Source organism: Anomaloglossus baeobatrachus, chromosome 11, assembly GCF_048569485.1.
Source record: "Anomaloglossus baeobatrachus isolate aAnoBae1 chromosome 11, aAnoBae1.hap1, whole genome shotgun sequence".
Taxonomy (NCBI): Eukaryota; Metazoa; Chordata; class Amphibia; order Anura; family Aromobatidae; genus Anomaloglossus; species Anomaloglossus baeobatrachus.
Window position 1 is genome coordinate 144741615 of NC_134363.1, and position 288358 is coordinate 145029972.

At 50.5% G+C, this 288358-nt stretch overlaps 3 protein-coding genes across 10 annotated transcripts in view; 1 reads left to right on the forward strand and 2 right to left on the reverse strand.

Moving 5' to 3' along the window:
* The window catches only part of ZMYND12 (zinc finger MYND-type containing 12), a 21719-nt gene extending 13869 nt beyond the window's left edge, over positions 1 to 7850 (reverse strand). Inside the window, exons 1-3 of the mRNA XM_075327800.1 lie at positions 7687 to 7850; positions 4246 to 4387; positions 893 to 1064 (exon numbers count right to left, since the gene is read on the reverse strand). Of these exons, the coding sequence (XP_075183915.1) occupies positions 893 to 1064; positions 4246 to 4387; positions 7687 to 7796 (424 nt within the window). The 5' untranslated portion in view covers positions 7797 to 7850. The remainder of the gene's footprint in view (positions 1 to 892; positions 1065 to 4245; positions 4388 to 7686) is intronic.
* Positions 7851 to 10046: 2196 nt separating this feature from the next.
* Positions 10047 to 167453, forward strand: LOC142256258 (cyclin-dependent kinase 11B-like). 3 transcript variants are annotated; one of them, XM_075327837.1, is made up of 21 exons: positions 10047 to 10148; positions 33605 to 33728; positions 39412 to 39527; positions 63636 to 63760; positions 64197 to 64335; positions 71785 to 71912; positions 82506 to 82616; positions 96241 to 96363; positions 110204 to 110299; positions 124262 to 124396; positions 124634 to 124699; positions 126112 to 126302; positions 126384 to 126474; positions 126806 to 126927; positions 140833 to 140938; positions 158535 to 158656; positions 165322 to 165429; positions 165760 to 165876; positions 166296 to 166444; positions 166541 to 166730; positions 167121 to 167453. In XM_075327837.1, the coding sequence occupies exons 2-21, from the start codon at positions 33618 to 33620 to the stop codon at positions 167211 to 167213; spliced, it is 2439 nt and encodes an 812-aa protein (XP_075183952.1). In that variant the 5' UTR covers positions 10047 to 10148; positions 33605 to 33617; the 3' UTR covers positions 167214 to 167453. The 3 variants fall into 3 exon arrangements, with proteins under 3 accessions (XP_075183952.1, XP_075183953.1, XP_075183954.1); XM_075327838.1 differs by lacking the exon at positions 110204 to 110299; XM_075327839.1 differs by lacking the exon at positions 82506 to 82616.
* Positions 167454 to 204324: 36871 nt separating this feature from the next.
* The window catches only part of LOC142256862 (uncharacterized), a 130637-nt gene continuing 46603 nt past the window's right edge, over positions 204325 to 288358 (reverse strand). For all 6 annotated transcript variants that reach the window (XM_075328804.1, XM_075328802.1, XM_075328803.1 and 3 more), the window contains 11 exons: positions 285690 to 285833; positions 257019 to 257160; positions 255396 to 255589; positions 239988 to 240098; positions 235176 to 235319; positions 234948 to 235007; positions 234691 to 234853; positions 221123 to 221307; positions 219829 to 219936; positions 204898 to 205041; positions 204325 to 204739 (listed from right to left, as the gene is read on the reverse strand). In XM_075328804.1, the coding sequence (XP_075184919.1) occupies positions 204479 to 204739; positions 204898 to 205041; positions 219829 to 219936; positions 221123 to 221307; positions 234691 to 234853; positions 234948 to 235007; positions 235176 to 235319; positions 239988 to 240098; positions 255396 to 255589; positions 257019 to 257160; positions 285690 to 285833 (1656 nt within the window). In that variant the 3' untranslated portion in view covers positions 204325 to 204478. The remainder of the gene's footprint in view (positions 204740 to 204897; positions 205042 to 219828; positions 219937 to 221122; positions 221308 to 234690; positions 234854 to 234947; positions 235008 to 235175; positions 235320 to 239987; positions 240099 to 255395; positions 255590 to 257018; positions 257161 to 285689; positions 285834 to 288358) is intronic.

The window sequence follows — 288358 nt, forward strand, 5'->3', positions numbered from 1 at the left end:
CCCTAACCATGACCTACAAAGCCATCCACAACCTGTCTCCTCCATACATCTGTGATCTAGTCTCCCGGTACCTACCTGCATGTAACCTCAGTTCCTCACAAGATCTCCTTCTCTACTCCTATCTTATCTCCTCTCCCACAATTGCATACAAGACTTCTCTCGTGCCTCCCCCATACTCTGGAACGCTCTTCCCAAGCATATCAGACCCTCACCTATGTTGGAAAGCTTCAAAAGGAACCTGAAGACCCACCTCTTCCGACAAGCCTACAACCTGCAGTAACCATCAGACCAGTACACCACTGCGCAACCAGCTCTGTCCTCACCTACTATCCCTTCACCTATCCCCAGTAGACTGTGAGCCCTCGCGGGCAGGGTCTTCTCTCCTTCTTTAGCAGTCTGTTTTTATATTGTTTATGATTATTGTACTTGTTTTGTATGTATACCCTCTTCACATGTAAAGTGCCATGGGATAAATGGCACTATAATAATGAATAATAATAATCTTCTTCCAGGCCCAGGCTGGCCACCAGTATTGCAGTGAATGTCCAATACCACAATGCTCACCACCATGGCCAAATGGGCAGCTAGCACCTAAATGCCCCTCACTCAAGTGCAATGTATAAAATGAGATGTTCATTGGAAAATAGTAATATGGCAAAGGGCAATTTGCAACCAAAGGCTAGCATCAGGCTTCTGGGCCGTGATGCAAAATATCCACATCAAAACCCATTTAGTGTACTGCTTCTCTATTGTGGATATGGGGCCATTGCATGCCCTAAAGCACCAGAACCAAAATATCTGCATAGTGCAATATGCGCTATGGCTATGTCACCATTTACAATAATAGCATAGGTTACACCACATACAGATATTCATAAGTTGCCCTACTTACCAATGTTAGCTTCAGCAAGGATGAGGTAGACTGGTACTAACTCCACGGACGCCAGTCCATACACATCAACACTGAAAGACAGGGAATGGGAGGCTGTAGGAATCGCATCCACGTGGCGTCCTTCATACAGGAGTCTCTGAGCTTCCTTAGTGGTCAGTTCTATTAAATGTTTCTATAGGAGGGACACACATTCGTTTACTGTCACAGTTATAGAGGACCTGGAGTAACTAAAAAATAAAAATATTGCGTTGGATTTAACTCTAAAGGCCCTATTACATGCTACGATTTATCTGACGATATGTCGTCGGGGTCACGGTCGTCGTTAGTGATGTTGTTGCGTGTGACACCTACGAGTGACTCCGAACGATCTTAAAAAGTGCGAAAATCGTTGATCGTTGACACGTCATTCATTTTCAAAATACTGTTCGTCGTTTGGAACACAGCAGACATATTGCTACGTTTGACACCTCACCAATGACGAACAACATCGTTAGTGCATCCGTCATCAGCGACGCGGGCGCGTCGTTACAAGCAATGCTCCACGCCTCCTCCGCTCTGATTGGTGGTACCAACTGCGTTCTGAATTGGCATGCATGGTTGATAAGGCGGACACAATTATACGTCTCTGTTGTTGCTGGAATCATTGGGAGGATTGCTGTGTGACGGTGTCCACACGACCGCCTTGGTCAAACAATATATCGCTGAACGATGTAGCGTCGTTTGTGAGATGGGTACGTGTGACAGCTACAAAACGACCTATGAGCGATCTCGGCAAATCGTATCAACGATCTGGGCGTGTCACATTGCTAACGAGATCGCTAGCGATATCGTTGTGTGTAAAGCGGCCTTAAGTGTGAACAGGCTACAGATATATCATTGGATACCAATAGTATCTTCAACCAGACTGGCTTTCCAATTCACCACTATTTATTGATCATGTGTGATTGTATAGCACCAACATATACTTCAGCGCTTAACACTGGGGCATGCAACCTAAGGTCACTATCATGCCTTTATGAAGTGTGGAAGGAAACCCATGAAAATGCATGACAAATATGTTGTCAGATGAAACCCAGGACCCCAGAGCTGTAAGGATCTAGCATGCAGCTAAACAGGGACAAAATACTGAAAAAGGAATTATTATTATTAATATTAAAGGGAATATATTTTTACTAACTAAAAATATATTTTATGTGCCAATCAGTTTGTTTTTTTTCTTATTCTGGTTGCAAATTTTTTATTTTTATTTCCAGGCATAATGATGAGGGTTGTCACCTTGCCCGGACTGCTGTTAACAGAATCTAGAGACCAAGGGGGCTACTAGGGCACCGCTCCTCTACAACGTTTATATAGTGACGAGCTTAGATACAGAAGCTCAATACATTTTTCAGATGCCAATTCAAATTAGTGGAAAGTGAATTCAATTCAGGTATATTCGGTGATGTTGTGACCACCATGATGACTGCACACGAAGCAAACTCTTACCTTGCCACTAAGGCACCTTGCACACTGCATTATGACCTACGTTCAGTGGTCTCATCAGGGTTTCCGTCTGAACCAAACCCCCCCCCCCATGAAAAAAAGGGATTCAGACGGAGGTGTCGATGGGACCACTGACTATAATGGTGCAGACAAAGTCACCGTCTACTATGTCTGGGTGTTCGCCTGCAGAAAGTGTATACACTCAAAAATGGTACAAGACAAAGCACATGGTGACTAGATCTGCACCATTCTAGTCAATGGCCCCGTCGGTGCATGCGTCCGAAACCTGTTTTGTGGGGGGGTGTGGATGGAAGTCCCGATGGGGCCACTGACTATAATGGTGCAGATGGAGTCACTGTCTACTTTGTCTTGGTGTCTGCCTGCAGAAAGCATATATGCCCTAAAATGGTGCAAGACAGAGCACACTGTGACTCTGTCTGCACCATTACAGTCAATGGCCCCGTCAGCGCATGTGACCGAAACCTGTTTTGCGGGAGGTTCGGATGGAAGCCCCGGCGGGACCAGTGAACTTAGGTCATAATGCAGTGTGAAAGCGACCTTACTCCAATGGCCTCTGCATTTTGCAGTGCAATACTTTCCCCTTTGTGTCTATCACAGTAATAGTGCCCTTGCTTTGTGCTCCCACAGAGTAAAAATTTAACCCCCCATAAAATATTGCCCTATTTGTTCCCAACAGAAAAAGTTTTCTGCTCCGTGCCCCCGCATTGTACTCCTACCGCCTTTATTCCCCAGGTAGAAATGTTGCTTACTGTGTGCCCCCTAAAGTAATAATTCACTGTTGTACAAAAGCTGTTATGCTTATAAGTATTCATACCCCCACTGTTATTGCTCCCCTAGTAATTTCCCTTTATGCTCCCCAAGTCCTCTATAGAATAATAAAGACTACATTTGTGCCCCCAAAGTAACATATTAGGCCCGATTCATTCGCATTTTTTTTCACTATTCCTTTTAGGCTTGTAAATTGAAATGAACTGTAGGACAGAGGAGTGCGAGGGCTCACCTTGTTGGGTTGTGAGAGTAAAAACTACCTGTAACCGTTTCAAAGACCTGGCTGCTGCAGCCTCACCTGGATGTAAACTGGAAAGCGGTGGTGGAAGGGGTTAACGATATGTTGCCTTGAAGGAAAAGACAGTCCAAAAGTACTTTGATGGTGATTTTATTGTACAACGCGTTTCAGAAATTCCATCTCCTTCATCAGGACACAGGTTATGTGATTTTGTCCTGATGAAGGAGATGGAATCTCCGAAACGCATTCTACAAATAAATCACCATCAAAGTACTTTTGGACTGTCTTTCCTTCATGGCAGTGTGGCGTTAACCCCTTTCACCACCGCTTTATACTTTTTAGGCTTGTTGTATCTGTTTTTTTACTCAAATTCTTCAAAATGATGCACACGGTTCATTGATATTGCACAACATAAAAAATGCTTTCATTTTGTCTTTGACCTGTTTTGCAACTTTTTTAAGACACATGGATCGTAAAATGGCGCAAAAATAGTGTTCATATAAAATCACTTCTGGGGGGAGGGAATTGGAGCATATTTGTGCTAAATTTTTGCAGCAATTTAATAAGTCTTATTTAATGAATCAGCTGAAAACTTCTGGATATCCTAAACCGTGTACACAATGGCAAACATGTAAGAAAAAAAAAAAGACAAACACATAAATTAGGCTTTAAAAAGACGTAAATTAAAAGTTGAATTAGGTATAAATCAAAAACAGGTGATAAAACACCAAAAACTATACTAAAAACAGGCACTAATGAAATAATAAATCTGCACCATTGTGCTTTAATACTATGACATTTGCAACAATGTGTGGATATACAGTGACATCAGAAGATTCTGTACCTTTCGCTGCAATAATTGCTGCATAGAATGAGATCTTTCTGCTGCAGAATTCAAAAAAGGGACTGGAGTGCGGACCGGGATCAGCAGCTGGCATATCTTCTCGTGAATACTCGTCCAGTCTGCCCGCTGGTGCTCCACGCCACTTGTGAAAAGAGTAATATTACATATATTATATATCAGGTTACAAAGTCCGGACTATTGTACATGAAAGTAAAGGTTGCAAAATCTCAGGCAGTGTGAATAAATGTCAAGGGGGTTCCATACTGCTATACATTTCTCAATGGGAAATGTTAGGCTAGGTTCACACTTGCGTTGTTTTGCATCAGTCACAATCCGTCGCCTTGAGTAATTACGGTATCCTGCAAAATATTTTGCAGGAATCCAGTTTTTCCCCATAGACTTCTATTAGTGACGGATTGCGACTGATGATGCTGCGTTGCATCCGCTGCATCGCAGTCAGTCGTTTTTTAACTGACCGCCGGGCGGGAGCAACGCAGCCTGTAACGTTTTTTGAGCAGCGCAATCCGTAGGATTTTGCTGCGCATACTCTCTCTGGCACCCTGCACCCGTAACCAGGATACACATCGGGTAACCAAGCAATGCGCTTTGGTTAGTTACCCGATATTTACACTGGTTACGTGTGCAGGGAGCCAGCGCTAAGCGGTGTACGCTGGTATCCAAGATAAATATCGGGTAACCAAGCAAAAAGTGGTTTGCTTTTAGTTACCCGATATTTACCCTGGATACGTGTGCAGGGATCCCGACACTTCCCCACTCGGCTCCGCCCCCTCCCGCACTCCGCATGTACACACACACACGCGCTCACTCACTCACTTGTCCCCAGCCCTGCAGTCCCCGCGGCACTGACGTCCTCAGCGCCACAGCCCCGCTCGGCTCCACCCCCCTCGCGCTCCGCCCCCCCCGCACACAACGGAGTCCGACAATGATTTCTGTTCTTTGTCATCCGTTGTACAACGCATCAGTCACATGCGTCAAGCAACGCATGTGACTGATGCAAAACAACGGAAATGTGAACCTAGCCTTACCAAACATTAGTTAGACAACTGGGTAACCAAAAACTTGGCAATAATGTAACAAAACCACAAAAAAAAAAAGAGTAGAGTTAACATTTTTAAAAAATTAAAAGATAAATAAGGTGCATGTAAAAAAAAAAGTAATTGTTAGAAACATCTGTACTCAAGAAAAAAGGTGCAAAAACAATGAGGATTCATCCCCTATGCATGGAAAGTTAATGCAGTTGTGCACAGTTTCACAGTCGTGCAGCTCCACCAGTCTTTCTAGGTGTCCAGCATCTTTAAAGGGAACCTGTCACCAGATTTGGTGACTATAAGCTGTGGCCACCACCACTGGGCTCTTATATACAGTATTCTAACATGCTGTATATAAGAGCCCAGGCCGCTGTGTAGAACGTAAAAATCACTTTATAATACTCACCTAAACGGTCGGTGCAGTGCAGACTGGTCGGATGGGTGTCTCCATTCTCTGATACCAGCGTCTCCTCTTTCGGCCATCTTTGCCCTCCTTCTTCTGAAGCCTGGGTGCATGACGCGTCCTACGTCATCCACACTATCTGGCATTGAGGTCCTGCGCAGGTGCACTACAATACTTTGATCTGTCCTGCTCAGAGCAGATCAAAGTGCACCTGCGCAGGACCTCAATGCCAGATAGTGTGGATGACGTAGGACGCGTCATGCACCCAGGCTTCAGAAGAAGGAGGACAAAGATGGACGAAAGAGGAGGCACCGATACTGGAGTACAGAGACACCCATTCGACCAGTCTGCACTGCACCGCCCCTTAGGTGAGTATTACAAAGTCATTTTTACGCTCTACACAGTGGCCTGGGCTCTTATATACAACATGTTAAAATGATGTATATATGTATATAAGAGCTCAGTGGTGGTGGCTGCAGCTTATAGTCACCAAATCTGGTGACAGGTTCCCTTTAATTATAAAATAATGAACCTTGCGGAGCTATTTTGTCCATTATTTACAATAGATCCTCAGGTGTAAATATAAATAAAGCATACGCTTCCTATTTTTGCAGTCAAAACTAAGTTAAAATCAATGGAACACTGATGTATTATACAGAGATTTAGGATATGGGGCCACATGGCTTTTTTTTTGCGTTTTTCCTTGCTTAATTTAATCAATAAAAGCAAGGAAAAAGCATCCCAGCAAAGTGTGTGAGAATCCTGACTTGCTGTGCACACGTTGCTTCTTTTTTCCTTGCAGATTTTGTTGCTGAAAAAAAGAAGCAGCATGTCAATTCTTTCTGCATTTTTTTTCTGCGTTTCTATAATTCCCTGCAAGTGTTTTATCACTACAGTGGATTATATTGCAGCACTTTGCCTCATGGTGTGTGAGGCTCTCCATAGCTTAGTAACCAAGGGTCGTCATGGTGACAACCCAGGGTTACCATGGCAGCGATCGTGATCGCATTACAGGGACCCGATCACCAGGGAGAAATAAGTGATCCCTCTCCCTGCCACCTGAATACTGCAATTGCACTGATCGCAGCATTCAGGGGTTTAACTGCCGGGAGGGGCGCAGGCACTGCTCAAGGCAGTGAGAGCTGGGTCTCCGGCTGTAGCATCAGCTGGAGACCGGGTGGTGATTGCGGGGGTACAGCTCCTGAACCCCTGCGATTGCTATAGCTAAAAAAAAGCACAAAAAAGCAGAAAAAAATTGTGCAAACACAATAAAAAATGTGCGTTTTTTTCTGCTGTGCTTTTCCTGCCAAAACATGCTTTTTTACGCGCAGAAAAGCACATAATAAAAAAAAAAAAAAAAAATCAACATGGGCACATAGCCTAAAACCTTTTGGACAAATTTTAAAGAGTAGTTTAGTATAATATATAATAATAATTAATTAATAATAAGTGAATGACTGCATGTAAAAGCCTATAGTAATGATCACATCTGTAAAGTGCTGTGGAATTAATTGAGCTATATAAGTGAGTAAATTACATAAATAAATAGTAAATACTAATCCATAACCTGCACTCTGTATGTTCTCCCCGTGTTTGCGTGGGTTTCCTCAAGGGTCTCTGGTTTCCTCCCACACTCGAAAGACAGACAGATAGGGACTCTAGATTGTGAGCCCCAATGGGGACAGTATTACCAATGTATTTAAAGCGCTGTGGAATTAATAGCGCTATATAAATGAATAAAATTATTATTATTATTTATTTTGCATCTGTTGGCGCCATCTAGTGGTCACCAGCAGTAATGCAAGTGAGAATCTGTGTGCTTGCGCCCCCTGGTGGCTATACATATATATGTGCCAAATCACTCGATTACATAGTACTGTAATTTGGGAGGGGAAAAAAAGGTCGATTTGCACCAGATCTGATCGTCATCGTATATCCCCGTGTTAGTAATAACATTGCACAACACTTCTGCCAGCACATCCTACTCACCAGTAATACGTCACTTTGCAGTCCCTGCACTGTATATAAGCCGGGTTGTGGCACAGCTCGCACTGCAGCTTCACCCCTTTGGGGTTAGCCAGGGGGTTCACGATCGCCATCTGACGGCTCAAATCACTGCAATGTGCTAAATCCAGCAGCCAAGAAGTCGGTTGCTAGGGACGCTGAGATTGGTTGCCATGTGACGTCATCTCGGCCGTGATTGTGAGGCTGCTGTCAGCAGGGCATGATGGGACTTGTAGTATCTGGTGTATGGGAAATAAATATTCCCCAGGATGTGCAGGGAGTAGCGCAGACCTATCAGGGCTCATAAGAGATGACATTCAGTCATAGAGACCCCTCATGGACTCAGTTTAGTAGAATCAGAGGAATCTGTGGCTACAATCCAGCTGTGCCCCTGTAATACTGGCCACAAAATCCCAATCAGTGGGGTAGGGTTGATAGGAAAATGGGCCCTGATTAATAAAAGGCACACAATTCCGCCTCCACCTAATTATATTCTCAAGATAATGGTACAAAAAAATAGCTCTTTTTTATTATTTTTATTTTTTAGGAAGAGAAATATATTTTTTAATGGCACCATATTAAAAAATAAAAAAAATAAACAGTGACAAAAAAGGGCCATTTTTTATATATGTTTTTATTACATGTTAACTTTATTCTGACAGTCTGTTGATTGGGGGGATACCACATTTTTAAAGTTTAAAAAATTAAATAAATTTAAAAAAATAAATAAATTGAAACCAGCTTGAGGTCAAGTGATTAAAAACTGCAATTCTGGACACACACACACACACACATATATATATATATATATATATATATATATATATTTTATTTATTTTTTTCAGATGGCACTAATATTTATTTATTTTTCATTTATTTTATTTTAATGTTTTTTACATTTTTTTTTAATGGAAAAACAGAGGGAATAGGGGGTGCCCACTAACAAGAACCACGTTCATATTATACTAGCTGTAGCACCCGGCGTTTCCCGGGTTAGTAACTGTGTCTCTGTCTCTCTCCCAGTCTCTGTCTGTGTGTCTCTATCTGTGTCCGTCTCTCTGTCTGTCTATGTCTCTGTCTGTCTCTCTGTGTCTGTATCTCTGTGTCTGCCTTTCTCTATCTCTGCCTGTCTCTTCCCATCTGTCTCTTTCCCCGTCTGTCTCTATCCCCGTCCGTCTGTCTCTTTCCCTGTCTGTCTGTGTCTGTCTCTTTGACTGTTTGTCTCTCTCTGTCTCTTTAACCTGTCTGTCTCTTTCCCTGTCTGTCTCTCTCTCTGTCTTTTTCCCTGTCTGTCTGTCCCTTTCCATGTCTGCCTCTGTCTCTTTGACTGTTTGTCTCTCTCTCTCTCTGTCTCTTTCCCTGTCTGTCTGTCTCTTTCCTGTCTGCCTCTTACTCTGTCTCTCTCTTTCTGTCTCTCTCTATCCGTCTCCCCACCGACATCTTATTACCTCACACATAAGCTTCTTATACTATCAAATTATATTGTTCCTATTGCAACCAATCACAGCTGCTATTAATAACCTATAGCTCGCAGCTCCATTGACTTTAATGGAGGCAGGTTTTTTGGAGAGTAACTGTAAAGCGTGGGGTTAAATTTTCCCATCAAAACATAGTCAATGACGTTCCGTGAGTCACATGGGGTGTCTGTGCAAAATTTCGTGATTGTAAATGCGACGGTGCGGATTCCTTTAGCGGACATACACACATACACACATACATACACTCAGCTTTATATATTAGATTACACAATTCAGCCGTACATTCAGCTTGTAGGTCCCAATTGTGCGGTATAGAACACATGCATGGTGCCGTATTGTACATGCAGTAGTTATGGGGTCAAAAGGAAGCAAACAAAACTCAAAATGGTGGGTTTTGCACAACACGTTTTTCATGAGAAGACAGCATTGATGAATTGCATTTACACACTGCAAAAATCAGTTGGGGGAAAAAAGGTGCCGCAACAAGCCCTCCCTGTGAAAGCTTTAATGGCGGCCATATTGGTAGTCAGTCACACAGCTTTCATCTTCTACACTCGTGAAAAGCTGAATAGACATTTTAATGTTTTAACAGACGAGGATTTTATTATTTGAAGACATGTTTCAGCCCTATCAATAAGATATTTATCTTTTCTTTTTAGTTACAGTACAATTTATCACTAATTTACTTCATGGGTTTCTGACAAAAAACAAAACCCAAAAGAGCGGGAAACGTTTCCATAGATGCTACTGCGCAGGCGCGCCACTAAGCGGCGCGATGCGGAGAGACAAGCACGTAGCTGCTACTGCGCACGCGCGGAGGGGGACCAGGAAGTAAGTTCCTTTAGCTGTTCACGCGCGGCCCCTAGCGGAGACGTCTGGAAAGACCGTTGGTTCCGTTACGCTGCGTTCCAGACGTCAGACACCAGGAAGTGACCTCGGTGCTCACGCTGTGCGGCGCAGAACTTTGGGGTAAATTGTTTCCTTCACGTCCTCTTTGTTTATATAGTCCTTATACGTCACCTATCGGTGTAGGCCGGTAACCGGGGAGTCCCGTGGTTGCCATAGAGGTGGCCGGCAGTTTGGTTGTGTCATCATTGTGCCTGGGATATATCATTGGGGCCGGTCCGGTCTCCGTATACATGGAGGCAAAGGGAGGACGGGGCACAACTTCCCCCACATCACCTCTTTGGGAGCTCGGCTGTGCTAGGAAGTTGGTGAAACCGCCCCCATCCATAACCCTTAACCCTTTCTGCTGTGGCCAAGATCCATATTTTGCTCGTTACCTCACCTTCCAGCAGCTGCAACGTCTTTATTGTTCTCTATACCTGCCCATAAGGCTGTGTTCACATGTTGCGGTTTTTGCTGCTTTTGTGGTGAATGAAAGTAACTATATTTAAAGGGAACCCGTCACCAGATTTGGTGACTATAAGCTGCGGCCACCACCACCAGGCTCTTATATACAGCATTCTAATACGCTGTATATAAGAGCCCAGGCCGCTGTGTAGAACATAAAAATCACTTTATAATACTCACCTAAGGTGCGGTGTGGTGCAGACTGGTCGGACGGGTGTCTCAGTTCTCTGGTATCGGCGCCTCCTCTTTCAGCCATCTTGGTCTTCCTCCTTCTGAAGCCGGGGTGCATGACGCGTCCTACGTCATCCACACTCGCTGGTATTGCAGTCCTGCGCAGGCACACTTTGATCTTCCCTGAGCAGGGCAGATCAAAGTATTGTAGTGCAATTGCTCGGGACCTTAATGCCAGCCTGTGTGTGTCGCGGGTGGAGGGGACGCGCTCGCCACGCTCTGGTCCGGGGCTTCGCTGCTGCTCGGTGGCTTGAGGGGTGGACCGGACCCGGGGACTCGAGCAGCGTTCCTCGTCCACGAGTGAAAAGGGGGTGGTTTGTTTAGGGAGATAGTTCGTGACGCCAGCCACGGGTCGTGGTGACAAAGGGCACCACCGCTGCTGGTGACGGGGATCCCGGGAGCGATGGTAGGGAGCAGTGAGGATGTTGTCCCCTCCGTGGGTAGGGGTTGGTGATCCCGGGGCCCGGTGGTGTAACGGGGAGGCTGGATGGCTGGGTTGCAGGGGCAGCGCGGCGCGGTGCGGTGCCGGATGGCACTGGTGTACTCACTCAGGCAGTCAATGACAGAGTCTCTGGTAAACCAAACGGCCGGATGGACGGGTCCCGTAGCCGGCTGCAGTGTTTTTGTGCTCTCCCTGGACGGCTGATGGTGGCTGTCTTTCCCTGCACCTGTTAGATTGTTCTGACTCCTGTGGTTGCCCACCGGTAGTCTGCTCCCCGGTTTATAGGTACCGAAGGAGCCCGTTTTGCCCGCAGGCGCTGGCCCTTGGATCTCTAGCCTATGGCGGTGGCTGTATATCCTCACGGTGTGGACTGTTGCCTTCTGTCGGGTCTTGGTTGTTGGGAAACCCTTGGGGTTCCAGTCACACTCGGATTTCCCCGTTGTCGGCGGCTCCAAGCCTAGTCAGGGTCCGATGGCCCTGCCTGTGTGCTTAGCTCCACTCCCCGGTTCGGTACCGGCGGTCCTACGGTTTTGCAGAGATCCACTAACTCCTGCAGACGGCCACCACCGTCTGCCAACCTTGCTGGCAGTGCCTGGGCTCCGACCCAGACACTTGCAGTTTCTACTCCTCACACTTTCGCCTCCAAACTCTAACTCGACTGAACTGCTTTTTCCCGCCTCCAGGCCTGTGAACTCCTCGGTGGGTGGGGCCAACCGCCTGGCTCCGCCCCACTTGGTGTGGACATCAGACCCTGGAGGGAGGCAACAAGGGTTTTTGTTTGACTGGTGTGACAGTCTAGGGAAGCGGGTGAGTGTGGTGTAATGTCTGTGACTACCTGGCTCGTCCAGGGCGCCACATTTGCATGACGTCATGCACCCTGGCTTCAGATGGAGGACAAAGATGGCTGAAAGAGGAGGTGCCGGCACCAGAGACCGGAGACACCCATCCGACCCATCTGCACCGAACCGACCGTTTAGGTGAGTATTATAAAGTGATTTTTACGTTCTACACAGCAGCCTGGGCTCTTATATACAGTATTCTAACATGTTGTATATAAGAGCCCACTGGTGGTGGACGCAGCTTTTAGGCCCCGAATCTGGTGACAGGTTCCCTTTAAACATTTATGTGGACAAATGACACACCAACAACACAGCTTTTTTTTGTTTTTTTTTTTTGTTTTGTTTTTTTTCTGCGAAGAGATCAGGTTTTGCTTCTGGGGAAAAATGCAATGTGTGAACATAGCCTAAGAGGTTTTTTTTGTTTTATAAGACTGGTTATAGTTTTGATCACTACCATTTATTTTACCATACACAGTGGCCTGATAATCTGATTTTCCCGCTTGGTACAATTATGCCGATAACAAACCTGTAAAGTATTTTCTCTGACGCCTCATTGGGGACACAGAACCATGGGTGTTATGCTGCCTATCCATAGGAGGACACTAAGTAGATGCAAAAGCATAGCGCCTCCTCTGCAGTATACACCCCATGGCCGGGCCAGGCAACCTCAGTTTTAGCTTAGTGCCTGTAGGAGGCACTTCCTTTCAAGGTTTGTTATTTTTTGAGGGCGACGGTTTCCTTTTGGGACCGATCTCCCACTACCATCAACGGGTGGGAACGTGAAGCGTTGCCTACACGTACCCCCTCCTGCGACGCTGGATCCTGGGCTGGACGACGGGTTCCACAGACACCGATTTTCCAAAGCCCAGGGTAGAGGCCTGTGCCCCTATAGCCCAATTCCTCAGCCCCTCTTTGCAGGCTCTGAGTTGAATATGGCACCAATTCCTCAGTCCCTCTTTGCAGGCTCTGAGTTGAATATGGCACCGGTGTGACCGGACACAGCAAGCTGACTCTGCTACTTTCACTGCCTGGACTGAAGCACTGTTTAAGGTGAGATCCCCCCCTGACTGGTTTCCCAGACAAAGGGAGAAAAGACGCTGCAGGGAAGGCTCCCAGGACATTTACAGTATTTATTATGAGAAAGTCCCTTGCTGAGTGCAAGGAAGAGAGAAGGATCCTGCACACACAGTGTTAACTTTTCTCTAGCTTGCTGGCTGGAGGAGGGGGGAAGTCACTCCTGTTTGCAGAAAGTCCTGTAGATAATTTCCCTGTGGCAGGGGGAGGGCCCAGGGCTCAGGGACTCATTTATTTATTTGCTCTGTTTATTTGCTCTAGCAGAAAAGCCGGCTGATAACCACCAGTGACAAGCTGTGTGCTGACTGGAGGGAGAGGGAGGAAAACTATCAGAAGCTCCCTTCCCGCCGTTTTTTACTACCCACAGCAGGGGGGGCACACTGACTTCATCTTCGCGCTCTTTTAGCGCTAAGCCCCGCCCCCTGCAGCCGCGATAAGCCACGCCCACCCCAGGAAAGCGTGCGAAGATCTTCATTGAGCTTAATACTTCCTGAGGACAGGGCCATCGGCTGATTCTGGTGAGGTGCTTGCTTCAATTGTAGCTCTGCTAAGCATTGCTCCCCCTCCTGGCATACTCCTATTAGGAACATGCAGAAATCTAAGGGCACTAAGAGTACTAAGGCCCACATAGTCTATTATTCAGCCTGCACTGCCTGCCACGCTGAGCTACCACGTAAACACACCTCTTCTCTCTGAGAGTCTTGTGCCCCTATAGCCCCCCAAGACCCACCCTGCCACCACCGCCGCAACCGTCAGCTCAGAGCCTAGGGCTCCCAGCCCACCGAAATAGGCACAGTTTCTGTCCCAATCCATGGAAAAACTGTCACAGAACCTGGTTCTGGCTATGCAATGTCGTCCTCCACACCCTTCTGGGTCCCTGGACGGAACGCAGCCTGAGGATACCCCTATGGAGGATCCTTCTGAGGTAATCCGGGCACATGCTTCACCGGTTGCAGGGATCAGGAAAAGAGCACACGGCCGGGTGCCTCCAGTGGGCTCTCCCTCGGGAGCACACAGGGCAGGCTCTCCCACACGCTCCACGGCTTCTGAAGAGCTGGAGGAGGGAGAATGCTGTTTATACCAAGAGGATTCCTTGGTTTCAGCCTCCCCAGATGATCAAACTGCAATAGACTCCCTTATAGCAGCAATCAACCAAACTCTGCATGTGGAGGATCCCCCATCCACCACCACTGACCATGCGGTCTCCTTTAAGAGGGCAAGGAAACCCCAAAAGGTTTTCGCTGATCACCCAGAGTTTCAGGATATCCTCACAAAGCAAAGGGAGAAGCCTGACAGGCGCTTCGGTAACCGAAAACTCATGGAGTCCCGGTATCCTTTTGCCTCACCTGCCCCTAAGGGCTGGGCCGATCCGCCCTCAGTCGACCCCCCCGGTCTCCCGCCTTACCACAAAGACGTTCCTGTCTTTACCCAATGGTTCCTCCATCAAGGACCCGACAGTCAGGTGGAGCACCTCGTCCGCTCTGCTTTTGAGACTGCGGGTTCCTCCCTCCCGCCCTCCTTTCCTCCTTTGCCACTGTGTGGGTCGCAAAGGCGATCTCGGTCTGGGCAAAATCCCTTAACACTTCGCTTGAGGAATCCCAGTTCACTCATACCTTTACAGAGGTAACAGCTCAAATTGCCGCTACGGCGGAGTACCTCATGCAGGCCTCCATGGACGCTGCTACCTGCGCAGCATTTGCCGCCTCAAATACCATAGCCATCCGTAGAGCTCTCTGGCTCCGACAATGGCGAGCGGACTCTGCCTCCAAGAAGTCTCTCACGGGCCTTCCCTTTTTCCAGACCGATTGTTTGGCGAACGTCTGGACAAGTTCATTTCTGACGCCACGGGAGGAAAGAGTACCTCCCTCCCCCAGCTGAAGTCCAGGACGTCCTTCACCAGACGTCCACAGTCCTCGTTCCGCTCCTTTCGGAACTCATTTGGTTGGTCGACATCCCGTCCTGTCCCCGCCACCAGCCGCGGACTACGCAGGGACCGACCTCCGCTCTCCCCGAAACCCACTTCGTCATGGCAGCCTGGACCGAAACAGTCCAGGACTAGGGAGACTCGGCCACGACGTTTTCCCCCCTCATGACTCCTTCGGCGCCCCGGAAGAGACACTCATTGTAGGAGGTCGACTGCGGCTCTTTCATCACATCTGGGCTGCCGCCTCAGACGACAAATGGGTGCGAGACCTTGCGTCTTCCGGTTACCACATAGAATTTCGGACCCGACCCCCGAGTCGGTTCTTTCTCTCAAATCCCCAAAGACTCGAAAACGACGCAAAGCTTTTTTTCTTTGTCGCTCCATTGGGAGACCCAGACAATTGGGTCTATAGCTTCTGCCTCCGGAGGCCACACAAAGTATTACACTTTAAAAAGTGTAACCCCTCCCCTCTGCCTATACACCCCCCCGTGCATCACGGGCTCCTCAGTTTTATGCTTTGTGTTGAAGGAGGCACACATGCACTCATGCTCCCATTTTTAGTCAGCAGCAGCTGCTGATTATATCGGATGGAAGAAAAGAGGGCCCTAACAGGGCTCCCGGCATGCTCCCTTCTCACCCCACTAAGTCGGCGGTGTTGTTAAGGTTGAGGTACCCATTGCGGGTACACAGGCCGGATCCACATGCCGTTTTCCTTCCCCATCCCTTAGGGGCTCTGGGAGAAGTGTTATCCTATCCGGTCATCCAGGCACTGGGACCGGGCTCCCTCCGCAGCCCCTGTGGGATTCTGTCGGACAGGAGACTGAGTATCATCAGGGACAGGGCCCTGCATCTACAGGTACTCTGTGTCCCCTTGGGGACGGTGCATGGAACACCTTGACCTCAGACGCTGCAGCGACTGCGCTGTTGGTATGAGACCGGGACTACCGCGCCTGCTTGCCGGCCGCGGTTTTTAACTTTAGTCCCCGGCTTTTGCGGCCTAGTGCCTTAAACTCCCGCCCCCGGGCCTGCCAGTCAGGGGGAAGGGCGGGACGGTCGGTCTGACGCCGACAGTGAGGGCTGGAGCACACTTGGCTGTCCTCCGCCCCCCTCACTATTCACTCTGGGGCACCAGATTCCCGCACTTTTGTGGTTACGCCCACGGCTCCCTCCTCCCCTGTGAACGCCGACGACCATGTTTTAAGCACATTCTGCCGGTGGAGGACTTCTGGCAGCACCTCTGGGAGACCCGAGGCAGGGAATCTGGTGGCCACACACTGCTTGAGCGGTCGGTAAGCCAGGTGGCTTCTTCCCACCGGTGCTGGGCCCCCTAGAGTGCTGAACTGTGTATATATATATATATATATATATATATATATATATATATATTATATATATATATATATATATATATATATATATATATATATATATATATATATATATATATATAATATTATATTGTATACATTTTCTCGGTTCGGCTGTACTGTTAGCTTGTGGCTATATATCCCTCAGTGATCACTCTCCTGGGAGACTACAGCATGTCGTTCACAAGGAGCAAGGGTGCCAAGACACAGGGTTATTTTGCAACCTGTACCTCTTGTGCGGCTATGCTACCTGCAGGTTCCACCTACCCTCACTGTGAGCAATGCTTGGGCCATGTGGCACTCGCTCAGCCGGAGCCTGGGGCACTGGTGGGACCCTCGGCCCAGGTAGAACCGCCGGCTTCCCCTGTCCAGGCGGCAGGGACAGAGTTTGCAGCTTTTGCTGAGAAACTCTGAGTCACTTTCACAATCCATGGCTCAGTCTATGGACAAATGGTCTGCTAAGATACTAGAAGCTTTGCAGCCCAGACCGGCCCTTACACAGGCCCCGGGCACTGCGGGATCGCCCCCAGGCCCCTCTCGGTCTGCGACGAAGCGTGCTCCTGGGGTGGCCTCTAGTTATTACGTGGAGGACTCCGGCACGGACCGCAGTCCCAGACCGGCTAAGCGGGCTCGCTTAGAATCTTCCCCGACTTCATCACGCTGTTCGGGGTCTCAGCTTGAGGACTCTCTAGAGGATGAGGCGGAGGTCGCAGCCCAGGACTCTGACCCTGACGTTGCTCTCAATCTTGATACACCTGAAGGGGACGCCATAGTAAATGACCTTTATAGAGTCCATCAACCAGGTGCTAGATCTTTCTCCCCCAGCTCTACCTATAGAGGAGTCGGCAGCACAGCAGGAGTTCCATCGGTGGCTGGAGGGCAGGCAGATCCGCATACAGTCGGACAACGCCACGGCGGTCGCGTACATCAACCACCAGGGCGGCACTCGCAGTCGTCAAGCCTTCCAAGAAGTTCAGCGGATTCTGCTGTGGGCGGAGGCCACAGCCTCCACCATCTCCGCGGTTCACATCCCAGGCGTAGAAAACTGGGAAGCAGACTTTCTCAGTCGCCAGGGCATGGACGCAGGGGAATGGTCTCTTCACCCGGACGTGTTTCAAGAGATCTGTTGCCGCTGGGGAACGCCGGACGTCGATCTAATGGCGTCTCGGCACAACAACAAAGTCCCGGCATTCATGGCACGGTCTCAGGATCACAGAGCTCTGGCGGCGGACGCCTTAGTTCAGGATTGGTCGCAGTTTCGACTGCCTTATGTATTCCCTCCTCTGGCAATGCTGCCCAGAGTGTTGCGCAAGATCAGGTCCGACTGCCGCCGCGCCATCCTCGTCGCTCCAGACTGGCCGAGGAGGTCGTGGTACCCGGACTTGTGGCACCTCACGGTGGGTCAACCGTGGGCGCTCCCAGACCGACCAGACTTGCTGTCTCAAGGGCCATTTTTCCATCTGAATTCTGCGGCCCTCAACCTGACTGTGTGGCCATTGAGTCCTGGCTCCTAGCGTCCTCAGGGTTATCTCAAGAGGTCATTGCCACTATGAGACAGGCCAGGAAACCAACGTCAGCCAAGATCTATCACAGGGCTTGGAGGATCTTCTTAGCTTGCAGCGCTGTCATGCAAAGCCCCCTTCCTGGTATTTCACCAGGATAAGGTGGTTCTGCGTCCGGTCCCGGACTTTCTTCCCAAAGTGGTGTCCCCTTTTCATCTCAATCAGGATATTTCCTTACCTTCATTTTGCCCTCATCCAATTCACCAATGTGAAAAGGATTTGCATTTGTTAGATCTAGTGAGAGCACTCCGGATCTACGTGTCTCGCACGACGCCACTGCGCCGTTCTGATGCGCTCTTTGTCCTTGTCGCTGGCCAGCGTAAGGGGTCGCAGGCTTCCAAGTCAACCTTGGCTCGGTGGATCAAGGAACCGATTTTTGAAGCCTACCGTTCTTCTGGGCTTCCGATTCCTTCAGGGCTGAAAGCCCATTCTACCAGAGCCGTGGGTGCGTCCTGGGCATTGCGGCACCGGGCGACGGCTCAGCAGGTGTGTCAGGCAGCTACCTGGTCTAGTCTGCACACTTTCACGAAACACTATCAGGTGCATACCTATGCTTCGGCGGATGCCAGTCTAGGTAGGCTAGTCCTTCAGGCGGCGGTTGCCCACCTGTAAGAGGAGGGCCGTTGTTGGCTCTTTTTCTCAGGGTATTCTTTTACCCACCCAGGGACTGCTTTTGGACGTCCCAATTGTCTGGGTCTCCCAATGGAGCGACAAAGAAGAAGGGAATTTTGTTTACTTACCGTAAATTCCTTTTCTTCTAGCTCCTATTGGGAGACCCAGCACCCGCCCCTGTTCCCTTCGGGCTGTTGTTCTTTTGTGTACACATGTTGTTCATGTTGAATTGTTCTTTTGGTTCATGGTTTTCAGTTCTCCGAACATCCTTCGGATTGAATTTACCTTAGACCAATTTATAAGTATCCTCCTTCCTGCTTTTGCACCAAAACTGAGGAGCCCGTGATGCACGGGGGGGTGTATAGGCAGAGGGGAGGGGTTACACTTTTTAAAGTGTAATACTTTGTGTGGCCTCCGGAGGCAGAAGCTATACACCCAATTGTCTGGGTCTCCCAATAGGAGCTAGAAGAAAAGGAATTTACGGTAAGTAAACAAAATTCCCTTCTTCTCAGCAATCCACTCGCTCCAAACAGCAGGAGTGATAATACCTGTCCCAGACGACGAGAAGTTCGGGGGTTTTTATTCCAACCTCTTTGTGGTCCCCTGGACCTCAAACACCTAAACAAACATGTGCACGTACGGAGATTCAGAATGGAGTCCCTAAGGTCCATTATTGCATCCATGGTCGAAGGGGAATTCCTCGCCTCCATAGACATCAAGGACACGTACCTACACATACCCATCGCCCCAGATCACCAAAAGTTCCTCCGCTTCGCAATTTAGGACTCCCACTTTCAATTCGTAGCTCTACCCTTCGGCCTTGCCACCGCACCAAGGGTCTTCACCAAAGTCATGGCGGCCGCCATGAGCGTCCTTCACGCCAGGGGAGTAGTCGTTCTCCCTTACTTGGACGACCTCCTCATCAAGGCCCCCTCCTTCCGCGACTGCTCAACCAGCGTACAGATCACTTTGGACACCCTATCCTGCTTAGGGTAGCTAGTGAATCTGGACAAATCATCCCCGATCCCATCATGATCCATCACCTTCCTGGGCATGTCCCTGGACACCCGTCGGGGCTTGATCCTTCTCCCTCAGGACAAGGCGATCGCTCTTCAATGAGCGGTACGCTGCCTTCTACGTCCTCCATCTCGCTCCATTCGATTCAGCATGAAAGTGCTCGGCAGGATGGTGGCAGCTATGGAAGCAGTACCCTTTGCTCAACTGCATCTCCGCCCACTGCAGCTAGCCCTTCTAGCGGCCTGGGACAAGAGCCCCTTCTCCCTGGACAGACATCTTCACCTGACGCCTTCAGTCAGGTACGCACTACGCTGGTGGCTTCGGTCCTCATCCCTATCGAAGGGGAGATCCCTTCTCCCAGTGAACTGGCTGGTCCTGACCACGGACGCCAGCCTCCTAGGCTGGGGAGCAGTGTACCGGCACCACACTGCTCAAGGACGTTGGACGCCCCAGGAGTCTTCCCTACCCATAAACATCCTGGAACTCCGTGTGATCTTCCTCGCGCTCAGAGCGTTCTGCCCTCTGCTAGCGGGTTGTCCGATTCGAGTCCAATCGGACAATGCGACAGCTGTAGCCTATATCAATCGGCAGGGGGGCACCCGCAGCAAAGCGGCTTATCTCGAGGCCCACAAGATCCTCAGCTGGGCCGAATCGTCGGGATCAGTGATATCAGCGGTACACATACTGGGGGTAGAGAACTGGGCAGCAGACTTTCTAAGTCGCCAAGGCTTGGCCGCTGGAGAATGGTCTCTCCACCCAGATGTGTTTCTACACATCTGCACTCGCTGGGACACACCACACGTGGACCTAATGGCCTCAAGGTTGAATGCAAAGGTACCCGCGTTCATAGCCAGGTCACGTGATCTGCAGTCCATCGGCGCGGATGCTCTAGTCTGCTCCTGGCACCAATTCCGCCTGCCTTACATATTTCCACCTCTACCCCTGCTGCCGCGGGTAATCAGGAAGATCAAGGCAGAGGGAGTCCCGGTGATACTGATAGCACCGGACTGGCCCAGGCGCGCCTGGTACGCCGAATTAATACAAATGCTCACAGACGCACCGTGGCGCCTTCCAGACATCCCAGACTTGCTGATTCAAGGGCCCATTTCCCATCAGAACTCCAGAGCCCTGAAGCTGACGGCATGGCCATTGAGACCTGGGTATTAACAAGAGCGGGATTCTCCCCCGCGGTTATCTCCACCATGATCAGCGCCCGAAAGCCTGCTTCATCCCGCATTTACCACCGTACGTGGAAAATCTTCCTTTCATGGTGCAGGGATCCTAACGTCCAGCTTATGCCTCTGGCCATCCCCAGAATTCTCGACTTTCTACAGTCTGGCTTGCAAGCGGGGTTGGCTCTCAGTTCCCTTAAAGGGCAGGTCTCAGCGCTCTCAATCTTCTACCAATGCCACCTGGCTCAAAAACCGCAAGTCAAGACCTTCGTCCAGGGCGTTTCCCATCTAGTTCCCCCGTACAAACGGCCGCTGGACCCATGGGACCTCAACCTCGTTCTGGACGGTCTCCAGAGGTCTCCCTTTGAACTCCTCAAGGATCCTCCCTTGCTCTTCTGTCCTGGAAGGTAACATTCCTGGTGGCAATTACGTCCATCAGACGGGTTTCGGAGCTAGCAGCACTCTCTTGCCGCGAGCCTTTTCTGATCTTTCACCAGGACAAGGATAAGGTGGTTCTGCGCCCCCTTCCGGATTTCCTTCCAAAGGTTCTTACCCCGTTTCATTTGAACGAGGACATTGTTCTGCCTTCCTTTTGTCCACACCCAGTTCATAGGGTGGAAAGGTCTCTGCATTCGTTAGACCTCGTCAGAGCTCTCAGATATTACATATCCAGGACAGCCCCCTTTAGGAAAACGGACTCTTTGTTCATTCATTCCTGAGGGGCCTAAGAAGGGACAGGCAGCTTCAAAGGCGACTCTGGCTCGCTGGATTCGCTCTGCGATCCAGGAAGTCTACCGCTTGCAACTCAAGCCCATTTCTAGTGGGCTGCGGGCTCATTCCACGCGAGCAGTTGGCGCTTCGTGGGCCATTCGGCATCAGGCTTCAGCGGAACAGGTGTGTAAGGCTGCGACCTAGTCTAGCCTACATACGTTTTCAAAGCATTACAGAGTCCATACCCAGGTTTCAACTGAGGCAAATCTGGGTAGGAAAATTCTGCAAACGGCAGTAGAGCACCTCTCTCAGTAGTCGCTCCAGGCTGTCTGGGACTGGTTCCTAGTCCTTGGGTTGTGTTGTCTTCTTTTATTTTTCCCACCCATGGACTGCTTTAGGACGTCCCTTGGACCTGTGTCCCCCAATGAGGCGTCAGAGAAAAACGGATTTTTGTGTACTCACCGTAAAATCGTTTTATCTTAGCCATCATTGGGGGACACAGCACCCACCCTGTTGCCCTGTTGGGCCTTGGTTCTCTCAGTACCTTATTTGGTTATGACTCTTCTTTTCTCATGTTCCTCTGTTGAGAAGTTTTTACTGTTTTTTTTCTTCTACTGCTTGTGTACTAAAATTGAGGTTGCCTGGCCCGGCCAGGGGGTGTATACTGCAGAGGAGGAGCTATGCTTTTGCATCTACTTAGTGTCCTCCTATGGATAGGCAGCATAACACCCATGGTCCTGTGTCCCCCAATGATGGCTAAGAGAAAACGATTTTACGGTGAGTACACAAAAATCCGTTTTTTTATTCCAGCGTTTTTTCTCTTATTTTCTATTTTGATCTTTATGGGGAAAAAAAAGTTGTGGATACAATTTTATCAAATTTAGGAATACCAAATCTTTTTATTCCATCTAATGTGTTACTTTACAGTGTGTGTATGTTTGCATGTGTGTATCTGTGTGTGTGTGTGTGTGTGTGTGTGTGTGTGTGTGTGTGTGTATGTATGTATGTATGTATGTATGTATATATATATATATATATATATATATATATATATGTATGTATATATGTTTTATTTTTTTTCTAAGTCCCTGGGCATTATAGGAGGACCATTATAGGGGGCCCACGAGCATTACTGCGACTGCATCTCATGACACTCAGCTTCCGTTCTGCTGTGAGTGTCATGCCACTGTGATGCGATTCTTTGATCGGATCACAACTGCGGAGTAGAAGATGGATTAATCTCCTCCCTATCTCCTCTATTATCAGCTGATGCGATTAGCGCACTGCACTTAGGTGTCATGTGAGTGTTGAGCAATGTTTCTCTCGCACCCATAGACTTGTATGGGTGCGAATGAAAATGAATCAGATTCCACCCGCAGCATGTTGTGATTGTTTTCTCTGTCCGATTAGAGCTGAGAAAAAAAATCGCACATGGCAGCGGCCCCATAGAGTAACATTGGTCTGAGTGGAATGCGATTTTTGTTTACATCACATTCCACAAAATCCGTTTTACTCGCCCCGTGTGCTTAGCCCTATTGTGTCAATGCAAGCCTTTAGCAGGCAGCATATGCAATCTGGACGCATTGACACTGCATGATTGTGTTTTGGTTGGGTGATGGGTGCTCTGACACCCCCTCAGAATCACACCATCTAAATACTGCTGTCAAAATTTTGACAGTAACATTCACTGTGATCGGAGCTTTCTGATGGAAGTAGGTGCTGGCTGTATAACAGCTGGAACTTGTACATTGTGGAGCAGATTCCGCTTCATAGTACTTCATGGAGTAGAAAGGGACTCTATGTATACATTTAAGATGTTATATTATTGTCCTTCCTAATATACTTTATAGTAAATACCTGCCCTCATATTTTAGTTTGTGTTTCTCTCCAACTCCACTTCTGTGTAGTGAAGAGGGTGCACTACCATGCTCGGGTGCTCGTAACTAGTGATGAGCGAGTACTACCATGCTCGGGTGCTCAGTACTCGTAACTAGTGATGAGCGAGCACTACCATGCTCGGGTGCTCAGTACTTGTAACTAGTGATGAGCGGGCACTACCATGCTCGGGTGCTCAGTACTTGTAACTAGTGATGAGCGGGCACTACCATGCTCGGGTGCTCAGTACTTGTAACTAGTGATGAGTGGGCACTACCATGCTCGGCTGATCTGTACTCGTAACTAGTGATGAGCGGGCACTACCATGCTCAGGTGCTCAGTACTCGTAACTAGTGAGGAGGAAGCACTACCATGCTCGGGTGCTCAGTACTCGTAACTAGTGAGGAGGAAGCACTACCATGCTCGGGTGCTCAGTACTCGTAACTAGTGAGGAGGAAGCACTACCATGCTCAGGTGCTCAGTACTCGTAACTAGTGATGAGCGGGCACTACCATGCTCGGGTGCTCAGTACTCGTAACTAGTGATGAGCGGGCACTACCATGCTCAGGTGCTCAGTACAAGTAACTAGTGATGAGCGGGCACTACCATGCTCGGGTGCTCAGTACTTGTAACTAGTGATGAGCGGGCACTACCATGCTCGGGTGCTCAGTACTCGTAACTAGTGATGAGCGAGCACTACCATGCTCGGGTGCTCAGTACTGGTAACTAGTGATGAGCGGGCACTACCATGCTCGGGTGCTCTGTACTCGTAACTAGTGATGAGCGAGCACTACCATGCTCGAGTGCTCAGTACTCGTAACTAGTGATGAGGAAACACTTCCATGCTCGGGTGCTCAGTACTCGTAACTAATGATGAGCAGGCACTACCATGCTCGGGTGCTCAGTACTCGTAACTAATGATGAGCAGGCACTACCATGCTCGGGTGCTCAGTACTCGTAACTAGTGATGAGCGGGCACTACCATGCTCGGGTGCGCGGTACTCGTAATAAGACGTTGGATGCTGGATTGGGTGCAACTCGAGTACCCAAGTATTACCCAAGTATAATGGAAGTCAATGGGGGTCTCAAGCATTTTTCTGGAAGATATCCTGGAAAATTGCTTGAGTGCCCTATTGGCTTCAGTTATACTCAGTCGCGCCCATCCGAGAACCAAATGCTTGTTAATAGTATTGAGCACCAGAGTATGGTAGTGCTCTTGCATCACTGCTTCTGTGTTTTTCACCTTCCTTGCATATCTGTACGTCATGGAGGCTGCCCTCTAGGTTCAGTCCATCAGCTAAGCCAGCCCCTTCTCAGTCCCTGTATCAGATTCATATCGAAGGGGGCTGGCTTAGCTATTGAACTGATTCAGATGGATAACCCCTTCTTCACATTATTGCTCATATGCAGAGACTGGGAAGGAAGCTAAAATGTTTCGACCAAGGTGGAAATAAAACAGCCAGGAGAGGGCCGCTGAAACAGACAGTGTATATTAGGAGGTGCATTTATATACTATTTTATATCCAATCTATATATATAATTGCCTTATTCTGTCTGTCTGTAACGAAAATGACGTCGCATTTGCCGCTGGCCTCGGCCTGGCCCCGCCCCACCACACGGATTGGCCGCTCGGCTCGGCCCCGCCCCCGCACGCATTGGCCGCTTGGCCGGGCCCCGCCCCCTCATGCATTGGACGCTCGGCCTGGCCCCGTCCCCCCGCACGCATTCCCCGAACCCACACGGAGCCCCGACTCCCAGGTGACTGCTGCACCCCCGGAAGCCCACACCGGCAAGACAAAGTGGAGAAAAGGCCGAATGTGTGAAACCACTAGCTTACCCCGACTCCCGGCACACGTGTGCCGGAGCCGGCGTAGGCTGGTAACCATGGTACACATCGTGTAACTATAGAAACCTCTTTCCTTAGTTACCCGATGTGTAACATGGTTACTAGCTTACCCCGGCACACGTCAGCACTGTCGCTTTGAATAGTTACTTACCTTTTCGCCACTTTCTCAGATCCGGCGCGCTCCCGTGCACTCTGTACAGTACAGTAGCCACACGACAAGCTCCGATCACGTGTTGTCATGTGATCGGAGCATGTGACCAGGAAGTTGCTGCGCGGCCACTGTACTGTACACAGTGTACGGGAGCGCACCGGATGTGTGAAACCACTAGCTTACCCCGGCTCCCGGCACACGTATGCCGGAGACGGCGTAGGCTGGTAACCATGGTACACATCGGGTAACTATAGAAACCGCTTTCCTTAGTTACCCGATGTGTAACATGGTTACTAGCTTACCCCAGCTCCCAGCACACGTGTGCCGGAGCCGGCGTACGCTGTTAACCAGTGTACTCGTCGGGTAACTATGGAAACCGCTTTGCATAGTTACCCGAGCCCCGCCCCCGCATGGATTAGCCGCTCGGCCAGGCCTCGCCACCCGCACGCATTAGACGCTCGGCCTGGCCTCGCCCCCTGCACGCATTCCCCGAACCCACACGGAGCCCCGACTCCCAGGTGACTGCTGCACCCCTGGAAGCCCACACTGGCAACCCAGCCGAAACATACCGTTGCGTTGCTGGGATGGTGTACGGCGTACGCTGGTAAACATGGTACACATCGGGTAACCATGGAAACCACTTTGCTTAGTTACCCAATTGTGTACCTTGGTTACCAGCGTATGCCGGCTCCCTGCCCATTATGATCGTTGCTCTCCCGCTGTCAAACACGCCGATGCGTGCTGCACAGCAGGAGACCAACAAACAAAAAATGAACCAGCACTGACGCTTTGAATAGTTACCCGATGTGTACCATGGTTACTAGCTTACCCCGGCACACGTGTGCCGGAGGTGGTGTACGCTGTTAACCAGTGTACACATCGGGTAATTATGGAAACCGCTTTGCATAATCACCCGATGTGTACCATGGTTACTAGCTTACCCCTGCTCCCTGTCCATTCAGATCGTTGGTCTCCCGCTGCCAAACACGCTGATGCGTGCTGCACAGCAGGAGACCAACAAGCACAAAATTAACCAGCACTGACGCTTTGCATAGTCACCCGATGTGTACCATAGTTTACCAGCTTACCGACGTACGCTGTTAGCCATGGTACACAATCCTGTAACTATGGAAAGCGCTTTGCTTACTTACCCGAATGTGTACCATGGTTACCAGCTTACCCCGGCTCCCGGCACACGTGTGCTGGAGCCGGCGTACGCTGGTAAGCATGGTACACAATCAGGTAACTATGGAAAGCTCTTTGCCTAGTTACCCGATTGTTTACCATGGTTACCAGCGTACGATGACTCCCTGCCCATTCAGATCGTTGGTCTCCTGCTGTCAAACACACCGATGCGTGCTGCACAGCAGGAAACCAACAAGTAAAAAATGAACCAGCACTGTCGCTTTGCATAGTTACCCAATGTGTACCATAGTTATCAGCTTACCGACGTACGCTGGTAACAATGGTACACAATCCTGTAACTATGGAAAGCGCTTTGGTTAGTTATCCAATGTGTACCATGGTTACCAGCTTACCCCGGCTTACGGCACATGTGTGCTGGAGCCGGCGTGCGCTGGTAACCATGGTACACATCGGGTAAATAAGCAAAGCGCTTTGCATAGTTACCCGATTGTGTACCATGGTTACCAGCGTACGCCGGCTCCCTGCCCATTCAGATCGATGGTCTCCCGCTGTCAAACATGCCGATGCGTGCTGCACGGCGGAAGACCAACGAGCAAAAAATGAACCATCATTATTCAAGACCTTACCTCCCACATACTGCTACATACCTCGGTCAAAAACCAAACAAAAAAAAAAAATTAATAACCGATCATAACAATATTTCTTTTTCGCTCCTAATTGGGAGACCCAGACAATTGGGTGTATAGCTATTGCCTCCGGAGGCCACACAAAGTATTACACTTAAAAGTGTAAGGCCCCTCCCCTTCTGGCTATACACCCCCAGTGGGATCACTGGCTCACCAGTTTTGTGCTTTGTGCGAAGGAGGCAACACATCCACGCATAGCTCCACTGTTTAGTCAGCAGCAGCTGCTGACTATGTCGGATGGAAGAAAAGAGGGCCCATACAGGGCTCCCAGCATGCTCCCTTCTCACCCCACTTCATGTCGGAGGTGTTTGTTAAGGTTGAGGTACCCATTGCGGGTACGGAGGCTGGAGCCCACATGCTGCTTCCTTCCCCATCCCTTTTTACAGGGCTCTGGGTGAAGTGGGATTCTATCGGTCTCCAGGCACTGAGACCGTGCTCCATCCACAGCCCCTGGTATCTGCTGGACATGGAGCGGAGTATCTTCAGGGACATGGCCCTGCTACATGGAGGTACTCTGTGTCCCTGTGGGGACCGCGCAGACACACGGCAGCACTGCTGGGTGTGTTAGTGCGCCAGGGACAGCGGCGCTGTCCGCACTAGTGCCATCGCACACCACAGCGTTGCTGGGTGTGTTAGTGTATTGGGTGACTACTGCGCTAACCGCCGCTGCCATTTTTATTTAAGGCGCCGCTGGGATTTGTGGTGCGCCGGGGACTTCCGCGCCGGCCAGCACTGATATGCCGGCCGCGCTTATTAACTCGAGTCCCCGGCTTCTGGGCCTAGTCTCCCTTCGTTACCGCCCACAGGCCTGACAGTCAGGGTAGGGGCGTGACGCTGCATAGCACAGCAGCGCTGAGAGCTGGAGTATGTTTTGCATACTCCACCCCTCTCACTGTGTGCACTGTGAAACCGGATTCCCGCACTTTCTCAGGCACGCCCACGGCTTCCTTCTCTACAAGGACGCCGGCAGCCATTAGTGTCAGTTTCTGTACGATACAGAGACAAGTGTGGAAGACCCTGGCATTCTGATAGTCACACAATCGCTGCAACAGGCGTTAAGCAGCACCTGTGGTGCTAACCCCACTAGTGCAGAAGTGCACTTATAGATATGCTTGTACTATATACATTGCACTGTTTGGTCGCACGTTGTATATACCCTCCTGGATTGTGCGGAGGAGTTATCAGCATATTCTCTGTGTAAAACAAAGGTGCAGAACCACATGTTTTTCTATGCAGCCGGTACAGCATGTACGGCTATACGGCCGGCAGGTTACATAGACCCCCATTATATCCAACTCAGCCGGAGTCTCTGCTAATGGCCAGAGGATGAGGACGGTGTCTGCAGTATTTACTGACAGATTTTCTGAGACTATGGCTATGATACTAGAAGCCTAGCAGTCCGGACATGTCTCTCACAACATGGGCACTGTTGAATCATTGATCCATGGCCCCCCTCAGTGTGAACAACTAACAGCTCCGGGAATGTCACACGCATCCCAGAGTCACGGCTCTGCACAGACGTCAGTCCCAGACAGCCTAAGCGGGCTCACTATGAGCGGCCCTCGGTTTCATCAGGGTCCTAGCAGAAGGACTCTCTGTGTAATGAGGCGGAAGTAGCGGCTCAGGATTCTGATCCTGAGACCGCTCTCAATCTGGATACACCTAATGGTGACGCCATAGTGAATAATCTTATAGCGTCCATCAATAGAATGTTGGTTATTTCTCACCCAGCTCCTCCAGTGGAGGAGTCAGCTTCACGTATTTTTCTGGACCACTCTGCCTTCAGAGAGGCAGTCCAGGAACACCACACTTATCCAGATATGCGCTTCTCCAAACGGCTTAGGATACACGTTATCCCTGCCCCCTGACGTGGTCAAGGACTGGACCCAGTGTCCCAAGCGGCATCCTCCAATCTCCAGGCTTGTAGCTAGATCCATAGTTGCAGTGGGAGATGGAGCTGCACTTAAAGATGCCACTGACAGACAGATGGATCTCTGGTCCAAATCCATCTATGAGACTGTCGGCGCACCGTTGGCTCCAGCATTCTCACCCTTGGGGCACTCCAAGCTATTTCAGCTTGTCTTACACAGATTGACACGGTTACACGTACATCTGTGCCGCAGGTGGCATCCTTAACCTCTCAAATGTCTGCATTTGTTTCTTACGCGATTCAGGTTGCCCTAGACTCTGCGAACCGTACGGCAGTAGCCTCCGCTGCTCCGTGTTTTTAAGCAGAGCCTGGTCTGCTCGTTAAGTGAATGGAAGGCAGATTCTGCTTCCAAAAAAGGTTGCTTAACCAGTTGCCTTTTTCTGCTGACCGACTGTTTGGTGAGCGTTTGGATGTAACCATTAAACAGTCCAGGGGTAAGGATTCATCCTTTCCTCAGCCCGGACACAACAAACCCCAACAGAGCAGGAGGCAGTCGTGGTTTCGGTCTTTTCGAGGCTCGGGCAGGTCCCATTTTTCCTCGTCCAATGTGGACTCAAAAGGATCAGAGGAGCTCAGATTCTTGGCGGGCTCAGTCACGCCCAAAAAAGAGACAGTCTGAAAACCCGCTTCCAAGGCGGCTTCCTCATGACTTGCGGCCTCCTCTCTCCGCATCCTCGGTCGGTAGCAGGCTCACCCGCCTTGGCGATATTTAGCTGCCATAGGTCAATGACCGTTGGGTGTGAGACATTCTGTCTCACGGGTACAGGATAGAGCTCACTTCTCGTCCTCCAACTCGATTCTTCAGAACTTCTCCACCTCCCGGCCGAGCCGCTGCTCTTCTGCAAACAGGGTGCACTCTATAGGCAGAAAGAGTGATGACCCCCGTTCCTCTTCAGGAACAAGGTAACGGTTTTTACCCCAAATTATTTGCGGTGCCTATAAGAACGGGCCGTTCCGTCCCGTTCTGGATCTAAAACTGCTCAGCAAGCTCGTGGACACCAGGCGGTTCCGGATGGAATCCCTCCGCCATGTCATCGCCTCAATGTCCCAAGGAGATTTCCTAGCATCATTAGGCATCAAGGATGCTTATCCACACGTGCCGATTGATCCAGAGCACTAGCGTTTCTACGCTTCGTTATAGGAGACGAACACCTTCTGTTCGTAGCTCTACCTTCCGGCTAGCGACAGTCCCACTGGTCTTCGCCAAGGTCAGGGCAGCAGTAGTCACAGTCCTGCACTCTCAGGGTCACTCTGTGATCCCATATTTAGACGATCTACTTGTCAAGGCACTCTCTTAGGAAACATGCCGACACTGCCCGAACGTTGCGCTGGAGACTCTCTAGAGTTTTGGGTGGATCATCAACTTTTTGAAGTCAGATCCGACCCCGACCCTATCGCTAACATATCTAGGCATGGAGTTTCATACTCTCTCAGCGATAGTGAAGCTTCCGCTAGACAAACAGCATTCACTACGGGCTGCAATCTCTTCTTTAAGAACCAGTCGCACACATTGAGACGCCTCATGCACTTCCTACGTAAGATGGTAGCAATGGAGGCAGTTCTTTTCGCGCAGTTTCATCTGCGTCCACTACAATGTGACATTCTCCGCCAATGGGACGGGGAGTCGACCTCCCTCAACAGAGTCGTCTTTCTTTCTCAGGCGGCCAAGGAATCTCTACGGTGGTGGCTTCTTCCCACCTCATGGTCAAAAAGAAGGTCCTTCCTATCCCCATCCTGGGCGATAGTTACGACAGACGCGAGTCTATCAGGGTGGGGAGCAGTTTTTCTCCACCACAGCGCTCAGGGTACGTGGACTCAGCAAGAGTCCACCCTTCAGATCAATGTTCTTGAACACAGAGCAGTGTATCTTGCCCTACAAACCTTCCAACAGCAGCTGGACAGCAAGCAAATCCGACTTCAGTCGGACAACTCCACAGCGGTGGCATACATCAACCACCAAGGAAGAACGCGCAACCGGCAAGCCTTCCAGGAAGTCCGGCAGGTTCTGATGTGGGTGGAAGACACGGCATCCACCATATCCACAGTTCACATCCCAGGCGTGGAAAACTAGGAAGCTGACTTCCTAAGTCGCCGGGGTGTGGCCGAAAGGGTATGGTCTCTTCACCCGGACGGGTTTCAGGAGATCTGGCGCCGCTGACAGAGGCCGGACGTCGATCTAATGGCGTCACGGCACAACAACAATGTGCCAGCTTCATGGCACGGTTTCACAATCATCGAGCTCTGGCGGCAGACGCCTTAGTTCAGCATTGGTCGCAGTTCCAGCTACCTTATGTGCCACCTCTGGCATTGTTGCCCAGAGTGCTGCGCTAGATCAGGACCGACTGCGGCCGCGCCATCCTCGTCGCTACAGATTGGCCGAGGATGTTGTGGTTCCCGGTTCTGTGGTGCCTCACGGTAGGCTAACCGGGGGCACTACCAGACCAATCAGACTGGCTGTCTCAAGGGCCATTCTTCCATTTGAATTCTACGGCCCTCAACCTGATGGTGTGGCATTGAGTCCTGGAACCTAGTGTCGTCAGGATTACCTCAGGACGTGGTTGCCATCATGAGACAGGCTAGCATACCAACGTCCGCCAAGATTGACCACAGGACGTGGAAGATATTCTTATCTCGGTGCTCGGCGCAGGGTGTTTCTCCCTGGCCGGTTGCATCGTCTATGTTTCCTTCCTTCCTGCAATCTAGGTTGGAAAAAGGGTTGTCGCTCAGTTCCCTTTAGGGACAAGTCTCAGCGCTATCTGTATTTTTTCAGAAACGACTTCCTCAGGTACGCACGTTCCTACGGGGAGTTTGTCGTCTCAGCACTCCGTACAAGCGGCCGTTAGAGCCCTGGGATCTGAACAAGGTTCTAATTGCTCTCCAGATGCCGCCTTTCGAGCCTTTGAAAGAGGTCTCCCTTCCCGCTTTTCTCGGGAAGTGGCCTTCTAGTAACGGTCTCGTCTCTTAGGAGAGTTTCCGAGCTAGCAACACTCTCATACAAATCTCCCTTCCTGGTCCTTCACCAGGACAGGGTAGTTCTGCGTCCGATTCCGGAATTTCTCCCTAAGGTGGTATCCCACTTTCATATCAATCAGGATATCACCTCACCTTCTTTGTGTCCTCGTCCAGTCCATCAATTTCAGAAGGATTTGCATCTGTTGGTTCTGGTGAGAGCACTCAGGTTCTACTTCCCGCATGGCGCTCCTGCGCCACCCGGATGCACTCTTTGTCCTTGTCGCTGGTCGGCGTAAACAGTCGCAAGCTTCTGAATCCACCCTGGCTCGGGGGATCGAGGAACCAATTCTTGAAACCTACAGTTCTACTGGGCTTCTGGTTCTCTCAAGGCTGAAGGCCCATTCTACCAGAGCCGTGGGTGCATCCTGGGCATTACGGCACCAGGCTACGGCTCAGCAGGTGTGTCAGGCACCTACCTGATTGAGTCTGCATACTTTTACCAAGCATTTTCAGGTGCATACCTACGCTTCGGCAGACGCCAGCCTAGGTAGATAAGTCCTTCAGGCGGCGATTGCCCACCTGTAGGAAAGGGCTGTTTGACGGCCCTATCACGAGGTATTCTTTTACCCACCCAGGGACTGCTTTTGGACGTCCCAATTGTCTGGGTCTCCCAATTAGGAGCGAAAAAGAAGAAGGGAATTTTGTTTACTTACCGTAAATTCCTTTTCTTCTAGCTCCAATTGGGAGACCCAGCACCCGCCCTGTTTTCTCGGGGTTTTTCTGTTTTTTCGGGTACACATGTTGTTCATGTGGTATGGTTCAGTTCTCCGATGTTTCCTCGGATTGAATTGGTCTTTAAACCAGTTATTGGCTTTCCTCCTTCTTGCTTTGGCACTAAAACTGGTGAGCCAGTGATCCCACTGGGGGTGTATAGCCAGAAGGGGAGGGGCCTTACACTTTTAAGTGTAATACTTTGTGTGGCCTCCGGAGGCAATAGCTATACACCCAATTGTCTGGGTCTCCCAATTGGAGCTAGAAGAAAAGGAATTTACGGTAAGTAAACAAAATTCCCTTCTTTACATGAACTAAATAAGCAGGAATTTTTCCCCAACCTCTTTCCGTATTACCCACCTACCTCATTCTTCCCCTGGTTTCTCCCCTAATAAAATATTCTTACCCCTCCCATCCTTTCCTTTTCCCCTCATATAAAATAAAATTGTAAGCATTTATAGCATATGAAATGTATGTATTGAAAGTTTGAAGCCAATTCATTATGTAATAAATTATTGAAAATAAAACTGTTCCTTCTATTTTGTCATTTTTAAACCAATAAACAATTATAAGAATAGTAAATTAAACCTAACCCATCCAGCCCATTCATTACCTTATTATTCAATCTGCTAACCTACATACACATTCTAGACTACCCGATACGTTACAATCAGGCCACCTTCTAGTATCATATATTTTTGGTTGTTCTTTTAAGTCTTTTGTTGTAAACTTATTAAACTATCGTTTCCTTGTGTTTTTGTTAGGTTGACCCACCAAATGGGGGATGAAAAAGACACCTGGAAAGTAAAAACGCTGGATGAAATTTTGAAAGAAAAGAAGAGGAGGAAGGAGCAAGAAGAAAAATCAGAGTACAAACATCCAAAAAATGTAAGAAGCCTTGAAAAGTGATTGATGTTATATGGATTCTTGTCTTGACATCTCAATACTAAAGGCGCCCGCACACATTGGATAAATGTCGGCCAAATGTAGTGATTTCTGTGTGACTGGCTGACCATCTCATGTGTCCTGAGACTCTTCTTTACAGCAGATGTGGAGGGAAAGAAGAGTTGGGTGGCCTGAATTCAACATGATATTCAGTGTGTCCACCCATATCCTGTCCACCGCCATTAATTTGAGAACGGCGGCAGCTATAGGCATAGAAGTGGTGTCTAGGTATAGTAAAGTAACCATGCGCTACGCAATGAAACCACCTATAGCGCCACCTGGTGGAAAACAACGGAGTTAGCATTTTTATCTCGAAAACAGAACGAGATAGAGAAAAAAAGTGAATTACAAAGTTGTAGGGCATCATCAATTCAATACGAATCGACACCTTGCATACAGAAATGCTATGATTAGAACGTGTAAAACTCACAAGGCTGCGGACGTGAAGCGATACCTCATGGAGACCTTCCTACAAGCCATTGGGTATGGTGGCTGCGTGGAGTGGCCTCCACGCTCACCTGACCTGACCCCATTGGACTTCTTTCTGTGAGGTCACATCAAACAGCAGGTGTATGTGACCCCTCCACCAACATTGCAGGACCTACGACGACGTATCACAGATGCTTGTGCAAACGTGTCACCTACCTTATTGCACAACGTGTAGCAAGATACAGTATGCTGTGCAGAGTCCAGATGTGCATTGCGGCTGACGCTGGCCACTTTGAGCATCAAAGTTAAATGAGCGCCATATGTGTGACCAGCATTCAATGTTTTGGGGGGGTCATGGGTTTCATATCATAGCATTTCTGTATGCTAGGTGTCGATTCGTATTGAATTGATGATGCCTTGCAACTTTGTTATTCACGTTTTTTTTTCCTCTATCTCGTTCCGTTTTCTAGATAAAAATCCTAATTCCATTGTTTTCCACCAGGTGGCGCTATAGGTGGTTTCATTGCGTAGTGCATGGCTACTTTACTATACCTAGACACCACTTCTATGCCTATAGCTGCCGCCGTTCTCAAGTTAATGGCGGTGGACAGGATATGGGTGGACACACTGCATATTTCTCAAGGAAGATCAACCCCTGCCATAAGTATCTGGCAGTTGCTTACGCCCCATGTATGTGTAAAGGGATGTTAGGAGAGAGCTTTCAGGTAACAAGAGCTTGGCCAACAGGTATCTAATACGAAAAAACCAGCCTATGACAGATGTATATGCCATAATTGTCTAATAGATACCAGTCCAACCTTGCATAGCAGTGAATGGAGACACATGTACAGCCACCTCACCTGTCATTGCAGGTTGGGAATCAGTCAAAATAAGGGATGGTGGGATTCACTATTTTGGAGATTGATGCAGGTTACAGATGATCCTGTGCACATGTCATAAATGTTTGTCACAAGATAACCCCTTTAATTATGCCTTTCCCAAAAACAGGGCAGTTTAAACTTTTTCTCACGCCTTATTTTTTAGTTTGAACTTGGCTAAACTACCTAATGTAAGAATAGTTGCAAAAGTCTTTGTTTATTCGTTTCACTGCGGGAAACAGGAAACCGTGAGTGTATGCTGATGTCACTAGGCAATAAAATAAGCTGCTCCTCAACAGGGTACACCTACCGACTGATACAATGCTAATCGGTTTTAGCTTGGTGTCAGAAGGAGGCGTACACGTGGCTGCTCTCAGACCCGTTTCCACCAAATCTTTTTGTGTTATTAATCTTTTCCCTTTTTCTTTCAGATATAGCTTGTGACTTGGGCAAAAGGGTGTAATCGCTCACCCTGACTTCCCACCTTAGAGACCAAGAGAACAGTGTGGTCTGATCCACATTGTACCCTCTCTGGTCTGTCGGTCAGGACCCAACCCATCAAGAGTGTCTCGTGGCGGCTACCTGGCCCGATTATCTATCATAGTAAGACGGCTCTTGAGTTAAGATGGAGCCATCCCTAAAGATTACCTCCCAGGGCCCTTGGAACCGTCTCCCACTCTGTGAAGAAGAAATCAAGACATCTGAACAGGTACTTCCCTCCTTCCCTATCCATACGGAGTGTAGGGGTATCTGTCCTTGCCTGAGGCAACACAGTGCAGCATTTTTCCCTCCTTCAGCATCTCCTTCCAAGCGATTGTCAGATGGAGGTCTTGGCCTCACTGGTCTGCTCCTCCAACTTTTAAGCCCCGGCTTCTACGAGGCCTACTTCCTCTAGGCCTTGCTTCCCTTTGTCTTCCTAGTCGCCCTTTTCTATTTCACCCCCAGGTAATCAGGGTTCTCCTTTCTTTTGGCCACTCCGTCCAATCATAGCATGTGGGCTCCTTGTGCGTGCGTTCTTCCAGTCTCTTGCATGCGCCATCTTCTCTTGCCAGGAAGCCTCTCGCCCAGATGTCGCCTTGAACTCCTGCATCCTAATTCAGATAACAGGGGACCGCAACCACATTTTTTTCACAGATCAAGACCCTATCAGACCGTTTCCACTTCTTCAGGATCTGGGGTAGACTCTCTGTCCTTGCAGCACACAGGCTTCTTTGGACTCCTCCTCAGGGTTCTCTCCCCATCTCCCTATGCCTAATTCCAGGGAAACTCGCTCTTGTATTTCTCCTATTTTTCTGAACTTTACTTTTTCTTCCTGTAATAAAAACTACCTTCAAGTTAAAGCTCTGCTCCAATTGCAGTACTTCTCACAATGCAAGCTCCCCACAAACCCCTGATTGACCAGGATGTGAGTGCTCTCCCTTCTCCCTTGTGGGCCACTTCTATGTCGCAATCCTTTTTGACTACTCACAGAGGTTAATGCTTTCCGTCACGGCAAACCGCATAAGATGTCGAAGCAATGCACACCTTCCCGTTCTTCTTCTGGGTCTTTTTCTCCTTCCCCATCCTCCAGACTGACATGCGTCTCATGCTCTTTATTGCTAGATCCCCAAGCTGTACAGGGTTCTGATCCAGACTACGAGTTGCATTCTTATCTCGACTGCAACCAGGCCACCAATCTTCAAGATATGGTGGACAGCCTGATCCTTGCATTCAACCAGACTCTCCATGTCAGGGAAGAATATTTCCACATGCGGAGCTGTAGCCTTCAAGAACTTAAATCACCCCCTCAGGTGTTTTCCAATCTTAACGAGGTTAAGGGCATTTTATTAAAAGAATGGGGGTGCTCCAGAGAAGAAGGCAAATGGATATCCTGTATCTTTTTATTCCTAACCTCCTCGAGGTCAAGGCAGAGTCCCCAGTTGTTGATCCACTGTTATCTCGGTTAGCCACTATGATCTTAACGCATCCGGATGGTGCCTCTGTGACCCAAATGACAGGCACATTGAATCCCTGGAAAAAATCTGCCTTTGAGGAAACCAGCATATCACTCTGTCCAGTTTTCACCTTTGCCTGGGTCTCGAAATCTGTTTTTGCCTGGGAAAATCTTTTTCGGCAAGCTGATCCTGATGACCAATGCCAGTCTCCTCGAATGGGGCTTCCTGTTTTACTACTTCACAGTCCAGGAAACACTGGGACCCTTAAGACTCAGGGCCATTTATCTCTCCCTCCATCAATGGCAATACTGTCTGTCGCGCCGTCCTATTCGCATTCAGTCCGACAACGCCAAAGCCATGGCATACATCAATCTCTAAGGCAGAACCCAGGAACAAATCAAGAAATGCAGAAGTCTCTGGTATCCTCTCATGGTCCGAGCAGAGGATACCATCAGTTTCGGCGGTACACATTCCTGGCATGGACAGCTTGACTGCTGATTTCTTAAGCCGCGAATGCTTCTCTTCGACAGAATGGTCTTTGAATCCGGAGGTCTTCAATCAACTTAGCCACAGGTGGGGCATTCCCGACGTCGACCTGATGGCATCTAGGATAAATAGGAGAGGTTCTTCAGTTTGTCTCCATGTCCCGTGATCTCTTAGTGATCAGTGCCAATGCCCTTGTTCTGTGCTGTCAATTCAGCCTGCTGTATCTATTCTCACCTTTTATACCTGATTCCTCGGATCATTAAGAAGATCAAAGTAGGAAGTGTACCAGTCATCCTCATGGCACTAGACTGGTGCAGAGGAGCGTGGATGTCCCGTGAAAGCTCTCAGACCTTCTGTCCTATTGGTCTATCTTCCACCAGAATTCAAATTATTTCAGTTTAATGGCATGGCTGTTGTAGTTGCGGTCCTAAGAGACATAGGTTTCTGGCACCAGGTCATACTAATTATGATTAAGGCAAGAAAACCCTCCTCTTCCAGCGTCTATTACTGAACTTGGAAGGCCTTTTTTCACTGGTGCGAGGCCAAATGGGTATCTCTCAGATCCTGTGTGCTCCCTTCCCTACTGTCCTTTTTGCAGTTGGGCTTTAATGCAAGCCTGTCCTTTAGCTCCCTCAAGGGACAAGTTTTGGCTCTATCCATCCTGTTCCAGAGGAACCTAGCCTTCACCTCTCATGTCAAAAAGTTCATGCAGGGCGTCGTTCATTTGGTCCCACCATATCCCCCTGTGGACCCATGGTATCTCAATGTGGTTTTGGACATTCTTCAGGGTCCCCCCTTTGAGCCCATTTGACATGTTTCTTTTTCTCTCTTCTTCTGGAAAGTTGCATTTCTGGTGGCTATCAGGCGTGTCTCAAAGCTGGAGCACTCTCCTGTCATTCTCCTTTTATGGTGTTTCATCAGGACAAGATGGTTTTTCGACCGGTTCCTTCATTTTTTTCCTAGGGTGGTCCCTTCTTTTCACCTCAATGAGGGCATCATTCTTCAATCCTTCTTTCCATTCTTGAACCAACCTCTGGTAAAGTCGCTACATAAGTTGGATTTAGTCTGAGCATTAGGTCTGTATCTTCCCAGAACAGCGCCCTTTAGATGTTTGGTCTCCTTGTTTCTGATTCCAGAAGGTCTTCGTAGAGATCTCCCAGGTTCCAAGGCAACTATCGCCCGCTAGATTCCGTCTGCTATTTTGGAAGCATATCGGGCAAAGAACAGGCAGCCTCCATCCAGAGTCAAGGCTCACTCCAGCCTTGTAGTGGGGACTTCTTGGGCTGTACAGCTTTAAGCTTCCGTGTCATAGCTTTGTAAAGCTGCTACCTTGTCATCTGTTCATATATTCTCAAAATTCTATCGAGTACACACCTACGGCTCGGCTGATGCGAGCTTCAGTAGGAAAGTTCTGCAGGCGGCAGTAGCTCAGGTCTAGTCCTGATCCTGTCTTATTTAATTCTTGTTCCTTTTCCCACCCTTGGGACTGCTTTTGGACATCCCATGGTTTCCTGCGTACCACAATGAAGCAAATGAGTAAAGAGGATTTTGGGTACTCAACGTAAAATTCTTTGTCGAAGCGTCATTGGATTACAAAGCACCTTACCTTCTGTAATGTTTTTGTTGTTTTCAATTATGTTGTTCTCAGCTTCATTTTTGTTTTACTGTTGGTTTTTGCTGCTTTCTCACTAACTGATTAGCTTTGTGTCAGATGGTGGGTGTACCTTACTGAGGAGAAGCTAACCTTTATTGCATAGTTAGCTTTTTAGTGGTAGGAGCATACACTCATGGTTTTCTGTGTCCCCCCCCAATGAAGGATCAGAAAAAGGGAATTTACGGTGAGTACCCAAAATCCTCTTTTTGCCTTTTGGTTTCATAGTTTACCTTTTTTCTTCCCAGGCTGATGATTGTGAATCAAAGAGAGATTCATTAGAAGAAGGGGAGTTAAGAGATCACAGGATGGAGATTACTATTAGAAATTCCCCCTACAGACGTGAAGATTCAGTGGAAGACAGGTACAGACAAGTGCCCCTCTACATATACTGGCTTTTAAAAACTTAAATGAAAGTCATTTACAACTCTGGTAAAAATTAAGAGACCACAGTTTTATAAAAATTAACTTCTCTATAGAGTCCACCTCATTCTACTTGATGTGCTTCTGATTAGGTGATCACCTGAACCAAATCTTATTTAACGAGGGAAAGTATAAAAAAAAACCCTGCTGTGATCTTCACAATCCTCTTGCAATATGACAAGCTGGATGGCAAAACAAATGCTAGTAATATCCCAAAAGTAATGGGAATGAATAAATAACTTTTAACCATGTCAAAAGAGTTAAAAAGTTTTGAGTGAGGAAAAGAAGGGCTCAATTCTGGCTTTACTAGCAGAGGGATACAGTGAGCATCACGTTGCCTCCATCCTTAAAATTTCTAAGACGGCAGTCCATTACAAACAAGGTCAAGCAGCAGGTATTGGGGATACCAAAGCTACAGACCGGCAGAGGGCGAAAGCGACTCTCCACTGACCGAGATGACCGTCATCTTATTCGAATATCACTCAGCAACCGCAGGATGACATCAAGTGACCTACAAAAGGAATGGCAAATGGCAGCTGGGGTGAAGTGCACGGCAAGAACGGTTCGTAACAGGCTCCTAGAGGCAGGGCGCAAGTCATGTAAATCTAGAAAAAAGCCTTTTATCAATGAGAAGTAAAGGAGAGCCACGCTGACGTTTCCCAAAGACCATAAGGATTAGACCATAGAGGACTGGAGTAAGGTAATCTTCTCTGATGAGATTAATTTTTAGCTTTGCTCAACACCTGCTCGTCTAATGGTTAGACGGAGACCTGGAGAAGAATACAAGCCAAAGTATCTTGCACCCACTGTGAAATTTGGTGGAGGATCAGTGATGATCTGGAGCTGCTTCAGCAAGGCTGGAATTGGGCAGATTAAACTTTGAGAAGGACGTATGAATCAAGCCGCATACAAGGATATCCTGGAAAAACAGTTGCTTCCTTCTGCTCCGGCAATTTTCCCCAACTCTGCGGACTGTTTTTTTTCCAGCAGGACAATGCGCCATGCCACACAACTAGGTCAATCAATGTGTTAATGAGGGACCACCACATCAAAACCCTGTCATGGCCAGCCCAATCTCCAGACCTGAACCCCATTGAAAACCTCTGGAATGTAATCAAGAGGAAGATGGATAGTCATATAAGCCATCAAACAAAGAACTGCTTACATTTTTGCACCAGGAGTGGCATAAGGTCACCCAAAAGCAGTGTGAAAGACTGGTGGAAAGCAGCCAAGACGCATGAAAGCTGGGATTAAAAGTCGTGGTTATTCCACAAAATATTGATTTCTGAACTCTTCCTGAGCTAAAACATTATTAGTATTGTTGTTTCTAAATGATAGTGAACTTCTTTTCTTTGCATTATTTGAGGTCTGAAAGTACTGTGCATTGTTTTGTTACTTTGTCCATTTCTCATTTTCAGAAAATAAATCCAAAATTGATTGCTTGGAAATTCAGAGACGCTGTCAGTAGATTATATAATAAAAGAACCACTCGCATTTTCTTTATCGTTCCTATGGGAGACCCAGACATTGGGTGTATAGCTTCTGCCTCCGGAGGACACACAAAGTACTACACTAAAAAGTGTAGCTCCTCCCTCTGAGCATATACACCCCCTGGATAACCAGATCTAGCCAGTTCATTGCTTTGTGTTCAGGAGGCATACATCCACACATGCATTCTCATCTGATTTTTCATTTTTATAAAATTTTTGAAGAAAAGTGGGTCCAAGCCTGGACTTCCGGCATGTCCCTTCTCACCCCACTGTGTCGGCGGTGTTGTTAAGGTTGATTCCAAGGCTGGAGCCTTACATGCCGCGCTCCTTCACCATCCCTCGGGCTCTGGCTTGAAGTGGGAGCCAGCACGGTTCTCCTTGCCTTGCAAGAGGCCGGTCTCCATCCGCAGCCCTTCAGGATCCTGCTGGACGGAGCACTCATCCCCAGGGACTTGGAACCCTGCGTCTCAGCAAGCTAAGTACCTGAGATGTTTATATTCGGGGGCTCCCGGTACTTTATTATGGTGGGAGAGTGTGCTGTGTAACTTTTCTGACATTTCCGGCCGGTTCTCTGGTTGTCGCCTGAGAACCGCGCCGATGGTGCCTGCGCGCCGGCCGCATCGCTTAAATTTAGGCCCCGGCTTCGCCGGAGGCCTACTTTCGATTTCACTGCCCTTGCATGTCAATCATGCAGAGGGACAGTGCGGCTCTGCCCAGCGGCCGTTCGGCACAGGGGAGGGACACTCCTCTCTGAGTACATGTCCCCTCCCCTGTAAGTCTCCTTGGCCCTCCAGATCCCGCTCTCAGAGCAGGTCCCGCCCCCTCTCCTCGCTCCGGCGCCATTTTCTCAGCGTTTTTCTCTGGATCAGCGCTGGCTGCAGCATCCCTGCTAAGCTGCTTGGGGGTCCGGGCTGTGGGATCTGGAGGGCACACAAACGGTCTGGTAAGCCACAACCTCCGGTTGTGGACCTTCTTATATACTCTCTGGGGGTCATTCTGGCTCAGAGCCCCCACTTCAGCAGCATGTCTCACACGAGGAGCAAGGCTGCAAGGCTGTACTCAATATGCACTGCATGTAAGCTCGTGCTGCTTGAACCGAGCACATATCCACATTGTGATGCCTGCTCTAACCTGACAATTCCTCAGCCTGGAATCGCACCCACAGTGGTCCCTCCAGCTGCTCCGGCTCCGGTGGCTGAACCCCCGACTTGGGTAGAATCCTTCTCTAGGTCAATCTCCCAGTCTTTTGCCGACTCCATGGGACAGCTGTCCCGGACTTTGCTGAACATGCATCAGCTCCCTTCTCAGGGCTCCTCTGTTGCTAGGGCTCTCTCAGCGGAGCTCACAGAGGATTCTTCATCTGGTTCCAGACCCCGTCCTCCTAAAAGGAGACGCAGGGTCCCCTCTCCTTCCTCGTCCCGCGGCTCTGATTCAAGAGCTGACTCGCAGGACGAAGAGGGTGCCTTTACTGGGGGCTCGGAGGCTACCTCCATGTGCCCCATTGATCTGTCCGAAAGTGACTCAGATGTTAGTGATTTAATTGCGTCCATTAATTCTGTACTGGACCTCAATCCGCCAGTATCAGAGGAGCAACCCTCTCTGGCAGAAAAGAACCAGTTTACCTTGCCTAAGAGGACAAGGAGTGTGTTCTTTAACCACTCCAGTTTTCAGGCCACTGTGACCAAGCCTAGGGTCTGTCCTGACAAACGCTTCCCAAAGCGTGTTTCTGATGACCGTTTTCCCTTTCCACCTGAGGTGGTCAAGGAGTGGGCTCATTCACCAAAGGTAGACCCTCCGGTGTCTAGACTCTCAGCCCGGACCGTTGTATCAGTGGCTGATGGCACCTCTCTTAAGGATTCCACTGACCGCCAGGTTGACCTTCTGGCCAAATCTGTATATGAAGCGGCAGGGGCCTCGTTCTCCCCATCTTTTGCAGCAGTGTGGGCTCTCAAAGCCATCTCTGCTTCTCTAGAGGAGATGCATTCCCTCACCAGGGAATCTATGCCCGAAATGGTTGCCTTAACTTCCCAAGCTTCAGCTTTTTCATCCTATGCCATGTCTGCCATGCTGGAGGCTTCTCACCGCACTGCGGTGGCTTCGGCTAATTCCCTCGCTATCCGCAGGATCTTGTGGCTTCGAGAGTGGAAGGCAGATGCTGCTTCAAAGAAGTACCTTGCTGGGCTCCCTTTTGCTGGATCCAGGCTATTCGGTGAACAACTGGATGAAATTATTAAGGAAGCTACTAGCGGGAAGAGTACTTCCATGCCACAAACTAAAACCAGGAAACCTGCCCAGGGTAGGAACCAGTCGAAGTTTCGTTCCTTTCGTTCCTCCAACTGGTCATCCTCTAAGCCCTCGGCCTCATCCACTAACTCAGCCAAGGACCAAAAACCCAACTGGCGCACAAAGGCGCGTCCACAGAAGACCGCAGGAGCTGCTGCCACTAAGGCAGCCTCCTCTTGACTCTCTGGCCGCGCCAGCAACGTCCTTAGTCGGTGGCAGGCTCTCCCACTTTGGCGACGTGTGGTTTCAACACGTCTCCGATCAGTGGGTGTGGGATATCATCTCCCACGGCTACAGGATAGAATTCTCTTCCAGCCCGCCAAACAGATTTTTTCTGTCAACTCCCCCCTGCTCCAAGGCCGCCGCCTTCTCTCAGGCCGTGGCATCCTTGCAGGCCAACGGAGTAATTGTACCGGTTCCCGCCCGGGAACGGTTCAGAGGTTTCTACTCAAATCTCTTCCTAGTCCCCAAAAAGGACGGTTCCTTCCGGCCCATCCTAGATCTCAAGCTTCTCAACAAGCATGTTCAGGTGCGGCATTTTCGCATGGAGTCTCTGCGATCAGTCATTGCCTCAATGACCCAAGGAGATTTCCTGGCATCCATCGACATCAGAGATGCCTATCTGCATGTGCCAATTGCAGTTTCACACCAGCGTTGGCTACGTTTTGCAATCGGAGAGGAACATTTCCAATTCGTGGCTCTCCCCTTCGGGTTAGCTACGGCCCCTCGAGTATTCACCAAGGTCATGGCAGCAGTGGTTGCGGTTCTGCACCTCCAGGGGTTGGCAGTGATTCCTAACCTGGACGACCTTCTAGTCAAGGCTTCATCCAGCGCAGACTGTCAGTGGAGTGTCTCGCTCACTCTCGCCACTCTAGCCCAATTCGGGTGGCTTGTCAATCTGCCCAAATCCACTCTGACTCCGACCCAGAGGCTCACGTATCTAGGGATGCAGTTCGAGACTCTGCCGGCACTTGGGAAGTTGCCCTTAGTCAAACAGCAGTCCCTCCATCTGGCGATGCGCTCTCTGCTGAGGCCCCGCCGTCATTCCATCAGGCACCTAATGCAGGTGCTGGGTCAGATGGTGGCGTCAATGGAGGCTGTTCCCTTTGCCCAGTTCCATCTGCGTCCTCTGCAGCTGGACATTCTCCGCTGTTGGGACAAGCGGACTTCCTCCTTGCACAGGCTAGTGGCTCTGTCGCCACAGACCAGGGGCTCCCTTCAGTGGTGGCTTCGGCCCCTCTCTCTGTCTCAGGGACGCTCCTTCCTGGCCCCGTCCTGGGTGATCCTCACCACGGATGCCAGTCTATCCGGCTGGGGAGCGGTATGTCTCCACCACCGAGCACAGGGCACTTGGACTCCGTCCGAATCAGCCCTCTCGATCAATGTGCTGGAAACCAGAGCTGTGCTTCTAGCTCTCCTAGCCTTTCACCACCTTTTGGCGGGCAAGCACATCCGAGTCCAGTCAGACAACGCGACAGCGGTTGCCTACATCAATCACCAAGGCGGGACACGCAGCCGCCTGGCAATGTTGGAGGTTCAACGCATCCTTCAATGGACTGAGGACTCCAAGTCCACCATATCCGCAGTCCACATCCCAGGCGTGGAAAACTGGGAAGCAGATTATCTCAGCCGTCAAACCATGGACAGTGGCGAGTGGTCCCTGCATCCGGCAGTGTTTCAGTCAATCTGCCGCAAGTGGGGCACTCCGGAAGTGGATCTAATGGCATCCCGGCACAACAACAAGGTTCCGGTTTACGTGGCTCGCTCCCACGATCCTCAGGCCTTTGCAGCGGACGCTCTGGTTCAACATTGGTCCCAGTTTCGTCTGTCCTACGTGTTTGCCCCTCTAGCTCTCTTGCCCAGAGTTCTGCGCAAGATCAGAATGGAGGGCCGTCGGGTCATCCTCATTGCTCCGGACTGGCCCAGGCGAGCTTGGTACCCAGACCTGCTCCATCTGTCCGTAGAGGTGCCGTGGCATCTTCCGGACCGTCCAGACCTTCTCTCACAAGGTCCGTTTTTCCGCCAGAATTCTGCGGCTCTCAGATTGACGGCGTGGCTCTTGAGTCCTGGATCTTGACGGCTTCTGGTATTCCTCCTGAAGTCATCTCCACTATGACTCGGGCTCGGAAGTCTTCCTCGGCCAAAATCTATCACAGGACCTGGAGAATTTTCCTGTCCTGGTGTCGCTCTTCCGGCCATGCTCCTTGGCCTTTTTCCTTGCCGACCCTTCTGTCCTTTCTACAGTCCGGTCTGCAGCTAGGACTATCCCTCAATTCCCTCAAGGGACAAGTCTCGGCTCTGTCAGTGTTGTTCCAGCGGCGTATCGCCTGGCTGGCTCAGGTGCGCACCTTCATGCAGGGCGCGTCTCACATCATTCCGCCTTACCGGCGGCCCTTGGATCCCTGGGACCTCAATCTGGTCCTCACGGCCTTGCAGAATCCCCCCTTTGAGCCTCTTAGGGAGGTTTCTTTGTCTCGTCTTTCACAGAAAGTGGTCTTTCTAGTGGCCATAACTTCCCTCAGGAGAGTCTCTGATTTGGCTGCGCTCTCTTCGGAGTCACCTTTTTTGGTTTTTCATCAAGACAAGGTGGTTCTCCGTCCGACTCCGGACTTTCTCCCTAAGGTGGTTTCTCCTTTCCACCTTAACCAGGACATTTCCCTGCCTTCCTTTTGTCCGGCTCCTGTTCATCGCTTTGAAAAAGCGTTGCATACTCTGGATCTGGTGCGGGCGCTCCGGATCTATGTGTCTCGCACCGCTGTTCTTAGGCGGTGCACCTCTCTTTTTGTGCTAACCACAGGTGGGCGTAAGGGCCTCTCGGCTTCTAAGCCGACCTTAGCTCGTTGGATTAGGTCGGCCATTTCCGATGCCTACCAGTGTACTCAGATGCCTCCCACGCCGGGGATCAAGGCACACTCGACCAGAGCTGTCGGTGACTCTTGGGCTTTCAGGCACCAGGCTACGGCTCAGCAGGTCTGTCAGGCTGCCACTTGGACTAGCCTGCCTACCTTTTCAAAGCACTACCAAGTGCATGCTCATGCTTCGGCAGATGCGAGCTTGGGCAGACGCATCCTTCAGGCGGCTGTCGCCCATTTGTGAAGTTAGGCTCCGCCTACTTCTCAGTCTTCTGTTTATTCCCACCCATGGACTGCTTTGAGACGTCCCAATGTCTGTGTCTCCCATAGGAACGATAAAGAAAAAGAGAATTTTGTTTACTTACCATAAATTCTTTTTTTTATAGTTCCGTATTGGGAGACCCAGCACCCTCCCTGTTGCCTGTTGGCAGTTTCTTGTTCCGCGTGTTATCACCGGCTGTTGTCGTAGACAGAGGCTCCGGTTGTTCTGGTTCTTGCTCTGTCTTTTCTTGTGGGTGGCTATTCTCCTTCAGCTTTTGCACTAAACTGGCTAGATCTGGTTATCCAGGGGGTGTATATGCTCAGAGGGAGTAGCTACACTTTTTAGTGTAGTACTTTGTGTGTCCTCCGGAGGCAGAAGCTATACACCCAATGTCTGGGTCTCCCAATACGGAACTATAAGAAAAAGAATTTACGGTAAGTAATTAAAATTCTCTTTTTACTGAAAAATATAAAGAGAAAAATCAGAAAAACTGAAAATATTGCAGTGGTCTCTTAAATTTTGCTATATATATATATATACTAGAAGGTGGCCCGATTCTACGCATCGGGCATTCTAGAATTTACGTTTCTCTATCGTTTCATTGGGGGACACAGGACCATGGGTTATGCTGCTGTCACTAGGAGGCTGACACTAAGTAAACCTAAAAAAGTTAGCTCCTCCCTAGCAGCATACACCCCGAGCCGGAGGCGGGCTCAGATCAGTTTTTAGCTTAGTGTCGTAGGAGGCTGATGTGGGCCGTCTCGGCCCCCCTCAGCCATGTATTTTTTTGCGCTTTTTTTTCTTTTATTTCGGCGCCGCTCATCACTCTCATACCTGTCGTCTTCTTCTCTGCAGGTATTCGCTTCACTCATTCTCCGCAGCCCCGTGGGTACCGCTCCCCAGGGTCGCAGGGGCTTGAGACGTCGGGGCCCTCTCCCCCGCCCGTCCCCGTGGTACCACTCCCGGGGGTGCGCGTGTGGGCAGGTTGTTTTGTGGGCACCCCTGATTCGCCCTGAGGTATCACCCCAAAGGGCGTACAGGGGAGTACAGCAGGGATGGATCCTCCGCAGCGTGTGTGATAGGGGGCTGTCTACCCCCATCATGATGTCCACTACCCTGCCTCAGCACGCTCTCCCCCGGAGCCTTCCTGGACGAGCAGCGCTGTTCACAGGCAGGGCAGGGAGCCCTGCCTGCACCGCATCCATCGCTGAGCCGGCGCCGCCGATTGCAGGTAGGACCGACTTCCCTGCTCTTTCCCCCTGCCCTCTCCATAAATTTAGTCCCCGGTCTCGGCCTAGTCGCTCCTGCGTCCTAGCCACGCCCCCCTGCAGCGCTATTGGCCGCCGGTCGTCTCCCTCTGTACCTCCCACTGCTCTGCCTCCTGGCTGATGGTGGGGGCTGTAAATCCTCCTGGCTTTTCGCGCCGGAATCCTGCTCCTCCCCCAGCCTCCTCCAGCGTCCCCTCTCCATTTTAGCCTGCCTCTGGTCCCCTGAGGCTGCAGCGCGCTGGCGTTCTGAGTTTTCTGGCCAGCTCATTCCTGGACTCCACTTCTGGACTGGTGGGCAGCACGCAGGACCTGGGTAAGCTCTGCTCCTAAGGAGTAGCCCTCACTAGGTAGCATTCTCTGAGTTTAGGGACGAGTTAACCCTCTCCTGTCTCCTTCCTAGCAGCCACCAGGGAGAGTACCTGTTTGCACCATGCCTAAGGCTAAGCCCACCCAATCCAAGCAGGCCCCCTTTGCACTATTTTTTGCATGCTCCTCCTGCAGCTCCAAATTTTCCCAGGGTCAGGACGCCCCACTATGCTCCGTCTGTTCTACAGACGCGCAGCCTCCGCAGAACTCCGCGGCCGACGTTTCTGATACCGCAGACGCCACAGCGCCATATGCTGCAGGGCCCTGCGTCCCGCCCCCCCCCCGACTGGCTAGCGTCCCTGTCCCAGTCCGTAGATTCCCTCTCTGAGGCTTCTCGGACCATCGCGCAAGCTCTACGCCTGCTGCCGACGCTCGCCCAGATTCCCGCAGACCCGGCGCAATTGCCTCCGGAGCAGGTGAGCCCCGTTGCAGGGTCCTCCTCTGCTGCTCAGAAACGGACCCGCCAGGTCTCGTCCTCAGACTCTTCCCAGGTTTCACCTTCATCCCCAGGTCCAGACCGTCAGTCCTCCAGGGAGGCTTCTGACTGCTCCGAGGATGATTCCGATGCGGTACCCCTGCAGGACTCAGAGCAGGCGGCCGATATCCGGCACATGGTAAATAGCTTGATAGAAGCAGTAAACCAGACCTTGAAGGTACAGGTGGACCCAGTCTCCTCCCAGAGCACCCAGATCTCCTTTAAGCGGGTGAAGCGGGCCCAGAACACATTCAGCGGACATCCAGAATTCGCTGAGTTGCTGCGCAGCCACAGGCAACAGCCGGACAGGGTATTTACCAGCGGTAAGTCCATCGATTTGCATTATCCCTTTCCTGAGGGTCTTAGAAAGGATTGGGCAGGTTCCCCTGTGGTCGACCCCCCCCAATCTCCCGCCTGTCTTCTCACACAGTCCTTCCACTCACTAACGGTACGTCTCTCAAAGACCCTACGGACCGTACTATTGACAGGTTGGCCCGTTCCGCCTTCGAGGCAGCGGGCTCATCCCTCTCTCCGGCCTTCGCCTCGGTTTGGGTTGCGAAGGCCCTGATGTCCTGGGCGGACACGCTACGCTGCGGTCTCCGCGCCATTCCTGCCAATCCGGACCTGGTTCCCATCGCCTCGCAGATTTCCCTCGCGGGTGAGTACTTGCTCAATGCAGCCCTGGCGTCTGCAAGTTGCGCGACCCAGGCCGCCAGCAACAATGTGGCCATCCGTCGAGCCCTTTGGCTCCGGTCCTGGAACGCGGATGCGGCCTCTAAGAAGTCACTAACTTCTCTGCCCTTCCTAGGGGAGCGTCTCTTCGGAGATAGGCTGGACCAGCTGATCTCCGATGCAACGGGAGGGAAGAGTACATCTCTCCCCCAATTGCGTCCCAAGCGCTTCCAGAATCGGCGCTCCACCGCTCGTTTCCGGCCCTTTCGCAGCTTCAGCTCCAATCCCCAGCCGCGGAAAAGCTGCTCTCCTCCGAGAGACAGGAAGACCCCGTCATTCAAGACCAATCCCGCCTGGCGTTCACGCCCCCGCCAGTCCACGAGATCCTCTTCCAGTTACCGCCGTCGTTCATCCAAGTGACTCGCGGTCGGCGCGCAACAGCGCCAGACTTGTGGGAGGGCGTCTGTCTCGTTTTCAGCATGTGTGGATCCCCCTGACCACCGATGCCTGGGTCAGAGAGATCATCACATCAGGCTACAAAATAGAATTCGAGGCAAAGCCACCGAGACGTTTTTTCCTATCTCGCCCTCCCGAGTCTACCGCGCGGGCTCGCGCGTTCTTTCACTCCATAGACTCCCTCCTCCGAACCGGAGTCGTGGTACCAGTCCCTCCCGCAGAGCGTTTCAAGGGGTTCTATTCCAACCTTTTCGTGGTCCCCAAAAAGGACGGCTCTGTCCGTCCCGTCCTCGACCTAAAGCTTCTGAACAGGTCGGTGAGACCTCGGCCGTTTCGAATGGAGTCACTCCGGTCCGTCATCGCGTCCATGGAGGTAGGCGAATTCCTGGCATCGCTGGATATTCAAGACTCCTATCGTCACGTCCCGATAGCCACCTCTCACCAACAGTTCCTCCGCTTTGCGATAGCGGAAGATCACTTCCAGTTCACGGCTCTTCCCTTCGGCCTCGCATCCGCACCCAGGGTCTTTACGAAGATCATGGCTGCTGCCATGTCCGTCCTGCATGCCAGGGGTGTCATGGTCATCCCGTACTTGGACGATATGTTGATAAAGGGCTCTTCCTTCGAGGACTGTCGTCTTGGGGTTCAGGTCACAATCGACACCCTTTCACGGTTAGGGTGGCTGATAAATCGGAAGAAGTCCTCTCTGATCCCGGCCCGTCGGATCACCTTTTTAGGCATGGTATTCGATACCATCCAAGGGCGAGTTTTCCTCACACAGGAGAAGATCTCCTCCCTACAACGAGGACTCCGCGCTCTCCGGCGTCAGCGCCAAGTGTCCATCAGGTTCGGCATGCGAGTCCTCGGTCGTATGGTGGCGGCGATGGAAGCGGTACCCTTTGCACAGTTCCATCTCCGACCTCTCCAGCTGGCCTTGCTGAAGAAGTGGGACAGATCTCCCTTTTCTCTGGACCGCAGGTTTCATCTTTCGCCGGAGACCCGCCACTCCCTCCGTTGGTGGCTCAATCAGCGCAACCTCGCATCAGGGAGGTCTTTCCTCCCGCTCCACTGGAAGATAGTGACCACCGACGCCAGTCTCCAGGGCTGGGGAGCAGTGTTTCGACATCACACAGCGCAGGGCCGATGGTCACCGAGAGAGAGTTGCCTCCAGATCAACATTTTGGAGATAAGAGCCATCCGGCTAGCCTTGCAGCAGTTTCGGCACCTCGTACAGGGTTGCCCGGTCAGGATCCAGTCGGACAATGCGACGGCGGTGGCGTACATCAACCACCAAGGCGGCACAAGAAGTGTCGGGGCGATGCGAGAAGTGAAGAAGATCTTGCACTGGGCCGAGTGTCATCACTCCCTGATCTCAGCGGTACACATCCCAGGCGTGGACAATTGGGCGGCGGACTTCCTCAGCAGGGAAGGCCTCGCCTCAGGAGAATGGTCCCTCAACCGGGAAGTCTTCAACCAGATCTGCGACAGATGGGGAGTTCCGGACGTGGACCTAATGGCCTCCCGGTTCAACCGTCAGGTTCCGCACTTTGTAGCACGGTGCCGCGACCGCTTGGCTTTAGGAGGCGACGCCCTCACCCTGTCATGGAGCCAGTTCAGTCTCCCGTACATCTTCCCTCCGCTCCCTCTAATTCCGAGGGTCCTCAAGAAGATCAAGGCGGAAGGGATACCGGTCATCCTAGTGGCTCCGGACTGGCCCAGGCGAGCATGGTTCGCGGAACTAACTCAGCTCCTCGCAGACGCTCCGTGGCGCCTTCCAGACCGTCCAGATCTCCTGCAGCAGGGGCCTCTCTTCCATCAGAACTCACGGGTCCTAAATTTGACGGCCTGGCCATTGAATCCTGGGTTCTAGCTAAGGCTGGTTTTTCCTCAAGAGTGATTCAGACAATGATTAGGGCCAGGAAGCCATCTTCATCAAAGATTCACCACCGCACGTGGAAGGTTTTCTTCAGGTGGTGTGAAGAGCAGAATATTTCTTCTCTCGCCTTCTCCCTTCCTTCCCTATTGGCATTCTTGCAGTCAGGCCTAGATGCGGGTCTCTCGCTCGCAACACTAAAGGGCCAGATATCGGCGTTATCAATCCTGTTTCAGAAGCCACTGGCCGCTCGTTCACAGGTTAAGACCTTCATCCAGGGAGTTGCCCACCTGGCACCGCCGTACCGGCGGCCTCTAGAACCGTGGGACCTTAATCTAGTCCTAGGGCACTTCAGGGCTCCCCATTCGAGCCCTTGCGAGAATCTTCCCTTTCTCACCTGTCATGGAAGGTGGTGTTTCTTGTTGCCATCACTTCTATTCGCAGGACGTCAGAGCTGGCAGCTCTCTCTTGTCGTTCCCCCTTTTTGATTTTTCACCAGGACAAAGCGGTTCTCCGGCCAGATCCCGCTTTTCTCCCAAAGGTGGTCTCCCCGTTCCATCTTAACGAGGAAATCGTCCTTCCGTCCTTCTGTCCTGGCCCCTCTCACAGCTTGGAGAGGTCCTTGCACACCCTGGACCTAGTGCGTGCACTTAGAATTTATGTCTCCAGAACCGCGCCGTTCCGTAAGTCAGATGGTCTGTTTGTTCTCCCTTCTGGTCCCAAGAAGGGTCAATCGGCATCCAAGGCCACAATTGCCAGATGGATCCGTTCCGCCATATCAGAGGCCTATCGGATTCGGGACAAGTCTCCGCCGCGGGGGGTAAAGGCGCACTCTACCCGCGCAGTGGGAGCCTCTTGGGCGATTAGGCATCAGGCGTCGGCCGACCAGGTCTGCAAGGCCGCCACCTGGTCTAGCCTGCACACCTTTACTAGGTTCTACCAGGTTCACACCCAAGCATCGGCAGATGCTATTTTTGGGAGAAAGGTCTTGCAGGCAGCAGTTGCACACCTGTAATAGGGTGGCAGCATTCAATTATAGTGCAAGCCCGCCGAGGGAGGTTGTTGTTTTTCTTCCTCTGCGGGTTTTTCGGTATTCCCACCCAGGGACTGCTTTTGGACGTCCCATGGTCCTGTGTCCCCCAATGAAACGATAGAGAAAGTAGGATTTTTGTGTACTCACCGTAAAATCTCTTTCTCTGAGTCTTCATTGGGGGACACAGCACCCACCCTGCTTGGTTTTTTTTGGTTGATTCAATTGCATTTGCCGGCTATTTTTTCAGTGGTCTTATGTTCATAGACCTCTTGTTTGCACGGCTGCATTGTTTTAGTTACAACTTGTGTTTATGTATGGTGATTCTGGTACTCCTCCTACTGCTTGTGCACCAACTGATCTGAGCCCGCCTCCGGCTCGGGGTGTATGCTGCTAGGGAGGAGCTAACTTTTTTATGTTTACTTAGTGTCAGCCTCCTAGTGACAGCAGCATAACCCATGGTCCTGTGTCCCCCAATGAAGACTCAGAGAAAGAGATTTTACGGTGAGTACACAAAAATCCTACTATTGTGTAGTTCATGTATGATTTTTGTTTTTATATATATATATATATATATATATATATATATATATATATATATATATATATATATATATATATATATATATATATGTTGTGTGTAGTTACCAAGTGTTTGTGTAGGGGCTGTACATGTTCTGGATGTTGTCTGGGTGTGACGGGGGGTGAGAGCGGTGTTGTATGTGTGTTGCGTTGTGTGTGTGTGTGTTGCGCGGATTGTGTGTGTGGTGTGTTTTGGGGGGAGGTATGTTTTGTGCAATGTGTGTGTTGTGCGGTATGTGCGTATATTTGTGTGTGTCGCGGTGTTTGTGTGTTGGGTGTTGTGTGTGTGCAGCGTTGTCTGTGTGTGGGTGTCTGTGTAGGGCAGTTGTTTGTGGTTCCCAGTGTGTGTGTATGTGGTGTGTTGTGCAGTGCGCGCGCGTGTGTGTGTGTGTTGGGGGGAGGTGTGCACTTCCCATCGTGCTCCATCCCCCATGCAGCGCACTCCCCATCGTGCTCCATCCCCCATGCAGCGCACTCCCCATCGTGCTCCATCCCCTATGCTGCGCACCCCCCATCTTGCTCCATCTCCCATGCTGCGCACTCCCAAACGTGCTCCATCCGCCATGCTGCGCACTCCCAAACGTGCTCCATCCACCATGCTGCGCACTCCCAAACGTGCTCCATCCACCATGCTGCGCACTCCCAAACGTGCTCCATCCGCCATACTCCGCACTCCCCATCGTGCTCCATCCCCCATGCAGCGCACTCCCCATCGTGCTCCATCTCCCATGCTGCGCACTCCCAAACGTGCTCCATCCGCCATGCTGCGCACTCCCAAACGTGCTCCATCCGCCATGCTGCGCACTCCCAAACGTGCTCCATCCGCCATGCTGCGCACTCCCAAACGTGCTCCATCCGCCATGCTGCGCACTCCCAAACGTGCTCCATCCGCCATGCTGCGCACTCCCAAACGTGCTCCATCCGCCATGCTGCGCACTCCCAAACGTGCTCCATCCGCCATGCTGCGCACTCCCAAACGTGGTCCATCCGCCATGCTGCGCACTCCCAAACGTGCTCCATCCCCCATGCTGCGCACCCCCCATGCTGCACTAGCATCAGCCTCTCTACCCGCAGCATCAGCCTCTCTGCCCGCAGCATCAACCTCTCTCCTCCCTGCATCAGCCTCTCTACCCGCAGCATCATTCTCTCTCCTCTCAGCATCAGCCTCTCTGTCCTCAGCATCAGCCTCTCTGTCCTCAGCATCAGCCTCTCTGTCCCCAGCATCAGCCTCTCTGTCCCCAGCATCAACCTCTCTGTCCCCAGCATCAGCCCCTCTGTCCCCAGCATCAGCCTCTCTGTCCCCAGCATCAGCCTCTCTGTCCCCAGCATCAGCCTCTCTGTCCCCAGCATCAGCCTCTCTGTCCCCAGCATCAGCCTCTCTGTCCCCAGCATCAGCCTCTCTGTCCCCAGCATCAGCCTCTCTGTCCCCAGCATCAGCCTCTCTGTCCCCAGCATCAGCCTCTCTGTCCCCAGCATCAGCCTCTCTGTCCCCAGCATCAGCCTCTCTCCTCCCAGCATCAGCCTCTCTCCTCCCAGCATCAGCCTCTCTCTTCCCAGCATCAGCCTCTCTCCTCCCAGCATCAGCCTCTCTCCTCCCAGCATCAGCCTCTCTCCTCCCAGCATCAGCCTCTCTCCTCCCAGCATCAGCCTCTCTCCTCCCAGCATCAGCCTCTCTCCTCCCAGCATCAGCCTCTCTCCTCCCAGCATCAGCCTCTCTCCTCCCAGCATCAGCCTCAGCCTCCCCCAGCATCAGCCTCTCTCCTCCCAGCATCAGCCTCTCTCCTCCCAGCATCAGCCTCTCTCCTCCCAGCATCAGCCTCTCTCCTCCCAGCATCAGCCTCTCTCCTCCCAGCATCAGCCTCTCTCCTCCCAGCATCAGCCTCTCTCCTCCCAGCATCAGCCTCTCTCCTCCCAGCATCAGCCTCTCTCCTCCCAGCATCAGCCTCTCTCCTCCCAGCATCAGCCTCTCTCCTCCCAGCATCAGCCTCTCTCCTCCCAGCATCAGCCTCTCTCCTCCCAGCATCAGCCTCTCTCCTCCCAGCATCAGCCTTTTCTGTCCCCAGCATCAGCCTCTCTCCTCCCAGCCTACCCCAGCCTCAGCCTCCGCCAGCATCAGCCTCTCTCCTCCCAGCATCAGCCTCTCTCCTCCCAGCATCAGCCTCTCTCCTCCCAGCCTCCCCCAGCCTCAGCCTCCCCCAGCATCAGCCTCTCTCCTCCCAGCATCAGCCTCTCTCCTCCCAGCCTACCCCAGCCTCAGCCTCCCCCAGCATCAGCCTCTCTCCTCCCAGCATCAGCCTTTTCTGTCCCCAGCATCAGCCTCTCTCCTCCCAGCCTACCCCAGCCTCAGCCTCCCCCAGCATCAGCCTCTCTTCTCTCAGCCTCCCCATCCCAGCCTTCCCCAGGATCAGCCGCTCTCCTCCCAGCCTCCTCTAGCACGCCGTGCTCCTCTGCCGACACTCACAGATCCGATCGCATACACTCACACACACACACACACACACACACACACACACACGATCGCATACACTCACACACACCCGATCGCATACACTCACACACACCCGATCGCATACACTCACACACACCCGATCGCATACACTCACACACCCCCGATCGCATACACTCACACACCCCCGATCGCATACACTCACACACACCCGATCGCATACACTCACGCACACACACATTGACGATATTGCACATACGCGCTCACACTCACAACAATCGGAGATACCACATGCTTCTGGCCATGTGATCCTCCGGCAGATTCTGGAAGCTCACAGTACAGTATCGCCGCCGAGAAGCAAGCGATATCCCAGGATGTTGTGAGTGTGTGGATGCGATGTGATGTGTGTGTGAGGTGTGTGTGTGTATGTGTGTGTGTGTGCTGTTATGTGTGTGCGTGTGTGTATGTTCCGCCGCTGCAGGACCTTGATGCGCTGGTAACTATGCTACCATGGTTACCAGCGTATCTCGTCCCCCGCTCGCACGGGAGCCCACACCAGCATACGGCGGCAACCCCAGCAATGCGAGGGTATGTGTCGGCTGGGTTGGCGGCGTACGCTGATGTGGGCTCCCGGGGGTACAGTACTCACCTGGGAGTCGTGGCTCCGTGACCGTGTTGGTTCGGGGAATGCGTGGGTGGGGCGGGGACAGAGCTAGCGTGCATTGCGTGAGGGGGGCGGGGCGTGGCCGAGTTGCCAATGCCTGCAGGGTGCCGGGGCGAGAGGCCAATCTGTGGGGGGGGCGGAGCCTGGTCGAGCGGCCGGCCAATCCGTGTGGGGGCGCAGCCTGGGCGAGTGGCCAATCCGTGCGGGGGGGCGGGGCCATGGCGAGCCCAGCGGCCAATCAGCTTTGTGTCACCGTAAGGACACAATTTTGGAGCAAGACAGACAGACAGACAGAATAAGGCAATTATATATATATATAATATATATATATATATATATATATATTTATTTATTATTTATATTTACTTTACACCTACACACGCCTGTTGAGTCTTTGGCTTTCTGAACTTTTTTGTTTTTATGGTAACGAATGTTACATCACATGAAAGCCTTATGTCTAATATATGCTTTTAAAATTTTGTGTTTGCTTATGGCAACAGTGTTCTACGACCGCAGGAAAACAAAATGGTGGAGTCTAATACGATATTCCTAGCAACTGAGAGCAGAGGAGTGATAAAATTGTTTTGCAAGGAAAGTCCGCAAAGGATATTCATGGTGATATGTCGCAGACATTGGGGGATCAATACCCTTCATATTTCACATTTAAGAACTGGGTTGCCAAATTTAAAATGGGCCACTTCAGCACCAATGATGAGGAACGTCCTGGACGACCGAGAGTGGCGGTTGTTCCGGAAATTCTCGATGCTGTGCACAACCTCATACTGGAGAATAGACGATTTTCAGCTAAAGCAATAGCAGATATCATGGGGATTTCCCGTGAACGTTTTTGTGTCATTATCCATGAACATTTGGACATGAGGAAGCGATCTGCAAAGTGGGTCCCCAAATGTTTGACAACAGATCAGAGAAGAATGCGAGTGAAATCTTCCCAGTCCATTTGTCAGCGTCGACTAGTCACTACGGATGAGACCTGGATTTATTTGTATGACCCTGAAAACAAGGAGCAGTCAAAAGAGTGGAGGCACAGTGGTTCTCCTTGTCCAAAAAGTTCAGGGTACAAAAATCAGCCACTAAAGTGATGGCGTCTGTGTTCTGGGATAAGAAGGGCGTGCTGCTAGTGGACTACCTTCAAAAGGGATCCACCATCATTGCAAGGTATTACATTGAACTTATGGACCAATTGAAGGCAGCTCTGAAGGCCAAAAGACATGCAAACTGTCCAAAGGAATCTTGTTCCTGCAAGACCACGCCTCCGCTCACACTGCACAAGCGACCACGGCAAAACTGGCAGAGCTGGGCTTCCAGCTGGTTGACCACCCACCTTATTATCGATCTCTAGCTCCCTCCAATTATCTTTTGTTTGCCACCCTGAAGAAACACCTCACGGGTACCAAATTGCACACCATTACTGATACCTTTTAACTCAACATGAAAAAATTAATGTTTTTTCAAAAAAAGGAGTACATGAGTCCGCAATAATTCCACAAAAATATAGTTATAACCACCTATTCCCCGCACAATAAAATAGATAAATGCAGTAGAATGTGCAATAATAGAACCAGCAGCATATTTTTCACACGTAAAAATATCTCTAGATAAACGTATAAAGTGACAAGTGCCTAGATATATTAAGGACTATTTAGTTTTTTGTATTAACATGTAAAGCGACTGACCATCCTGTAAGTATATCACATAAAGTGTACACGTGCATATATATTTCACATATCCCAATATAAATATATTTAAGTCAATGGCTTTAAATATATATACCCCAAAAGAGGACTATAAATATTGCCACTAGTAATGAGAATTACGTGCTGCCACCCGCTAGGTAAAGATCCATGATTACTATATAGGTATCACCCGGACATAGTAAGCTATAACAGCCCCTCATGTGCTACCAGAAAAATTCACGAGACTGTGAGCATAAATGTCCGCTATAATATACCGTGCGGTTTGTGCAATGAAAGTTATTAAACACCGCAATTGGAGCACAAAATCATGGTAATTACCTAGGTGGAAGAATGTGCGATTGCTGCCGTCCTATTCCCCGACATACGTTTCGCTAACCCGGTTTCTACAGGGGGCGTGCTGGGCAGGAGGAAACAAAGGGATTAAATGTACATGCCTGGCCAATCAGGGACATTCCAGCGCTTGCGTCAGCCGTACTCCGCCCTCCTTCAAACTAGAGTTCCTGCCGGGCGGCCGTGGGACGCAACCTGCGTGTCAAACACAGGAACTGTGCAGCGACGCAGGTTGGTCCCACATTATGCGCCCTTTAATCAGTTCCGGAAGAGTTTTGTCCATGCAAGCGCATAGTCCTGATGGCACAAAAATACGCGGTGTAGAATAGAAATCTATGTTAGACCTCGTCTGTGCCATATAGAAAAACACAATTCCATTACATAATATCACTTTTCATTATCACCAACTTTATAAATCGTGAAGTCTCATATTCCTCATATATCACTGCTTCAACAATTATTAAACAGGTGAAGCAGATTGTACAAAAAAATCCCTGTACATCATGTCCACTGCTACATTGTCATACAGTATATACCCCTATGGAGAAAACACACATGCAGCTGTGTACATAAATTAAGTACATATATATGTGCATATTCACATGTGTACACAAATGCACGAATAGTTTATTGATGAATCCTCATTTTCAATGGAGACAATGTCATGCTTGCATGTAAAGCTTGATGAAAATCCCAATATGGACAGAAGAACAAAAAGGATTTTATGTATAAAGACAAAATGAAACAATTTAACAACAGCGCTAAAAACTTAAAAACAATCCCAGATACCTCCCAACCCAAAACACTAATATAATGACTAAAACCATTAAAAACAATTAAAACCAAAGGAGCTGACAAAAGAACACAGGAAGATGCTCACAAAAAAGCCCCGAACCCCAGTGTCTCGTTGAGGCCATGCGGGTTAAGGGTACCCAACCTAAAGATCCAACGGCTCTCCGTCCTTGCCAAAACTTTTCCCAAATCACCTCCCCTAATGCCCAAAGCCACCTGGTCGATGGCCTTGACCTTCAGGGAGTGGGGATTGCAGTTATGTAATTCTCGAAAATGCCGAGGTAACGTTTTCAATTGTGCAATGTCCTCAACTGTCTTGGCCTTGATAATGTCCCTGCAGTGTACCCGCATTCTGATCTTTAATTCACGCGTTGTGAGACCCACATACATTTTTTTACATGGGCACTCACCCAAATAAATGACTCCTTTAGAGGAACATGTAAGTTGTTTCCTGATGGTAAATTTCCGTGACCCGTCAAAATTTTTAAAGCTTTTTGATTTCACCAAGTTAGCGCAGGCCTTACACAGACAACAGGGAAAAAAAGCCCTGATCCAACACAGGTATAATCCTTTTATCTCTCCGTTCCGGGTCAAAGTGGCTGTGCACCAATGTATCCCTCAAACTCCTCAACCTCTTTGCTGTAATAAGAGGCTTTGGGGGCAACACTTTTCTTTGAAAATTGGGTCAGAACGAAGAATCCCCCAGTACTTGGACACAATATCCCTCATTTCTCCCCACCGATTATCATATGTGGTTATGAACCGTACCTGTTCGGCTTGTTCTTTTTTGTTAGAGATGTGATCTACCGATTCATAATTATTGGAGAACAACAACGAACTTCTGGAGGCCTGTGTGGCACAATGGAAACCTTTTCTGATGACCTACTATATCCCCTTTCTAGGAATCTTTGTGCCAATTCGCCTGATTGCTTTTGAAAGGCTTTCTGATCTGAACAAATCCTTTTGGTTCTTAAAAATTGTCCAATTGGTATTCCCGAGATTACAGTCGTAGGATGTGAAGAGGATGCATGAAGAAGGCTTTTTGTGGCGGTACTTTTCCTAAAAATAGAAGTAGATAGGAAGCCATTATCCTGGGTCTTAATTAGAATGTCCAAGAAATCCAACTCTCTGCCCTGCTTAAATGTAAGTCTTATATTTTGGTTGTTGTTGTTCAACTTCTGCATTACATCTTTAAGACCATTGGAGGGGCCATCCCAGATAAACAATATGTCATCTATGTAGCGCATCCAATTAAGGATGCCACTACAACCTGGGATGGCCTCCCCCAAAAAGATATCCCGCTCCCATGCACCCAAGAAGGGGGCGCATACCGCCCCCATTGCTGTGCCTTGGGTTTGCAGGAAAATCTTTTGATCAAATGTAAATACATTGTGCATGAGCACAAATTCGAGAAGAAGTCAAATCAACCATATCGCCATCAATGGTACTATTATGCAGGAAGAAAGAAACTGCCCAAAGGCCATCCGCATGTCTAATCGACGTATACAAGGACTCGACATTGCCCGTGACCAGAACCATGTTAGAACAAAGTTGTATATTGTCCAGTCTACACAGGGCCGATGTTGTGTCCTTGATAAATGATGGCAGTTCCGCAACCAATGGCTGTAAATAATGGTCGATGACATTGCAGATAATGTCACACAGCCCGCCGTTACCGGCCACAATCAGCCTTCCAGGAGGGTCAGTCACGTTCTTGTGCACTTTAGGGATCAAGTGGAACGTTGCCAGCCGGGGATGCAGATTTTTAACGCAATCAACCAATTTCTTGGGTATAATTCCCTTCTCAAAAGCCGCCAGCAAAATAGAGAGTAATTCGTCCTGAAAAGTGGGGAGAGGGTTAGTGGTCAGTTTCCCATAGCACTGGCGTACATTCAACAACTTATATGCCTGCCGTTCATACATGGTCATAGGCCATATCACCATGTTACCGCCTTTGTCGGCGGGTTTGAACAGCACGTCCTTCCATGATTGTAACTCTTCCAAAGCACTCCTTTCACGTTTAGTAAGATTTGTAGGGCCAGATTTTATAGAGAACTTCTCTCGAAATTCCTGAGACACCATTTTTGTAAAAATCTCAATGGCTGAACATGAATTAAATGAGGGAAATTTAGTGGATTTTTTTAGAAGAGCATGAGGAAAGCATAGATCTCTATTCTACACCGCGTATTTTTGTGCCATCGGGACTATGCGCTTGCACGGACAAAACTCTCTCGGAACTGATTAAAGGGCGCATAATGTGGGACCAACCTGCGTCGCTGCACAGTTCCTGTGTTTGACACACAGGTTGCGTCCCACGGCCGCCCGGCAGGAAGTCTGGTTTGAAGGAGGGCGGAATTTGGCTGATGCAAGCGCTGGAATGTCCCTGATTGGCCAGGCGTGTACATTTAATCCCTTCGTTTCCTCCTGCCCGGCACGCCCCCTGTAGAAACCGGGTTAGCGAAACGTATGTCGGGGAATAGGACGGCAGCAATCGCACATTCTTCCACCCAGGTAATTACCATGATTTTGTGCTCCAATTGCGGTGTTTAATATCTTTCATTGCACAAACCGCACGGTATATTATAGCGGACATTTATGCTCACAGTCTCGTTAATTTTTCAGGTAGCACATGAGGGGCCGGGATAGCTTACTATGTCCGGGTGATACCTATATAGTAATCATGGTTCTTTACCTAGCGGGTGGCAGCACGTAATTCTCATTACTAGTGGCAATATTTATGGTCCTCTTTTGGGGTATATATATTTAAAGCCTTTGACTTAAATATATTTGTATTGGGATATGTGCAATATATATGCACGTGTACACTTTATGTGATTTACTTACAGGATGGTCAGTTGCTTTACATGTTAATACAAAAAACTAAATAGTCCTTAATATATCTAGGCACTTGTCACTTTATACGTTTATCTAGAGATATTTTTACGTGTGAAAAATATGCTGCTGGTTCTATTATTGAACATTCTACTGCATTTATCTATTTTATTGTGTGGGGAATAGGTGGTTATGGTTTTTGAATAATAAACTATATTTTTGTGGAATTATTGCGGACTCGTACTCCTTTTTTTGAAAAAATATATTAATTTTTTCATGTTGAGTTACAAGTGTTACTTGGAGTGTCCAAGTTATAAGGTTGACCAATTTAACGTTGATACATTTCTGATACCTTGTCTGCTACGGATGCCTGGTTTGAGGCACAACCGAAATCCTTCTTTTTGCTAGGCTTAGGCTACTTTCACACATCCGGTTTGAGCACTGCGGCTCAATCCAGCTGTGAAACCTATGCAACGGATGCGGTGAAAACCCTGCATTCTTTGCATAAGTTTTTACATGCGGCCCGTCTGTTTATTTCCGGTTGCGGCACGCTACTGAGCATGTGCAGTGGAAGAAACCGCATGCAGCGGCCGGATGCGTTTTTTCCCGCATCGCGCCGCATCCGGTGTCCATAGGCATGCATTGAGAAATGCGCCGCATCGGTAGGATGCGGCACGATGCGGGTTTTTTTGCCGGAGCAAAAAACGTGCCAGGGAACGTTCCATCCGGCCACCGCATCGGCTAAATCTACCGCATGCGGCAAAAACCGGACTGAACGCAAGCCCATGCGGCACCAATGCAAGTCAATGCTGGAGAAAACGAACTGGCGGCTAAAAAACGGTTTCGCTTTTTCAGCAGAGCGCTGGATTGTGCCGCACAGCACAAACCGGGTGTGTGAAAGTAGCCTTACAGAACATGGAAAATCCGATGTAAGAAGTGTGTTGTCATCAGTGGAGAGTGGAATAAATGTAAAGTTTCATCATCCTATCTCGTTTGTTTCTGGGTAAAGCCAAAGACTTATCAGCAACCCCTTTTGTATGTTATGTGTATATATATAATTTTTATGTTATAATATCTCTTCATGGGACAACACTAAAGATGTGACACGTTGATACAATTTAATGCAGCCTTTGACTTGCCTCAGTGGTCACATGCTGTACTTATAGGGATTTGCAGTGCATCGGCAGCAAATTGAATAGTTCTTTTCTTTATCGCTTCATTGGGGGACACAGAAGAGACCATGAGTTTAAGCTTAGTGTCCATAGGAGGTGGACACACTCGGTGCGGGCTGTATCTGGGAAACAAAGGGAAAAGTTTACTAAAACACAATAATACAAACGTGAGGGGCTGCTCCCAGACCAGAGTGTGTCCACCTCCTATGGCCACTAAGCTTAAACTCATGGTCTTCTGTGTCCCCCGATGAAGGCTCCAAGAAAGAGATTTTACGGTGAGTACCCAAAATCTACTTTTTTTTTTTTTTGCTTTTTAATCTGCAATTTTTTTTTTTATTTTTTTTTACCCAAGCCTGGATCAAAATGACTCCGGGTATTCCCAGATTTGGGATCCCGTTGCTGATTTTGCCCAAATTTCAGCTTAATTGAAAATCCTGTAAACAAATCCTGTGTTTTCACTTAATTTCTTGGTGATCTCTTTATTCTTAGAGGTGAAGAAGACGACTCCTTGGCTATTAAACCTCCACAGCAAGTTTCTCGGAAAGAAAAATCTCATCACAGAAAAGATGAGAAGAAGAAAGAGAAACGCAGACACCGCAGCCATTCTGCTGAAGGTACTTCTATATAATGAGATTATTTCTTTATATTTCTAGGCGCTCAAACCCATTTGATGAAATTTAAAAAAAAAAATTAAGCAATCACATACTTAGAATACACTGCAAGGCGACAAACCTTTACAGCAAACTCCCACATAGTGTAAGGACCAGCATTGATAATGCAGAAAGGGGCCTGGCATGATTAGATGCATGTTCAACAAGTAATAATAAAAATAATAATAAATTATGATTATATAGTAATTATACTTTTGTTGCTGACCAGAGTTCTTATTCTTTTACAACTGAACCCAACATATTAGGAGCCACGTTTCTGTTCACATTGAGACGTTAAGTTACTTCCGTGTGCGGAAGATGTACACATGGTTAATAACGATGGATTATGGTTGCATGTTTCTGTGCAAAATGAACAATGTGTACTGACCAACATGTGCAGGTAAATATATACGTGTGAAGGAAAAGGACCGAGAGCCTGAAAGGAGAAAAAGACACAGAGAAGAACAAGATAAGGTTCGCCGTGAGCGAGAGCGACTGAAGAGGAGGGAGCTGGCCAGGGAGCATTCCAGGAGGGAGCGGTAAGAAAGATCCGAGGATTGTGTTTTTGTGCATTATAATTGTTTCCACTTTTTAGAGAACTCATTTAAAGTTATTGTAAAGGCAAACAACGTTCTAAATGCAGCATCAGGAATGGCTTATGTAATAATGAGCGTGGCTCTTGTAGAAATGATATCCAAAATAACAATTGCAAAGGGAAAGTGGAAAAAACGGAAGTGCAATGGAACCTCGGATTACAAGTAACCCGGTGTGCGAGCATTTCTCTATACGAGCAAAACTTGCTGTAAATTTGTAACTCGGTTTGTGAGCAATGCTTTGCTGTACGAGCAAATACTAAACGCACACACTTCTGGTTCCGTACTTTCACCGCGCTCTGACCCGCTCTGGCTGCTTCTTATGGCCCACTGGCACGTGGATCAAGTAACAATGACAGCTGGTGCAGGGACTACTGCTGTCTGTGCTTCATGTCTGCCGGCGCTGAGCTCTCTCTGGCACACCTCCCAAAGGCAGCACGCTGACCAATTAGAGGCAAGCATATGACGTTTGCTGCTGAAGCACTGACAGTAGCAGCTTCTATGTCAGCTGCGATCCATACTGGGTCCACATGCCTGCGGACTGCAAGAACCAGGGAAGAGGCTGCCGAGGGAACGGGAGTATAGGTGAGAATAATGTGTGTGTGTTTCTGTGTGTGAAATGGTACAATAGGGAAGTTGTGGAACGGATTGTGTGAGTTTCAATTGTTTCCTATGGGAAAAGTTGCCTTGCTATACGAGTAACTTGGATTACGAGCATACTCACACACATTCTGCTCGTAATCCGAGGTTCCACTGTATGTAAATGGGGAACATTAGAATGTGAATATGCATTACTGCCTAGAAAATATGCAATTTTTTTTTCTTTTTTTAAATGCAAATAAAAATGGACAAATTTACTTGTGCCAAGGTGTAACTCTCATCTGGATCTTATTTTATTTTCTTTATCGTTTCTTTGGGAGACCCAGACCATGGGTGTTTAGCTTCTGCCTCCGGAGGACACACAAAGTACTACACTTAAAAGTGTAGCTCCTCCCTCTGAGCTTATACACCCCCTGGTGAGCAGACCCAGCCAGTTTATCGCTTTGTGATCAGGAGGCATACATCCACACATGCATTCTCATATGATTTTTTCCTTTTGAAATGAGATTGAAGAAGTGCGGGTCCACGTCTGGACCCCCGGCATGACCCTTCTCACCCCACTGTGTCGGCGGTGTTGTAAGGTTGATTTCAAAGGCTGGAGCCTTACATGCCGTGCTCCTTCACCATCCCTCCTGGGCTCTGGCTTGAAGTGGGAGCCAGCACGGTTTCCCTGCCTGGCAGGAGACCGGTCTCCATCCGCAGCCCTTCAAGACCCTGCTGGACGGGAGCACTCATCCCCAGGGACCTGGCCCTGCGTCTCAGCAGCTAAGTACCTGAGACGTTTATATTTTGGGGGTCCCTGTACTTTATTGTTGGGGAGAGTGTGCTTACTGTATTTATAGGCATTTCCGGCGGGTTCTCTAGCTGTCGCCCGAGAACCGCGCCGATGGTGCCTGCGCGTCGGCCTCGCCGCTCAAATTTAGGCCCTGGCTTTGCTGGAGGCCTAGTTTCTGTTCTCTGCCCTCGCATGTCATTCATGCAGAGGGACAGGCTCTGCTCCTCCCGGCGGCCGTTCTGCACAGGGGAGGGACACTCCCCACTGCTGTGCGTGTCTCCTCTCTGTAGGTCTCTATGGCCCTCCAGTTCCCGCTCTCAAGCCAAGTCCCGCCCCCTCTCTTCGCTCCGGCGGCCATCTTCTCAGTTCACTCGGCGCTGGTCTGCACTCTGCATCCCTGCTGAAGTGCTGTGCATGGGGGTCCGGGCTTCGGGATCTGGAGGGCACACAACACCGCTCCAGCGGTCTGGTAAACCACAACCGGTCTCTGGTTGTGGACCTCTGTATATACTCTCTGGGGTTCATTCTCTTGCAGAGCCACCACTCCAGCAGCATGTCTCACACAAGGAGCAAGGCTCCAAAGCTTTATTCTGTATGCGCTGCATGTAAGCTCCTGCTGCCTGAACCGAGCACCTATCCTCATTGTGATGTCTGCTCTAACTTGGCGGTGTCACAGCCTGGAGTCTCACCCCCAGGGGTCTCTCGGGCTGCTCCTGCTCCTGTGGACGAACCCCCGGCTTGGGTAGAATCCTTTTCTAGGTCTATCTCCCAGTCTTTTGCTGAGTCCATGGGACTTCTGTCCAGGACTTTGATAAATATGCATCAGCCCCCTTTACAGGGTGCCCCTACTGCTATGGGTCCCTTAGGTTCGGAGCTCACAGAGGATTCATCATCAGGGCCCAGACCCCGTCCTCCTAAGAGGAGACGCAGGGTTCCCTCTCCCTCCTCCTCCCGCGGCTCTGATTTAAGAGCTGACTCGCAGGATGAAGAGGATGCCTTTACAGGGGGCTCGGAGGCTAACTCCATGTACCCCATTGATCTGTCCGAGAGTGACTCAGATTTTAGTGACTTGATTGCTTCCATTAATTCTGTACTGGATCTCAATCCGCCAGTATCAGAGGAGCAACCTTCTCTTTCAGAAAAGCACCAGTTTACCTCGCCTAAGAGAGTAAAGAGTGTGTTCTTTAACCACTCCAGTTTTCAGGCTGCTGTGACCAAACCCAGGGCCTGTCCTGACAAACGCTTCCCAAAGCGTGGTTCTGATGACCGTTTTCCCTTCCCACCTGAGGTGGTCAAGGAGTGGGCTCAGTCCCCAAAGGTAGACCCTCCGGTGTCTAGGCTCTCAGCCCGGACCGTTGTGTCGGTGGCTGATGGCACCTCCCTTAAGGATTCTACTGACCGGCAGATTGACCTTCTGGCCAAATCCGTGTATGAAGCGGCGGGGGCCGCGTTTTCCCCGACTTTTGCAGCAGTGTGGGCTCTCAAAGCCATGTCTGCTTCTCTAGAGGAGATGCATTCCCTCACCAGGGAATCTATGCCCGAAAAGGTTGCCTTAACTTCCCAAGCTTCAGCTTTTTCATCTTATGCCATGTCTGCCATGCTGGAGGCTTCTCACCGCACTGCGGTGGCTTCGGCTAATTCCCTCGTTATCCGCAGGGTCTTGTGGCTTCGAGAGTGGAAGGCAGATGCTTCTTCTAAGAAGTACCTTGGTGGGCTCCCTTTTGCTGGGTCCCGGCTGTTCGGTGAACAGCTGGATGAAATTATTAAGGAAGCTACTGGTGGGAAGAGTACTTCCATGCCACAAACCAAAACCAGGAAACCTGCCCAGGGTAGGAATCAGTCAAGGTTTCGTTCCTTTTGTTCCTCCAACTGGTTGTCCTCTAAGCCCTCGGCCTCGTCCGCTAACTCAGCCAAGGACCAGAAATCCAACTGGCGCCCAAAAGCGCGTCCACAGAAGACCGCAGGAGGTGCTGCCACTAAGGCAGCCTCCTCATGACTCTCTGCCCGCTCCGGCGACGTCCTTAGTCGGTGGCAGGCTCTCCCACTATGGCGACGCTTGGTTTCAACACGTCTCCGATCAGTGGGTGAGAGATATCATCTCCCACGGCTACAGGATAGAATTCTCTTCCAGCCCGCCAAACAGATTTTTTCTCTCAACTCCCCCTTGCTCCAAGGCTGCCGCCTTCTCTCAGGCCGTGGCAGCCTTGCAGGCCAACGGAGTGATTGTACCGGTTCCCGCCCGGAAACGGTTCAGAGGTTTCTACTCAAATCTCTTCCTAGTTCCCAAAAAGGACGGTACCTTCCAGCCCATCCTGGATCTCAAGCTTCTCAACAAGCATGTTCAGGTGCGGCACTTTCGCATGGAGTCCCTGCGATCAGTCATTGCCTCAATGACCCAAGGGGATTTCCTGGCATCCATCGACATCAGAGATGCCTATCTGCATGTGCCAATTGCAGTTTCACACCAGCGTTGGCTACGTTTTGCAATAGGAGAAGATCATTTCCAATTCGTGGCTCTCCCCTTCGGGTTAGCCACGGCCCCTCGGGTATTCACCAAGGTCATGGCAGCAATGATTGCGGTTCTGCACCTCCAGGGGTTGGCAGTGATTCCTTACCTGGACGACCTTCTAGTCAAGGCTCCATCCAGCGCAGACTGTCAGCGGAGTGTCTCGCTCACTCTCGCCACTCTAGCCCAATTCGGGTGGTTGGTCAATCTGCCCAAATCCACTCTAACTCCGACCCAGAGCCTCACGTAACTAGGGATGCAGTTCGAGACTTTGCCGGCACTTGTGAAGTTGCCCTTAGTCAAACAGAAGTCCCTCCAGCTAGCGGTGTGCTCTCTGCTGAGGCCCCGCCATTATACCCTCAGGCGTCTGATGCAGGTGCTGGGTCAAATGGTGGCGTCCATGGAGGCTGTTCCCTTTGCCCAGTTCCATCTGCGCACCCTGCAACTGGACATTCTCCGCTGTTGGGACAAGCGGCCTTCCTCCTTACACAGGTTAGTGGCTCTGTCGCCACAGACCAGGAGCTCTCTTCAGTGGTGGCTTCGGCCCCTCTCCCTGTCCCAGGGGCGCTCCTTCCTGGCCCCGTCCTGGGTGATTCTCACCACGGATGCCAGTCTATCCGGCTGGGGAGCGGTATGTCTCCACCACAGAGCGCAGGGCACTTGGACTCCGTCCGAGTCAGCCCTTTCAATCAATGTGCTGGAAACCAGAGCCGTGCTTCTAGCTCTCCTAGCATTTCACCACCTGTTGGCGGGCAGGCACATTCGAGTCCAGTCAGACAACGCGACAGCGGTTGCCTACATCAATCACCAAGGCGGGACACGCAGCAGCCTGGCAATGTTGGAGGTACAACGCATCCTTCAATGGGCGTAGGACTCCAAGTCCACCATATCCGCAGTCCACATCCCAGGCGTTGAAAACTGGGAGGCAGATTATCTCAGCCGTCAAACCGTGGACGGTGGCGAGTGGTCCCTGCACCCGGCAGTGTTTCAGTCAATCTGCCGCAAATGGGGCACTCCGGACGTGGACCTAATGGCATCCCGTCACAACAACAAAGTTCCTGTTTACGTGGCTCGCTCCCACGATCCCCAGGCATTCGCCGCGGACGCTCTGGTTCAAGACTGGTCCCAGTTTCGTCTGTCCTACGTGTTTCCCCCTCTAGCTCTCTTGCCCAGAGTTCTGCACAAGATCAGAATGGAGGGTCGTCGAGTCATCCTCATTGCACCGGACTGGCCCAGGCGAGCTTGGTATCCGGACCTGCTCCATCTGTCCGTAGAGATGCCGTGGCATCTCCCGGACCGTCCAGACCTACTCTCGCAAGGTCCTTTTTTCCGCCCGAATTCTGCGGCCCTCAAATTGATGGCGTGGCTCTTGAGTCCTGGATTTTGACGGCTTCTGGTATTCCTCCTGAAGTCATCTCCACTATGACTCGGGCCCGTAAGTCTTCCTCCGCTAAGATCTATCACAGGACTTGGAAAATTTTCCTGTCCTGGTGTCGCTCTACCGACCATCCCCCTTGGCCATTCTCCTTGCCGACCCTTCTGTCTTTTCTACAGTCCGGTCTGCAGCTAGTAAATAAGGAATAACGTTTGGAACACCATTCTAAGTCTGAACTGGGTGCAAAAACCTAAAAAAAAAACAAAAAATCTCCCCATAGTTACGGTCTGCAGCTAGGACTGTCCCTCAACTCTCTCAAGGGACAAGTCTCAGCTCTGTCAGTTCTGTTCCAGCGGCGTCTCGCTCGGCTGGCTCAGGTCCGCACCTTCATGCAAGGCGCGTCTCACATCATTCCGCCTTACCGGCGGCCCTTGGATCCCTGGGACCTTAACTTGGTTCTCACGGTTTTGCAGAAACCCCCCTTTGAGCCTCTTAGGGATGTTTCTTTGTCTCGGCTTTCACAGAAGGTGGCCTTTCTGGTTGCCATAACTTCTCTCAGGAGAGTCTCTGATTTGGCTGCGCTCTCCTCGGAGTCACCTTTTTTAGTTTTTCATCAAGACAAGGTGGTTCTCCGTCTGACTCCGGACTTTCTTCCAAAGGTGGTCTCTCCCTTCCACCTTAACCAGGACATTACCTTACCGTCCTTCTGTCCGGCCCCTGTTCATCGCTTTGAAAAAGCGCTGCATACTCTGGATCTGGTGCGTGCTCTCCGGATCTATGTGTCTCGCACCACTGCGATTAGGCGGTGCACCTCTCTTTTTGTGCTAACCACAGGTCGGCGCAAGGGCCTTTCTGCTTCTAAGCCGACCTTAGCCCGTTGGATTAGGTCAACCATTTCGGACGCCTACCAGAGTTCTCAGGTGCCTCCCCCGCCGGGGATCAAGGCACATTCGACCAGAGCTGTCGGTGCCTCTTGGGCTTTCAGGCACCAGGCTACCGCTCAACAAGTCTGTCAGGCTGCCACTTGGTCTAGCCTGCACACCTTTTCGAAGCACTACCAAGTGCATGCTCATGCTTCGGCAGATGCGAGCTTGGGCAGACGCATCCTTCAGGCGGCTGTCGCCCATTTGTAAAGTTAGGTTCTGCCTACTTCTTAGTTTTTCTGTTTATTTCCCACCCATGGACTGCTTTGGAACGTCCCATGGTCTGGGTCTCCCAAAGGAACGATAAAGAAAAAGAGAATTTTGTTTACTTACCGTAAATTCTTTTTTTTATAGTTCCGTATTGGGAGACCCAGCACCCTGCCTGTTGGCACTTTTTTGTTCCGCGTGTTATCACCGGCTGTTGTCGTGGACAGAGTCTCCGGTTGTTCCGGCTCTTGCTCTGTTCTACTTGTGGGTGGCTATTCTCCTTCAGCTTTTGCACTAAACTGGCTGGGTCTGCTCACCAGGGGGTGTATAAGCTCACTTTTAAGTGTAGTACTTTGTGTGTCCTCCGGAGGCAGAAGCTAAACACCCATGGTCTGGGTCTCCCAATACGGAACTATAAGAAAAAGAATTTACGGTAAGTAAACAAAATTCTCTTTTTTATGCCTCTCTTGTTGTTTAAACTGTCCACTTATATGGGCTAGAAAAGAACCTGCAGAATGAAAATTAAAACACCTGAAGTAACTGGGAGGAGTGCGAAAACAAAGGACATGACTCCATAATACAAAATAGAAGAATTGCCCGCACTTCCTAAACTTCTAGTCTGAACTGGTGCAAAGTGAACAGAACATATAATATCCATAATAACAGTTGCACTCAAGTTTATGGAGGGGGAGAAAATGGAAGGATGTAAATGGTGAAAATTGGAGTTCATATTCATCATATATCATCAGCATCCTCATTTATACCCCCAGTGGTTAGCTGCTACAAAGAAACGCCCACGTTTTGGAAGCCTCCGCCCATCCACACATTACATGGACAGTAAATATGTGTAAATTGGGTATTGCTTTGTTTCTCCTGTAACGATGGGTTCATCTATAACTTGCAGTTAATTTTTGGGGATCTCAATAGTTTGGCACCCTGTGAACATCTTATTGTCAGACCCCATGTATTTCCTCTCCTGTTTATTATTATTTTTTTTTTTTTCTTGCAGCGATCGTTTGGAACAACTTGAACGTAATCGTGAGCGCGAAAGGAAACAATGGGAACAGCAGAAAGAACTGAAAGAGCGACAGCGGCGAGCAGAGGAGAGACGTAAAGGACGGGAGGCCAGGAGAGAAGGTACTATTATCTGCATCCGGTCCTGTCACTTAAGTATTAGCATCTATGAAGCTGCGGTTTATTTTCAGGGCTGGTACTTACCTTTACTTAATACTTATCTTAAATATTGATTGGTCTCATTGTAGTGTACAACATTCTAGGGTACAAGGGAACGTTATAAAACTGTTTGTATTTTTTGATTGGTGGAAGTACAGGTACAGAGACCCCGCTCTAGCAACGGATGCTGAACTCTTAGGCTATGTGTCCACGGGAGAATGTAGCTGTGGATTTTTCTGCATCAAAATCCGCAGCTTTCCCGCAAAATCCGCACCTTTTCAAAGGTGCGGATTTACCGCGGAATTGCCGCGGATTTGATGCGGATTTTGGTGCGCATTCCCCCCAATTTTAAAGCCAAAATCCGGATGAAAATCCGCAACAATAATTGACATGTTGCAGATTTTTCCGGACGAAAATCCGCACGATTTCCGCTGCGGAAAAATCCGCAGCGTGGACACAGCATTTCCAAAATGCCATAGAAATGGCTGGGGAGTAGCTGTGCTGCAGATTTTCGGGAAATCTGCGGCTTTTCCGCGAGAAATCCGCGGCAAAATCCGCGCATTTTCCGCAGCGTGGGCACATGGCCTTATATGTGTGATCGGGTCGGCACAGGGAGACAAGCTTAGTGGTCTATGAACCCACAGATTTATTTTGGGCCTGCACACCGCTCCGAAAAGGGTCTCAGAGCTCTTTGTTTCAAAAATTGGTGGTGATCTCTGCGCCTTGACCTCTACTGATCAAAACTTCTGACATTTCAGGAGTGTTCTTAAAATAAAATTGAAAAAAAAAAGTATCTTTTAGTTCCAAACTTCTCTACCATTTAATTTCTTAAAACCATACCTGCCACTTCTGGTAACGTCTTTCAGAATAAGTTATCGTGTATGTACATCATGAATGACACTTTCTGGCCATTATATGACTTGCATCCTGCATGTCTCACCAGTTTTCTGCTTCGCACACTCTACATTTCAGTTGTCTCTTAACGGCTTACAGAAGACTAGCTGCTATGATTTCTTCCTTACACAGAAACTGTGGGATTCCTCATATTTCTCTGTTTAGGACATGTTCACAAGTTGCTGCATGGAGGAGATTTATACAGCTAAACTGAGCAGTGTAGCTGTGGATCCAGCTCCAGGAATTGGCTAAATCACTCGCTACATACAGCTTGAGCTGCCCCTCTCTCCCTTTGCCTATATCCTCACTCCTCCTGCTCCCCCTCCCGTCACCATAGAAAATAATAGGAGGTATAACCTGACTCCTCACTGTGCTTGGCCGTCTGTCTTGCTTTGTGCACAATGGCTTTAAAAAAATGTTTTTTTTTCACAATGTATAGTGAGTTTGAGAGCAGAGGAAGTGGATCATAAGTGGAGAAAAATTATTTCTCTGATAAGATGTATTACACCATTTCTTACACTATCAACAAAGAAAGGATTCGGAGTTCACAAGTCAAGTATTAATAAAAATTAGAATCTTTATTTAAACTTGCGGTATCAAAAATATATTAAGAAAAAATACATAAATATTTAGCGTTAGATTTATAATTCATAGAAGCTGGACAATAAGAAAGGGGATATTTGGTGACCCCACGAGAGGTGATATGGCTACATACAAAAAAGGGGGGGGGGGTCATTTAAGGATCAATGCATATGGGTAAAAAATCCTGTAAGGTGCAGATTCTGTGCAAATAAATAGTATAGTCTCAATGGACTCAGATGAACCGCAAAACTGTTTGTTTACCAACATTAAATCAATAGTACACCCCAAAATTAGCGTGCCCACCAGAGAAAGAAAGAAAGACCCTCCACACGCGCATTTTCGCGTTGGTGTATTACCGCTTCATCAGGGAAGATCTGTTTCTTACACTAGCTTATACTGTTGATATGTGCAAAGTGTATTGAACACGGACTATTAACACATCTTTATTTCTTTTTCGCTCCTAATTGGGAGACCCAGACAATTGGGTGTATAGCTATTGCCTCTGGAGGCCACACAAAGTATTACACTTAAAAGTGTAAGGCCCCTCCCCTTCTGGCTATACACCCCCAGTGGGACCACTGGCTCACCAGTTTTGTGCTTTGTGCGAAGGAGGCAACACATCCACGCATAGCTCCACTGTTTAGTCAGCAGCAGCTGCTGACTATGTCGGATGGAAGAAAAGAGGGCCCATACAGGGCTCCCAGCATGCTCCCTTCTCACCCCACTTCATGTCGGAGGTGTTTGTTAAGGTTGAGGTACCCATTGCGGGTACGGAGGCTGGAGCCCACATGCTGCTTCCTTCCCCATCCCTTTTTACAGGGCTCTGGGTGAAGTGGGATTCTATCGGTCTCCAGGCACTGAGGCCGTGCTCCATCCACAGCCCCTGGTACTGCTGGACATGGAGCGGAGTATCTTCAGGGACATGGCCCTGCTACATGGAGGTACTCGGTGTCCCGGTGGGGACCGCGCAGACACACGGCAGCACTGCTGGGTGTGTTAGTGCGCCAGGGACAGCGGCGCTGTCCGCACTAGTGCCATCGCACACCACAGCGTTGCTGGGTGTGTTAGTGTATTGGGTGACTACCGCGCTAACGCCGCTGCCGTTTTTATTTAAGGCGCCGCTGGGAGTTGTGGTGCGCCGGGGACTTCCGCGCCGGCCAGCACTGATATGCCGGCCGCGCTTATTAACTCGAGTCCCCGGCTTCTGGGCCTAGTCTCCCTTCGTTACCGCCCACAGCCCTGACAGTCAGGGTAGGGGCGTGACGCTGCATAGCACAGCAGCGCTGAGAGCTGGAGTATGTTTTGCATACTCCACCCCTCTCACTGTGTGCACTGTGAAACCGGATTCCCGCACTTTCTCAGGCACGCCCACGGCTTCCTTCTCTATACAGGACGCCGGCAGCCATTAGTGTCAGTTTTCTGTACGATACAGAGACAAGTGTGGAAGACCCTGGCATTCTGATAGTCACACAATCGCTGCAACAGGCGTTAAGCAGCACCTGTGGTGCTAACCCCACTAGTGCAGAAGTGCACTTATAGATATGCTTCTACTATATACATTGCACTGTTTGGTCGCACGTTGTATATACCCTCCTGGATTGTGCGGAGGAGTTATCAGCATATTCTCTGTGTAAAACAAAGGTGCAGAACCACATGTTTTTCTATGCAGCCGGTACAGCATGTACGGCTATACGGCCGGCAGGTTACATAGACCCCCATTGTATCCAACTCAGCCGGAGTCTCTGCTAATGGCCAGAGGATGAGGACGGTGTCTGCAGTATTTACTGACAGATTTTCTGAGACTATGGCTATGATACTAGAAGCCTAGCAGTCCGGACATGTCTCTCACAACATGGGCACTGTTGAATCATTGATCCATGGCCCCCCTCAGTGTGAACAACTAACAGCTCCGGGAATGTCACACGCATCCCAGAGTCACGGCTCTGCACAGACGTCAGTCCCAGACAGCCTAAGCGGGCTCACTTGAGCGGCCCTCGGTTTCATCAGGGTCCTAGCAGAAGGACTCTCTGTGTAATGAGGCGGAAGTAGCGGCTCAGGATTCTGATCCTGAGACCGCTCTCAATCTGGATACACCTAATGGTGACGCCATAGTGAATAATCTTATAGCGTCCATCAATAGAATGTTGGTTATTTCTCACCCAGCTCCTCCAGTGGAGGAGTCAGCTTCACGTATTTTTCTGGACCACTCTGCCTTCAGAGAGGCAGTCCAGGAACACCACACTTATCCAGATATGCGCTTCTCCAAACGGCTTAGGATACACGTTATCCCTGCCCCCTGACGTGGTCAAGGACTGGACCCAGTGTCCCAAGCGGCATCCTCCAATCTCCAGGCTTGTAGCTAGATCCATAGTTGCAGTGGGAGATGGAGCTGCACTTAAAGATGCCACTGACAGACAGATGGATCTCTGGTCTAAATCCATCTATGAGGCTGTCGGCGCACCGTTGGCTCCAGCATTCTCACCCTTGGGGCACTCCAAGCTATTTCAGCTTGTCTTACACAGATTGACACGGTTACACGTACATCTGTGCCGCAGGTGGCATCCTTAACCTCTCAAATGTCTGCATTTGTTTCTTACGCGGGTCAGGTTGCCCTAGACTCTGCGAACCGTGCGGCAGTAGCCTCCGCTACTCCGTGTTTTTAAGCAGAGCCTGGTCTGCTCGTTAAGTGAATGGAAGGCAGATTCTGCTTCCAAAAAAGGGTGCTTAACCAGTTGCCTTTTTCTGCTGACCGACTGTTTGGTGAGCGTTTGGATGTAACCATTAAACAGTCCAGGGGTAAGGATTCATCCTTTCCTCAGCCCGGACACAACAAACCCCAACAGAGCAGGAGGCAGTCGGGGTTTCGGTCTTTTCGAGGCTCGGCCAGGTCCCATTTTTCCTCGTCCAATGTGGACTCAAAAGGATCATAGGAGCTCAGATTCTTGGCGGGCTCAGTCACGCCCAAAGAAGAGACAGTCTGAAAACCCGCTTCCAAGGCGGCTTCCTCATGACTTGCGGCCTCCTCTCTCCGCATCCTCGGTCGGTAGCAGGCTCGCCCGCCTTGGCGATATTTAGCTGCCATAGGTCAATGACCGTTGGGTGTGAGACATTCTGTCTCACGGGTACAGGATAGAGCTCACTTCTCGTCCTCCAACTCGATTCTTCAGAACTTCTCCACCTCCCGGCCGAGCCGCTGCTCTTCTGCAAACAGGGTGCACTCTATAGGCAGAAAGAGTGATGACCCCCGTTCCTCTTCAGGAACAAGGTCACGGTTTTTACCCCAAATTATTTGCGGTGCCTATAAGAACGGGCCGTTCCGTCCCGTTCTGGATCTAAAACTGCTCAGCAAGCTCGTGGACACCAGGCGGTTCCGGATGGAATCCCTCCGCCATGTCATCGCCTCAATGTCCCAAGGAGATTTCCTAGCATCATTAGGCATCAAGGATGCTTATCCACACGTGCCGATTGATCCAGAGCACTAGCGTTTCTACGCTTCGTTATAGGAGACGAACACCTTCTGTTCGTAGCTCTACCTTCCGGCTAGCGACAGTCCCACTGGTCTTCGCCAAGGTCAGGGCAGCAGTAGTCACAGTCCTGCACTCTCAGGGTCACTCTGTGATCCCATATTTAGACGATCTACTTGTCAAGGCACTCTCTTAGGAAACATGCCGACACTGCCCGAACGTTGCGCTGGAGACTCTCTAGAGTTTTGGGTGGATCATCAACTTTTTAAAGTCAGATCCGACCCCGACCCTATCGCTAACATATCTAGGCATGGAGTTTCATACTCTCTCAGCGATAGTGAAGCTTCCGCTAGACAAACAGCATTCACTACGGGCTGCAATCTCTTCTTTAAGAACCAGTCGCACACATTGAGACGCCTCATGCACTTCCTACGTAAGATGGTAGCAATGGAGGCAGTTCTTTTCGCGCAGTTTCATCTGCGTCCACTACAATGTGACATTCTCCGCCAATGGGACGGGGAGTCGACCTCCCTCAACAGAGTCGTCTTTCTTTCTCAGGCGGCCAAGGAATCTCTACGGTGGTGGCTTCTTCCCACCTCATGGTCAAAAAGAAGGTCCTTCCTATCCCCATCCTGGGCGATAGTTACGACAGACGCGAGTCGATCAGGGTGGGGAGCAGTTTTTTCTCCACCACAGCGCTCAGAGTACGTGGACTCAGCAACAGTCCACCCTTCAGATCAATGTTCTTGAACACAGAACAGTGTATCTTGCCCTGCAAACCTTCCAACAGCAGCTGGAAAGCAAGCAAATCCGACTTCAGTCGGACAACTCCACAGCGGTGGCATACATCAACCACCAAGGAAGAACGCGCAACCGGCAAGCCTTCCAGGAAGTCCGGCAGGTTCTGATGTGGGTGGAAGACACGGCATCCACCATATCCACAGTTCACATCCCAGGCGTGGAAAACTAGGAAGCTGACTTCCTAAGTCGCCGGGGGGTGGCCGAAAGGGTATGGTCTCTTCACCCGGACGGGTTTCAGGAGATCTGGCGCCGCTGACAGAGGCCGGACGTCGATCTAATGGCGTCACGGCACAACAACAATGTGCCAGCTTCATGGCACGGTTTCACAATCATCGAGCTCTGGCGGCAGACGCCTTAGTTCAGCATTGGTCGCAGTTCCAGCTACCTTATGTGCCACCTCTAGCATGGTTGCCCAGAGTGCTGCGTTAGATCAGGACCGACTGCGGCCGCGCCATCCTCGTCGCTACAGATTGGCCGAGGGTGTTGTGGTTCCCGGTTCTGTGGTGCCTCACGGTAGGCTAACCGGGGGCACTACCAGACCAATCAGACTGGCTGTCTCAAGGGCCATTCTTCCATTTGAATTCTACGGCCCTCAACCTGATGGTGTGGCATTGAGTCCTGGAACCTAGTGTCGTCAGGGTTACCTCAGGACGTGGTTGCCACCATGAGACAGGCTAGCATACCAACGTCCGCCAAGATTGACCACAGGACGTGGAAGATATTCTTATCTCGGTGCTCGGCGCAGGGTGTTTCTCCCTGGCCGGTTGCATCGTCTATGTTTCCTTCCTTCCTGCAATCTAGGTTGGAAAAAGGGTTGTCGCTCAGTTCCCTTCAGGGACAAGTCTCAGCGCTATCTGTATTTTTTCAGAAACGACTTCCTCAGGTACGCACGTTCCTACGGGGAGTTTGTCTTCTCAGCACTCCGTACAGGCGGCCGTTAGAGCCCTGGGATCTGAACAAGGTTCTCATTGCTCTCCAGAGGCCGCCTTTCGAGCCTTTGAAAGAGGTCTCCCTTCCCGCTTTCTCGGGAAGTGGCCTTCTAGTAACGGTCTCGTCTCTTGGGAGAGTTTCCGAGCTAGCAACGCTCTCATACAAATCTCCCTTCCTGGTCCTTCACCAGGACAGGGTAGTTCTGCGTCCGATTCCGGAATTTCTCCCTAAGGTGGTATCCCACTTTCATATCAATCAGGATATCACCTCACCTTCTTTGTGTCCTCGTCCAGTCCATCAATTTCAGAAGGATTTGCATCTGTTGGTTCTGGTGAGAGCACTCAGGTTCTACTTCCCGCATGGCGCTCCTGCGCCACCCGGATGCACTCTTTGTCCTTGTCGCTGGTCGGCGTAAACAGTCGCAAGTTTCTGAATCCACCCTGGCTCGGGGGATCGAGGAACCAATTCTTGAAACCTACAGTTCTTCTGGGCTTCTGGTTCTCTCAAGGCTGAAGGCCCATTCTACCAGAGCCGTGGGTGCATCCTGGGCATTACGGCACCAGGCTACGGCTCAGCAGGTGTGTCAGGCAACTACCTGATTGAGTCTGCATACTTTTACTAAGCATTTTCAGGTGCATACCTACGCTTCGGCAGACGCCAGCCTAGGTAGATAAGTCCTTCAGGCGGCGATTGCCCACCTGTAGGGAAGGGCTGTTTGACGGCCCTATCACGAGGTATTCTTTTACCCACCCAGGGACTGCTTTTGGACGTCCCAATTGTCTGGGTCTCCCAATTAGGAGCGAAAAAGAAGGGAATTTTGTTTACTTACCGTAAATTCCTTTTCTTCTAGCTCCAATTGGGAGACCCAGCACCCGCCCTGTTTTCTCGGGGTTTTTCTGTTTTTTCGGGTACACATGTTGTTCATGTGGTATGGTTCAGTTCTCCGATGTTTCCTCAGATTGAATTGGTCTTTAAACCAGTTATTGGCTTTCCTCCTTCTTGCTTTGGCACTAAAACTGGTGAGCCAGTGGTCCCACTGGGGGTGTATAGCCAGAAGGGGAGGGGCCTTACACTTTTAAGTGTAATACTTTGTGTGGCCTCCAGAGGCAATAGCTATACACCCAATTGTCTGGGTCTCCCAATTGGAGCTAGAAGAAAAGGAATTTACGGTAAGTAAACAAAATTCCCTTCATTGGTTGGAACTCTGTTCTTTAAGTCCTAAACTACCTAATATAATCATAGAGTTCCCCCAGTGGTCGCTTAGAACCATTATATAGCGAATATAGTAGATATTCTGGATCTTAGAAACATAAATAGAATTTGCATCTATTTACATAACAAAATTGATTGTAAGTGGAGAAATTCTGGAAAGAAATCAGGAGCGCAAGTAGGGTCTTAACCGTGTTTTGAAGGAGAGGTCGGGGAGGGAGATACCAGGCACAAGTAGCACCACAAGTACTTTGAAGGCATCAATTTGGCTTCTGCGCCCCTGGAAGGAATATAAAGGATGAAGAAGTCTTCAGCCTGCATATAAAAAATTGATTGGCCGTGTAAATGATGGAGGAGGAAATTTTCTATACAATCATGTCTGCTGGCTTGGGGGATAATGCCGCCAATTTTTTAGGGCAGTCTTTTATCTTTCCTGCTCGTTTTGGGTGAACAATTAAAAATATAGTTTGTGAAGAAACTGGGTGAGTTTGGTGCCCTCGTAGGGGTTGTCTCAAGTAGTTAAAGAGGTGGTTCTCCCCTTTTCATTATTGGCCACATCAAATAGTATGTTAAGAAACAAGATTTCGCTCAAATACCTTGCGTTGCCAATAGTGTGTGATCGGCGCTGTTGCCATCCGCTCATCCCCCTTTGTGTGACCCCCGGGCTTAGTGACCTCTGGGATCCGGTGATGTCATGTCAATTTCCAGTTGACCTGACATCACTGCGGCCGGCCCCAGTCTCCGTGAGTCACTGCGTTGTGGGGGGCGTTTCAGCGCTCGTCACAGTTCAGCATCATAGTCCAGCGTCGCTCCTGCTTGTGGCTGTCTGCAGTGAAGGAGAGAGCAGGGAGATGCTGCGCTGTGATGCTGGGCTGTGACGAGCGGTGAAACGGTGACTCTGGAAGACTGCGGCCCGCCTCAGTTGACGTGATCTCACCAGACATCAGAGGTCACGGAGCCCGGCAGTCACGTGAAGAGGGTGAGCGGACCGCAATAGCGCCGCTCACAGGCACTATTAGCAACAGAAGGTATTCAAGAGAAACTTTGTTTCTCAACATATCGATGTGACCAGTAAGTGGGGAAAAACAGCAAAGTGCTTGTAAAAACAAGCAACTTCACAATTGCTCCTATTAAAACTGCTCTCTGTTCTCAGGAATGGTAGAATATTACTTAGACACGGAGCGTGCGCTGCTTGTAGGCTTTATAATTTAGAGCCTCCTGGTGGCGTTCTGAAGCTGGTCAGATAGCTTCCTTCCTGCTTCAGTGCTTCCGCCTTTTTTTTTTTTTCCATGCTGCATCTGATGGCTTTCTTGGAGATGGCACTGTTCTAACCATAACCATGCCCCTTGTCCAATCTGTCAATCTTCAGGAGCATACCGCCTCCAGCAAAGCAGAGGGGCAGGAGAGCAGTGTGCTCCTTAAGGTAGAACATTAGAAAAGCCCTTCAACTTCAGACTTCCCAGTCCTTCTTTATATACTGTAAAATAATCATTTTAGTTCCTAATCCTTACCACTCAGTTTCCATGTAGATTAGGTGATTACTGGTGTTTCCACTAGTTTGACAACCTGCGATGAGATGATTATTGGGGGACCATTCAAAGAACGAAAAACAATTAAAATGGTGGTTCTGACTCTTAATGTCGAGCAAGAATTTCAGCTTTTGTTATAAACGGCATGAATGAAGTCACTAACATATAGAGCACAATTTTTCTTTCGTTTTTGTTTCTATTCTTAAAGGGAACCTGTCATGTCCAGAAATTCTATTTAATCTGCAGGTAAATTGTGTTAAAATCCTGCCTGCCGTACTGGAGCCACAGCTACAGGGAGAAAATTAACTGAAATCCTCCCAGCGACTGCTCACTTCCAGTCTTGAGGTTGGTGCAGGTAGAAATTACTGTCACCACTCAGTATGGAGTGAGGGCCGCAGTAATCACTCCCTGGTACATTGATTGACAACCCGTTCTGTAACGTTTGATTGACAGCCTACAAAACAGACAATGTGTATGGGAGTTATTAAAGCCGCATTCACTGTCTAGTGGGCAGTGACTATAACCGTTGGCTAGATCCATGCGGCTACAGGGAGAATAACACTTAATTTTTTCCCTGTAGGAGCTGTTGCTGTAGAGCTGCTTAACATGATTTTAAAGCTATTTACCTGCACATCAACTGTATAGCTGCAGGTAAATAGCATTTTTGGACATGACATGTTCCCTTAAAGGGAACCTGTCAGCAGGTTTTGGCTAAGTAATCTGACTTAGTTTCTAGGTGCAGCAGTTGTGCTGTTTTATTTGCTGCAGATCTAGTAGAGCTCAGAACGTTGAGCCATGTATAACCTATCCCACACCACTGATTGGCAGCTTTTTCGTACACTGTATTCACAGAAAGCAGCTAATCAGTGGTGAGGATGGGGTTGAACCATGAGACAGGAGACACCTAGTCCTCTAGTGATAATCTCCTGCTGATAAAACAGTTTTTATTGAAATTGGAACACAAAACCCAGTAAGTGGCACATCCCTGGAATCAGGGTCTCTGCCCCTACATTATGCAGCTCTCAGATTACATAGCAAAAACCTGATGACAGATTCCCTTGAAAGTGAAGTGGTATCAATGAATTGGTAGTAATAATACGCGTACTTGCTAGTCATGCACTTGCCAATCTGTACAACATGCCTTCTAGGGCTCGCAGGATCTGCGCTTCCTGAACGCAGGAAGTTAGGGCTCTTACAAGAGACTGAGAAAATGCAGTACAGTGCAGAGTCAAGAATACTTGTAGAGTTTAGCACTCAAAGTAAGTTTTGGCTTTTTAAAACCATTTGTATGACAATAACTTTGTGGCAGTTCTGTACTGCTTTGTGTCCTCTTCACCCTTTCTCAGTCAGACAAGCTGGCTCCAATTGATGTTTTGTAGATTATGCTCGGCAGCAAGAAATATTGAAATACTAACTCTTCTGAAATCTCCATAACTGTGATCAAAGGGCAGAATGACGTAGACTTTTATGGTATTTCTGCTGTTATGACGCGCTGACATCATAGAATTTCCCTTGCTGTGTTTTTCAATGTGCTATTGTTGCCATCAAATATGACAGAACTGCTGAGACACACCAGATCGTCGTCTTAATGTTGTGGAAAGCATTTTTCTCTATTGCTTCGTTGGGGGACACAGGAGACCATGGGTGTGTGCTGCTGCGACTAGGAGGCTGACACTATAGAAAAAAAGTTAGCTCCCACCAATTGGCATGGAGATAATCAGTTTTAGCTTATTTAGAGTTGGAGGTAGAGTTTGTTGTGTTTTATTAATGATTTTCCTTCTTTCAGATTCAGCTTGTGATGGGCAACAGAGTGAAGGTGTATCACTCTCGATTCCCCCCTTTCCTCGCTTCCCAGGGCGAGTGAGACTCCCCAGTTCCTTAAATCCAACATGGAGGTCTACGCAAAAGATTCAAGAAGCAAACTCAAATAGTTTGTCTTCCAGGTCCCCCACTCCCATAGCATCCTATACAAGGGCATCTTAACACCCCAGTGGTCTGGTCGCCACAGTAGTGTTGCCCAAGGGTTAACACTAAGCCTGAAAGCAAGAGGGGGAGTCCCTTGGCCAGTAATACCTACATTCAACACAGTTCCTACTCCGGGCCAGCAGAGGGAGCTCTAAACCTGGTGTTCTGGGGAGTTTCCCAAAAGCTCTGACCTGTGGGGAGCAGAAACACCTCAGCTGCCGCAACACCAGCCCCAGAGGTCCCATTCAGCTGCAGCGGTCCCTTAGTCGCAAAACCACATGTGGCGTCACAAATTTTTATTTATTTCTTTAATTTCTACCACCATCATCTCTCCATTATTCATTTAATTGACACCGCCAGGGTCATGGAGCCGAGCACCACCACCGCTGACATCCCTGGACTACTCCGGACCAGTTCCGAGTACCCTAAGGCCCTGGGTTAGTGTGTCACATCCTTTCCTCGTTCTCTTTTCTCCTGCTCTCCGGCGGTTCAAGAATCTGACCACCTTCCGAATCTCACTATGATCTGTTCTCCGAACAGATCTCTAAACTACTGGATTTGGTGGATAGTCTGATTGTAGCAGCCGTTAGTCAAACTCTTAATGTCAAAGATGAGGAACAGGCTCAACCGGTACACTCTGTACCTTTTTAAAGAAGTTAAAGCGACCTCGTCAGGTTTTTGCTAACCACGCAGAGTTCTACGAAATTTCCTCCAGGGAATGGGAGTGTCCGAAAAAATGTTTCCAAAGAAGTAAACGCATGGAGTTCCTACCGTATACCCATTTGTGTCGGTTCTCACTCAAAGATGGGCAGAGTCTCCTTCTGTGGATCCCCCAGTTTTCTGGCTCTCCAGCAACACTATCCTTCCCCTCTCAGATGGGGGTCTTCTGACATACACACTGAAGATCTAGCAAAACCTACCTTTGAGGCCTCGGGATATCCCTTCCGTTTGTCCTTCGCCTCCATATGGGTTTCCAAAGCTGTCTTTGCGTCGGCCAAGCTCATTCTCTAGGGAATTCTGTCTGCAGAGTCCAGTGGCTGAAGGCGTGGAACGAGAACCCAGCATCCAAGAAGTCCCTCACTAGTCTCACCTTCCAGGGCTCCCGGCTCTTCTGACAAAAATTAAACAAGATTATTTTGGGTGTTACCAGTGGCAAGAGTACACCTCTTCCACAACAAATGCCAAAAGGTCCACCAACCAAGAGACACTCATTTCCCTTTCATTCCTTTTGTCAGTTTTAATACGAACAACAGTTGCCAGGACACAAAGAAAAAAGATGACCCTCCTCCAAGCCTTCTCCTTTCTGGTGTTCTCGTAGACACCAGGGCAGGTCATCCAGATCCACCAGATTCTCTGGGGAATCCTCTCGGGGTGGGTGGTCGCCTTCTCTTGTTCTGGGATGAGTGGTTTCTGTAGTCAACGACTCTTGGATTCGAGATGTCGTATCCTTCAGCTGCAAGAAGGTTTTTCACCCTCCCCTGCTCTCACTTCTTCATATCCTGCCCTCCAAAGGATCCGTCTGTCATTCCTGGTTTCGTTATATCCATGAATAAGAACTTACGACACTGCGTTATGTCGAAACGCGTTCGATGAACTGTGCCTTGTGGATGCTGTCTATTCATTTTTAAAGCGATGAAAATAAAGGAAAGTTTTTAATTCATCTGCCTGTGATCCGCTGGATTTTCGTTACTTTGTATAGGCCACCAGTTCTCTTCTCTGGTCCGTTAGTATCATTCTCATTTTCTGTTCAGCAACGTTTCTCAGATTTCTATTCAACCCTGTTTGTGGTCCCAAAGAAAGACAGATCCATCCTCCCCAGTTTAGACTTCAAGCCATTGAATTGGCGAATCTGTCTCCGCCACTTCAGGATGGAGTCTTTTCGTTCAGTGATAACCTCCATGGAACCCCAGGAGTTCTTTTTCTTCTGTACACATCCAGGATGCCTACCTGCACACACCCATCTTCTCCTCCCACCAGAGTGTTCTGCGTTTCGCAATTCAGGATTACCATTTTCAGTTCACTGCACTACCATTTAGCCTATCCACAGCTCCCAGAGTCTAAATGAAGGTGATGGCAGCTGTTATGACCATTCTTCGGACCAGGAGCATTCTTGTCATGCCTTACTTGGATAACATCCTGATCAAGGCACCTTCACAAGTCTTCTCACCCGAAGAAAAACACTCTGCCCTTCTAATTTGTTCTCTGACATCCCTGGCCATGTTTTCTCTGTTTCTGCATGTGGATTATTTTCGCAAGATGATAGCCTCAATGGAACTAGTTATGTTTGCCCAGTTTCATACTCACCCTCTTCAGCTTTTTCTCCTATCAAGATGGGGGAAAATCCACTCACTCCCTGGATCGGCCAGTAGCACTTCCCTTCCTGATCAAGAGGTCTCTGTAATGGTGGAGACATTCCTCCCCTCATTCCACATGGGAGATAATTACTGCCGATACTCTGGAAGACTATAACAATGCATGTGAGTCTCCTCGGCTGGGGAGCAGTCTTCCAGAACCTGATGGTACAAAAATGATGGAACGCCCAGGAATCATCTCTTCCCATCAACATTCTGGGACTCAGGGCAATCATTCTGGCTCATTGTAATGGTGGAATATGGGGGGTTGTGTATAATTTTGTGAAGATTCGTATTTTGGGCGTGGTGCTCCGTCCATTCTGTATTCTTTGTGTGTAGATTGTCCTGTTTGCAGGTTTAATCACCCCTGTCGGGCTATTGTCACAAAGGCTGGGGGAGGGGGCCTGGGATCCACCTAATTTCTCTGTTTTACCTGGAGATTAGTGATTCTGGCTGAGCAGGAGAAGAGAGAAGGACTAAGATTGATACTCTGGGCAGAAACTGCAGGTTCTCAGAGAGACCTGAACATTTATTGCTTACTGGACTATATGCGTGTTTCTGGACTATTTTACCCTCTGTGTGGTAGATTATGTTATGGACCGTTTGATTTGCTTGGAATAAATGGTCTTTGGAATGTTCATCCATCTCTCGCTCTGTTGATATGTGAGAAGGACCCAGTCACACTTTCCTTCACTGCTAGGACCTTCTTTTCTGCCGTCAGATCTCTGCCCAAGCCGACAACGCCACAGCAGTGTCATACATCAACTACCAAGGAGGAACACGAAGCCAAGCAGTGATGTCAGAGGTTTCTCAGACCCTGTTATGGACCAAATGGAATCTTCCAGCAATCTCAGCAGTACACACTCCCGGAGTGGACAACTGGGCTCCCAACTTTCTCAACTGAGAGGGCCTCCCCTCAGGAGAATGGTCCCTGAACCCTTTAGTCTTCAACCAGATCTGCCTCCGATGTCCGATGGTTGACACCCGATGTCGATCTGATTGCATCCAGATTGAACCACAAGGTTCCCCAGTTCGTGTCATGATCTTACGATACCTTAGCGATCAACTTCAGCATTCTGACAATTTCCTAGTCCCAATTCTCCCTTACATACTGTACCTGCTTCCTCCTCTACTGCTGATCCCCAGACTGGTTAAGAAGATTAATGCGGAAGGAGTACCCATCATACTTGTGGCCACGGATTGGCCTAGAAGACCTTGATACGCAGAGTTACTTCATCTTCTTTTAGACGTTCCATGGAGGCTACCAGAAGTGCCAAATCTCTTCTACCAGAATTCTCAGGCTTTCAATTTAATGGCATGGCTGTTGAAGCCACAATTTTAAGAGCCTCAGGTCTTTCTGATCAGGTCATTCAGACCATGATGAAAGCTAGGAAGCTTTTTTCCTGTCGCATATCCCATCGCACATAGAAGGCCTTCTTCCGCTGGTGTGAAACCAACCAGACTGCTCCCATGTTCTTCTCCTTACAGTCTTTTCTGCAGTCGGGTCTTGATTTGGGCCTGTCTCTTAGCGCTTTCAAGGGTCAGGGCTCGTCGCTTTCCATTCTTTTCCAGAGAAACCTTACATCTTGTCCCCAGGTCAGAACCTTTCTTCAGGAGGTAGCAAATTCTGCACCCCCTTACCATTCTTCGGCAGTCTTGGGACCTCAACTTCATTCTAGATGTCCTCCATAAGCCCCCTTTTGAACCACTACGAGAAGGTTCTCTTTCCTTCCTCCCCTGGAAAGTTGCTTTTCTGCTAGCTATCACTTCCATCAGACGAGTGTCTGAACTAGCTGCCTTCTCTTGCCGCTCCCCACACCTGGTGTCCCATCAGGACAAGGTGGTTTTACTTTCAAATCCATCCTTTTTTTCTAAGGTGGTTTCCTCCTTTTACCTTAACAAAGACCTTATGCTTCCTTCGGTCCGTCTCCTTTTCATTCTTAGGAACTATCGCTCCATACTCTGGACTTCTTATGAGTACTCTACCTCGATATCGCCACTTTCAGGGTCATGGCTCACTCCACTTGCACATTGGGGACCTCCTGGGCTGTCTGTTACCATGCCCTTGTCTCAGTTATGAAAGGCTGCCACCTGGTCTTCCATTCATACTTTCATAACGTTCTAGAGGGTTCACACCTACGCTTCGTTGTATGCGAACCTTGGTAGAAGGATCTTGCAGGCTGCTGTGGTCCAAGCTTAGACTTGAGGGTAGTATTCTGTGCCCACCCTTGGGAATGCTTTTGGATCACCCATGGTTTCCTGTGTCCCCCAATGAAGCGATCGAGAAAAGAGGATTTTGGGTACTCACCGTAAATTCTTTCTCGGAGCCTTCATTGGGGACAACACCTTGCCTTGTATTCAATTGTTATATGTTTTGCTCTTTACTATGTTACTTATATGTTTTTGCCTTACTGTTGCTTCTGTTGCTGCTTTCTCACTAACTGATTATCTCCGTACCAGTTGGGGGGTGTGTATACTACTGGGGAAGAGCTAATATTTTTTGCATAGTGTAAGCCTCCTAGTGGCAGCAGCACACACAAATGGTCTCCTGTGTCCCCCAATGAAGGCTTCAGGAAAGATTTTACGGTGAGTACTCAAAATTTTCTTTTGCTTTACTTTAGCTTTAAGGGTGAGGGCAGACGGCGCTGTCCTGATATAGCAGCTATGTTAGTGAAAACCCTAATGAAATGCTGATGCTGCACTTTCTAAATGGGCACTCAATTTTGCCGAAATTATTGGTTCATCCACAAAATTGTGTGACCACTTAGTTCTCGGAAATTAAGTCTGTCTGACGTTATTCTTAGGTCAAAAGAAGAAAAAAAAATCCTTCCTATCCATTAGACAATAACAGTCAATGGGTCTGCAAAAAAATGGATAGCACATGGATGCCACCTTTGTCACATCCATGTGCTATCCATTTTATTTTATTTTTTCTCTGACGCCTCATTGGGGGACACAGGACCATGGGTGTTATGCTGCCTATCCATAGGAGGACATTAAGTAGATGCAAAAGACATTAGCTCCTCCTCTGCAGTATACACCCCCTGGCCGGGCCAGGCAACCCCAGTTTTAGCTTAGTGTCTGTAGGAGGCACATCGTTTCAAGGTTTTATTATTTTTTGAGGGCGACGGTTTCCCCTAGGGACCGATCTCCCAATACCATCAATGGGCGGGAACGCGGAGTGTCGCCTCCACGTACCCCTCCTGCGACGCTGGATCCTGGGCTGCTTTTTACTGGATGACGGGTCCCACAGACACCGATTTTTCCAGAGCCCAGGGCAGAGGCACACTTCCTCAGCTCCTTTTTGCAAGCACTGAGTTGATACATTGCACCTGTGTGGCCGGACACGGCAAGCTGACTCTGCTATTTCCACTGCCTGGACTGAGGCAGTGTTAAGGTGAGATCCCCCCTGACTGGTTTCCCAGGCAAAGGGAGAAAGACGGTGCAGGGAATGGCTATCAGGACTACTGAATTTACAGTCTTTATTCCCACCATAGCTGCGTTCTGGCTGGAGGAGGGGGAGTCCCTTGCTGATTGCAGGGAATCCTGCAGAGATAATCTACCGGTGGCGGGGCAGGGCTCCCAGGGCTCATGAACTTGCAGTCTTTATTCCCACTAGCTGTGTGCTGGCTGAAGGGAGGGGGAGAGAAAACTGTCACAGAAGCTCTCTTCCCGCCGTTTTTTTACTACCGACACCCTGACTTCTTCTTGGCGATCTTTTAGCGCTAAGCCCCGCGGGCCGCGATAAGCCCCCCCCTCCCCCCAGGAAAGCCCACGAAGATCTCCACAGAGCGGGCTTACTCCTTCTTGAGGACGCAGGGCCATCGGCTGATTCTGGTGAGGTACACCGAAGCAAATACAATCCTTGCTTCCCACTGCTTCACTTGTAGCTCTGCAGATCATTGCTCCCCCTCCTGGCATACTCCTATTAGGAACATGCAGAATTCTAAGGGTACTAAGAGTGCTAAGGCTGACATAGTCTATTATTCAGCCTGCACTGCCTGCCACGCTGAGCTACCACGTAAACACACCTCTTCTCTCTGTGAGTCCTGTGCCCCTATAGCCACCACCGCCGCAACCGTCAGCCCAGAGCCTAGGGCTCCCAGCCCACTGGAATGGGCACAGTTTCTGTCCCAATCCATGGAAACACTGTCAAAGAACCTGGTGCTGGCTATGCAATGTCGTCCTCCACACCCTTCTGGGCCCCTGGACGGAACGCAGCCTGAGGATACCCCTATGGAGGGTCCTTCTGAGGTAATCCGGGCCCATGCTTCACCGGTTGCAGGGATCAGAAAAAGAGCACACGGCCGGGTGTCTCCAGCACTCTCTCATAGCCCCCATGGCTCTCCCTCGGGAGCACACAGGGCAGGCTCTCCCACACGCTCCACGGCTTCTGAAGAGCCGGAGGAGGGAGAATGCTGTTTGTACCAGGATGATTCCTTGGTTTCAACCTCCCCAGATGATTAAACTGCAATAGACTCCCTTATAGCAGCAATCAACCAAACTCTGCATGTGGAGGATCCCCCATCCACTACCACTGACCATGCGGTCTCCTTTAAGAGGGCAAGGAAACACCAAAAGGTTTTCGCTCATCACCCAGAGTTTCAGGATATCCTCACAAAGCACCGCCTGACAGGCGCTTCAGTAACCGTAAACTCATGGAGTCCCGGTACCCTTTTGCCTCACCTGCCCCTAAGGGCTGGGACGATCCGCCTTCGGTCGACCCCCCCCCCCCCCGGTCTCCCGCCTTGCCACAAAGATGCTCCTGTCTTTACCCGATGGTTCCTCCATCAAGGACCCGACAGACAGACAGGTAGAGCACCTCGCCCGCTCTGCCTTTGAAGCTGCGGGTTCCTCCCTCTCGCCCTCCTTTGCCTCTGTGTGGGTCGCAAAGGCGATCTCGGTCTGGGCAGAATCCCTTAACACTTCGCTTGAGGAATCCCAGTTCCCTCATACCTTCACAGAGGTAACAGCTCAAATTGCTGTGCGACGGAGTACCTCATGCAGGCCTCCATGGACACTGCTACCTGCGCAGCGTTTGCCGCCTCAAATACCATAGCCATCCAAAGAGCTCTCTGGCTCCGACAATGGCGAGCGGACTCTGCCTCCAAGAAGTCTCTCACGGGCCTCCCCTTTTTTTCCAGACCGATTGTTTGGCGAACGTCTGGACAAGCTCATTTCTGACACCACGGGAGGAAAGAGTACCTCCCTTCCCCAGCTGAAGCCCAGGACGACCTTCACCAGACATCCACAGTCCTCGTTCCGGTCCTTTCGGAACTCATTTGGTTCGTCGACATCCCGCTCTGCCCCCGCCACTAGCCGCGGACTACGCAGGGACCGACCTTCTCAACTCTCCCAGAAACCCACTTCGTTATGGCAGCCTAGACCGAAACAGTCCAGGACTAGGGAGACTCGTCCACGACGTTTTCCCCCTCATGACTCCTTCGGCGCCCCGGAAGACACAATCATTGTAGGAGGGCGACTGCAGCTCTTTCAACACATCTGGGCTACCGCCTCAGACGACAAACGGGTGCGAGACCTTGTGTCTTCCGGTTACCACATAGAATTTCGGACCCGACCCCCGAGTCGGTTCTTTCTCTCAAACCCCCCAAAGACTCGAAAACGACGCGAGGCTTTTTTCTCAGCAATCCACTTGCTCCAAACAGCAGGAGTGATAATACCTGTCCCGGACGACGAGAAGTTCAGGGGGTTTTATTCCAACCTCTTTGTGGTCCCCAAAAAGGATGGGTCAGTTCGACCCATCCTGGACCTCAAACACCTAAACAAACATGTGCACGTACGGAGATTCAGAAGGGAGTCCCTAAGGTCCATTATTGCATCCATGGTCGAAGGGGAATTCCTCGCCTCCATAGATATCAAGGACGCGTACCTACACATATCCATCGCTCCAGCTCACCAAAAGTTCCTCCGCTTCACGGTTCAGGACTCCCATTTTCAATTTGTAGCCCTACCCTTCGGCCTTGCCACCACACCAAGGGTCTTCACCAAAGTCATGGCGGCCGCCATGAGCGTCCTTCACGCCAGGGGAGTAGTCGTTCTCCCTTACTTGAACGACCTCCTCATCAAGGCCCCCTCCTTCCGCGACTGCTCAACCAGCGTACAGATCACCGTGGACACCCTGTCCCGCTTAGGGTGGCTACTGAATCTAGACAAATCATCCCCGGTCCCATCACGATCCATCACCTTCCTGGGCATGTCCCTGAACACCTGTCGGGGCTTAATATATCTCACTCAGGACAAGGCGATCGCTCTTCGACAAGCGGTATGCTGCCTTCTACGTCCTCCGTCTCGCTCCATTCGAATCAGCATGAAGGCGCTCGGCAGGATGGTGGCAGCTATGGAGGCAGTACCCTTTTCTCAGCTGCACCTCCGCCCACTGCAGCTAGCCCTTCTAGCTGCCTGGGACAAGAGCCCCTTCTCCCTGGACAAACATCTTCACCTGACGCCTGCAGTCAGGTATGCACTCCGCTGGTGGCTTCGGTCCTCATCTCTATCGAAGGGGAGATCTTTTCTCCCAGTGAACTGGCTGGTCCTGACCACGGATGCCAGCCTCCTAGGCTGGGGAGCAGTGTACCGGCACCACACTGCTCAAGGACGTTGGACGCCCCAGGAGTCTTCCCTACCCATAAACATCCTGGAAATCCGCGCGATCTCCCTCGTGCTCAAGGCGTTCTGCCCTCTGCTAGCGGGTAGTCAGATTCGAGTCCAATCGGACAGTGCGACAGCTGTAGCCTATATCAGTCGGCAGGGGGGCACCCGCAGCAAAGCGGCTTATCTCGAGGCCCACAAGATCCTCAGCTGGGCCGAATCGACGGGGTCAGTGTTATTAGCGGTACACATACCGGGAGTAGATAACTGGGCAGCAGACTTTCTAAGTCGCCAAGGCCTGGTCGCCGGAGAATGGTCTCTCCACCCAGAAGTGTTCCTACACATCTGCACTCGCTGGGGTACACCAGACGTGGATCTAATGGCCTCAAGGTTGAACGCAAGGCCTCAAGGTTGAGCGCAAAGGTACCCGCGTTCATAGCCAGGTCACACGACCCGCAGTCCATCGGCGCGGATGCTCTAGTCTGCCCCTGGCACCACTTCCGCCTGCCTTACATATTTCCACCTCTACCCCTGCTGTCGCGGGTAATCGGGAAGATCAAGGCAGAGGGAGTCCCGGTGATACTGATAGCACCGGACTGGCCCAGGCGCGCCTGATACGCCGAATTAGTAGAAATGCTCACAGATGTACCATGGCACCTTCCAGACATCCCAGACTTGCTGACCCAAGGGCCCATTTCCCATCAGAACTCCAGAGCCCTGAAGCTGACGGCATGGCCATTGAGACCTGGGTATTAACAAGAGCGGGATTCTCCCCCGCGGTTATTGCCACCATGATCAGCGCCCGAAAGCTTGCTTCATCCCGCATTTAGCACCGTACGTGGAAAATCTTCCTTTCATGGTGCAGGGAAACTAACGTCCAGCCTATGCCTCTGGTCATCCCCAGAATTCTCGACTTTCTGCAGTCTGGCTTGCAAGCGGGGTTGGCTCTCTGCTCCTCTAAAGAGCAGGTCTCAGCACTCTCAATCTTCTACCAATGACGCCTGGCTCAAAAACCGCAAGTCAAGACCTTCCTCCAGGGCGTTTCCCATCTAGTTCCCCCGTACAAACGGCTGCTGGACCCATGGGACCTCAATCTCGTTCTGGACGGTCTCCAGAGGTCCCCCTTTGAACCTGTCCAGGAATCCTCCCTTGCTCTTCTGTCCTGGAAGGTAACATTCCTGGTGGCAATTACATCCATCAGACGGGTTTCGGAGCTGGCAGCACTCTCTTGCCTTGAGCCTTTTCTGATCTTTCACCAGGACAAGGTGGTTCTGCGCCCCCTTCCGGATTTTCTTCCAAAGGTTCCTACCCCGTTTCATTTGAACGAGGACATTGTTCTGCCTTCCTTTTGTCCACACCCAGTTCATAGGGTGGAAAGGTCTCTGCATTCATTAGACCTCGTCAGAGCTCTCAGATATTACATATCCAGGACAGCCCCCTTTAGGAAAACGGACTCTTTGTTCGTCATTCCTGAGGGGCCTAAGAAGGGACAGGCAGCTTCAAAGGCAACTCTGGCTCGCTGGATTCGCTCTGCGGTCCAGGAAATCTACCACTGGCAACTCAAGCCCATTCCTAGTGGGCTGCGGGCTCATTCCACGCGAGCAGTTGGCGCTTCGTGGGCCATTCGGCATCAGACTTCAGTGGAACAGGTGTGTAAGGCTGCGACCTGGTCTAGCCTACATACTTTTTCAAAGCATTACAGAGTCCATACCCAGGTTTCAGCTGAGGCAAATCTGGGTAGGAAAATTCTGCAAACGGCAGTAGAGCACCTCTCTCAGTAGGCGCTCCAGACTGTCTGGGACTGGTTCCTCGTCCTTGGGTTGTGTTGTCTTCTTTTATGTTTCCCACCCATGGACTGCTTTAGGACGTCCCATGGTCCTGTGTCCCCCAATGAGGCGTCAGAGAAAAACGGATTTTTGTGTTCTCACCGTAAAATCGTTTTCTCTTAGCCTTCATTAAGGGACACATCACCCACCCTGTTGCCCTGTTGGGCCTTGGTTCTCTCAGTACCTTATTTGGTTATGACTCTTTTTTTTCCTCATGTTCCTCCGTTGAGATAAGTTCTTACTATTTTTTTTCTGCTACTGCTTGTGTACTAAAACTGAGGTTGCCTGGCCTGGCCAGGGGGTGTATACTGCAGAGGAGGAGCTAATGTCTTTTGCATCTACTTAGTGTCCTCCTATGGATAGGCAGCATAACACCCATGGTCCTGTGTCCCCCAATGATGGCTAAGAGAAAACGATTTTACGGTGAGTACACAAAAATCCGTTTTTTTTGCTCATCCATTGACTTGAACAGATGATTTTGATCTGCAAATTAAATCAAAATTAGGCACTTCCATTTTTATTTATCATCCCAGGAAAAAAAAGGACAGTGAGTAGGCATTCTGTCTGCAAAGGACACATGGGCAAAACATGGATGTGTGAATGGGGCCTCAGCCTGGCACTTATTGATTGCTTGGACTTTTAATACAAATGCCTTGCTGACTTTTGTAAGGAAGCCTCCAAGAACGAAGGGTTTTCAGTATTGGGTCAAGCACAAAGTTTCTTTGCCACTAATTGTAGATTCCAAGCTGTTTTCTAGTATAGAGCTTGTAAACAATGCTCTGAAGCTGGCTGGATCTAGCGGGTTTTAGTGCCTTTCCATTGTTGCAGTGATACACGAACTTTACACATTTCGGGTCAGTAGAGTTCCAAATCCGCCAGTCAGAACGGTCAATCATTTTGGAGCACACCGCCCCCTGGACAGCAGGAAACCTGGAGGCACTAGAGAAATGCACTCTAGAAAGACAAGAAACACATTTTCAGAACAACCCCTTTAATTGTTATTATGATTTATTTTCAGCTACTCAGAGATTTTCCTCTTGTAAGTTGCTGTTGTTTACGTAGTACCTTTGGTCGTATTTCTAGTATGAAGGACCAGAACAGATAACACCTGAGGCATCAATTATTATTATTTATCAATATTCTGCATTTCACACTGAAACAATTAAAAGGAACCTGTCACCAGATTTGGGGCCTATAAGCTGCGGCCACCACTAGTTGACTCTTATATACGTCATTCTAACATGCTGTATATAAAAGCCCAGGCCGCTGTGTAGAACGTAAAAATTACTTCATCATACTTTCCTAAACGGTCGTTGCGGTGGAGTTAGGTCATATGGGTGTCTCCATTCTCCGGGTGCTGCGCCTCCTCTTTCAGCCATCTTTGTCTTCCTTCTTCTGTAGCCGGGTTGCATGACGCGTCCTACGTCATCCACGCTCGCCAGCACTGAGGTCCTGCGCAGGCGCACTTTGATCTCCCCTAAGCAGTGCAGATTAAAGCATTGAAGTGCTCGTGCGCGGGACTGGCGAGTGTATATGACGTAGGACGCGTCATGCACCCCGGCTTCAGAAGGAGAACGAAGATGGCCGAAAGAGGAGGCGCCGACACCGGAGAATGGAGACGCCCATCTGACCCAACTCCACCACAGCGACCGTTTAGGTAAGTATTATAAAGGTATTTTTATGTTCTACACAGCGGCCTGGGCTCTTATTAGAGTTCTGTATATAAGAGCCCACTGGTGGTGGCTTCAGCTTATAGGCCCCAAATCTGGTTCTCTTTAAGTATTTAGGATTTTGGTATAATGCTTACAAATTTTTAAAAAAACACATAACCAAATAGAGCTCCTTGGATCTTTTGTGTGAAACCCTAAAAAAAAAATCTAGTTGACCTGTTAGGATATATTCACTAGCAAATCAAACGCACGTTTTATAAAACGTAGCACGTTTTTACATTGTTCAGTTTGTACTAACCCAAGCTCCCACGGGTGATCATCCTTCCAGTATTACCGCTCATACCGGGATAGGTGATCAATATTTTAGTCCGGGCAACCCCGTTGAGATTTTAGGTACACACAAATGGAAAAAGACTATATGATTTTGATTTGTTTCTCTAATTTCCGCTTTCTCCTTTGCAGTATCCGCTCATCACAGAACCGCCAGAGAGGAGCACGGTGACAAAATTAAAGCCAATTACCGCAGCCGTAGTCCCGTACGTCAACAGCGGGAAAGAATGGAAGCGGGAGAAATGTGGAAACATGGTAAGCTACACTTTTGACCGAGTTTGCAAGTTTATGTTAAGAAATTGGTAAGGAAAATGTCATGGTAGAAGCAGACAGCTCCTTTCCTTATGGCTGTAATTTTTGGCGTCCTGCTCTGAAATTCAGCGTGAAGAGTGGCTTCAATTATTGGCTCTGGTGAAGTCAGTGCATCCATATAGTCCATTGACTTCAAAGGGCATCATGTGCTTCTTACCCCACATAACTAACTGCTTAACTTGGTGGTGCCTGCAATTGGCTCATTGTGGTAGGGTCTTCAAGATTCAATATCTCTTTGAACATAATTCAGTGGGGGTTATTCTGCTTCAGTGGAAGGAAACTTTTCAGTCTCCAAGATTTGGTAGACCTCATTTTGTCTGGATAAGTAACATGCATGATTGAGTGAAACGTCCCTAATATGGGAGCATTAGAAGCTAATTGAGAAGATGTCTCGTGAAGATAATCCCTTTCCTTACATGCTGGTGAACATTCAACCAAGTCATTACTAAATGGCTGGCTGAGACTTCCAATCAAATGCAGCAGGTTTCCAGGAGAGATACCCAGGGCACTTGACTTATCACCTCAGGGGCCTATTATGAGAAAACCCATGTTTCCATTTGCCGATCACTTCCACCACTGAGAACAGACGTTGGAGAGTAACGCTCTGGATCGGTGCCTTGTAACATCTGCTTTCTCTGACGCCTCATTGGGGGACACAGGACCATGGGTGTTATGTTGCTTATCCATAGGAGGACACTAAGTAGATGCAAAGATGTTATCTCCTCCCCTGCAGTATACACCCCCTGGCCCAAGCCAGGCTACTTCACTTTTAGCTTAGTGTCTATAGGAGGCACATCTCTGCAGACTACTGCAGCAAGAATTTTTTGTTTTTAGAGGGCGACAGTTTCCTTGGGGGACCGATTTCCCAAAACCATCAACAGGCGGGAACGCGGAGTGTCGCCTCCCCGTACCCCTCCTGCGACGCTAGATCCTGGGCTGTTACTCACTGGACGACAGGTCTCATGGCACTGATTTTCCAGAGCTCAGAGCAGATGAAAACTTCCTCAGCCCCTCTTGCAGGCTCTGAGTTGATACACGTTCTGCACCAAGTGTGACCAGGCAGCAGACTGCCATCTCCACAGGAGCTGAGGTGACATCATTCCAATTTTTCTAGAGCCCAGAGCAAATGGAAAACTTCCTCAGCCCCTCTTGCAGGCTCTGAGTTGATAAATGCTCCGCACCAGTGTGACCAGACAGCAGCCATCGGACTGCCATCCCCACAGGAGTTGAGGTGAGATCCTTCCAATTTTTTTCCAGAGCAGATGAAAACTTTTTCAGTCCCTCTGGCAGGCTCTGAGTTGATACAAGTTCTGCCAGCAGGCGTCAGACTCTCCACACTGAATTGGAGCAAAGGTCACACTGACTGGATGCACATGAGCTGTGATTGCAGACTCCTGCATAGCATTCCACCTGTGGCGGGGGAGGGGGAGAGCCCCCAGGACTCAGTGCACCCGCAGCTGCGGTACACTTAGGCCCTGTGCACACTTATCGGTTTTTGCCGCGGATTTCCTGCATGTTTCGCTGCAGAAAATGTTCATAACATCTGTGCAGTGATTCACCAGCAAAACCTATGGGAAAAAAAAATCCTGTGCACACTAGGCGGAATTTGACAGCTGCATGTTTTGCTGCAGGATTTCCGCAGCAAAAATAACTGCATGTCAATTCTTTTCCGCACGTCGCTGCGGGATTTCACTCCATTGACTCCAATGTAATCGTGAAATCCCGCAGGGATTAACGCAGGCAGCAAATTCTGTGCGGTTCATTGCGTTTTCCTGCGTTATTCCCTGCGGTATTTCGCGGTTTACCTGCGGTAATGTACATCGCTTGCTTGCGGTTTTGCAGGGAAGTGATGTCATTATGACAGGAAGAGGAAGCGGAGCAGAGAGTAAACACACAGAGATCACAGACACAGACATAGAATACACACAGATCACACACACAGAGATCACAGACACACACAGACATCACAGACACAGACATAGAACACAGACATATAGAACACGCATAGAAAGCAAACGGAAATATAGAAAACAAAACACGTGGGCTCCGCTGTATTTCTTTATCGTTCCTTTGGGAGACCCAGACCTTGGGTGTTTAGCTTCTGCCTCCGGAGGACACACAAAGTACTACACTTAAAAGTGTAGCTCCTCCCTCTGAGCTTATACACCCCCCTGGTGAGCCAGTCCCAGCCAGTTTATCGCTTTGTGTTCAGGAGGCATACATCCACACATGCATTCTCATATGATTTTTTTGCTTTTTGGAAAGAGATTGAAGAAGTGCGGGTCCACGTCTGGACTCCCAGCATGTCCCTTCTCACCCCACTGTGTCGGTGGTGTTGTAAGGTTGATTTCCAAGGCTGGAGCCTTACATGCCGTGCTCCTTCACCATCCCTCCTGGGCTCTGGCTTGAAGTGGGAGCCAGCGCGGTCTCCATGCCTGGCAGGAGACCGGTCTCCGTCCACAGCCCTTTAGGATTCTGCTGGACCGGAGCACTCATCCCCAGGGACCTGGCCCTGCGTCTCAGCAGCTAAGTACCTGAGACGTTCATATGTTGGGGGTCCCTGTCCTTTATTGTATGGGGAGAGTGTGTTTGCTGTATTTATTTTGGCATTTCTGGCGGTTTCTCTGGCTTTCGCCTGAGAACTGCGCCGATGGTGCCTGCGCGTCGGCCTCGCTGCTCAAATTTAGGCCCCGGCTTCGCCGGAGGCCTAGTTTCTGTTACCGGCCCTCGCATGTCACTCATGCAGAGGGACAGGCACGGCTCCTCCCAGCGGCTGTCCTGCACAGGGGAGGGACACTCCCCACTGCTTGTGCGTGACTCCTCCCCTGCAGGTCTCTATGGCCCTCCAGATCCCGCTTTCCTACAGGGACGCCCCCGTCACGCCCCCTCTCTTCGCTCCGGCGGCCATTTTCTTGGACAGGGTTCACTCTGCGCTGGGCCATCCTGCACTCTGCATCCCTGCTGAGGTGCTGTGCATTGGGGGTCCGGGCTTCGGGATCTGGAGGGCACACAACACCGCTTCCAGCGATCTGGTAAGCCACAGCCGGTCTCTGGTTGTGGACCTCTGTATATACTCCCTGGGGTTCATTCTCTTTGTAGAAGCTGTCCCCACTCCAGCAGCATGTCTCACACGAGGAGCAAGGCTCCAAAGCTTTATACTGTATGCGCTGCATGTAAGCTCCTGCTGCCTGAACCGAGCACCTATCCACATTGTGATGTCTGCTCTAACTTGGAGGTGCCACAGCCTGGAGCCTCACCCCCAGTGGTCTCTCAGGCTGCTTCTGCTCCTGTGGCTGAGCCCCCGGCCTGGGTAGAGTCCTTCTCTAGGTCTATCTCCCAGTCTTTTGCTGAGTCCATGGGACTTCTGTCCAGGACTTTGATGAATATGCATCAGCCCCCTACACAGGGTGCCTCTAATGCTCTTGCTAAGGGTCCTTAAGGATCCCTATCATCTGACCTCCGTCCACCGGAGCTCACAGAGGATTCATCATCAGGGCACAAACCCCGTCGTCCTAAGAGGAGCCGCAGGGTTTCCTCTCCCTCCTCATCCCGCGGCTCTGATTCAAGAGCTGACTCGCAAGATGAGGAGGATGCCTTTACAGGGGGCTCGGAGGCTAACTCCATGTGCCCCATTGATCTTTCCGAGGGTGACTCAGATCTTTGTGACTTGGTTGCTTCCATTAATTCGGTACTGGATCTCAATCCGCCAGTATCAGAGGAGCAACCCTCTCTGGCAGAAAAGCACCAGTTTACCTCGCCTAAGAGAGTAAAGAGTGTGTTCTTTAACCACTCCAGTTATCAGACCGCTGTGACCAAACCCAGGGCCTGTCCTGACAAACGCTTCCCAAAGCGTGGTTCTGATGACCGTTTTCCCTTTCCACCTGAGGTGGTCAAGGAGTGGGCTCACTCCCCAAAGGTTGACTCTCCGGTGTCTAGGCTCTCAGCCCGGACCGTTGTGTCGGTGGTTGATGGCACTTCCCTTAGGGATTCCACTGACCGTCAGATTGACCTTCTGGCCAAATCCGTGTATGAAGCGGCGGGGGCCGCGTTTTCCCCAACTTTTGCAGCAGTGTGGGCTCTCAAAGCCATCTCTGCTTCTCTAGAGGAGATTTATTCCCCCACCAGGGAATCTATGCCCGAGATGGTTGCCTTAACTTCTCAAGCTTCAGCTTTTTCATCTTATGCCATGTCTGCCATGCTGGTGGCTTCGGCTAATTCCCTCGTTATCCGCAGGATCTTGTGGCTTCGAGAGTGGAAGGCAGATGCTTCTTCAAAGAAGTACCTTGCTGGGCTCCCTTTTGCTGGTTCCCGGCTGTTCGGTGAACAGCTGGATGAAATTATTAAAGAAGCTACTGGCGGGAAGAGTACTTCCATGCCACAAACCAAGACCAGGAAACCTGCCCAGGGTAGGAATCAGTCGAGGTTTCGCTCCTTTCGTTCCTCCAACTGGTCGTCCTCTAAGCCCTCCGCCTCGTCCGCTAACTCAGCTAAGGACCAGAAATCCAACTGGCGCCCAAAAGCGCGTCCACAGAAGACCGCAGGAGGTCCTGCCACTAAGGCAGCCTCTTCGTGACTCTCTGCCCGCTCCCGCAACGTCCTTAGTCGGTGGCAGGCTCTCCCACTTTGGCGACGCTTGGTTTCAACAAGTCTCCGATCAGTGGGTGAGAGATATCATCTCTCACGGCTACAGGATAGAATTCTCTTCCAGCCCGCCAAACAGATTTTTTCTCTCAACTCCCCCCTGCTCCAAGGCCGCCGCCTTCTCACAGGCCGTGGCAGCCTTGCAGGCCAACGGAGTAATTATACCAGTTCCCGCCCGGGAACGGTTCAGAGGTTTTTACTCAAACCTCTTCCTAGTTCCCAAAAAAGGACGGTAACTTCCGGCCCATCCTGGATCTCAAGCTTCTCAACAAGCATGTTCGGGTGCGGCACTTTCGCATGGAGTCTCTGCAATCAGTCATTGCCTCAATGACCCAAGGGGATTTCCTGGCGTCCATCGACATCAGAGATGCCTATCTACATGTGCCAATTGCAGTTTCACACCAGCGTTGGCTACGCTTTGCAATAGGAGAAGATCATTTCCAATTCGTGGCTCTCCCCTTCGGGTTAGCCACAGCCCCTCGGGTATTCACCAAGGTCATGGCAGCAGTGATTGCGGTTCTGCACCTCCAGGGGTTGGCAGTGCTCCCTTACCTGGACGACCTTCTAGTCAAGGCTCCATCCAGCGCAGACTGTCAGCGGAGTGTCTCGCTCACTCTCGCCACTCTAGCCCAATTCGGGTGGCTTGTCCATCTTCCCAAATCCACTCTGACTCCGACCCAGAGTCTCACGTACCTAGGGATGCAGTTCGAGACTTTGCCGGCACTTGTGAAGTTGCCCTTAAACAAACAGCTGTCACTCCAGTTGGCGGTGCGCTCTCTCCTGAGGCCCCGCCGTTATACCCTCAGGTGTCTGATGCAGGTGCTGGGTCAAATGGTGGCGTCCATGGAGGCTGTTCCCTTTGCCCAGTTCCATCTGCGCCCCCTGCAGCTGGACATTCTCCGCTGTTGGGACTAGCGGCCTTCCTCCTTACACAAGTTAGTGGCTCTGTCGCCATGGACCAGGAGCTCTCTTCAGTGGTGGCTTCGGCCCCTCTCCCTGTCCCAAGGGCGCTCCTTCCTGGCCGCGTCCTGGGTGATTCTCACCACGGATGCCAGTCTATCCGGCTGGGGAGCGGTATGTCTCCACCACAGAGCACAGGGCACTTGGACTCCGTCCGAGTCAGCCCTTTCAATCAATGTGCTGGAAACCAGAGCCGTGTTTCTAGCTCTCCTAGCATTTCACCACCTGCTGGCGGGCAGGCACATTCGAGTCCAGTCAGACAATGCAACAGTGGTTGCCTACATCAATCATCAAGGCGGGACACGCAGCCGCCTGGCAATGATGGAGGTACAACGCATTCTTCAATGGGCGGAAGACTTCAGGTCCACCATATCCGCAGTCCACATCCCAGGCGTGGACAACTTGGAGGCAGATTATCTCAGCCATCAAAGCGTGGACGGTGGCGAGTGGTCCCTGCACCCGGCAGTATTTCAGTCGATCTGCCGCAAATGGGGCACTCCGGACGTGGACCTAATGGCATCCCGTCACAACAACAAAGTTCCTGTTTACGTGGCTCGCTCCCACGATCCTCAGGCCTTCGCCGCGGACGCTCTGGTTCAGGACTGGTCCCAGTTTCGTCTGTCCTACGTGTTTCCCCCGCTAGCTCTCTTGCCCAGAGTCCTGCGCAAGATCAAAATGGAGGGTCATCGAGTCATCCTCATTGCACCGGACTGGCCCAGGCGAGCTTGGTATCCGGACCTGCTCCAACTGTCCGTAGAGATGCCGTGGCATCTCCCGGACCGTCCAGATCTACTCTCGCATGGTCCGTTTTTCCGCCCGAATTCTGCGGCCCTCAAATTGACGGCGTGGCTCTTGAGTCCTGGATTTTGACGGCTTCTGGTATCCCCCCTGAAGTAATCTCCACTATGACTCGGGCGCGCAAGTCTTCCTCCGCTACGATCTATCACAGGACTTGGAAAATTTTCCTGTCCTGGTGTCGCTCTACCGGCCATCCTCCTTGGCCATTCTCCTTGCCGACTCTTCTGTCTTTTCTACAGTCCGGTCTGCAGCTAGGACTGTCCCTCAACTATCTCAAGGGACAAGTTTCGGCTCTGTCAGTTCTGTTCCAGCGGCGTCTCGCTCGGCTGGCTCAAGTCCGCACCTTCATGCAGGGCGCGTCTCACATCATTCCGCCTTACCGGCGGCCCTTGGACCCCTGGGACCTTAACTTGGTTCTCACGGTCTTGCAGAAACCCCCCTTTGAGCCTCTTAGGGAGGTTTCTTTGTATCGTCTTTCACAGAAAGTGGCCTTTCTGGTTGCCATAACTTCTCTCAGGAGAGTCTCTGATTTGGCTGCGCTCTCCTCGGAGTCACCTTTTTTAGTCTTTCATCAAGACAAGGTGGTTCTCCGTCCGACTCCGGACTTTCTTCCTAAGGTGGTCTCTCCCTTCCACCTTAACCAGGACATTACCCTACCTTCCTTCTGTCCGGCCCCTGTTCATCGCTTTGAAAAAGCTCTACATACTCTGGATCTGGTGCGTGCTCTCCGGATCTATGTGTCTCGCACCGCTGCGATTAGGCGGTGCACCTCTCTTTTTGTGCTAACCACAGGTCAGCGCAAGGGCCTCCCTGCTTCTAAGCCGACCTTAGCCCGTTGGATTAGGTCGACCATTTCGGACGCCTACTAGAGAACGCAGGCTCCTCCCCCGCCGGGGATCAAAGCACACTCGACCAGAGCTGTCGGTGCCTCTTGGGCTTTTAGGCACCAGGCTACGGCTCAACAAGTCTGTCAGGCTGCCACTTGGGCTAGCCTGCATACCTTCTTGAAGCACTACCAAGTGCATGCTCATGCTTCGGCAGATGCGAGCTTGGTCAGACGCATCCTTCAGGCGGCGGTCGCCCATTTGTGAAGTTAGGTTCTACCTACTTCTTAGTTTTTTCTGTTTATTTCCCACCCAGGGACTGCTTTGGAACGTCCCAAGGTCTGGGTCTCCCAAAGGAACGATAAAGAAAAAGAGAATTTTGTTTACTTACCGTAAATTCTTTTTCTTATAGTTCCATCTTGGGAGACCCAGCACCCTCCCTGTTGGCAATTTCCTTGTTCCGCGTGTTTTCACCGCTGTTGTCGTGGACAGAGTCTCCGGTTGTTCCGGCTCCTGCTCTGTTCTACTTGTGGGTGGCTATTCTCCTTCAGCTTTTGCACTAAACTGGCTGGGACTGGCTCACCAGGGGGTGTATAAGCTCAGAGGGAGGAGCTACACTTTTAGGTGTAGTACTTTGTGTGTCCTCCGGAGGCAGAAGCTAAACACCCAAGGTCTGGGTCTCCCAAGAAGGAACTATAAGAAAAAGAATTTACGGTAAGTAAACAAAATTCTCTTTTTTTACCTTCCAGCCGAGGTAAGCACACAGCGGCGGCCCGGTATTCTCAGGCTAGGGAGGGCGAGGGGCAGGGTTAATGTCCCCCGCCTCCCTCCCACCTCCCGCAGCCGAGAATATCAGCCGCAGCTGCCCCGGGACAGTCGCATCCATTATGCGGCAGTACCGGAGTGTCCCCGGCTCTTCCTGCTGCCGTGATGCAGTGGCAGTCAGGGTAATACAAGGAGTTAATGGCGGCGGATCGCCGCCATTAAGTCCAGGATTGATCATGGCAGCGTCTATGTGACAGCTGACATGATCAACCCGTAAGTAAAGTGAAAAAATACAGACACCGAAAAATCCTTTATTTTAAATAAAACACAAATAAGCCTCGTTCACCCTTTTTATTAACCCCTCCCGAAACAAAGCTCCGGCGTAATCCACAGCTTCGGCGTAATCCACAGGTCCTGCACTGCTTACATCCAGCCGCGACTGACACAGCGCTGAATGAATGCAGCCTCGCAGCGAGACACCAGAGGTAACCACAGGGCATTTCCCTTGGCCGGTAATGTGAACTCACTGCCGACCGTGAGAAATGCAGCGATCTGTCCTCTATCTATCTATCTATCTATCTATCTATCTATCTATCTATCTATCTATCTATCTATCCCTCTGTCTATTTATCTATCTATCTACTATCTATCTCAGAAGGAAATAATTTTTTTTTTCAATGTGCTTTATTGCATTGAATGCAATAAAGCACATGTACCAACCCGCTCGCGGCAATACCGCGAACAATACCACGGTAAAACCGCAGCAAACCACATGCGGTTTTCGGGTGCGGTTTGCCGCGTTTTTTTTTTCCGCGGGTGCGGTAATCTTTCAATGCCTGCGGAATTTTCTTGAAAAAAATTCCTTATTCCAGTACGCACATAGCCTTATAGAATTTTTTCTGTACACCATTGTGCAGGGCTGGAGGGGGGAAGGGGAGTCCCTTCCCACCATTTTTTTTTGTTTATTATATTTTCTGATGCCTTCTTGTCAGACCTAAGCCCCGTCCCCTCCGACACTCGATAAGAAAGCGCGCATAACCCTCCTCACACAGGATCTGCAGAGCATTGCTCCCTCTTGTGATTAGAACCTGTGGGCGTCTCTCAGAGCTGGCTTCCTCCTTCCCAGAACTGGAACGCAGGAGGAGGGGGGAGGGGTCATCAGGGTTCTGGGTGAGTTATAGCCTCACTTGCACATTATCTGTGCAGAGCATTGCTCCCCCATTACAATCAGAGTTTGTGGCTCATCAGCCAGGGGCTACAGTCACATGTTTTAAGCCCTGCACAACTACAGCAACAACTATAAGACGCTGAGCTACTAGGGGATGATGGCACCTCTTCCTTCTGTGAGTCCGGTGCCCCTGTAGCTTACCACCCCGCCACCACCGCAGAATCCGCTGCCAGCCCAGAGCCTACGGCTCCCAGTCCCCCGGGATGGGCACAATTCCCAGAACCTGGTGCTGGCTATGCAACATAGTCCTCACACCCCTCGGGGCCCCTGGACAGAACGCAGCCTGATGACACCTCTATAGAGGGTCCTTCTGATAAGAATCAGCCCTCTGCTTCACCGTTTGCAGATCAGAAAAAGGGCCCCATGGTTCTCCCTCTGGGGTACACAGATGGGGTTCTCCCACATGTTCTGCGGTCTCTGAGGAGCTGGAGGAAGGGGAATGATGTTTGTACCGGGATGATTCCTTGGTTTCAACCTCCCCGAGCGATCCAGCTGCGATGGACTTATTGCAGCAATCAATAAAAACTCTGCATGTGGAAGATCTCCCATCCACTACTACTGACCCTGCGGTCTCCTTTAAAAGGGTGAAGAAACCTCAAAAAAAAAAGTTTTTTGACGCCGCTTCGGTATCCGTAAACTCATGGAGTCCCAGCACCCCTTTGGCTTAGCTGTCTCCAAGGGCTGGGCTGATCCGGCCTCGGTGGACCCTCACCCGGCTTCCGCCTGCCTGAAGGACCACTCCTGTCTTTTACTTGATGGATCCTCCTTCAAGGACCCGACAGACAGACAATTGGAGCAGCTTGATCGCTCTGCCTCGAGGCCGCGGGTCCCTCTCCCCTTCCGTGTGGGACGCACAGGAATCAGGACTACCAGTTTCCCTCAGACCCTCACAGATGTAACAGTTCACATTGCTGCGGCGGCAGAGTACCTCATGCAGGCCTCCCTCGGCGCTGCTACCTGCGCAGTTATTGCCGCCTCAAATACCATAGCCATCCGTAAAGCCCTCTGGTTCCGATAATGGAGAGCAGACTCGGTCTCTAAGAAGCCTCCCAGTACTCGTTTCCAGACCGATGGTTTGCCGATCGTCTGGACAGGCTCTTTTTTTTGTCTGACGCCACGGGAGGAAAAGAGTACCTCCCTCCCCCAACTCTAGGCCAGGATGTTTTTTACTAGACACGCAGGGCCCGACCTTCTCAGTCCTCCCCCAGTCCACCTCTTCCTGGCAGTCTAGACAAAGACCGAGGAGTCTCGTCGTCCTCCATCTGGGCCGCCGCCTCAGACCACAAATGGGTGTGATACCTTGTGTCTTCCGGTTACCACATTGAATTCTGGACCCGATCCCCTGGTCAGTCTTTTCTCTCAAACCCCCCCAAAGTCTCCAAAACACCACGAGGCCTTCTCCTCAGCGATCCACCTTCTCCAAACGGCGGGGGTGATGGTACCTGTTCCGGACGGCGAGAGGTTCAAGGCCTTCTATTCTAACCTCTCGTGGTCCCCAAAAAAGGACTGGTCAGTTCGTCCCATCCTGGACCTCTAACACCTGAGCAAACATGTGCACGTAAGGAGATTCAGAATGGACTTCCTAGGGTCCATTATTACCTTTATGGTCAAAAAAGAATTCCTTGCCTCCCTAGCTATCAGGGACGCGTACCTGCACATACCCATCGCTCCAGCTCACCAAAAGTTCCTCAGCTTCGCGGTTCAGGACTTTTTTTTTTTCCTTTTCATTTGTGGCCCTACCCTCGGCTCTGCCACAGCACCAAGGGTCTTAACTAAGGTCATGGCGGCCGCCATGAGTGCCCTTCACGCCAGGAGAGTGGCTGTTCTGCCTTGCTTGGATGGCCTCCTCATCAAGGGCTCAACCAGCGTGCAGATCTCTGTGGGCACCCTATCCCGCTGAGGGCGGCTTCTGACTCCAGTCAAATCATCCCCGGTCCCGTCAAAATCCGTCACCTCCCTGGGCATGTCCCTGGACACTCTTCGGGGCTTGATATTTTCCCCTCAAGACAAGGCGACCGCTCTACAACAAGCAGTACACTGCCCTCTACGTACTCCTCTCGCTCCATACGATTCAATATGAGAGTGCTAGGTAGGATAGCGGCGGCTATAGAGGCAGTGCTGCTCGCTTAGCCACACCACCGCCCACTGCAGCTTGCGCTTCTAGCTGACTGGGGCAAGAGCCCCTTTTCCTTGGACAAACTTTTTACCTGACACCTTCAGCTGGTGGCTTCAGTCCTCTTCCATATCGAGAAGGTGTTTTTCTCCCCCAAGTTGACTGGCTACTCCTGACCACGGACGCCAGCCTCTTAGTCTGGGGAGCAGCGTACTGGCTCCACACTGCTTCGGGACGTTGGACACCCCAGGAGTCTTCCCTTCCCAGAAATCATCCTGAAAATCAGCACGATCTTCTCGCGCTCAGGTCATTCCCCCCTTCTGCTAGCAGGTCGTTTGATTCGGGTCCAATTGGACAATGCAACAGCTGTGGCCTATGTCAATCGGCAGGGAGGTACTAGCAGCAAGACAGCTTATCTCGAGGTCCTCAGGATCTTCACCTGGGCCTAATCGACGGGGGTCCGTGTTTTTCAGCGTTACACATACCGGGAGTAGAGAACTGGGTGGCGGACCTTCTAAGTCGCCAAGGCCTGGCCGCCGGAGAGTGGTTTCTCCACCCAGAAGTGTTCCCACACATCTGCACTCACTGGAGTACACCAGACGTGGATCTAATGGCCTCAAGGTTGAACGCAAAGGTAACCGCGTTCTTACCCAGGCCACGTGATCCATAGTCCATTGGCGCGGATGCTCTAGTCTCCTGAAGTAGTTTCCGTCTACCTTAAATATTTTTCGCCTCTGCCCCTGCTGCCGCAAGTAATCAGGAAGATAAAGGCAGAAAGAGTCCCGGTGATACTAATAGCACCGGACTAGCCCAGGTGCGCCTGGTATGCTGACTTAGTACAATTGCTCATGGCGCCTCGTAAGCATCCCAGACCTGCTGACCCAAGGACCCATTTCCCATCAGAACTCCAGAGCCCTGAAGCTGACGGCCTGGCCATTGAGACCTGGACTTTAACAAGAGCGAGATTCTCTCCTGCGGTCATCTCCACCATGTACAGTGCCCGAAAGCCGGCCTTCATCCCGTATTTACCACCGTACGTGGAAAACTTTCTTTTCCCAGTGCAGGGAATCTAATGTCCAACCTATGCCTCTGGCGATCCCCGGAATTCTTGATTTATTTTTTTTTGCAGTCAGGTTGCAAAAGGGGTTGGCCCTCAGCTCCTTTAAGGGGCAGGTTTCATCTCTCTCGATATTCTATCAATACCGCCTAGCTTGCAATCCGCAAGTCAAGACTTTCCTCAAGGGTGTTTCCCATCTAGTTTCCCTGTATAAACGGTCGCTGGACCCATGGGACCTCAATCTCGTTTTGGACGGTATCCAGAGGTCCCCTTTTGAACCTCTTAAGGAATCTTCTCTTGCTCTTCTCTCCTGGAAGGTTACATGCTTAGTGGCGATTACGTCCATCTGACAAGTTTCGGAACTGGCAGCACTCTCTTGCCGCGAACCCTTTCTGATCTTTTATCAGGACAAGGTGGTTCTACGCCCCCTTCCGGATTTTCTTCTGAATGTTACTTCCCCGTTTCATATGAACGAGGACATAGTTCTGCCTTCCTTTTGTCCACACCCAGTCTATAGGGTGGAAATGGTTCTATATTCGCTAGACCTTGTGAGGGCTCTCGGATATTACGTACCCAGGACAGCCACTTTAGGAACATAGACTCCTTGTTCGTCATTCTTGAAAGGCCTAAGAAAGGAGAGGCAGCTTCATAGGCAACGCTGGCTCGCTGCATTCGTGCTGCGTTCCAGGAGGTCTACCGCTTGCAACTCAAGCCCACTCCTAGTGGGCTGCGGACTCATTCCACGCGAGCAGTTGGCGCCTCTTGGGCCATTAGGCATCAGGCTTCAGTGGAACAGAGGTGTAAGGTTGCGACCTGGTCTTGCCTACATACTGTTTCAAAGCATTACTGAGTCCATACCCAGGCTTCGGCTGAGGCGAACCTAGGTAGGAAAATTTTGCAAACGATAGTGGAGTACCTATCTCAGTAGGCGCTCCTGGCTATCTGGGACTGGTTCCTAGTCCTTGGGTTGCTTTGTTTATTCTTTACCCACCCATGGACTGCTTTAGGACGTCCCATGGTCCTGTGTCCCTCAATGAGGCGTCAGAGAAAAACGGATTTTTGTGTGCTCACCGTAAAATCGTTCATTGGGGGGACACAGCACCCTCCCTTTTGCCCTTTTGGGCCTTAGCTTTTTTCTCTCTCAGTACTTTTTTGTTATGAGTATTCACTCACGTTTTTTTGTTACTTCTTCTCCTACTGGTTGTGTACTAAAACTGAAGTAGCCTGGCTGGGCCAGGGGGTGTATACTGCAGGGGAGGAGCTAACATCTTTGCATCTACTTAGTGTCCTCCTATGGATAAGCAGCATAAGACCCATGGTCCTGTGTCCCCCAATGATGGCTAAGAGAAAACGATTTTACGCTGAGTACACAAAAATCTGTTTTTTGCTTTTCTCAGTGAAAGAAGACAGGCCGGACGTGCGGGATCTTCTGTCTGACCTGCAGGACATCAGCGACAGCGAGCGGAAAACAAGCTCTGCAGAGTCGTCCTCAGGTAATGGATTGTGTTTTTTCTGCATCTTATTATTGATGTCCAGCGGTTGACACGGGACCCTCATTCTTCGAATCAGTGGGAATCCCGGTGGTTGGGTAATAAACTTTATTGGGACAACCACTGTACTCATACTTAATATTACAGCTGATTTGTTTTCTATGTTTTGTACCTCATTATTACACATAAACATCAACAGATTAAAGCGATTGTCAGCACAGAATGACTGTTCAAACCAAGTGCAGACACTCAGTGCGTCAAGGCGGGGCGTAATATTTAAGTACACTGTTCCACTTGCTTATTCTCCCTTTTCTCTCCACCCTTCTTTGGCTCTATAAAGCCAGAGCAGTCAATCAAAGAGGAGAGGGTGGAGATTAAGGGAAAACAAGCAGGTGGGGTTGCAGTGAAATGTTTGGCCCCGCCATGACGCACCGAGCGCCTGTACTTGGTTTGAACAGTCATTCTATGCTGACAGTCCCTTTAAAATTTTTCCAGTTAAATTGTCACTGCTTTCAGTCAATGCTATAGCATACAATTGCATAATCTGTGTAGGGGCGCTGCCCCTAACTTAGTCGAAAATGTTGGCGTGATCATACTACTAATGTAATGTGTGTTAGTAACATATTAGCTGAACTAGTGTGCCACCAGTATAAGTGGTTTGTTTTTCTGTAACGCTATTCTCATTGGTAACTTATAGGGGATCTTCATTGGAAGCAAGTTATCACCTATCCATGGGATAAGTGATAACTTATTGATTAGTAGGGGTCTGCACAATTTTATCCCCGTCGGGGCACTTCTATCCCTGTAAGAATTGAGTGGAAAAAGCCTAGGTTGTCATTTAGCATCCCAAAAGGGAATGATCGGTACAGAGGAGCAGAATGTGCACTGCCGCTCGATTCTAGCGGGGATTAAAATTTAGCATTCTGCCTATAGGGATCGGTCCCAGCAGTCAGACCTCCATGATCATTAAGTTATCGCCTATCCTTAGGATAGGGGATAACGCATTTTCTCTGACGCCTCATTGGGGGACACAGGACCATGGGAGGGCTCCCAGGGCTAATGAGATCACAGGCTTTATTCCCACCGCTGCGTGCTGGCTGGAGGGAGGGGGAGTCCCTCGCTGATTACAGGAGGCCCGCAGAGACAATCTACCGATCATGGGGGAGGGTTCCCAGGCTCATGAACTCAGTCTTTATTCCCACTAGCTGTGTGCTGGCTGGAGGGAGGGGGGAGTTCCTTTCCCGCTGTTTTCTTTGTCGCTCCATTGGGAGACCCAGACAATTGGGTGTATAGCTTCTGCCTCCGGAGGCCACACAAAGTATTACACTTTAAAAAGTGTAACCCCTCCCCTCTGCTATACACCCTCCCGTGCATCACGGGCTCATCAGTTTTTATGCTTTGTGTTGAAGGAGGCACACATGCACACAATGCTCCACATTTTAGTCAGCAGCAGCTGCTGATTATATCGGATGGAAGAAAAGAGGGCCCCTAACAGGGCCCCCGGCATGCTCCCTTCTCACCCCACTCAGGTCGGCGGTGTTGTTAAGGTTGAGGTACCCATTGCGGGTACACAGGCAGGAGCCACATGTCGTTTTCCTTCCCCATCCCTTAGGGGCTCTGGGGAAGTGGGATCCTAACCGGTCATCCAGCCACTGGGACCGGGCTCCCTCCGCAGCCCCTGGGGGAATCTGCTGGACAGGAGACGGAGTATCGTCAGGGACATGGCCCTGCATCTACAGGTACTCTGTGTCCCCGTTGGGACGGCGCATGAAGCACCTTGGCCTCAGACGCAGCTGCGACTGCGGTGTGGATTTTTTGTCTGGGACTACCGCGCCGACCGTGCCTGTTTGTCGGCCGCGGTTTATACTTTAGTCCCCGGCTTTTGCGGCCTAGTGTGTTAAACTCCCGCCCCTGAGCCTGCCAGTCAGGGAGAAAGGCGGGACGGTCGGTATGATGCCGACAGTGAGGGCTGGAGCACACTTCGCTGTCCTCCGCCCCCCTCACTGATCTCTATGGGCCACCAGGTTCCCGCACTTTTGCGGTTCCGCCCACGGCTCTCTCCTCCCCTCAGAACGCCGGCAGCCATTGTTATAATTCTGCCGATGGAGGATCTCAGAATCTGCTCCACTGCTCTGGGAGAGGGGGATCCTAACCGGTCGCCATGCACTGGGACCGGGCTCCATCCGCAGCCCCTGGGGGATTCTGACGGACAGGAGACTGGACATCATCAGGGACAGAGCCCTGCATCATAAGGTACTCTGTGTCCCCTGAGGGACGGTGCATGCAGCATCTGTGTTACAAATGCCGCAGCGGTTGCTAAGTGGTTTGTGAGACTGGGACTACCGCGCCGACCGCGCCATGTTTGCCGGCCGCGTTTTTAAATTTAGTCCCCGGCTCTTGCGGCCTAGTACCATATACTCCCGTTCTCAGGCCTGCCAGTCAGGGGTAACGACGGGACGGCCGACTGGACGTCGGCAGGGAGGGCTGGAGCATACGTTGGTATCCTCCTTCCCCCTCACTGAGCACTGCGGGGCACCAGTTTTCAGGTGCTGACCCCCCTTGGTGCCGCAGTGTATATATATATGTTTATTTATATGGTATATGATCTCACTGTTCGGCAGCATTATTTGTTTTTGGCTGTATGCCCTCACTGAATACTCTGCGGACGACATGCTGTTGTCTGCTCTTAAAGAGTAAGGGTGCCAAGGCACTGGCTTATTTTACAACCTGTACCTCTTGTGCGGCTATATTACAGGCAGGTTCCACATACCCTCATTGTGTACAATGCTTGGCCCCGAGGGCACTCACTCAGCCGGAGCCTCCGGCACTGGGGGGACCCTCGGCCAGGTGGTACCGCCGGTTTCCACTGCACAGATGACAGGGACAGAGTTTGCATGTTGGAATCAGCAAATCTCTGAGTAGCTTTCACATTCCAGGACTCAGTCTATGGACAGAGGGTCTGCTAAGATACTGGAAGCCTTGCAGTCCAGACCGATAACACAGGGCCAGGGAGCTGTGAGTTCATCGCTCCCGGGCCCCTCTGGGTCGGTACAACAAGGGGCTCCTGGGGTAACACCCAGATCCCACGGTGAGAACTCCGTCACGGACCGCGGCCTCTGATAGGCTAAGCGGGCCCGCTGGGAACCTTCCCCGACTTCATCAGGAGTGCGTGTTTCGATCACTCTAACTCCAGAGGGGCCGTCCAGAAGCACAGAACTTTACGGACAAGCGCTTACTAAGCGCCTTATTGACACGCGTTACCCTTTCCTCCCTGACGTTGTTAAGGGTTGGGCTCAGTGTCACAGGGTGGATTCTCCAGTCTCTAAGCAGGCGGCTAGATCCGTAGTATTAGTGGCAGATGCCATCTCTCACGAATGCCACTGACAGGCAAATAAAGATTATGATGAAATCCATCTATGAAGCCATAGTCGCATCTTTTGCTCCAGCCTTCGCAGCCGTGAGGGCACTCCAAGCTATCTCAACTTCTCTGGCTGAGATTATTGCGGTTGCACATACCTCTGCCCCGCAGGTTGTGTCCTTCACTTCTCAGGCGTAGGTTTTTTCGTTCTACGCCATGAACGCCGTTCCTGGACTCTGCGAGCCGTACAGCGGTAGCATCCACCAATTCGGTGGCAGTCTGCAGGGCCATGTGGCTACGTGAATGGAAGGCAGGCTCTGCTTCCAAGAAGTTCTTAACCGGTTTGCCATTTTCTGGCGACCGTTTGTTTGGCGAGCAATTGGATGAAGTTACTAGACAGTCCAAGGGAAAGGTATCGTCCTTGCCCCAGTCCAAGGGTTTCGGTCATTTCGGTCCTCAGCAAAGTTCCGTTCCTCCACGTCCAACAGGTCAGAGGAGGGCTAGAGGAACTCCTCTGCATGGCGGTCTAAGTCACAAGGCGGCTTCCTCATGACTTCGGCCTCACCAAGACCGCGTCCTCGGTCGGTGGCAGGCTCTCCCGCTTTTGCGACGCCTGGTGGCCACATGTCCAAGACCGATGGGTGAGAGACATTCTGTCTCAAGGTTACAGGATAGAGCTCTGCTCTCGTCCTCCGACTAGTTTCTTCAAAACATCTCCGCCCCCCGAGCGAGCCGATGCACTTTTTCAGGCGGTGAACACTCTGAAGCCTCGATGTCACAAGGAGACTTCCTAGCATCAATTGACATCAAGGATGCTTATCTCCATGTGCCGATCGCACCCGAGCTTCAACGCTTTCTGCGTTTCGCCATCAGGGACGAACACTTCAGTTCGTGGCACTGCCATTCGGCCTGGCGACAGCCCCACGGATCTTCACCAAGGTCATGGTAGCAGTGGTGGCGGTCCTACAGGGCCACTCGGTGATCACTTACCTAGACGATCTTCTAGTCAAGACACCCTCCTGGGTGGCATGTCAACTCAACCTGACCATTGCTCTGGAGACCCTCCAGGGGTTCGGGTGGATCATCAAATTTCCAAGGTCAAAACTGACACCGACCCAATCACTGACTTGCCTCGGGATGGAGTTTCATACTCTCTCAGCGATAGTGAAGCTTCCGCTGCATAGTCAGCGTTCACTACAGACAGGGGTGCAATCTCTCCTTCGGGCCCAGTCACCCCTTGAGGCGCCTCATGCAATTTCTTTCCACTTCCTGGGCGGAGGGAAAATCCTTCCGGCCCCCAGCTGAGGCTGTGGTCACGACGGACGCGAGTCTGTCAGGGTGGGGAGCGGTCTTCCTCCACCACTCGGCTCAGGGAACCTGGACTCCGACAGAGTCCTCCCTTCAGATCAATGTTCTGGAGATAAGGGCAGTGGATCTAGCCCTAAAGGTGTTCCAGCAGTGGCTGGAGAGCAGGCAGATCCGAATTCAGTCGGACAACGCCACGACGGTTGCGTACATCAACCACCAGGGCGGCACACGCGCAGTCGTCAAGCCTTCCGAGCAGTTCGGCGGATTCGGCTGTGGGCGGAAGCCACAGCCTCCACCATCTCCGCAGTTCACATCCCGGGCGTAGAAAACTGGGAAGCAGATTTTCTCAGTCGCCAGGGCATGGACGCAGGGGAATGGTCTCTTCACCCGGACGTGTTTCTAGAGATCTGTTGCCGCCGGGGAACGCCGGACGTCGATCTAATGGCGTCTCGGCACAACAACAAAGTCCCGGCATTCATGGCGTGGTCCAAGGATCACAGAGCTCTGGCGGCAGACGCGCTAGTTCACGACTGGTCGCAGTTTTGACTGCCTTATGTTTTTCCTCCTCTGGCACTACTGCCCAGAGTGTTACACAAGATCAGGTCAGACTGTCGCCGCGCCATCCTCGTCGCTCCAGACTGGCCGAGGTGATCGTGGTACCCGGATCTGTGGCACCTCACGGTGGGTCAACCGTGGACACTCCCAGACCGACCAGACTTGCTGCCTCAAGGGCCATATTTCCTTCGGAATTCTGCGGCTCTAAACCTGACTGTGTGGCCATTGAGTCCTGGCTCCTAGCGTCATCAGGGATATCTCCAGATGTCATTGCCACCATGAGACAGGCCAGGAAACCAACGTCCGCCAAGATCTATCACAGGACTTGGAGGATCTTCTTATCCTGGTGCTCTGATCAGGGTTTTACTCCCTGGCCGTTTGCCTTGCCCACTTTTCTTTCTTTCCTTCAATCCGGAATGGACAAGGGCTTGTTTCTCGGCTCTCTCAAGGGACAAGTATCGGCGCTTTCCGGTCCCACCTCACAAGCGTCTGTTAACACCCTCGGATCTTAACAGGGTGCTGACGACTCTTCAGAAGCCACTTTTCGAGCCGATGCGGGATCTCTCTATCTCGCCTTTCGCAAAGGGTGGCCTTCCTAGTGGCAGTCACATCACTCAGAAGAGTGTCTCAGCTAGCAGCGCTGTCATGCAAAGCCCCCTTCCTGGTGTTTCACCAGGATAGGGTGGTTCTACGTCCGGTCCGGACTTTCTCCCTAAGGTATCCCCGTTTCATCTCAATCAGGATATCGTCTTTGGGTCCGCATCCAGTTCACCAATGTGAAAAGGATTTGCATTTATTAGATCTGGTGAGAGCACTCCGGCTCTACATTTCTCGCACGGCGCCCCTGCGCCGGTCTGATGCGCTCTTGTCCTTATCGCGGGCCAGAGTAAGGGATTTCAGGTTTTCAAGTCAACCTTGGCTCGGTGGATCAAGGAACCGATTCTTGAAGCCTACCGTTCTTTTAGGCTTCCGATTCCTGCAGGGCTGAAGGCCCATTCTACCAGAGCCGTCAGGGTCCTGGGCATTGCGACACCAGGCTACGGCTCGGCAGGTGTGTCAGGCGGCTACCTGGTCGAGTCTGCACACTTTCACGAAACACTATCAGGTGCATGCCGATGATTCGGCAGACGCCAGCCTAGGTAGGCGACTCCTTCAGGCGGCAGTTGCCCACCTGTAAGAGGGGGCCGTTTTTCGGCTCTTTTTTATCGAGGTATTCTTTTACCCACCCAGGGATTGCTTTTGGACATCCCAATTGTCTGGGTCTCCCAATGGAGCGACAAAGAAGAAGGGAATTTTGTTTACTTACCGTAAATTCCTTTTCTTCTAGCTCCTATTGGGAGACCCAGCACCCGCCCCTATTCCCTTCGGGCTGTTGTTCTTTTGTGTACACATGTTGTTCATGTTGAATTGTTCTTTTGGTTCATGGTTTCAGTTCTCCGAACATCCTTCGGATTGAATTTACCTTAGACCAATTTATAAGTTTCCTCCTTCCTGCTTTGGCACCAAAACTGAGGAGCCCGTGATGCACGGGAGGGTGTATAGCAGAGGGGAGGGGTTACACTTTTTAAAGTGTAATACTTTGTGTGGCCTCCGGAGGCAGAAGCTATACACCCAATTGTCTGGGTCTCCCAATAGGAGCTAGAAGAAAAGGAATTTACGGTAAGTAAACAAAATTCCCTTCTTTCACTACTTACAACTGACTTCTTCTCTGCGCTAAAAAAGCCCTGGGAGCCCTCCCATGGTCCTGTGTCCCCCAATGATGGCTAAGAGAAAACGATTTTACGGTGAGTACACAAAAATCCGTTTTTTACTGTACAACCTTTTTTTTTTTTCAAAACAATTTTTATTGATTTTACAAACTTATTTCAATATCGTATCAAAAGTAGTATGATTTACAAAAGACAAGATTGCAGCTGTCGATAAGTATCATTGGAAGGGGTAGAATCCCCTCTCTATCTCCAATCCCGCTTCAGATTGCATTGACAAATAATGAATCAGAGTTAAAAAATCCAAACATAACATAAATGAAACAAACCCCTGAACCCCTGTGCCATTCTCTAATAGTTCTAGTGCCAATGTCATGTCTTGATGACGTCATATTGTCTCGCCTTTGTCCCTCACCTGGGTCCCTGCTAATTAGTCCTCAGCTTTCCCAGACTATCCTGGATTTCATTTATGAGGTACCACTCCGTATGTCTGAAGGGTGCCACTAAATGGCTTATGTCCTCCTGTTTGTAATGAACTTCTATAAATGTTTTCCACCTCCTAAAAAACTTGGTTGTCAAATTATCCTTGTCCCTTTCTGCTTCTAATTTCTCCAGCCTCAAAAGGTTGTGCAGTTCACTGATGACTTCCCCTATGGCTGGGGCCTCCTCCTGTATCCAGTGCCTTAGGATGCATCTTTTAGCTATCATGGCTATGTCATGTATTATTACAAATGTTTTTTTGTCCTGAGCGTTCAATCCCCCTCTAACTCCACCCTCCAAAAAGTGGAAGATCCACACCATTAGTTCTAGTTTGCAGGAAATTTTCCATGTTGTTTGAACTAACGCTCTGACTTGGTTCCAAAACCTCTTTATTGGACTGCATTCCCACAAACCGTGCAGCATGTCTGTTTTTTCTTTGTGGCACTTAGGACACCGTGCCACTCTGCCCGGTATGTTGAAGCCCAAAACCGCCCTGTGTAATATCCTAAATTGGGCGTCCCTCCAGCTCTCGTTAGTGACTTGTTTCCTCATCTGAACCCATCCTTTCAGTATGACCTCCACTACTTCCTGTCCTTTCAGTTGTTTTTCCCATGCTAGAAGTGTTCGACTATCTTCCCTGGATATTAGCACACCTCTAAATGTTTGGTATATTCGGGAAACATTTACATTTGTTACGCTACATCCCATGAGCTCATCAATCATGCTCTTGTTCAATTCCCTTCCAATCTCACCAAGCTCTTTCAGTACTCCATGTTTCAATTGTTCGTACTGCATAATGTGGAGGCCGTTGAGATTGTACTTATCAAGCACCTCCCGACCTGTCATCCATCTTCTCTCTTCCACATTCATGACATCTATCAGACTCCTAATGCCTCTCTCTTTCCATTTGAGGAATAATTTATTCTCTCTCCCCTGGGGAAAGTTTGGTGACGCCCAAGGATTTAGGTATTTTGATACCTTCCAGGAGAGTCCCAATTTCCGTCTAACCAATCTCCAGGCCAACATGGTGTCTCGAAATATAACCGAGTTTCTTATATGACCTTCAACCTTAGACATTGGGGAGTGTAAAATGGACGTCAGGTCCCATGGTTCTGCATACTTGAGTTCCGTTCCATAATCTGAGTGCCTGCTCGTTCCTCTCAGCCAGTCAATCACATGTCTCATAATGCATACAATGTTATACCCTCTGACATCCGGGAAATTTATCCCACCCTCCTCCACTGACTTCATCAGCGTGCGCAGCTTTATTCTGGGTTTCCTTCCCCTCCAAACAAAGTCTGCACACGCTGAATTAAGTCTGTTGACGTCTTTCAGTGTTATCAATAGCGGGATCGTCTGAAAGGGGTACAACAGCCTAGGGAAGCTCATCATTTTTATGAGGTGACATCGTGCCAATAGTGGCAGGGGCAGCCCCTTCCAGCCCCTCAACTGGTTAATGATTTTTCTAATCAATGGACCATAATTCAATTTATAAATTAATTCCGTCGTCCTCCCTATATGCACTCCCAGGTACTTTACTGATGAGTGCGCTATAGGGATCCCATTCACATGACCCTCACTTGGGTTTCCCACAGTTGGTCCTTTGCCTCCGCTCAGGAATAAGAGCTCGCATTTTTTTTTGTTTAACTTAAAGCCTGAAAAGGCACCAAATTTTCCAATCATATCAAGTGTCCAGGGTAGGTCCGCAACAGGGTCCCCCATATACAAAATCACGTCATCGGCGAACAGCGCTAACTTCATCTCTTTTCCCCTTATTTTGATCCCTTTAAAACTATTGTGACCCTGCAGCACTCTTGATAGGGGTTCTATTACAAGGTTAAAAAGTAGGGGGGATAGCGGGCATCCCTGTCTCGTCCCTTTCATCAGGGGGAACACGTCAGACAAAAATCCCGGTGTGTGGATCCTTGCTCCCGAGTTGGCATACAAATTGTTAATGTAAAGTCTCATCCTACCCACTATCCCTGCGGCCTCCATCACCTTGTCCAACCAGTTCCAGTTAACATTGTCGAACGCTTTCTCAGCATCAAGCGTGACTAAAGCAGGGCTTGCCTTTCCCTCTGTACGCCCCAGTCTAACCGCATCAACCACTAAAATCGTCTTTCTAATATTGGTCACTGCATTTCTTCCTTTTATAAACCCTACCTGGTGTTCTGAAATTAATCTAGGTAAGACTGCTGCCAATCTGTCAGCCATGATTTTAGACATTATTTTTAAGTCCTGGTTGATGAGCGAAATGGGTCTATAACTCGAGGGGTCGTCCAGGTCCTTGGCTCCCTTAGGAATTAATTTAATGTACGCTATATTTGCATTTTTAGGGATTTCTGCTCCTCCCAGTATCGCATTAAAGACTGAGGTTAAATCCGGCGAAATCTGGTCCTTGAGGGCTTTATAAAATTCACTATTAAAACCATCGGGCCCTGGCGCCTTGTTAGTGCTAAGTTCCCCAATTGTTCTTGAGACCTCCTCCTCCGTGATGTTTGTATTTAGGGCCTCCCTTTCCTCCTCCGTTAAGCTAGGTAGTTGGGCTTGTCGTAGCCACTCCGATTCGTCAGTCATGTCATTCTGTCCTGGCCCGTACAACTTTCTATAATATTCTCCCAGCACCTTGTTAATTTCTTTAGGATCCGAAGTCATCCCCCCCCATCCTTCGTTTTCAATGAAGAGATTACTGCCATTTTTCTGTTGCCTCTTTCTAGATTTGCCAACATCCTCCCCGCCTTGTTACCAAATCTATGAAGATCTGCCTCTTTATGTGACCAAAATAGTTGCTCCTTTTTTTTTGCCCACTCGTCAAAATCTCTCTTGGTTGCCAGCCACCTCTCCCTTGCCCTGCTAGACCTGTCTGACAGATAATTAGTATACGCTAGACGTACTGCCTCACTGTGTAAGTTGTAATTCGCATTCGTCTTCCGTTTGACCATGGCAGCATACCCCATCAAGCGTCCTCTCAAGACCGCCTTTGCAGTTTCCCAGAACAAAATCGGGGTCACCCTGTGATCCTTGTTATCCTCTGAGAACTCCTCCCACCATTCTTTTATTATCCTGCGAAAATTGTCCTGTCTAAGGAGAAACGTCGGGAATCTCCAAATAATATCTGATCCCCTTTTGAATTTTTCTCTAAGGTCCACTCTCACCGGGCTGTGGTCTGAGATTACCATATTCTCAATCATACAGTTTTGCACACCATTCGCAAGTTCCATAGATAACCAGATCTGGTCTATGCGAGACCAACTGTTGTGCGGGTGAGAGAAGTGCGTATACTCTCTATCGTGCGGGTGAGTTAGTCTCCAGATGTCTTTTAGGCCTACATCCTCCAGTGATACATCTCTGTGATTTGTTCCCTTATCCCCGGATCCTGGCTCCCCCTCTCCCTTGCTTCTATCCTCCACCGAGTCTGGCACTACATTGAAGTCCCCCGCCACTATGATGTTAGGCTCCTTGTCCAAGAGAATTATGGCTTTTATGGTGTCGTGAAACTGATTCTGCTTCGAGTTTGGGCCATAAATATTATATATGCTGAGTGTCCCCGCTGGGCTATTAATTATTATGTGCTGCCATCTTCCCTGGTCATCCTCTTCCTGAGCCACTATTTCATGTCTAAGTTGCTTGTTTATCAAAATCATTGTGCCCGCCTTCCTTCCTTGCGCCGCTGCCCCATATACTGAGCCCACCCAGTATTTTTTCATGCGAAAGAAATCTTCCTTCCCCAAGTGAGTTTCTTGTAATAGAGCAATGTCTGTTTTTAATCTTTTCAAGTGTCTTAGTACCATTGCTCGTTTGTTAGGTGATCTTAGGCCCTTAACATTCCATGTCGTTAGTTGCACCATGTTTGTCTGGGTAATTTGCTCTTATCAATACCACCCCCCAGGTCCCCAGCTGTAGGAGAGACACGACTATCATTATATCCTTCACACGTGGTTTCCCCAGAATGGCATTTCTTTTCCCCAACTTGTGTGTAAACTCTTAAACAACATATGCAAAGTATAAATCCTACAACAGTATAACAAGTTGTCCATTTGGTGGGACTTTCGGCACTTTTTGCCATGCTAGTGGCTTCCCTTTTTCCTGGCCAAAATATGAGTCTCCCTAGTCCCCCCCCAATAGACAGATTCAGAGCTCTATCCCCCGCGTAAAACATAACGATCTGAAGTAATATACAGAGATTAAAACATTATGTTATAAGTGGTAGGACCTTAAAGAGAGTTCATCTACTGGGTTAGTCCTAGTTTCGTGGGACCTTCCTGCCGACCCATTCGTGCCCACTGTATTTGGACCTGCAAAGCAATCCACAAAGAGAGAAGAACAACGGAGCAGAGACAAAGAGATAAAAGAGCCCAGCATAGAAATAGATAAAGGATATCATAGCCAAGAAGCACGAGAGGGGAAGAAACAGCGCAGAGGAGAAGAGAAGAAAGAAGCGAGGAGTAGTATTGGAAAAAAGGCAAGAGAGGTAGAACCGGGGAGGGCATAGAGAGAGAGAGGGGGGAAGCACCGAGGGGGGAAAAGAGGGGAAGGGAGAAAGAGAAAAGAAGGGAGAACACACCAGAGACAAATTAGGGGAGAGAAGGGAGGAGGTAGGGAAGAAAAGAGAGAGGGAGAGGAAGAAGAGAGGGGGAGAGGAGAAAAAGGAAAGAGAAAAGAAAAAAAAAAAAAGGGGGAGGAGGGGGGGGAGAGTAGGTGACTTGTTCAGTCTCCCCTCCGTGCCCTTCACGCTGGCTCGTCCCCCTCGGCTCGGCCACCTTCCTCACTCAGGGGGGCAGATCGATAAGGGCCAGTAGAGATCAGTTCAAGAGTCATCTTGTGTCTTGGTGTCTTTCAAGAACGCTGCTCCCTGGGTCCCATCCCTGGGCTAAACTGCTGGGCTGGACTGCATCTCCCCTCTCCACTGGCCTCAGGTTGTGTTTGCCTTCCTCGTTGTCCACCCTCTCCTCTCGAACCCGTTGGGGAACCTTTTCTGAAGTTTTCTCCTCCACTGGATCTCCTCTCCTGCCCCTCCGTCCGGTTCCCTTTATGTTCTGACATGAGAATATTTTCCGCCTCCTTGTGGTCTTTATAGTATGAGAACGAACCATTGGAGTTCCTGACCTTCAGCACTGCCGGGTAGAGTAGTTGGCATTTTATTCTTTTATTGTACAGAAATGTGCACAGTTTACTGAAGTCCTTCCTCCGTTTGGACACATCAACGGAATAATCCCCAAAGATCAGCAGTCTATTTCCTTGGTATTGTAAAGGTCGCTTTCGTTCTCTAAAGGCTTTCAGAATTTCCTCTTTGTGCTTGTAGTCAAGGTATTTGACTATCACCTGTCTGGCTCTTGTGGGCGGTTTATTGCTTGAATTTTGCCCTTCTCCCTCCTTCGCCTCTTGCTGCCTCAATGGTCCCACTCTGTGGGCTCTCTCCACTCTAAATTTCGCCTTTATGCCCAGCGCCTGTGGTAGTTCCGCCTCACAAATATTGTCCAGCTGTCCCAGTGTTACCGATTCTGGCAGCCCCACAATGCGAAGATTGTTTCGTCTCGATCTGTTTTCTAGGTCCTCTGCCTTGTCTCTCAGGTAATCATTAGATTTTACAAGAGTTGCTATCTGTGCTTGCATGGTCAAGATTGTCTCCTCAGAGTTAGAGATTCTTTGCTCTGCTTCTGTGAGTCTCTTTGAATGATCAGCCAATTGCTTCTGCATGGCGGCTAGTGAAGTTTGTACGGCTACCTCAATAGCTATTTTTATGTCTTTGGACAAGTGAGATGCTACTTCTACTGCCAGTTTTTTGTAATCCATATGGAACTCTTGCACTTGCTTGTTTTGGTCAGCAGATGGAGCTGCTTTCTTAGATCTTCTTATTTGCATTGAGTCTCTGCCTCCCTCAGATGTCTTGTAAAATTGAGATGTCATTGGATCCTGCTGTTGTTTTTTTTTTCCTCCTTTACAGGGGGTGCCTGAGGTTGATCTCCTCCTGTATTGCGGCTGTCTCCCTCTGGGCCCTCTACTTCGCTGGGTTTCGTTTTCCTCCAGCCCTCCTGTTCCTCCATAGCTCCCCTCCATAACGCCAGCGTCCTCCTCTCCAGTCTCTCCCCCCACCTCCCCCTCATCCTCCCACTGCGAGCTGCCCTCCTCCGACCCCTGCAGCCACCTGTCTCCAGCTCCACAGTCCTCTGCCTCTGCAGCCGTGTCCTCTGCTAATCCCTCGCTCCTACCCGGCTCCATCGCGTCTCTTCCCCGCACCTCTGGCTCCGCCCCCGGCCCGCTCATCGGCGCCATGTTCCTCTCCTCCATTCCCCTCATGTCCGCAGCGTCGCCGCCTCTCCCGGGCCCTTCACCGCCGCTGGCGCTCCTCAGCAGGTATCTGTCCATAGCTGCAGATCTCCGCTTTCAGGCTGGGTCCCTCCCGTCCCGGACTCCGATGCGGGGGGGCTGCTGTCTGACTGCTTTTCTCGGGGGGGGGGCAGGAGCTTCTCCTTTATGCCTCCACCGCGGCCAGGACCGGAACCGGAAGTCTGTACAACCTTTTTTAAGCCTTAACCATTTTCTATAATATGATTTTAGCTGGTTCTGTATCAGCGGAGGAAGAGGAGACAAGCTCCGAGGAGTCAGAGGAAGGTGAGGAAGAGGAAGATGATGATGAGGAGGAAGAGGAAGACACTGCAAGCAACTCAGACGCTGCATCAGAGCAGACTGCAGGTAGTAATATTGCTGCTGTAATCGCTCTACACTTATGGCACATCTTCATATGGTTCCAATAATCTTCCTAGTTATGTGCAGGGAAGAAAATTGTCTATTTTGAAAAATAATTTCTTACTAATGAAGAGGGATTATAAATTTTCTGTGTTAACAATGCTCTCTATGTACAAGTTTGCTTTGCTAAAGAAATTGACACATTCATCATTAATATTGTCTATTATTCTGATTCTTTTGCAGAGGAGATCAGTGATGAAGCAATGAGTGAGGATGAGGAGCGGGAGAATGGGAATCGTGTTCCTTTTGGTAAGAGTTTTATGTTGATCTACCACTTTACAGGGGTGTCAAGCTCAAGGTCCGCAGACCAAATCCGGCCCGCCACATCATTTTATGTGACCTGCGAGGTCAAGACATAGAAGAATTTAATTTCTGTACTGGTGCCGTCCTAGACGCTGGTGGCGCTTCCGCAGATTGATCTCAAGGTGAGCTTCAGTGAAATGGTGCTGATGTCACTGATTGATCTCTTGGCAATATTCAGTAAAAGGGCACCGATGGCTGCGCATTTGCAGATTAATCTGCGCAAGCGCTACCTGCATCTAGGACAGCACCAGTGCAAAATTTAAATGCGGTAAGAATGAAGCGGAGGGGCCGGAACAGAGTCGAAGACCATTCCACCAGTCCCGCCCTAATGTACAAAGAAATGAATAGAAAAAAATGTCACACACAGATTAAAGAAAATATACAACAAAAATTTTTTCAACTTGTGTATCATTTTAATCACAATAGAGCAAAGGACTAAAATTTAACTTTTAATGTATATACCACTAAAATCATCACTAGACAAACCATGAAGTACAAAGGTATACTTGAAGATTGTCATAGATCTTACCCAATCCTTCTCCAGGAGTAGAAAATCACGGTTCGGAAGATAGCTGTCAGCTTGAGGGAAAGTCTAGCAAGCTAACCCCTGTCATGCTCACTGTAAGGCCGGGGCCACGGGGACTACTTCGATCCTCGCATGACACTCGGCTCACTCTGGCAGCACAGCACGGCCCTAGTGTCATTGCGACTGAGGTGCGATCGGGCCACAGCTGCTTGGGGCGGGCCGGCACTAAAGAGGGGAGGGATTTATCTCCCTCTCTCCTCCGTAGCCGGCTATTGCCATTCTCTCTCTCCACTCGCATTACACCGGTGTACTGCGAGTGCAGTGCGATGTTTCTCTCGCCCCATAGACTTGAATGGGTGAGAGAGAAACAGATTCACATTACACCCGCAGCATACTGCGACTGTTTTCTCGGTCCGATTAGGGCTGAGAAAATAATCCCTCATGGGAGCTGCCCCATAGACTAATATTGGTCCGAGTGGAATGCGACGTTTTATCGCAATCCACTCGCTCCGATTTTCACGCCGTGTATCCTAGGCCTAATACTTCCTCCCTGACAAAGGCAGCACCCCAGCTAAATATAGGCCTGGGATTTCTTGTTCAGTTCTTCCTTTGTCCTGAAGAAGGGGACTTTGATCCCTGAAACGCGTAGACCTGTAAAATAAAGAAGTTTATTAAACCAACAGTTTATTCATCTGCCAGCAGCGCGACATTAACCCCGTTCTCCTCTCCAGCGCTGAAGTTTTACCAGCACAACATAAACTACTTCCATCAAATGTTCAATTTTTATTATCTGCTGCGTTGTCAGAATCAGAATCTTTTGATTATTTTGCAGTTGCAGAATCCAGATTTGATCATGATTCTGCCGAGAGTGGGGAAGAAGAGGAGGAGGAAGAGGAAGAAGAAATTAGAAATGCGAGTCCACATGCAAATGCTCAGACAGAAGGTGACTTTGTCCCCGATCCTCCGCTCGTAACACATGTTGAGTTAAAGCAAGAATTGCCTAAATATCTTCCAGCCTTACAGGTAAAATGAAGGACACACATGTATAATAAAGTGTTCTTGGTCTAAAATGATCATTTAACCCATTTTTCCAAATTTTACCAGGGCTGCCGCAGTGTGGAGGAGTTTCAGTGCCTGAATCGAGTCGAGGAAGGGACCTATGGGGTTGTGTACAGAGCAAAGGACAAGAAGACGGGTCAGTAAATATTTGTGTTCTGTCAATATTGCACATGCCTGTTTGCATTCATTGCGGTCTTCCCAAATTTTTAGCTCTCTATAGCTGGTATTTGCATTTGTTCTGCCCGGTTGGCCAATATCCCTCATTTCAAACTATATATGAAATACATATTCACCATGTCAGAACACCAAAGATTCATACATTGTCCGCAAGGGATACTCTTCTGTTAACTTGTAGGCAAAACTATTTAATCCATTTAGGTCAGAAAGCCTGCGTATTTGTATCCAATCCTTTTAAGGCATTTTTGCACTTATCTATTTTTTTTTTTATTTTACTTTACATTGTCTAGATGAAATTTTTGCTCTCAAGAGATTAAAAATGGAAAAGGAGAAGGAAGGATTCCCTATAACTTCTCTCCGGGAGATCAACACCATATTAAAAGCCCAGCATGAGAATATTGTCAGGGTGCGGGTAAGCATCAGAAACTGCTGCAGATACCACATTAGTGAATGACAGATTGCAGAAATGGTTTGTTTTTTTTTTCCTCGATGTGCTATTTTTGTCATCTTTTTTTAATTCGCATTTTAATGCTTTTTATTGGTTCCTAGCCTCAACATTTTCTGGTTGTTGGTATCTGGAGCTGACAGCGAAGAGTCTCTATTAGGAACGTTTGCACATTTACATGCATACTCACCTTAAGTATGCACACAGAATTTTTTTTTTCTCTCTCGCCTTATTGGGGGGACTCAGGACCATGTTTTTTTGTTTGTTTTTTTGCTGTGTCCCCCAATGAAGGCTCAGAGAAAAAGATTTTACGGTGAGTACACAAAAATCTTACTTCCTCTCTCGCCTTATTGGGGGACACAGCAAAAAAAAAAAACCAAAACATGGTCCTGTGTCCACCAATTACGGCTCAGAGAAAGTAGGATTTTCTTTGTCGCTCCATTGGGAGACCCAGACAATTGGTGTATAGCTTCTGCCTCCGGAGGCCACACAAAGTATTACACTCAAAAGTGTAACCCCTCCCCTCTGCCTATACACCCTCCCGTGCCTCACGGGCTCCTCAGTTTTATGCTTTGTGTGGAAGAAGGCACACATCCACTCATGCATTCCCATTTTAGTCAGCAGCAGCTGCTGATGTTATCGGTTGGAAGAAAAGAGGGCTCCCACGGGGCCCCCGGCATGCTCCCTTCTCACCCCACTACGTCGGCGGTGCTGTTAAGGTTGAGGTACCCATTGGGGGTACGACGGCCGGAGCCTCATGCCGTATTTCCTTCACCATCCCTTGGGGGCTCTGGGAGAAGTGGGATCCTGAGCGGTCATCCAGGTACTGGGACCGTGCTCCCTCCGCAGCCCCTGTGTGGAATCTGCCGGACCGGAGTATTTTCTTTATCAGGGACCGGGCCCTGCATCTGTCAGGTACTGGGAGACCTGGAGCAGGGAATCTGGAGGAGACACACGACGCTTTTTAGTGGTCGGTAAGCCACACCGGTCATCCGGTGCTGGTCACCCTGGGTTGCCTGAATAGATACGTATTATATATCTTTATATATATATATATATATAGATCTCTGTTCGGCCGGGCTGTATACTCTTCCCTTATACCCTCTGTGATCACTCTCCTGGGACACAACAGCATGTCGTCCACAAGGAGCAAGAGCGCTAAGGCACAGGGTTTCTTTGCGACCTGTACCTCTTGTGGGGCTATGTTGCCTGCGGGTTCCACCTACCCTCACTGTGAGCAATGCTCGACCCCTGTTACACTGACTCAGCCGGAGCCGCGACCACTTGTGGGCCCCTCGGCTCAGGTAGACCCCCATGCTACCACTGTCCAGGCGGCAGAGACAGAGTTTGCAGTGTTTGCTGAGAAGCTCTTTGAGTCACTTTCACAATCCATGGCTAAGTCTATGGACAAATGGTCTGCCAAGCTGCTAGAAGCCTTGCAGTCCAGACCGGTCCTTACACAGACCCAGGACACTGTTGGATCGGCGCCTCCAGGTCCCTCTCGGTCCACGCCGCAGCGCGCTCCCGGGGTGGGCTCTAGGTTTCACGTGGAGGACTCCTCCACGGACCACAGCCCCAGACCAGCTAAGCGGGCCCGCTTGGAGTCATCAGCTTCATCACGCTGCTCAGGTTCTCGGCTGGAGGACTCGCTGGAGGACGAGGCAGAGGTCGCAGCTCAGGGCTCTGACCATGACGTTGCCCTCAACCTTGATACACCTGAAGGGGACGCCTTAGTAAATGATCTTATCTCGTCCATCAACCAGGTGTTAGACCTATCTCCCCCGCCTCCACCTATAGAGGAGTCGGCTTCTCAGCAGGAGAAACACCAGTTTCGGTTCCCCAAACGTACACGGAGTGCGTTTTTCGACCACTCTAACTTCAAGGATGCTGTCCAGAAACCCAGAGTGGTTCCGGACAAGCGCTTTACTAAGCGCCTTGCTGACACACGTTACCCCTTCCCCTCTGACGTAGTTAAGGGTTGGGCTCAGTGTCCCAAGGTGGATCCTCCAGTCTCTAGATTGGCGGCTAGATCTGTGGTATCGGTTGCAGATGGCTCATCGCTAAAAGATGCCACTGACAGGCAGATAGAGCTCCTGGTGAAATCCATCTATGAAGCCACGGGCGCGTCCTTTGCCCCGGCTTTTGCAGCCGTGTGGGCACTCCAAGCTATCTCGGCTTGTCTAACCGAGATTAATGCGGTCACACGTACTTCTGCTGCGCAGGTTGCGTCTTTGACTTCTCAGGCGTCGGCATTTTCTTCATACGCCATGAATGCAGTCCTAGACTCTGCTAGCCGTACAGCGGTCGCATCCGCTAATTCTGTGGCAGTCCGCAGAGCCATGTGGCTGCGCGAATGGAAGGCAGACTCTGCTTCCAAGAGATTCCTAACCGGTTTGCCGTTTTCTGGAGACCGATTGTTTGGAGAACGATGGGATGAGAGGGAAAGGACTCCTCCTTACCCCAGTCCAGACCGAAGCGACCTCAGCAACGTAAGATACAATCGAGGTTTCGGTCCTTTCGCCCCTCCGCCAAGTCCCAATCCTCTTCGTCCAATAGGCCGGAGAAAGGTCAGAGGAACTCCTACGCGTGGCGGTCTAAGTCACGCCCCCAAAAGGCTGCCGGAGGCACTGCCTCCAAGGCGGCCTCCTCATGACTCTTGGCATCCCCGAACCGCATCCTCGGTCGGTGGCAGGCTCTCCCGCTTTTACGACACCTGGTGGCCACATGTTCAAGACCGATGGGTGAGAGACATTCTGTCTCACGGTTACAGGATAGAGTTCATCTCTCGTCCTCCAACTCGTTTCTTCACAACCTCCCCCCCCCCCGCTCGGGCCGACGCACTTCTTCAGGCAGTGGCCGCTCTGAAGACAGAAGGAGTTGTGATTCCCGTCCCCCCTCAGGAACAGGGGCGCGGCTTTTACTCCAACTTGTTCGTGGTGCCAAAGAAGGACGGTTCATTCCGTCCCGTTCTGGACCTCAAACTGCTCAACAAACATGTGAGAACCAGACGGCTCAGGATGGAATCTCTCCGCTCGGTCATCGTTTCGATGTCACAGGGAGACTTTCTCGCATCGATCGACATCAAAGATGCTTATCTCCATGTGCCGATCGCACCCGAACATCAACGCTTCTTGCGTTTCGCCATAGGGGACGAACACCTTCAGTTCGTGGCATTGCCTTTCGGCTTGGCGACAGCCCCACGGGTTTTCACCAAAGTCATGGCATCCGTTGTGGCGGTCCTACATGAGGCGCCTCATGCACTTCCTAGGGAAGATGGAGGCAGTGCCCTTCGCGCAATTTCATCTACGCCCACTCCAATGGGACATTCTCCACAAGTGGGACAAGAGATCGACTTCCCTCGACAAGAATGTCTCTCTTTCCCTGGCAACCAAGACGTCTCTTAAGTGGTGGCTTCTTCCCACTTCTCTATCGCAGGGAAAATCCTTCCTGCCCCCAACCTGGGCTGTGGTCACCACGGACGCGAGCCTGTCAGGGTGGGGAGCAGTGTTTCTCCACCACAGGGCTCAGGGGACCTGGACTCCGAGGGAGTCTTCCCTTCAGATCAATGTTCTGGAGATAAGGGCAGTGTATCTAGCCCTATTGGCGTTCCATCAGTGGCTGGAGGGCAGGCAGATCCATATCCAGTCGGACAACGCCACTGCAGTCGCCTACATCAATCACCAGGGCGGCACTCGCAGTCGTCAAGCCTTCCAGGAAGTACGGCGAATTCTGCAGTGGGTGGAAGCCACAGTATCCACCATCTCCGCAGTTCACAGAGCTCTGGCGGCGGATGCATTAGTACAGGATTGGTCGCAGTTTCAACTGCCTTATGTGTTTCCTCCTCTGGCGATGCTACCCAGAGTATTACGCAAGATCAGGTCCGACTGCCGCCGCGCCATTCTCGTCGCTCCAGACTGGCCAAGGCGGTCGTGGTACCCGGATCTGTGGCATCTCACGGTGGGTCAACCGTGGGCCCTTCCAGACCGCACAGACTTGCTGTCACAAGGGCCGTTTTTCCATCTGAATTCTGTGGCCCTCAACCTGACTGTGTGGCCATTGAGTCCTGGCTCCTAGCATCGTCAGGGTTATCTCAGGATGTCATTGCCACTATGAGACAAGCCAGGAAACCGACGACCGCCAAGATCTATTACAGGACCTGGCGGATATTCTTGTCTTGGTGCTCTGTGAATGGGTTTACTCCCTGGCCTTTTGCCTTACCCATTTTTCTTTCCTTCCTTCAATCTGGAATGGACAAAGGTTTGTCACTAAGCTCTCTCAAGGGACAAGTATCGGCGCTCTCAGTATTTTTTCAAAGGCGCCTGGCCAGGCTCCCGCAGGTCCGCACGTTCCTGCAAGGAGTATGCCACATAGTCCCACCCTACAAGCGCCCACTAGAGCCCTGGGACCTTTACAGGGTGCTAACGGCTCTTCAGAAACCACCTTTCGAGCCGCTGCGAGATGTCTCCTTATCACGTCTTTCGCAGAAGGTGGCATTTCTAGTGGCAGTTACATCACTCCGAAGAGTGTCGGATCTTGCAGCGCTGTCATGCAAAGCTCCCTTCCTGGTTTTTCACCAGGATAAGGTGGTTCTGCTTCCTGTTCCGGAATTTCTCCCTAAGGTGGTATCTCCTTTTCATCCAATCAGGATATCACCTTACCTTCTTTTTGCCCTAATCCAATTCACCGATGTGAAAAGGATTTGCACTCATTAGATCTAGTGAGAGCACTCCGGTACTACGTGTCTCGCACAGCGCCCCTGCGCCGTTCAGATGCACTCTTTGTACTTGTCGCCGGTCAGCGTAAGGGTTCGCAGGCTTCCAAGTCAACCTTGGCTCGGTGGATCAAGGAACCGATTCTTCAAGCTTACCGTTCTTCGCGGCTTCCGCTTCCTTCGGGGCTGAAAGCCCATTCTACCAGAGCCGTGGGTGCGTCCTGGGCATTGCGGCACCGGGCGACGGCTCAGCAGGTGTGTCAGGCAGCTACCTGGTCTAGCCTGCACACTTTCACGAAACATTATCAGGTGCATACCTATGCTTCGGCAGATGCCAGTCTAGGTAGGCGAGTCCTTCAGACGGCGGTTGCCCACCTGTAAGAGGGAGCCGTGTCGGCTCTATTTATCGAGGTATTCTTTTACCCACCCAGGGACTGCTTTTGGACGTCCCAATTGCCTGGGTCTCCCAATGGAGCGACAAAGAAGAAGGGAATTTTGTTTACTTACCGTAAATTCCTTTTCTTCTAGCTCCAATTGGGAGACCCAGCACCCGCCCCTGTTCCCTTCGGGCTTGTTGTTCAATTGTTTCTTTGGTTTCAGTTCTCCGAACATCCTTCGGATTGAATTTACCTTAGACCAATTTATAAGTTTCCTCCTTCCTGCTCTTGCACAAAAACTGAGGAGCCCGTGAGGCACGGGAGGGTGTATAGGCAGAGGGGAGGGGTTACACTTTTGAGTGTAATACTTTGTGTGGCCTCCGGAGGCAGCAGCTATACACCAATTGTCTGGGTCTCCCAATTGGAGCTAGAAGAAAAGGAATTTACGGTAAGTAAACAAAATTCCCTTCTTTGTGTACTCACCGTAAAATCTCTTTCTCTGAGTCTTCATTGGGGGACACAGGACCATGGGTTATGCTGCTGTCACTAGAAGGCTGACACTAAGTAAACACAAAAAGTTAGCTCCTCCCTAGCAGTATACACCCCGAGCCGGAGGCGGGCTCAGATCAGTTTGGTGCACAAGCAGTAGGAGGAGTACCAGAATCACCATACATAAAAACAAGTTGTAACTAAAACAATGCAGCCGTGCGAACAAGAGGTCTATGAACATAAGACCGCTGAAAATAGCAGGCAAATGCAATTAAACAACCAAAAAACCAAGCAGGGTGGGTGCTGTGTCCCCCAATGAAGACTCAGAGAAAGAGATTTTACGGTGAGTACACAAAAATCCTACTTTCTCTATCGTTTGATTGGGGGACACAGGACCATGGGACGTCCAAAAGCAGTCCCTGGGTGGGAATACCGAAGCCCGCAGATAGGAAGAAAAACAACAACCTCCCTCGGCGGGCTTGCACTATAATTGAATGCTGTCACCCTATTACAGGTGTGCAACTGCTGCCTGCAAGACCTTTCTCCCGAAACTAGCATCTGCCGATGCTTGGGTGTGAACCTGGTAGAACCTAGTAAAGGTGTGCAGGCTAGACCAGGTGGCGGCCTTGCAGACCTGGTCGGCCGACGCCTGATGCCTAATCGCCCAAGAGGCTCCCACTGCACGGGTAGAGTGCGCCCTTACCCCCCGCGGCGGAGACTTGTCCCGAACCCGATAGGCCTCTGATATGGCGGAACGGATCCATCTGGCAATTGTGGCTTTGGATGCCGATTCACCCCTCTTGGGACCAGAAGTAAGGACAAACAGACCATCCGACTTACGGAACGGCGCGGTTCTGGAGACGTAAATTCTAAGTGCGCGCACTAGGTCCAGGGTGTGCAAGGACCTCTCCAAGCTGTGAGAGGGGCCAGGACAGAAGGACGGAAGAACAATTTCTTCGTTAAGATGGAACGGGGAGACCACCTTTGGGAGAAAGGCGGGATCTGGCCGGAGAACCGCTTTGTCCTGGTGAAAAATCAAAAAGGGGGCACGACAAGAGAGAGCTGCCAGCTCTGACGTCCTGCGAATAGAAGTGATGGCAACGAGGAACACCACCTTCCAAGACAGGAGAGAAAGGGAAGAATCTCGCAAGGGCTCGAACGGGGGGCCCTGAAGCGACCCTAGGACTAGATTAAGGTCCCACGGCTCTAGAGGCCGACGGTACGGCGGGGCCAGGTGGGCCACTCCCTGGATGAAGGTCTTAACCTGTGGACGAGCGGCCAGTGGCTTCTGAAAAAGGATTGATAACGCCGATACCTGGCCCTTTAGTGTTGCGAGTGAGAGACCCGCATCTAGGCCTGACTGCAAGAATGCCAATAGGAAAGGAAGGGAGAAGGCGAGAGGATAAGAAATAGTATGCTCTTCACACCACCTGAAGAAAACTTTCCACGTGCGGTAGTATATTCTTGATGAAGATTGCTTCCTGGCCCTAATCATTGTCTGAATCACTCTTGAAGAAAAACCAGCCTTAGCTAGAACCCAGGATTCAATGGCAAGGCCGTCAAATTTAGGACCTGTGAGTTCTGATGGAAAAGAGGTCCCTGCTGCAGGAGATCTGGACGATCTGGAAGGCGCCACGGAGCGTCTGCGAGGAGCTGAGTGAGTTCCGCGAACCATGCTCGCCTGGGCCAGTCCGGAGCCACTAGGATGACCGGTATTCCTTCCGCCTTGATCTTCTTGAGGACCCTCGTGATCAGAGGGAGCGGAGGGAAGATGTACGGGAGACTGAACTGGCTCCATGACAGGGTGAGGGCGTCGACTCCTAAAGCCAAGCGGTCGCGGCACCGCGCTACAAATTGCGGGACCTGACGGTTGAACCGGGAGGCCATTAGGTCCACATCCGGAACTCCCCATCTGTCGCAGATCTGGTTGAAGACTTCCCGGTTGAGGGACCATTCTCCGGAGGCGAGGCCTTCCCTGCTGAGGAAGTCCGCCACCCAATTGTCCACGCCTGGGATGTGTACCGCTGAGATCAGGGAGTGATGACTCTCGGCCCAGTGCAAAATCTTCTTGACTTCTCGCATCGCCCCGACACTTCTTGTGCCGCCTTGGTGGTTGATGTACGCCACCGCCGTCGCATTGTCCGACTGGATCCTGACCGGGCAACCCTGTACTAGGTGCCGAAACTGCTGCAAGGCTAGCCGGATGGCTCTTATCTCCAAAATGTTGATCTGGAGACAACTCTCCCGCGGTGACCATCGGCCCTGCGCTGTGTGATGCCGAAACACTGCTCCCCAGCCCTGGAGACTGGCGTCGGTGGTCACTATCTTCCAGTGGAGCGGGAGGAAAGACCTTCCTGACGCGAGGTTGCGTTGATTGAGCCACCAACGGAGGGAGTGGCGGGTCTCCGGCGAAAGATGAAACCTGCGGTCCAGAGAAAAGGGAGATCTGTCCCACTTCTTCAGCAAGGCCAGCTGGAGGGGCCGGAGGTGGAACTGTGCAAAGGGTGCCGCTTCCATCGCCGCCACCATACGACCGAGGACTCGCATGCCGAACCTGATGGAAACTTGGCGCTGACGCCGGAGAGCGCGGAGGCCTCGTTGCAGGGAGGACATCTTCTCCTGTGTGAGGAAAACTCGCCCTTGGATGGTATCGAATACCATGCCTAAGAAGGTGATCCGACGGGCCGGGGTCAGAGAGGACTTCTTCCGATTTATCAGCCACCCTAACCGTGAGAGGGTGTCGATCGTGACCTGAACCCCAAGACGACAGTCGTCGAAAGAAGAACCCTTTATCAACATATCGTCCAAGTACGGGATGACCATAACACCCCTGGAATGTAGGACGGACATGGCAGCAGCCATGATCTTCGTAAAGACCCTGGGTGCGGATGCGAGGCCAAAGGGAAGAGCCGTGAACTGGAAGTGATCTTCCGCTATCGCAAAGCGGAGGAACTGTTGGTGAGAGGTGGCTATCGGGACGTGAAGGTAGGCGTCTTGAATATCCAGCGATGCCAGGAATTCGCCTACCTCCATGGACGCGATGACGGACCGGAGTGACTCCATTCGAAACGGCCGAGGCCTCACCGACCTGTTTAGAAGCTTCAGGTCGAGGACGGGACGAACAGAACCGTCCTTTTTGGGGACTACGAAAAGGTTGGAATAGAACCCCTTGAAACGCTCTGCGGGAGGGACTGGTACCACGACTCCGGCTCGGAGGAGGGAGTCTATGGAGTGAAAGAACGCGCGAGCGACTCGGGGGGGGGGGGGCGAGATAGGAAAAAACGTCTCGGTGGCTTTGCTTCGAATTCGATTTTGTAGCCTGATGTGATGATCTCTCTGACCCAGGCATCGGCAGTCAGGGGGATCCACACATGCTGGAAACGAGACAGACGGCCTCCCACAAGTCTGGCGCTGTTGCGCGCCGACCGCGAGTCACTTGGAGGAACGTCGGCGGTACCCGGAAGAGGATCTCGTGGACTGGCGGGGACGTGAACGCCAGGCGGGATTGGTCTTGAATGACGGGGTCTTCCTGTCTCTCGGAGGAGAGCGGCTTTTCCGCGGCTGGGGAGTGGAGTTAAAGCTGCGAAAGGGCCGGAAACGAGCGGTGGGGCGCCGATTCTGGAAGCGCTTGGGGCGCAATTGGGGGAGAGATGTACTCTTTCCTCCCGTTGCATCGGAGATCAACTGGTCCAGCTTATCTCCGAAGAGACGTTCCCCTAGGAAGGGCAGGGAAGTTAGTGACTTCTTAGAGGCCGCATCCGCGTTCCAGGACCGGAGCCAGAGGGCTCGACGGATGGCCACATTGTTGCTGGCGGCCTGGGCCGCGCAACCTGCAGACGCCAGGGCTGCATTGAGCAGGTACTCACCCGCGAGGGAAATCTGTGAGGCGATGGGAACCAGGTCCGGATTGGCAGGAATGGCGCGGAGACCGCAGCGTAGCGTGTCCGCCCAGGACATCAGGGCCTTCGCAACCCAAACCGAGGCAAAGGCCGGAGAGAGGGATGTGCCCGCTGCCTCGAAGGCGGAACGGGCCAACCTGTCAATAGTACGGTCCGTAGGGTCCTTGAGAGACGTACCGTTAGTGAGTGGAAGGACTGTGTGAGAAGACAGGCGGGAGATTGGGGGGTCGACCACAGGGGAGCCTGCCCAATCTTTCGAAGACCCTCAGGAAAAGGATAATGCAAATCGATGGACTTACCGCTGGTAAATACCCTGTCCGGCTGTTGCCTGTGGCTGCGCAGTAACTCAGCGAATTCTGGATGTCCGCTGAATGTGCTCTGGGCCCGCTTCACCCGCTTAAACAAGACCTGGGTGCTCTGGGAGGAGACGGGGTCCACCTGTACCTTTTTAAGGTCTGGTTTACTGCTTCTATCAGGCTATTCACCATGCGCCGAATATCAGCCGCCTGCTCTGAGTCCTGCAGGAGTGCCGCATCGGAATCATCATCGGAGCAGTCAGAAGCCTCCCTGGAGGACTGACGGTCTGGACCTGGGGATGAAGGTGAAACCTGGGAAGAGGCTGAGGACGAGACCTGGCGGGTCCGTTTTTGAGCAGCAGAGGAGGTTCCTGCAACGGGGCTCACCTGCCCCGGAGGCGATTGCGTCGGGTCTGCGGGAATCTGGGCGAGCAACGGCAGCAGGCGCAGTGCTTGCGCGATGGTCCGAGAAGCCTCAGAGAGGGAATCTACGGACTGGGACAGGGACGCTAGCCAGTCGGGGGGGGGCGGGACGCAGGGCCCTGCAGCATATGGCGCTGTGGCGTCTGCGGTATCAGAAGCGTCGGCCGCGGAGTCCTGCGGAGGATGCGCGTCTGTAGAACAGACGGAGCATAGTGGTGTGTCCTGACCCTGGGAAAATTTGGACTTGCAGGAGGAGCATGCAAAAAATAGTGCAAAAGGGGCCTGCTTGGGCTGGGTGGGCTTAGCCTTAGGCATGGTGAAAACAAGTACTCTCCCTGGTGGCTGCTAGGAAGGAGACAGGAGAGGGTTAACTCGTCCCTAAACTCAGAGAACGCTACCTAGTGAGGGCTACTCCTTAGGAGCAGAGCTTATCCAGGTCCTGTGTGCTGCCCACCAGTCCAGAAGAGGGAGTCCAGGAGTGAGCTGGCCAGAAGAGTCAGAACGCCGGCGCGCTGCAGCCTCAGGGGACCAGAGACAGGCTAAAATGGCGAGGGGACGCTGGAGGAGGCTGGGGGAGGAGCAGGATTCCGGCGCGAAAAACCGGAGGATTCACAGCCCCCACCATCAGCCAGGAGGCAGAGCAGTGGGAGGATACAGAGGGAGACGACCGGCGGCCAATAGCGCTGCAGCGGGGGCGTGGCTAGGACGCAGGAGCGACTAGGCCGAGACCGGGGGCTAAATTTATGGAGAGGGCCGGGGGAAAGTGCAGGAGAGGTCGGTCCTACCTGTAATCGGCGGCGCCGGCCCAGCGACGGATGCGGTGCAGGCAGGGCGCCCTGCCCCTGCCTGTGTACAGTGCTACTCGTCCAGGAAGACTCCGGGGGAGAGCTTGCTGAGGCAGGGTAGTGGACATCATGATGGGGGTAGCAGCCCCCTTGCAGGAGAAAGCAGCGTGACAGGGCCCCATCGATTACACACGCTGCGGAGGTTCCATCCCTGCTGTACTCCCCTGTACGCCCTTTGGGGTGATACCGCAGGGCGAATCAGGGGTGCCCACAAAACAACCTGCCCACACGCGCACCCCCGGGAGTGGTACCACGGGGATGGACGGGGGAGAGGGCCCGAAATCTCAAGCCCCTGCGACCCTGGGGAGTGGTACCCACAGGGCTGCGGAGGAAGAGTGACGCGAATACCTGCAGAGAAAAAGACGACAGGTATGAGAGCGATGAGCGGCGCCGAAAAAAGAAAAAAGCGCAAAAACATACATGGCTGAGGGGGGCCGAGACGGCCCACATCAGCCTCCTACGACACTAAGCTAAAACTGATCTGAGCCCGCCTCCGGCTCGGGGTGTATACTGCTAGGGAGGAGCTAACTTTTTGTGTTTACTTAGTGTCAGCCTTCTAGTGACAGCAGCATAACCCATGGTCCTGTGTCCCCCAATGAAACGATAGAGAAAAAGATTTTACGGTGAGTACACAAAAATCTTACTTTTTTCTGATTTTGCCTTCCCACATTTTTAGGCATATCAGATATAACTTTTTTATATTTACATAAACTTCTCAAACTGTGAACTTTGTGCCATATTCCTTTTTGGTTGAGCTGCTGACTTTAGTGATTAGGTACAGCGGTGTTGTTCACGGTCGATGTGACCGTCACCTCTGCAGCTAAAACACTTAGACAAGAGCAGCAGAACAAAACCTGCGCTGGATTTTGGTAAGGTGAGTACTAGCTCACTGTTCTAATCATTGAGTTCAGTTATTTGGGGACATCTTTTTTTAAATATTGAAAACCCCTTTAAGTAACAGAAAAAACAAGCTACAAGAAAAGTGAAATCTTAAATATATAAAGACATCCACTGAGCACAGACATATGTCAGATTCTTACAAAGTTTTGAGTTTTCTGAAGAGATTTCACACAAGCAGTAAGACAGAGCGCAGCCTTCGGAGTATGGAACAACACCGGGTGTGTACTATGATTGGTATTAACCACAGAATATCGTGAAACCAGCCTAAATATTGTCATAGGTTAGCTTATTCCCTATGGACCCTTGGCTAGAGAAGCAAGCTGCATAGGCAGTGTATCCTGGTTGGTATGCCACACAGAAAGACGGATAGGAATGTAATGAGAAAATTTGGTTTCAAGGGTTTAAGAGGCAGCACGGTGACATTTACATGTACATGCCTATTTACTGCCTCAGTTAAATTCTACAACATTTTTCTATTACCAGAGAATTCTATTGTTTTTTTTTTCCACTTATGAGCCACTTCTTTCCCTCCCCCCTGCCTTCTGAACTCCACATCCACTGAAATAAATAGCTCAAATCCATCTTACTAAAAGACACTGTCAGCAAAATGAGGTGTAAAGCGGGCTTTACACGCTACAATATAGCTAACGATGTGTCGGCGGGGTCACATCATAAGTGACGCAAATCCGGTATCGTTAGTGATACTGTAGTGTGTGAAACCTACGTGCGATTGAACGAAAAACCGTTGATCACATACACGTTCAATTACTAAAAATTGAACGTCCGGTTGTTCAATGTTCCCGAGGCAGCACACATCGCAGTATGTGACACCCCAGAAACTATGAACACAGCTTACCTGCGTCCCGCGGCTCCCGCCTGCAACGCGGAAGAGAGGAGGTGGGCGGGATGTTTACGTCCCGCTCATCTCCGCCCCTCCGCTTCCATTGGCCGGCTGCCGTGTGACTTCGCTGTGACGCCGAACGTCCCTCCCACAGGAAGTGGTTATTCGCCGTCCACATCGAGGTCGTATGGAAGGGTAAGTACGTGTGACGGGGGTTAATCGTTTGTGCGACACGGGCAACAAATTGAACGTGCCGCACATATGATGGGGGCGTGTGCGATCGCATACGAGATCGCATGTGTAATTGTAACGTGTAAAGCAGGCTTTAGGGTATATCTAGTGTGCAGTTATTAGAAGCAGAAAGAGACATAGAATTATTGTGTTTGAGTTATCTAAGAAGTCTTTTACCTCACCCTTGAGTGTGATTCCGATTTACTGCTCAGTATTATTGTCCAATTTCCTCCGTCTAAGCGATGACTGGCAGGAATCACTCTGTGTGTTGAGTATTGAAGACTTAATAACGGGCAATTTCCCACTAGGTCAGAGACAACTGAAGATTCAAGATGGAGCCCACAGAGGGGAAAAGTAATACTAGATACTAACATGTATAACAGCCACAAATGGTTATTCCTCATGTACATACACATGGCAGCCTATTCTGTAGTTATTGTGAAGTACATTTAATTTTGAAGGTGTTTATTACAATAGACTTTTATAGATCAACTGCTGGTTCATGGACACATCCTAGAAACATTCTCTGCATATAGGTGGACCTGCAAAGTCACTTTCCATAAAAATCAATGGGTGATATGGCAAACAGTCTAGCATAGCAATTCATTTGTTCCTTTATCTATTACTGACTTTAATGGAAAGTGACAGGTCAGGCAATGAGGATGAGGCATCCCTGTTCTTGGAATCAGTAAGAGTTCCAGCTGGCAGAACCCTACAATTTCTGGGATATTTAGCTAGCATTGTATAGTCTACATAAGACGACCCTTTAATTTCCTCGTTCCACTCATCTAAAGATAAACAATGGCTGTAAAATGATTCTGATGCTGTCATTAGCTTGAGCTGCTTCTCTTTTTGCCCAGGAAATCGTTGTTGGGAGCAATATGGACAAAATCTACATTGTGATGAACTATATGGAGCATGATTTGAAGAGACTTATGGAGACCATGAAACAACCTTTCCTTCCAGGTGAATAATTAGATGGATTCACTTATGTGCTTGTTTTTCTTAATGTCTTTGTGACTTGAGAGCGTCTGTTGCCGCTCAGCATCCATCCTTGCAAGCAGAGTGTGTAACTGTTCAGGATTTCACACCCACGACCGCCGATCATCAGACAAAAAAAGCTTTCTCTATTGTTTCATTGGGGGACACAGGACCATGGGTGTATGCTGCTGTGAGTAGGAGGCTGACACTAAGTAAACAGAAAAACAGCTCCTCCCTAGCGGTGTACACCCTGAGCCGGAGGCGGATCTACGCCAGTTTTTTGCTTAGTGTCGTAGGAGGCTGAAGTAGACCCATATCTTTTTCTGTTTGGGCCAACCTTAGCCAAAATTATTTTTTTTCCTTTTTTTTCTGCCTTTTTTTCTACGGCGTCACTCTGCCTTCTCATTTCGTTATAATTTTTCCTCTTACTATGCAGGGTTAAAGCCTCTGCAACAGAGAGCACCCCTCGCCTGCTCCATCCCTCCGGGTACCGTCCCCAGGGGTGTTGAGGCTCGAGACGTCATGCCCTCCCCCTCATCCATCCCTACGGTACTGTCCCAGGGTTGCTTGGGGTCGAGTCTTTTCACGGGCGCACTCCCCGTCCTCCCCTACGGTACCGTCCCAGGGGTGTTTCTGGGTGAGGCAGCAAGGGCTCTCTGCAGCCCCAGGCCTTCACATCCAATGCCCAGGCCCACAGAGATCCGGGGCCCAGGGAGAGGATCACAGACACTGCAGCGCAGGAGCGCTCAGCAGTGCTATATCTCCCCAGCGTACCCCCCCCCCGTGTCACCCAGGGACGTACAGCACTCACCGTGCGGGAACAGCAGACCGGCAGCAAAGGATGGGTCCGAAGATCACAGCAACGCAGGTAAGTCCTTTTCCCTATCGGTCAGCGCTCTGCTTCCGGCGGCCGCCCGCAAATTTAGTCCCCAGTGTGGGCCTACCTCAGGCCCGAGCGCTCCGCCCCCCCCCCTCCCCTCGCGCGCGCGCTTTTCACCGGCCCACATCCCCTGCATACAAGGCCCGGCCAGCCCCCGTGCACGCCCTCTCTAGTGAAAAAAAAAAACAAAAAACTTCGCTTTTTCTTTATCGTTCCTATGGGAGACCCAGACATTGGGTGTATAGCTTCTGCCTCCGGAGGACACACAAAGTACTACACTCAAAAGTGTAGCTCCTCCCTCTGAGCTTATACACCCCCTGGAGAACCAGATCTAGCCAGTTTATCGCTTTGTGTTCAGGAGGCATACATCCACACATGCATTCTCATCTGATTTTTCATTTTTGGAAAGAGTTTGAAGAAAAGCGGGTCCAGGCCTGGACCCCCGGCATGTCCCTTCTCACCCCACTGTGTCGGCGGTGCTGTTAAGGTTGATTCCAAGGCTCGAGCCTTCCATGCCGTGCTCCTTCACCATCCCTCTGGGCTCTGGCTTGAAGTGGGAGCCAACACGGTTCTCCATGCTTGGCAGGAGACCGGTCTCCATCCGCAGCCCTTCAGGATCCTGCTGGACCGGAGCACTCGCCCCCAGGGACTTTGAACCCTGCGTCTCAGCAAGCTAAGTACCTGAGACGTTTATATATGGGGGTCCCTTGTACTTTATTGTTGGGGAGAGTGTGCTGAGTGTTTTTTGTGACATTTCCGGCGGGTTCTCTGGCTGTCGCCTGAGAACCGCGCCGATGGTGCCTGCGCACTGGCCGCACCGCTCAAATTTAGGCCCCGGCTTCGCCGGAGGCTTACTTTCGGTTTCACTGCCCTCGCATGTCATTCATGCAGAGGGACAGTGCGGCTCCGGCCAGCGGCCGTTCTACACAGGGGAGAGACACTCCTCACTGAGTTCATGTCTCCTCCCCTGTAGGTCTCTATGGCCCTCCAGATCCCGCTCTCAGAGTGAGTCCCGCCCCCTCTCTTCACTCCGGCGCCATTTTCTCAGCGTTCTTCCCTGCGATCAGCGCTGGCTGCAGCATCCCTGCTGAGGTGCTTGGGAGTCCGGGCTTTGGGATCTGGAGGGCACACATACCGCTCCAGCGGTCTGGTAAGCCACAACCTCTGGTTGTGGACCTCTGTACATACTCTCTGGGGGTCATTCTGGCAGAGCCCCCACTCCAGCAGCATGTCTCACACGAGGAGCAAGGCTCCAAAGCTGTATTCAGTATGCACTGCATGTAAGCTCCTACTGCCTGAACTGAGCACCTATCCACATTGTGATGTCTGCTCTAACTTGGAGGTGCCACAGCCTGGAGTCTAACCCCCAGTGGTCTCTCAGGCTTCTCCGGTCCCTGTGGCTGAACCCCCGGCTTGGGTAGAATCCTTTTCTAGGTCTATCTCCCAGTCTTTTGCCGATTCCATGGGACAGCTGTCCAGGACTTTGCTGAACATGCATCAGCCCCCTTCACAGGGTGCTTCTGCTGCTAGGGCTCTCTCAGCGGAGCTCACAGAGGATTCATCATCTGGTCCCAGACCACGTCCTCCTAAAAGGAGACGTAGGGCTCCCTCTCCTTCCTCGTCCCGCGGCTCTGATTCAGGAGTTGACTCGCAGGACGAGGAGGATGCCTTTACAGGGGGCTCGGAGGCTAACTCCATGTGCCCCATTGATCTGTCCGAAAGTGACTCAGATGTTAGTGATTTGATTGCGTCCATTAATTCTGTACTGGATCTCAATCCGCCAGTATCAGAGGAGCAACCCTCTCTGGCAGAAAAACACCAGTTTACCTCGCCTAAGAGGACAAAGAGTGTGTTCTTTAACCACTCCAGTTTTCAGACCGCTGTGACCAAGCCTAGGGCCTGTCCTGACAAACGCTTCCCAAAGCGTGGTTCTGATGACCGGTTTCCATTTCCACCTGAGGTGGTCAAGGAGTGGGCTCATTCACCAAAGGTAGACCCTCCGGTGTCTAGGCTATCAGCCCGGACCGTTGTATCAGTGGCTGATGGCACCTCTCTTAAGGATTCCACTGACCGCCAGGTCGACCTTCTGGCCAAATCTGTATATGAGGCGGCAGGGACCTCGTTCTCCCCAACGTTTGCAGCAGTGTGGGCTCTCAAAGCCATCTCTGCTTCTCTAGAGGAGATGCATTCCCTCGCCAGGGAATCTATGCCCGAAATGGTTGCTTTAACTTCCCAAGCTTCAGCTTTTTCATCCTATGCCATGTCTGCCATGCTGGAGGCTTCTCACCGCACTGCGGTGGCTTCGGCTAATTCCCTCGCTATCCGCAGGATCCTGTGGCTTCGAGAGTGGAAGGCAGATGCTTCCTCGAAGAAGTTCCTTGCTGGACTCCCTTTTGCTGGGTCCAGGCTGTTCGGTGAACAGCTGTATGAAATTATTAAGGAGGCTACTGGCGGGAAGAGTACTTCCATGCCACAAACCAAAACCAGGAAACCTGTCCAGGGTAGGAATCAGTCGAGGTTTCGTTCCTTTCGTTCCTCCAACTGGTCGTCCTCTAAGCCCTCGGCCTCGTCCACTAACTCAGCCAAGGACCAAAGATCCAGCTGGCGCACAAAAGCGCGTCCACAGAAGACCGCAGGAGCTGCTGCCACTAAGGCAGCCTCCTCTTGACTATCTGTCCGCGCCAGCAACGTCCTTAGTCGGTGGCAGGCTCTCCCACTTTGGCGACGTGTGGTTTCAACACGTCTCCGATCAGTGGGTGCGGGATATCATCTCCCACGGCTACAGGATAGAATTCTCTTCCAGCCCGCCAAACAGATTTTTTCTGTCAACTCCCCCCTGCTCCAAGGCCGCCGCCTTCTCTCAGGCCGTGGCATCCTTGCAGGCCAACGGAGTAATTGTACCGGTTCCCGTCCGGGAACGGTTCAGAGGTTTCTACTCAAATCTCTTCCTAGTTCCCAAAAAGGACGGTTCCTTCCGGCCCATCCTGGATCTCAAGCTTCTCAACAAGCATGTTCAGGTGCGGCATTTTCGCATGGAGTCTCTGCGATCAGTCATTGCCTCAATGACCCAAGGGGATTTCCTGGCATCCATCGACATCAGAGATGCCTATCTGCACTTGCCAATTGCAGTTTCACACCAGCGTTGGCTACGTTTTGCAATCGGAGAGGAACATTTCCAATTCGTGGCTCTTCCCTTCGGGTTAGCCACGGCCCCTCGGGTATTCACCAAGGTCATGGCAGCAGTGGTTGCGATTCTGCACCTCCAGGGGTTGGCAGTGATTCCTTACCTGGACGACCTTCTAGTCAAGGCTTCATCCAGCGCAGACTGTCAACGGAGTGTCTCGCTCACTCTCGCCACTCTAGCCCAATTCGGGTGGCTTGTCAATCTGCCCAAATCCGCTCTGACTCCGACCCAGAAGCTCACGTACCTAGGGATGCAGTTCGAGACTCTGCCGGCACTTGTGAAGCTGCCCTTAGTCAAACAGCAGTCCCTCCATCTGGCGGTGCGCTCTCTGCTGAGGCCCCGCCGTTTTTCCATCAGGCACCTGATGCAGGTGCTGGGTCAGATGGTGGCGTCAATGGAGGCTGTTCCCTTTGCCCAGTTCCATCTGCGTCCTCTGCAGCTGGACATTCTCCGCTGTTGGGACAAGCGGCCTTCCTCCTTGCACAGGCTAGTGGCTCTGTCGCCACAGACCAGGAGCTCTCTTCAGTGGTGGCTTCGGCCCCTCTCTCTGTCTCAGGGGCGCTCCTTCCTGGCCCCGTCCTGGGTGATCCTCACCACGGATGCCAGTCTATCCGGCTGGGGAGCGGTATGTCTCCACCACCGAGCGCAGGGCACTTGGACTCCGTCCGAGTCAGCCCTCTCGATCAATGTGCTGGAAACCAGAGCTGTGCTTCTAGCTCTCCTAGCCTTTCACCACCTGTTGGCGGGCAAGCACATCCGAGTCCAGTCAGACAACGCGACAGCGGTTGCCTACATCAATCACCAAGGCGGGACACGCAGCCGCCTGACAATGTTGGAGGTCCAACGCATTCTTCAATGGACGGAGGACTCGAAGTCCACCATATCTGCAGTACACATCCCAGGCGTGGAAAACTGGGAAGCAGATTATCTCAGCCGTCAAACCGTGGACAGTGGCGAGTGGTCCCTGCATCCGGCAGTGTTTCAGTCAATCTGCCGCAAGTGGGGCACTCCGGAAGTGGACCTAATGGCATCCCGTCACAACAGCAAGGTTCCTGTTTACGTGGCTCGCTCCAACGATCCTCAGGCCTTCGCCGCGGACGCTCTGGTTCAGGACTGGTCCCAGTTTCGTCTGTCCTACGTGTTTCCCCCTCTAGCTCTCTTGCCCAGAGTTCTGCGCAAGATCAGAATGGAGGGCCGTCGAGTCATCCTCATTGCTCCGGACTGGCCCAGGCGAGCTTGGTACCCAGACCTGCTCCATCTGTCCGGTCTCAGGTTGACGGCGTGGCTCTTGAGTCCTGGATCTTGACGGCTTCTGGGATCCCCCCTGAAGTCATCTCCACTATGACTCGGGCCCGTAAGTCTTCCTCTGCCAAGATCTATCACAGGACTTGGAAGATTTTCCTGTCCTGGTGTCGCTCTTCCGGCCGTTCTCCTTGGCCTTTTTTCCTTGCCGACCCTTCTGTCCTTTCTACAGTCCGGTCTGCAGCTAGGACTATCCCTCAACTCGCCCGGCTGGCTCAGGTCCGCACCTTCATGCAAGGTGCGTCTCACATCATCCCGCCTTACCGGCGGCCCTTGGATCCCTGGGACCTCAATTTGGTTCTCACGGTTTTGCAGAAACCCCCCTTTGAGCCTCTTAGGGAGGTTTCTTTGTTTCATCTTTCACAGAAGGTGGTCTTTCTAGTGGCCATAACTTCCCTCAGGAGAGTCTCTGATTTAGCTGCGCTCTCTTCGGAGTCACCTTTTTTGGTTTTTCATCAAGACAAGGTGGTTCTCCGTCCGACTCCGGACTTTCTCCCTAAGGTGGTTTCTCCTTTCCACCTTAACCAGGACATTACCCTACCTTCCTTTTGTCCGGCTCCTTTTCATCGCTTTGAAAAAGCGTTGCATACTCTGGATCTGGTGCGGGCGCTCCGGATCTATGTGTCTCGCACTGCTGCTCTTAGGCGGTGCACCTCTCTTTTTGTGCTAACCACAGGTCGGCGTAAGGGCCTCTCTGCTTCTAAGCCGATCTTAGCCCGTTGGATTAGGTCAACCATTTCGGATGCCTACCAGTGTTCTCAGGTGCCTCTCCCGCCGGGGATCAAGGCACACTCGACCAGAGCTGTCGGTGCCTCTTGGGCTTTCAGGCACCAGGCTACGGCTCAGCAAGTCTGTCAGGCTGCCACTTGGTCTGGCCTGCATACCTTTTCAAAGCACTACCAAGTGCATGCTCATGCTTCGGCAGATGCGAGCTTGGGCAGACGCATCCTTCAGGCGGCTGTCGCCCACTTGTGAAGTTAGGCTCCGCCTACTTCTCAGTTTTTCTGTTTATTCCCACCCATGGACTGCTTTGAGACGTCCCAATGTCTGGGTCTCCCATAGGAACGATAAAGAAAAAGAGAATTTTGTTTACTTACCGTAAATTCTTTTTCTTATAGTTCCGTATTGGGAGACCCAGCACCCTCCCTGTTGCCTGTTGGCAGTTTCTTGTTCCGCGTGTTATCACCGGCTGTTGTCGTAGACAGAGGCTCCGGTTGTTCAGGTTCTTGCTCTGTTTTTACTTGTGGGTGGCTATTCTCCTTCAGCTTTTGCACTAAACTGGCTAGATCTGGTTCTCCAGGGGGTGTATAAGCTCAGAGGGAGGAGCTACACTTTTAAGTGTAGTACTTTGTGTGTCCTCCGGAGGCAGAAGCTATACACCCAATGTCTGGGTCTCCCAATACGGAACTTAAGAAAAAGAATTTACGGTAAGTAAACAAAATTCTCTTTTTCTGCAACGGCTCACCTCCTCTGCGGGAAGCGGGCCTGTTAACAGCAGCACCCTGCTTATCTCCCGGTGCCGTCCCCGCAGCTCTGAGACCTCTGCTGACCTGGGCAGGACACAGGACCTGGGTGAGCACTGCTCCTGCATAGGAGTAGACTGTATCTCTATACATTTTCTTTTCTTTATCGTTCCTATGGGAGACCCAGACATTGGGTGTATAGCTTCTGCCTCCGGAGGACACACAAAGTACTACACTTAAAAGTGTAGCTCCTCCCTCTGAGCTTATACACCCCCTGGTAGCCAGTCCTAGCCAGTTTATTGCTTTGTGTCAGGAGGCATACATCCACACATGCATTCTCATCTGATTTGTTTGACTTTGGAAAGAGTTTGAAGAAAAGCGGGTCCATGTCTAGACTCCCGGCATGTCCCTTCTCACCCCACTGTGTCGGCGGTGTTGTTAAGGTTGATTTCCAAGGCTGCAGCCTTACATGCCGCGCTCCTTCACCATCCCTTCTGGGCTCTGGCTTGAAGTGGGAGTCAGCACGGTCTCCATGCCTGGCAGGAGTCCGGTCTCCATCCACAGCCCCTTGAGGATTCTGTTGGACCGGAGCACTCATCCCCAGGGACATGGCCCTGCGTCTCAGCAGCTAAGTACCTGAGACGTTTATGTTGGGGGTCCCGGTTCTTTATTGTAAGGGGAGAGTATGCTGTATGTGATTGTTTTAACTTTTCCGGCGGGTTCTCTAGCTTTTGCCTGAGAACCGCGCCGATGGTGCCTGCTTGTCGGCCTCGCCGCTTAAATTTAGGCCCTGGCTTCGCCGGAGGCCTAGTTTCATTTTCCTGCCCTCGCATGTCACTCATGCAGAGGGACAGGTTCGGCTCCTCCCGGCGGCCATTCTACACAGGGGAGGGACACTCCCCACTGCTGGGGCGTCCCTCCTTCCCTGCAGGTCTCTATAGCCCTCCAGTTCCCGCTCTTTTATAGGAACGCCCTCTTCTCAGGCAGAGTTCACTCTGCTCTGGGACATCCTGCATTCTGCATCTCTGCTGAGGTGCTGCGACTGGGGGACCGGGCTTCGGGATCTGGAGGGCACACAACATCGCGCTCAGCGGTCTGGTAAGCCACAGCCGGTCTCCGGTTGTGGACCTCTGTATATTCTCCCTGGGGTTCATTCTCTGCAAAGCCCCCACTCCAGCAGCATGTCTCACACAAGGAGCAAGGCTCCAAAGCTTTATTCTGCATGCACTGCATGTAAGCTCCTGCTGCCTGAGCCGAGCACCTATCCACATTGTGATGTCTGCTTTAACTTGGCGGTGCCACAGCCTGGAGTCTCACCCCCAGTGGTCTCTCAGGCTGCTGCTGCACCTGTGATTGAACCCCCGGCCTGGGTAGAGTCCTTTTCTAGGTCCATATCCCAGTCATTTGCTGAGTCCATGGGGCTTTTGTCCAGGACTTTGATGAATATGCATCAGCCCCCCTCACAGGGTGCCTCTAATACTCTTGACAGAGGATTCCTATCCTCTGACCTCCGTCCATCGGAGCTCACGGAGGATTCATCATCTGATCCCAGACCCCGTCCTTCTAAGAGAAGGCGCAGGGTTTCCTCCCCCTCCGCATCCCACGGCTCTGTCTCAAGAGCTGACTCTCAAGATGAGGAGGATGCCCTCACTGGGGGCTCGGAGGCTATGTATCCCATCGATTTCTCTGAGGGTGACTCAGATCTTAGTGATTTGATTGCTTCTATTAATTCTGTGCTGGATCTCAATCCGCCAGTGTCAGAGGAGCAACTCTCTTTGGCAGAAAAACATCAGTTTACCTCGCCTAAGAGAGTGAAGAGTGTGTTCTTTAACCACTCCAGTTTTCAGACCGCTGTGACCAAACCCAGGGCCTGCCCTGACAAATGCTTTCCAAAGCGTGGTTCTGATGACCGGTTTCCATTTCCACCTGAGGTGGTCAAGGAGTGGTCTCACTCCCCAAAGGTAGACCCTCCGGTGTCTAGGCTATCAGCCCAGACCGTTGTGTCGGTGGCTGACGGCACCTCACTTAAGGATTCCACTGACCGTCAGATTGACCTTCTGGCCAAATCTGTGTATGAAGCTGCGGGGGCCGCGTTTTCCCCGACTTTTGCAGCAGTGTGGGCTCTCAAAGCCATCTCTGCTTCTTTAGAGGAGATGCATTCCCTCACCAAGGAATCTATGCCTGAGATGGTTACCTTAACTGCTCAGGCTTCAGCTTTTTCATCCTATGCCATGTCTGCCATGCTAGAGGCTGCTCACCGCACTGCGGTGGCTTCAGCTAATTCTCTTGTTATCCGCAGGATTTTGTGGCTTCGAGAGTGGAAGGCAGATGCTTCTTCCAAGAAGTTTCTTGCTGGGCTCCCTTTTGCTGGTTCACGGCTGTTTGGTGAACAGCTGGATGAAATCATTAAAGAAGCTACTGGCGGGAAGAGTACTTCCATGCCACAAACCAAGACCAGGAAACCCGCCCAGGGTAGGAATCAATCGAGCTTTCGTTCCTCCAACTGGTCATCCTCTAAACCTTCCGCCTCGTCCGCTAACTCAGCCAAGGATCAGAAATCCAACTGGCGCCCAAAAGCGCGTCCGCAGAAGACCGCAGGAGGTTCTGCCACTAAGGCAGCTTCCTCATGACTCTCGGCCCGCTCCAGCCACGTCCTTAGTCGGTGGCAGGCTCTCCCACTTTGGCGACGCTTGGTTAAAGCAAGTCTCCGATCAGTGGGTGAGAGACATCATATCTCACGGCTACAGGATAGAATTCTCTTCCAGCCCTCCAAACAGATTTTTTCTCCCAACTCCCCCCTGCTCCAAGGCCGCCGCCTTCTCGCAGGCCATGGCGTCCTTGCAGGCAAACGGAGTGATTGTCCAGTTCCCGCTCAGGAACGGTTCAGAGGTTTTTACTCAAATCTCTTCCTAGTTCCAAAAAAGGACGGTACCTTCCGGCCCATCCTGGATCTCAAGCTTCTCAACAAGCATGTCCGGGTGCGGCATTTTCGCATGGAGTCTCTGCGATCAGTCATTGCCTCTATGACCCAAGGGGAGTTCCTGGCGTCCATCGACATCAGAGATGCCTATCTACATGTGCCAATCGCAGTGTCACATCAGCGTTGGCTACGTTTTGCGATAGGAGAGGATCATTTCCAATTCATAGCTCTCCCCTTCGGGTTAGCCACGGCCCCTCGGGTATTCACCAAGGTCATGGCGGCAGTGATTGCGGTCCTGCACCTCCAGGGGTTAGCAGTGCTTCCTTATCTGGACGACCTTCTGGTCAAGGGTACATCCAGCGCAGACTGTCAGCGGAGTGTTTCGCTCACTCTCGCCACCCTAGCCCAATTCGGGTGGATTGTCAATCTTCCCAAATCCACTAACTCCGACCCAGAGTCTCACGTACCTAGGGATGCAGTTCGAGACTTTGCCGGCACTTGTGAAGTTGCCCTTAGACAAACAGCTGTCACTCCGGTTGGCGGTGCGCTCTCTCCTGAGGCCCCGCCGTTATACCCTCAGGCGTCTGATGCAGGTGCTGGGTCAAATGGTGGCCTCCATGGAGGCGGTTCCCTTTGCCCAGTTCCATCTGCGTCCTCTGCAGCTGGACATTCTCCGCTGTTGGGACAAGCGGCCTTCCTCCTTACAGAGGTTAGTGGCTCTGTCGCCACGGACCAGGAGCTCTCTTCAGTGGCGGCTTCGACCCCTCTCCCTGTCCCAAGGGCGCTCCTTCCTGACTCCGTCCTGGGTGATTCTCACCACGGATGCCAGCCTATCCGGCTGGGGAGCGGTACATCTCCACCACAGAGCACAGGGCACTTGGACTCCGTCCGAGTCAGCCCTTTCAATCAATGTGCTGGAAACCAGAGCTGTGCTTCTAGCTCTCCTAGCCTTTCACCACCTGTTGGCGGGCAGGCACATTCGAGTCCAGTCAAACAACGCGACAGCGGTTGCCTACATCAATCACCAAGGCGGGACACGCAGCCGCCTGGCAATGTTGGAGGTCCAACGCATTCTTCAATGGGCGGAGGACTCCAAGTCCACCATATCCGCAGTCCACATCCCTGGCGTAGAAAACTGGGAGGCAGATTATCTCAGCCGTCAATCCGTGGACGGTGGCGAGTGGTCCCTGCACCCGGTAGTGTTTCAGTCAATCTGCCGCAAGTGGGGCACTCCGGACGTGGACCTAATGGCATCCCGTCACAACAACAAGGTTCCGGTTACGTGGCTCGCTCCCACGGTCCTCAGGCCTTCGCCGCGGACGCTCTGGTTCAAGACTGGTCCCAGTTTCGTCTGTCCTACGTGTTTCCCCCTCTAGCTCTCTTGCCCAGAGTCCTGCGCAAGATCAGAATGGAGGGCCGTCGAGTCATCCTCATTGCACCGGACTGGCCCAGGCGAGCTTGGTATCCGGACCTGCTCCACCTGTCCGTGGAGATGCCGTGGCATCTTCCGGACCGTCCAGACCTGCTCTCGCAAGGTCCGTTTTTCTGCCCGAATTCTGCGGCACTCAAATTGACGGCGTGGCTCTTGAGTCCTGGATTTTGACGGCTTCTGGTATTCCTTCTGAAGTTATCTCCACTATGACTCGGGCCCGTAAGTCTTCCTCCGTCAAGATCTATCACAGGACTTGGAAAATTTTCCTGTCCTGGTGTCGCTCTTCCGGCCATTCTCCTTGGCCATTCTCGTTGCCGACCCTTCTGTCTTTTTTACAGTCCGGTCTGCAGCTAGGACTGTCCCTCAACTCTCTCAAGGGACAAGTCTCAGCTCTATCAGTGCTGTTCCAGCGGCGTCTCGCCCGGCTGGCTCAGGTCCGCACCTTTATGCAAGGTGTGTCTCACATCATTCCGCCTTATCGGCGGCCCTTGGATCCCTGGGACCTTAACTTGGTCCTCACGGTATTGCAGAAACCCCCTTTCGAGCCCCTTAGGGAGGTTTCTTTGTATCGTCTTTCTCAAAAGGTGGCCTTTCTAGTTGCCATAACTTCTCTCAGGAGAGTCTCTGATTTGGCTGCTCTCTCCTCGGAGTCACCTTTTTTGGTTTTTCACCAAGACAAGGTAGTTCTCCGTCCGACCCCGGACTTTCTTCCTAAGGTGGTCTCTCCCTTTCACCTTAACCAGGATATTTCCTTGCCTTCCTTCTGTCCGGCCCCTGTTCATCGCTTTGAGAAAGCGCTGCATACTCTAGATCTGGTGCGTGCTCTCCGGATCTATGTGTCTCGCACCGCTGCGCTTAAGCGGTGCACCTCTCTTTTTGTGCTAACCACAGGGCGGCGCAAGGGTCTCTCTGCTTCTAAGCCGACCTTGGCCCGTTGGATTAGATCGACCATTTCGGACGCCTACCAGAGTACTCGGGTGCCTCCCCCGCCGGGGATCAAAGCACACTCGACCAGAGCTGTCGGTGCCTCTTGGGCTTTTAGGCACCAGGCTACGGCTCAACAAGTCTGTCAGGCTGCCACTTGGACTAGCCTGCATACCTTTTCGAAGCACTACCAAGTGCATGCTCATGCTTCGGCAGATGCGAGCTTGGGCAGACGCATCCTTCAGGCGGCTGTCGCCCACTTGTGAAGTTAGGCTCCGCCTACTTCTTAGTTTTTTGTTTATTCCCACCCATGGACAGCTTTGGAACGTCCCATGGTCTGGGTCTCCCAAAGGAACGATAAAGAAAAAGAGAATTTTGTTACTTACCGTAAATTCTTTTTCTTATAGTTCCGTATTGGGAGACCCAGCTCCCTCCCTGTTGCCTGTTGGCAATTTTCTTGTTCTGTGTGTTATCACCGGCTGTTGTCGTGGACAGAGTCTCCGGTTGTTCCGGTTCTTACTCGGTTCTACTTGTGGGTGGCTATTCTCCTTCAGCTTTTGCACTAAACTGGCTAGGACTGGCTACCAGGGGGTGTATAAGCTCAGAGGGAGGAGCTATACTTTTAAGTGTAGTACTTTGTGTGTCCTCCGGAGGCAGAAGCTAAACACCCATGGTCTGGGTCTCCCAATACGGAACTATAAGAAAAAGAATTTACGGTAAGTAACAAAATTCTCTTTTTTTCTCTTCTCCTGTCTCCTCCCTAGTGTCACTAGTGAGAGTTTTCCTGAGCACCCATGCCTAATTCTAAGTCATCCTGATCCAAATAGGCCCCATTTATAATGTATTTCGCGTGCACATCCTGCAAGGAAAAATTCTCCCAAGGCCAGGCTACACCCCTCTGCTCGGCTTGTGCCCCAGACCCACAGCCCACGCAGATTTCCCCAGATGCGGGCGCGGTCCTTTCCCCAGCTTTCGCCGCCATTTGGGTTGCAAAAGCCATGGTGGTGTCCTGGGCCGATACTCTCCGTAGGTGTCTTCGCGCTGGTTCTAGCGATCCAGAGTTCGTCAACATTTTGGCACAGATTGCTCTCACGGGTGAGTACATAATCAATGCATCCCTGTCAGCGGCCAACTGCGCAGCACAAGCGGCTAGCAACACGGTGGCCATCCGTCGGGCGATCTGGCTCAGAGCCTGGAATGCGGACGCGGCCTCTAAGAAATAGCTTACCGCCCTCCCCTCTGCAGGAGGTCGTCTGTTTGGGGACAGGCTAGATCAGATTATCGCCGAAGCTACAGGAGGTAAGAGCACCTCTCTTCCACAGCTGAGACCTAGACGTATCCCACGTCGCCAGCCAACCCCAAGGTTTCAGTCCTTTCGCAGCTTCAGTTCCCAAACACATCCTAAGAGAAACAGATCTCCGCAGAGAAACAGAAAGAATCCGTCTTTCAAAACAAACCCTTCCTGGCGTTCTAGGCCACGCCAGCCATCCAAGTCGACATCAAGATCGCAGCGTTTCCCCGCTAAATGACTCGAGGTCTTTGCGCGCCAGCGCAGATTAGGTGGGGGGATGCCTGTCTCGCTTCCAACACGTCTGGCTACCTTGGATCACGGACGCCTGGGTCAGAGAAATTCTAAACTCAGGATACAAAATAGAGTTCTTATCAATTCCACCAAGTCGCTTTTTCCTCTCATCCTCCCGAGTCAGACGCGCGAGCTTGTCCTTTTTTTCACGCCATCGAATCTCTTCTCCGCGATTGAGTAGTAATTTTTGTCCCAACTTCAGACCGATTCAAAGGAGTCTACTCAAATCTTTTCGTAGTCCCCAAAAAAGATGGCACTGTGCGTCCTGTTCTCGACCTCAAGCTTCTAAACAGATACCCCGGAAGTTTCGCATGGAGTCGCTCCAATCTGTGATTGCCTCCATGAAGGTTTGCGAATTCCTTGCTTCTCTGGACATACAGGACGCCTATCTGCATATACCGATAACTCAACAGCACCAGAAATTCCTCGCTTTGCAGTAGCAGAAGATCATTATCAGTTTACTGCTCTACCTTTCGGCCTCGCTTCTGCACCACGAGTGTTTACGAAGGTCATGGCTGCTGCCATGTCTATCCTGCACTCCAGAGGGGTTTTGGTGATCCCGTACCTGGACGAACTGCTGATCAAGGGGTCTTCTTTCGACGACTGTCTCCTAAGTGTTCAAGTCACCATCGATACTCTATCTCGACAAGGCTGGCTCATCAATCGGAAGAAGTCCTCTCTGACCCCTGCCCGCCGGGTTGCCTTCCTGGGCATGGAATTCAACACCGTCCAGGGGGCGCGTGTTCCTCCCTCAAGAAAAAATTGTCTCCCTCCAAAGAGACCTCAAGATCCTCCGCCACTCGGCTGCGGTGTCCATACGTTTTGGCATGAGAGTCCTCGGTCGGATGGTGGCGGCAATAGAGGCGGTTCCGTTTGCCCGCTTCCACCTTCGTCCCCTTCAGCTAACCCTGCTGAACAAATGGGACAAATCTCTATTTACCCTGGATCGCAGGATTCATCTGTCTCCGGAAATCCGTCGCTCGCTTCTGTGGTGGACCAGCGGCCCAAATCTATCCAGGGGAAGGTCATTCCTACCATTGCACTGCCAGACAGTCACCACCGATGCCAGTATTCTGGGCTGGGGAGCGGTTTTTCATCAACACACGGCTCACGGTCGGTGGTCCTTCCAGAAACGCCGGCTCCCTATCAACATCTTGGAGATCAGAGCCATCCTACGAGCCCTGCAGAAGTTCCAACGCTTCATAAAAGGATCTCTAACCAGGATCCAGTCGGACAACGCCACAGCGGTGGCGTACATCAACCACCAGGGCGGCACAAGGAGTGTCATGGCGATGAGAGAGGTGAAGAAAATCATCCAATGGGCAGAGTTTCACCACTCCACGATTTCTGCAGTACACATCCCCGGCGTGGAGAATTGGGCAGCCGACTTCCTCAGCAGGCAAGGTCTGGCATCGGTCAAATGGTCCCTCAACAGGGAGGTTTTCGAACAGATCTGCCACAGATGGGGGACTCCGGATCTGGACCTGATGGCTTCTCGGTTCAACAATCAAGTTCCACAGTTCATCTCCCGTTATCACAACCAGCGGACGTTAGGAGTCGACGCTCTCATCGTTATGTGGAATCAGTTCAGACTGCCATTCATCTTTCCACCGCTTCCACTGATCCCAAGAGTCCTCAAGAAAATCAAAGCAGAGGGCATCCCAGTGATTCTCAAAGCCCCAGAGTGGCCCAGGAGAACATGGTTCGCAGAACTCACGCAGCTCATCGCAGACACTCCATGGCGGCTCCCAGATCGTCCAGATCTGCTGTCTCAAGGTCCTCTTTTCCATCAAAATTCTGGGGTTCTCAATTTGACGTCATGGCTGTTGAATCCTGGCTACTAGCCCAGGCAGGCTTTGCTCCATAGGTGATACAGACTATGGTCAGGGCTCAAAAGCCGCCTTCTTCAAAGATCTACTACCGTACTTGGAGAACTTTCTTTCAATGGTGTGAGGCCAACGACAAATCTTCTCCACTTGATTTGTCACTCCCAGTCTTACTGTCTTTTCTACAGTCAGGTTTAGAGGCGGGTCTCTCGCTGGCAACCCTCAAAGGGCAGGTGTCTGCTCTGTCGGTACTGTTCCAGAAAAATTTAGCATCTCGTCCACAAGTCAAAACTTTCATCCAGGGAGTCGCCCACCTGGTCCCGCCATATCGTTGCCTGCTAGAACCATGGGACCTCAATCTGGTGTTAGGGTCCCTCCAAATAGCTCCGTTCGAACCATTAAAGGAATCCTCAGTTTCACACCTTTTCTGGAAGGTGGCCTTTTTGATGGCAGTCACTTCAATCAGGAGAACGTCAGAGCTGACAGCCCTCTCATGCCGGTCGCCATTTCTAGTTTTCCACCAGGACAAAGTTGTCCTGCGCCCGTCTCCATCGTTCTTGCCAAAGGTAGTATCTCCTTTTCATTTGAACGAGGAGAAAGTTCTTCCATCCTTCTGTCCGGCCCTCGCTCACACCTTGGAAAGGTCTCTGCACACACTTGACCTAGTGCGAGCTCTCAGGATTTACGTCTCGAGAACTGCGCCTTTCCGCAAGTCAGACAGTCTGTTCGTCCTGCCTACTGGTCCCAAGAGGGGCATGCCGGCGTCCAAGGCTACGACTGCAAGATGGATCACGTCGGCCATATCGGAAGCCTACAGGATTAGGGACAAGTCTCCTCCGAGGGGAGTTAAGGCACATTCCACCCGTGCAGTAGGGGCGTCTTGGGCAATCAGACATCAAGCGTCGGCCGAACAAGTCTGCAAAGCCGCCACGTGGTCCAGCCTACATACCTTTGCCAGGCTTTACCAAGTGCACACCCAGGCGTCAGCGGATGCCTGCCTTGGGAGAAAAGTGTTGCAGGCGGCTGTCGGACATTTATGAAAGGGTGGTGCACATTTGGACAGAGCATTCTCACGGAAGTTTGTTCTATGGATCTGTGTGATTGCTTCTTTACCCACCCAGGGACTGCTTTTGGACATCCCATGGTCCTGGTCCCCCAATGAAACGATAGAGAAAGAAGGATTTTTGTGTACTCACCGTAAAATCGCTTTCTCTTAGTCTTCATTGGGGGACACAGCACCCACCCTGTTTGGATATTGGGTTGTTCTTATGTTGCCGGATGATCCTGGTTTTTCCAGGACCGCGGTTTTTTTGCACTCGGCAGATATATATATTATGTTCAACACATGTTATTGTTATTACCTTGATTTAGTTATGGTTGTTCAGGTTTCTCCTACTACTGCTTGTACACTAAACTGGCGTAGATCCGCCTCCGGCTCAGGGTGTACACTGCCAGGGAGGAGCTACTGTTTTTCTGTTTACTTAGTGTCAGCCTCCTAGTCACAGCAGCATACACCCATGGTCCTGTGTCCCCCAATGAAGACTCAGAGAAAGAGATTTTACGGTGAGTACACAAAAATCCTTCTATGTCAGCGCCTTCATCCTGCCAACTCTGTCTCCTAGCTTCTTCCAAGTCGTCTGGGTTGATTATTCTATCACCATCTGTATGAATACTGGGTAGTATGGACAAAGATACATCCAGTTTTCAGACTTGTGAAGTGGGTCTTGCTCTACAGATAATATCCAAAGTTCATTAATTTTATGCTTTTCTACATCCTCTTCACTGTTGGCTATAATGATCAGTCACGGTTGTCCTCTATCAATGCTGACAGAAAACGTTACATAGTTCAGTCCTGTAAAACTGGAACAAGTTTTAAGAAGTCCTAAACTTCTCAGAATTACAGTTTAATTCCTAAAACACTTGAACATGATTTAATCGCTCCAGTAAGTTTGGTCTCCTCTCTGACATCTGTTACTTATGAGTAGAGAACAGATTATTCCAACCAGATTTTATTTTAGTAAAGTAAAAAGAGAATATAAACCCATTTCCCCATCTCTTCTCTCCGCAGGTGAAGTGAAGACACTTATGATTCAGCTATTACGGGGCGTCCGACATCTCCACGATAACTGGATTCTTCACAGGGACCTCAAGACCTCGAATTTACTGCTCAGTCACGCTGGAATATTAAAGGTACGGCCTCTGTCTGCATCCGGCCTCCAGGAAAAGGCTAAAGAAGGCAAAGTGGCCTGTTACATTCCTCACTGCACTCAGACCTCAGCCAATTAGTGGCGACATATCGTAGTCATTAAGGATTTCAGGACAAGGAATGGAGGCCACTGCTATTTGTGGGGAACCCTGATGTGTTGGGGGAAAAGAAACGTTGACACTAAAGTGCATCATTTTCTAACATCAAAGAACAAATGGTCAGACACTGATTTAAGTTGATTTCTTTTTCGCTCCTAATTGGGAGACCCAGACAGTGAGACCCAGACAGTGGGTGTATAGCTACTGCCTCTGGAGGCCGCACAAAGAACTACACTTAAAAGTGTAAGGCCCCTCCCCTTCTGGCTATACACCCTCCCGTAGGAGTACGGGTTCCTCAGTTTTAGCTTTGTGCGCAGGAGGTCAGACACGCACGCATAGCTCCATTGTTTTTAGTCAGCAGCAGCTGCTGACTATGTCGGATGGAAGAAAAGAGGGTCTATACAGACTCCCAGCATGCTCCCTTCTCACCCCACTATGTCGGAGGTGTTTGTAAGGTTGAGGTACCCATTGCGGGTACGGCGGCAGGAGCCCACATGCTGATTCCTTCCCCATCCCTTTTTACAAGGCTCTGGGTGAAGTGGGATTTACCGGTCTCCAGGCACTGAGACCGTGCTCCATCTACAGCCCCTGGAGAAGATGCTGGATGGAGCGGAGTACATCAGGGACATGGCCCTGCTTCCTCAAGGTACTCTGTGTCCCCGTGTATTTGGCGCTCACACCGCAGCATGCTGGGTGTTGTAGTGCGCCGGGGGACATCAGCGCTGCGGCGCTTGTGCCATGGCCTCATTCAGCTTCGCTGAAGCAGGCACACTTATTGGAATCGGTCGCGCCGGCCGCTGGGACTGCGGCGCGGCTGGCACTTGTAGTGCGCCGGGGACTTCAGCGCGGCCTGCGCTTTTCCGGCGGCCGCGCTGATAACTAGAGTCCCCGGCTTTTGCGGCCTGCTTCCGTTCGTTCCCGCCCCCAGACCTGCCAGTCAGGAGAGGGGCGGGACGCGGGCCACTTCTAGGAACGGTCGCGCCGGCCGCTGGGACAGCGGCGCGGCTGGCACTTGTGGTGCGCCGGGGACTTCGGCGCGGCCCGCGCTTTTACGGCGGCCGCGCTGATAACTCGAGTCCCCGGCTTTTGCGGCCTGCTTCCGTTCGTTCCCGCCCCCAGACCTGCCAGTCAGGAGAGGGGCGGGACGCTGGCCAAGGCATCAGCGCAGAGGGCTGGAGTCATTTTTACATACTCCAGCCCTCACAGTCGGCACAGAGGGGACACTGTTCCCGCACTTTTGTTTGGTAACTCCCACGGACCGCCCCTCTCCACAGACGCCGGCAGCCATTCCTGCTGAACACGCTGGGCTGCAGAGGGGAGCCGGGGAGACCCAGACAAGGGATTTTGCGCCTCTTACCCGCTATTCAGCGGGCGGTAAGCAGCCCTCAGGGCTCACCCCCTCTTGTGCCAGTACTAGTCTTAGTATTTTGTTACTACAAATACTTGGTATTACTTAGCGCTGGTCCCCCTTTGGCTATAGACTCTCTCACATTGCAGAGAGCCAGCAGCATGTCGTCCGTAAAACGCAAGGGTGCCAAAGCACAGACATTATATGCTTCCTGCACCGCATGTGGGACTTTTCTACCGGCAGGCTCCACGGACCCCCATTGTGTGCAGTGCTCGGCCCCTGCGGCGCTTGCACAGTCGGGACCTCTGCTGGACGTGACCCAGGGTGTACCACCTGTGAATGCTGTCCAGGTGACAGGAACTGAGTTTGCAGCGTTTGCTGACAGAATGTCTCTCACTATGTCACAAATTCTGGACACATTGCGAGCTAGGCCTGTACTTCAGGCCACGGACACTGTGCAATCATTGCCCCCTGGTCCCCCTCAGCTCAATTACCAAGCTCCGGGACGGGCATCTACACCTCAGGGTGAAGACTCTGACTCGGACGATGGCCCCGGGCAGCCTAAGCGGGCTCGCTATGACGGGCCTTCACATTCATCTCAATGGTCAGGATCCCAGCGAGATGAATCTATGGGTGATGAGGCGGACGTAACTGATCAGGAATCTGATCCTGGGACCGCTCTCAATCTAGATACACCAGATGGCGACGCCATAGTTAATGATCTTATATTTAACATCAATAAGATGTTAAATATTTCCCCACCAGCTCCTCTTGTAGAGGAGTCAGCTTCGCAGCACGAGAGAATCCATTTCAGATACCCTAAGCGTACATTAAGCACTTTTCTGGACCACGCTGACTTCAGAGACGCAATCCAGAAACCCCACGCTTATCCTGAAAGACGTTTTCCTAAACGGCTTAAAGATACACGCTACCCTTTTCCCACTGAAGTGGTCAAGGGTTGGACCCAGTGTCCAAAAGTGGATCCTCCAATTTCCAGGCTTGCAGCTAGATCCTTGGTTGCAGTTGAAGATGGAGCGGCACTTAAAGATGCCACTGACAGGCAGATGGAGCTCTGGCTGAAATCCATCTATGAAGCGATTGGAGCGTCATTAGCGCCTTCTTTTGCGGCCGTATGGGCACTCCAAGCTATCACGGCCGGGCTTGCGCGAGTCGACTCAGTCACACGTGCATGTGCCCCGCAGGTAGCACCATTGACCTCGCAAATGGCGGCATTCGCGTCGTACGCGATTAATGCTGTTCTTGACGCTACAAGCCGCACGGCAGTGGCGTCAGCCAACTCCGTTGTTTTGCGTAGGGCCCTGTGGTTGAGACATTGGAAAGCAGATTCTCATTCCAAGAAGTGCTTAACCAATTTGCCTTTTTCTCGTGACCGATTGTTTGGAGAGCGTTTAGATGAAATCATCAAGCACTCCAAGGGTAAGGACTCTTCCTTACCGCAACACAGACAAAACAAACCCCAACAGAGGAGGGGTCAGTCTGGTTATCGGTCCTTTCGAGGACCGGGCAGGTCCCAATTCGCCTCGTCAAAAAAGACTCAAAAGGACCAGAGACGCTCAGATTCTTGGAGGTCTCAGTCACGCCCAAAAAGACCAGCCGGAGGAGCCGCTGCCAAGACGGCGTCCTCCTGACTTGCGGTCTCCGGTTCCCACACCCGCGGTCGGTGGGAGGCTGTCCCACTTTGGCGACATTTGGCTAGCAAGCGTCAAAGACCGTTGGGTGAGAGATATTCTGTCTCACGGGTACAGGATAGAGTTCATTTCTCGTCCGCCAACTCGTTTCTTCAGAACTTCTCCACCACCAGACCGAGCCGATGCTCTGTTGCAGGCGGTGGCCGCTCTAAAGGCGGAAGGAGTGGTGACCTCCGTCCCTCTTCAGGAACAAGGTCACGGTTTTTACTCCAATCTGTTTGTGGTCCCAAAAAAGGACGGATCATATCGGCCCGTCCTGGATCTAAAGTTGCTCAACAGACACGTAAAAGTCAGGAGGTTCCGGATGGAATCCCTACGCTCCGTCATAGCCTCAATGTCTCAAGGAGATTTTCTAGCATCAATAGATATCAAAGATGCGTATCTCCACGTGCCGATTGCACCAGAGCATCAGCGTTACCTACGCTTCGTCATACACGACGAGCACCTACAGTTCGTAGCGTTACCTTTCGGTCTGGCAACAGCCCCCCGGGTCTTCACCAAAGTCATGGCAGCAGTAGTAGCTGTTCTGCACTTGCAGGGTCACTCGGTCATCCCGTATCTAGACGACCTGCTTATAAAGGCACCCTCTCAAGAGGCATGCCAACACAGTCTGAAGGTGGCGCTAGACACTCTCCAGACTTTCGGGTGGATTATCAACTTTCCAAAGTCTCATCTAACCCCGACCCAATCTCTGACTTATCTTGGCATGGAGTTTCATACTCTATCAGCGATAGTGAGGCTTCCACTGGACAAGCAGTGCTCGCTACAGACTGGAGTGCAATCTCTCCTTCAGAGCCAGTCGCACTCACTGAGGCGCCTCATGCATTTCCTAGGAAAGATGGTAGCAGCAATGGAGGCAGTCCCGTTCGCGCAGTTTCATCTGCGCCCTCTCCAATGGGACATTCTGCGCCAATGGGATGGGAAATCGACGTCCCTCGACAGGACTGTTTCCCTCTCTCAGACTGCCAAGGACTCTCTACGTTGGTGGCTTCTCCCCAACTCATTGTCACAGGGAAAGTCGTTCCTTCCCCCGTCATGGGCAGTGGTCACGACGGATGCGAGCCTTTCAGGGTGGGGAGCGGTGTTTCTCCACCACAGGGCTCAGGGGACGTGGACTCAGGAAGAGTCCACCCTGCAGATCAATGTTCTAGAAATCAGAGCAATCTATCTTGCCCTGCGAGCCTTCCAACAATGGCTGGAAGGCAAGCAGATTCGGATTCAGTCGGACAATTCCACGGCGGTGGCGTACATCAACCACCAAGGGGGAACACGCAGTCGCCAAGCTTTTCAAGAAGTCCAGCGGATTTTGACGTGGGTGGAAAGCAGAGCGTCCACCATATCCGCAGTTCACATCCCAGGCGTGGAAAACTGGGAAGCAGACTTTCTCAGTCGCCAGGGCATGGACGCAGGAGAATGGTCCCTTCACCCGGACGTGTTTCAACAGATCTGTTGCCGCTGGGGGACGCCGGACGTCGATCTGATGGCGTCACGGCACAACAACAAGGTCCCAGTTTTCATGGCACGGTCTCACGATCACCGAGCGCTGGCGGCAGACGCCCTAGTTCAGGATTGGTCGCAATTCCGTCTCCCCTATGTGTTCCCACCTCTAGCATTGTTACCCAGAGTTCTCCGGAAAATCAAGTCCGACTGCCATCGAGCCATACTCGTCGCTCCAGATTGGCCAAGAAGGTCGTGGTACCCGGATCTGTGGCATCTCACGGTAGGCCAACCGTGGACACTACCAAACCGTCCAGATTTGCTGTCTCAAGGGCCGTTTTTCCATCTGAATTCTGCGGCCCTGAACCTGACTGTGTGGCCATTGAGTCCTGGATCCTAGCGGCCTCAGGTTTATCTCAGGGAGTTGTTGCCACAATGCGACAAGCTAGAAAACCATCCTCAGCTAAGATCTATCACAGGACGTGGAAGATATTCTTAGCGTGGTGCTTGGCTCAAGGGTTTTCTCCCTGGCCATTTGCATTGCCAATTTTTCTTTCATTCCTGCAGTCTGGGCTGGAAAAAGGTTTGTCCCTTAGCTCGCTTAAGGGTCAAGTCTCCGCACTATCCGTATTCTTTCAGAAGCGCTTGGCACTGCTTTCTAAAGTACGCACGTTTCTCCAAGGAGTTTGTCATATCGTTCCTCCTTACAGACGGCCATTGGAACCCTGGGATCTGAACAAGGTTCTCCTTGCTCTCCAGAAGCCGCCTTTCGAGCCTTTGAAAGAGGTTCCCCTTTCTCGGCTTTCACAAAAGGTAGTTTTTCTTGTGGCGGTCACGTCTCTTCGAAGAGTGTCCGAGCTAGCGGCGTTATCTTGCAAATCTCCCTTCCTGGTGTTTCACCAAGACAAGGTAGTACTGCGTCCAATTCCAGAGTTTTCTCCCAAGGTGGTTTCCTCCTTTCATCTCAATCAGGATATCACTTTGCCATCTTTGTGTCCGCATCCAGTTCACCAATTTGAAAAGGGTTTACATCTGTTGGACCTGGTGAGAGCACTCAGGATTTACATTGCTCGCACGGCACCTCTACGCCGTTCGGATGCGCTCTTTGTCCTAGTCGCTGGTCAGCATAAGGGATCGCAAGCTTCCAAATCCACCCTGGCGCGGTGGATCAAGGAACCAATTCTTCACACATACCGTTCTGCTGGGCTTCCGGTTCCATCTGGACTAAAGGCCCATTCTACCAGAGCCGTTGGTGCGTCCTGGGCATTGCGACATCAGGCTACGGCTCAGCAAGTGTGCCAGGCGGCTACCTGGTCGAGTCTGCACACGTTTACCAAACACTATCAGGTGCATACCTACGCTTCGGCAGATGCCAGCCTAGGTAGACAGGTCCTTCAGGCGGCGGTGGCCCACCTGTAGGAAGAGGCTGTCTGACAGCCCGTTCATGTGGTATCTTTTTACCCACCCAGGGACTGCTTTTGGACGTCCCACTGTCTGGGTCTCCCAATTAGGAGCGAAAAAGAAGAAGGGAATTTTGTTTACTTACCGTAAATTCCTTTTCTTCTAGCTCCAATTGGGAGACCCAGCACCCGCCCTATTTGTTCTTAGGGTTTCGTTTTTCGGATGCACATGTTGTTCATGTTGTTTCTTAAGTTCTCCGATCTGGTTATCGGATTGAATTTGTTTTTGAAACTGTTATTGGCTTTCCTCCTTCTTGCTTTGGTACTAAAACTGAGGAACCCGTACTCCTACGGGAGGGTGTATAGCCAGAAGGGGAGGGGCCTTACACTTTTAAGTGTAGTTCTTTGTGCGGCCTCCAGAGGCAGTAGCTATACACCCACTGTCTGGGTCTCACTGTCTGGGTCTCCCAATTGGAGCTAGAAGAAAAGGAATTTACGGTAAGTAAACAAAATTCCCTTCTTTGTAATGGGATGGGCCTTTTTCCATTTATTATACAGTATTTAAAAAGTAATGGTATATGAGACCAATCTTATAGCATAGCAAGTGTTTGGCATATGCTTTAATAGATTACTTGTGTGTTCGTTTGTTTTTTACAGGTTGGAGACTTTGGTTTAGCTCGTGAATATGGGTCTCCTCTAAAGCCTTATACTCCCATCGTGGTCACCTTATGGTATCGAGCTCCAGAACTTCTACTTGGCGCTAAGGTAAAGATTGCTAAAACACTGATAGAATTTGTCACTTTTTACAACCATTTTTTATGCTGTAATATGTCAAAAATCTAACCAATCCAAGTAGGCAAAGTCACATTGCACGTCCCCCACTTCTTACTAATCTCCATGTGTTGGTAAAAAGTAAGATCAGACTGACGACACAGGGTTTGCTTGCAGCTTGATATATGGAGGCGCATATGTCAGGATTATTTTTATTTAGGTTTTAGTACGTATTCAATAATTGTTGCAGTGATGGAGGTGCTTTGAAGTGTTTTTAGGTTTCATTTCGTAATTTATTTTTTTTCCCCAATTTCCTCTTGCTAGGAATACTCCACAGCTATAGACTTGTGGTCGGTTGGCTGTATATTTGGAGAACTTCTGACACAAAAGCCGCTCTTCCCAGGAAAATCTGAGATTGATCAAATCAACAAAATATTTAAGGTAAATTTGGCTTTGATTGTGCTGAAAGGGGACTTAGCGCTATAGAAGTTTGTGACGTCGACCAGCAGCTGTAACCAGTGCTGGTAATAGTTATACAGTAGGAGATAAGGCTGTAAGAGATCTGTGCCACTTTGTAAAGGCTTTTCTTTGTTTACACTGGTCGGCATTTGCTCAGCTACAGTAATGGCCAGCTATGGGCCAACCCAGGAAAATGAAGATAGACCAGCCAGAGAAGAACTGGCACCATACTTTGTTCTAGCAACTGTTGAAGGTCAAAAATCAAATTACCACCATGTATTCTTGGATGACGATGACTTTTTCAGTATCTTTCCTGGCTCTGTTGTCTCTTGCATCCAATATATTTGTATTAAATATCCTGTATGTGGTTATCACTCAGTCGTCTGACATTCTTGTTCCAGGATCTAGGAACCCCGAGTGAGAAGATCTGGCCCGGTTACAACGAGCTTCCAGCGATAAAGAAAATGACCTTTTCTGAATATCCTTACAACAACCTCCGAAAGAGATTTGGGGCTCTGCTGTCAGACCAAGGATTCGACCTCATGAACAAGTAAATATGATACTTCATTTATAGTGGAGGAAATCAGTAGAAAATACCTGTGACTTCTTCCTTTTACCATCCAAATAATATTGTTGTGTTCCCCAGGTTCCTGACTTACTGTCCCGCAAAACGAATATCTGCAGACGATGCCTTAAAGCACGAATACTTCTGTGAGACCCCCCTGCCAATTGACCCATCCATGTTTCCTACGTGGCCAGCAAAAAGTGAACAGCCAAGAGTGAAACGTGCCACGAGCCCTCGCCCCCCGGAGGGTGGACTCGGATACAGCCAGCTGGTACGCTTCTACATCTAGGGCTTACATTCATTACTACAGATCCTATGGGTAAAGCAAACCGAGCTGCCGCAGGGGAAGGATGTTATAACGTTAAAAGACTTGTGGTAATATTAGCAGTGGAAGTGTTAATGTAGACGTTAGGAATTCATTATCTGCAGGGCAGAAATCAGCATCAAATCCCTGTGGAAATGCTGTTAATATGTTGCAGTTTTTTACCCTTTGCATTGAAAGGGTGAAATATGCAATAAAAGTAACATTTTATATCTGTTTTAGCTTTCTTTCTTGTATGCATTCACATCTTTACAAATGAAGCATTTTGCCGTGTCTTTGATAAGCTTTACATTTTGTGCATTGACCTCCATCATCATTTTATCCTCTGTTCTATTTCAGGGGGATGATGATCTCAAGGACACTGGCTTTCACCTCACCACCACCAATCAGGGGGCATCGGCGGCCGGGCCTGGCTTCAGTCTCAAGTTCTAAGTCTGCTGGAAATGAAATAGACTTGGGTTTTCCAACTTGCAAACTGATACTGCAAAATGACGACGAGGATTCAAGTCCCAGAAACCCTCACAATACTGTACAACACAGGCGCGTCTACCATGACGTCAGACCATGAACTTTTCATTCCTGTGGAGGACCATTACACATAAGACTGGACTGGCGTCTTTATTTTTCACTACTGTATATTTGTAGAATTAAAAAAACAATTTTTAAGTGTTTATATCACTTTTTTGTTCCTTTTATTACAAACAAATTTCACCTTCAGGCATCCGTAAGGGTGCACAGGTTAACTGATTTTAGGAAGCTCGAGACATAGCGAAGGTTGGCAGCTCAACCAATAAAGGAAAATTACAAAGGACAAGTAGATATCTGACAGAAGACAGTTTTTACTAATAGCACCCAGTAGTTGGGTTTCGCTTTACAAGGACAAGTTTATACCTTAGAGGCAATTTTTCTTATTTAACTATCTGAAGCAATTTTTCATGAAAATTATGCAAAAAAAAATTGTGACCTCAAGAAAAATCCACACAGAATATTGCTCTTCCATAAAAAAAAATTGCAGACGTTCATCTTTTTTTCCAGTTACTTTTATAATGGCAATTCTTTCTATTTAATTGATTTCTCCATCGCTTCATTGGGGGGGACACAGGAAGACCATAGTGTATGCTGATGCCACTAGGAGGCTGACACTTGGCAAAAAAAAGTTAGCTCCTCCTCAGCAGTATACACCCACCAAGTGGCCTGAAGCTAGCCAGTTTTAGCTTAGTATCAATAGAAGGATTTCTGATTCTGATGTTGATGGAAACCGTGTAATCGCTCATTCCATTATCCCACCGAGAGACCAAGAAAACAGGGTGAAATCCGTGCAAACGTTCATTGTACGCTTTCTCGGCTCCACCACTTTAGACCCATACGTCAAGTCTCCTGACCTATTTAAACTGCATGGACATTTGCGTGCTATCACTCAGCTTGCCTCCTTCTCTCTAGAGTTGCCATCTTGAAGAAGAGTGTCCTCCTTTCACTTTCCTGCGCTATTGGTTCCTCCAGTCCCCCGCTTGCTGCTCCTTAGTATCTGCCTGCCTGGAGATTCTCTTGTGTAAGGTCGGGTAAGCTCGGCTTTTGGTTTAGGTGACACTCCTCAGCAGCTACTCCTCTGGGTTCACTCTTGCTTTTCTTCTCTATGTTTAACGCCAAGAAAGAAGGTTCTCGCCCTCCCACTTATCTCATAATGCACTTCGCCTGTTCCTCCTGCAAATGCAAATTTCCTTCAGATTAGTCATCCGCCCTCTATACCGATTGCAGCCTCCCATCCATGCATACCTCCTAGGAGCTTCCCAATGCCTGTGAGGACATGTCACCGACACTGCCAGTGTGGGCCATGTCCTTTTGCTCAGTCAATTGCCAACCTAACCAAGGTCTCACAGACCTTCGTTTTGGTCCGGGACCGCCTGCATAACGTCCCTCCCGCTTTGGACTCCTTGCCCACCCCGTCAGCTGAGGAAGACCCTACTGCTATTCTACAACAAATTGGCATTCTGAACAAGCCTCCAAGTTAAGCCTTACAGCTTGAAAGTGAGTTATGCTCCAGCTATCCTTCTGGCACACCTTTGTGAGGAGTCCACGAACTTTGCATTGGACCTGAAGTCAATTATAAAATCAGAAATGAAAAATTCCCTTAAGGCCTCTTTCACACATCCGTGCCTCCGGTACGTGCTTGGCAGTTTTCTCACGTACCGGAGACACGTACACACGTAGACCTAGGTATTCCTATGCTTTCTTTTTCGCTCCATTGGGAGACCCAGACAATTGGGTGTATAGCTTCTGCCTCCGGAGGCCACACAAAGTATTACACTTAAAAGTGTAAAGCCCCTCCCCTTCTGCCTATACACCCCCCGTGCATCACGGGCTCCTCAGTTTTTATGCTTTGTGCGAAGGAGGCTGACATCCACGCATAGCTCCACATCTTGGTCAGCAGCAGCTGCTGACTATGTCGGATGGAAGAAAAGAGGGCCCATAACAGGGCCCCCAGCATGCTCCCTTCTCACCCCACTCTGGTCGGCGGTGCTGTTAAGGTTGAGTTACCCATTGCGGGTACATAGGCAGGAGCCACATGCTGTTTTCCTTCCCCATCCCTTAATGGGCTCTGGGTGAAGTGGGATCCTAATCGGTCTCCAGGCACATGAGACCGTGCTCCCTCCGCAGCCCCTGGGGAATCTGCTGACAGGAGCCGAGTATCGACAGGGACATGGCCCTGCTACTGTGAGGTACTCTGTGTCCCCGTGGGGACCGCGCATAGAGCGCTGATGCCACACACACTGCAGCACTGCTGGGTGTGTTAGTGCGCCGGGGACTACCGCGCCGGCCGCGCTGTGAGGTACTCTGTGTTCCCGTGGGAACTGCTCATGGAGCGCTGGTGCCCATTTACACTGCAGCACTGCTGGGTGTGTTGGTGCGCCGGGGACTACCGCGCCGACCGCGCTTATATGCCGGCCGCGCTTATTACTTTAGTCCCCGGCTTTTGCGGCCTAGTATCGCATATTCCCGCCCCCAGGCCTGCCAGTCAGGGGAAGGGCGGGACACTGCACAGGACGTTAGTGCTGAGGGTTGGAGCATACTTTGTATCCTCCTCCCCCCTCATACAGCACAGTGGGGCTCCAGATTCCCGCACTTTTCTAGGGCACACCCACGGCCCCCTCCTCTCCACAGAACGCCGGCAGCCATTCCTGTCAGCACTTCTAACGCTGGAGAGGAGAGACACAGGCTCTGGGAGGCCCATGCAGGGATTCTGGTGATCACACAACCGCTTTGAGCGGTCGGTAAGCAGCACCTGAGGTGCTGGCCCCACTAAGTGCAGAAGTGTACATATATATATATATATATGCTTATATGCTATACATTTACACTGTACTGTCGCACTGTTGATTTTTGGCTATATACCCTCCTGGATTGTACTCAGAGGAGACAACAGCATGTCGTCCGCAAATAGCAAGGGTGCCAAAGCACAGGCTTACTTTGCAACCTGTACCTCATGTGCGGCTATACTACCGGCAGGTTCCACGGACCCTCATTGTGTGCAATGCTCGGCCCCTGTGGCACTTACTCAGCCGGAGCCTCTGCCACTGGTGGCCCAGGTGAAACCACCTGCTACCACTGTCCAGGTGACAGGGACGGAGTTTGCAGTATTTGCTGACAAACTGTCTGAGAGTATGGATAAATGGTCTGCTAGGATACTAGAAGCCTTACAGTCCAGACCGGTGACTCAGGTCCCGGGCACTGTTCAATCATTGACCCCAGGCCCCCCTCAATTGGAGCTGCAAAGTGCTCCTGGGGTGACCCATGGGTCCCAAGGTGAGGTCTCTGACATGGACCGCAGTCCCAGGCCGCCTAAGCGGTCTCGCTGGGAAATTCCCTCGACTTCATCACACTGCTCAGGGTCTCAGCAGGAGGACTCTCCAGATGATGAAGCGGAGGTAGCAGATCAGGATTCTGATCCTGACACCGCGCTCAACCTGGATACACCTGATGGAGACGCCATAGTGAATGACCTTATAGCAACCATCAATCAGGTGTTGGATATTTCTCCACCAGCTCCTACAATTGAGGAGTCAGCTTCTCAGCAGGAGAAATTCCGTTTCAGGTCTCCCAAGCGTCCATTGAGTATGTTTCTGGATCACTCTGACTTCAGAGAGGCAGTCCAGAAACACCGAGCTTGTCCAGATAAGCGTTTTTCCAAGCGCCTTAAGGATACACGTTATCCCTTCCCCCCTGACGTTGTCAAGGGCTGGGCTCAGTGTCCTAAGGTGGATCCTCCTGTCTCCAGACTGGCGGCTAGATCCATAGTTGCAGTGGAAGATGGGGCTTCACTCAAAGATGCCACTGACAGACAGATGGAACTATGGTTGAAATCCATCTATGAAGCTATCGGCGCGTCTTTTGCTCCCGCATTCGCAGCCGTTTGGGCACTCCAAGCTATATCAGCTTGTCATGCGCAGATTAATGCAGTCACACGTTCATCTGCCCCACAAGTGGTGTCCTTAACCTCTCAGGCGTCGGCGTTTGCGTCCTACGCCATTAACGCTGTCCTGGACTCTACGAGCCGTACGGCGGTAGCATCCGCCAATTCAGTGGCAGTCCGCAGGGCCATGTGGCTACGTGAATGGAAGGCAGACTCTGCTTCCAAAAAGTTCCTGACCGGGTTGCCATTTTCTGGCGACCGCCTGTTTGGTGAGCGATTGGATGAAATCATTAAACAATCCAAGGGAAAGGACTCATCCTTACCCCAGTCCAAACCAAACAGACCTCAACCACGGAAGGTACAATCCAGGTTTCGGTCCTTTCGGCCCGCGGGCAGGTCTCAGTTCTCCTCGTCCAAAAGGCCTCAAAAGGATCAGAGGAACTCCGATTCATGGCGGTCCAAGTCACGTCCTAAAAAGACCGCCGGAGGAACCGCTCCCAAGGCGGCCTCCTCATGACTTTCGGCCTCCTCACTCCGCATCCTCGGTCGGTGGCAGGCTTTCCCGCTTTTGCGACGCCTGGCTGCCACAGGTAAAAGACCGATGGGTGAGAGACATTCTATCCCACGGTTACAGGATAGAGCTCAGCTCTCGTCCTCCGACCCGATTTTTCAGAACATCTCCGCCCCCCGAGAGAGCCGATGCTCTTCTTCAGGCGGTGTGCACTCTGAAGGCGGAAGGGGTGGTGATCCCTGTGCCTCTTCAGCAACAGGGTCACGGTTTTTATTCCAACTTGTTTGTGGTACCAAAAAAGGACGGATCCTTCCGTCCTGTTCTGGACCTAAAACTGCTCAACAAACACGTAAAAACCAGGCGGTTCCGGATGGAATCGCTCCGCTCCGTCATCGCCTCAATGTCCCAAGGAGATTTCCTAGCATCAATCGACATCAAAGATGCTTATCTCCACGTACCAATTGCACCAGAGCATCAGCGCTTCCTGCGTTTCGCCATAGGAGACGAACACCTTCAGTTCGTGGCGCTGCCTTTCGGCCTGGCGACAGCCCCACGGGTCTTCACCAAGGTCATGGCAGCAGTGGTAGCAGTCCTACACTCTCAGGGACACTCGGTGATCCCTTACTTAGACGATCTGCTTGTCAAGGCACCCACTCAAGTGGCATGCCAACACAGCCTGAACATTGCTCTGGAGACTCTCCAGAGTTTCGGGTGGATCATCAATTTTCCAAAGTCAAATCTGACACCGGCCCAATCTCTGACATATCTTGGCATGGAGTTTCATACTCTTCCAGCGATAGTGAAGCTTCCGCTGGACAAACAGCGTTGACTACAGACAGGGGTGCAATCTCTCCTTCAAGGCCAGTCACACCCCCTGAGGCGCCTCATGCACTTCCTAGGGAAGATGGTAGCAGCAATGGAGGCAGTTCCTTTTGCGCAGTTTCATCTGCGTCCTCTTCAATGGGACATTCTCCGAAAATGGGACAGGAAGTCGACGTCCCTCGACAGGAACGTCTCCCTTTCACGGGCAGCCAAGGCTTCCCTTCAGTGGTGGCTTCTCCCCACTTCTCTGTCGAGGGGGAAATCCTTCCTTCCCCCATCATGGGCTGTGGTCACGACGGACGCGAGCCTGTCAGGGTGGGGAGCGGTTTTTCTCCACCACAGGGCTCAGGGAACCTGGACTCCGACAGAGTCCTCCCTTCAGATCAATGTTCTGGAGATCAGAGCAGTGTATCTTGCCCTAAAGGCGTTCCAGCCGTGGCTGGAAGGCCAGCAGATCCGAATTCAGTCGGACAACTCCACAGCGGTGGCATACATCAACCACCAAGGGGGAACACGCAGTCGGCAAGCCTTCCAGGAAGTCCGGCGGATTCTGATGTGGGTGGAAGCCACGGCCTCCACCATATCCGCAGTTCACATCCCGGGCGTAGAAAACTGGGAAGCAGACTTTCTCAGTCGCCAGGGCATGGACGCAGGGGAATGGTCCCTTCACCCGGACGTGTTTCAAGAGATCTGTTGCCGCTGGGGGAGGCCGGACGTCGACCTAATGGCGTCACGGCACAACAACAAGGTCCCAACTTTCATGGCACGATCTCAAGATCACAGACCTCTGGCGGCAGACGCCTTAGTTCAGGATTGGTCGCAGTTTCAGCTCCCTTATGTGTTTCCTCCTCTGGCACTGTTGCCCAGAGTGTTACGCAAGATCAGGTCCGACTGTCGCCGCGCCATCCTCGTCGCTCCAGACTGGCCAAGGAGGTTGTGGTACCCAGATCTGTGGCATCTCACGGTGGGTCAACCGTGGCCACTACCAGACCGACCAGACTTGCTGTCTCAAGGGCCGTTTTTCCATCTGAATTCTGCGGCCCTCAACCTGACTGTGTGGCCATTGAGTCCTGGATCCTAGCGTCTTCAGGGTTATCTCAAGAGGTCATTGCCACTATGAGACAGGCTAGGAAACCAACGTCCGCCAAGATCTACCACAGGACGTGGAGGATATTCCTATCTTGGTGCTCTGATCAGGGTTTTTCTCCCTGGCCATTTGCCTTGCCCACTTTTCTTTCCTTCCTTCAATCAGGATTGGAAAAAGGGTTGTCGCTCGGCTCTCTTAAGGGACAAGTCTCAGCGCTCTCTGTGTTTTTTCAGAAGCGCCTGGCCAGACTTCCACAGGTACGCACGTTCCTGCAGGGGGTTTGTCACATAGTCCCTCCTTACAAGCGGCCGTTAGAACCCTGGGATCTGAACAGGGTACTGATGGCTCTTCAGAAACCACCTTTCGAGCCAATGAAGGATATTTCTCTTTCACGCCTTTCTCAGAAAGTGGTTTTTCTAGTAGCAGTCACATCACTTCGGAGAGTGTCTGAGCTAGCAGCGCTGTCATGCAAAGCCCCTTTCCTGGTGTTTCACCAGGACAAGGTGGTTCTGCGTCCGGTTCCGGAATTTCTACCTAAGGTGGTATCCCCCTTTCATCTCAATCAGGATATCTCCTTACCCTCTTTTTGTCCTCATCCAGTTCACCAGTGTGAAAAGGATCTGCACTTGTTAGATCTGGTGAGAGCACTCAGACTCTACATTTCTCGTACGGCGCCCCTGCGCCGTTCGGATGCACTCTTTGTCCTTGTCGCTGGCCAGCGCAAAGGGTCACAGGCTTCGAAATCAACCCTGGCTCGGTGGATCAAGGAACCAATTCTCGAAGCTTACCGATCTTCTGGGCTTCCGGTTCCCTCAGGGCTGAAAGCCCATTCTACCAGAGCCGTGGGTGCGTCCTGGGCTTTGCGGCACCAGGCTACGGCTCAGCAGGTGTGTCAGGCGGCTACCTGGTCGAGCCTGCACACTTTCACGAAACACTATCAGGTGCATACCTATGCTTCGGCGGATGCCAGCCTAGGTAGGCGAGTCCTTCAGGCGGCGGTTGCCCACCTGTAGGAAAGGGCCGTGGTACGGCTCTATTACGAGGTATCATTTTACCCACCCAGGGACTGCTTTTGGACGTCCCAATTGTCTGGGTCTCCCAATGGAGCGAAAAAGAAGGGAATTTTGTTTACTTACCGTAAATTCCTTTTCTTCTAGCTCCAATTGGGAGACCCAGCACCCGCCCCTGTTCCCTTCGGGCTGTTGTTCTTTGTGTACACATGTTGTTCATGTTGAATGGTTTCAGTTCTCCGAAATTCTTTCGGATTGAATTTACTTTAAACCAATTTATAATTTTTCCTCCTTCTTGCTTTTGCACCAAAACTGAGGAGCCCGTGATGCACGGGGGGTGTATAGGCAGAAGGGGAGGGGCTTTACACTTTTAAGTGTAATACTTTGTGTGGCCTCCGGAGGCAGAAGCTATACACCCAATTGTCTGGGTCTCCCAATTGGAGCTAGAAGAAAAGGAATTTACGGTAAGTAAACAAAATTCCCTTCTTTGGACACGTGTTTGCGCACGGAACTTTTGTCCGTTTCGTACTTTCGTGTGTCCGTGTGTTTCTCACGCCGACATGTCCGTTTTCTCTCTTGCATCACGGGTGTCACTTGGAACGCAAACGTGTCACACGTAATGCAGACGGACCACACTGATGTGTTCCGTCCGACACACACTGGAGAGAAGACGTGTCTGTGAGAAAAAAAAAACAAACCTTTACACACCTTCTCCTACCCTGCAGTCTCTGCCGCTGCTGTCACTTGCTGCCGACCGCCGCTCATTATGCTCATTGACTATTCACTTCACTGCGGCCGGAAGCAGCAGCAGCGGGGAGTCTGCAGGACCGGAGACCGAAGATCAGCACCACGGATAGCAAAGCCAGGGACAGGTGAGTAGAAAGTTCCCGTTCTCCGTGTGTTAAAACTGATAACACACGGAGAAAACACGTAGCCCATAAACACGGGTCACGCAGGGCAAAATGCACCTCTGACACGTCCGTGAAAAACGTGCGTGGTTTTTCATGGACATGTGAGAGAGGCCAAAAAGCCCAGGTCCATTAGAAAAGAGATAAGAATGAGAAGACTAGGTCCAAAGTAGTATCTTCTAGCAAGTCATAGAAGTCCAACAGTGAATGAGATTCAGTAGCTTCCGCCTCTTCATTCTCTTAAGGCAGTGCAGGGGGAAAGTCTTTGCTTCAATTTAAAGACAGACACTCTGATCAAGGCAGCAAGAGCCACCATGGGCATTACAGAAATCAAAACGCAAAGATCAGTGCAGGATATCCTATTCGGGAGGTTGGTACACAAGAAATGTTGTACCTTCCCTATCAACGATAAGATACAGGCTCTCATTAAGAAAGAGTGGGGCAACCAAAAGCGAAAGAGGTACATTGCCCTCTTCATTGAAAAGAAGATATCTCTTTGAGGAAAAAGAGCTCACCAGAGCAAGCCTTCCCGCTCTAGGTCCAATAGATTCTCCTCAGCATAACTGGCCTCCCCAACCGAGAATCACTCCAGGGTTGGAGAGTGTCTCTGGTTCAGGGACGTGTGGCTGTCCATGATCGACAATGCCTGGGTCAGAGATGTCATCTCTTGCAGCTACAAGAGTTTTCCTCTGTCCCTCTACCACGCTTTTTCGAATCCTGACCTCCCGGAGATCGGTCTCTCATCCCAACCTTTTTCACTGCCATTCAGACACTCCTCAATTCCGGAGTAGTCATTCCCATTCCCCTGCAGAAACGCTTCCTGGGATTCTACTCAAACCTCTTTGTGGTCCCAAAGAAGGAGGGGACTGTCCGTCCCATCCTGGATCTGAAGCTCCTGAACAAATGCATACGTCTCCGACACTTCCGCATGGAGTCTTTTCGCTATGTCATAGCCTCCATGGAACCTGGGGAGTACCTCTGCTCAGTGGACATCCAGGACGCCTACCTACACATTCTGATCTTTCCCTCGCATCAGAGATTTCTACGCTTTGCGATTCAGGGCCACCATTTCCAATTCACCACATTACCTTTCGGCATTTCCACAGTGCCCAGAATGTTCACCAAGGTCCTTGCCACGGTGATGGCTATTCTTCGGATCCCGGGTATTATTGTCATCCCTTACTTGGATGACATTCTAATCAAGGCACCCTCTCCCAAGGAGTGCCGCGACAGCCTTCAGATCACTTTGGACACTTTTCAGCGCCTCGGTTGGATAGTCAACAGAGCAAACTCGTCCCTGGTCCCCCGCAAAGTGGATCAACTTTCTCGGGATGACACTCGACACTTCCCTTGCAAGAGTCATCATACCCAGGGACAAGCATTCTGCTCTTCTCAGGGGAATTCAGACCTTAGAGCGTCTTGCTCCCTGCTCACTCTGCTTCGCCATGAAAGTCCTGAGCAAGATGGTGGCTGGAATGGAAGCAGTTCCCTTCGCTCAGTTCCACACTCGCCACCTTCAGAGTTTTCTCCTAGCGTCTTGGGACAGGTCCATTCACTTTCTGGACCGTCTTGTCATACTGCCCACGAGGGTCAAAAGATCCCTAGATTAGTGGAAGACCTCCCCCCTCCATTCCCCTGGGGAGATCCTTCTTCCCATTGCGCTGGACGATTGTAACGTCGAACGCCAGGCTTCTCGACTGGGGAGCAACGTTCAAGGACCTCACGATACAGGGTCGATGGAGTGTTTAGTAATCATCCCTACTGATAAACATTCTGGAGCTTAGAGCCATCAGTCTAGCCTTTCTGCACTGGCCAGCTCTTTTTCTCAACCGACCTGTCCACATCCAGTCCGTCAATGCGACGGCCGTCGCCTACATCAAATACCAAGGAGGAACCTGAAGCCTTTCCGTGATTGAAGAGGTGTCTCAGATCCTTGTCTGGGCTGAACTTCATGTTCCAGCCATCTCAGCGGTCCACATTCCAGAGTGGACAATTGGGCAGCCGACTTTCTCTAGTCCCTTCCACGACAGCATAGGAGGTTGTCTCTCCACGCCCTAATTGGGACAGGAAGTTCAAGAGGTTTAAAAGGACCCTCCCACCTCCCACAGCCAGTGTCTTTCCTGTCCCCATGGGGCATGGAGAGGTTTTTATTTTTCTCCTATGCTGTGGTGGCCGGCGAACTACAGTATAATTTTTTTTTTTTTTTCTTCCCCTGTTACCTTAAGCCGGACAGCATCGGTCGGGCCTTCACCGCTCCTCCCTTGCTGTTCCCTCACGCTGTGGGGGACCGCTGCTCCAGCCTTCCGGAGCCTCCTTAGGGGTGATGCAGGCTGTTGAGCTCCCCGGCCGGCGTCCTCCCTGAGCCGCCGGCCGCTTCCTGCATGCACGCTGCCGGAGCGATCCGGAAGTGCTCCCGGGGGCGGGACTTCCGGTCGAGCGCTTCCGGTTTGCAGAGGCAGCGTGGAGGACACGCCGACGGTGACTCGGCCTGTGCAGGACCGGATGCGGGAGGCAGGGAACGATTACCGTCACTGGGAGGGGCAGGCCCTTTTGCATAAGGGCTGCCACGAAGACGTCAGATCATGGTAAGCAACCGTGCTCCCTGTCATGTCTTCCGCTGCAGCTGCTTCTGCAGAACCCAGTGTGCCCCCTGCTACTGTAAGTATGGAGGGGGATGGTCCCTCACATAGGTCTCAGTCAGATGATTTATGGCTCTCTGGTCTGTGTTTTCTAGGAGGACAAGGCCACCAAGAAAACTGACAGAAATGAAAAATCAGAGAAGCCTGAGAAGTCAGAAAAGGCTGACAAGTCCGATAAGCCTGATAGACCTGACAGAATGGAAAAAATTAAAAAATGTCCTATCTGTATAAAAAAGCTCCCTGCAGTATGGGATAAAAAGCTTTGCCAGCAATGTACGGACCAGATTATTAGGGCCGAACAACCGTCCCTGATAGACGAGTTGCGGTCCATGATGAAACAGGAGATTAGGGCCTCACTGGCCTCCCTTCCTGCTCCTGGCCCTGCTCCTGGCCCTGGTCCTGGCCCTGCTCCTGGACCCTCTCCTCCAAAAAAGAGGAGACTCCAGTCGACCCCGTCTGATCAGGAGGACGCTGATTCCACCTCTGAGGGTCCTGATGAAGGATTTCCCTCTGGGGGGTCTGACCAGTCCTTTCTGTTTCCCTCTGAAGATTTGGGGGATCTTATTGGGGCAGTTCGGAGCACTATGGGATTAGAGGAAGTGCAGTCGCTTCCCTCAATCCAGGACGAAATGTTTGCTGGCCTGAAGTCAGTCAAACAGTTAGGATTCCCAGTTCATACCAATATTTTGGATATTGTCTCTCAAGAATGGGAATTTCCTGAGAGACGGGTACGGAGTGACCCTAGACGCCGGTTTCCTCTGGAACCTTCTGGATTACATTGGGAGGTCCCAAGAGTAGACGTTCAGGTGGCTAGGGTAGCTAAGCAAACGGCTCTTCCCTTTGAAGATACTTCCCAACTGAAGGATCAGATGGATAGGAAGGTAGAAGGCCTGATGAAGCGGTCCTGGGAGGCATCGTCTTCTTCTATTCAGGCTAACATTGCCTCCACCTGTGTATCCAGGTCCCTAATTAGGTGGCTAGACCAGTTGGAGGCTCATATTTCCCAGGGGACCCCTAGGGAGGAATTACTGGAATCCCTTCCCTTGCTTAGGAAGGCCACCAGTTTTTTGGCAGATACCTCGGTGGAATCTGTCCGCCTGGCGGCCAGGACCTCGGTTCTTTCTAACTCTGCCAGACGTGCCCTCTGGCTTAAGGCCCGGAGCGGAGACTCCACCTCCAAAATGAGGCTTTGCTCCCTTCCGTTTAAAGGGGATTTGGTGTTTGGGCCTGCCCTGGATGATATTCTGGACAAGGCGATCGATCGTAAGGCCTTGCCCGATCCTAGACCCAACAGGAAGCGGTCCTTTCGTCCCTCGATGCCTCAGGCCTCCCAGCCCAGAGGGAAAGGGAAGGCAGGCAGGTGGAGCTATCCCAAGGGTAGAGGGAGAAACATCCTTATCCCTTCCCATCAGCAACGTCCTCAGCAGGACAAACAGTGACTCGGCCCGGGTGGGGGGACGACTCTCGGCGTTTCTTCCCCAGTGGCGGTCCATAACCACTTGCCAATGGGTTCTGAAGATCGTCTCGGAAGGTCTCCTCATAGAATTCCTCTCCCCCCCTCGTCCGGATCTCCGAGTCACTGCTCTGGCGTCGCAGGTTTCACAGGCTCTGTTGTACACAAAGATTATAGAGCTAATGCACTCGGGGGTCGTTTCCCCAGTCCCGAGTCAGGAAGAAGGGGTAGGACACTACTCCCGCCTCTTCCTTGTCAAGAAGCCGTCTGGCGACGTCCGAATAATTATCAATTTAAAACGTCTAAACCGTCAGGTCAGGTACCGGCGGTTCAAGATGGAGTCAGTAAAATCAGATATTCCACTGATAGGTCTACACCACCAGATGGCCTCTATAGATCTGAAAGACGCCTACTTCCATGTACCCGTCCATCCGGGGCACAGGCAATACCTCAGGTTTGCGGTGCTACACGGGGAGGAAGTGCTTCATTTCCAATTCAATGTACTTCCCTTCGGGATCTCCTCGGCTCCAAGGATCTTTTCAAAGATCATGGCAGAGGTGGTCGCCTTCATAAGATTGCAGGGTATCTGTCTGGTTCCATATTTGGACGACTTTCTTCTCATGGCTCCATCTGCTCCAACCCTTCGGAGCCATGTGGAAAGGTCTTTGGAAATCCTTCGGTCCCTGGGATGGATTCCCAATCTCAAAAAATCACAGTTAACCCCCTCCCCCACTCGGCAGTTTCTCGGAGTGCTGCTGGACTCCGACAGACAGGCATCTTTTCTCCCAGAGGGCCACAGGGTAGCTCTGTTAGCCAAAATATCAAAGCTTCGCAGGCAGGCTCGCCCGACGCTTCGAGCGGCTATGTCAGCTCTGGGTTCCATGACGTCCTGCATTCCCTCAGTCAGGTGGGCTCAGGCCCATTCTCGGTGTCTCCAGGATCATATCCTGGCACATTGGGACAGACTCCCGTCATCCCTAAACAGACGGTTTCGCCTCTCGGGGTCCGTCTCCTCATCCCTTCTCTGGTGGCTGCGTCCCGCCAACCTGCAGGTGGGGGTTGCCTGGACTCAGACACCCCTAGTTACACTGACCACAGATGCCAGCCTACGAGGATGGGGGGCGATGGTGGCAAACTCCCCATTTCAAGGGGTCTGGAGTCCTTACGTCAGCTCCCAATCCTCCAACTACCGGGAGCTCAGGGCAGTCAGGGAAGCCCTCCTTGCGGCTCAGGACCTCGTCCGGGACTCTCACGTCCTGGTGTATTCAGACAATATCACAACAGTGGCACATCTCCGCCATCAGGGCAGTACACGCTCAGGCGCCCTGAAGTCAGTGTCCTCCCGAATCTTTCAATGGGCGGAACAATCTCTGCTCTCCCTCTCTTCGGTCCATCTGAAGGGCTCCCTAAATCTTCAGGCGGATTTCCTGAGTCGTCGGGATGTTCATCCGGGGGAATGGGGTCTGGATCAGGCGGTGTTCTGCTCTCTGGTGGCAAGGTGGGGTGCTCCAGAGGTGGACCTCTTTGCTTCGGCAGGGAATCGCAAGGTCGCAACATATTTCTCCCTGAACCCACGGGACGAGGCGTTAGGGGTAGACGCTTTCTGCCACAAGTGGTCCTTTCGCCTCGCTTACGCGTTCCCCCCTCTTCCTCTTCTCGCAAGGGCCCTGAGGAAGATCAGAGACGAGGGGGTCCCAACTATACTGGTAGCCCCGCTGTGGCCCCGGAGGAGTTGGTACAGCCTGGTCTTGACGCTAGGAATCGACGGCCCAGTCCTCTTAGGTTCGGACCCCAGCTTACTGTCACAGGGTCCGATTTTCCATCCGGCTCCCCAGAAACTCAACTTGGCTGCCTGGCTTCTGAGGCCCGGGCACTGAAGGCCCAAGGGCTTTCTGACAAAGTTGTGGCTACCCTACAGAAGAACCGTAAACCTGTGACTAATAGTATTTACAACAAAATCTGGAAGAGATTTTCCTCCTGGTGTGGTTCTCGGCCTCCTGACCCACTTCGGCCTAATATTGCGCAGATTCTGGACTTCCTCCAGAGTGGATTGGACTTAGGCCTTCGGCCTAGCACCCTGAAGGTTCAGGTGTCCGCCCTCAGTGCTGTCTTTGACACGGCTCTGGCAGATCATCGTTGGATCCGTCGGTTCTTTGTGTCCGCTAGTAGACTCTGTCCACGTCAGAGGGTCCTGACGCCTCGCTGGGATCTCAATGTGGTCCTTACCGGACTATCTCAGTCACCGTTTGAACCTCTGTGCTCTTGTAACATTCGTTCTCTTTCTCACAAAACTGCCTTTCTTGTGGCTATTACGTCTGCTCGCAGAGTCGGTGAACTTCAGGCTTTGTCTATAAGGGAACCTTACCTGACCATCAGAGATGACAGCATTGTTTTTCAGCTGGACCCTTCCTTCCTTCCCAAGGTGGTTTCGGATTTTCACCGTTCTCAGTCCATCGTCCTGCCTTCCTTCTGTCAGAATCCTCGGACTCCGGGTGAGGAAGTGTTTCATTCTTTGGATGTCCGTCGGATAGTGTTGCACTACCTGGAGGTTACTGCTTCTTGGCGCCTTGATTCTAACCTGTTCATCCAGCCCTTTGGCCGCAATAAGGGCAAGAAGGTGGCTAAGAGTACCGTCGCCAACTGGATTGTACGGGCAATTAGAGATGCCTACCTCGCTCAGCATCTCTCTCCACCTACTGGATTCACGGCGCACTCCACCAGGGCTACCTCTGTCTCCTGGGCTGAACGGGCAGGGGCCTCCCCTGAGCAGATCTGCAAGGCGGCTACGTGGTCTTCGCTCCATACTTTCACGAAGCATTATCGGTTGGATCTGGATTCCAACAGGGATTTGGCCTTTGGCAGGAGGGTCCTGCAGGCTGTGGTCCCCCCCCTAGGTATCAATTCTTTGGTATTCCTCCTATGCTGTCGTGGAAGGGACTAGAGAAATAAGAATTATTCTTACCGATAATTCGGTTTCTAGGACCTTCCACGACAGCAGGTAATTCCCTCCCCTTTGTATTCATATATTCCTGAATGTGTGGTACTTCTCATATGCTATGGATTCTTTGTAAGACACTGGCTGTGGGAGGTGGGAGGGTCCTTTTAAACCTCTTGAACTTCCTGTCCCAATTAGGGCGTGGAGAGACAACCTCCTATGCTGTCGTGGAAGGTCCTAGAAACCGAATTATCGGTAAGAATAATTCTTATTTCTCAGCCGAGAGGGTGTAGCCGCAATGGAGTGGTCCCTCCACCCCGCTGTCTTCAATCAGGTTTGCCGCAAATCGGGGGAAGCTGACGTGGACCTCACAGCCTCCAGATGGAACCACAAGGTTCCGATGTTCGTATCCAGGTATCGAGAACCTCTAGCCGTCGGAACTGATACTCTGGCGATCCCCTGGTTGCAGTTCTTTCTTCCGTACCTGTTTCCCTCACTACCGCTTCTTCCAAGAATCCTCAAGATCAGGTCGGAACCAGTACCTGTCATACTCATTGCCGCAGATTGGTCCAGACGTCCTTGGTATGCGGAACAAGTCCTCCTCACAGACATCTCATGGAGACTACCAGACCGGCCAGATCTCCTCTCCTTTCTCAAGGTCCCCTCTTCCACCAGAAATCTCAGTCGCTCGGTTTAACGGCATGGCTGTTGAGGCCGCCGTGCTAAGATCTTCTGGGGTTTTTTTGGATCAGGTCATACAAATGATGATTAAAGCCATTGTACGTGGAAGGCCTTTTATCGCTGGTGCGAGTCTTCTCAGACTCTCTTTGACCTTTTCCCTGCCCATTATCTTAATTCTGGCCTGGCCCTCAGTTCCCTTAAGAGTGAGGTCTCGGCCCTCTCGGTGTTGTCCAGAAACATATTGCCAACAGGTCGCAGGTTAAGACCTTTCTCCAGGGAGCTGCCCATGCTGCAAAACCGTACCATCTGCCCTGGGACCTTAACCTTGTTCTGACCGTTCTGCAAGAATCGCCCTTTGAGCCCCTTTTAGAGATCCCTCTGGCCCTCCTCTCCTGGAAGGTTGCCTTCCTAGTGGCCATCACCTTGATCAGAAGGGTGTCCGAGCTCGCAGCTCTTTCCTGCCGTTCTCCCTTTCCGGTTTTCCACCAGGACAAGGTGGTGCTCAGTCTAGTCCCGTCCTTTCTCCCCAAGGTGGTTTCCTCTTTCCATCTCAATGAAGACATTGTCCTCCCTTCTTTTTTCCCATCTCCCTCGCACCCTCACGAGAGGTTACTTCACCACTTGGATCTCATCAGAGCGCTTCGTCTTTACGTTGCCAGAATGGCATCCTTCAGATGCTTTGATTCATTTTGTGCTCCCTTTTGATCAGAGTAAAAGCCTTCGTGCCTCCAAATCCACCATTGCTCAGTGGATACGATCCGCCATCCTGGAAGCTTACCAGCTGAAGGATAGAACTCGCCCACTTAAAGTGATGGCTCATTCCGCTAGGGCAGTGGGAGCCTCTTGGGCAGTGAGTCACCAGGAACTGGTGTCCCAGCATTTCAAGGCTGCCACTTGGTCGTCCATTGATACTTTTTGTCAAGATTCTACAAGGTACACGTCTATGCATCTTCAGATGCAAGCCTTGGTAGACGGGTCCTGCAGGCGGCAGTGGCCCGAGATCATACTTAAGATGCATCTTTTGGCGCCCACTCTAGAGACTGCTTTAGGATGTTCCATGGTATCCTGTGTCCTCAAATGAAGTGATAAAGAAAAGAAGATGTTGGGTACTCACTGTAAAATCTCTTTCTTGGAGCCTTCATTGGGGCACACAGCACACACCCTTGTGCTTCTTGTTTCAACATGTTGCATTTGTACTGTTAACTTAAGCTTCTCCTACTGCTTTCTCACTAATTAAAGTCCAGTTTGCCAGTTGGTGGGTGTATACTGCTGGGGAGGTGCTAACCTTTTTTGCATACTGTCAGCCTCCTAGTGGCAGCAATTAAGGCTCCAAGAAAGAGGTTTTACGGTGAGTACCCAAAATCTTCTTTTCTTTGTCGCTCCATTGGGAGACCCAGACAGACAATTGGGTGTATAGCTTCTGCCTCCGGAGGCCACACAAAGTATTACACTTTAAAAAGTGTAACCCCTCCCCTCTGCCTATACACCCTCCCGTGCATCACGGGCCCATCAGTTTTATGCTTTGTGTTGAAGGAGGCACACATTCACGCAAGCTCCACATTTAGTCAGCAGTAGCTGCTGATTTTATCGGATGGAAGAAAAGAGGGCCCCCCACAGGGCCCCCGGCATGCTCCCTTCTCACCCCACTAAGGTCGGCGGTGCTGTTAAGGTTGAGGTACCCATTGCGGGTACAAAGGCTGGAGCCACATGCCGTTTTCCTTCCCCATCCCTTAGAGGCTCTGGGAGAAGTGGGATCCTAACCGGTCACCATGCACTGGGACCGGGCTCCCTCCGCAGCCCCTGGGGGAATATGATGGACAGGAGACTGGGTATCATCAGGGACAGGCCCTGCTTCTAAGAGGTACTCTGTGTCCCCTTGGGGACGGCGCATGGAGCGCCTGTGTAACAGACGCTGCAGCGGCTGCTGTGTTTTTTGTGACGCCGGGACTACCGCGCCGACCGCGCCTGTTTGCCGGCCGCGTTATTAAATTTAGTCCCCGGCTTCTGCGGCCTAGTACCATAACTCCCGCCCCCGGGCCTGCCAGTCAGGGGTAAGGGCGGGACGCTCGACTAGACGTCGGCAGTGAGGGCTGGAGCATACTTAGGTATCCTCCTCCCCCCTCACTGAGCACTGAGGGGCACCAGATTCCCGCACTTTATTAGTCACGCCCACGGCTCCCTCCTCCTCTGAGAACGCTGGCAGCCATTGTTATAATCACTTCTGCCGGTGGAGGAATTCAGAACGAGCTCTACAGCTCTGGGAGGCCCAGGCAGGGAATCTGGTGGTCACACAATCGCTTTGGGCGGCCGGTAAGCCGCACCGGTTAAGGTGCTGGCCCCCTTGGGTGCCGAAGTGTATATATATATTCATATATTGTATACATTTTCTCTGTTCGGCCGCATTATTTGCCTTTGGCTATATACCCTCACTGATTACTCTAAGAGGAGACAACAGCATGTCGTCCGCAAAGAGCAAGGGTGCCAAGGCACAGGCTTATTTTGCAACCTGTACCTCTTGTGCGGCTATGTTACCTGCAGGTTCCACCTACCCTCATTGTGTGCAATGCTCGGCCCCTGTGGCACTCACTCAGCCGGAGCCTCAGGCACTGGTGGGACCCTCGGCTCAGGTAGAACCACCGGCTTCCACTGTCCAGGTGGCAGGGACAGAGTTTGCAGTTTTGGCTGAAAAACTCTCTGAGTCGCTTTCACAATCCATGGCTCAGTCTATGGACAGATGGTCTGCTAAGATACTAGAAGCCTTGCAGTCCAGACCGGTATCACAGGCCCAGGGCAGTTCATCACCCCCAGGCCCCCCTCGGTCGGCGCAGCAAAGTGCTCCTGGGGTGACACCTAGGTCCCACGGGGAGGACTCCGACACGGACCGCAGTCCCAGACCGCCTAAGCGGGCTCGCTGGGAACCTTCCTCGCCTTCATCACGCTGCTCAGGGTCTCAGCATGAGGACTCTCTGGAAGATGAAGCGGAGGTCGCAGCTCAGGGCTCTGACCCTGACGTTGCTCTCAATCTTGATAAACCTGAAGGGGACGCCATAGTAAATGACCTTATAGCGTCCATCAACCAGGTGCTAGAACTTTCTCCTCCAACTCCACCTATAGAGGAGTCGGCTTCACAGCAGGAGAAACACCAGTTTAGGTTTCCCAAACGTACACGGAGTGCGTTTTTCGATCACTCTAACTTCAGAGATGCTGTCCAGAAGCACCGAGCATTTCTGGACAAGCGCTTTACTAAGCGCCTTAATGACACACGTTACCCCTTCCCCCCTGACGTAGTTAAGGGTTGGGCTCAGTGTCCCAAGGTGGATCCTCCAGTCTCTAGACTGGCGGCTAGATCCGTAGTATCAGTGGCAGATGGCTCATCGCTCAAGGATGCCACTGACAGGCAAATGGAGCTCCTGATGAAATCCATCTATGAAGCCATAGGCGCGTCTTTTGCTCCGGCATTCGCAGCCGTGTGGGCACTCCAAGCTATCTCAGCTTGTCTGTCTGAGATTAATGCGGTCACACATACCTCTACTCCGCAGGTTGTGTCTTTGACTTCTCAGGCGTCGGCTTTTTCGTCCTACGCCATGAACGCCGTCCTGGACTCTGCGAGCCGTACAGCGGTAGCATCCGCCAATTCGGTGGCAGTCCGCAGGGCCATGTGGCTACGCGAATGGAAGGCAGACTCTGCTTCCAAGAAGTTCTTAACCGGTTTGCCATTTTCTGGCGACCGTTTGTTTGGCGAGCAATTGGACGAAATTATTAAACAATCCAAGGGAAAGGACTCGTCCTTACCCCAGTCCAAACCAAACAGGCCTCAGCAGCGAAAGATACAACCCAGGTTTCGGTCCTTTCGGCCCTCAGCCAAGTCCCATTCCTCCACGTCCAACAGGTCAGAGAAGGGCCAGAGGAACTCTTCTGCATGGCGGTCTAAGACACGTCCTAAAAAGACCGCCGGAGGAGCCGCCCCAAAGGCGGCCTCCTCATGACTTTCGGCCTCCCCAAACCGCATCCTCGGTCGGTGGCAGGCTCTCCTGCTTTTGCGACGCCTGGTGGCCACATGTCCAAGACCGATGGGTGAGAGACATTCTGTCTCACGGTTACAGGATAGAGCTCAGTTCTTGTCCTCCGACTCGTTTCTTCAGAACATCTCCGCCCCCCGAGCGAGCCGATGCACTTTTTCAGGCGGTGAACACTCTGAAGGCAGAAGGAGTTGTGATCCCCGTTCCCCTTCAAGAACGTGGTCGCGGTTTTTACTCCAACTTGTTCGTGGTGCCAAAAAAAGGACGGATCATTCCGTCCCGTTCTGGACCTCAAACTGCTCAACAGACACGTGAGAACCAGACGGTTCCGGATGGAATCTCTCCGCTCTGTCATCGCCTCGATGTCCCAAGGAGACTTCCTAGCATCAATCGACATCAGGGATGCTTATCTCCATGTGCCGATTGCACCAGAGCATCAACGCTTCCTGCGTTTCGCCATCGGGGACGAACACCTTCAGTTCGTGGCACTGCCTTTCGGCCTGGCGACAGCCCCACGGGTCTTCACCAAGCTCATGGCAGCAGTGGTGGCGGTCCTACACTCTCAGGGACACTCGGTGATCCCTTACTTAGACGATCTTCTAGTCAAGGCACCCTCCCGGGGGGCATGTCAACACAGCCTGACCATTGCTCTGGAGACTCTCCAGAGGTTCGGGTGGATCATCAATTTCCCAAAGTCAAAATTGACACCGACCCAATCACTGACTTACCTCGGGATGGAGTTTCATACTCTCTCAGCGATAGTGAAGCTTCCGCTGGACAAACAGCGTTCGCTGCAGACAGGGGTGCACTCTCTCCTTCGGGCCCAGTCACACCCCTTGAGGCGCCTCATGCACTTCCTAGGGAAGATGGTGGCAACAATGGAGGCAGTTCCCTTTGCGCAGTTTCATCTGCGTCCACTTCAATGGGATATTCTCCGCAAATGGGACAGGAGGTCGACGTCCCTAGACAGGAACGTCTCTCTTTCACTGGCAGCCAAAACCTCTCTTCAGTGGTGGCTTCTTCCCACTTCTTTGTCGAAGGGAAAATCCTTCCTGCCCCCATCCTGGGCTGTGGTCACGACGGATGCGAGTCTGTCAGGGTGGGGAGCGGTCTTCCTCCACCACAGGGCTCAGGGAACCTGGACTCCGACAGAGTCCTCCCTTCAGATCAATGTTCTGGAGATAAGGGCAGTGTATCTAGCCCTAAGGCCGTTCCAGCGGTGGCTGGAGGGCAGGCAGATCCGAATACAGTCGGACAACGCCACGGCGGTCGCATACATCAACCACCAGGGCGGCACACGCAGTCGTCAAGCCTTCCAAGAAGTTCGGCGGATTCTGCTGTGGGCGGAAGCCACAGCCTCCACCATCTCCGCAGTTCACATCCCGGGCGTAGAAAACTGGGAAGCAGACTTTCTCAGTCGCCAGGGCATAGACGCAGGGGAATGGTCTCTTCACCCGGACGTGTTTCAAGAGATCTGTTGCCGCTGGGGAATGCCGGACGTCGACCTCATGGCGTCTCGGCACAACAACAGAGTCCCGGCATTCATGGCACGGTCTCAAGATCACAGAGCTCTGGCGGCGGACGCATTAGTTCAGGATTGGTCGCAGTTTCGACTGCCTTATGTATTTCCTCCTCTGGCACTACTGCCCAGAGTGTTACGCAAGATCAGGTCCGACTGCCGTCGCGCCATCCTCATCGCTCCAGACTGGCCGAGGAGGTCGTGGTACCCGGATCTGTGGCACCTCACGGTGGGTCAACCGTGGGCACTCCCACACCGACCAGACTTGCTGTCTCAAGGGCCATTTTTCCATCTGAATTCTGCGGCCCTCAACCTGACTGTGTGGCCATTGAGTCCTGGCTCCTAGCGTCCTCAGGGTTATCTCTATCACGCCTTTCGCAGAAGGTGGCCTTCCTTGTGGCAGTCACATCACTTCGGAGAGTGTCTGAGCTAGCAGCGCTGTCATGCAAAGCCCCCTTCCTGGTGTTTCACCAGGATAAGGTGGTTCTGCGTCCGGTCCCGGAATTTCTCCATAAGGTGGTATCCCCTTTTCATCTCAATCAGGATATCTCCTTACCTTCTTTTTGCCCTCATCCAGTTCACCAATGTGAAAAGGATGTGCACTTGCTAGATCTGGTGAGAGCACTCCGGCTCTACATTTCTCGCACGGCGCCCCTGCGCCGTTCTGATGCGCTCTTTGTCCTTGTCGCTGGCCAGCGTAAGGGGTCGCAGGCTTCCAAGTCAACCTTGGCTCGGTGGATCAAGGAACCGATTCTTGAAGCCTACCGTTCTTCTGGGCTTCCGATTCCTTCACGGCTGAAAGCCCATTCTACCAGAGCCGTAGGTGCATCCTGGGCACTGCGGCACCAGGCTACGGCTCAGCAGGTGTGTCAAGCGGCTACCTGGTCGAGTCTGCACACTTTCACGAAACACTATCAGGTGCATGCCTATGCTTCGGCAGATGCCAGCCTAGGTAGGCGAGTCCTTCAGGCGGCAGTTGCCCACCTGTAAGAGGGGGCCGTTTTCGGCTCTTTTTATCGAGGTATTCTTTTACCCACCCAGGGACTGCTTTTGGACGTCCCAATTGTCTGTCTGGGTCTCCCAATGGAGCGACAAAGAAGAAGGGAATTTTGTTTACTTACCGTAAATTCCTTTTCTTCTAGCTCCTATTGGGACACCCAGCACCCGCCCCTGTTCCCTTCGGGCTGTTTGTTCTTTTGTGTACACATGTTGTTCATGTTGAATTGTTCTTTGGTTCATGGTTTCAGTTCTCCGAACATCCTTCGGATTGAATTTACCTTAGACCAATTTATAAGTTTCCTCCTTCCTGCTTTGGCACCAAAACTGATGGGCCCGTGATGCACGGGAGGGTGTATAGGCAGAGGGGAGGGGTTACACTTTTTAAAGTGTAATACTTTGTGTGGCCTCCGGAGGCAGAAGCTATACACCCAATTGTCTGTCTGGGTCTCCCAATAGGAGCTAGAAGAAAAGGAATTTACGGTAAGTAAACAAAATTCCCTTCTTTGATGACCAAACCTTGGAGAAGGAGATGGTCTGTTTGTCTCCTTTCAGGGCTCTAGAAAGGGGTCTCAAAGGGTACCTTAGCAAGATGAATTTGGGAGGCCAATATCTTAGCCTACTCTTCTAGTGGTAATCTAGTGCTGGTATGCATTAAGGCTAATTTGATTCGAGCAGTCGCAACTTCGTGGGCTGAGAAGGCCGAGGCATCAATTGACCAAATATTTAAGGCGGCGACTTGGTCCTCTCCTTCAACTTTTTATAAGCACTCTATATTATATCTATCCTCATTTGATGCCCTTTCTTTTGGGAGAACGGTTCAATCTATGTGGAAGTCCTCAAATGCTCTATAACCCAACTGATGTGGTGGGAGAGGTGCCACCTTTTATGCGGTAGGTTTCTTGTCCTTGTGAGGCGAATGCCTCTCATGTGATGCTGCCATTGCCTCTGGAAAATTCCGTTACCTATAAGTAATTGTCTTTTTTTTTTTTTTATAGACATTTCATTCCCGTGGATATATTTAGTCCATTCACCCCCGGGTGATTTTCAGTTTTCACTTTTTCCTCCCCTTCTTCCAAAAGCTATAAAACTTTTTTATTTTTCCATCATTTTAGCCATACGAGGGCTTATTTTTTGCGGGATGAGTTGTACTTTTGAACGACATCATTCCTTCTGCCCTATATTGTACTGTAAAATGGGAACAAAAAAAAATCCAAGTGCTGTAAAATTACAAACAAAAGTGCAATTGTACATATTTTTTTATTTACTGTGTTTACTATTTTGAAAAACCTGACCTGGTAATATGAGTCTCCAGGACAGTACGACTTGTAGTGTTCTCATTTTCCGGGATCTGGGGCTTGGTAATGGCTAGTTTTTTGTCTTGAGCTGGCATTTTTAATTATACCATTTTTGCATAGATGTTATGTTTTGTTATTGCAGTTTAATGCAATGTTGTGATGAGCAAAAAAACCCTTAATTTTGGCGTTTGGAACGTTTTCTCGCTATGCTGTGTACTGATTAGATTTAGGCTACGTGCCCACGATCAGTATTTGCAGCATTTTGGACACAGCATGCTTCAGCTGCATCCAAAACGCTGCAGTGTAAAGTACAAGCATAGTGGATGGGATTTCTAGAAATCCTGTGCCCACTTTGCTTCTTTTTTCCGTAGCAAACACTGACCTTCGGTGCGTTTTCCAGACCGCAACATGTCAATTGTTTGTTGCGGATTTGCAAGCGTCCTCCGTAGGGAGAACACAAAAAGCAGGGGACCGCAGTGCACCGTATCCTGATCGTGGGCACAGTCACCTGCGGTCTCCTCCATTCACCTATGGAGGACACATACGGCCTTGCCGGTCATGACTTGCTGCGTTTTGAATGCAGCGAGTCCTGATCTTGGGCACATACCCTAATAGATTTTACATTTTATAGATCGGGCATCTCTGAACGCAGCAATACCAAATATGTGTTTTTTTTTTGTATTGTTTTATTTTCAGTGGGGCAAAAGGTGGGTAGGGCGGGGGAGGGGTTCAATTTTTTTTATTCATTTTTTTTTACTTTATGGTTGCACAAACCAATTGCTTTTTCTTTATCGTTCCTATGGGAGACCCAGACATTGACTTTGGTGTATAGCTTCTGCCTCCGGAGGACACACAAAGTACTACACTAAAGAGTGTAGCTCCTCCCTCTGAGCCTATACACCCCCTGGAGAACCAGATCTAGCCAGTTCATTGCTTTGTGTTCAGGAGGCATACATCCACACATGCATTCTCATCTGATTTTTCAGTTTTGGAAAGAGTTTGAAGAAAAGCGGGTCCAAGTCTGGACCCCCGGCATGTCCCTTCTCACCCCACTGTGTCGGCAGTGCTGTTAAGGTTGATTCCAAGGCTGGAGCCTTACATGCCGCGCTCCTTCACCATCCCTTGGGCTCTGGCTTGAAGTGGGAGCCAGCACGGTTCTCCATGCTTTGCAGGAGACCGGTCTCCATCCGCAGCCCTTCAGGATCCTGCTGGACGGAGCACTCATCCCCAGGGACCTGGAACCCTGCGTCTCAGCAAGCTAAGTACCTGAGACGTTTATATATGGGGGTCCCTTGTACTTTATTGTTGTGGGAGAGTGTGCTGAGTGAGTTTTCTGACATTTCCGGCCGGTTCTCTGGTTGTCGCCTGAGAACCGCGCCGATGGTGCCTGTGCGCCGGCCGCACCGCTCAAATTTAGGCCCCGGCTTTGCCGGAGGCCTACTTTCGGTTTCACTGCCCTCGCATGTCATTCATGCAGAGGGACAGTGCGGCTCCGCCCAGCGGCCGTTCTACACAGGGGAGAGACACTCCTCACTTAGTTCATGTCTCCTCCCCTGTAGGTCTCTATGGCCCTCCAGATCCCGCTCTCAGAGTTGGTCCCGCCCCCTCTCCTCGCTCCGGCGCCATTTTATCAGCGTTTTCTCTGCGATGAGCACTGGCTGCAGCATCCCTGCTGAGGTGCTTGGGGGTCCGGGCTTTGGGATCTGGAGGGCACACAACACCGCTTCAACGGTCTGGTAAGCCACAACCTCTGGTTGTGGGCCTCTGTATATACTCTCTGTCGGTCACTCTGGCAGAGCCCCCACTTCAGCAGCATGTCTCACACGAGGAGCAAGGCTCCAAAGCTATATTCAGTATGCACTGCATGTAAGCTCGTGCTGCCTGAACCGAGCACCTATCCACATTGTGATGCCTGCTCTAACCTAACGGTTCAGAGGTTTCTAATCAAATCTCTTACTAGTCCCCAAAAAGGACGGTTCCTTCCGGCCCATCCTGGATCTCAAGCTTCTCAACAAGCATGTTCAGGTGCGGCATTTTCGCATGGAGTCTCTGCAGGCAATCATTGCCTCAATGACCCAAGGGGATTTCCTGGCATCCATCGACATCAGAGATGCCTATCTGCATGTGCCAATTGCAGTTTCACACCAGCGTTGGCTACGTTTTGCAATCGGAGAGGAACATTTCCAATTCGTGGCTCTCCCCTTCGGGTTAGCCACGGCCCCTCGGGTATTCACCAAGGTCATGGCAGCAGTGATTGCGGTTCTGCACCTCCAGGGGTTGGCAGTGATTCCTTACCTGGACGACCTTCTAGTCAAGGCTTCATCCAGCGCAGACTGTCAGCGGAGTGTCTCGCTCACTCTCGCCACTCTAGCCCAATTCGGGTGGCTGGTCAATCTGCCCAAATCCACTCTGACTCCGACCCAGAGGCTCACGTACCTAGGGATGTAGTTCGAGACTCTGCCGGCACTTGTGAAGTTGCCCTTGATCAAACAGCAGTCCCTCCAACTGGCGGTGCGCTCTCTGCTGAGGCCCCGCCGTTATTCCATCAGGCACCTGATGCAGGTGCTGGGTCAGATGGTGGCGTCAATGGAGGCGGTTCCCTTTGCCCAGTTCCATCTGCGTCCTCTGCAGCTGGACATTCTCCGCTGTTGGGACAAGCGGCCTTCCTCCTTGCACAGGTTAGTGGCTCTGTCGCCACAGACCAGGAGCTCTCTTCAGTGGTGGCTTCGGCCCCTCTCTCTGTCTCAGGGACGCTCCTTCCTGGCTCCGTCCTGGGTGGTCCTCACCACGGATGCCAGTCTATCCGGCTGGGGAGCGGTATGTCTCCACCACCGAGCACAGGGCACTTGGACTCCGTCCGAGTCAGCCCTCTCGATCAATGTGCTGGAAACCAGAGCCGTGCTCCTGGCTCTCCTAGCTTTTCACCACCTATTGGCGGGCAAGCACATCCGAGTCCAATCAGACAACGCGACAGCGGTTGCCTACATCAATCACCAAGGCGGGACACGCAGCCGCCTGACAATGTTGGAGGTACAACGTATCCTTCAATGGACGGAGGACTCCAAGTCCAGCATATCCGCAGTCCACATCCCAGGCGTGGAAAACTGGGAGGCAGATTATCTCAGCCGTCAAACCGTGGACAGTGGTCCCTGCATCCGGCAGTGTTTCAGTCAATCTGCCGCAAGTGGGGCACTCCGGACGTGGACCTAATGGCATCCCGTCACAACAACAAGGTTCCGATTTACGTGGCTCGCTCCCACGATCCTCAGGCCTTCGCAGCGGACGCTCTGGTTCAAGACTGGTCCCAGTTTCGTCTGTCCTACGTGTTTCCCCCTCTAGCTCTCTTGCCCAGAGTCCTGCGCAAGATCAGAATGGAGGGCCGTCGGGTCATCCTCATTGCTCCGGACTGGCCCAGGCGAGCTTGGTACCCAGACCTGCTCCATCTGTCCGTAGAGGTGCCGTGGCATCTTCCGGACCGTCCAGACCTTCTCTCACAAGGTCCGTTTTTCCGCCAGAATTCTGCGGCTCTCAGATTGACGGCGTGGCTCTTGAGTCCTGGATCTTGACGGCTTCTGGTATTCCTCCTGAAGTCATTTCCACTATGACTCGGGCCCGGAAGTCTTCCTTGGCCAAAATCTATCACAGGACTTGGAAAATTTTCCTGTCCTGGTGTCGTTCTTCCGGCCATGCTCCTTGGCCTTTTTCCTTGCCGACCCTTCTGTCCTTTCTACAGTCCGGTCTGCAGCTAGGACTGTCCCTCAATTCTCTCAAGGGACAAGTCTCGGCTCTGTCAGTGCTGTTCCAGCGGCGTATCGCCCGGCTGGCTCAGGTCCGCACCTTTATGCAGGGCGCGTCTCACATCATTCCGCCTTACCGGCGGCCCTTGGATCCCTGGGACCTCAATTTGGTCCTCACGGCCTTGCAGAAACCCCCCTTTGAGCCTCTTAGGGAGGTTTCTTTGTTTCGTCTTTCACAGAAAGTGGTCTTTCTAGTGGCCATAACTTCCCTCAGGAGAGTCTCTGATTTGGCTGCGCTCTCTTCGGAGTCACCTTTTTTGTTTTTTCATCAGGACAAGGTGGTTCTCCGTCCGACTCCGGACTTTATCACTAAGGTGGTTTCTCCTTTCCACCTTAACCAGGACATTACCCTGCCTTCTTTCTGTCCGGCTCCTGTTCATCGCTTTGAAAAAGCGTTGCATACTCTGGATCTGGTGCGGGCGCTCCGGATCTATGTGTCTCGCACCGCTGCTCTTAGTCGGTGCACCTCTCTTTTTGTGCTAACCACAGGTCGGCGTAAGGGCCTCTCTGCTTCTAAGCCGACCTTAGCCCGTTGGATTAGGTCGACCATTTTGGATGCCTACCAGTGTTCTCAGGTGCCTCCCCCGCCGGAGATCAAGGCATACTCGACCAGAGCTGTCGGTGCCTCTTGGGCTTTCAGGCACCAGGCTACGGCTCAGCAAGTCTGTCAGGCTGCCACTTGGACTAGCCTGCATACCTTTTCAAAGCACTACCAAGAACATGCTCATGCTTCGGCAGATGCGAGCTTGGGCAGACGCATCCTTCAGGCGGCTGTCGCCCATTTGTGAAGTTAGGCTCTGCCTACTTCTCAGTTTTTCTGTTTATTCCAACCCATGGACTGCTTTGAGACGTTCCAATGTCTGGGTCTCCCATAGGAACGATAAAGAAAAAGAGAATTTTGTTTACTTACCGTAAATTCTTTTTCTTATAGTTCCGTATTGGGAGACCCAGCACCCTCCCTGTTGCCTGTTGGCAGTTTCTTGTTCCGCGTGTTATCACCGGCTGTTGTCGTGGACAGAGTCTCCGGTTGTTCCGGTTCTTGCTCTGTTTTTACTTGTGGGTGGCTATTCTCCTTCAGCTTTTGCACTAAACTGGCTAGATCTGGTTCTCCAGGGAGTGTATAGGCTCAGAGGGAGGAGCTACACTTTTTAGTGTAGTACTTTGTGTGTCCTCCGGAGGCAGAAGCTATACACCAAAGTCAATGTCTGGGTCTCCCAATACGGAACTATAAGAAAAAGAATTTCCGGTAAGTAAACAAAATTCTCTTTTTCCTGATCAGAGCGACGCTGAAGCATGAAGCATCGCTCTGTACAGCAGAAATGCTGATCTCCTGGGAGTGTCGGCGCCCTGCCGGCATTCATATGAAACTCGTCATGGCGGTGACAGGGGTCAACATCAGACCCCCACTGCCATACCAACCCACTGGTGCCCCGCGATTGCGTTTAATGATGGATGAAAACAGCTCAATCACCGCCGGAGCGCTTTAGAATGCGCACCGGTGGGGAACAGTGCGATCCCTGTGGAAGCGCTTTAGAATGTGCTGTCAGTTTCACAGGCACCTGTTAGCTGCACATGTCTACTTGATAGGATCAGCAGACATTGCGGGGAATAATGTGGCTCACCAAGCAAGCCCGCATTAAAGGGAAAGACTCGGCCAAGGCATACCAGTACGTCCTTGGTCATGAAGAGATTAATGGGACTAAAGGCCCCGTCGCACACAGAGATAAATCTTTGGCAGATCTGTGGTTGTAGTGAAATCATGGACATATTGTTCCATTTGTACACGGCCACAAACCTGGCACTGATTGTCCACAATTTCACTGCAACCACAGATCTGCCGCAGATTTATCTGTGTGTGACAGGGCCTTCAGTCTATCTTTACTTCTATTGGTGAGTATCCATTTTAAATATTTACATCTTTATTCCTATTAAGAACAATAAAGGGGGGCGTGGCCAGCGGGCAGCATGAGCGGTCGCACTTGAGAGCAGCTCCGCTGTCCAACGCTGATTTATTACATTAATCCTGCCGAAATTGGTGACTAAATACACCTCCGGATTACCTGTGGTGTGGTGATTATCCTGATCGGTAATATGAGTAGAGGTCGTAGCGTTGCAGCGGCCGAGAAGCTGAAGAAATTTGCCCGGGACTCCCAGCAAGATGGCGCCGGCAAACAGGCAGAGCGGGAAGCCAGCGAGGCGGAGGAGGGGGAGGACATGGAGGCCGGATCTGAGGGATCGCAGGAGATGACCTTGCAGCAAGTCACTACACAATTACTTGCAGCGATCCAGGATTCGAAAGTGTCGCTGACGGGCAAAATCGAGGAGGTTAAGATCGATGTGGGTCTCCTCAGGCTGGACTTGCAAAACCTAAGAGAGCGGGTAAAGGAGACGGAACAGAGGATCTCCACGCTAGAGGACGACGCAAGAGCGACGCCGGGCAGACTATCCTCCTTGGAAAGTGCAGCAAACATCTGGGCACAGAGGGCTGATGATTTAGAGAACCGTCTGCGTCGCAATAACTTAAGAATCCTAGGGATGCCGGAGAGAACAGAAGGGAGCGACCCATGCAAGTTTATGGAAACATGGCTCTCCGAAACCTTCCCTGATGCGACGTTGTCTGCGGCTATTGCCATAGAAAGAGCCTATCGGGTGCCGGCCAGGCCTCCTCCCCCGGAACCGCAGCCCAGGCCCCTCTTGGCCCGACTATTGAGCAGCAGGGACAGAGATGGGATCCTAAGTGCGGCGAGACGCAAGGGCCCGATCTCACATAATAACGCCTCCATATTGATCTTCCCTGACTTCTCTGCGTCTCTCCAGAAAACAAGGGCATCCTTCATCCAAGTGAAACGACGCCTTAGAGAACACCAGATTGCCTACTCCATGATCTTCCCAGCTCGTCTTAAGAGTGGTTCATCAGGAGCGCTCCCTTTTCTTCACCTCTCCTGCGGAAGCGGGTGATTGGATCAACTCGCTGAAGAGGAAGCGCTGATGCGCTGCTGATTTGGGCGACACCCTGGTGATCGTTGTGTTTATATCGCGGTTTCGACCCACCTCCCTTTTCTCTTCCGGAGTGAAGACAGGGGTGCGATTCCAGTTTCTGGAGCGTTGTGTTTGAAATCGCTGTTGCGATCGATTTTTGATCTTCCACTGCCAGAATCCTGCGTCCCGCGCTATTGAAGGCGCGAAATGTCTCTTCCTCCTTTTCTCCTGATTTGTGAGTGGAGAGGAGTTCGGAGTCGCTGTTGCGCCCGCGCCCCGACCTCCTGGCTTCAAATTGCTGATACGCTGCTGATTATGTGAGGATGCGCTGTTGTGATTGCGACCCTCCGGACGCTTGTGAGCCACCAGATGTGACCAATGTGGGTCCTCCACTGAACTGATTGTCTGGCCTCCCTTCCGCGTCTGGATAACTGGAGGCGGGCCGGGACTGCGTTCTCGGATGTGACATGGCCTGCGATCTTTGATGAGTTCAGTTTGAGTCCCAGAGTCTCGGATTACCACCACTTCGATCGCAGTTGCGTCGCTTGTGGGGCCCAGTCTGAGGTGAGGTCTGACGGGACCTGGGCCGGATCGCTGCTGCGTCACCAAAGGCATCTTCAAGCGGACTCATGTTATCCTGTATTTCTCGGTCCGGTATGGGACTCCATTTTGGGATTGCATTATTCTGCTGCGCATCTAAGTTCACAATGTCTGTTTCTATTGTAGAGCTTTATGAAGTCTTTTAGGCTACCACGTATTATAGTATCTCATAACCCAAGGCTACTTGCAACTATCCCTCTGGTTTCACACTCTCATCCTTTTTTTTTTCTTACTCAATCCCCTGATCCTTGCCCTCCCTTACTTCCCCCCTTTTTTTTCTCTTCTTCTTTTCCTCTTTCTCTCTCCCCTCTACCTCCTATCTCCATATCCCCCCAATTCTCTCCCTTATTTATGTATGTTACAGGTTATGTAGCTGTGACAAATTTAAGCTGTTGGACTGCAGGAGCCGCTCAAGTCCTTGTTTGAGGACACCCCCGTACCAAGTACATCATCTAGCCACGTTGGTTCACCCTAGTCGTTGCTAGGGAAAATCTCTCCTGGTCACACCATTGGACCAGTTCTTGTTGGCGGCGTAAGTGCAGCCGATTGTTCGCATTTAAGGGTACGTTCACCCAAGTTCTACTGTAGGTTAAGTTCTTGACATACTTCATTTAGTCTAGCAAGTGATATCTTTTAATAGTTTTAAGCTTGATGACATGGAATGTTAGGGGACTGGGCACAGCCAGGAAAAGGGCGGCAGTATTTGCACATATCAAAAGATCCAAAGCTCAGATCGTATGTTTACAAGAGACCCACTTATTGTTAGAGACCACTAGAGTGCTCCAGAAGCTTTGGGTTCAATGGTCAGCCCTCATATTCTAGGGGAGTATCAGTGCTCATCCACAAAACATTGCGTTGGGACTCGGGTAGGATTATAAAGGATACTGATGGGAGATATGTATTTATCCAAGCTCACATTGACGGGGTAATGATAGTGATTCTAGCCATATACATCCCCCCTGCGATGGGAATTTTGATACTGTATGAGGTGGCTAAGTTTGCCTCGCAATTCCCACAAGCTTTGGTGCTCTGCATGGGGGACTTTAACTTGATCAATAACCCAGGACTGGATAGATTCAGTACCCGACAGATCTCGATCTCTCCTACAATACAAACTAGACTGAGCTCATTCCTACAGGAGGTGGGATGGCGTGACATGTGGCGGTTCTATAATCCAGTATTGAGAGAATACACGTTATACTCCGGGGAAAAATTCTTTATCTAGGATTGATTATATTTGTGGGAATGAGAGAGTCTGTGCTCATGTGCAAATGGTATGCCACCTGCCCAGATCAGTATCAGACCACTCCCCGGTATTTGTTAACATTAAATGGGAGGGATGTAAATCACACAGATTGTCACGGAAAATTAACCCTTGGCGGCTTACACTTTTCGGCAGCAATGATAGTATATGCCATAATTTGGTCAGGAATCCTGAGACGAACTCCATAGAGGAAAATCACTCGGCCTATTGGGACGCACTTAAAGCATATTTGAGGGGATGCTGTCACTCCTCCATCTCATATATTAAAAAACAGGCGGCCAGAGAGGAGGAGGAATTGGCCACTCAAATTAGAACACTAGAACATAGATTTACTTCGTACCCGTCTGAGGTAAACAGAACCCAATGGTTACAAGCTGGGAGGACATATCTTTTATACTTACAGGACAAGGCCAAGAGACATGTCTTTTTCACGAACCAGAGGTATTTCGAGCAGGGGAACCAATCGAGTAGTCTCCTAGCGTTCTTGGTGCACCAGTCCAATAGCTCACCTACCGTCCTTAAGATTAGAGCCCCTAGTGGCGAACCAGTCACAAGTGTTCTTGGAATTTTATAGGAACCTATATGAATCCAGATTGACCATGTCGAGGGAGGAGATTGCTGATTACCTGCGAGATCTGGAGTTTCCCAGATTGACTTCGGCCCAGAGATCGGCCTTGGATGAGCCCATTCGTATGGAGGAGATGGTGGAAGCGATGGGGGCACTTAATAAAGGTAGGGCGTCTGGTCCTGATGGACTCCCGATTGAAATATTTAGCAAATATCAGGGGGGGCTTGCTCCAGCCCTCCTGGAAACGGTTGAGGCTTCGTTCCGAACGGAAGTTACCTGACTCTTTCTATGAGGCAACCATCGTTCTGCTATTAAAACCAGACAAGGACCCATTGGATTGTGGCTCGTACAGACCGATCTCTTTGTTGAACTCTGACTATAAAATTCTTACCAAAATATTAGCAACTAGACTTAACAAAGTTATCACCTCCATAATACATGAAGATCAGTCTGGATTCATCCCGGGTAGGAGCACCTCGGATAATCTGAGGAAGGCGCAGGTGATCTTACAGATGGGTGCCAAGCTAGGGGAAGATTGGGCTTTGGTCTCACTGGATGCGGCCAAGGCCTTTGATTCTATAGAATGGCCATATCTGCTGGAGGTGCTGCGGGCATTTGGTTTCAGCAACGATTTCATCACATGGATTGAGATAATATATAAAGCACCATCTGCTAATATCCAGGTGGGTGGCGGGGTGTCGGAAACTTTTTCCCTGGGGAGGGGAACCAGACAGGGATGCCCCCTATCCCCTCTCCTGTTTGCCCTGGCCATGGAACCGTTGGCGGTGCGCATTCGGGCGGACCCAATTTATCAAGGAGTGAAGCACCAAAAGGGAGATGAACGCCTGTCTCTATACGCAGGCGACTTGTTATTGTTTGCATCTAGTCCGGATTCCTCAATCCCTAGGGCTGTGGAGCTTATTGACCAATTCGGGGAGTTCTCGGGCCTGGCAATAAACTGGTCAAAGTCGTATCTCCTCTTTTTGTCCCGGGACAGAGAGGAAACGGCGAACACTTACATATGTAGGATCCCGGTGGTTGATCACTTTAAATACCTGGGGATTATACTGACAGGAAGCCATTCGGAGATGATAGCGAGAAATATTGCCCCTCTTTTATCACACCTTGGGGAGAAATTTAATAGATGGAGCCAGCTCCCGCTTTCAGTGGCGGGAAGGATTAACCTTCTTAAAATGATAGTACATTGATGAGCTCCTGGAATGTGATGCAACAAATGTAAATGTCTCCCAAATTTATCGAACATTTAGGGGAGTGCTCATATCTCGGGAGGATAGTCGCACCCTTACAGCGTGGGGAAAACAACTGAAAGGACAAGAAGTGACAGGAAGCATATTGAAAGGATGGGTTCAAATGCGAAAGCACGTCATCAACGAGGGATGGAGAGACACTCAGTTCAGGATATTACATAGGGCCATTGTGGCCCATAACATTCCGGGAAGAGAGGTGCGGTGTCTCAAATGTCAAAAAGAGAAAACGGACATGTTACATGGGTTATGGGAATGTAAGGTAATTCAAAAGTTCTGGAATCAAGTCAGAATTTTGGCCCAATCAACATGGGGAATATTTTGTAAATTAGAGGTAATGGTGTGGATTTTCCATGTCATTGAAGGAGGAGTTAGAGGGGGGCCAAATATCCAGGACAAAAGGACATTTGCAATCATTCATGACCTAGCCATGATAGCTAAACGGTGCATCTTAAGACATTGGATACGTAGGGAAGCTCCATCTACAAAGGAGATTATCGACGACTTACACAACCTTCTGAGATTGGAGAAACTAGAGGCGGAAAGGGATAAGGACAAGAAGACAGAATTTTTTTGGGAGGTGGACAAACTTTATAGAAATCCATTTCAGGCGGGGAGAAATAAATACTTTGGTGACACCTTTCATGCAAACTGAGTGGTACCTTCTGAATGAAATCCAGGATAGCTTGGGGATATTGAGGTTCACCTAGTGGAGACCCAGGAGGGAGGGGGAGATGAGACGTTAAGGAAGACTTAAGATACGACATTGGCACTCAAAATACTAAAGAATGACAAAGGGTTTTAAGGTTTTGTGTTACAAGTGTTTTAGGTAGAATCTTTTGCTCTAATTTGCTATGCATCATTTTCAACTGAAGAACTTTAGGGACTCCCAAGCTGGAATATTACTCTTTTCTATGTCATAAATTGTCAGTTGAATGAACCCATTTTGTAATCATAATTATTTTGTAACGGTTTTATATAATTGGAAAATCAATAAAAAAGGTTTGGAGAAAAAAAATGATAGTACAACCAAAGTGTCTCTACATTACCCAGCATGTATTTGTGCAGATCCTCCGCTCCTTCTTTCGGACCCTGGACTCCTTAATGATTACCTTTGTCTGGGGCGCTTCCAGATCGAAAGTCCAATTGGCCAAATTACAGAGGCCCGAAGACCTGGGGGGTATGGCCCTTCCTGATCTTTATATATACTACAACTGAAATACCTGGGTCAATGGACACTACCTGGGGTGATGGGTTCTCTGGAGGGATTCTTGGCAGAGTTCACGGGTGTGGATCTCCTATGGCCCCTGTTGACAGATTACAAAAGAGCCCCTGAGGGCCGTATCCTCCCGATACACAAACTGGGGGCCAGGATATGGAAAGAGGCTAAAGCCATATTCGGATTCCATGATGTACCAATTGAGACCCCCTTATGGGGTAACCTGGACCTTCCGCACTTTTGTGGGTTGCTGGGCTTTGGTGAATAGAGGAATCGTGACATAGTCTCCCTGCGTTCAATTGTCCGTGATGGTGAACTCCGTCCTTTTGCGCAACTGCGAGCGGAATTCGATTTGCCGGAATCCCATGGGTTTCAGTACCTCCAGATCAGACACGCCTTTCGGGCTCAGTTCTCTGGTCGTGGGGTTAGATTCTCTTCCTTCCCAATCATTGGAATTATTAGATCACAAGGCCCTGGCGGTCTTATCTCTAAACTATACTCCTCTATCATTCGGGCCAAAGCCCTGTCCGGGATAAGTGGAGAGCCAGGATTCCTGAAATAGATGACGTAGTTTGGGACGACATTGTCAAATCCCACACTTTGGATCAGCCTGTTATTAATTGCAGGAAAGACTAATTATACATACTACACCAGAGTTATATCACCCCCCCAGAGACTGAAAAAGATTAACAACTCGGCGGGGGAGAGTTGTCCGAGGTGTGGGAGAGACTGTGCAGATTTCTGGCACATGATATGGGAATGTCGGATCATTCACTCTTATTGGGGTGAGGTTACAGCGGTTCTTTCTTCCATACTTGAAAAACCAGTCCCTATGAGCCCGACTCTGTGCCTATTTGGTGTTGTAGACGTGCACTCGTGGTCCCAAGATGAGAATTTATTATTAAAAAAGGTCCTGTTTCTGGCCCGGAAGGGCATTATACTAAATTGGATGAGTGCTCATCCCCCCATCTAAGGCCTCTTGGATTGCACTGGTAAATGCTATAATCCCGCTAGAACAATTTGTATTCAAGACGAGATGTTCTTTAAATAAATTCGACAAAATATGGGGCAGATGGTTGGGTTCGCCCTTGACTGAGGGCTCTCCCGGTTCCCTGGCTAATAACCTACAGACACTGCTGTCGCAGTAATAATTTGTTATCATATCAGCGATACGGAAGGGGAAATCTATAGATCATAAGGTTATATATCAGCAGTGTGACGAGGTTCCTGTCACCTAGTTTGCATATTCCTTATCAATATGAGTTTTCTCTTTTTTTTTCTTTTACCCCATGTTAGATATAGCTTGTGAGCAAACACATTTGAAGTATATACTGTTTCAATGTTATCCTAAGAGTACAGGATATTGACTTGATTATTGATGTATTATTACTTTGGATTTTGATCGATATCTACCCATATCCCAACTGTACAAATTGTGGACTTGATTTTTGATATAATGCCATACTTAACCTTCAATAACACAAGTTTAAAAAAAAAAAAAAAAAAAAAAAGAACTACAATAAAACATAAATAAAAAAAAAAAGTAAAAACAGAATTCCAACATGAAACAATTTGGCAGAAATTTTTCCCAAACATACATAATGCCTTTGCAAGATTGTTGTTTGACTATAAAAAATAGTCGACAACTGAATATTAACACTTGTGCGTACATATGAAAGGTAAAGTGCAAGGGCATATCGAGTCTTCTGGTGAGTGCTGTTAGCAGACGTCTGTGCTTTGGTCCACGACAAGGCTCTTCTGTTTGTTGGTACTTCGGTTCTTTATGTTATCGATATCTTTCAAAGATGGAAAAAATCTTCTCCGTGAGTTGATGGGAAGGTCTTGCTCCACAAAAAGCTCAACGCGGACAAAATGGTCAAGTAGTGTTTTAATGTCTCGCCTGTTGCGGACTCCGCTTTCAAATAATTCTGTGATCTTCTTAACTATTCTTGGGTCAATTTTTTCCTTTGCATGAGCCACCTAAAAATATAGGGACATTTTATAAATTAGCATTAAAAGAAATAATCGTCAAAAAAACAAAACAAAAACAAGCAATAGCATAACCCTATAATAAAATTGACCATATAATGGCAAGTTCTGCGTGCCGCTTTTTCATTGTAATGGACGACATAACTTACATTTCCGTCTACAGGATGGTTCATATGATGCGAAATATGTGGAAAAAGAATTGTGTAGCTGTGGATCGACCGGATATTTGTCTCTAATGAACTTTTGATTTTCTTTGCCGCCTCACCCCTTCGCCACGATGTTTTCTTTTCAATCTATAAGCAGAAAAAAAATTGGTCCAGTCAAACAGTAGTTTATTTTTTATGATTGTGATAGCGGAAAATGTAAATTTATGATGTTTAATTTTCTATCTGCAAGGCCCAAGTTTGCTTGAGCATTTTAAAGGGAACCTGACAGCAGTTATTGACCCTAGGAACAAATGCCACCACCTTTAATTGTTCCTTTGCTGCATTCCACAAACTTGTCTATCAGCGCCTGACTTCCAAAAATTCCATTTGATTTGCTCCTGCGTTGTATGTAAATTATGGTGGTCATGTCCGATGGGCGCCCTCGCTGCAGAGTCTGTCCCTCCTCTCTGCTCCTAATCGCGTCCTCTTAAATTTGATTCATATGGATGGGGCATCCTGAGTCATCCACATAGTGAACCGAGATCTTGCACCTGCACAGTAGCCTTGCAGGCGCACTCTGCTCTGCCCTGCCCTTCGGAGAGCAGAACATTACTCCGCTAGTGCCGAGGGACGTCATTACAATATCATCCTGATTTTGGCACTTGCTCAGTAGTGATCTGTGCTCTGCCCACAGCAGGACAGAGCAGAGTGCGCCTGCCTGCAAGGCTACTGCGCATGCGCGAGATCTTGGCTCATTATGGTGAGGATGCATCATCCACATCAATCAAAGCTGGAGGATGCGATTAGGAGCAAAGCGGAGGGAGAGACTCCATCGAATGTGTAACACAGCCTTAGCACTATCACTGTATACAGCAGGCTCAAGAGCTGAGCCCTCTCTATGCAGTGCAAGCAGCGGCGGTGTTACATAGTCAACACCTAACAGGAACTGAGGCAATCAGTGCTATGTCTGATTGGGTTAATTTAACCTCTTAAATGCCACTGTTAAGTGCAGCCTTTGTATTTGATGTCACAGGTCTTACGCTGTATGCAATATTCCGCATGGTGTGTATTGCAATAGAAAAATTGCTCTATATTGCGATCGATTGTTATCGAGATACAATACTTTTTATTTTATATTTGTTAAATTACCGACTAAAAGGTGGAATATTGCCCGGGCAATCAAGCAAGTTCAAGTTCTCTAGTGGGACTAATTAAGAAATCTAAATAAACATAATAAAAATGTAAAAAAATTGGAGTTTTTTTTACCTCAGCAGTTACTCCAAAGATGGAAGAATAAAAAGAAGATTTTGGGTACTCACTGTAAAATCTCTTTCTCAGAGCCTTCATTGGGGGACACAGGATACCATGGGTGTTTGCTGCTGGCTCTAGGAGACTGACACTATGCTGTAGAAAAAAAACTTAGCTCCTCCCCAGTAGTAAACACCCCCTGACCGGAGCTGAGGAGATCAGTTTATGCTTAGTATCTATAGGAGGTGGACAGTAGAGGTGCTGCTCTCAGGTTTGTATTGTGTTTTATTAATCTTTTCCCTTTTTCTTTCAGACACAGCTCATCGGGAAGACTGGGTATAATTGATTACCCAACTGTCCCAACCTAGACCGGATGCACGGTGTGGGGTCCGCCCGCCACTTACTGTTTCCTTCCGTGTCTGTCTGGCAGGACCCCAGCCTCTCCAACACAGAAGAGTATTCGAGGCACATCTGCGTACAGTAAAAGATGAGGACACTGGTGGAGGGTCCTGCCCCCCCCCCCTCCCCAACTCTCTCGCTCCAGAGCTTAATTGAGGGGTAGGTAGACGAAGACGGTACTGAGGATAGAGAGGTACCCCCTCCAATCGCCGTCAACTACGTCCGGGACGACTGCCAATGGGGTCTTCGTTCGCTTCCTCCAGGATGGATCATGCCGGGATCTCGAAGATAAGCCAGGGCCTTCAAGACAGGTACTCAACCCTGTCCCGTTTATATATAATTTCAGAGCCCCTTCTCCCACACTAACTCCCATCGACAGTCATTCCGGGCGTAGTCGAGGGGCAACTGGAGACGGTACCTCTCCATCCTCTGTACCGTCTTAGTCTACGTACCTTACTATCAAGCTCTGGAGCGAGAGAGTTGGGGAGGGGAAGCAGGACCGTCCACCAGTGTCCTCGTCTTTTACTGTATGCGGATACGTTTCAAATATTCTTATGTGTTGGAGGGGCTGGGGTCCTGCCAGACAGACACATAAGGAAACAGTAAGTGGCGGGTAGACCCCACACTCTGCAACCGGTCTAGGCGGGAGAGTTGGGTAATCAATTATACCCAGTCGTCCCGACGAGCAGTTTCTGAAAGAAAAAGGGAAAAGATTAGTAAACAACAACAATACAAACCTGAGGGGCTGAGAGCAGCCCCAAGTACCCACCTCCTGTGGACACTCAGCATAAACTGATCTCCTCAGCTCCGGTAAGTGGGTGTATACTACTGGGGAGGAGCCAACCTTTCTCTGACGCCTCATTGGGGGACACAGGACCATGGGTGTTATGCTGCCTATCCATAGGAGGACACTAAGTAGATGCAAAAGCATAGCTCCTCCTCTGCAGTATACACCCCCTGGCCGGGCCAGGCAAGCTCAGTTTTAGCTTAGTGTCTGTAGGAGGCACTTCCTTTCAAGGTTTGTTATTTTTTGAGGGCGACGGTTTCCTTTTGGGACCGATCTCCCACTACCATCAACGGGCGGGAATGTGGAGTGTCGCCTCCACGTACCCCCTCCTGCGACGCTGGATCCTGGGCTGGACGACGGGTTCCACAGACACCGATTTTCCAAAGCCCAGGGTAGAGGCCTGTGCCCCTATAGCCCAATTCCTCAGCCCCTCTTTGCAGGCTCTGAGTTGAAGATGGCACCAATTCCTCAGCCCCTCTTTGCAGGCTCTGAGTTGAATATGACACCAGCAAGCTGACTCTGCTATTTTCACTGCCTGGACGGAAGCAGTGTTTTAAGCTGAGATCCCCCTGACTGGTTTCCCAGACAAAGGGAGAAAAGACGCTGCCGGGAAGGCCCCCAGGACATTTACAGTATTTATTATGTGCAGGAGGAGAGCCCCCAAGGATCCTGCACACACAGTGTTAACTTTTCTCTAGCTTGCTGGCTGGAGGAGGGGGAAGTCCCTCGCTGTTTGCAGAAAGTCCTGCAGATAATTTCCTGGTGGCAGGAGGAGGGCCCAGGGCTCACGGACTCATGCTCTTTTATTTGCTCTGTTTATTTGCTCTAGCAGAAAAGCCGGCTGCTAACCACCAGTGACAAGCTGTGTGCTGACTGGAGGGAGAGGGAGGAAAACTATCAGAAGCTCCCTTCCCGCCGTTTTTTTACTACCCACAGCAGGGGGGGGCACACTGACTTCATCTTCCCGCTCTTTTAGCGATAAGCCCCGCCCCCCCAGGAAAGCGTGCGAAGATCTCCATAGAGCTTACTCCTTCCTGAGGACAGGGCCATCGGCTGATTCTGGTGAGGTACTGCTTCACTTGTAGCTCTGCTGACCATTGCTCCCCCTCCTGGCATACTCCTATTAGGAACATGCAGAAATCTAAGGGCACTAAGAGTGCTAAGGAACACATAGTCTATTATTCATCCTGCACTGCCTGCCATGCTGAGCTACCACGGAAACACATCTCTTCTCTCTGTGAGTCCTGTGCCCCTATATCCCCCCAAGACCCCCCCGCCATCACCGCCGCAACCGTCAGCCCAGAGCCTAGGGCTCCCAGCCACCGGAATGGACACAGTTTCTGTCCCAATCCATGGAAAAACTGTCACAGAAACTGGTGCTGGCTATGCAATGTCGTCCTCCACACCCTTTTGGGTCCCTGGACGGAACGCAGCCTGAGGATACCCCTATGGAGGATCCTTCTAAGGTAATCCGGGCACATACTTCACCGGTTGCAGGGATCAGGAAGAAGAGCACACGGCCGGGTGTCTCCAGCGGGCTCTCCCTCGGGAGCACACAGGGCAGGCTCTCCCACACGCTCCACGGCTTCTGAAGAGCTGGAGGAGGGAGAATGCAGTTTATACCAAGAGGATTCCTTGGTTTCAGCCTCCCCAGATGATCAAACTGCAATAGACTCCCTTATAGCAGCAATCAACCAAACTCTGCATGTGGAGGATCCCCCATCCACTACCACTGACCATGTGGTCTCCTTTAAGAGGGCAAGGAAACCCCAAAAAGGTTTTTCGCTGATAACCCTAAGTTTCAGGATATCCTCACAAAGCAAAGGGAGAAGCCTGACAGGTGTTTCGGTAACCGAAAACTCATGGAGTCCCAGTACCCTTTTGCCTCACCTGCCCCTAAGGGCTGGGCCGATCCGCCCTCGGTCGACCCCCCTGGTCTCCCGCTTTGCCACAAAGACGCTCAGACAGACAGGTGAAGCATCTCGCCCGCTCTGCTTTGGAGGCCGCGGGTTCCTCCCTCTCGCCCTCCTTTGCCTCTGTGTGGGTCGCAAAGGCGATCTCGGTCTGGGCAGAATCCCTTAACACTTCGCTTGAGGAATCCCAGTTCCCTCATACCTTCACAGAGGTAACAGCTCAAAATTGCCGCTGCGGCGGAGTACCTCATGCAGGCCTCCATGGACGCTGCTACCTGCGCAGCGTTTGCCGCCTCAAATACCATAGCCATTCGTAGAGCTCTCTGGCTCTGACAATGGCGAGCGGACTCTGCTTCCAAGAAGTCTCTCACGGGCCTCCCCTTTTTTTCCAGACCGATTGTTTGGCGAACGTCTGGACAAGCTCATTTCTGACGCCACGGGAAGAAAAAGTACCTACCTCCCCCACCTGAAGTCCAGGACGACCTTCACCAGACGTCCACAGTCCTCGTTCCGCTCCTTCGGAACTCATTGGTTGGTCGACATCCCGTGCTGTCCCCGCCGCCAGCCGCGGACTACGCAGGGACCGACCTTCTCAGCTCTCCCCGAAACCCACTTCATCATGGCAGCCTAGACCGAAACAGTCCAGGACTAGGGAGACTCGTCCACGACGTTTTCTCCCCTCATGACTCCTTCGGCGCCCCAGAAGACACACTCATTGTAGCAGGTCGACTGCGGCTTTTTTCAATACATCTGGGCTGCCGCCTCAGACGACAAATGGGTGCGAGACCTTGTGTCTTCCGGTTACCAGGACCCGACCCCTGAGTCGGTTCTTTCTCTTAAACCCCCTAAAGTCTCGAAAACAACGCAAAGCTTTTTTCTTAGCAATCCACTCGCTTCAAACAGCAGGAGTGATAATACCTGTCCCAGACGACGTGAAGTTCAGGGGTTTTTATTCCAACCTCTTTGTGGTCCCCAAAAAGGATGGGTCAGTTCGACCCATCCTGGACCTCAAACACCTGAACAAACATGGCACGTACGGAGATTCAGAATGGAGTCCCTAAGGTCAATTATTACATCCATGGTTGAAGGGGAATTCCTCGCCTTAGACATCAAGGACGCGTACCTGCACATACCCATCGCCCCAGATCACCAAAAGTTCCTCCGCTTCGCAGTTCAGGACTCCCACTTTCAATTTCGCAGCTCTACCCTTCGGCCTTGCCACCGCACCAAGGGTCTTCACCAAAGTCATGGCGGCCGCCATAAGCGTCTTTCACGCCAGGGGAGTAGCCGTTCTCCCTTACTTGGACGACCTCCTCATCAAGGCCCCCTCCTTCCGCGACTGCTCAACCAGCGTACAAATCACTGTGGACACCCTATCCCGCTTAGGGTGGCTAGTGAATCTAGACAAATCATCCCCGATCCCATCACGATCCTTCACCTTCCTGGGCATGTCCCTGGACACCCGTCGGTGCTTGATCTATCTCCCCCTGGACAAGGCGATTGCTCTTCAACGAGCGGTACGCTGCCTTCTACGTCCTCCGTCTCACTCCAATCGATTCAGCATGAAGGTGCTCGGCAGGATGGTGGCGGCTATAGAAGCAGTACCCTTTGCTCAAATGCACCTCCGCCCACTGCAGCTAGCCCTTCTAGCGGCCTGGGACAAGAGCCCCTTCTCCCCGGACAGACATCTTCACCTGACGCCTTCAGTCAGGTACGCACTCTGCTGGTGGCTTCGGTCCTCATCCCTATCGAAGGGAAGATCTTTTCTCCCAGTGAACTGGCTGGCCCTGACCACGGACGCCAGCCTCCTAGGCTGGGGAGCAGTGTATCGGCACTACACTGCTCAAGGACGTTGGACGCCTCAGGAGTCTTCCCTACCCATAAACATCCTGGAAATCTGCGCGATCTTCCTCGCGCTCAGGGCATTCTGCCCTCTGCTAGCGGGTCATCAGATTCGAGTCCAATCAGACAATGCGACAGCTGTAGCCTACACCAATCGCCAAGGGGTACACCTGCAGCAAGGCAGCTTAACTTGAGGCCCACAGGATCCTCAGCTAGGCCGAATCGACAGGGTCAGTGATATCAGCGGTACACATACCGGGAGTAGAGAACTGGGCAGCAGACTTCTAAGTCGCCAAGGCCTGGCTGCCGGAGAGTGGTCTCTCCACCCAGAAGTGTTCCTACACATCTGCACTCGCTGGGGTACACCAGACGTGGATCTAATGGCCTCAAGGTTGAACGCAAAGGAACCTGCGTTCATAGGCAGGTCACGCGATCCGCAGTCCATCGGCGCGGATGCTCTAGTCTGCTCCTGGCTCCACTTCCGCCTGCCTTACATATTTCCACCCCTACCTCTGCTGCCGCGGGTAACCAGGCAAATCAAGGTAGAGGGAGTCCCGATGATACTGATAGCACCAGTCCGGCCCAGGCGCGCCTGGTACGCCGAATTAGAACAAATGCTTGTAGACGTACTGTGGCGCCTTCCAGACATCCCAGACTTGCTGACACAAGGGCCCATTTCCCATCAGAACTCCAGAGCCCTGAAGCTGACGGCATGGCCATTGAGACCTGGGTATTAACAAGAGCAGGATTCTCCCCCGCGGTTATCTCCACCATGATCAGCGCCCGAAAGCCTGCTTCATCCTGCATTTACTACCGTACGTGGAAAATCTTCCTTTCATGGTGCAGGGAAACTAACGTCCAGCCTCTGCCACTGGCCATCCCCAGAATTCTCGATTTTCTGCAGATTGGCTCTCAGTTCCCTTAAAGGGCAGGTCTCAGCGCTCTCAATCTTCTACCAATGCCGACTGGCTCAAAGAACGCAGGTCAAGACCTTCCTCCAGGGCGTTTCCCATCTAGTTCCCCCGTAAAAAACGGCCGCTGGAACCATGGGACCTCAATCTTGTTCTGGACGGTCTCCAGAGGTCCTCCTTTGAACCTCTCAAGGAATCCTCCCTTGTTTTTCTGTCCTGGAAGGTAACGTTCCTGGTGGAAATTACGTCCATCAGACGGGTTTCGGAGCTAGCAGCACTCTCTTGCCGCGAGCCTTTTCTGATTTTTCACCAGGACAAGGTGTTTCTGCGCCCTCTTCCGGATTTTCTTCCAAAGGTTCCTAACCCGTTTCATTTGAAAGAGGACATTCTTCTGCCATCCTTTGGTCCACACCCAGTTCATAGGGTGGAAAGATCTCTGCATTCGTTAGACCTCGTCAGAGTTCTCAGATATTACATATCCAGGACAGCCCCCATTAGGAAAACGGACTCTTGTTCGTCATTCCTGAGGGGCCTAAGAAGGGACAGGCAACTTCAAAGGCGACTCTGGCTCGCTGGATCGCTCTGCGATCCAGGAAGTCTACCGCTTGCAACTCAAGCCCATTCCTAGTGGGCTACGGGCTCATTCCACGCGAATAGTTGGCGCTTCGTGGGCCATTCGGCATCAGGCTTCAGTGGAACAGGTGTGTAAGGCTGCGACCTGGTCTAGCCTACATACGTTTTCAAAGCATTACAGAGTCCATACCCAGGTTTCAGCTGAGGCAAATCTGGGTAGGACAATTCTGCAAAAGGCAGTGGAGCACCTTCTCTCAGTAGGTGCTCCAGGCTGTCTGGGACTGGTTCCTAGTCCTTGGGTTGCGTTGTCTTGTTTTTATTTTTCCCACCCATGGACTGATTTAGGACGTCCCATGGTCCTGTGTCCCCCAATGAGGCGTCAGAGAAAAACGGATTTTGTGTACTCACCGTAAAATCGTTTTCTCTTAGTCATCATTGGGGGACACAGCACCCACCCTGTTCCCCTGTTGGGCCTTGGTTCTCTCAGTACCTTATTTTGTTATGACTCTTTTTTTCCTCATGTTCCTCTGTTGAGGTAAGTTTTTACTGTTTTTTTCTCCTACTGCTTGTGTACTAAAACTGAGTTTGCCTGGCCCGGCCAGGGGGTGTATACTGCAGAGGAGGAGCTATGCTTTTGCATCTACTTAGTGTCCTCCTATGGATAGGCAGCATAACACCCATGGTCCTGTGTCCCCCAATGATGGCTAAGAGAAAAAGAGAATTTTGTTTACTTACCGTAAATTCTTTTTCTTATAGTTCCGTATTGGGAGACCCAGACAATGGGGTGTATAGCTTCTGCCTCCGGAGGACACACAAAGTACTACACTCAAAAGTGTAGCTCCTCCCTCTGAGCTTATACACCCCCTGGAGAACCAGATCTAGCCAGTTTAGTGCAAAAGCTGAAGGAGAATAGCCACCCACAAGTAAAAACAGAGCAAGAACCGGAACAACCGGAGACTCTGTCCACGACAACAGCCGGTGATAACACGCGGAACAAGAAATTGCCAACAGGCAACAGGGAGGGTGCTGGGTCTCCCAATACGGAACTATAAGAAAAAGAATTTACGGTAAGTAAACAAAATTCTCTTTTTCTTTATCGTTCCTATGGGAGACCCAGACAATGGGACGTCTCAAAGCAGTCCATGGGTGGGAAATAAACAGAAAAACTAAGAAGTAGGCGGAGCCTAACTTCACAAATGGGCGACAGCCGCCTGAAGGATGCGTCTGCCCAAGCTCCCATATGCCGAAGCATGAGCATGCTCTTGGTAGTGCTTTGAAAAGGTATGCAGGCTAGTCCAAGTGGCAGCCTGACAGACTTGCTGAGCCGTAGCCTGGTGCCTGAAAGCCCAAGAGGCACCGACAGCTCTGGTCGAGTGTGCCTTGATCCCCGGGGAGGCACCTGAGAACACTGGTAGGCATCCGAAATGGTCGACCTAATCCAACGGGTTAAGGTCGGCTTAGAAGCAGAGAGGCCCTTACGCCGACCTGTGGTTAGCACAAAAAGAGAGTAGAGGTGCGAGACACATAGATCCGGAGAGCACGCACCAGATCCAGAGTATGCAAAGCTTTTTCAAAGCGATGAACAGGAGCCGGACAAAAGGAAGGTAAGGTAATGTCCTGGTTAAGGTGGAAAGGAGAGACCACCTTAGGAAGAAAGTCCGGAGTCGGACGGAGAACCACCTTGTCTTGATGAAAAACCAAAAAAGGTGACTCCGAAGAGAGCGCAGCCAAATCAGAGACTCTCCTGAGGGAAGTTATGGCCACTAGAAAGACCACTTTCTGTGAAAGACGAAACAAAGAAACCTCCCTAAGAGGCTCAAAGGGGGGTTTCTGCAAAACCGTGAGAACCAAATTGAGGTCCCAGGGATCCAAGGGCCGCCGGTAAGGCGGAATGATGTGAGACGCGCCCTGCAAGAAGGTGCGGACCTGAGCCAGCCGGGCGATATGCCGCTGGAACAGCACTGACAGAGCCGAGACTTGTCCCTTGAGAGAGTTGAGGGACAGTCCCAGCTGCAGACCGGACTGTAGAAAGGACAGAAAGGTCGGCAAGGAGAAAGGCCAAGGAGGATGGCCGGAAGAGCGACACCAGGAGAGGAAAATTTTCCACGTCCTGTGATAGATCCTGGCAGAGGAAGACTTATGGGCCCGAGTCATAGTGGAGATGACCTCAGGGGGGTTACCAGAAGCCGTCAAGATCCAGGACTCAAGAGCCACGCCGTCAATCTGAGAGCCGCAGAATTCTGGCGGAAAAACGGACCTTGTGAGAGAAGGTCTGGACGGTCCGGAAGATGCCACGGCACCTCTACGGACAGATGGAGCAGGTCTGGGTACCAAGCTCGCCTGGGCCAGTCCGGTGCAATGAGGATGACTCGACGGCCCTCCATTCTGATCTTGCGCAGAACTCTGGGCAAGAGAGCTAGAGGGGGAAACACGTAGGACAGACGAAACTGGGACCAGTCTTGAACCAGAGCGTCCGCGGCGAATGCCTGAGGATCGTGGGAGCGAGCCACGTAAACCGAAACCTTGTTGTTGTGACGGGATGCCATTAGGTCCACGTCCGGAGTGCCCCACTTGCGGCAGATTGACTGAAACACTGCCGGATGCAGGGACCACTCACCACTGTCCACGGTTTGACGGCTGAGATAATCTGCCTCCCAGTTTTCCACGCCTGGGATGTGGACTGCGGATATGGTGGACTTGGAGTCCTCCGTCCATTGAAGAATGCGTTGGACCTCCAACATTGTCAGGCGGCTGCGTGTCCCGCCTTGGTGATTGATGTAGGCAACCGCTGTCGCGTTGTCTGACTGGACTCGGATGTGCTTGCCCGCCAATAGGTGGTGAAAAGCTAGGAGAGCCAGAAGTACGGCTCTGGTTTCCAGCACATTGATCGAGAGGGCTGACTCGGACGGAGTCCAAGTGCCCTGCGCTCGGTGGTGGAGACATACCGCTCCCCAGCCGGATAGACTGGCATCCGTGGTGAGGATCACCCAGGACGGGGCCAGGAAGGAGCGCCCCTGAGACAGAGAGAGGGGCCGAAGCCACCACTGAAGAGAGCTCCTGGTCTGTGGCGACAGAGCCACTAACCTGTGCAAGGAGGAAGGCCGCTTGTCCCAACAGCGGAGAATGTCCAGCTGCAGTGGACGCAGATGGAACTGGGCAAAGGGAACAGCCTCCATTGACGCCACTATCTGACCCAGCACCTGCATCAGGTGCTTGATGGAATAACGGCGGGGCCTCAGCAGAGAGCGCACCGCCAGTTGGAGGGACTGCTGTTTGATTAAGGGCAACTTCACAAATGCCGGCAGAGTCTCGAACTGCATCCCTAGGTACGTGAGCCTGTGGGTCGGAGTCAGAGTGGATTTGGGCAGATTGACAAGCCACCCGAATTGGGCTAGAGTGGCAAGAGTGAGCGAGACACTCCGTTGACAGTCTGCGCTGGATGAAGCCTTGACTAGAAGGTCGTCCAGGTAAGGAATCACTGCCAACCCCTGGAGGTGCAGAACCGCAACCACTGCTGTCATGACCTTGGTGAATACCCGAGGGGCCGTGGCTAACCCGAAGGGGAGAGCCACGAATTGGAAATGTTCCTCTCCGATTGCAAAACGTAGCCAACGCTGGTGTGAAACTGCAATTGGCACATGCAGATAGTCATCTCTGATGTCGATGGATGCCAGGAAATCCCCTTGGGTCATTGAGGCAATGACTGACCGCAGAGACTCCATGCGAAAATGCCGCACCTGAACAGGCTTGTTGAGAAGCTTGAGATCCAGGATGGGCCGGAAGGAACCGTCCTTTTTGGGGACTAGGAAGAGATTTGAGTAGAAACCTCTGAACCGTTCCCGGGCGGGAACCGGTACAATTACTCCTGCAAGGATGCCACGGCCTGAGAGAAGGCGGCGGCCTTGGAGCAGGGGGGAGTTGAGAGAAAAAATCTGTTTGGCGGGCTGGAAGAGAATTCTATCCTGTAGCCGTGGGAGATGATATCCCGCACCCACTGATCGGAGACGTGTTGAAACCAGACGTCGCCAAAGTGGGAGAGCCTGCCACCGACTAAGGACGTTGCTGGCGCGGACAGATAGTCAAGAGGAGGCTGCCTTAGTGGCAGCAGCTCCTGCGGTCTTCTGTGGACGCGCTTTTGTGCGCCAGTTGGATTTTTGGTCCTTGGCTGAGTTAGTGGACGAGGCCGAAGGCTTAGAGGACGACCAGTTGGAGGAACGAAAGGAACGAAACCTCGACTGATTCCTACCCTGGACAGGTTTCCTGGTTTTGGTTTGTGGCATGGAAGTACTCTTCCCGCCAGTAGCTTCCTTAATAATTTCATCCAGCTGTTCACCGAACAGCTGGGACCCAGCAAAAGGGAGCCCAGCAAGGTACTTCTTAGAAGAAGCATCTGCCTTCCACTCTCGAAGCCACAAGATCCTGTGGATAACGAGGGAATTAGCCGAAGCCACCGCAGTGCGGTGAGAAGCCTCCAGCATGGCAGACATGGCATAGGATGAAAAAGCTGAAGCTTGGGAAGTTAAGGTAACCATTTCGGGCATAGATTCCCTGGCGAGGGAATGCATCCCCTCCAGAGAAGCAGAGATGGCTTTGAGAGCCCACACTGCTACAAAAGTCGGGGAGAACGAGGCCCCTGCCGCCTCATATACAGATTTGGCCAGAAGGACAACCTGGCGGTCAGTGGAATCCTTTAGAGAGGTGCCATCAGCCACTGATACAACGGTCCGGGCTGAGAGTCTAGACACCGGGGGGTCCACCTTTGGTGAATGAGCCCACTCCTTGACCACCTCAGGTGGAAAGGGAAAACGGTCATCAGAACCACGCTTTGGGAAGCGTTTGTCAGGACAGGCCCTAGGCTTGGTCACAGCGGCCTGAAAACTGGAGTGGTTAAAGAACACACTCTTTGTCCTCTTAGGCGAGGTAAACTGGTGCTTTTCTGCCAGAGAGGGTTGTTCCTCTGATACTGGCGGATTGAGATCCAGTACAGAATTAATGGACGCAATCAAATCACTAACATCTGAGTCACTTTCGGACAGATCAATGGGGCACATGGAGTTAGCCTCCGAGCCCCCTGTAAAGGCATCCTCCTCGTCCTGCGAGTCAGCTTCTGAAACAGAGCCGCGGGACGAGGAAGGAGAGGGAGCCCTGCGTCTCCTCTTAGAAGGACGGGGTCTGGGACCAGATGATGAATCCTCTGTGAGCTCCGGTCCTGAGAGAGCCCTAGCAGCAGAGGCACCATGTGAAGGGGGCTGATGCATGTTCAGCAAAGTCCTGGACAGAAGTCCCATGGAGTCGGCAAAAGACCTAGAAAAGGATTCTACCCAAGCCGGGGGTTCAGCCACAGGAGCCGGAGCAGCCTGAGAGACCACTGGGGGTGCGATTCCAGGCTGAGGCATCGTCAGGTTAGAGCAGGCATCACAATGTGGATAGGTGCTCGGTTCAGGCAGTAGGAGCTTACATGCAGCGCATACTGAATACAGCTTTGGAGCCTTGCTCCTCGTGTGAGACATGCTGCTGGAGTGGAGGCTCTGCCAGAATGACCCACAGAGAGTATATACAGAGGTCCACAACCAGAGGTTGTGGCTTACCAGACCGCTGGAGCGGTTGTTGTGTGCCCTCCAGATCCAGAAGCCCGGACCCCCAAGCACCTCAGCAGGGATGCTGCAGACCAGTGCTGATCGCAGGGAAAATGCTGAGAAAATGGCCGCCGGAGCGAAGAGAGGGGGCGGGACTTACTCTGGGAGCGGGATCTGGAGGGCCATAGAGACTTACAGGGGAGGAGACATGTACTCAGTGAAGAGTGTCCCTCCCCTGTGCAGAACGGCCGCTGGGCGGAGCCGCGCTGTCCCTCTGCATGAATGACATGCGAGGGCAGTGAAACCGAAACTAGGCCTCCGGCGAAGCCGGGGCCTAAATTTGAGCGGTGCGGCCGGCGCGCAGGCACCATCGGCGTGGTTCTCAGGCGACAGCCAGAGAACCCGTTGGAAATGTCATAAAACACACTCAGCACACTCTCCCACAACAATAAAGTACAGGGACCCACAATATATAAACGTCTCAGGTACTTAGCTTGCTGAGACGCAGGGTTCCAAGTCCCTGGGGATGAGTGCTCCGGTCCAGCAGGATCCTGAAGGGCTGCGGATGGAGACCGGTCTCCTGCCAAGCATGGAGAACCGTGCTGGCTCCCACTTCAAGCCAGAGCCCAGGAGGGATGGTGAAGGAGCACGGCATGTAAGGCTCCAGCCTTGGAATCAACCTTAACAGCACCGCCGACACAGTGGGGTGAGAAGGGACATGCCGGGGGTCCAGACTTGGACCCGCTTTTCTTCAAACTCTTTCCAAAAATCAAAAATCAGATGAGAATGCATGTGTGGATGTATGCCTCCTGAACACAAAGCGATAAACTGGCTAGATCTGGTTCTCCAGGGGGTGTATAAGCTCAGAGGGAGGAGCTACACTTTTGAGTGAAGTACTTTGTGTGTCCTCCGGAGGCAGAAGCTATACACCCCATTGTCTGGGTCTCCCATAGGAACGATAAAGAAAACAATTTTACGGTGAGTACACAAAAATCCGTTTTTTTCTCTACAGCATAGTGTCAGCCTCCTAGAGCCAACAGCATACACCCATGGTATCTTGTGTCCCCAAATGAAGTGATAGAGAAAAAAAAGTGTTTTTCTTCTTCACTATTTCAGAGTTTGACAGTGAGCATGTGAACGTATAGATCACCATATGGCGTCAGTAACATTGCCTGGGTTGCCCCTCGGGCTGCTCGCTTCATCTTCTGCCAGAAGTGAAACATGAACACTACAAAGAATCAGAAGCTGCAGTGGTCACACATGATCCAGGCTAGATAAAAGGAGAAGCAGCGGGGGGCCTGGGCAGTGATATGGAACACATCGGGGGATTGATAAGTGAGTATACAGTTTTTATACTGGTGAATTAATAAGTGAGTATACTTTTTATTGGTGGATTGATGAGTGAGTATACATTTTTTTTTTTTGTTGGTGGATTGATAAGTGAGTATACTTTTTATTGGTGTATTGATAAGTGAGTATACTTTTTTTTATTGGTGGATTGATAAGTGAGTATACAATTTTTTTCTTACATTTTCAGATCATGCTAGGCGTTTTAATAAATAGATAACTAAATAAAGCATTGTGCCTTTTCAATGCATTAAGGCCACAGATAATTACAAGATTCAATATAGTTGTATAATATAAATTAAAAGTACAATATATGTGCATTTCTATTATTTATATACCTGAAAGTCAGGAAATTTCATTATATGATAAATATATATTTTCGCTGGACAGTTCTTTTTCTTAGTTTGCATTAATGATCTCCGTTTTACCAAAGGACAATCTGTGATCTATAAAATGATAAAAGAAAATAGTTATGTCGAAAGAACCACAGACAACAGGAGATCTAGACAGGACCCTCATTTCCGAAAGCTAGGTTTCAGGGCATATATTTGAGCACAGATAAGCCGGAGAGGACTCCACTCCCAATGTACAGCTCGTTTTTCAAGCTTTTTTCTTTCCTCTCCATTTTAAAGTACAACTCAGGAATAGCAGTCTGTACATGAAGACACTGGAGCAGTGGTGTAAGTAGAGTCCGATAAGCATCGGTGCAAAATTTGAGCCCCCCCCCCGCCCAAGTTGGTCAGCTGTATGGGTTCTAAATCCTATACAGACATATGAGTTGACCTCCCTTCCCCTTCATTGTGTAGCACTGACCCCACTTCCTGTACTAATGTTCCCCATCCCATGTCCATTTTTTTCTTGACTGATACGTTTCGAGGAAAAAAAAATTTTGCAGTATGGATTTGATTATCGGATTCGCACTCAGTCATGCAAGTTAATGGGTCCGTTGGAAACATCAGACTGCACTCGGATGACATCTGATTTTCACGCCCTGACAGAATGGAGAAGATGGAGAAACTATTTTCTCATCAGCCGAGAAAATCGGATCTAACTCTGATCAAACTTTAGTCAAAGTTTGATTTGGAGAATCGGTCGAATTCTCTCAGATGAGAATATATGGCCATCTGACCCAAGCCTTATGAAAACAATCTCCCCAGAGTTAGTGACAAAGGTGCTGAGTTGACCGATCACTGCAAGCATCTGTACTCCAAATGATTATGTTCTGATATCAATACAGTAAAAGGCAAAAAAATCTGAGGATTGAAAGACACTTATATACAATTTTTGGGGACCGGAATGAAGACAAATCCCCAAATAAACTGATTTTCAAAGTTATACTGGACAAAATTACTATTTAATATAATCTGAACTCAAAATTCCCCTACATTTTTCTCTATGATAAACAATCTTTGCGTGCTCTAATTCTAAAATCATAGTCCCATAGTAATGTTCGTCTAGTTTAAACCACAAAATGGCATATATGTTACAGAAGCAGAAAATTCATTAATTTTAACCACAATCATTTGCAAATTTATTTCTTAGTATGTATGTACTAAAACAATTAATGATGTTCAAACTTAATACAAATATTCAAATTCTTACAACAAATTATTAAGTATTAAAAGGTTTTACCTCTTTCTGTCGTATAGCCTCTGCATGTCTCCTTTTCTGGGCTATTGCTCTATCCCTGCCATGATGGCAACCTAATACTTTTCTTCCAATAATTATGAATGGAACTCCTGAAAACTCATGTAGCGAAACGTTATTAACCATCGGTCCTTCCCAATGTACGGTAACCTTCGACGTCGGCCTGAATGCTTTAAAAATATCAAATTAAAAAGAAAAAAAAGTTTTCCATGACATCATTTCCCAATTATAAACGATCATACAATGTACTGTAGAGTTAACCAATCAGCAAAAAAAAAAGCCAATCTTCTAAAGGATGGGGACAACGAAAAACTGAAGTGTTTTCATGATTTTTCAGGAGCTTTATTAAAGAGGTTTTCCAGTTTTGGAAAATCCATTATCTGATTGTTTAAAACAAAAACTAACTCAAAACAAAAACTAACTGCTCTCGGTCACAACGAGAGCAGAAGAAGCGAGGGCGCATGCGCCACCCTCTCAGCCGCAAGAATAGAATAGCAGGGGGTAACATGATCTTCACAAAGATGGCGCCAGAGATAAGCGCTATGCGCAGGCGCCAATTCCGACGCCATCTTATTGAAGAAATTAGTGAATAGTAAAAGTAGTATAGAGAACAGAGAGAGGGAGGAACAGGCAGGGGCGGCAGGAATCCATATGAATACCCACCCAGATCTTATCTGCTGCATTGCAGCTGCCACTCAAGCAGCTGCCGATTTTTTTAATTTTACTTTGTTGGATTTGAAAGCCTAAAACATCTGAGCTGACCACTAAAGGTATGTAGAAAATCAGCCTGATAGTGCCAGTATAGCACTAGGCTTTAGGTTATATACAAAAATCCTGATGATTGTTTCCCTTTAAACTGTATGACTTAGGTAAAATGTTTTGGATCTCCTTCCACAAGCTTCTCACAATAATTGGTTGGAATTTGGGCCCATTCCTCCGGACAGAACTGGTGTAACTGAGCCATGTTTGTAGATCGCCTTGATCACACTGGCCTTTTCAGCTTTGCCCATAAATTTTCAGTAGGATTGAGATCAGGGCTTTGTAATGGCCATTCCAAAACATTGACTTTGTTATCCTTAAGCCACTTTGTAACCAGTTTGGCAGTTGCTTCGGGCCACTGTCCATTTGGAAGACCTATTTCGGTCCAATTTTTACGTTCCTGGCTGATGTCTTGAGATGTTCTTTAGTATTGCCACCTAATCTTCTTTACTCATGATGCCATCTATTTTGTGAAGTGCAGCAGTCCCTCCTGTAGCAAAACTACCCCACAACATGATGCTGCAACCCCAGTGTTTTACAGTTGGGATAGTGTTCTTGGGCTTCAAAGCTTCTCCCTTTTTCTTCCAAATGTAACGATGCTCATTATGGCCAAACAGTTCAAATTTAGTTTTGTCAAACCACAGGACGTTTCTAAAAATTAAGGTCTTTGTTCCTGTGTGCATTTGGAAACATTAATCTGGCTTTTTTATGTTTTTTTGGAGTAATGACTTCTTCCTGGCAGTGGCCTTTCAGCCCATGTTGATACAGTACTCATTTCACTGTGGATAATGACACAATCTTACCAGCTTCCGCCAGCATCTTCACAAGGTCTTTTGCTTTTGTTCTTGGGCTGATATGCACATGTCTGACCAAAGCACGTTCATTTCTGGTACACAGAACCCGTCTCTTTCCTGAGCGGTATTATAGCTGGACAGTCCCATCTTGTTTGTACTTGCATACAATTGTTTGAACGTATGAACGAAGCTCCTTCAGGTATCTGGAAATTACACCCAAGAATGAACCAGACTTGTGCAAGTCCACAATTCTCTTCTTGAGATTTTGGCTGATTTCTTTTGACGTTCCCATGATGCTACACAAAGAAGCAGTGTGTTTTAGGTGGGCCTTAAAATACATCCTCAGGTGTCTCTCTAATGAACTCAGATGGTGGCAATAAACCTATCAGAAGCTTCCAAAGACATCATCATATGGGCTGTTCCATTTTGTTTAAAGGCATAGTACTCTTAGTGTATATAAACTTTGACTTTGCAGAAAGTAATAAAAATACCTTAAAACATTCTCTCTCTCATTCTGACCTAAAGCAAATATAAATAATTTTGGTTTCTAATTGTCCTAAAGCGGGAAAGGTGTACTCTGATTTCATGTCAGATAGTGAGAAAAACCTGCAGATGTATTTTTAGAAAGTGTATGTAAACTTCTGATTTCAACTGTAAATAGTAAATTGGGTACAGTGGTTCAATGCAGTATGTTCATAAGAATTTGGGAAAGTTATGAAATGTCCTATAAATCTGTTCTATTCCTGATCTGAGGAGCTCAGCTTTTAGTTGAGCTGAATCTGTGCTGCACTTCAGCTACATGATATAAGTGGTGATAACATTTTACTACAGTAAATTTATCACAAATATGAGTCATGTATGAGGGAGTCGGAGTTGTAATCCGGGAAATTGAGGAGTCTAAAGGGTGCTTTACACGCTGCGACATCGCTAGCGATAGCACCCACCCCCGTCGTTCGTGCGACATTTGGTGATTGCTGCCGTAGCAAACATTATCGCTACGGCAGCGTGACACGCACATACCTTGCCAGCGACGTCGCTGTGACCGCAGAACAATCCCTCCTTCAAGGGGGAGGTGCGTTCGGCGTCACAGCGACGTCACTAAGCGGCCGCCTAATAGCAGAGGAGGGGCGGAGATGAGCGGCCGGAACATGCCGCCCACCTCCTTCCTTCCTCACTGCCGGTGGACGCAGGTAAGGAGATGTTAGTCATTCCTGCGGCGTCACACATAGCGATGTGTGCTGCCGCAGGAACGACGAACATCATCGTACCTGCAGCAGCAACGATATTTGGAAAAGGAGCGATGTGTCAACGAGCAACGATTTTTCAGGTTTTTGCGCTCGTTGATAGTCGCTCCTTGGTGTCACACGCTGCGATGTCGCAAACGTCGCAGGATGTGCGTCACTAATGACGTGACCCCGAAGATATATCGGTAGCGATGTCGCAATGTGTAAAGCACCCTTAAGTCAGAGGTTTTTAATCCCACATTAGTCTACCTCAGGATATGTGAGCCTTTATGTCACATATTGTACCAAGTACACTTATGACTGGATGTCATGGCTCTACTCCTCATCCCCATAAACAGATTCTCATATAGGATTATCTGAATATACAGTACGTGCTTTGTTGTACTTGTTTACCCATGTTCCCTTTTGCTTATTTCTATTTGAGTCATCCATGCCCTGTTTCACTATCATGTACATATGTTTTCTCTGTATGCATATTCAAGTATGATGTACACATGTTAATGAATGTGCAGTGTTAGAGGATGATCTTGCTCACCTCTCCGCTGCCATCGTCGCCCGATGCTGGATTTCGGCTCAGTGCGCATGATCCCGGAGTTTGGGTCATGAGCACTATGAAGCCAGGTGTACGCGTACTGGCTTCAAACTGAAGTAGTGCGCATGACTGAAAGTTCGGGATCATGCGCACTGAGCCGAAATCCAGCGTCGGGAGGCGATGGCAGCGGAGAGGTGAGTGAGATCATCCTCTGACGCTGCACATTTATTAGTATGTTAGCACACCCACAGGGGCATACTAACATGCTAAGGGGGCCAACTAGCCAAGGGAAGTACACCCTTGGGACTAGTCCCTGCGCTCATTAGCATATGATAAAAGATCTTTAGAAATACTTTTCTAAAGATCTCTTTATCTATGCTAGTGTATACAGGGACTGTTAGGCAGGGAATAGCAATATGCACCCAGAACTGCTTGTGGCTCTGGGTGCATATTGGACCTGACAAGTTCACTTTAACTGCAACAGAAATTAGTAAAGGGGTATTCTAACCTAAAAAAGTTATAACCTATCCACTAGAAAGATAATAATATTTATAAGACCCCAGCTGACTAAATTATTGGGGGTTGCAAGACCAAAGACCATGGCAAGGAGGAGGTGGCATCTAAATCTATGGCATACACAAAGATACCTGAGTGCAGTGCAGTGCTTGGCTACATTAGGATATCTTTGGTACTATAGACTAGAGATAGGCTTCCTTAGCTGCCGTTCCATACATTACCGAGGTCAAGAGACGAAGGAAAACACCTGACCCGAGTTCTGGTGATTGGTGGGACCTAAAAGTTAGCTCTAAAATCGCCTTTAACCCCGGCCACTAAAACACCCTAATGACCGGGCCATTTTTTGCAATTCTGACCAGTGTCACTTTGACAGGTTATAACTCTAGAATGCTTCAACGGATCCCGGCAATTCGGACACTGTTTTTTCATGACATATTGTACTTCATGATAGTGGTAAACTTAGGCTGATATTTTTTGCATTTATTTGTAAACATTTCGGAAATTTGGCGAAAATTTTGAAAATTTTGCAATTTTTAAACTTTGAAATTTTATGCCTATAAATCTGAGAGATATGCCACACAAAATAGTTGCTAAATAATCTTTCCCACTTGTCTACTTTACACCAGCGCAATTTTCGAAACAAAATTTCTTTTTCATTAGGAAGTTAGAAGGGGTCAAAGTTTATCAGCAATTTCCCATTTTTCCAACAAAATTTACAAAACCATTTTTTAGGGACCACATCACATTTGAAATGACTTTGAGAGGCCTAAGGGACAGAAAATACCCAAAAGTGACCCCATTCTAAAAACTGCACCCCTCACACTGCTCAAAACCACATCAAAGAAGTTTATTAACCCTTTAGGTGCTTCACAGGAACCAAAGCAATGTGGAAGGAAACAATTAAAGTTTTACTTTTTTACAGAAAAGTGTTACTTTAGCCATAAAACTTTACATTTTCACAAGGGAGAAAAGATAAAGTGCACCATAAAATTTATTGTGCAATTTCACCTGCGTATGCAGATACCTCATATGTGGTAAAAATCAATTGTTTGGGCGCACGGCAGAGCTCGGAAGGTAACGAGCGCCATTCGAATTTTTGAACGCAAAATTAGCTGGACCCATTAGCAGGCGCCATGTCGGGTTTGGAGACCTCTTGACGTGCCTAAACAATGGAGCTCCCCCACAAGTGACCTCATTTTGGAAACTAGATCCCTCAAGAAATGTATCTAGATGTTTGTTGAGCACTTTGAACCTCTGGGGGCTTTACAGAAGTTTATAATGTTGAGCCGCAAAAAGAAAAAAAAAAATTGTTTACCACAAAACTGTTGCTTCAACCAGGTAGCTTTTTTTCCCAAGGGTATCAGGAAAAAATGCACCTTAAAATTTATTGTGCATTTTCTCCCGAGTATGACAATACCCTATATGTGGTAAAAATCAATTGTTTAGGCGCATAGCAGAGCTCAGAAGGGAAAGAGCACCATTTGAATTTTTGAACACAAAATTAGCTGAACTCATTAGCTGACGCCACGTTGGGTTTGGAGACCCCTTGAGGTGCCTAAACAATGGAGCTCCCCCACAAGTGACCCCATTTTGGAAACTAGACCCCTCAATAAATGTATCTAGATGTTTGGTGAGCCTTTTCAACTGCCGGGGGCTTCACAGAAGTTGATAACGTTGAGCTGTGAAAATATATATATATATATTTTTTTTTTTTTACCACTATACTGTTACTTGAACCAGGTAGCTTTTTTTTCACAAGGGTATAAGGAAAAAATGCACCATAAAACGTACTGTGCAATTTCTCCTTAGTACGCAGATACCTCATATGTGGTGGAAAGTAATTGTTTGGGCGTATGGCAGGGCTCAGAAGAGAAAAAGCGCCATTTGACAGCAAAATTGGTTGGAATCATTTGCCGGTGTTATGTTTCATTTGGAGACTCCCTGAGGTACATAAACAATGGAGCTCCCCCACAAGTGACCCCATTTTGGAAACTAGACTCCTCAAGGAATTTATCTAGATGTTTGGTGAGCCCCTTGAGCCCCCAGGGGCTCCACAGAAGTTGATAATGTTGAACCATGAATAAATATTTTTTCATTTTTTTTTTTTTACCACAAAACGGTTACTTGAACAGGTAGCTTTTTTTTTCACAAGGGTATCAGGAAAAAATGCACTATAAACCGTATTGTGCAATTTCTCCTGAGTACGCAGATACCTCATATGTGGTGGAAAGTAATTGTTTGGGCGCATGGCGGGGCTCAGATGGGAAGGAGCGCCATTTGACAGCAAAATTGGTTGGAATCATTAGCGGACGCCATGTCACGTTTGGAAACCCCCTATGGTGCATAAACAGTTGAGCTCCCCCACAAGTGACCCCATGTTGGAACTAGACCCCTCAGGGAATTTATCTGGATGTTTGGTGAACCCCTTCTAACCCCAGGGGCTCCACAAAAGTTGATAAAGTTGAGCCGTGAAAATTATTATTTTTTTTACCACAAAATTTTTGCTTCAACAAGTTAGCTTTTTTTTTTTTTTTTACAAGGGTATCAGGAATAAATGCACCATAAAATTTATTGTGCAATTTTTCCTGAGTACGCAGATAGCCCATATGTGGTGGAAAGTAATTGTTTGGGGGAACGGCGGGGCTCAGAAGGGAAGGAGCGCCATTTGACTTTTCAAATGCAGACGCCGTGCAGTGATGTGCATCACTGATTGGCCGCTGCAGGACGCACGGACTGCTGAGATACAAAAAGCGACAGGGATACGGAAAAAAAAAAGTGACGCAGAAAATTGAGCAGAGACGCCGATCCGTTATGTGCATCCTTGATCAGCACTTGGCCGCTGCAGGACGCACACACGGATGAGATGCAAAAAAGAGAATTTTGTTACTTACCGTAAATTCTTTTTCTTATAGTTCCGTATTGGGAGACCCAGACCATGGGTGTTTAGCTTCTGCCTCCGGAGGACACACAAAGTACTACACTTAAAAGTGTAGCTCCTCCCTCTGAGCTTATACACCCCCTGGTAGCCAGTCCTAGCCAGTTTAGTGCAAAAGCTGAAGGAGAATAGACACCCACAAGTAGAACCGAGTAAGAACCGGAACAACCGGAGACTCTGTCCACGACAACAGCCGGTGATAACACACGGAACAAGAAAATTGCCAACAGGCAACAGGGAGGGAGCTGGGTCTCCCAATACGGAACTATAAAAAAAAGAATTTACGGTAAGTAACAAAATTCTCTTTTTCTTTATCGTTCCTTTGGGAGACCCAGACCATGGGACGTTCCAAAGCTGTCCCTGGGTGGGAATAAACAGAAAAAAACTAAGAAGTAGGCGGAGCCTAACTTCACAAGTGGGCGACAGCCACCTGAAGGATGCGTCTGCCCAAGCTCGCATGTGCTGAAGCATGAGCATGCACTTGGTAGTGCTTCGAAAAGGTATGCAGGCTAGTCCAAGTGGCAGCCTGACAGACTTGTTGAGCCGTAGCCTGGTGCCTAAAAGCCCAAGAGGCACCGACAGCTCTGGTCGAGTGTGCTTTGATCCCCGGCGGGGGAGGCACCTGAGTACTCTGGTAGGCGTCCGAAATGGTCGATCTAATCCAACGGCCAAGGTCGGCTTAGAAGCAGAGAGACCCTTGCGCCGCCCTGTGGTTAGCACAAAAAGAGAGGTGCACCGCCTAAGCGCAGCGGTGCGAGACACATAAATCCGGAGAGCACGCACCAGATCTAGAGTATGCAGCGCTTTCTCAAAGCGATGAACAGGGGCCGGACAGAAGGAAGGCAAGGAAATATCCTGGTTAAGGTGGAAGGGAGAGACCACCTTAGGAAGAAAGTCCGGGGTCGGACGGAGAACTACCTTGTCTTGGTGAAAAACCAAAAAAGGTGACTCCGAGGAGAGCGCAGCCAAATCAGAGACTCTCCTGAGAGAAGTTATGACAACTAGAAAGGCCACCTTTTGAGAAAGACGATACAAAGAAACCTCCCTAAGGGGCTCGAAAGGGGGTTTCTGCAATACCGTGAGGACCAAGTTAAGGTCCCAGGGGTCCAAGGGCCGCCGATAAGGCGGAATGATGTGAGACGCACCTTGCATGAAGGTGCGGACCTGAGCCAGCCGGGCGAGACGCCGCTGGAACAGCACTAATAGAGCTGAGACTTGTCCCTTGAGAGAGTTGAGGGACAGTCCTAGCTGCAGACCGGACTGTAAAAAAGACAGAAGGGTCGGCAACGAGAATGGCCAAGGAGAATGGCCGGAAGAGCGACACCAGGACAGGAAAATTTTCCAAGTCCTGTGATAGATCTTGACGGAGGAAGACTTACGGGCCCGAGTCACAGTGAAGATGACCTCAGGAGGAATACCAGAAGCCGTCAAAATCCAGGACTCAAGAGCCACGCCGTCAATTTGAGTGCCGCAGAATTCGGGCGGAAAAACGGACCTTGCGAGAGCAGGTCTGGACGGTCCGGTAGATGCCACGGCATCTCCACGGACAGTTGGAGCAAGTCCGGATACCAAGCTCGCCTGGGCCAGTCCGGTGCAATGAGGATGACTCGACGGCCCTCCATTCTGATCTTGCGCAGGACTCTGGGCAAGAGAGCTAGAGGGGGAAACACGTAGGACAGACGAAACTGGGAGCAGTCTTGAACCAGAGCGTCCGCGGCGAAGGCCTGAGGATCGTGGGAGCGAGCCACGTAAACCGGAACCTTGTTGTTGTGACGGGATGCCATTAGGTCCACGTCCGGAGTGCCCCACTTGCGGCAGATTGACTGAAACACTGCCGGGTGCAGGGACCACTCGCCACCGTCCACGGATTGACGGCTGAGATAATCTGCCTCCCAGTTTTCTACGCCAGGGATGTGGACTGCGGATATGGTGGACTTGGAGTCCTCCGCCCATTGAAGAATGCGTTGGACCTCCAACATTGTCAGGCGGCTGCGTGTCCCACCTTGGTGATTGATGTAGGCAACCGCTGTCGCGTTGTCTGACTGGACTCGAATGTGCCTGCCCGCCAACAGGTGGTGAAAGGCTAGGAGAGCTAGAAGCACAGCTCTGGTTTCCAGCATATTGATTGAAAGGGCTGACTCGGACGGAGTCCAAGTGCCCTGTGCTCTGTGGTGGAGATGTACCGCTCCCCAGCCGGATAGGCTGGCATCCGTGGTGAGAATCACCCAGGACGGAGTCAGGAAGGAGCGCCCTTGGGACAGGGAGAGGGGTCGAAGCCACCACTGAAGAGAGCTCCTGGTCCGTGGCGACAGAGCCACTAACCTCTGTAAGGAGGAAGGCCCAACAGTGGAGAATGTCCAGCTGCAGAGGACGCAGATGGAACTGGGCAAAGGAGGCCACCATTTGACCCAGCACCTGCATCAGGCACCTGAGGGAATAACGGCAGGACCTCAGGAGAGAGCGCACCGCTAGCCGGAGAGACTGCTGTTTGATTAAGGGCAACTTCACAAGTCCGGCAAAGTCTCGAACTGCATCCCTAGGTACGTGAGACTCTGGGTCGGAGTCAGAGTGGATTTGGGAAGATTGACAATCCACCCGAATTGGGCTAGGGTGGCGAGAGTGAGCGAAACACTCCGCTGACAGTCTGCGCTGGATGTACCCTTGACCAGAAGGTCGTCCAGATAAGGAAGCACTGCTAACCCCTGGAGGTGCAGGACCGCAATCACTGCCGCCATGACCTTGGTGAATACCCGAGGGGCCGTGGCTAACCCGAAGGGGAGAGCCACGAATTGGAAATGATCCTCTCCTATCGCAAAACGTAACCAACGCTGATGTGACACTGCGATTGGCACATGTAGATAGGCATCTCTGATGTCGATGGACGCCAGGAACTCCCCTTGGGTCATAGAGGCAATGACTGATCGCAGAGACTCCATGCGAAAATGCCGCACCCGGACATGCTTGTTGAGAAGCTTGAGATCCAGGATGGGCCGGAAGGTACCGTCCTTTTTTGGAACTAGGAAGAGATTTGAGTAAAAACCTCTGAACCGTTCCTGAGCGGGAACTGGGACAATCACTCCGTTTGCCTGCATTGATGCCACGGCCTGCGAGAAGGCGGCGGCCTTGGAGCAGTGCGGAGTTGAGAGAAAAAATCTGTTTGGAGGGCTGGAAGAGAATTCTATCCTGTAGCCGTGAGATATGATGTCTCTCACCCACTGATCGGAGACTTGCTTTAACCAAACGTCGCCAAAGTGGGAGAGCCTGTCATCGACTAAGGACGTGGCTGGAGCGGGCCGAGAGTCATGAGGAAGCTGCCTTAGTGGCAGAACCTCCTGCGGTCTTCTGCGGACGCGCTTTTGGGCGCCAGTTGGATTTCTGATCCTTGGCTAAGTTAGCGAACGAGACGGAAGGCTTAGAGGATGACCAGTTAAAGGAACGAAAGGAACGAAACCTCGATTGATTCCTACCCTGGGCGGGTTTCCTGGTCTTGGTTTGTGGCATGGAAGTACTCTTCCCGCCAGTAGCTTCTTTAATGATTTCATCCAGCTGTTCACCAAACAGCCGTGAACCAGCAAAGGGGAGCCCAGCAAGAAACTTCTTGGAAGAAGCATCTGCCTTCCACTCTCGAAGCCACAAAATCCTGCGGATAACAAGAGAATTGGCTGAATCGACCGCAGTGCGGTGAGCAGCCTCTAGCATGGCAGACATGGCATAAGATGAAAAAGCTGAAGCCTGAGCAGTTAAGGTAACCATCTCAGGCATAGATTCCTTGGTGAGGGAATGCATCTCCTCTAGAGAAGCAGAGATGGCTTTGAGAGCCCACACTGCTGCAAAAGTCGGGGAAAACGCGGCCCCCGCAGCTTCATACACAGATTTGGCCAGAAGGTCAATCTGACGGTCAGTGGAATCCTTAAGTGAGGTGCCGTCAGCCACCGACACAACGGTCCGGGCTGATAGCCTAGACACGGGAGGGTCTACCTTTGGGGAGTGAGACCACTCCTTGACCACCTCAGGTGGAAATGGAAACCGGTCATCAGAACCACGCTTTGGAAAGCGTTTGTCAGGGCAGGCCCTGGACTTGGTCACAGCGGTCTGAAAACTGGAGTGGTTAAAGAACACACTCTTCACTCTCTTAGGCGAGGTAAACTGATGTTTTTCTGCCAAAGAGAGTTGCTCCTCTGACACTGGCGGATTGAGATCCAGCACAGAATTAATAGAAGCAATCAAATCACTAAGATCTGAGTCACCCTCAGAGAAATCGATGGGATACATAGCCTCCGAGCACCCAGTGAGGGCATCCTCCTCATCTTGAGAGTCAGCTCTTGAGACAGAGCCGTGGGATGGGGAGGGGGAGGAAACCCTGCGCCTTCTCTTAGAAGGACGGCGTCTGGGATCAGATGATGAATCCTCCGTAGAGGCACCCTGTGAGGGAGGCTGATGCATATTCATCAAAGTCCTGGACAAAAGTCCCATGGACTCAGCAAATGACTGGGATATGGACCTAGAAAAGGACTCTACCCAGGCCAGGGGTTCAGTCACAGGTGCAGCAGCAGCCTGAGAGACCACTGGGGGGTGAGACTCCAGGCTGTGGCACTGCCAAGTTAGAGCAACCATCACAGTGTGGATAAATGCTCAGTTCAGGCAGCAGGAGCTTACATGCAGTGCATGCAGAATAAAGCTTTGGAGCCTTGCTCCTTGTGTGAGACATGCTGCTGGAGTGGGGGCTTTGCAGAGAATGAACCCCAGGGAGAATATACAGAGGTCCACAACCGGAGACCGGCTGTGGCTTACCAGACCGCTGAGCGCGGTGTTGTGTGCCCTCCAGATCCCGAAGCCCAGTCCCCCAGTGCGCAGCACCTCAGCAGAGATGCAGAATGCAGGATGTCCCAGAGCAGAGTGAACTCTGCCTGAGAAACTAGGGGGCGTTCCTATAAAAGAGCGGGAACTGGAGGGCTATAGAGACCTGCAGGGAAGGCGGGACGCCCCAGCAGTGGGGAGTGTCCCTCCCCTGTGTAGAATGGCCGCCGGGAGGAGCCGAACCTGTCCATCTGCATGAGTAACATGCGAGGGCAGGAAAAGCAGGCACCATCTGCGCGGTTCTCAGGCAAAAGCTAGAGAACCCGCCGGAAAAGTTAAAACAATCACATACAGCATACTCTCCCCTTACAATAAAGAACCGGGACCCCCAACATAAACGTCTCAGGTACTTAGCTGCTGAGACGCAGGGCCATGTCCCTGGGGATGAGTGCTCCGGTCCAGCAGAATCCTCAAGGGGCTGAGGATGGAGACCGGACTCCTGCCAGGCATGGAGACCGTGCTGGCTCCCACTTCAAGCCAGAGCCCAGAAGGGATGGTGAAGGAGCGCGGCATGTAAGGCTGCAGCCTTGTAAATCAACCTTAACAACACCGCCGACACAGTGGGGTGAGAAGGGACATGCCGGGAGTCCAGACATGGACCCGCTTTTCTTCAAACTCTTTCCAAAAGTCAAACAAATCAGATGAAAATGCATGTGTGGATGTATGCCTCCTGAACACAAAGCAATAAACTGGCTAGGACTGGCTACCAGGGGGTGTATAAGCGCAGAGGGAGGAGCTACACTTTTAAGTGTAGTACTTTGTGTGTCCTCCGGAGGCAGAAGCTAAACACCCATGGTCTGGGTCTCCCAAAGGAACGATAAAGAAAATATGACGCAAGATACGGACAAAAAAAAAAAGTCCTGCTGAAAATCGACCACGGATGCAGATACGTTATCTGCATCACTGATCAGCGCTCGGAGAGACGCATGGACGGATGAGGTGTAAAAATGGACAGGGGATACAGGAAAAAAAAAATTATTCTCACAGTACCCAGAAGATTAGCAGGAGGAACACTGACCAGAGGAACTGCAGGAGGAATAGAAGGCAGCAAGTGGACAGCCTATTACAGGAGAGCAGCAGGCATGAAGTTGGACAGCTCATTAGAAGACCCAGGAAGGACCCAGTGATGGAGGCAGATGTGATCAGGCCAGTGAAGACCTCGGACGACCCGGTGAAGGCAGGTAGGGAACATCGGAGGGGAAGAGCAGATGGAGAGGGGGAGGGGGAGACCGGAGAAGCAGAGGCAGAAGCATGGGAGCAGAATTGAGATCACGGGGGGGAGGGGGTACATCGACACTGGCAGGGGCTATGATGGGAGCGCGCAGGGGCCATCAGGGGCAGCAAGCAATACTCACAGGGGGAGCAGGAGCAGCAAACAGAAAGCAGTGGCGGCAGCAGCGGCGGCGTGGTACTACAAGTACCAGCCGGTGCACGCTGTAGACATGCTGGGGGAGGGCTCCCCAGACCAACACAAGCCTGGGGAGGGCGGTCACCTCCAGATCAGACTGCCCCACTGCACGCTGATTGGAGCGATTGCGCGTCATAGCACGATCGCTCCAATCAGTGCTGCAGGGGCGCCATGATTGATCTCCTGCTATGATCTGCTGCAGCTGCTGCGACACCTCATAGCAGGATCTCACAGGATCACACTGGTTCAGGCATTGTTTTAGCCGAAATCAGTGCGATCGATGTGGTTGGCGGTTCAGATTTGAACAGCCAATCACAAGAATCGTCGATGCAAAGGTCCCCTGCTGTAAGAAACAGCAGGGGACATCATTTTAAAGCCGTTGCTTTTGGCCACGGCAATCAAATGAACTTTAGGCAGTAAAGTTACGTCCCTGGTCGTTAAGTCACGTTAAAATAGGACGTAACTTTACTGAAGGGGTTAAATAAACAAACCCTAGCAGTTAAATTACCTTCCTTTCCAAAATCTTTGTGTTTTTCTATAGCATTAAAATTTGATGTCGTACTTTCCTCAAACTCATTAATGGCCTCCATAGCGTTCTCGAAGGAATCTAAAGTTTTCAGCTGGCCGGAATGTAAAGTTTGGCATATTTCAGGTGAAGGCGGCATCAACACCTAAAAGAGAAATATGGTGAATAAAAAAATAGAAAAGCCATAGAAGATAAACTTTGTATATGGAAAAACGCAAAACATGATGTACTGGGCTCACTGGAAATTCTGTGATCTTCTGAACTATTCTTGAGTGAATTTTTTTCTTTGCAGGAGACACCTAAAAATATAGGGACATTTTATAAATTAGCATTAAAAGCAATCATCGACAAAAAAAAAACAAAAACAAAAAAAAAAACAAGCAATAGGATAACACTAAAATAAAAATGACCATATAATGGCAAGTTCTGCGTGCCGCTTATTCATTGTAATGGACGACATAACTCACCTTTCTGTCTACCGGATGGTTCATATGATGCGAAATATGCGGAAAAAGAATTTTGTAGCTGTGGATCGACCGGATATTTGTCTCTAATGAACCTTTGATTTTCTTTGCCGCCTCACTCGTTAGCCACGAGGTCTTCTTTTTAATCTATAAGCAGAAAAAAATTGGTCCAATCAAACAGTGAATTTGGAGGGTTTTATGATCATGATAGCGAAAAATGTAACGTTAAGATGTTTAATTGTAGATGTACAAGGTCTAATTTTGTTTGAGTGTTTTAACCCCTTCAGCCCCCGGGCACTTTCCGTTTTTGCGTTTTTGTTTTTTGCTCCCCTTCTTCCGAGAGGCGTAACTTTTTTATTTTTCCATCAATCTTGCCATATGAGGGCTTGTTTTTTGCGGGACGAGTTGTACTTTTAAATGAAACCATAAGTTTTACCATATAGTGTACTGGAAAACGGCAAAAAAATTCCAAGTGCGGAAAAATTGCAAAAAAAGTGGGATTGTACAATAGTTTTTGGGATATTTTATTCACCGTGTTCACTATATGGTAAAACTGATGTGTGGGTAGGATGCCTCAGGTCGGTGCGAGTTTGTAGACACCAAACATGTATAGGTTTACTTGTATCTAAGGGGTTAAAAAAAATTCACAAGCTTGTCCAAAAAACGTGGCGCACGTTTTGCGCCATTTTACAAAACCCGTAGCGTTCTCAATTTTCAGGATCTGAGGCTCAGTGATGGCTTATTTTTTGCGTCTCGACCTGACGTTCTTAACGGTACCATTTTTGCGCAGATGCTACGTTTTGATCGCCTGTTATTGCATTTTGCGCAAAATTTGCGGCGACCAAAAAACGTAATTTTGGAGTTTGGAATTTTTTTGCCGCTACGCCGTTTACTGATCAGATTCATTGATTTTATATTTTGATAGATCGGGCATTTCTGAACGTGGCGATACCAAATATGTGTGTATTTTTTATTTTTTTTTAACCCTTTAATTTTCAATGGGGTGAAAGGGGGGTGATTTGAACTTTTAGGTTTTTTTATTTTTTTTTAATTTTTTAAAACTTTTTTTTTTACTTTTTTTTTTATTTTACTAGTCCCCCTAGGGGGCTATTGCGATCAGCAATCCGATCGCTCTGCACTATCTGCAGATCTCAGCAACAGAGCTGAGAACTGTAGATTTGCTGCTTCACTTTCAATGCCGGCTGTATTCCGGCATTGAGAGGAAGTGACTCATGTTAGCCACAGGCGTCATCACATGACCCTGTGCTACCATGGCAACCGCCGAAAGTCACGTGATCATGTCACGTGACTTCCGGTGGGGGCGGGGTAAGTCACTGTCATGGCGGCGCCCATATACATATCGCTGCCAAGACTTTGGCAGCGAAATGTAAGGGGTTAATGGCCGCGGGTGGAATCGCTTCCACCCGCGGCTAGCAGGCACACATGTCAGCTGTTGATAACAGCTAATATGTGCGCGTCTCGCACACGCGGGGCTTACCGGCACACGATCCATGACGTACCCAGTACGTCATGGGTGGTTAAGGGGTTAAAGGGAACCTGTCAGCAGTTTTTGACCCTGTGAACAAAACGCCACCACCTTTAACGGTTCCTTTGCTGCATTCCACACACTTGTCTATCAGCGTCTGACTCCCAAAAATTCCATTTAATTTTCTCCCGTGCTGTATCTAAATTATGGTGGTCCTGTCCGATGGGCGTCCTCGCTGCAGAGTCTATCCCTCCGCTCTGCTCCTAATCGCATCCTCTTACTTTGATTCACATGGATGTCGCGTCCTGAGTCATCCACATAGTGAACCGAGATCTTGCGCCTGCGCAACTCTGCTCTGCCCTTCTGAGGGCAGAACATCACTTCGCAAGCACCGAGGGACGTCATTGTAATGTGATCCTCTTTTTGGCCCTTGCTCATTGATGTTCTGTGCTCTGCCCACAGCAGCGTAGAGCAGAGTGCGCCTGCCAGTGAGGCTACTGCGCATGCGCGAGATCTTGGTTTACTATGTGGAGGATGCAGGATGCATTATCCACATCAATGAAAGCAGGAGGACGCGATTAGGAGCAGAGAGAAGGGACAGATGTCATCGGATGTGTAGTGCGGTCTTAGCACTATCACTGTATAGAGCACGCTCAAGAGCTGAGCACACTCCATGCAGTGTGGTGTTACATAGTCAATACCTGACAGGAACTTATGCAATCAGTGCTATCTCTGATTGGGTTAAGTTAACCTCTTAAATATCACTGTTAAAGGGAACCTGTCACCAGATTTGGCTCCTATAAGCTGCGGCGACCACCAGTGGCCTCTTATATAAAGCATTCTAACATGCTGTATATAAGAGCCCAGGCCGCTGTGAAGAATGTAAAAATGACTTTATAATACTTACCTAAATGATCGCTGAGTTGGGTGATATGGGCGTCTCCGTTCTCTGGTGCCTCCTCTTTCGGCCATCTTCGTCCTCCTTCTGAAGCCTATGTGCATGACACGTCCTACGTCATATACACTTGCCGGTATGACGCAGGCGCACTACAATACTTTGATCTGCCCTGCTCAGAGCAGATCAAAGTGCGCCTGCGCAGGACCTCAATGCCGGCCAGTGTGGATGATGTAGGACGCATCATGCACCCAGGCTTCAGAAGAGGGAGGAAAAAGATGGCCGAAAGAGGAGGCGCAGGCACTGGAGAACGGAGACGCCCATATGAACTAACTCCACCACAGTGACCGTTTAGGTGAGTATTATAAAGTAATTTTTACTTTCTACACAGCGGCCTGGGCTTTTACATACAGCATGTTCGAATGCTGTAGATAAGAGCCCAGTGATGGTGGCCGCAGCTTATAGTCACCAAATCTGGTGACAGGTTCCCTTTAAGTGCAGCTTTCGTATTTGATGTCGTAGGTAGAGTGGAGCGAGTACCTAACTATTCATACTCGCTATACTTATAACGAATACTCTCTAATACTTGCATATTCATTCCGAATAGCATGTGCAATGCAAGTCAATGGGGAAAACTCGTAATGTAACGAGTAACCCGAATTCTGCACTATTCGCTACTTGCACGAATAGCACGGTATTAATTTTACTCATTACTTTGCAAGCTTTTTCCCAGTGACTTGCATTGCACACGCTATTCGGAACGAATACGCGAATATTAGACAGTATTCATTATGAGTATAGTGAGTACGAATAGTTAGGTACTCGCTCAAGTCTAGAAGTAGATCTTCCACATGGTGTGCATTGCAATTGAAATATGCTCTATACTGCGATCGATTGTTATCGAGATACAATACTTTTTATTTTATTTTGTTAAAGGGAACCTGTCACCAGATTTTGTCCCTATAAGCTGCGGCCCCCACTCCTGAGCCCTTATATACAGCATTCCAGAATACTGTATATAAGAGCCCAGGACACACTGTATAACGTAAATACACTTTTACAATTCTCGCCTGGGGGCGGTCTGGTTAGATGGGTGTCGCTGCTCTCCGGTCCAGCGCCTCCTCTCTGCGACGATCACAGTCCTCCTTTTACCCAACGCAGTGTGGATGACATGTCCTATGTCATTCACACAGGCCGACATTGTGGACCTGCGCAGGTGCACTTTGATCTACCCTGCTGAGAGCAGATCAAAGTATTGTAATGTGCAGGCGTGAGGAAAGGTTAAATACCGCCCACGCATGTGCACTACAATACTTTGATCTGCCCAGATTAGGGCAGATCAAGGTGACTCTGCGCAGGACAACAATGCTGGCCTGTGTGGATGATATAGGACGCATCAGGCACATAGGCCTCAGAAGAAGGAGGATGGAGATCGCGACAGAGAGGGGGCACCGGACCAGAGAGCAGTGACACCTATCAGACCCAACTGCCCCCTAGGTGAGTATTATAAAAGTGTTTTTTTACATTATACAGAACGACCTGGGCTTTTATATACAGTATTCTAGATTGCAGTATACAAGAGCTCACTGGTGTGGGCCACAGGTTATAGAGACCAAATCTGGTGACAGGTTCCCTTTAAGTTATCGACAAAGGTGTAATATTGCCCAGGCAATCAAGCCTGTTCAAGTTCCCTAGTGGGACAAATTAAAAAAAAAATTATAAAAATAAAAAAAATTGGCGCTTTTTGATCTCAGCAGTTACTCCAAAAATGTTTTTTCTTTTTTTCTTCTGTTTTCCAGCGAGCATGCGAACGTATAGATCATTATATGGCATCAATAACATTGCCTGGGTTGCCCCATGGGCTGCTCGCTTCATCTTCTGGCAGAAGTGAAATGTGAACACTGTAAAGAATCAGAAGACGCAGTGGTGACACATGATCCAGGCTAGATGAAGGGAGATCCAGCGGGGCACCCAGGCAGTGATATGGAACAGACCGGTAGATTGATAAGTGAGTATACAATTATTTTTATTGGTGGATTGATAAGTGAGTATACAATTATTTTTATTGGTGGATTAATAAGTGAGTATACAATAATTTTTATTGGTGGATTGATGAGTATACAATTATTTTTATTGCTGGATTGATAAGTGAGTATACAATTATTTTTATTGGTGGATTGATAAGTGAGTATACAATAATTTTTATTGGTGGATTGATGAGTATACAATTATTTTTATTGCTGGATTGATAAGTGAGTATACAATAATTTTTTTTTACATTCTCAGATCACGCTAGGCCTTTTATTAAATAGATAAGTAAATAAAGCATTGTGCTTTTGAATATATGAAGGGCACAGATAATTACAAGATTCAATATAGTTCTATAATGCAAATTGTAAGCACAATATCTCTGGTGTATCGTGTATTTCTATACCTGAAAGTCTGGAAATTTCATTATATGATACATATATATTTTGGCTGGACAGTTCCTTTTCTTTGTAGTTCGCATTATCATTCTCCGTTCTACCAAAGAACAATCTGTAATCTATAAAATGATAAAGAAAAATAAAATGGTTACATTAAAAAAGAGAATTTTGCTTACTTACCGTAAATTCTTTTTCTTATAGTTCCGACATGGGAGACCCAGACCATGGGTGTATAGCTTCTGCCTCCGGAGGACACACAAAGTACTACACTAAAAAGTGTAGCTCCTCCCTCCGAGCATATACACCCCCTGGATGACCACATCTAGCCAGTTTAGTGCAAAAGCTGAAGGAGGACATCCACCCACAAGTAGAGATAGAGTAAAACCCGGAATAACCGGAACCTCTGTCTACAACAACAGCCGGTGAAAACACACGGAACAAGAACTGCCAACAGGCAACAGGGAGGGTGCTGGGTCTCCCATGTCGGAACTATAAGAAAAAGAATTTATGGTAAGTAAACAAAATTCTCTTTTTCTTCATCGTTCCTTATGGGAGACCCAGACCATGGGACGTCTCAAAGCAGTCCATGGGTGGGAAATAAACAGAAACTGAGAAGTAAGCAAAACCTAACTTCACAAATGGGCGACAGCCGCCTGAAGGATGCGTCTGCCCAAGCTCGCATCTGCCGAAGCATGAGCATGCACTTGGTAGTGCTTCGAAAAGGTGTGCAGACTAGACCAAGTGGCAGCCTGACAGACCTGCTGAGCCGTAGCCTGGTGCCTGAAAGCCCAAGAGGCACCGACAGCTCTGGTCGAGTGCGCCTTAATCCCCGGCGGGGGAGGCACCTGAGAACATTGGTAGGCATCGGATATGGCCGACCTAATCCAACGAGCTAGGGTCGGTTTAGAAGCCGAGAGACCCTTGCGCTGACCTGTGGTCAGCACAAAAAGAGAGGTGCACCGCCTAAGTGCAGCGGTGCGTGACACATAGATCCGGAGCGCCCGCACCAAATCTAAAGTATGCAACGCTTTCTCAAAGCGATGCACAGGGGCCGGACAAAGGGAAGGCAATGAAATGTCCTGGTTAAGGTGGAAAGGAGACACCACCTTAGGGAGAAAGTCCGGAGTCGGACGGAGAACCACCTTGTCTTGGTGAAAAACCAAAAGGGGTGACTCCAAAGAGAGCGCAGCCAAATCAGAGACTCTCCTGAGAGAAGTTATGGCCACCAGAAAGACCACTTTCTGTGAAAGACGAAACAAAGAAACCTCCCTAAGAGGCTCAAAGGGGGGTTTCTGTAAGGCCGTGAGGACCAGATTAAGGTCCCAGGGATCCAGAGGCCGCCGGTAAGGCGGAATGATGTGAGATGCGCCCTGCATGAAGGTGCGCACCTGGGCCAGTCGGGCGATACGCCGCTGGAACAACACTGACAGAGCCGAGACCTGTCCCTTGAGGGAATTGAGGGATAGTCCTAGCTGCAGACCGGACTGTAGAAAGGACAGGATGGTCGGCAAGGAAAACGGCCAAGGAGCATGGCCGGAACAGCGACACCAGGACAGGAAAATTCTCCAAGTCCTGTGGTAAATCCTGGCCGAGGAAGACTTCCGAGCCTGAGTCATAGTGGAGATGACCTCGGAAGGAATGCCTGAAGCCGTCAGGATCCAGGACTCAAGAGCCACGCCGTCAATCTGAGAGCCGCAGAATTCTGGCGGAAAAACTGACCTTGTGAGAGAAGGTCTGGGCGGTCCGGGAGATGCCACGGCACCTCTACGGACAGACGGAGCAGGTCTGGGTACCAAGCTCGCCTGGGCCAGTCTGGAGCAATGATTATGATTCGACGGCCCTCCATTCTGATCTTGCGCAGGACTCTGGGCAAGAGAGCTAGAGGGGGAAACACGTAGGCCAGACGGAACTGGGACCAATCCTGAACCAGCGCGTCCGCCGCCAAGGCCTGAGGATCGTGGGAGCGAGCCACGTAAACCGGGACCTTGTTGTTGTGCCGGGATGCCATTAGATCCACTTCCGGAGTGCCCCACTTGCGGCAGATTGACCGGAACACTGCCGGATGCAGGGCCCACTCGCCGCTGTCCACGGTTTGACGGCTGAGATAATCTGCCTCCCAGTTTTCTACGCCTGGGATGTGGACTGCGGATATGGTGGACTTGGAGTCCTCCGTCCACTGAAGGATACATTGAACTTCCAACATTGCTAGGCGGCTGCGAGTCCCGCCCTGGTGATTGATGTAGGCAACTGCTGTCGCGTTGTCTGACTGGACTCGAATGTGCTTGCCCGCCAACAGGTGGTGAAAGGCTACGAGAGCTAGGAGCACAGCTCTGATTTCCAGCACATTGATCGAGAGGGCTGATTCGGACGGAGTCCAAGTGCCCTGTGCTCGGTGGTGGAGAAACACTGCTCCCCAGCCGGATAGACTGGCATCCGTGGTGAGAATCACCCAGGACGGGGCCAGAAAGGAGCGTCCCTGGGACAGAGAGAGGGGCCGAAGCCACCACTGAAGAGAGCTCCTGGTCTGTGGCGACAGAGCCACTAGCCTGTGCAAGGAAGAGGTCCGCTTGTCCCAACAGCGGAGAATGTCCAGCTGCAGGGGACGCAGATGGAACTGGGCAAAGGGAACCGCTTCAATTGACGCCACCATCTGACCCAGCACCTGCATGAGGTGCCTGATGGAATGACGGCGGGGCTTCAACAGAGAGCGCACCGCCAGATGTAGGGACTGCTGTTTGACTAAGGGCAGCTTCACAAGTGCCGGCAGAGTCTCGAATTGCATCCCTAGGTACGTAAGTTTCTGGGTCGGGGTCAAAGTGGACTTGGGCAGATTGACAAGCCACCCGAATTGAACAAGCGTGGCGAGAGTGAGCGAGACACTCCGCTGACAGTCTGCACTGGATGAAGCCTTGACTAGAAGGTCGTCCAGGTAAGGAATCACTGCCAACCCCTGGAGGTGCAGAACCGCAACCACTGCTGCCATGACCTTGGTGAAAACACGAGGGGCCGTGGCTAACCCGAAGGGGAGAGCCACGAATTGGAAATGTTCCTCTCCGATTGCAAAATGTAGCCAACGCTGGTGTGAAACTGCAATTGGCACATGCAGATAGGCATCTCTGATGTCGATGGATGCTAGAAAATCTCCTTGGGTCATTGAGGCAATGACCGATCGGAGAGCTTCCATGCGAAAGTGCCGCACCTGAACATGCTTGTTGAGAAGCTTGAGATCCAGGATGGGCCGGAAGGAACCGTCCTTCTTGGGGACTAGGAAGAGGTTTGAGTAGAAACCTCTGAACCGTTTCCGGGCGGGAACCGGTAGAATTACTCCGCTGGCCTGTAAGGATGCCACGGCCTGAGAGAAGGCGGCGGCCTTGGAGCAGGGGGGAGTTGACAGAAAAGAAGGGAATTTTGTTTACTTACCGTAAATTCCTTTTCTTCTAGCTCCTATTGGGAGACCCAGACAATTGTTTGACAATTGGGTGTATAGCTTCTGCCTCCGGAGGCCACACAAAGTATTACACTTTAAAAAGTGTAACCCCTCCCCTCTGCCTATACACCCCCCCGTGCATCACGGGCTCCTCAGTTTTGGTGCAAAAGCAGGAAGGAGGAAACTTATAAATTGGTCTAAGGTAAATTCAATCCGAAGGATGTTCGGAGAACTGAAAACCATGAACCAAAAGAACAATTCAACATGAACAACATGTGTACACAAAAGAACAAACAGCCCGAAGGGAACAGGGGCGGGTGCTGGGTCTCCCAATAAGAGCTAGAAGAAAAGGAATTTACGGTAAGTAAACAAAATTCCCTTCTTCTTTGTCGCTCCATTGGGAGACCCAGACAATTGGGACGTCCAAAAGCAGTCCCTGGGTGGGTAAAAGAATACCCCGATAAAAAGAGCCGACAACGGCCCTCCTCTTACAGGTGGGCAACCGCCGCCTGAAGGACTCGCCTACCTAGACTGGCATCCGCCGAAGCATAGGTATGCACCTGATAGTGTTTCGTGAAAGTGTGCAGACTAGACCAGGTAGCTGCCTGACACACCTGCTGAGCCGTCGCCCGGTGCCGCAATGCCCAGGACGCACCCACGGCTCTGGTAGAATGGGCTTTCAGCCCTGAAGGAATCGGAAGCCCAGAAGAACGGTAGGCTTCAAAAATCGGTTCCTTGATCCACCGAGCCAAGGTTGACTTGGAAGCCTGCGACCCCTTACGCTGGCCAGCGACAAGGACAAAGAGCGCATCAGAACGGCGCAGTGGCGCCGTGCGAGACACGTAGATCCGGAGTGCTCTCACTAGATCTAATTGGATGAGGGCAAAATGAAGGTAAGGAGATATCCTGATTGAGATGAAAAGGGGACACCACCTTAGGGAGAAAGTCCGGGACCGGACGCAGAACCACCTTATCCTGGTGAAATACCAGGAATGGGGCTTTGCATGACAGCGCTGCAAGCTCTGACACTCTTCGGAGTGATGTAATTGCCACTAGAAATGCCACCTTCTGCGAAAGACGTGATAGAGAGACATCCCGCAGCGGCTCAAAAGGTGGTTTCTGAAGAGCCCGTAGAACCCTGTTGAGATCCCAGGGTTCCAGCGGACGCTTGTAAGGTGGGACTATGTGGCAAACTCCCTGCAGGAACGTGCGGACCTGCGGAAGCCTGGCTAGACGCTTTTGAAAAAACATGGAAAGCGCCGATACTTGTCCCTTGAGAGAGCCGAGAGACAAACCCTTGTCCATTCCGGATTGAAGGAAGGAAAGAAACGTGGGTAAGGCAAACGGCCAGGGGGTAAACCCCTTATCAGAGCACCAAGCTAAGAAGATCCTCCAAGCCCTGTGATAGATCTTGGCTGACGTTGGTTTCCTGGCCTGTCTCATAGTGGCAATGACCTCTTGAGATAACCCTGAGGACGCTAGGAGCCAGGACTCAATGGCCACACAGTCAGGTTGAGGGCCGCAGAATTCAGATGGAAAAATGGCCCTTGAGACAGCAAGTCTGGTCTGTCTGGGAGCGCCCACGGTTGACCCACCGTGAGGTGCCACAGGTCCGGGTACCACGACCTCCTCGGCCAGTCTGGAGCGACGAGGATGGCGCGGCGGCAGTCGGACCTGATCTTGCGCAACACTCTGGGCAGCATTGCCAGAGGAGGGAATACATAAGGCAGTCGAAACTGCGACCAATCCTGAACTAAGGCGTCCGCCGCCAGAGCTCTGTGATCCTGAGACCGTGCCATGAATGCCGGGACTTTGTTGTTGTGCCGAGACGCCATGAGATCGACATCCGGCGTTCCCCAGCGGCAACAGATCTCTTGAAACACGTCCGGGTGAAGAGACCATTCCCCTGCGTCCATGCCCTGGCGACTGAGAAAGTCTGCTTCCCAGTTTTCTACGCCCGGGATGTGAACTGCGGAGATGGTGGAGGCTGTGGCCTCCGCCCACAGCAGAATCCGCCGAACTTCTTGGAAGGCTTGACGACTGCGAGTGCCGCCCTGGTGGTTGATGTACGCGACCGCCGTGGCGTTGTCCGACTGTATGCGGATCTGCCTGCCCTCCAGCCACCGATGGAACGCCTTTAGGGCTAGATACACTGCCCTTATCTCCAGAACATTGATCTGAAGGGAGGACTCTGTCGGAGTCCAGGTTCCCTGAGCCTTGTGGTGGAGAAAAACCGCTCCCCACCCTGACAGACTCGCGTCCGTCGTGACCACAGCCCAGGATGAGGGCAGGAAAGATTTTCCCTTCGACAGAGAAGTGGGAAGAAGCCACCACTGAAGAGAGGTTTTGGCTGCCAGAGAAAGAGAGACGTTCCTGTCTAAGGACATCGACCTCTTGTCCCATTTGCGGAGAATGTCCCATTGGAGTGGACGCAGATGAAACTGCGCAAAGGGAACTGCCTCCATTGCTGCCACCATCTTCCCCAGGAAGTGCATGAGGCGCCTCAAGGGGTGTGACTGGGCCCGAAGGAGAGATTGCACCCCTGTTTGCAGCGAACGCTGTTTGTCCAGCGGTAGCTTGACTATCGCTGAGAGAGTATGAAACTCCATCCCGAGGTAAGTCAGTGATTGGGTCGGAGTCAATTTTGACTTTGGGAAATTGATGATCCACCCGAACCTCTGGAGAGTCTCCAGAGCAACGGTCAGACTGTGTTGACATGCCACCCGGGAGGGTGCCTTGACTAGAAGATCGTCTAAGTACGGGATCACCGAGTGGCCCTGAGAGTGTAGGACTGCCACAACGGATGCCATGACCTTGGTGAAGACCCGTGGGGCTGTCGCCAGGCCGAAAGGCAGTGCCACAAACTGAAGGTGTTCGTCCCCAATGGCGAAACGCAGGAAGCGTTGATGCTCTGGAGCGATCGGCACATGGAGATAGGCATCCCTGATGTCGATTGATGCTAGGAAGTCTCCTTGGGACATCGAAGCGATGACAGAGCGGAGGGATTCCATGCGAAACCGCCTGGTTCTCACATGTCTGTTGAGCAATTTGAGGTCCAAAACGGGACGGAATGAACCGTCCTTTTTTGGCACCACGAACAGGTTGGAGTAAAAACCGCGACCACGTTCCTGAAGGGGAACGGGGATCACAACTCCTTCTGTCTTCAGAGTGTCCACCGCCTGAAAAAGTGCAACGGTTCGCTCGGGGGGCGGAGATGTTCTGAAAAAACGAGTCGGAGGACGAGAGCTGAACTCTATCTTGTAACCGTGAGACAGAATGTCCCTCACCCATCGGTCTTGGACATGTGGCCACCAGGCGTCGCAAAAGCGGGAGAGCCTGCCACCGACCGAGGATGCGGTTTGGGGAGGCCGAAAGTCATGAGGAGGCCGCCTTGGAGACGGTGCCTCCGGCGGTCTTTGGAGGACGTGACTTAGACCGCCATGCAGAAGAGTTTCTCTGGCTCTTCTGTGGCCTGTTGGACGAGGAGGATTGGGATCTGGCTGAGGGCCGAAAGGACCGAAACCTCGCTTGAATTTTTCGTTGCTGAGGTCTCTTTGGTTTGGGCTGGGGTAAGGACGAGTCCTTTCCCTTGGATTGCTTAATAATTTCATCCAATTGCTCGCCAAACAATCGGTCGCCAGAAAAAGGCAAACTGGTCAAGAACTTCTTGGAAGCAGAGTCTGCCTTCCATTCGCGTAGCCACATGGCCCTGCGGACTGCCACCGAATTGGCGGATGCTACCGCTGTACGGCTAGCCGAGTCCAGGACAGCATTCATGGCGTAGGATGAAAATACCGACGCCTGAGAAGTCAAAGACGCTACTTGCGGAGCAGAGGTACGGGTGACCGCATTAATCTCAGACAGACAAGCTGAGATAGCCTGGAGTGCCCACACTGCTGCAAAGGCTGGGGCAAAGGACGCGCCTATGGCTTCATAGATGGATTTCATTAGGAGCTCTATCTGCCTGTCCGTGGCATCCTTGAGCGATGAACCGTCAGCCACTGCTACTACGGATCTAGCCGCCAGTCTAGAGACTGGAGGATCCACCTTGGGACATTGAGCCCAACCCTTAACTACGTCAGGGGGGAAGGGGTAACGTGTGTCATTAAGGCGTTTAGTAAAGCGCTTGTCCGAGAAAGCCCTGTGTTTCTGGACAGCATCTCTGAAGTTAGAGTGATCGAAGAAGGCACTCCGAGTACGTTTGGGAAACCTAAACTGGTGCTTCTCCTGCTGTGAGGCCGACTCCTCTATAGGTGGAGTTGGGGGAGAAAGATCTAGCACCTGGTTGATGGACGCTATAAGGTCATTTACTATGGCGTCCCCTTCAGGTGTATCAAGATTGAGAGCAACGTCAGGGTCAGAGTCCTGGGCTGCGACCTCCGCCTCATCCTCTAGAGAGTCCTCAAGCTGAGACCCCGAACAGCGTGATGAAGTCGGGGAAGATTCTAAGCGAGCCCGCTTAGCCGGTCTGGGACTGCGGTCCGTGCCGGAGTCCTCCACGTAATAACTAGAGGCCACCCCAGGAGCACGCTTCGTCGCAGACCGAGAGGGGCCTGGGGGCGATCCCGCAGTGCCCGGGGCCTGTGTAAGGGCCGGTCTGGACTGCAAGACTTCTAGTATCTTAGCAGACCATTTGTCCATAGACTGAGCCATGGATTGTGAAAGTGACTCAGAGAGTTTCTCAGCTAAAACTGCAAACTCTGTCCCTGCCACCTGTACAGGGGTAGCCGGCGGTTCTACCTGGGCCGAAGGTCCCACCAGTGCCCCAGGCTCCGGCTGAGCGAGTGCCACAGGGCCCGAGCATTGCTCACAGTGAGGGTAGGTGGAACCTGCAGGTAGCATAGCCGCACAAGAGGTACAGGTTGCAAAATAACCCTGTGTCTTGGCACCCTTGCTCCTTGTGAACGACATGCTGTTGTCTCCCAGGAGAATGATCACTGAGGGATATATAGCCACAAGCTAACAGTACAGCCGAACCGAGAAAATGTATACAAATATAATATATATATATACAGTTCGGCACTCTAGGGGGACCAGCACCGGGTGACCGGTGTGGCTTACCGACCGCTCAAGCGGTGTGTGGCCACCAGATTCCCTGCCTCGGGTCTCCCAGAGCTGCAGCCAGAAGTCCTCCACCGGCAGAATGTGCTTAAAACATGGCTGTCGGCGTTCACAGGGGAGGAGGGAGCTGTGGGCGTAACTACAAAAGTGCGGGAATCTGGTGCCCCAGAGTGATTAGTGAGGGGGGAGGAGGACAGCTAAGTGTGCTCCAGCCCTCACTGTCGGTGTCAGACCGACCGTCCCGCCCTTTCCCCTGACTGGCAGGCCCGGGGGCGGGAGTTTAAGGCACTAGGCTGCAAAAGCCGGGGACTAAAGTTAAAACCGCGGTCGGCGCGGTAGTCCCGGTCTCATACCAACACCGCAGTCGCTGCAGCGTCTGAGGCCAAGGTGCTCCATGCACTGTCCCCAAGGGGACACAGAGTACCTGTAGATGCAGGGCCCTGTCCCTGATGATACTCAGTCTCCTGTCCGTCAGAATCCCAAAGGGGCTGCGGAGGGAGCCCGGTCCCAGTGCCTGGATGACCGGATAGGATCCCACTTCTCCCAGAGCCCCTAAGGGATGGGGAAGGAAAACGGCATGTGGCTCCAGCCTGTGTACCCGCAATGGGTACCTCAACCTTAACAACACCGCCGACTTAGTGGGGTGAGAAGGGAGCATGCCGGGGGCCCTGTTAGGGGCCCTCTTTTCTTCCATCCGATACAATCAGCAGCTGCTGCTGACTAAAATGGGAGCATGAGTGAATGTGTGCCTCCTTCAACACAAAACATAAAAACTGAGGAGCCCGTGATGCACGGGGGGGTGTATAGGCAGAGGGGAGGGGTTACACTTTTTAAAGTGTAATACTTTGTGTGGCCTCCGGAGGCAGAAGCTATACACCCAATTGTCAAACAATTGTCTGGGTCTCCCAATGTAGCGACAAAGAAAATCTGTTTGGCGGGCTGGAAGAAAATTCTATCCTGTAGCCGTGGGAGATGATATCCCGCACCCACTGATCGGAGACGTGTTGGAACCACACGTCGCCAAAGTGGGAGAGCCTGCCACCGACCAAGGACGTTGCTGGCGCCGCCAGATAGTCAAGAGGAGGCTGCCTTAGTGGCAGCGGCTCCTCCGCTCTTCTGAGGACGCGGCTTCGTGCGCCAGCTAGGTTTTCGATCCTTGGCTGAGTTAGTGGACGAGGCTGAGGGCTTAGAGGATGACCAGTTAGAGGAACGAAAGGAACGAAACCTCGACTGGTTCCTGCCCTGGACAGGTTTCCTGGTTTTAGTTTGTGGCAAGGAAGTACTCTTCCCGCCAGTAGCTTCCTTAATAATTTCATCCAGTTGTTCACCGAACAGCCAGGACCCAGCAAAGGGGAGCCCAGCAAGGTACTTCTTGGAAGAAGCGTCTGCTTTCCACTCTCGAAGCCACAAGATCCTGCGGATCGCGAGGGAATTAGCGGAAGCCACCGCCGTGCGGTGAGAAGCCTCCAGAATAGCAGACATGGCATAGGATGAAAAAGCCGAAGCCTGGGAAGTTAAGGCAACCATTTCGGGCATAGAGTCCCTGGTGAGGGAATGCATCTCCTCGAGAGAAGCAGAGACGGCCTTAAGAGCCCACACCGCTGCAAAAGACGGGGAGAACGAGGCCCCTGCTGCCTCATATACAGATTTGTGCAGAAGGTCAACCTGGCGGTCAGTGGGATCCTTAAGCGAGGTGCCATCGGCCACAGACACAACTGTCCGGGCTGAGATTCTAGACACCGGAGGATCTACCTTTGGTGAATGAGCCCACTCCTTGACCACCTCCGGTGGAAAGGGAAAACGTTCATCAGAACTACGCTTTGGGAAGCGTTTGTCAGGACAGGCCCTGGGCTTGGTCACAGTGGCCTGAAAACTGGAGTGGTTAAAAAACATACTCCTTGCTCTTTTAGGTGAGGTAAACTGGTGTTTTTCTACCAGAGAGGCTTGTTCCTCTGACACTGGTGGATTGAGGTCCAGTACGGAATTAATGGACGCAATCAAGTCACTAACATCCGCATCCCCTTCAGATAAATCAATGGGGTACATAGAGGTAGCGTCCGAGCCCACAGTAAAGGCATCCTCCTCGCCCTGCAATTCAGCTCGTGAATCAGAGCCGTGGGACGAGGAAGGAGAAGAGTCCCTGCGTCTCCGTTTAGGAGGACGGGGTCCGGGAACAGATGAAAAATCCTCTGTGAGCTCTGCAGAGCGAGTTGGAGCAGCAGAGGCACCCTGAGAAGGGGGCTGATGCATGGTCAGCAGAGTCCGGGACAGCTGTCCCATGGAGTCGGCAAAGGACTGGGAGATGGCTTTAGAAAACGATGCTACCCAAGCCGGGGGTTCAGCCACCGGGGCCGGAGCAGCCGGAGGGACCCCTGGGGGGACTCCAGGCTGAGGCACCACCATGTTAGAGCAGGCATCACAATGTGGATATGTGCTCGGTTCAGGCAGTATGAGCTTACATGCAGTGCATATAGAGTAAAGCCTTGCAGCCTTGCTCCTAGTGAGAGACATGCTGCTGAGGTGGGGGTTCTGCAGTAAAGAACACACTCCTTCAGAATGACCCCCAGAGAGTGTACAAGAAAGTCCACAACCAGAGGTTGTGGCTTACCAGACCGTTTTGTGTGCCCTCCGGATTCCACAGCTTGGACCCCCAGACAGATGCAGAGCTGCAGCAGCCAGCGCCGATCAGTGTGTAAACGCTGATAAAATGGCGCCGGAGTGAGGAGGGGGGGTGGGGTTTAGTCCAAGAGCGGGAACCGGAGGGCCAAGGAGAAATACAGGGGAGGGAAATATCTCCTCAGAGAGGAGTGTCCTCCCCTGAGCTGAACGGCCGGTGGGCGGCGCCGCACTGTCCCCCTGCATGACTGACATGCAGGGGCAGTGAAACCAAAAGTAGGCCGCAGCCGAAGCCGGGGCCTAAATTTTACAATGCGGCCGGCGAGCAGGCACCCTCGGCGCGGTTCTCAGGAGAAAACCAGAGAACCGGCCGGAAATCACAGCACAGTGACATAACACACTCTCCCCACAATAAATGCACAAGGGACCCTTCAATAACGTCTCAATACTTAGCTTATGAGACGCAGGGCCAGGTCCCTGAGGGGTGAGCGCTCCGTCCGGCAGGGTCCTGAAAGGGCTGCGAATGGAGACCGGTCTCCTGCAAAGCAGAGAGAACCGTGATGGCTCCCACTTCAAGCCAGAGCCCGAGGGATGGTGAAGGAGCGCGGCATGTAAGGCTCCAGCCTTGTAAATCAACCTTAACAGCACCGCCGACACAGTGGGGTGAGAAGGGACATGCCGGGAGTCCAGCTTGGACCCGCTTTTCTTCCAACTCTTTGAAATCAAAAATCAAAAATCAGATGAGAATGCATGTGTGTGTGTGACCTCCTGAACACAAAGCATTGAACTGGCTAGATGTGGTCATCCAGGGGGTGTATATGCTCGGAGGGAGGAGCTACACTTTTTAGTGTAGTACTTTGTGTGTCCTCCGGAGGCAGAAGCTATACACCCATGGTCTGGGTCTCCCATAAGGAACGATGAAGAAAGTACCACAGACAACAGGAGATCTAGACAGGCCTATCTTTGTAAAGCCCAAAATAGGTTGTTTTTTTCTGCCTTCAACCATTTTTGCAAACTAGGAACTGGAGTGGAGTTTTGCAGCTTTTTAAAAAGTCGCACTTCGTGAATCAGTGTAAAACCTCTGGAAAAAGTCACATTGGCGTAAAAAAAATAATTTGAAAATTTATCTAAATCAAAAAAAGATGATGTAATGATGAATCGTCCTACGATTGTTTTCAGAGATGAACGTAACTGACGAAATTTGAATTTGGAAAATTCACTTGAATTTGGGTGGGAAATTGCATACGATTTATTTGATAAGAAATTAAATTGTCCCTGATTGCTGCAAAAAGACATAAAAATTAAAAAATAGTCATATACTCAACTTATCCCTAACTTGCCCTTTCCGGTCATCTGCTGGCTCCCTACAATCAGACTTCTCTTCACTACTGGCGTCTCTTAACTAAGCCTCACCTTGCCCTTCACCTGTCCGGCCACCCAGGCTCCTCACCAGGTTCTCCAATGGCTCCCTCCATTCGATCTTCTCTTCAACATTCTTGTCTCTTAACTAAACTTCACTTTGCCTTTCAACTGTCCTATCGCTGCAGCTCCTCACCAAGACCTCCGCTGGCTCTCTTCATTTGGTCGTCTTCTCTTCAGGACTACCATCTCTATGTCTCACCTTTCCCTTTCACCTGTCCTCTCACCACAGCTCCTCACCAGGTTCTCCACTGGCTCGCTCCCTCTGGTCTACTCTTTAGCATTAACATCTCTTAACTAAACCTCACCTTGCCCGTCATGTGTCTTGCTACCACAGCTCCTCACCAGGTTCTCAGTTGGCTCCATGTGGTGGTGTGATATTGTGGGTTATGTATCATTTTGTGTGGGTTCATGTTTTGGGCGTGATGGTCTGACTATTCGATATATTGTTTGTCCTGTTAAGTCAGGTTATATCCCTTTGAAGTGCTTCTGTCCCTAGGTCTGGGGGAGAGGGCCTGGGATCCACCTAAACTCTCTGTTTACCTGGGGATTAGCCATTCTGGGTGAGACTTACAAGAGAGAAGATGCAAGATTGAACCTCGGACGGAGACGCTGAGGCTGCGGCCAGCACCCCAGAGAAACTGTGAGAAACCCCAATTTCCTTGGAGGACTGCTGGAGGATTGTGACTGAACTCCGGTTCTCCTACTGTCTTCTCCAGAATGCACATTGGAAGGAGTATGACGCAGAGGAGATGTTATCGATGTGGGCAGCCTGGGCATTTGCAAAACACTTGCCCTGCTGGTTGACTGAGGAATGACCTTGCACCAAATCGACCTGTTCATTCTCTACAGCCAAATACAAGGTGGGAAGAGTTCTCATCCCTTCAAGTTGACTTGCTTAATGACTCTGACACTCATGGTTGGCCACTAGGGGTTTATGGGGTGTGAGCCACAGCCCCAAGTTCCTCTCACCATCAAAGTAAGCACTTACAGGAGATTATGCTGGATGGACAGAGAGTCATTGGATTTTGTGACTCGGGGGCATTTCTCACAATAGTTGATCCCCAGGTGGTTCGGTCAGAGGCGATACATCATGGACCAGGGATTGTTATTGAATTGGCTGGAGGACAAAGGAGAAATATCCCAAAGGCGACTGTAGATATGGACTTTGGCTTTGGGGTCAAGCAAAGTTTTGTTGGGGTGATGAGCGGCCTGCCTGCAGATATTCTCCTAGGAAATGATGTGGGAGATCTACAATGCTGATTTGTGGGTGCAGGAAAGACAGGTTGAGTGAAGGAAAACACAAAGGGAAGCTTGTCCTTACAACCCTACTGCTGTACAAGGAACTATCCACAGATGAGCAACATGGACTTAAGTGACGTGGCCAGAGGTCTGTGTAGACCTCATGGCGTACTCACTTATTAAGGAGGGAGAGGTTGTGATGGTGTCATATTGTGGGTTATGTACCATTTTGTGTGGGTTCATGTTTTGGGTGTGGTGGTCTGACTATTCGATATATTGTTTGTCCTGTTAAGTAAGGTTATATCCCCTTGAAGTGCTTTTGTCCCTAGGTCTGGGGAGGGGACCTGGGATCCACCTAAACTCTGGAGGATTGTGACTGAACTCCAGAACATTTATGGCGTTTCTAGACTATTTTTAACCTCCGTGTGGTGGATTATTTGATGGACATTCTGTTTTGCTTGGAATAAATGTTTTTTGGGTTGTTAACCTATCTCTCGCTCTGTTGATTGTGTGATATCGGAGAAGGACCCCGTGACACTCCCTCTCTCTGGTCTTCTTTTCAACAGTGCCGTCTCTTAACTAAGCCACACTTCGCCTTTCACCTGTCCCGCCACCACAGCCCCTCACCAGGTTCTCCGCTGGCTCCCTCCATTCGGTCTTCTCTTCAACACTGCCGTCTCTAACTAAGCCTCACCTCACCATTCATCTGTCTGGCCACCACAGTTCCTCACCAGGTTCTCCGTTGGATCCCTCTCTCTGGTCTTCTCTTCAGCATTACCATCTCTTAACTTAGCCTCACCTTGCCCTTCGTGTGTGTTGCTGCCACAGCTCCTCACCAGGTTCTCCCCTGGCTCCCTCTCTCTGGTCCTCTCTTCAACACTGCTGTCTCTTAACTAAGTCTCACTTTGCCATTCACCTGTTCGACCATGACAGCTCCTCACCAGGTTCTCTGCTGGCTGGCTCCCTCCCTCTGGTCTTCTCTTCAGTACTGGCATCTCTTAACTAAGCTTCATTTTGTCCTTCACCTGTCCTGCCACCACAGCTCCTCACTAGGTTCTCTGCTGGCTCCCTCCCTCTGGTCTTCTCTTCAACACTACCATCTCTTATTAAGCCTCACCTCACCCTTCACTTATCCTGCCAACACATCTCTTCATTAAGTCCTCCGCTGTCTCCTTCCCTTTGCCTCCGGTCTTGAGTCTTCAGTGTGTACAGAACTGAGAAAGGCTTCTGCAATGCCATAACGTGCATTCCCTCGCAACGTCATGATGTTACATAGTTGGAGACTAAAACGTTGATAGAAGATTAGCGCCAGAAGGCGAAAGTCAGCAGTGGACCAAGTGGTGAGCTGCGGCAGCAGGACAGGTGAGGGGCTTGCCAACTATATTTTTAAGCCCCTTCACCTCCCTAAAAAGAACCCAGCAAAATGGTAGTCATCTGCCTTTATGCTAGATTCGGACAAATCAAATTGCAATCATTTCAGATTCTGGCAAATCAAAACATGTTTACGTAGCGATTTTGATTACCTGAAAATTGATTTGCTCATCCCTTGAATTTTTAAGATATTTTTGATTTAAACCTTTTGCAAGTTTGAATTATTTTCTTAGTGTACATGGATAAAAATATAAAATATATGTAATATTAATATTCGTACATCATCCACCTCCATCTGACTTGTAAACTCTGCAGATCTTGCTTCTTGGGTTGCCGAATGATCCGTTTCGAAATGGCAACCTAATACCTTTCTTCCCACAAGTATGAAAGGAACTCCTGAATACTCATATAGGGAAACGTTATTGATGACCGGTCCTTCCCAATGCACGGGAAACTTTGATGTGGGCCTAAATTCTTAAAAAATATCAAAACACAGTAAACGATAATGGTTTTTTTATGGCATCATTGAACAATATAAACGATCCAATAAAATACACTAGTGAGGAGCATCGATATATTTTATCCGTACATATGCAGTTTGTGGCCATAACTCTCCACCAGCTCAAAAGAAACACCGGGTCCGACTTTCTTCAAATGTGCAAATTGCTTCTTCAGAGAGGAAGAAGCCTTGACTCTAGTGTCACGTATTGGAAGTAGCAATCCTAAAAGTAAATATACACAGCTTTTGACACAGGATAAAAGCCAAACCAGAATCGTTATTTGCAGACCTATGTTTCGGGGTGTTTCCCCTCCTCAGTACAAAGCAGGAGATCTGGTTTGGCTGTATGAGAGGCCTCGGACTGTGATCTAGGGTGTAATGTCTGTTTGTAGAGAATGATATACCACTGTAAGGAGACTTACTGTATTTTCTGGATTGTAAGATGCACTTTTTCCCCCAAAACTGGGGGTAAAATGGTGGTGTTGCTTACAATGTGGATATATCATACCGATGTGGCGGTGGTGGAGCGGGGTCATATGAGGTAGGGTCGGCGATAGTGAGGGTGTCACTGCAGTGTTGTGGTTGGCGCCTGATCTGACTGAGGGCTCTATTGAATTGCCAGCAGTTGACGCGATGAACTTCAAGAAAATGTCCGCGGGCGCCATGCTGCACACATGCCACCTCTGCGGCCATTTTCTTGAAGTCCATCGCGTGAACCGCGAGCGATGCAATGGAGTCTGCAGTCAGACCAGGTGTCTGTCAGTCGCAGCGACACCCCGCCATGTCACCCTCTTGAGCCGTTCCACTACAGTGACAACACCGCAGCACACTGGCAGATCAATGTTGCTTGCCGCTGCGGCATCCCCGAGGCTGTAATATTGCCAACCCTCCGTCCACCTACCCTCCTGAGACGCAACACCCCCTTCCCCTGGTAAGCATTAGGATTTAGACACACTAGGATTGTAAGACAGATCCTCATTTTAACATTAAAACATTTTTTTTTCCTATTTTCCTCCTTTAAGTTTGGGGTGCGTCTTATAATTCGATTTATCTTATAATATGAAAAATATGGTATATTATTTAATTTCCCAGATAAAAGCACTGTGTGGCCTATAAGTCTCCTTACACTGGCACGTCACTCTCCATCAAAGAGAGAAGTTACCCCTTGGAATCCTACTTTACTGAATGTCATATTAAAATATAAAATCCATATATCCAGCAACAGCAGCAAACCACAGTCCTGCTCTACTTCTAACTCCAGGAATAGATGTCGATCTGTAATATAGGTCTCTCGTTTCAGAAATATTGCATTTTTCACAGCTAAATTTGTTAATAAGCCTGAAAACATCGACATTACAGGAATAATTATGTGAATATTCACAGAAACCTCTACAATAAAATTACCTTCATTCCCAAAGTCTTTGTGCGTTTCTAGAACAATATAATTTGCGGCTGTACTTTCCTTAAACTCACTAATGATCAGCATAGCCATCTCTAAGGAATCCAACGTTTTCAGCTGGTAGGTGTCTTGGGGAAGCAGCAACGCCTAATGGAGAAATAAGGCACGTTAGATAGGTAGAGAGAAACCAAATATAGAAAATATATTAACATTGTATATATAAAGCTGAGTGTATGTGTGTGTGTATGTATGTGTGTGAGTGTATGTATGTGTGGGAGTATATGTATGTATGTGTGTGAGTGTATGTATGTGTGTGAGTGTATGTATGTGTGTATGTGTGGGAGTATATGTATGTGTGTGAGTGTATGTATGTGTGTGAGTGTATGTGTGAGTGTATGTGTGTGTTAGTATGTACGTGTGAGTGTATGTACGTGTGTGTGTGTGTGTGAGTGTATGTATGTGTATGTAAGTAATGTAAGTATGTGTTAGTGTGTGTGAGTGCATGTATGTGTGTGAGTGTGTGAGTGTAAGTATAGTCATATGAAAAAGTTTGGGCACCCCTATTAATGTTAACCTTTTTTCTTTATAACAATTTGGGTTTTTGCAGCAGCTATTTCAGTTTCATATATCTAATAACTGATGGACTCAGTAATATTTCTGGATTGAAATGAGGTTTATTGTACTAACAGAAAATGTGCAATCCGCATTTAAACAAAATTTGACCGGTGCAAAAGTATGGGCACCCTTATCAATTTCTTGATTTGAACACTCCTAACTACTTTTTACTGACTTACTGAAGCACTAAATTGGTTTTATAACCTCACTGAGCTTTGAACTTCATAGGCAGGTGTATCCAATCATGAGAAAAGGTATTTAAGGTGGCCACTTGCAAGTTGTTCTCCTATTTGAATCTCCTATGAAGTGTGGCATCATGGGCTCCTCAAAACAACTCTCAAATGATCTGAAAAAAGAGAATTTTGTTTACTTACCGTAAATTCTTTTTCTTATAGTTCCGACATGGGAGACCCAGACCATGGGTGTATAGCTTCTGCCTCCGGAGGACACACAAAGTACTACACTAAAAAGTGTAGCTCCTCCCTCCTAGCTTATACACCCCCTGGATAACCAAATATAGCCAGTTTAGTGCAAAAGCTGAAGGAGGACATCCACCCACAAGTAGAGATAGAGCAAAACCCGGAACAACCGGAACCTCTGTCTACAACAACAGCCGGTGAAAACACACGGAACAAGAAAACTGCCAACAGGCAACAGGGAGGGTGCTGGGTCTCCCATGTCGGAACTATAAGAAGAAGGGAATTTTGTTTACTTACCGTAAATTCCTTTTCTTCTAGCTCCTATTGGGAGACCCAGACAATTGGGTGTATAGCTTCTGCCTCCGGAGGCCACACAAAGTATTACACTTTAAAAAGTGTAACCCCTCCCCTCTGCCTATACACCCTCCCGTGCATCACGGGCTCCTCAGTTTTGGTGCAAAAGCAGGAAGGAGGAAACTTATAAATTGGTCTAAGGTAAATTCAATCCGAAGGATGTTCGGAGAACTGAAAACCATGAACCAAAAGAACCATTCAACATGAACAACATGTGTACACAAAAGAACAAACAGCCCGAAGGGAACAGGGGCGGGTGCTGGGTCTCCCAATAGGAGCTAGAAGAAAAGGAATTTACGGTAAGTAAACAAAATTCCCTTCTTCTTTGTCGCTCCATTGGGAGACCCAGACAATTGGGACGTCCAAAAGCAGTCCCTGGGTGGGTAAAAGAATACCTCGATAAAAAGAGCCGAAAACGACCCCCTCTTACAGGTGGGCAACCGCCGCCTGAAGGACTCGCCTACCTAGACTGGCGTCTGCCGAAGCATAGGTATGCACCTGATAGTGTTTCGTGAAAGTGTGCAGACTAGACCAGGTAGCTGCCTGACACACCTGCTGAGCCGTAGCCCGGTGCCGCAATGCCCAGGACGCACCCACGGCTCTGGTAGAATGGGCTTTCAGCCCCAAAGGAAGCGGAAGCCCAGAAGAACGGTAGGCTTCAAGAATCGGTTCCTTGATCCACCGAGCCAAGGTTGACTTGGAAGCCTGCGAACCCTTACGCTGGCCAGCGACAAGGACAAAGAGCGCATCTGAACGGCGCAGGGGCGCCGTGCGAGACACGTAGAGCCGGAGTGCTCTCACCAAATCTAATGAGTGCAAATCTTTTTCACATTGGTGAATTGGATTAGGGCAAAATGAAGGAAAGGAGATATCCTGATTGAGATGAAAAGGAGATACCACCTTAGGGAGAAATTCCGGAACAGGACGCAGAATCACCTTATCCTGGTGAAAAACCAGGAAGGGGGCTTTGCATGACAGCGCTGCCAGCTCCGACACTCTACGGAGTGATGTAACTGCCACTAGAAATGCCACCTTCTGCGAAAGACGTGATAAAGAGACATCCCGCAGCGGCTCGAAAGGTGGTTTCTGAAGAGCCGTTAGCACCCTGTTAAGGTCCCAGGGTTCCAGCGGACGCTTGTAAGGTGGGACTATGTGGCAAACTCCCTGCAGGAACGTGCGGACCTGCGGAAGCCTGGCTAGACGCTTTTGAAAAAATACGGATAGCGCCGATACTTGTCCCTTGAGAGAGCCGAGAGACAACCCCTTGTCCATTCCGGATTGAAGGAATGAAAGAAAAGTGGGTAAGGCAAAAGGCCAGGGAGTAAAACCCTTATCAGAGCACCAGGATAAGAAAATCCTCCAAGACCTGTGATAGATCTTGGCGGACGTTGGTTTCCTGGCCTGTCTCATGGTGGCAATGACATCTTGAGATAACCCTGAGGACGCTAGGAGCCAGGACTCAATGGCCACACAGTCAGGTTGAGGGCCACAGAATTCAGGTGGAAAAACGGCCCTTGTGACAGCAAGTCTGGGCGGTCTGGGAGCACCCACGGTTGACCCACCATGAGATGCCACAGATCCGGGTACCACGACCGCCTCGGCCAATCTGGAGCGACGAGAATGGCGCGACGACAGTCGGACCTGATTTTGCGCAGCACTCTGGGCAGCATTGCCAGAGGAGGAAATACATAAGGCAGTCGAAACTGCGACCAATCCTGAACTAATGTGTCCGCCGACAGAGCTCTGTGATCTTGAGACGGGGCCATGAATGCCGGGACTTTGTTGTTGTGCCGTGACGCCATGAGGTCGACGTCCGGCGTTCCCCAGCGGCGACAGATCTCTCGAAACACGTCTGGGTGAAGAGACCATTCCCCCGCGTCCATGCCCTGACGACTGAGAAAATCTGCTTCCCAGTTTTCTACACCTGGGATGTGAACTGCGGAGATGGTGGAAGCTGTGGCTTCCACCCACTGCAGAATCCGTCGGACTTCCTGGAAGGCTTGACGACTGCGAGTGCCGCCTTGGTGGTTGATGTATGCGACGGCAGTGGCGTTGTCCGACTGGATCCGGATCAGCCTGCCCTCCAGCCACCGATGAAAGGCCAATAGGGCTAGATACACTGCCCTTATCTCCAGAATATTGATCTGAAGGGATGACTCTATCGGAGTCCAGGTTCCCTGAGCCCTGTGGTGGAGAAAAACCGCCCCCCACCCTGACAGGCTCGCGTCCGTGGTGACCACAGCCCAGGTTGGGGGTAGGAAGGATTTTCCCTGCGACAGAGAGTTGGGAAGGAGCCACCACTGAAGTGACGTCTTGGTTGCAAGGGAAAGAGAGACGTTCCTGTCGAGGGAAGTCGACCTCCTGTCCCATTTGCGGAGAATGTCCCACTGGAGTGGCCGCAGATGGAATTGCGCGAAGGGCACTGCCTCCATCGCTGCCACCATCTTCCCCAGGAAGTGCATAAGGCGCCTCAAGGGGTGTGACTGACCCCGAAGAAGAGATTGCACCCCTGCCTGCAGCGACAGCTGTTTGTCCAGCGGTAGCATGACTACCGCTGACTGAGTATGAAACTCCATCCCAAGGTACGTCAGTGATTGGGTCGGTGTCAACTTGGATTTTGGGAAGTTGATGTTCCACCCGAACTGCTGGAGAGTCGCCAGAGCGACGGAAAGGCTGTTTTGACACGCCATCTGAGAGGGTGCCCTGACCAGAAGATCGTCTAAGTAAGGAATCACCGAGTGGCCCTGAGAGTGTAGGACCGCCACAACCGATGCCATGACCTTGGTGAACACCCGTGGGGCTGTCGCCAGGCCGAAAGGCAATGCCACAAACTGAAGGTGTTCGTCCCCGATGGCGAAACGCAAAAAGCGTTGATGTTCGGATGCGATCGGCACATGGAGATAAGCATCCTTGATGTCGATCGATGCTAGGAAGTCTCCTTGTGACATCGAAGCGATGACCGAGCGGAGAGATTCCATCCGAAACCGTCTGGTGCGCACATGTCTGTTGAGCAGTTTCAGGTCCAGAACGGGACGGAACGAGCTGTCCTTCTTTGGCACCACAAACAAGTTGGAGTAAAAGCCGTGACCATGTTCCTGGGGGGGAACAGGGATCACAACTCCTTCTGTCTTCAGAGCGTTCACCGCCTGAAAAAGTGCATCGGCTCGCTCGGAGGGCGGAGAGGTTCTGAAGAAACGAGTCGGGGGACGAGAGCTGAACTCTATCCTGTAACCGTGAGACAGAATGTCTCTCACCCATCGGTCTTGAACATGTGGCCACCAGGCGTCGCAAAAGCGGGAGAGCCTGCCACCGACCGAGGATGCGGTTCGGGGATGCCGAGAGTCATGAAGAGGCCGCCTTGGAGGCATTGCCTCCGGCGGGTTTTTGGGGGCGTGGCTTAGCCCGCCACGCATAGGAGTTCCTCTGGCCTTTCTCCGGCCTGCTGGACGAAGAGGATTGAGGCTTGGCGGAGGGACGAAAGGACCGAAACCTCGATTGTATTTTCCGTTGCTGAGGTCTCTTCAGTTTGGACTGGGGTAAGGAGGAGTCCTTTCCCTTGGATTCCTTAATAATCTCATCCAATCGTTCGCCAAACAAGCGGTCGCCAGAAAACGGCAAACCGGTTAAGAACCTCTTGGAAGCCGAGTCTGCCTTCCATTCGCGCAGCCACATGGCCCTGCGGACTGCCACAGAGTTAGCGGATGCCACCGCTGTACGGCTAGCAGAGTCTAGAACTGCGTTCATGGCGTAGGAAGAAAAAGCTGACGCCTGAGAAGTCAAAGACGCAACCTGCGGAGCAGAATTATGTGTGACCGCATTAATCTCAGCCAGACAAGCTGAGATAGCTTGGAGTGCCCACACGGCTGCAAAAGCCGGGGCAAAAGACGCGCCCGTGGCTTCATAGATGGATTTCACCAGGAGCTCTATCTGCCTGTCCGTGGCATCCTTTAGCGATGAGCCATCTGCAACCGATACCACAGATCTAGCCGCCAATCTAGAGACTGGGGGATCCACCTTGGGACATTGAGCCCAACCCTTAACTACGTCAGAGGGGAAGGGGTAACGTGTGTCAGTAAGGCGCTTAGTAAAGCGCTTGTCCGGAACCGCTCTGGGCTTCTGGACAGCATCTCTGAAGTTAGAGTGATCGAAAAACGCACTCCGTGTACGTTTAGGGAACCGAAACTGGTGTTTCTCCTGCTGAGAAGTCGACTCCTCTACAGGTGGCGGCGGGGGAGATATATCTAACACCTGGTTGATGGACGAGATAAGGTCATTTACTATGGCGTCCCCTTCAGGTGTATCAAGATTGAGAGCAACGTCAGGGTCAGAGCCCTGAGCTGCGACGTCCGCCTCGTCCTCCAGAGAGTCCTCAAGCTGGGAACCCGAGCAGCGTGAAGAAGTCGGGGAAGATTCCCAGCGGGCCCGCTTAGCCGGTCTGGGACTGTGGTCCGGGCAGGAGTCCTCCACGTGAGACCTAGGGCCCCCCCTGGGAACGCGCTGCGGCGCGGACAGAGAGGGGCCTGGAGGCGACGATCCAACAGGGCCCGGGGCCTGTGTAAGGACCGGTCTGGACTGCAAAGCTTCAAGCAGCTTGGCAGACCATTTGTCCATAGACTGAGCCATGGATTGTGAGAGTGACTCAGAGAGTTTTTCAGCAAAAACGGCAAACTCTGTCCCTGCCGCCAGGACAGGGAGAGCAGGGGGGTCTACCTGAGCCGAGGGGCCCACTAGTGACCGAGGCTCCGGCTGAGCAAGCAAAACAGGGGTTGAGCATTGCTCACAGTGAGGGTAGGTGGAACCCACAGGTAACTTAGCCGCACAAGAGGTACAGGTCGCAAAATAACCCTGTGCCTTGGCACCCTTGCTCCTTGTGGACGACATGCTGTTGTCTCCTAGGAGAGTGATCACTGAGGGTATATGGGAAAGGGTATACAGCCCGACCGAACAGAAATATATAAATATATAGTATCTATTCAGGCACCCTAAGGGGACCAGCACCGGGTGACCGGTGTGGCTTACCGACTGCTAAAAAGCGGAGCGTGTGTCCTCCAGATTCCCTGCCTTAGGTCTCCCAGCGTTGCAGAGCTCTTTCCTGGAAATCCTCCACCGGCAGAATGCCAAAAAAATGGCTGCCGGAGCTCTCTGGGGAGGAGTGGGGCCGTGGGCGGCGCTAGAAAAGTGCGGGAATCTGGAGTCCCCACAGTGATCAGTGAGGGGGGAGGAAACATACAGGATGCTCCGGCCCTCACATCCGACGTCAGGTCGGCAGTCCCGCCCTTACCCCTGATAGACAGGCCCGGGGGCGGGAGTTTTGCTACTAGGCCGCAATTGAAGCCGGGGACTAAATTTAAGACCGCGGCCGACAAGCAGGCGCGGTCGGCGCGGAAGTCCGCCGGCCGTCACCAATAAGCAGCTGCTGCAGCGTCCGGGATGAAGGCGCTCCATGCACATCCCCCATGGGGACACAGAGTACCTTAGTGATGCAGGGCCCGGTCCCTGAGGATAAATAGACTCCTGTCCGACAGATTCCCACAGGGGCTGCGGAGGGAGCACGGTCCCAGTGAATGGATGACCGCTCAGGATCCCACTTCTCCCAGAGCCGCTAAGGGATGGTGAAGGAGACGGCATGAGGCTCCGGCCTTTGTACCCGCAATGGGTACCTCAACCTTAACAGCACCGCCGACGTAGTGGGGTGAGAAGGGAACATGCCGGGGGCCCCGTGGGGGCCCACTTTTCTTCCAACCGATATAACTAAAATGAGAATGCATGAGTGGATGTGTGCCTCCTTCCACACAAAGCATAAAACTGAGGAGCCCGTGATGCACGGGAGGGTGTATAGGCAGAGGGGAGGGGTTACACTTTTTAAAGTGTAATACTTTGTGTGGCCTCCGGAGGCAGAAGCTATACACCCAATTGTCTGGGTCTCCCAATGGAGCGACAAAGAAAAAGAATTTACAGTAAGTAAACAAAGAAGGGAATTTTGTTTACTTACCGTAAATTCCTTTTCTTCTAGCTCCAATTGGGAGACCCAGACAATTGGGTGTATAGCTACTGCCTCCGGAGGCCACACAAAGTATTACACTTAAAAGTGTAAGGCCCCTCCCCTTCTGGCTATACACCCCCCCGTGGGATCACGGGTTCCTCAGTTTTAGTGCAAAAGCAAGAAGGAGGAAAGCCAATAACTGTTTTAAAGACAAATTCAATCCGAGGAACAACATCGGAGAACTGAACTGTTCAACATGAACAACATGTGCACCCGAAAAAACAAACTCCCTAAGAAAACAGGGCGGGTGCTGGGTCTCCCAATTGGAGCTAGAAGAAAAGGAATTTACGGTAAGTAAACAAAATTCCCTTCTTCTTTGTCGCTCCTAATTGGGAGACCCAGACAATTGGGACGTCCAAAAGCAGTCCCTGGGTGGGTAAAGGAATACCTCGTGATAGGGCCGTCAAGCGGCCTTTTCCTACAGGTGGGCCACCGCCGCCTGCAGGACTTGTCTACCTAGGCCGGCATCCGCCGAAACGTAGGTATGCACCTGATAATGCTTGGTAAAAGTGTGCAGACTCGACCAGGTAGCCGCCTGGCACACCTGCTGAGCCGTAGCCTGGTGCCGTAATGCCCAGGACGCACCCACGGCTCTGGTAGAATGGGCCTTCAGTCCTGATGGAATCGGAAGCCTAGCAGAACGGTAGGTGTGAAGAATTGGTTCCTTGATCCACCGCGCAAGGGTGGATTTGGAAGCTTGCGACCCTTTACGCTGACCAGCGACAAGGACAAAGAGTGCATCCGAGCGACGCAGAGGCGCCGTACGGGAAATGTAGATCCTGAGTGCTCTCACCAGATCCAATAAATGCAAACCCTTTTCAAACTGGTGAACTGGATGCGGACACAAAGACGGTAAAGTGATATCTTGATTGAGATGAAAGGAAGATACCACCTTGGGAAGAAATTCTGGAATTGGACGCAGAACTACCTTGTCCTGGTGAAACACCAGGAAGGGAGATCTGCAAGATAACGCCGCCAGCTCGGACACTCTCCGAAGAGACGTGACCGCCACTAGAAAGGCCACTTTCTGTGAAAGACGAGAAAGGGAAACCTCCTTCATAGGCTCGAAAGGCGGCTTCTGGAGGGCAATTAGAACCTTGTTCAGATCCCAGGGCTCCAACGGCCGCTTGTAAGGGGGGACGATATGACAAACCCCTTGCAGGAACGTGCGTACCTGAGGAAGTCGCGCCAGGCGTTTCTGAAAAAATACAGATAGCGCGGAGACTTGACCTTTAAGGGAGCCAAGCGACAAACCTTTTTCCAACCCAGACTGCAGGAAGGAAAGAAAAATAGGCAATGCAAATGGCCAGGGAGAAACTCCCTGAGCAGAGCACCAAGATAGGAATATCTTCCACGTCCTGTGGTAAATCTTGGCGGAGGATGGTTTCCTAGCCTGTCTCATGGTGGCAACCACCTGATGAGATAAACCTGAGGCCGCTAGGATCCAGGATTCAATGGCCACACAGTCAGGTTCAGGGCCGCAGAATTCAGATGGAAAAACGGCCCTTGAGACAGCAAGTCTGGACGGTCTGGTAGCGCCCACGGTTGGCCTACCGTGAGGCGCCACAGATCCGGGTACCACGACCTCCTTGGCCAGTCTGGAGCGACGAGAATGGCGCGGCGGCAGTCGGACCTGATTTTGCGGAGCACTCTGGGCAATAATGCCAGAGGTGGGAACACGTAAGGTAGCTGGAACTGCGACCAATCTTGAACTAAGGCGTCTGCCGCCAGAGCTCGGTGATCGTGAGACCGTGCCATGAAAACCGGGACCTTGTTGTTGTGCCGTGACGCCATCAGGTCGACGTCCGGCATCCCCCAGCGGCGACAGATCTCCTGAAACACTTCCGGGTGAAGGGACCATTCCCCTGCGTCCATGCCCTGGCGACTGAGAAAGTCTGCTTCCCAGTTTTCCACGCCTGGTATGTGAACTGCGGATATGGTGGATGCCGTGTCTTCCACCCACGTCAGAATCCGCCTGACTTCCCGGAAGGCTTGCCGACTGCGTGTTCCCCCTTGGTGGTTGATGTATGCCACCGCTGTGGAGTTGTCCGATTGAATTCGGATCTGCTTGCCTTCCAGCCACTGTTGGAAGGCTTGTAGGGCAAGATAGACTGCTCTGATTTCCAGAACATTGATCTGAAGGGTGGACTCTTTCCGAGTCCACGTACCTTGAGCCCTGTGGTGGAGAAACACTGCTCCCCACCCTGATAGGCTCGCATCTGTCGTAACCACTGCCCAGGATGGGGGTAGGAACGACTTTCCTTTTGACAATGAGGTGGGAAGAAGCCACCACCTGAGAGAGTCCTTGGCTGTCTGAGAAAGGGAGACATCCCTGTCGAGGGACGTCGACTTCCCGTCCCATTGGCGGAGAATGTCCCATTGTAGTGGACGCAGATGAAACTGCGCGAACGGGACTGCTTCTATTGCTGCTACCATCTTTCCTAGGAAGTGCATGAGGCGCCTTAAGGGGTGTGACTGGCCCTGAAGGAGAGATTGCACCCCTGTCTGAAGCGAGCACTGTTTGTCCAGTGGAAGTTTCACTATCGCTGAGAGAGTATGAAACTCCATGCCAAGATATGTTAGTGATTGGGTCGGGGTTAGATTTGACTTTGAAAAGTTGATAATCCACCCGAAACTCTGGAGAGTCTTCAGTGCCACGTTCAGGCTGTGTTGGCATGCCTCTTGAGAGGGTGCCTTGATAAGTAGATCGTCCAAATACGGGATCACAGAGTGACCTCGCGAGTGCAGGACTGCTACTACTGCTGCCATGACCTTGGTGAAGACCCGAGGGGCTGTCGCCAGCCCGAAAGGCAGAGCTACGAACTGCAGGTGTTCGCTTCCTATAACGAAGCGTAGAAAACGCTGATGCTCTGGCGCAATCGGCACGTGGAGATAAGCATCCTTGATGTCTATTGATGCTAGGAAATCTCCTTGAGACATTGAGGCGATAACGGAGCGGAGAGATTCCATCCGGAACCTCCTGGTTTTTACGTGTTTGTTGAGCAGTTTTAGATCCAGGACGGGACGGAACGACCCGTCCTTCTTTGGCACCACAAACAAATTGGAGTAAAAACCGTGACCTTGTTCCTGAAGAGGAACGGAAGTCACCACTCCTTCCGCCTTTAGAGCGGACACCGCCTGCAGGAGAGCATCGGCTCGGTCGGGCGGTGGAGAAGTTCTGAAGAAGCGAGTTGGAGGACGAGAGTTGAACTCTATCCTGTACCCGTGAGACAGAATGTCTCTCACCCAACGGTCTTTGACCTGTGACAGCCAAATGTCGCCAAAGCGGGAGAGCCTGCCACCGACCGAGGATGTGGAGAGAGGAGGCTGACAGTCATGAGGAAGCCGTCTTGGTAACGGTTCTTCAGGCTGTCTTTTTTGGGCGTGATTGAGTCCGCCAAGAATCTGAGCCCCTCTGATCCTTTTGAGTCCTTTTGGACGAGGAGAATTGGGACCTGCCTGAGCCTCGAAAGGAGCGAAAACCAGACTGTCCCCTCCTCTGTTGGGGCTTGTTTTGTCTGGGTTGAGGTAAGGATGAATCCTTACCCTTGGAGTGTTTAATGATTTCATCCAAACGCTCACCAAACAATCGGTCCCGAGAAAAAGGCAAACTGGTTAAGCACTTCTTGGAAGCAGAATCTGCCTTCCATTCTCTCAACCACAGGGCTCTGCGTAAAACCACGGAGTTGGCTGACGCCACCGCCGTACGGCTCGTAGAGTCTAGGACAGCATTAATCGCGTAAGACGCGAATGCAGACATGTGAGAGGTCAATGGTGCCACCTGCGGAGCAGATGTACGTGTGACCGTGTCGACCTGTGTAAGCCCAGCTGAAATAGCTTGGAGTGCCCATACGGCTGCGAATGCTGGCGCCAACGACGCTCCAATAGCTTCATAGATGGATTTCAACCAGAGCTCCATCTGTCTGTCAGTGGCATCTTTAAGTGCCGCCCCATCTTCCACTGCAACTAAAGATCTAGCTGCAAGCCTGGAGATTGGAGGGTCCACCTTGGGACACTGTGTCCAGCCCTTGACCACGTCAGGGGGAAAAGGATAGCGTGTATCTTTAAGCCGTTTAGAGAAACGCTTATCTGGATAAGCGTGGTGTTTCTGGATTGCGTCTCTAAAGTCAGAGTGGTCCAGAAAAGTGCTTAATTTACGCTTGGGATACCTGAAATGGAATTTCTCCTGCTGTGAAGCAGACTCCTCAGCAAGAGGAGCTGGTGGAGAAATATCTAACATCTTATTGATGGACGCTATAAGATCATTCACTATGGCGTCACCATCTGGTGTATCCAGATTGAGAGCGGCCCCAGGATCAGAATCCTGATCAGTTACATCCGCCTCATCACCCATAGAGTCGTCCCGCTGGGACACTGACCAGTGTGAGGAAGTAGAGGGCCGCTCATAGCGAGCCCGCTTAGGTTGTCTGGGACTGTCGTCCGAGTCATAGCCGTCACCCTGGGGTGCATGTGACACCCCCGGAGCTCCGAAGTGTTCCAGCTGAGGGGGACTAGGGGGCAATGATTCAACAGTGCCCATGGTCTGAGTTACTGGTCTAGACTGCAATGTTTCAAGAATTTTAGACACAGTCATAGACAATCTGTCAGCAAAAGCTGCAAACTCCGTCCCTGTCACCTGGACAGCATTCACAGGTGGTTCTCCCTGGGTCACGTCCAGCAGAGGCCCCGGCCGAGCAAATGCCACAGGGGCCGAGCACTGCACACAATGGGGGTCAGTGGAACCAGCCGGTAGAGCAGCCCCACATGCGGTACAAGCAGCATATAAAGTCTGTGCCCTGGCACCGTTGTTTTTTGCGGACGACATGCTGTTGACTCCTTGAGTAATCTAGGAGGGTATATAGCCTAGAATCACCAGCGACCGTACAGTGCAATGTATTGCAAGCACAAAATACAAAGTACACTACGGCACAAGTGGGGGTGAGCCCCTGAGGGCTGCTTACCGCCCGCTGAAAAGCGGGTGTGAGGTCGCAGAATCCCGTGTCTGGGTCTCCCCGTCTCCCCTCTGCAGCTCAGCGTGCAGACAGGAATGGCTGCCGGCGTTCAGTGAAGAGGGGCGGACCGTGGGCGTGCCACAAACAAAAGTGCGGGAAACTGCGTCCCTCTGTGCCTAGTGTGAGGGCTGGAGTATGTAAAGCAGACTCCAGCCCTCAGCGCTGATGGTCTGTACAGCGTCCCGCCCTCCCCCTGACTGGCAGGTGTGGGGGCGGGAACGAAACGAACTAGGCCGCAAAAGCCGGGGACTGTAGTAATAAGCGCGGCCGTCATATATGCACGGCCAGCGCGGAAGTCCCCGGCGCACCACAAATCCCAGCCGCGTCGCAGTGAACGCTGACCCCAGCGGTCGGCTCGGCCGTTCGTACTAAGTCTACTCACTCAACAGATCTGCAGTGAGGAATGGCACAAGCGCAGCAGCGCTGTTAACCCCGGCGCACTAACACACCCAGCAATGCTGTAGTGTGCGTGCGGTATGCACGGGGACACGGAGTACCTTGATGAAGCAGGGCCCTGTCCCTGAGGAAACTCCGCTCCAAATCCAGCAGAGGGGCTGTGGATGGAGCACGGTCTCAGTGCCTGGAGACCGGGAAAGTCCCACTTCACCCAGAGCCCTAATGGGGATGGGGAAGGAATCAGCATGTGGGCTCCAGCCGCCGTACCCGCAATGGGTACCTCAACCTTAACAAACACCGCCGACAGAAAGTGGGGTGAGAAGGGAGCATGCTGGGGGCCCTCGTATGGGCCCTCTTTTCTTCCATCCGACATAGTCAGCAGCTGCTGCTGACTAAACAGTGGAGCTATGCGTGGATGTCTGACCTCCTTCGCACAAAGCATAAAACTGAGGAACCCGTGATCCCACGGGGGGGTGTATAGCCAGAAGGGGAGGGGCCTTACACGTTTAAGTGTAATACTTTGTGTGGCCTCCGGAGGCAGTAGCTATACACCCAATTGTCTGGGTCTCCCAATTAGGAGCGACAAAGAAATTCTCTTTTTCTTCATCGTTCCTTATGGGAGACCCAGACCATGGGACGTCTCAAAGCAGTGCATGGGTGGGAATAAACAGAAAACTGAGAAGTAGGCGAAACCTAACTTCACAAATGGGCGACAGCCGCCTGAAGGATGCGTCTGCCCAAGCTCGCATCTGCCGAAGCATGAGCATGCACTTGGTAGTGCTTCGAAAAGGTATGCAGACTGGACCAAGTGGCAGCCTGACAGACCTGCTGAGCCGTAGCCTGGTGCCTGAAAGCCCAAGAGGCACCGACAGCTCTGGTCGAGTGTGCCTTGATCCCGGGCGGGGGAGGCACTTGAGTACACTGGTAGGCATCGGAAATGGCCGACCTAATCCAACGAGCTAGGGTCGGCTTAGAAGCAGAGAGGCCCTTACGCCGACCAGTGGTCAGCACAAAAAGAGAGGTGCACCGCCTCAGAGCAGCGGTGCGAGACACATAGATCCGGAGCGCCCGCACCAGATCCAGAGTATGCAACGCTTTTTCAAAGCGATGAACAGGAGCCGGACAAAAGGAAGGCAGGGAAATATCCTGGTTAAGGTGGAAAGGAGAAACCACCTTAGGGATAAAGTCCGGAGTCGGACGGAGAACCACCTTGTCTTGATGAAAAACCAAAAAAGGTGACTCCGAAGAGAGCGCAGCCAAATCAGAGACTCTCCTGAGGGAAGTTATGGCCACTAGAAAGACCACTTTCTGTAGAAGACGAGACAAAGAAACCTCCCTAAGTGGCTCAAAAGGGGGTTTCTGCAAGGCCGTGAGGACCAGATTAAGGTCCCAGGGATCCAGAGGCCGCCGGTAAGGCGGAATGATGTGAGATGCGCCCTGCATGAAGGTGCGCACCTGAGCCAGCCGGGTGATACGCCGCTGGAACAACACTGACAGAGCCGAGACCTGTCCCTTGAGGGAATTGAGGGATAGTCCTAGCTGCAGACCAGACTGCAGGAAGGACAGAAGGGTCGGCAGGGAAAAAGGCCAAGGGGCATGGCCGGAAGAACGACACCAGGACAGGAAAATTCTCCAAGTCCTGTGGTAAATTTTGGCCGAGGAAGACTTCCGAGCCTGAGTCATAGTGGAGATGACTTCGGGAGGAATGCCGGAAGCCGTCAGGATCCAGGACTCAAGAGCCACGTCGTCAATCTGAGAGCTGCAGAATTCTGGCGGAAAAACGGACCTTGTGAGAGAAGGTCTGGGCGGTCCGGGAGATGCCATGGCACCTCTACGGACAGACGGAGCAGGTCTGGGTACCAAGCTCGCCTGGGCCAGTCTGGAGCAATGAGTATGACCCGACGGCCCTCCATTCTGATCTTGCGCAGGACTCTGGGCAAGAGAGCTAGAGGGGGAAACACGTAAGACAGACGGAACTGGGACCAATCCTGAACCAGCGCGTCCGCTGCAAAGGCCTGAGGATCGTGGGAGCGAGCCACGTAAACCGGGACCTTGTTGTTGTGCCGGGATGCCATTAGATCCACTTCCGGAGTGCCCCACTTGCGGCAGATCGACCGGAACACTGCCGGATGCAGAGCCCACTAGCCGTTGTCCACGGTTTGACGGCTGAGATAATCTGCCTCCCAGTTTTCTACGCCTGGGATGTGGACTGCGGATATGGTGGACTGGGAGTCCTCCATCCACTGAAAGATGCGTTGAACCTCCAACATTGCCAGGCGGCTGCGAGTCCCGCCCTGGTGATTGATGTAGGCAACTGCTGTCGCGTTGTCTGACTGGACTCGAATGTGCTTGCCCGCCAACAGGTGGTGAAAGGCTACGAGAGCGAAGAGTACAGCTCTGATTTCCAGCACATTGATCGAGAGGGCTGATTCGGACGGAGTCCAAGTGCCCTGTGCTCGGTGGTGGAGAAATACTGCTCCCCAGCCGGATAGACTGGCATCCGTGGTGAGAATCACCCAGGACGGGGTCAGGAAGGAGCGTCCCTGAGACAGAGAGAGGGGCCGAAGCCACCACTGAAGAGAGCTCCTGGTCTGTGGCGACAGAGCCACCAACCTGTGCAAGGAAGAAGTCCGCTTGTCCCAACAGCGGAGAATGTCCAGCTGCAGAGGACGCAGATGGAACTGGGCAAAGGGAACCGCTTCCATTGACGCCACCATCTGACCCAGCACCTGCATGAGGTGCCTGATGGAATGACGGCGGGGCCTCAACAGAGAGCGCACCGCCAGATGGAGGAACTGCTGTTTGACTAAGGGCAGCTTGACAAGTGCCGGCAGAGTCTCGAATTGCATCCCTAGGTACGTGAGTTTTTGGGTCGGGGTCAGAGTGGACTTGGGCAGATTGACAAGCCACCCGAATTGAACAAGAGTGGCGAGAGTGAGCGAGACACTCCGCTGACAGTCTGCACTGGATGAAGCCTTGACTAGAAGGTCGTCCAGGTAAGGAATCACTGCCAACCCCTGGAGGTGCAAAATCGCAACCACTGCTGCCATGACCTTGGTGAATACTCGAGGGGCCGTGGCTAACCCGAAGGGGAGAACCACGAATTGGAAATGTTCCTCTCCGATTGCAAAACGTAGCCAACACTGGTGTGAAACTGCAATTGGCACATGCAGATAGGCATCTCTGATGTCGATGGATGCCAGGAAATCTCCTTGGGTCATTGAGGCAATGACTGATCGCAGAGACTCCATGCGAAAGTGCCGCACCTGAACATGCTTGTTGAGAAGCTTGAGATCCAGGATGGGCCGGAAGGAACCGTCCTTTTTGGGGACTAGGAAGAGATTTGAGTAAAAACCTCTGAATCGTTCCCTGGCGGGAACCGGTACAATTACTCCGTTGGCCTGCAAGGATGCCACGGCCTGAGAGAAGGGGGCGGCCTTGGAGCAGGGGGAGTTGACAGAAAAAATCTGTTTGGTGGGCTGGAAGAGAACTCTATCCTGTAGCCGTGGGAGATGATATCCCGCACCCACTGATCGGAGACGTGTTGAAACCACACGTCGCCAAAGTGGGAGAGCCTGCCACCGACCAAGGACGTTGCTGGCTCGGCCAGATAGTCAAGAGGAGGCTGCCTTGGTGGCAGCAGCTCCTGCGGACTTTTGTGGACGCGGCTTCTTGCGCCAGGTGGGCTTCTGGTCCTTGGCTGAGTTAGTGGACGAGGCCGAGGGCTTAGAGGACGACCAGTTAGAGGAACGAAAGGAACGAAACGTCGACTGGTTCCTGCTCTGGACGGGTTTCCTGGTTTTAGTCTGTGGCAAGGAAGTACTCTTCCCGCCAGTAGCCTCCTTAATTATTTCATCCAGTTGTTCACCGAACAGCCTGGACCCAGCAAATGGGAGCCCAGCAAGGTACTTCTTTGAGGAAGCATCTGCCTTCCACCGTCGAAGCCACAAGATCCTGCGGATAACGAGGGAATTAGCGGAGGCCACCGCAGTGCGGTGAGAGGCCTCCAGCATGGCAGACATGGCGTAGGCTGAAAAGGCTGAAGCCTGGGAAGTTAAGGTAACCAATTCAGGCATAGAGTCCCTAGTGAGGGAATGCATCTCCTCTAGGGAAGCAGAGATGGCTTTGAGAGCCCACACTGCTGCAAAGGATGGGGAGAACGAGGCCCCTGCCACCTCATAGACAGACTTGGCCAGGATGTCAACCTGGCGGTCAGTGGGATCCTTAAGTGAGGTGCCATCAGCCACAGATACAACTGTCCGGGCTGAGAGTCTAGACACCGGAGGGTCTACCTTTGGTGAGTGAGCCCACTCCTTGACCACCTCTGGTGGAAAAGGAAAACGGTCATCAGAACCACGCTTTGGGAAGCGTTTGTCAGGACAGGCTCTGGGCTTGGACACAGTGGCTTGAAAACTGGAGTGGTTAAAGAACACACTCCTTGTTCTCTTAGGCAAGGTAAACTGGTGCTTTTCTGCCAGAGAGGGTTGCTCCTCTGATACTGGCGGATTGAGGTCCAGTACAGAATTAATGGACGCAATCAAAACATTCACATCTGCATCACCCTCGGTCAGATCAATGGGGCACATGGAGGTAGCGTCCGAGCCCCCAGTAAAGACATCCTCCTCGTCCTGCGAGTCGGCTCGTGAATCGGAGCCGCGGGACGACGAAGGAGAGGGGACCCTGCGTCTCCTTTTAGGAGGACGAGGTCTGGGAGCAGATGAAGAATCCTCTGTGAGCTCTGCAGAGCGAGCCGAAGCAGCAGAGGCGCCCTGAGAAGGGGGCTGATGCATGGTCAGCAGAGTCCGGGACAGCTGTCCCATGGAGTCGGCAAAGGACTGGGAGATAGACTTAGAAAACAATTCTACCCAAGCCGGGGGTTCAGCCACCGGGGCCGGAGCAGCCGGAGGGACCACTGGGGAGACGCCAGGCTGAGGCACCACCATGTTAGAGCAGGCATCACAATGAGGATATGTGCTCGGTTCAGGCAGTACGAGCTTACATGCAGTGCATATTGAGTACAGCCTTGCAGCCTTGCTCCTAGTGTGAGACATGCTGCTGAGGTGGAGGCTCTGCAGTAAAGAACACACTCCTCCAGAATGACCCCCAGAGAGTGTATAAGAAGGTCCACAACCAGAGGTTGTGGCTTACCAGACCGTTTTGTGTGCCCTCCGGATCCCACAGCTCGGACCCCCAGACAGGTTGCAGAGATGCAGCAGCCAGCGCCGATCAGTGTGAGAACGCTGATAAAATGGGTCCGGAGTGAGGAGGGGGGGAGGGGCCTAGTCCAAGAGCGGGAACCGGAGGGCCAAGGAGATATACAGGGGAGGGAAACATCTCCTCAGAGAGGAGTGTCCTCCTCTGTGCTGAACGGCCGGTGGGCGCCGCCGCACTGTCCCTCTGCTTGACTGACATGCAGGGGCAGTGAAAACGAAAGTAGGCTGCAGCCGAAGCCGGGGCCTAAATTTTACAATGCGGCCGGCGCGCAGGCATCCTCGGCGCGGTTCTCTGGTGAAAACCGGAGAACCGGCCGGAAATGTCACAAAAGGTTACATAACACACTCTCCCCAACATTAAAGTGCAAGGGACCCCCCTGACAATAACGTCTCAATACTTAGCTTGTGAGACGCAGGGCCAGGTCCCTGAGGGATGAGTGCTCCGTCCGGCAGGGTCCTGAAAGGGCTGCGGATGGAGACCGGTCTCCTGCAAAGCAGTGAGAACCGTGCTGGCTCCCACTTCAAGCCAGAGCCCGAGGGATGGTGAAGGAGCGCGGCATGTAAGGCTCCAGCCTTGAAATCAACCTTAACAACACCGCCGACACAGTGGGGTGAGAAGGGACATGCCGGGGGTCCAGCTTGGACCCGCTTTTCTTCAAACTCTTTAAAATCAAAAATCAGATGAGAATGCATGTGTGGATGTATGCCTCCTGACACAATGCATTGAACTGGCTATATTTGGTTATCCAGGGGGTGTATATGCTAGGAGGGAGGAGCTACACTTTTTAGTGTAGTACTTTGTGTGTCCTCCGGAGGCAGAAGCTATACACCCATGGTCTGGGTCTCCCATAAGGAACGATGAAGAAACAAAGATTATTCAACATAGTTGTTCAAGGGAAGGATACAAAAAGTTGTCTCAGAGATTTAAACTGTCAGTTTCTACTGTGAGGAACATAGTAAGGAAATGGAAGAACACAGGTACAGTTCTTGTTAAGCCCAGAAGTGGCAGGCCAAGAAAAATATCAGAAAGGCAGAGAAGAAGAATGGTGAGAACAGTCAAGGACAATTCACAGACCACCTCCAAAGACCTGCAGCATCATCTTGCTGCAGATGGTGTCAATGTGCATCGGTCAACAATACAGCGCACGTTGCACAAGGAGAAGCTGTATGGGAGAGTGATGCGAAAGAAGCCGTTTCTGTAAGCACGCCACAAACAGTCGCCTGAGGTATGCAAAAGCACATTTGGACAAGCCAGTTACATTTTGGAAGAAGGTCATGTGGACTGATGAAACAAAGATTGAGTTGTTTGGTCATACATAAAGGCGTTATGCGTGGAGACAAAAAAACACGGCATTCCAAGAAAAGCACTTGCTACCCACAGTAAAATTTGGTGGAGGTTCCATCATGCTTTGGGGCTGTGTGGCCAATGCCGGCACCGGGAATCTTGTTAAAGTTGAGGGTCGCATGGATTCAACTCAGTATCAGCAGATTCTTGACAATAATGTGCAAGAATCAGTGATGAAGTTGAAGTTACGCAGGGGATGGATATTTCAGCAAGACAATGATCCAAAACACCGCTCCAAATCTACTCAGGCATTCATGCAGAGGAACAATTACAATGTTCTGGAATGGCCATCCCAGTCCCAGACCTGAATCTCATTGAAAATCTGTGGGATGATTTGAAGCGTGCTGTCCATGCTCGGCGACCATCAAACTTAACTGAACTGGAATTGTTTTGTAAACAGGAATGGTCAAATATACCTTCATCCAGGATCCAGGAACTCATTAAAAGCTACAGGAAGCGACTAGAGGCTGTGATTTTTGCAAAAGGAGGATCTACAAAATATTAATGTCACTTTTATGTTGAGGTGCCCATACTTTTGCACCGGTCAAATTTTGTTTAAATGCAAATTGCACATTTTCTGTTAGTACAATAAACCTCATTTCAATCCAGAAATATTACTCAGTCCATCAGTTATTAGATATATGAAACTGAAATAGCTGTTGCAAAAATCCAAATTGTTATAAAGAAAAAAGGTTAACATTAATAGGGGTGCCCAAACATTTTCATATGACTGTGTGTGTGTGTGTGTGTGTGTGTGTGTGTGTGTGTGTGTGTGTGTGTGTGTGTGTATGTATGTATGTGTGTGTGTGTGTGTGTGTGTGCGTGTGTGCGTGCATGTATGTATATATGTATGTGTGTGTGTATGTCCACTAAAGGAATCCGAACCGTCACATTTACAATCACGAAATTTTGCGCAGCCACTTCATTTAACTCAGGGAACATCATAGACTATATTTTGAGGGGAAAATTTAACCCTGCGTTTTAGAGTCATTCGCCAAAAAACCTGCCTACATTAACCCCTTCACGATCGGCCGATTTTGCGCTTTCCGTTTTTGTTTTTTTTCCCCATTTTTCCGAGAGCCGTAACTTTTTTATTTTTCCGTCAATCTAGTCATGTGAGGGCTTGTTTGTTTTTTTTTTGCGGAACGAGTTGTACTTTTAAATGAAACTATTAGTTTTACCATATAGTGTACAGGAAATGGCAAAAAAAATTCCAAATGTGGAAAAACTGCAAAAAAAAAGTGCGAATGCACTATAGTTTTTGAGATATTTTATTTACTGTTTTCACTATATGATAAAACTGACGTGTCAGTTTGATGCATCAGGTCTGTGCGAGTTCGTAGACACCAAACATGTATAGGTTTACTTTTATCTAAGGGGTTAAAAAAAAGAAGTTTGTCCAAAAAAAGTGGTGTACGTTTTGCGCCATTTTCCGCGACCCGTAGCATTCTCATTTTTTGGGATATGGGGCTCAGTGATGGCTTTTTTTATGTGTCTCGAGCTGACGTTTTTAATGGTACCATTTTTCTGCAAACGCTACATTTTGATCGCCTGTTTTTTGCGCAAAATTTGCCATGACCAAAAAATTTTATTTTGGCGTTTGGATTTTTTGCCGCTACACTGTGTACCGGTCAGATTAACTGATTTTATATTTTGATAGAACGGGCATTTCTGAACGTGGTGATACCAAATATGTGTTTATTTTTCATAATAAAATAATAATTTTTATTTATATAGCGCCAACATATTTCGCAGCGCTTTACAATTAAGAGGGGACATGTGCAGACAATATGAGACAATACAAAATAACAAAATTCAGATACCAAGAGGAGTGAGGGCCCTGCTCGTAATCTTACAGTCTATGAGGAAATAGGGGAGACACAAAACGTGAATGAGGGAGGGGGCATGGGTAAAAGAAAAGCTTGTCACATAAGGTCCAGCCATAGATTTAACCCTTTAATTTCCAATGGGGCGAAAGGGGGGTGATTTGAACTTTTAGGGTTTTTTTTTTTTTTCTATCAAACTTTTGTTATTTTTTTTTTTTATTTTACTAGTCCCCCTAGGGGGCTATAAGGATCAGCAGTCTGATCGTTCTAACATATGTGCTGATCACAGCTACACATGCTCATTTCCTGTCTCACACAGCTCTCAGCCATCATTACATGACCCTGTGATACAACCATCGGATCCACGGTATCACGTCACGTGGTGAGTAAACTTTAACCGTGATTATAATGGCACTGTCACATTTTGACAGCGCCATTTAAAAGGTTAACAGGTACGGGCAGATTGCAGATCTGCTCGTGCCTGCTAGGCACACATGTCAGTTGTACAAATTAGCTGACATGTACGTGGATCCCACCCCAGCTGCCCGCGTCAGCCGGGTAGGATTAACATCATCACCGCTGAGACGTAATTTTACTGCCCGTGGTCATTAAGAGGTTAAAGTCAATGAAGCTGGGAGCTACAGGTCATTAATAGGAGCTGTGATTGGTTGCTATAGGCAGCAAAGGCATTTCTTAGTATAAGATTATGTGTGAGGTAATAGGATATCGGTAGAGAGACAGACAGACAGACAGAAAGATAGGGACAATGGGAGAGAGACAGCGATAGTGAGAGACAGACCGTGACAGACGCATAGAGAATTCAGAGAGAGAGAGAGAGACAGGGATAGGGATGGAGAAATATGGATAGAGAGAGAGCGGCAGATGGTGAGACAGAGAGAGACAGGCATAGACAGAGAGAGGCAGACAAGAGAAAAAGACAACAGAAAAACAGACAGACGGATAGAGACAGACAGCCAGACCGAGAGAGACAGCCAGACAGACCGAGAGCGAGGGAGACAGACAGACAGAACGAGAGCGAGGGAGACAGCCAGACAGAACGAGAGCGAGGGAGACAGCCAGACAGAACGAGAGCGAGGGAGACAGCCAGACAGAACAAGAGCGAGGGAGACAGCCAGACAGAACGAGAGCGAGGGAGACAGCCAGACAGAACGAGAGCGAGGGAGACAGCCAGACAGAACGAGAGCGAGGGAGACAGCCAGACAGACCGAGAGCGAGGGAGACAGCCAGACAGAACAAGAGCGAGGGAGACAGCCAGACAGAACGAGAGCGAGGGAGACAGCCAGACAGAACGAGAGCGAGGGAGACAGCCAGACAGACCGAGAGCGAGGGAGACAGCCAGACAGACCGAGAGTGAGGGAGACAGCCAGACAGAACGAGAGCGAGGGAGACAGCCAGACAGAACGAGAGCGAGGGAGACAGCCAGACAGACCGAGAGCGAGGGAGACAGCCAGACAGACCGAGAGCGAGGGAGACAGCCAGACAGACCGAGAGCGAGGGAGACAGCCAGACAGACCGAGAGCGAGGGAGACAGAAAGACAGAACGAGAAAAAGGGAGACAGACAGACAGACCGAGAGGGAGGGAGACAGCCAGACAAGACCGAGAGCGAGGGAGACAGCCAGACAGACCGAGAGCGAGGGAGACAGCCAGACAGACCGAGAGCGAGGGAGACAGCCAGACAGACCGAGAGCGAGGGACACAGCCAGACAGACCGAGAGCGAGGGAGACAGCCAGACAGACCGAGAGCGAGGGAGACAGAAAGACAGAACGAGAAAAAGGGAGACAGACAGACAGACCGAGAGGGAGGGAGACAGCCAGACAAGACCGAGAGCGAGGGAGACAGCCAGACAGACCGAGAGCGAGGGAGACAGCCAGACAGACCGAGAGCGAGGGAGACAGCCAGACAGACCGAGAGCGAGGGAGACAGCCAGACAGACCGAGAGCGAGGGAGACAGCCAGACAGACCGAGAGCGAGGGAGACAGCCAGACAGACCGAGAGCGAGGGAGACAGCCAGACAGACCGAGAGCGAGGGAGACAGAAAGACAGAACGAGAAAAAGGGAGACAGACAGACCGAGAGGGAGGGAGACAGCCAGACAAGACCGAGAGCGAGGGAAACAGCCAGACAGACCGAGAGCGAGGGAGACAGCCAGACAGACCGAGAGCGAGGGAGACAGCCAGACAGACCGAGAGCGAGGGACACAGCCAGACAGAACGAGAGCGAGGGAGACAGCCACACAGAACGAGAGCGAGGGAGACAGCCAGACAGAACGAGAGCGAGGGAGACAGCCAGACAGAACGAGAGCGAGGGAGACAGCCAGACAGAACGAGAGCGAGGGAGACAGCCATACAGAACGAGAGCGAGGGAGACAGCCATACAGAACGAGAGCGAGGGAGACAGCCATACAGAACGAGAGCGAGGGAGACAGCCAGACAGAACGAGAGCGAGGGAGACAGCCAGACAGAACGAGAGCGAGGGAGACAGCCAGACAGAACGAGAGCGAGGGAGACAGCCAGACATTGGAAGCGCGGTACTATGGCGTGTGTTTGTGTCATGCAGTACCCGCTTGTGTCCACATGATGTCGCGCTTCCAATGTAAATAAATGAACTGTACAACATTAGTGACGGATTCAGTTTGCGTCAAAACAACGCAAGTGTGAAACTAGCCTGAGCTGAGAGCAACATAATGTAGGGGCAGAAACTCTGATTCCAGCGATGTGTCACTTACTAGGCTGCTTAGTGTAGTTTTTATAAAATTACTGTTTTTTCAGCAGGAAATTATCACTATAGGACTAGTAAACCTGCTGCCTGCCAGGTAGTCCAATGTCACGCCCCACCCGTGATTGGCAGCTTTCTGCCTATGAACAGTGTACACAGAAAGCAGTCAATCAGTGGTGGGGGTGGGGTTATATAAAGCTCAGTATTCAGAGAACTTTAGGATCTGCAGCAGATATAGTGGGAAAAAAGTATTAGTCAGCCCCCAATTGTGCAAGTTCTCCCACTTAAAAAGATGACAGAGGCCTGTAGTTGACATCATAGGTCTATGACAACTATGAGAGACAAAATAAGAAAACAAATCTAGAAAATCACCTTGTCTGATTTGGCAAGATTTTTTTTTTTTGCAAATTATGGTGGAAGATAAGTATTTAGTTACCTAAAAACATGCAAGATTTCTGGCTCTCACAGACCTGTAACTTCTTCTTTAAGAGGCTCCCCTGTCCTCCGCTCATTACCTGTAGTAATGGCACCTGTTTGAACTTGTTATCGGTATAAAAGACACTTGTCCACAACCTCAAACAGTCACACTCCAAACTCCACTATGGTGAAGACTGAAAAGCTGTCAAAGGACACCAGAAACAAAATTGTAGCCCTGCACCAGGCTGGGAAGACTGAATCTGCAATAGGCAAGCAGCTTGGTGTGATTAAATCAACTGTGGGAGCAATAATAAGAAAATTGAAGACATACAAGACCACTGAATCTCCCTCCATCTGGGGCTCCACCAAGATCTCACCCCGTGGGGTCAAAATGCTCACAAGAACGGTGAGCAAAAATCCCAGAACCACACGGGGGACCTAGTGAATGACCTGCATAGAGCTGGCACCACTGTAACAAATGCTACCATCAGTAACACACTACGCCGCCAAATCCTGCAGTGCCAGACGTGTTCCCCTGCTTAAGCCAGTACATGTCCGGGCCCGGCTGAAGTTTTCTAGAGAGCATTTAGATTATCCAGAAGAGTATTGGGAGAATGTCATATTGTCTGATGAAACCAAAGGAGAACTGTTTGGTAGAAACACAACTTGCCGTGTTTGTAGGAGACAGAATGCTGAGTTTTATCCAAAGAACACCATACCTACTGTGAAGCATGTGGGTGGCAACATCATGGTTTGGGGCCGTTTCTCTGCAAAGGGATCAGGACAACTGACCCGTGTACATAAAAGAATGAATGGGGCCATGCATCCTGAGACTTTGAGTACAAACTTCCTTCAATCAGCAAGGGCATTGAAGATGAAATGTGGTTGGGTCTTTCAGCATGATAATGATCCCAAGCACAACGCCAGGACAACGAAGGAGTGTCTTCTTAAGAAGCATATGAAGGTCTTGGAGTGGCCTAGCCAGTCTCCAGATCTCAACCCCATAGAAAACCTTTGTAGGGAGTTGAAAGTCTGTGTTGCCCAGCGACAGGCCCAAAACATCACTGCTCTACAGGAATGGGCCAACATACCACCAACAGTGTGTGCCAACCTTTTGAAGACTTACAGAAAACGTCTGACCTCTGTAATTGCCAGCAAAGGATATATATAACAAAATATTGAGATGAACTTTTATTATTGACCAAATACTTATTTTCCACCATAATTTTCAAAAAATCTTGCCAAAGCAAACGCGGTGATATTCTGGGTTTTCTCATTTTGTCTCTCATAGTTGTCATAGACCTATGATGTCAATTCCAGGCCGACCTCATCTTTATAAGTGGGAGAACTTGCACAATTGGGGTCTGACTACATACTTTTTTCCTTGCTGTACCACTGTAAGTTTTTAATCAAAATTGCAGCAAGAGACCGAGTTTGATCTCTGGAAACAGGGCCTCTGCCCCTACATCATGCAGCTATCATATTGGGGAGGAAAAAGCAAATGAATGATCTTTGTGGTGAGAAGACAAGGATTATCACAACGCACAGATGTCACGGGCTTATGACAGAAAGAGAAAATGAAGAATAATGTAACAAATGTAGCAAACACAAACTGAATGTTTCAACTGGTAACAATGAAATGAAAAATTAGGACAAATATCACAGGAAATTATGGGGTACTCCAGGACAGGTCTTCAATATCAGATAGTTTTGGTCCGGGTCCACCACCGCCACTTATCAGCTGTAGTGTGAGTGTACAGAGCCAGAACACCACAGCGCCATACGCTCTGTAATGGCCACTCTCAGGTACTGCAACTCGTCTCACTTTGAAGTGAAAAATCAATATCAGAGTCCCGGAAAGCCCCTTTAAGACAGGCTAGAAGCATTAGATATTGGTGTTGAAAAACATCCCTTCATGTGTGATTTCTTCAATAAACATATAACCCTAGATGTAGGCATAATAGATTATATAGTGATTTAGAAGGGAGCGACTATGAAAAAAAACTTTAACCCTAGAACGCATACCTGGGGCCTTGCAGGCCTGCTAGTTCACTTGTTTTCTATGGTAGATCTTTAGGGTTGCGCGTTCTAGGGTTAAGCAGGAAGGCCTGAAACCATTAACTTTTATTAGAACAATAAATTAATCGACTTCATCAATTTAACAAGCGTTTCACCTAAGTTGGCTTAATCTGGGGCTCGTGTGAAACTCAAATGTTTGAATACATTCCTGGCTGCCTTAAACATTTTTGCATTATTGGTTTATGATTAGGGATGATCGAATACCTCAAATGTTCGGCTTTGCGAATATTTTCCGAATACCTCGCCACTATTCGATGCGCAATGTAAGTCTATGGGAAGCCCGAATAGTTGTTATTCGGGTTTCCCATAGACTAAAGGGGGTGTTACCCGCAGCGATATCGCTGGTGAAAGCACCCGCCCCTGTCGTTTGTGCATCATGCGCAAATCGCTGCCCGTGGCGCACAAAATCGTTTTGAGCCGTCACACATACTTACCTGCCTAGCGACGTCGCTGATGCCGACGAACCGCCTCCTTTCTAAGGGCACGGTTTGGGCGGTGTCACAGCGGCGTCACTAAGCGGCCGCCCAATAGAAGCGGAGGGGCAGAGATGAGCGGGACGTAACAGCCCGCCCACCTCCTTCCTTCCGCATTACCGGCGGTCGCAGGTAAGCTGTAGTTCGTCGTTCCCGGGGTATCACATGTAGCGATTTGTGCTGCCGCGGGAACGACGAACAACCTGCGTCCTGCAACAATCAAGGATTTTTTAAAAAGGAACGACGTGTCAACGACAGACAATAAGGTGAGTATTTTCCATCGTTAACGGCCATTCCTTGCTGTCACACGCAACGACGTCGCTAACGATGCCGTATGTGCGTCACGGAATCTGTGACCCAGTCGATATATCGTTAGATACATTGTTGCGTGTAACGGGGCCTTTACATTGCGCATCGAATATTTGCGAATAGTCGAATAGCGGCGAGGTATTCGGAAAATATTCACGAAGCCGAATAAATGAAGTATTCGATAATCCCTATTTATGATCCTTCCTCCAGATGAGGTGACATTATCCTTTTGGACATTGCTATTTTTGACTCTTAATACGAGAGGAGTGTCACAATAAGTACTGTTTTTTTGTTTCACATCAATGTTATAAAGGAAAAGGACACTTTCTGGCAACAAACAGGAACCCAGCATTGTTACTATCGGATAAATTATATAGTATACAGTGTGTCCACCCATATCCTGTCCACCGCCATTAACTTGAGAACGGCGGCAGCTATAGGCATAGAAGTGGTGTCTAGGTATAGTAAAGTAGCCATGCGCTACGCAATGAAACCACCTATAGCGCCACCTGGTGGAAAACAACGGAGTTAGCATTTTTATCTTGAAAACGAAACGAGGTAGAGAAAAAAAGAGAATTACAAAGTTGCAGGGCATCATCAATTCAATACGAATCGACACCTTGCATACAGAAATGCTATGATATGAATCCCATGACCCCCCCCAAAACATTGAATGCTGGTCACGCATATGGCACTCATTTAACTTTGATGCTCAAAGTGGCCCCCATCACCTGCAATGCACATCTGGACTCTGCACAGCATACTGTATCTTGCTGCACGTTGTGCAATAGGGTAGGTGACACGTTTGCACAAGCATCTGTGATACGTCGTCGTAGGTCCTGCAATGTTGGTGGAGGGGTTGCATATACCTGCTGTTTGATGTGACCTCACAGAAAGAAGTCCAATGGGGTCAGGTCAGGTGAGCGTGGAGGTCACTCCACACAGCCACCATACCCAATGACTTGTAGGAAGGTCTCCATGAGGTATCGCTTCACGTCCGCAGCCTTGTGAGTTTTACACATTCTAATGATAGCATTTCTGTATGCAAGGTATCGATTCGTATTGAATTGATGATGCCCTACAACTTTGTAATTCACTTTTTTTCTCTATCTCGTTCCGTTTTCAAAATAAAAATGCTAACTCCGTTGTTTTCCACCAGGTGGCGCTATAAGTGGATTCATTGCATGGCGCATAGCTACTTTACTATCCCTAGACACCACTTCTATGCCTATAGCTGCCGCCATTCTCAAGTTAAGGATATGGGTGGACACATTGTATATTGATTGAATTACCTATGAATAGTAACCATACTCAGGAGCGGAATCAGTATGATTGGGCTCTGCTAAAAGACTAAAGCGATCCGCAGAGGAGCAGGGGTGAGTCTCAAGTTCTCCCCCACTGTTTAGTCATTACAATTAATTTGGAAAACATAACTCACCTCTCCATCTGGAGGATGGTCCTCATGGAGCAATAGTTGTGGAAAAAGGATTATATAGCTGTGGTTCAATTGACTATTTTGCGCAAGTGAGTCTCTGATTTTTTTCGATGCCGCACTCATTTGCCTCCTTGTCTGCTGCGTAATCTAAAACATAAAAAATATAAAATATTTTAAATAGTGGTACAAATAATATATTTTGAGTATTTAAAATTAAAATATAAATAAATAAGCTTGTAAGGTGCTCCATAACAATCAGGCGCTGGCTGTATTACACAGCTGTCACCTATCTGTAGCTGCTGTAATTTGAGATGATGACGATCACGGTAGCCTAATCCCTCAGATGCCATGTTTAATAGAGACTAATATTAAAATTCCAAACTCCAAAAATTATAGAATTATTGCAGCGTATTGTACCTACAATGAAGCCAGGTTAAAGTTTAGGACTTTTAGCTTAAGTTTGAAACCTTAAGTTTGAAAGCTATCCCCTATTACCGTATTTTTCGGATTATAAGACGCACTTTTCCTTCCAAAAATTTGGGACATGAGGGGGTGCGTCTTATAAAGCGAATGTAGCTTACCGGGAGGAGGAGAATGGGTGCTGTGCTTGTTGCGCAGCGCTGTTCTGGCTGCGGTGGGGGCTGTGTGGAGAAGGGAGGTGCGGCAGGTGTCCCAAATGCTCTGTCGGCGGTGCGGGCTTCAAATAACGGCACTCTGAGTCGGCGCATGCGCAGATGAAGCTTTTGGCGCAAGATCTCATCTGTGAACGCAACCGCCTCCGGAACATTGGTCTCGCAGCAGCGGACTTAATGAAAATGGTGTCCGATGGTGGCACATTGGCACGTCCGCAGATAAGATAATGGCTTGTCATTGAGCAGAGAGCTCAATCTGCGCACACGCCGACTCTGGGCGCCATTTCTTTGAAGCCTGCACCGCCGACAGATCTGTGACACCAGCTGCACCGCCCTGCTGCACAGCAGCCAGCACAGCCCCCACCGCAGCCAGCACAGCCCCGACCGCAGCCAGCACAGCCCCCACCGCAGCCAGCACAGCCTTTACTGCAGCCAGCACAGCCCCCACCGCAGCCAGCACAGCCCCCACCGCAGCCAGCACAGCCCCCACCGCAGCCAGCACAGCCCCCACCGCAGCCAGCACAGCCTCCACCGCAGCCAGCACAGCCCCTACCGCAGCGCCTACAGCATTGCCCCACTACAGCACCACACCTGTCTCCTGTGACTCTGATCCACCACCGTTGCTGCCTTCCCTCCAGTAAGTCACGACCTGAGTATAAGATGGACCCCCCTTTTTTTTACCTTGTTTATCTCTAAATTTGGGGTGCGCCTTACAAAACGAAAAATACGGTAATTGGATAATGGGTAAGCTTCTGATTGCTGGGGCCGACTACTGGGGCCCCTACTGATTCCGAGATCCATGGTTCTGAGGAGCCCAATGTGCATCGAGAGGTGGTTAATCATGTGCAATGCCACCCCATTCATTCTTATGGGAATACTGAGTACAGCGCTCAGCTATCTACAGCAGCACCTTTAATAAATGAATGGAGCGGCAGTGTGCATGATCGACCAGCGATCCATTCAGATTGAGTTGTTCAGAGCCCTGATTGCCAGGATCAGTGTAGAAATCAGTGGACCCCCAGTGATCGAGAACTTATCACCTGGATAGGAGATAACCTGCAAACTTGGATCTCTTTAACATACAGGGACTAAAAATAAAAAAAAGAAACATCCAAATTTTAATTCCCTGCCTCCTTTTGAAAAATTAAACAGCGTACGGATGGAAACAATACGGCTCCTTACACTATTTAGTGGCCATTGCCAGAACTGCAGCTCAGCTTCTATTAGGGTGCGTGCCCACGATCAGGGTTCACAGTGTTTTGGACGCAGAGTGTTTTCACTGCATCCGAAACGCTGCGTTGTACAGTACAATTAAAGCAATTTTTGTCAATACAAAAACAGCAAAAAAAAAAATCAACAATAAATACAATATATGTTAAGGTGTATTCATATAGAACAAATAGAAAAAACCCTTGGTTTCATACAACACAAAACAACAAACCAAAACCGAGATATGGTTCAAAATTAATTTTTATTTGATAATAAAGGAACAATTCTGGTAAAAAATTACACCAACAAAAAAAGAGAATTTTGTTTACTTACCGTAAATTCTTTTTCTTATAGTTCCGTAATGGGAGACCCAGACCATGGGTGTATAGCTTCTGCCTCCGGAGGACACACAAAGTACTACACTAAAAAGTGTAGCTCCTCCCTCCGAGCATATACACCCCCTGGATAACCAAATATAGCCAGTTTAGTGCAAAAGCTGAAGGAGGACAGCCACCCACAAGTAGAGATAGAGCAAAAAACCGGAACAACCGGAGCCTCTGTCTACAACAACAGCCGGTGAAAACACACGGAACAAGAAAACTGCCAACAGGCAACAGGGAGGATGCTGGGTCTCCCATTACGGAACTATAAGAAAAAGAATTTACGGTAAGTAAACAAAATTCTCTTTTTCTTCATCGTTCCTTATGGGAGACCCAGACCATGGGACGTCTCAAAGCAGTCCATGGGTGGGAATAAACAGAAAACTGAGAAGTAGGCGAAACCTAACTTCACAAATGGGCGACAGCCGCCTGAAGGATGCGTCTGCCCAAG

Coding starts and splice junctions, on each gene's coding strand:
- LOC142256258 (XM_075327837.1), top strand. CDS start 33,618: ATGGGGGATGAAAAAGACACCTGGAAAGTAAAAACGCTGGATGAAATT. Junction 71,913..82,505: donor ACGGGAGGCCAGGAGAGAAG/GTACTATTATCT, acceptor CATGCCTTCTAG/GGCTCGCAGGATCTGCGCTT. Junction 140,939..158,534: donor GAAACAACCTTTCCTTCCAG/GTGAATAATTAG, acceptor TTCTCTCCGCAG/GTGAAGTGAAGACACTTATG.